The 249484-nt window shown below is 48.0% G+C and overlaps 6 protein-coding genes and 1 pseudogene across 11 annotated transcripts; 3 read left to right on the top strand and 4 right to left on the bottom strand.

Moving 5' to 3' along the window:
• Window positions 1-8134: 8134 nt before the first annotated feature.
• On the bottom strand, window positions 8135-40591 carry RPS14 (ribosomal protein S14). Of its 2 annotated transcripts, none has more exons than XM_080920080.1 (5): window positions 40476-40591; window positions 10716-10866; window positions 10001-10162; window positions 8715-8791; window positions 8135-8252 (listed from the first exon to the last, which is right to left on the bottom strand). In XM_080920080.1, exons 2-5 carry the CDS (start codon window positions 10862-10864, stop codon window positions 8185-8187), a joined length of 456 nt encoding a protein of 151 aa, XP_080776206.1. In that variant the 5' UTR covers window positions 10865-10866; window positions 40476-40591; the 3' UTR covers window positions 8135-8184. The 2 variants fall into 2 exon arrangements, with proteins under 2 accessions (XP_080776206.1, XP_080776205.1); XM_080920079.1 differs by lacking the exon at window positions 40476-40591 and adding an exon at window positions 12511-12631.
• NDST1 (N-deacetylase and N-sulfotransferase 1) lies at window positions 39078-151027 on the top strand. 2 transcript variants are annotated; one of them, XM_080920078.1, is made up of 16 exons: window positions 39078-39212; window positions 70770-71683; window positions 76150-76644; window positions 78890-78977; window positions 80169-80323; window positions 81036-81221; window positions 82793-82921; window positions 83571-83753; window positions 84771-84867; window positions 86292-86415; window positions 88023-88197; window positions 91064-91234; window positions 91677-91786; window positions 92896-92998; window positions 93662-93777; window positions 150952-151027. In XM_080920078.1, exons 2-16 carry the CDS (start codon window positions 71171-71173, stop codon window positions 150953-150955), a joined length of 2649 nt encoding a protein of 882 aa, XP_080776204.1. In that variant the 5' UTR covers window positions 39078-39212; window positions 70770-71170; the 3' UTR covers window positions 150956-151027. The 2 variants fall into 2 exon arrangements, with proteins under 2 accessions (XP_080776204.1, XP_080776203.1); XM_080920077.1 differs by lacking the exons at window positions 39078-39212; window positions 150952-151027 and adding an exon at window positions 39292-39404 and having other exon boundaries at window positions 93662-98471.
• Window positions 151028-151068: 41 nt separating this feature from the next.
• SYNPO (synaptopodin) lies at window positions 151069-184525 on the top strand. Of its 2 annotated transcripts, XM_080920076.1 has the most exons (3): window positions 151069-151593; window positions 175395-177781; window positions 182993-184525. In XM_080920076.1, exons 1-3 carry the CDS (start codon window positions 151212-151214, stop codon window positions 183659-183661), a joined length of 3438 nt encoding a protein of 1145 aa, XP_080776202.1. In that variant the 5' UTR covers window positions 151069-151211; the 3' UTR covers window positions 183662-184525. The 2 variants fall into 2 exon arrangements, 1 of the variants encoding a protein (XP_080776202.1); XR_013975106.1 differs by lacking the exons at window positions 151069-151593; window positions 182993-184525 and adding an exon at window positions 156429-156553 and having other exon boundaries at window positions 175395-175533.
• Window positions 184526-187468: 2943 nt separating this feature from the next.
• MYOZ3 (myozenin 3) lies at window positions 187469-206534 on the top strand. 2 transcript variants are annotated; one of them, XM_080920494.1, is made up of 8 exons: window positions 187470-187624; window positions 188309-188434; window positions 189036-189097; window positions 198581-198735; window positions 199671-199724; window positions 199824-199959; window positions 200198-200360; window positions 203078-206534. In XM_080920494.1, the coding sequence occupies exons 3-8, from the start codon at window positions 189037-189039 to the stop codon at window positions 203244-203246; spliced, it is 738 nt and encodes a 245-aa protein (XP_080776620.1). In that variant the 5' UTR covers window positions 187470-187624; window positions 188309-188434; window position 189036; the 3' UTR covers window positions 203247-206534. The 2 variants fall into 2 exon arrangements, with proteins under 2 accessions (XP_080776619.1, XP_080776620.1); XM_080920493.1 differs by lacking the exon at window positions 188309-188434 and having other exon boundaries at window positions 187469-187624.
• A 1094-nt stretch (window positions 206535-207628) lies between these two features.
• Window positions 207629-219565, bottom strand: RBM22 (RNA binding motif protein 22). Its single transcript, XM_080919818.1, has 12 exons — window positions 219439-219565; window positions 218064-218301; window positions 217640-217693; window positions 215403-215432; window positions 214729-214861; window positions 213490-213590; window positions 212548-212720; window positions 211699-211899; window positions 209931-210095; window positions 208867-208955; window positions 208601-208732; window positions 207629-207908 (listed from the first exon to the last, which is right to left on the bottom strand). The coding sequence occupies exons 2-12, from the start codon at window positions 218115-218117 to the stop codon at window positions 207778-207780; spliced, it is 1263 nt and encodes a 420-aa protein (XP_080775944.1). The 5' UTR covers window positions 218118-218301; window positions 219439-219565; the 3' UTR covers window positions 207629-207777.
• A 3314-nt stretch (window positions 219566-222879) lies between these two features.
• DCTN4 (dynactin subunit 4) lies at window positions 222880-248965 on the bottom strand. Its single transcript, XM_080919832.1, has 13 exons — window positions 248827-248965; window positions 246045-246115; window positions 242871-243049; window positions 239643-239686; window positions 237259-237366; window positions 235616-235689; window positions 235103-235215; window positions 234753-234862; window positions 231489-231562; window positions 229811-229865; window positions 228349-228456; window positions 226341-226438; window positions 222880-225372 (listed from the first exon to the last, which is right to left on the bottom strand). Exons 1-13 carry the CDS (start codon window positions 248959-248961, stop codon window positions 225159-225161), a joined length of 1383 nt encoding a protein of 460 aa, XP_080775958.1. The 5' UTR covers window positions 248962-248965; the 3' UTR covers window positions 222880-225158.
• LOC308423568 (ATP synthase subunit g, mitochondrial-like) lies at window positions 228820-229134 on the bottom strand (annotated as a pseudogene). Its single transcript has one exon. The product of its transcript is annotated as an ATP synthase subunit g, mitochondrial-like (transcript).
• Window positions 248966-249484: the final 519 nt, after the last annotated feature.

Raw genomic sequence — 249484 nt, 5'->3', positions numbered from 1 at the left:
AGGTCAGAGGACAGCTTGCAGGAGTTGGCTCTTTCTTTCTACCATGTGTCCCCAGGGATTGAACTCGTGTTATGGTCATGACAGGGAACACCCTTACCCACTGAGCTTACCCAAGGCCCACATTTAGGCTTTCAAAAGACAGGGTCTGGCCTTGACTGTACTGTGTAGCTGAGACTGGCCTCGACCTGTCCTCCTGCCTCTGCTTACTGAGCTGAGATTACAGGCACACTTTTGCATTTGCATTTTGAGTATTTTTTTAATGTTTTATTTTTATTACACATGTGAAAGTGCACGTGGTCTGAGATGCAGAGGTCAGATGGTGACTTTTTGGGAGTCCCTTTCTTCTGCAGTATGTTCTGGGGATCAAATGCAGGTTGTCAGATGTGAGGCAAGAGCTTCTAGCCACTAAGCCATCTTGCCACCCCTGAGTTATGTTTCTTTTTGTGCTAATTCTGGTGAGTTTCTTCTTTTGGTAAGAAAGAAGAAAACTTTGAATTTCCCTGGCTTCATCAGTTTTTTGTATCTTTTCTCTTCTAAAAAGATGTTTTTAAAGATTCACTTCATTTAATGTGTATGCATGTTTTTCCTGCATGTGTGTCTGTGCACCACATGTGAGCCCGGTGCACTCAGAGGTTAGGAGAAAGAACTGGATCCTGAATGGCTATGGGCTGGGAATCAACCCCAGGTCCTCAGCCATCCCTTCACCAGCCCCCTTTTCAAACTGTTTTGTTTTATATCATGTGTACGAGTGCTTTGATTCTTCTCTGTATGTATGGCAGTCAGAAGAGGACGTTGAATTCCTTTATGTTATAGATAGGTGTAGGTGCTAGGAACAGCAAACACTCTTTAGCTACTGAAGCGTCTCTTCAAACCCCTCTTGCTGCTTTTATAGCTCAACCAAAAGGACTCTTTGGATATTACACAGCACCAGCCTCCTCTCTGAAAGGACGAGAAATTGAGGCCTGGAGAAATGGCTATTGTACCACAGACTCTGCACTGCTGTGCTGAGCAGCGCTGCAGACTGTTTCCTATCAGAACAATGCTGCCACCTGGTGGTTACCTGCAAATAGCAAATGGAGGGCTTCCTTCAGACTTATACCTTCATTTCCTTTACCTGTCAACTACCTCAGATGCTGGGTCACCAAAAACCTTCCTCTTCCATAAATTCCATGGCAGATTTTCTTCACTGAGCTCCAGATTGCTAGAGATGAGCTGGTACAATCCATGACTATGGACATAGAGGTTTGAATTCTTACTCAGCCCATTTCTATTGATATTTTTCTGTTTGTTTGGGGTTTTTGTTTTGTTTTTCAAGACAGGGTTTCTCTGTATAGGTTTTAGCTGTCCTGGAACTTGCTTTGTAGACCAGGCTGGCTTCTGTCTTCTATGGGCTGGGATTAAAGTTCCTTGAAACCCTCCCTTCTCCCCAAATAAAGAAAGGAAGGAAGGAAGGAAGAAAAGAAAGGAAAGCACATCTTCAAGCCTTTCCCCCAGTGTTCTGAAGGCAGAAGCTATGGCTATGGTCCAGGGATCAGGATTGGAGAGATGCTCATGTACAAGAAACCCTGGGCTTAGTGAGAGAGACCCGTGTAGCCCGTGGACTTAAGCACCGTGCACAGGCAAGATTAAATGGCTTAGGAATGATGTCATGGGGAAGGGGTAGTTATGACAGCCTGGTGTGATGGTCAAGGAAATAAATGCCTGCTGAAATGACAAGTTCAGAAGAAATCTGAAAGCAAAATTTGTGTGTGTGGGGGGCCAGACACAAACATTTAGACACACTCTGTCACTCTCTGTAAAATAATATTTATTTAAAGTATGTGAGTGCATTGTAACTGTCTTCAGACACACCAGAAGAAGGCATCAGATATCATTACAGGTGGTTGTGAGCCACCATGTGGTTGCTGGGATTTGAACTCAGGACCTCTGGAAGAGCAGTCAGTGCTCTTCACCACTGAGCCATCTTTCCAGCCCCCACTCTCTGTCTTATTTTCCCAAAACAGGATTTCTCACTGAACCTAGAGCTGGGCTAGTGGTCAGCAAATCCCAGTGATTCTATCTCTGCCCTGCTCAGTGCAGCGATTACAGGTGTCTGTGGCCATGACCAGCTTACGTGAGTGTTGGGGATTTGAACTTAGGTCTTCATGCTTGTGCAATATGCACTTTATCCATCTCCCCAGTCCAACAATGACAATACTGTAATGATGGTGGCATCTCTATCTCATGAAGTGCTCTTCTTCCACGAGCACCCATGTTCAAGTCTATTCCTCTATAAGCTCCTGTCCATAGCAGGCTTCTGCCACTATAGGACCCTGTGCTGCCAGGCTGCTGCATTTCTTCGAGGCTACTTGTTTCTATTCCACATTCACCCTGTGTAGGACAGACAGCTTTGATTTCTCTGGACTACAGGGAACGTTGTGCACCCAGGGAACCAAGGCTGCATGAGAGCCAGGTCCAGCCAGAAAGCCGTGCAGAAATGAAGCCTATTCCGGTTCTCTCGAAGTCTTCTGCTATTTTATCTCCAGTTCAACTAGCTCTCATCTACCATTCAAGTCATCCACTGTGTGTTTAATGTTTTGTATGTGTATATATTTAATTTCTATCATGTATTGTTCTGAGACTTTCCTTTAGTCTTTTTCAAATATATTTCAATGTTTTTTTTCTTTTTTCTTCTTCTCTTCTCTTCCTCTCACCTTCCCCCTTTTCCTCTTTCTCTTTCTCCTCCTTCTCCTATACTTCCTCCTTCTTCTTGAGACAGGGTGTAACTGTGAAGTTCTGGCTGTTCTGGGGGCTCACAGAAATCGATCTGCCTCTGCCTTCCAAGTGCTGAGATTAAAGGCATGCACCAACATGACTGGCTTGGATGTCCTTTTTCTTTGATTTCTTCAAAGTGCTTGAAGGTTTCCTTCCTTTACTTCCCTAGAGTTATGAAATGCACAAGGTTTTTGTTTGTCTGTTTTCTTTCGTTTTACTGGATATCTAGGGAAGTCCTTCAAAGCACTGACTTGGATGAGAACAAAGGTGGGATCCCCTTCCTCTACTTTTCCCATGGCTTATCAATCTCTGTCAAGACCCTGCTTTGTACAGACTAGGCTGGAAGTTGTAGCAGCAAACACAGTACAGGGTCTATAACTATTCCAGAGACAACACAGTAGTGGGGAAATGGGCTGTTACAATAAATGGGTAGCCAGTAGGCTACTCAGAAACAAAAAGGCAGTATGGGAATTCAAGGGAGGAGTAGCCTGAGGAGCCTTTAGACCAGGGGTTCCTAACTTTCCTAAGGCTGTGACCCTTTAATATAGTTACTCATGATGTGGTGACCCCCTCCAACCTTGAAATTATTAGTGTTGCTACTTCATGCCTGTAATTGTCCTATGGCTATGAATTGTAATGTAAATAATCTAATGTGGCAGAATATCTGATATGAGACCCTTATGAGAAGGTCATTCGATCATCAACAGGGTCACAACATGTTGACTGAGTGGTTGAGAACCACTGCTCTGAATGATAGCTCTGTGAGAAAAAATATATTCTAATAGATGAGTAGGAGGTAGTTTAAGCCCAGAGAGCAAGAACTACCTGCTAAATGCAGGAGTGGAAATTTAGAAACTAAAAGGAGCTAGCCTTGGCTTGGGCTGAGGAAAAGAGCACGGGGTTGGGCCATGTAGACCAAAGACTGGGGAGATTTCCTGAAGAGAGAGATTCCCTCCTGGAGAAAAGTCAAAGGGTATGACTAAATGGAACAAAACAGTTTCTTTTGCAGAGCTAAAAGATGAACACTGGACCCTCCACTGAGCGCCCCAGCACCTCAGTTTTGTTTCCACAGGTTACAGGAGCCAGAAGCAGGGCAATGTGGGGCGGTGGCCATCTCCAGAGGGATGATAGGGTTGACAGCTTCAGGCTGAGCTTCTGAAGTTGGGTTCCCATTCTCTGTAGAGGTCAGGCCGCTAACAGATGTGTCTGGTCTCATCTGCCTCAGCAGCCCAGGGACTGCTAGTGTCCAAGCAGACCATAGCTTAGCAGTCCTTGAAAAAACAAAACAAAAAATACCAATCCAAAAGCCAATCAACCCCAAAAGAACACTCAGTGACCCAGCTGACCGCATCCCTGGTTACCAGGGAACAGGACAAGTTGCAATGTTCCATCACAGGAAATAAGGGGAATGCTCCAGGAACCGCCAGCATGTTTCCACCAGGATCCCAGCCAGCTGTCCTTTGTGTGCTTGGGCTTGGCACAAGAACTGAACAGGCTTAAGAATAGCAGCAGCTTGTCTGGTGCTAAACACTTCATTCTGTGATCCCTTCCGAGACACAGCATCCCGGCAGTTTTCACTAAAAGGCTGAGCTGGAATCCCAGCATCTCAGACTGAAGCTGTGGTCATACACCTAGAAACCGGACCGACGGAATGTGACTACATCCCTCAGTCATTTCATTTGGGAGTAAGTTAAAGATAACTTGAGTATTCTCTTATACGACACACTCCTGCCTCTTCCATCTGCCACTGCTGTGATATATTTATCAAAAGAAACGACACCGGTACATGTTCTCAGTCTCAGGTCTTGTCTTTGATGTTCGTCATGAGTATTTCGTAGATCTAACTCAGTTTTCTCTGGTCTAGGCTGAGGCTTTGAGTTCTCTAGATGAATTCTGTGTCGAGGTGCCCTTGTCATGTCAGACCAGAGGACCCACCCGTGCACAATGTGATTTCCCAACTGCTCTGGGCTTCCTCCCTTACTTCTAATTTCCCTCTGCCATATTCTATTCACTGGGAAGTGAGTCACCCAGCACAGCCTACTATTAGAGGGAAGAAGCTCTTTCCAGTGAACTGATCTTAAATTACTTTCAATTCTTTAATTAAGCAAGATTTGTGCCCACCCCAACCCCCACTTTTGTAAACTAAGTTCAGCATGGATTTATGACTGTTTTTAACGTTTATGTGTTTTAATACTTATGTGTGTATGTGCGAGGAGCACATGTTCCACAGTACCCCTCTGGAGGACAGAGGACAATTTGTGGAAGCTGGGCTCTCTTTCCACCAGACAGTCCTAGAGACTGAATTCAAGTCAGCGGGACACCAGTGCCTTTATTCGCTGAGCCATTTGCGAACCCACACCGAATTTAACATTTTAAAAAAAACTATCCATTTACTTTTTAAAGGTTTATTTTTAAAGAATTATTTATGTATATGAGTAGACTGTAGCTGTCTTCAGACACACAAGAGGGCATCAGATCCCATTACAGATGGTTGTGAGCTACCATGTGGTTGCTGGGAACTGAACTCGGTACCTCTGGAAGAGCAGTCAGTGCTCCTAACTGTTGAGCCATCTCTCCAGCCCTATTCACTTATCTTTATTTTCACGAATGTGCCAACGTATACATCCATGTACAACTGTTCAGACGAGAAGAGGATGTCAAGAGTCCTTGACACTGTGAGCTGCCATGTGGATGCTAGGAATTGAACCTGGGTCCTTTGCAAGACCAAGTGTTCTTAACTGCTGAGTCATTTCTTCAGTGCCTGAAACACCTCCCCAATGTTAAAAGAATTTATTTTTTGTGTGCCTGCATGCACATGTATATGAGCAGACTGAGCTGGAGATAAAAGCAGAAGGGTTTCTGAGTCCCCCACACCCTACAAATACTTTTGAGTCTCAGTTCTCCACAGGGACAGCACATTTATTCCATTTATTTTTCTCAGCTTTTATTTTTAAAAAATTTTAATGTGTTTTGCCTGAATTTATGTCTGCACTCCATGTGTTTGCCATTGGAAGCCAGAGAGGCATCAGATGTCTTGAGACTTGAGTTGCAGATAGTTGAGAGCCACCATGGGAGGGCTGGAATTGAACCTGGGTCTTCTGAAAAAGCAGCCAGTGCTCTTAACCACTGAGCCATCTCCCCAGCCTCCATTTTAAGTAAAATGTGTAGTAACTTGTGCATCCAGACAACAAAGGAATGGGGCATGTGCACTTGGCCACAAATATGGATGAATCTTAAAATACTATGTCACCAGGATATGGCAGGACACTCTAGTAATCCCAGCACTGAGGGTCCAAGCAGGAATATACAGACCAGCCTGGGCTACTTGAGGAATCTTGTCCCCCCCAAATCAAAACAAAGTACAACTGAGGAATCACATATTTGGCAATCAGAGAGCTATGAGTTCAGTCCCCAGCACCCAGGTCATGTGGCTCTTACAACCTGCGACTTCAGCTCCTGGATAGCAACCTCCTCCCTCGACACACACTGCCATGCACTTGCACAAACACACACTAAAAGAAAACCAAACACCTTTGCCAATGTACGAGGGGCTTTTATCTGAAACAGAGTTCTGCCTGCCCTAGCTTTCCAGAGTGCTGGGGTTAAAGGCATGCTCCCACTTCTGGCTTTTTAAAGGCAGGTTTCAAACTGTAATCCAAGATAGCCCCAATTGCATGGCAACCTAACTTTACTAGGGTTATAGGTGAACCACCATGAGGAACTCTGCCAAATTACTTTTCATACTGACTTCCTAAGACTGTTCTTTAAGACTAAGTACATGGGAGTGGCAGGGGTTGAAAGATGGCTCAGTGGTTGAGCACTGGCTACTGTTCCAAAGGACCCGAGTTCAATTCCCAGCACTCAACTGTGTCCAATTTCAGTTCCTGGGGATTCAACAACCTCACAGACATGTGGAAGCCAAACACCAATGCACATGAAAAGACTCAGTGAATAGGCATGCATGGTGGCACATGCCTTTAATCCCAGAACTAAGTAGACAGTGAGAGGTGGTTCCATCTATGTTGAGTTCTAGGTTAGCCAGGGATACACAGTAAGACTGTCTCAAATATAAAAGCAAACCCTTCCAGAACACTCAGGTACCATCTGATAACAGTGTCCTTGGAGTTAGATGCAAGCTCTGGAAAGCAAGAACCGTTATCTATTTCATTGCTGATGAAAATAGAACTTGGTATTTGTGGGGTGACTGGTTCTTAGGTACTTTATGTACCGATGTGGAACAACCTCAAAGAACTGCTAAGGAAAGCAACAGAAGTACAGCTACCCATCTTGCACAGCCGGTGTGGGGAAGAAACACCCACACAGGTTTATATATGGCTCAGGTCTGGAAGGCTCCTCTTCAGCTCAGGCTACACTTGGATCAAGTTGCCCTGTCCTGGCCCTTTAAGGAAACAGGAAGCTTGGTCTTAGTATGTGCCTTTAATGTCCATCTATTGGTGGAGGCAGACTTCTGTGGGCCTGACTGATCCACAGTATTCCAGGACAGTCAGAACTACATAGTAAGACTCTGTTTGTAACCCCAACACCATGCTCAAGAGAACTGTTGTGTGAGCCAAGCCTGACCTGCAGAGAAACCAACCAAAAGTGAAATTGGTTCATGTGTAGACAATCCAAACAGCTCCACTCTCACTCCGGCCTAGAGGTCCCTGTGTAGACCATACTGGCTTTCAACTTGTGATCCACTAGGCCTGCTTGCTGGGGTTGGAGACTGGCTAGCAAATGCCAGAGCTGCAGCCTCCCATCTCCTTCTCCGGTGAACCTAAGCTTCCCCTGCTGCGCTCCAACAGTAGTCTTCAAATCCTCTCAAACAATGTACTATTTGCCTTGTTGTGTACCTCAGTGACAAGTACCACAGGACATAGTGGGACATACCTTTAATCTCAGCACTTGGAAGGTAGAGGCAGCTGGGCCTCTTTTAAGACCAGCCTCATTTACATAATGAATTTAAGGACAGCCAGGGCTATGTAGAAACCCTGTCTCAAAAAACAAACACCAGGGGTAGAGAGCACCAAATACTCTTCCAGAGGTCCCTAGTTCACATCCCAGCAACCACATGGTGGCTCACAACCATCTGATGATCAGATGAGATCTGATGCCCTCTTCTGGTGTGTCTGAAGACAGCTACAGTGTACTTATAAATCTGAAAAACAAACAAATAAAAAAACAAAAACAAAAAAAAAAACACCAGGGGCCAAAGAGATGGCTCAGTGGTTAATTAAGAGTACTGGTTACTCTTCCAGAGGTTCAATCCCAACATCAGCAGCTAACTGCTTCTAGCTTAAGTTCCAGGGAATCTGACACCCTCACATAGACATACACAGGTAAAACATCAATGTGCATAAATAAAACATCAGAACCAAAATAGCCTACATAAAGCAATTTATTAACAGAAAATAACTCGAGAAGTCCTGTTCACAGACGGCGACCACGACGACCACCCTTCCTTCGAGTGCTGTCAGAGGGGATAGGGGTGACATCCTCTGTGAGAAGAAAAAAAGAGTCACAGCCTGTAGCCACAAGTCTAACTAGCAGTAGGTTTTATTCTTTCCCAAGTGTATTTTCAATGGTCAGTAATCAAAGGGCTGCCCCACCTGCCAATTCCTCATCCCAACTCCCTTTGAGGACACAGGCCCTGAGAAGGTGCACAATCAGAGGTGGAAGAACACCAAGCTCCCAACTCTACTGACTCTAGTGACCCTACACTGGGCAACTATGGCTGTCTGCCCTTCACACGGGGCATCAGGAGCAACACTGCTATAAAGGGCCAGCAAAGAGATGTGGGGTAATCAACAGTCATCTGGTAAGAGATAGAAGGCTGCTGAAATCAGAGTGAGAAATATTTAAGTTTTCCTAATAGAGATGGGGAAAAACTGACCACTTAGAGATGAACTTCCATGCAATCGGACAAAGCTGACACAGTGTTAACCAGAGGGGGCACTTACCAATCCGCCCAATCTTCATCCCAGAGCGAGCAAGAGCTCTGAGGGCTGACTGGGCTCCAGGTCCAGGGGTCTTAGTCCTAGAAAATGAAACCAGGTAAGCATAATTTTTTCTAACTTTAATTCACTTCTGAACTGGGGAAACCAACAGTTAAATACCTGCATACTGTGAAGGAGCCATACTTTTTGGGCCAACTTCACAACACAAAACCCTTCAAAATTGCTAAAAGAGGCTGGAGAGATGACTCAATAGTACTGTGATTTCAGCACAGTGCCTGGCTCTGTTCCTACTGCCCACATGATGGCTTACAACCATCTGCCACACCAGTTCCAAGATTCACTGTTCCATTCTGACCTCCAGACACCAGGTATGCACACGGCACACATACAGGCACGTATACGCCAGGATTAAAGATGTGCCACAACACCTGTAAATCCTTATAAGAGGTGCACAAGATGCACCTGGTCTGTGGCCAAACCCTTCCCCAGCCCTCTTCACTGCTCCATCTAAGACGCCACTTCTCCATGGGACTACCTTAACAGCTTCCTCAGGTTATCTTTCCACTGAGTAGCCACCTGCTCTATTTTTCATGCCACATCTTTGCTGTCCCATTACGGCTGAAGACTCAGTGAGGCTCTATCCCAGTCTTGGACCACACCGCAAGCCACTTATTCCTCTAATGCTCAACTTCTTTCTCACCTCATCAAGTTTCTCTTGTAGTTGTCTCTACTGGACTATACCCCACCTCATCATGTAAGAATCAGCATTAAGCTCATGTCAGCCTCCTCAAAACCATTGTGCAACCAACCAGACTTGAAACTCTGGATGCCCTCACCTCCATTCCTGGTGTGTACCACCATACCCAGCCTGTGCGGTGCTGGGGAAAGGAGCACTCTACTGTGTATCTCCATCTCAGGCCCTTGTTTAACCCTTACCACCAACTCCATACTTTGCTTCCTAGCATTTACCAAACTGAAGCATACAACCTCCTGAATGTTGATAAAAGCCCAAGTTTCCTGCAAGGTGAGGTGCCACCAAAGGCTATCTCAGTCTTGCTTACTACCTGGTATTCAGTTGTTAATCAATAAACATAAAAGGACAATCGCTCTTTTGAAGAGGAACTGTGTAGACCAAGCTAGCCCCAAACTCTAGCTCTTCCTACATCTGTTCCTGCACGTTGGGATTACAGGCTATTTTTATCAGCTACTATGCCTAAATAGGAACATACACACTTGCCTAATAAAATAGCTTGCTGACAGATCTCAAATCCACCCCTAATCTTCCATACCTGTTTCCTCCTGTAGCCCGGAGTTTGATATGCAGGGCAGTGATGCCCAGCTCCTTGCACCTCTGGGCCACATCCTGGGCAGCCAACATGGCTGCATACGGAGAAGACTCATCTCTGTCAGCCTTTACCTTCATCCCACCAGTCACCCGGCAGATAGTTTCCCTAAGGACAAAGGCAGAACCATGTCATTTCCCACCAAGGATGTATGGAATTCATACTGTGGTTTGTATATGCTTGGCCTAGAGTAGCTCAATCAGAAGGTGTAGCCCTGTTGGAGTAGGTGTAACTTTGGGCATGGGCTATATCTTAGCTGCCTAAAAGTCAGTATTCTGTTGCAGCCTTCAGATGAAGATGTAGAACTCTCAGCTCCTCCTGCACCATGCCTGGCTGGACACTGCCATGTTCCCTCCTTGATGGTAATGAACTGAACCTCTGAACCTATAAGCCAGCCCCAATTAAATATTGCCTTATAAGAGCTTCCTTGGTCATGGTGTCTGTTCGCAGCAGAAGACCCTAACTCAGACAAATACTTATAAACCCTAATGAGCAGAGTCAACAGTATATCTGAGGCTCCGTGAAACAATGTGTTTTCTTATGTTCCATGGGAAGTTATGCAAAACAGTAATTCTTTAGGGCAAATCTCATCTGCAATACCCTTTCTTTCCAGCTCAGTCCCTTTGAGGCTTGTTTTATGACCATGTGCAGAAATACTCACTTGCCAGAAAGATCGGTAACATGGACAAAGGTATCATTGAAGGATGCAAAGATGTGGCAGACACCAAATACATTCTCTCCTTCAGCCACCTGAGGTCCAAGGCTGATGACCTGTTCCTCCTTCTTTTCCTTCCCCTTGCGAGGTGCCATTTCTAGAAAGAACCTCAATGTTAGCAACAGGCAAAAGGTCCCCAAAAGACTTCCCCTTTACTACTAAAGGAAAACCCAAGTTTTGCTTCTAATGTCTTGTCAATACCCTTAGCATTTCTCAAGACATACAATTTCTCAAACTTGCCTTAGGATGAGCCTATGATCCCAGCAATGAACCACATGCACCTTGGCTTTCACAAGCAGCTATGCAAAACAGGCAGCACAGAAGTCAGGTCCCATGCCTGAGTTAATGCTCCAACCCTCTTGTCTTCCCTTATGCCTCCATTTGTTCAGGGTGACCCAGCAGACAGTTGAATAGCAGAGACCACAACCAAGTTAGGGGGTTCTCTGCCCACACACAACATTTAAACCCAAGCTTCCTGAGCCCCGGATACCGCTTACAGTTTAGGCCCAAGGCAGCCTAAAAAGACAAAGAACCTTCAGCTTATCCTTGCCAACACAAGCTCCTCACAGCATCACTGTTTAAAAGTACATCTTTCTACTTTTACTAGTACCACATGTTAGGAATGAAGTGTGGTGCTGTGTTACCTCGACTCCAGCACTGGGAAGTCAGAGGCAGGAGCATCTACATATCAAGTTCTAAGACAGCCAAGGCATGCCTTCCAGGAAGTCTAATGAGAAAGGTCTACAAACCAGTGTTTAGACCACCCAATATAATCCAACATGTGAACTAGGTAAAAAATACAAGGAAGCTTTCTTTTTTTTTTGTCAAAGTCCCAGGCACTCCTTTTACCAACACGAGGCAAAGTAGCAGAACAAATTTTCATTACCATTTTCAGAAGGAATTAGCTATTGAGCAGCACTCAAATTAAATTACGCTATTTCCCTACAGCTAAGAAAACTAAACAGGATAGTCCGTCTAGAATGATGCAGTGCCAAAGCCTGCCTTGTATTCTCTTCCTAGTCCCAAGATGCCCCTTCTCCCTCCAGCCCCAAAACACCACAGGCCTTGGAAGTAGGCTTCTGGCGTCCCCGGGACCTCTCTTGTGCCCTCATACACTACTTGAGGGCCAACTGCCACAAGCACAGGGCAGGTGTAGAAATTAGGCAAACGCACACGACTCGGTAGTCTACAAATCGTCAGGGCATGTCGGCTCCCCGGTGCAGTTTCGCTGTCCTCGGTGGGAACAACCACCCAGAAGAGTATCAACAAATGGCACCCAGTCCTCCTGCACTACGGAGCACGACGGAAGTAGTCCTCGTGGATTCGAAGCGCTCCACACAGGAACAGGTTTTATGTCCTCCCTTTTCATCTTCGAATTACAGAGGGCATCGGTACGAATCCCGCTCGTACTTTTCACGAGAGGAACGAGGCCAGGGGCAGGCCAGCGACTGCGCGGTACAACCTAACAGGGTACAGGCGGCGGCACACCCGCGCCCAGGGGCCGGCTCCCCGAACCCACTCTGTGCGACGGCTGTGGCCAGAGGCCCAGATCAGAGCCCGCACCCATTTCCACTCCTGTTCCTCCATCTCAGGCCGAGGGCCGCCACCGGGACACAGCGGAGCCCTGGGCCCTGATGGACGGGCGGCTACTCGTCTCTACTTCGCACAGACCACGGCCCCAACCCCGCAGAGAACCCTGGCCAAAGGATGCCGCACGATTTTCAAGACACGGGCCTCCTACCTGAACGTCGTCTCCAGACTCCTCCACCGGAAAGAGAGAGACGGAAGGGGCGGGCGGACGGGTCACTTCCGTGTTCCGGAAGTGTACCTCTGAGGTCACGGAGAGAGGCAGGCTCCCGGAAGAAGTCTCTACGACGGAATCTACGGATTCCAACGAGGCTAAAATCACCGGTAAGGGAGATGGCCTATTAAGGAAGCCGGTGCTGCGTGTTGCTGTGACCGGATCTGCCTATGAGAACTCACGGTGCAGACACGCGTGAGAGAAGAGGCGGGCTCTACGTCAGGACTCGGTTGCCGCAGCTAGACGGACTTCCGCCATCAGAACCTCAGGTCAGGCAGCCTGGGAGCCACAGTGCTCCATGTGGTGAGGAGGAGAATAGCAACAACAAATGCCCTCGTAATTCAACTTTACCCCATTTTGCACACCACAGAGCAGCGTAGTAATAAATTATTCAACACTTCCCTGATACCTTGCACTGTGCATCTTCGGTGCTTCAGTTAATTCTCACAACATAAACTAGATTGATTGTGGTTTCTGTTATACAGATAGATTTATGAAATGAGACCATATGTGTGTAGCCGATTTAGGGTTATGACATAAAACCCTCAAATCTAATAGTCATCTCACATAGCCCTCTAATAACAATATTGCAGGACATTGAATAATTGGGAAACTTTGTGGGTGGAAACACAGAGGAAAGCACAGACGTATACCTAATAGAACTTGAAAAGCATGGGTATAATATTCACACACATGGGCATGTATATACATCTCTAGACTCATATTACATATATAATAACATGTATATGTTTCAGAGCATGGCAAACAGTAGAGCTACACACATATACTATATATTGCATATAACTCTGTGTACTGGAATTAATACCGTGCTGGAAGGCTTCAGCTAAATTTAGGGAAATGTTATTCTCTGTCGTTGTTGTTGTTTTAGATACAGGGTTTCACTGGGTAGCCCTGATTGCCCTGGAACTCACTCTGTAGACCAAGCTGGCCTTGCACTTGGAGATCTGCCTGCCTCTCCCTTCTCAGTCTTGGGATGAAAGGCATCATGTACTACCACCTAGCAGCTAAATTTTTATTCTTTTGAGACAGGGCCTCACTGTATCACCATTACTGGCTTGAAACCTGCTATGTAGACCAGGATGGTCTGGAACTCCCAGAGGTCCCACCCACCTCTGCCCCTAGACCACTAGGATCAAAGCCAATTCTTATCATGCTTGAAGGAGACTTTCCTCAAAAAATAAAATAAAAAAGTATTGTTTTCTTTCTGCTTTATAAAAGCAGCTACAGAAAACCTATAAAACAGACACACTGAAGTAAAGGGACAAGAAAAAAAGGAGGCCAGGTGTGATATAATTTCAGCACTTGGGAGGCAGAAGCCGGCAGATCTCTGTGAGTTCAAGGCCAACTGGTCTACACAGTGAGTTCCAGGACAGACAGAAGTACAGAGTCTCCAAAGAAGAAGAAGAGAGGAAGAAGGAGGGAGGAAGAAGAGGGGGAAGGGGGGAGGAGGAGGGGGAAATAGCCTTAGTCACTACTGTTAACTTATATTTTATATTTACCTGTTGTCCTTCCCTGTATCACTTAGGAATAGCCATATGGAGAAGGACTTTGGGGGAGGGAAACAAGGTCTCCTGTATCCCAAGCTAGCCTTGAATTGGCTATGTAGCTGAGGATAACCTTGAACTCCTGATTCTTTTGCCTCTGCCTTCTGAGTGCCTCCAATCATGCATAGCTTTTTTTCTCCTTTCCTTCTTGTTTTTTTCTTTTTTTAAGATTTATTTATTCACCTATTTCATGTACATGAGTGTTCTGTCTTAATGTACACAAGAAGAAGGCATGAGGTCACAGATGTTGTGAGCCTCCATGTGGTTGCTGGGAACTGAACTCAAGACCTCTGGAAGAACAGCCAGTGTTCTTAACTACTGAGCCATCTTTCCAGCCATTTTTGTTTTGTGTTTTGTTTTGAGACAGGATCTCATGCAGTCTAGACTGATATGAAACTTGGTGTGTAGCTCTCAGACTGCCCTTTAATTCCTGATCTTTCTGCTTCTACTTTCAGAATTCTGGCATTACACAGGTTTGTCACCACAGCCAGCAGGGTGGTTTTAAAAAGCCATATTTATTGTAGAGGTTTGTGAATTCAAGATCAGCCTGGTCTACACATCCCTTTAAAGGAGGGCAGGGGGCAGCACTGGAAAGATGGCTCAGTGGTTAAGGGCACTGGCTGCTCTTCCAGAGGACCAAGGTTTGATTCCCAGCACCCACAAGGCAGCTCACAACCATCTGTAACTGTTCCCAGGACCTAACACCTTCTTTACATTTCCATGGCATTGCTTTCACATGGTGCACAGATACACTTGCAGACACCTACCTTACACATAACGTAAAAAGAAAATTTAAAAAAATGAAAATTTACACACACACACACGTGTGTGTGTGTGTGTGTGTGTGTGTGTGAGAGAGAGAGAGAGAGAGAGAGAGAGAGAGAGAGAGAGAGAAGGACTGAATGGTAGAGCACTTGCTTACAGGGTTTAAAGCCTTGGATTTCATCCCTAGTACTTCAAAAATATAAATAGCTAATAAATAAAGTCATCTATCATCCCCCAGTGTCCCTTCTGTAGATGCCACTGTTAGCAGGTCTCACAGTTCATTCTAGAACCTCCCCGTGTTTTTAATTAGGTCATCTAGAGCTTACAGAATTCCATTTTAAACTATTTTTACTCAACATGGACACCTTTTCATAACACTCAAGATCTTTAACATTTTAGATTTCTTTTTTAAAAAGCATAATTAGTGGTGGAACCCACTATGTGGGTTCTGAGACTCAAACTCATGTCCTCAGGCTTACTGGAGAGTGCTTTTCCTACTCGGACATCTCTCTAGCCTATGAATTTTTTATTATTAAAAAAAAAGTTTAGCTGAGCCATGGTGGCACACACCTTTAATAACAGCAGTCGGGAGACAGAGGCAGTTGGATCTCTAGGCTCAAGGCCAGAGAGAGAGACAGAGAGAGAAAAAGACACAGAGAGAGAGAAAGACAGAGAGACAGAGAGAGAGGGAGTGTGAGAGTGTGTTAGTCCAGGATAGCCAGGACTACACAGAGAAACCCTGTCTCAAAAAAAAAAAGTTTAGATTCATTACTTTATCTTACATATATTTCGCCTGCATGTGTGTACACCGCATGTGGGCCTGGTGCCTGTGAGAATCAGAAAGGGTGTCAGACCCCATAGAACTGGAGCTGTGGACGGTTGTGAATCACCATCTGGGTACTGGAGGCCAAACTGAGTTCTTTGCTAGAGCTAGAACAAGAGCAAATGCAGTAAGTGCTCTTAACCACAGAGCAGCTCTCCAGCCTCACAGCCTAAGAATCTTAACATAGATTTAAATGAAGTGAATAGAAAGCAAGGAGTTCAGAAAAGGGACAAAGGACACAGCAAGCATGCGTGTGACTTTTCAGGAATCAGTCATTTGTTTTCTGGCTTGGGTTGTGTTTTGTTTTATTGGGATGTTTGTTTGAGACAACATTTCTTTTTTGTTGTTCTTTGCTTGTTTGCTTGATCTCTGAGTAGCCCTGCCTGCCCTGGAACTTGATCTGTAGACCATGCTGGCCTGGAACTCAGAGATATGCCTGCCTCTGCCTTGAGAGTGCTGGGATAAAAGGTGTGAGCCATCATCGACAAGGCCTGAGTCGCTAAATTCCTCATTTTTCCTCTGGCTCCGGAGTGTTGTGAACGTCCGTGTGTGCCACCTGGTGTGTAGCTGAGCCTGCTCTTTAAAGATTGGTTTGCCTGTTTACATCTTCCCTGAGCTGTTCTTTAAAGATTAGGATTCTTTGTACTTTGATAACGTTTTGTTCTACAGAAGGAGGACGTTAGCAGAGATGAGAGCCTGGGAGTGAGTTCCTGCTTTGAGTCCAAACTGTATGAAAGCATGTTACAAACCTCAGGGATTGAAGGCTTCCTGGAGGGAGCAGGGATGAAGGCAGCCTACAGGGTCACCCAACCTGACCTCCATCTCCTGCTTCTCCCTCCTCAGCTCCCTGAGAGCTGGGATACAGGCGTGAACCCTTATGCTTGGTTCTTAACCTCTTCTTACCTAACTATCCTGCCATCTTGCCCACTGTTTGCCACTTGCTTACATGCTGTCAACACTCACAACCTGTTAGCCTTCCCCAAATCACCATCGTGGGCCCTGGACTCTGATCAAAACCAACAGGCAGTGTGTTGGGATTCTGTACACCCCACCCCTCAGTTACTTGGCAATAGCCAGGTATGCTCCGCCCCAGTGATCTGACACTATAAAAGGGGCTGCTTGCCCCCTCATCTCTCTCTTGCCTCTCACCTCTCTTGTGCTCTTGCATCCTTGCTCTCCCCTCACTTACCTCTCCCCTCCCCTTCCTCTTCCCTTCCCTCCCTCCCTCCACATGCTCATGGCCGGCCTCTTCTCCTCTATTCCTCTCTCTCTCTCTGCCTCTACTTCCCTCTTAACTCTCCCATGACTTGAATAAACTCTGTTCTGTACTATACCATGTATATGAGGGACCATGGCTGGTCCCTCACGGGGAAGAGATTCCCAACATGGGCTCACAGAGACATCTATCTCCCTTGCCCCCAGGCCTCGCTGAACCTCCATGGACCATACCCCCCCCAACACTTTCTTCATCCTTTTCCTAACATTGGTGCCCCGTGACTTTTAACAACACAGTGTGTTGACTTTAAACATCCCACTTAATTCCACTTAAATACGTAATCCTTTCTTCCCACCATCCCCATGGTGTCCCTCATGCCCCTGACATTCCTGCAGCTTCCCAGCATGCTCAGCCACCCTCACCGTTCCTTTCCTTACTTTCACTTTCTGTTCTCCTCTTGAGAAAAACCATAGCCTCCAAAATGTATGCAGCTGAGGAGATATGCAGATCAGAGAGACAGACTGCAGAGAGGGCCCCAGGGACCAGTGGGTAGTTGTGGGGACTGCCCAACCCCCATCACAGTCAGTGATTTGCACTTTCTAACTGAACTTTCCCAATGACCGGTAGAGGCAAGAATGTTTTGATCTTTACATTTTACAGTCTAAGAAACAAATAAAATGCCATGAGGGTGTGGGGGGCACATGTCTGTGGTCCAAGTACTTGGAAGGCAGAGGGAAGAGGATTATGAGTCTAAGGCCAGCCTACAATAAAAACAAAAAACAAGACAAAACAACAACAAAAAAAGCAAAAAACAAAAAAACCCAAGTGTCTACAAACAAAAAAAAGTGTCTTAGCTTCTCTCTGTGATTCTGAATTAAATATCCTGACAGGACAGGTAGTGATAACACACACCTTTACCTTTGTTTTGTTTGTTTAAGATTTACTTTTATTTTACATATGTGAGTACACTATTGCTGTCTTCAGACACACCAGAAGAGGTCTTCGGATCCCATTACAGATGGTTGTGAGCCACCATATGGCTGCTGGGAATTGAACTCAGGGCTTCTGGAAGAGCAGTCAGTGCTCTTAACCACTGAGCCATCTCTTCAGCCCACACCTTTACCTTTAATCCCAACACTCAGGAGACAGAAGCAGATGAATCTCTGAGTTTAAGGCCAGCCTGGTCTATACAGAGAGTTCCAGGACAGCCACCGGTACATAGAGAAACTCTGTCTCAAAAAAAAAAAAAACAAAACCAAAACAAAAAGCAATCTGAGGAGGAAGGGTTTATTTTAGTCCACACAGAGGTGTGAAAGCCACCTGCTTTCCGGAAGCAGAAAGCAGTAAATGCCACCTCCCCTCTGCCCTCTGTTCTTATCCAGCCCAAGGTTCCCAAACCCAGAGAGCAGAGCCACCCACTGAGAAGATCTTCTCAATGAATGGAATTGAGAAATCTCTCACAGCTATGTCTGGTCATGCAGGCCTTTAATTCCAGCACCTGGGAGGCAGAGGGCAGGTAGAGATTTGAGAGTTCAAGGCCAACCTGATCTACATGTGAGTTTCTGGCCAACTGGAACTACATAGTGAGACCCTGTCTTTAAAAAGAAAGAAATCTTTAACAGACACTCTCTGGCCTTTCTCTCAGGTGATACCAGGTGGTATCAAATTAAAATTAACCATCGTAACTCCACTCCTTATCAATCCTGACACACTAATGTATCACTTTAAACTTATAGTCCCTTTGTCCCCATAAGCTCATAGTCACCTTCTAATATAAAATACACCAGGTGAAGTTTTAAAGTTCAGGCATTTAATACCATAATCATTAACAATACTAACACTTTAAAAGTTCAAAGTCTCTTGAGTTTCTATAAAATAAACCACAACTTACATCGTTCCAACATTATAACAGCACAGAGTACACACTCCTGCTCCTCAGTGAAAGAACCAAGATAGAGGAACAGTCACACCACAGCAAAGCCAGAGTCTGTAAGGCAAACACTGAGTTCTGAGGCTCTGTGCCTGGATATGGGCCTTCTAATATAAACATCTGGACTCTAAAAAGGCTTCCATTGCCTGGCACCTCCATCTCCTCTGTCCTTGGCACACACACAGAGTCCCCTTAGTTCGTGCCATCACAGGCAAATCTCCTCAGCACATGAGCCTGGCATCACCAATATTCTGGGGTTGCCAATGTAGCTTTAAGTTTCAACTTTATGGCTTCACACAGAAGCTTCTTAGGGCCTCTTGCCAGAGCCTCCACGGCCCACCCCCAAATCTTGCAGCTTCTATGCCTTCAGAACCAGTAACACTTGGACAACAGATGCAGCCCAGCCCCCTTGGTTCACTACGGAATGGTGACACCCACAATAGATGGGTCTTCCCATATCGATTAGTTTAACTAAGGTATTTCCTCACGGACACTCTCAGAGGTTCTTCTTTTAAGTGATTCTAGATTGTGTCAAGTTGATGATTAAAATTAATCCCATAAAAATGAAGCAAAACAAAATACAAATAACTGTACATTGGGCACCAGGATCAGATCTTTCCTGAAGATGTGAGGCCAAAGACTGGAGGTCTCAAACACGCAGGAGCAGGGCTTCTTGCAGAGCCCTTAGCTGCAGCTCTGAGAGCTGAATCTCAGAGCAGTGACTCTTGTTGCTGTGTCCTGCCTAACACCTAGGACATTATGGGTTCAATCTCTAGCAACAAAACAAACAAAAACCCAAAGGCAGTCAATGGAGCCTGGCATAGCAGGACGTGCTTGTAATCTAAGCACTTGGGGAGTACAGGAGAAGCCAGGGGAATCAGCTCAAGGCCTGTCTAAGATACATAGTGGTCAGCCAAGGCTACATGAGATTCTATTTCAAATAAAACAAAAGATTATCAATGAGTAGGACTGACATGAAGATTATAGACATTGGGGCAGGAAATTCCTGCTCTTACTCAAGCAGCCACTAGATGGCGTATGGCTCCATGATGCTGGCAGTAGGACCCGGTGCTGGTCTTAGCTCTGGAATTTGTTTATCCATCGGGAACGGCGCACATTTCATCCAGTACATCCCACTTAAGACATGTGATGTGACCAGGGCTATTGTGAAGCTGAAGCAGCACCCACCTGCTTCAGAGATGAGCAAGTGGAGGCGTTTTCTGCACCTGCACCTTTGTGCACTCTGTCAAGTCATAGGCTAACTTGCAGAGGAACCGGCCTCCTGTGCTCTCAAAGGAAAGAACCACACCCATTGGGTTGTCTGTACTAGAATATATAGCCTGTACCACGTGTTCAATCCGCACGTTCAGTGAACCCTTGTTATTTGATGAATGACAAAGCAATGGGTAGGGAAGTTGTATGTCTCCCTCCCAGTGGAGAGTGCTAATGTGAGAACTAACAGGATGTATAAGTAGCCTGCCTATAATCATGTCATTACAGACCGTAGGAAGTGCTGGGAAGGAAGATGACCGGACAGTAGTGGGCCACTATTGGAGAAGTGGGCAAGGACTACCAGGGCCAGGAAAACCTTGTACAAGATTTCGAGGAGGAAGAGAGAGTTAGGGGAGGGGGAGATCTGGGAGGGATGGTAGTGAGACCGCTGAGGAGCGAACCCAGGCACTCTGCAAGAGAAACAAGTGCTCTTAACCACTGGGCCATCTCTCCAGCTTCCTAAATGGTGTCCTTATAGATCTGTTCTGGAGGCTGGAGATGGGGTTCAGTTGGTAGGTGAGTGTCTAGAATATATGAAACCTTGGATCAATCTCAAGTGATACCTAATCCAGACATGTTAGGGCAGGGCTGTAATCCCACCACTTGGGGGATGGAGGCAAGAAAGGTCTAAAGTTCATGATCACCCCTAGCTAATGAGTTTAAGAGCAGCATGAGGTACTTGAAACCCTGTTTCAAAAATGTTAGATAGGGGCTGGAGAGATGGCTCAGTGGTTAAGAGCACTGACTGCTCTTCCAAAGGTTTTGAGTTCAATTCCCAGCAACCACATGGTGGCTCACAACCATCTGTAATGGGATCTGATGCCTTCTTCTGGTGTGTCTGAAGACAGCTCAACATAAACTAATAAATAAATTTAAAAAAAAATTTTAAATGATAGATAGATAGATAGATGATAGATAATAGATTGATAGGTGATAAATAGATGATAGATAGATAATAGGTAGATAATACAGTAAACCCTGACTTTCTTTGGAGAATGAGTGTCAGTGGGAGGGGAACAGGAGTGGAGACAAGAAAAGAAGATGAGCTGGAGAGATGGCTCAGTGGTTTAGAGCACTGACTGCTCTTCCAGAGGTCCTGAGTTCAAATCCTACCAACCACATAGTGGCTCCCAACCATCTGTAGTGGGATCTGATGCCCTCTTCTGGTGTGTCTGGAGACAGCTGCAGTGTACTCACATACATAAAATAAATAAATCTTTAAAGAAAAAGAGAAAGAGAAGGAGGAGAAGGGGAATATGAGAAGACGGCTGTGTAAACAGGAGATCATAGTAGTTCATAGTAGTTCAAACCATGACAGCAGCTACAGAGAGAAATAACACAGGTTTTAGGGAGAGGGAGAGGTAGAGGTGACATAGTGCTTCGAGCAAACCTGGAGCCTCAGAGACAAGTGCTCTGTCATGAAGCATGATACTACCCAGGGCAGTATCCATATCTGAGACCAATTTTGGAAGCAGACTTTAACCTTTTAAGATGAGTTGGGCTAATCCAGGGCTGAAAATTATTCAGGCTTGAGGGACAGGTGAAGCTGAGACCTTGTGCCAAGGCAAGGAGACCTGAGTGAGGTGCTCCCTGGGTGAAGTTGTGCATTGAGCTTGGCCCTGCCATGCTTGGCGCATCACTGGGACACCCTAGCAGAAGGACAGTAGCCTAGCATTTGGAGGTTATTGGAAAGACCAGCTAGATTTTACTCCATACCAGGATGTTAGAGGACACCTCTTTAAACACTCTGTAATCTAAGGGGTAGGGAGCAGTGAGTACCATTACTATAAGTAAGTAGGAAGGGCTGACTGATGTTGGTCAAAGCTGCTGGAGAGAGGCTTCTTAGGCAGGAAGTAGAAGGAAGCCACCCAAAGGATGTCAGAAACCCTGCGACTCTTGGGCAATGTGGAGAGGTTGGCCATACTTACTCTCTGTCTGGTTACATCTTCCTTTTGCAGGGGTACCCTTCCCCCATTGCCATATGGCAGGGCCCAGCTGCTCACAGATCTGGGGAGGAATGGAGACAGGCAGCCTCAGAGATGGGGTTGTAATTTCAGCTGGAGACATGGCTCCTACATTTCAGCCTTCTGGTTCATGTTCTTTCCAGCATTTCTCATGTGACTATCTGGGCTCTGAGACTCCCACCCCACCCCACCCCCGCTGCCCCAGAAACTTCTTCACCTCTTTCCAAGGAGGGCCAGGCCTAGGGGGTGCCACCTGCTGTCTCCCACCCTGAAAGGTGGCACAGTATCCCTAGGGACCAGGGGATAATTGGAGGGGGCCTGCCAGGTTTAATTAGTAGTTATAAGGTGTTGAAACCTGCATCTGAAAGTCCCCACACAATGTCTTTCATCTTCAAAACCTCCCCACCAGGCTGGATGAAAGGGCTGAGCAGAGGCCAGGTATTAATAATAATTATTAGTTTCACTAATAAAGTGAAGAAATAGGATTATCGTCAAGCTCCTGACTTCTCATTCCTCCCTGTCGATCCTCCTCCTCTCCCCCTCTTCTTGTTTTTGTCAACACTTCAGTTCGTTCTCTTTCTGTTTCAAGGCTTTTGGTTTCATCAGTATTGGGGTGTGCTAGCACTAGTCTGGGTGGCAGAGAGAAGAGATAGGAAGGGTGCATGCTTTTGAATATCTGTGTCCCCTCAGTCACTCAGGTCCCATTGCAGATGGTTGTGAGCCACCATGTGGTTGGTGGGAATTGAACTCCAGACCTCTGAAAAAGCAGTCAGTGTTCTTAACCACTGAGCTTTATTTACAGGGAATAGAGCTTATATGAGATAGTCCTGCTATGTGGGGCTGTTTCTCACTTTAACTTGCCCAATCCTCTTGCTCTGCCTCCTTAGTGCCGGGGTTAGGTGGGACAGGCTCAGTAACAAAGCCAGTAAAGGAGTAGTATGCCCGGGGACTCAGTCTGAGTAGGACAGACATAGGCTCTGCTGTCACAAGTTAACAGTCTAGTAGGGAAGGGGATGATAAACAGCAACTGGAGGACACAAATGATGTCATGAATCAGGATGCACTCTGTGAAGTGCCAGTTTCTGTGGCATGCTTTGACTTTCGGTGGTTTTCATTTTGGAGATTTTTGTTTTGTTTTGTTTTATTATTATTAGTGTGTGTGTGTGTGTGTGTGTGTGTGTGTGTGTTGGTTTTGGTTGGTTGGTTTGGTTTTTTTGAGAGGTTTCTCTGTGTAGCTCTTACTCTCCTGAAGCTCACTCTGTAGACCAGGATGGCCTTGAACTCCACCTGCCTCTGAGAGGAAGAGGAAGAGAACTGGGAGGAGCAATCCACCTGCCTCTGCCTCCTGAGTGCTGGGATTAAAGGTGTGCCCCACCCTTCCCTGGTTTGATTTTTATTTTCCTGCTCAGAGACTTGAACTCAAGGTCTTAAGTGAATGTTAGGTAAGTGCACTAATACTGAGCCAAACTCCAGGCTCTAAATAGAAATTCTGAGGAGAGCTATGTGGGTGGCTACTTTAAATTAGGGAACCATGTTGGTGACATTCAGACAGTCTTGAATGATAAGAAAGATCAGTTATGGGGGGAGGGGATAATTAGAAAAAGCAGTAGGCAAGCATTCAGCCTGAGGGTGGAAACCAATAGTTCTCAACCTTCCTGATGCTGTGACCCTCTCTCTAATAAAGTTCCTCATGCTATGATGACCCCTCTCAACCACAAAATTATTTTTTGTTGCGACTTCATAACTATAATTTGCTACTGTTATGAATCATAATGCAAATAGTTTTTGGAGATACAGGTTTGCCAAAGGGAGATCAACCCACAGGTTGAGGAGCTTGCTGTGAAAGGAGAGAGCAGAAGAGGTGGCTCAGTGGTTAAGAGCACCAACTGCCCTTCCAGTGGTCCTGAGTTCAAGTCCCAGCAACCACATGGTGGCTCACAACCATCTGTAATGAGATCTGATACCCTCTTCTCGTGTGTCTGAAGACAGCTAAAAGTGCACTTTTATATAATAAATAAATCTTTTTTAAAAATGAAAAAGAAAATAAAAGCAAGCAGCGCTCTTGCAGAGGACCGGAGTTCAGTTCCCAAGAAACCACACTGGACACTTCACCACCACTGAAAACTTTGGCTGCAGGGATGTGATGCTTTCCCCTGGCTCATTAGGTATCTCGAACACATGTTCACACACACAAATAAAAATGAAACAAACACTTTCTTTTTCTGTTTTAAAGATTTTTAAAAGTATGTGTTGCTGGTGGCTATGCACATTGTATCTTACAGCAACTGTAGGTGGTTGAATTCATTCTAAATGTCTTAGTTTTTTGAATAAGAAAAAGGCTTCTTTTTTTTTTTTTTTTCCAGGAGTGATGATTTTGAGTTAGGGTCCAGGTTAGCCTGGAGCTTGAGGTGATTTTCCTGCTTTTTTTTGTGTGTGCTTTGGTTTATATATCTTATTATAGTTTCTGGCTTGAACTGGGCTCCACAAATTACGGAGTTGGCCATAGTAGGAAAAGCTGGCAAAAGAAGTGGGTGTCCATGCATGGAAGTGTGTGGGCCAGTTGGCTGGTGTTTGATGAATGAATGAGTGACTCTGTGGGTGTACACGTCTAGGAGCATACACAGGGAGCTTATCTGGGAGGCTGTCAGAGGACCACATAGACCAGAGAATGAAGCCATGTGGAGACTTTCACTGGTCGACACTGCCCCCTTTCAGTGGTTCCCAAACTCTGCAACACTGTTACATTTTTTTTTCAGGGTCTGCTAAGTGGCTCCCAGGACTATGTGGGCCCTGCCTGAAGCAGTAAGGGGATGACTCGTGGGGGTCAGGTTTGGCCTAATTATTGTCTGAGAAATGTTAGGTTGGCCATCTCTTGGCTAAGAGAGCTGAGGTTTTGAAGCTAAACTCTTCACAACATGAAGAGGATTTACTTCTCTAAGCCTTGGTTTCTCATCTATGAAATGGGAATAGCTACTTATAACCATTGAGAAGATGAAGAGCCTGACTTTTGGTAGTAACAAGCTTCTTTTTTTTTTTTTTTTTTTTTTTTTTAAGATTTATTTATTATGAGTACACTGTAGCTGTCTTTTGACACACCAGAAGAGGGCATGAGATCCCATTACAGATGGTTGTGAGCCACCATGTGGTTGCTGGGATTTGAACTCAGGACCTCTTGCTCTTAACCACTGAGCCGCCTCTCCAGCCTAGTAACAAGATTCTTGCTTGAACAGCAGAGCTGACTGGTGGTGGAGGAGCTGGTGGGAAAGAGCACAGGATGGCTGACCCCACTTGTCTACTGGGAAGTGGGGTCGCTCTGAGATGCTCTTATCCCCCCCACCCCTCACTCCTCACCATCTGTGGCAGTCAGGAGAGCTGACCCCAGGGTCCTAAGAGTGGGTGAACTGGCTGTGTCCCTAGCCATCTGCAGCACTTGGAAGAGTGGCCCTGATGGAGAGGGTGTCGTGAGCCAGCCCTGGCCTGCCACTCCTCTGCCTTGAGGTGGTGTGGGAGCTGGGTTAGATGCCCTCTCCCTTTCCCTGCTTTCTACCTACTGTAATCAAGAGAACTGGCCCCAGATCTGGATCAGGAGAGCTGTCCCTGCCCCCTCGGTGGCTGCAGCAGGTGCTGCACCTTGTCTTGGCAACACAACGGAACTGGCCCTGATGGCAAAGCAACACGTGAGCCCATTCCAAGGGCGTAAGAGCAGGTGAGCTGGCACAGCCCTGGCAAGCTGCAGCACTGGGAAAGTGGGCTGGCGGCCGGCATTGGGTGGCCTAGCCGGAGCAGTGCTAGAGGACTTGTCCCCATTGTTCGGCTAAGAGAGAGCTGACTTGCTGACCAGCTCAGCTACCACACAGGCCCAGATCCAGGACTCTAAGTTGGCCAATGCCAAAATCTACATCATCATCGAACAATAGGAGTCATGAAAGGGCCAGTCCTGATGATCCAAAACTGTAGGGTCTCCATGACACAGGACAACAGCAGGATAGCTGGGAGGTATCCTAGTGAGGCCAATATTGATGGTGTCTCAGAAGCCAGAGATCTTGAAGCAGACCATGAACATTTGCAAGTGACATGTGTGGGCAGAGGGGTACACTGTGGGACACACTGACTGAGGACATACTACAGCTTCCAGGATGAGATGGTGCTTTGTTCTTTGTGCTCTCTCTCCTCCCTCCCTCCCTCTGTGTGTGTATTTTGGGGGGAGGTGGCAAGACTGAAGGGTGGATATGAGGGGACAGGGAGATGAGTGGGACTGGGGTGCATGGTGTGAAACTCACAAAGAATCAATAAAATGTTTTTTTTTTTTTTAAAAAAAAAAGATTCTTGCTAGAATGTGGCTCAGTTGCTAAAGATGATTGCATGAAGCCCTCTGGCTTAGAGGATCCAAAAAACTGATATGTGGCGGCACATGTCCGTAATCCTCAGCACTTGGGAGGAGGAAGCTGGAAATCCAGGATCAAAATAAAGCAACAGGAGCAAAATAAAACCACAAACAAACAAACAAACAAATGCCAGCTACAATTAGCCTCCAGTTTCTGGAGACGGCCCGAACTTCCAGAGTGATTATGAAAAGGTCCTTTGGTCCTCTTGGTCTCCATTCCCTCTTCTGTTACGTCACGGTTATCTCAGTCTAACCCATCTCTACTCTGGCTTATCCACCATCCTCACTATGAAAAGTCCACAAATTGTGAGCATATGTGAGTCTCACATATGCCAACCTTCACCCCTCCCTTTTGGGACAAGCCTTTTCCAGGTCTGCCCACTCAGAAAGTGCCTTGCATCTCCTGTCAGCAACTAGAACTCACTCCCTCCCTCTGAAGACTGTGCCTGGAATGAGCCTCAAGCTCCAAGTCTAGAGTTGGCAAGAAAGAAGAAGGTTCTGCAGTGGGGGAGGGGAAGGACCAAGGAGGGTGGTGGTTAAGGAGCTGAAGCCAAAATCCCCAGTGGCTTTCTTCCTGCCTCTCTTTGGGGCAGGAAGCAGTGGAAAGCTGCAGAGAATTAGTCTGACAAAGGGCCCACTTTGTCTCCCACATCTGCTCCCCAGAGGTGGATTTGCAGCAGCCTCCAAAACTCTTGAGTCCTGAGCAGTACCCACCATGGGCCTTGTTGGTGAGGGCTCACTGGCTCTCAGAGCCAGCCCAGGGTGGGAAACATTAGCTTTGGGGTCAGGGCTGTTTCAAATGTAGGGTAGACTGCCAATAAAACCTCAGGGTTACTCTCTTGTGTCAGTTTTACCATCTGAAGCATGGGGACAACAGTCATGCCTTCTCAACCTCGGCAGTGGTGTCTCACAGCACTCAGGAGGCAGAGGCAGGTGGATCTCTGAGAGCTTGAAGCTATCCTGGTCTACAAGAACATGTACCAGGACAGCCAGGGTTACACAGAGAAACCAGACTGTCGTGCCTTCTCATAGTACTGTGGGAAGGTGACTTAATATGGTGTTCTTGCAAAACTGATGCTGTTCAGCAAGCTGGGAAGGAGTCTGCCATATCTTATGTACTAGGTCAAAGCCCTCCCCCACACCCCCATGCATTTGCTCACTTATTTAACATGCATGTAGGAAGTATATGGTATCATGGTGTGGCAGATGGGCCCTGACAGGTTCCTGGAAGTGCAACAGAAGACAGAAGTCCAGGGTCATTCTTCTCTGCAAAGTGATTTTTAAAAGCCACCAAGGGCTTTATAAGACCTTGTCTCCAAAAAAAAAAAAAAAAAAAAAAAAAAAAAAAAAAAAGAAAAAAGAAAAAAAAAAAAAGAAAGAAAGAAAGAAAAGAAAAAGAAACTATTGTTAGCTTTCAGTTTCTGGAGCCCTGAGCAAACAACAGCTTCTACCTCTAATTGTCATGAACAAGTCACTCACATTTACTAACCATCTGTGGGTCTAGCTCCAAGAACTTAGATTCTTGCTACCCTGGACACAAGCATTGCAGTTAGAGGAGGGAGCTGGGTAACTGAGCACCCCAGGCCACACAGCTCTGCAAGGAAGTTCTGAGTACTTGATGCCACGGCCCTCCTCTTTGCACGGATTTAGATCTCTGCATCTAGATTTAGAGACTGCCTTCCTGCTGGACCCTCCACTCCCACCCCCTCCACTGCCAGCTTTTTTCACCTTTGCTTGATCAGAGCTCCATCCACTAAAGCCCCAGGCTGAGCTGTTTTCTGTCGCCTTCCACAGGATTTTTGTCATTTCCTCCCTGATTCTCCTGACCACAAAGAATCATCCTGGGGTTTTCCTTGCATAGGGAAGCCCAACCTGGAGGCAGCCCATGAAACAAGCAGCTGTGAGCCACTCTGGACATTTGTCTCCTTAGTAACAGAGCACAGGATGTCTGGGAATAAAGTGGTGAACCTCTTGGGATGGGTGTCTAGCCAAGGTACCGAGTCTTCTAGGTGCCTAGACTCAGTCTTTGTCTCTGAGACAAGTCCTTTGCCTCAGGGGCTCAGTTTCCCTGCCTGTCAGAAGAGGGGATGCAATAAAGCTCCAGAGCTGGTCCTGAGGCTAGGTTTTATCTGCAGATGACAAGTTGTCCGGTTTGCTTTTCCTCTTGGGTGTAGATATACACAAAGGGACTGTGGCTAGGAAAGGCCTTGGGCCACAGAGATGGATAAGGGGGCAGATGAAGAAGCTGGTTTCTGCTGCCAGAGCTCCTTCTGTTTAAGCAGTCACCTCTAGCTTCTTGCCTCTTCTAGGATGGTGACCAAGCCCTGTTGAAACAGGGCTCTGGGCTCAACAGGAGCCTAGATTAAGACTTTTTTAAAAAAATGTATTCATTTAATGTGAGTGTATTTGTATGCATGTATGTGTGTGTGGTGTTGGGAATTTAACTAGGGTGGTTAGGCTTGGAGACAAGGGCCTTTATGTGGTAAACTATCACATCTCACCCCACCTCCACACCCCCTTTTTAAAGTTCTAGGGTCTCACATCAATAGATAAGGATTTTCTTCCCTCCTCCTTTTTTTTAATAGTCTCGGGTTGTTAAAAAGCATCCCAGGCTGGCCTTGGTATGTAGTCACACCTTGAACTCATGATTTTTCTGCCAGAGCCAGGTTTACAGGTGTGTGCCACCATACCATGTTGGGAATTGACTCCAGGGTGCCATGCATGGTTGGCTGACACTTTGCCAACCCAGCTACTTACCCAACCATTTATAAACTTTGAGGGACTGGAGAGACAGCCCAGTGGTTAAGAGTACTGGCTACTCTTCCAGAGGACATTAGTTTGATTCCCAGCACCCACATGGCTACTCACTACCATCTATTACTCTAATTCCAGGGACATCTCAAGACCCTCTTCTGGCCTACAAAGTTACCAGGCACACACAAGTCATGTACAGACATACACATAAAACAAAAATTTCCTACACAGGAAAAGTAAAACAATCTTTTTTGTGGGGAGGCATTCAAGAAAGGATTTCTCTGTGTAGCCTTGGCTGTCCTGGAACTCACTCTGTAAACCAGGTTGGCCTGGAACTCTGAGATCCACCTATCTCTGCCTCTGGAGTGCTGGGACTAAAGGCCTCTTGACCTTCTGCTCTTCCTGTGGAACCAGGTGTCAGCAGGACATTATTTCTGGGCCTGATCTGACCATCCTGCTGTGTGACTCCCAAATCCATATGTTGAAATCCATACCCCAAGCTCATGGTATTATGAAGTAGGAGCACCTACTTGTGAGATATGGATAGGTCTTGAAAACTGAGCCCTCACAACTGGAATCAATGCCCTCATGAAACAGGCCCATGGAACTCATTTGTCTTTTCCACCATTTGAGGGCACAGCAGAGAGTCATCTATGAAACAGGAAGTGGCTTGCCTCAGACTCAGAATCTGCCAGAGCCTTGCTCTTAGATATCCCAGCCTCTAAAATTGGGAGACAGATTTCTGTAGTTTACAGGCCCCTCTGTCCATGAGACTTGTTCTAGCAGTCTAGACAAAGAAACATCCCAAAGCCAAGAAGGCACTACCAGACAGCAATGTGTGTGGCCTCCCACAGCATCTTCCACATCCAGCCTTGCCCAGCTTGCTCCTTGTCCTCCCCCACAGGAAAGTGGTGATTAGGATGAGGAGCTTGGGGGCAGAGGAGACTCGTTGCTAAGCAGATGTTCCTTTGGGCACAATGCAACACTCACTTTGTGCCTAACTTAGGAAAGCCCTTCTGTTCTTAGGTCTGTTTCCCCCTCCTCAGAGTGAAAGACACAGATCCTGTGACCCCCAGAGACTTCTGACTCTGCAAGCCCCAAGGTATGGGCCCCTGACTTCTATCCTCCACGGTCCCTAGACTCCAGACTTGAGCAAATGGAAGCCTAGCTCATGATTGGGGAATTCTATCTGAGCTTAACTGACCCCAAATGCTGTCCTGAGTTGGGAGAACCCAAGGGAGAGAGGCAGGGGCATGCCTGTTTCCCGAAGTCTCAGGGCAAGAGTCTCCCTTGCAGATTTATTATGCACATGGATGGAGAAATGAAGAACTCCAGGGATGACAGAGAAACAAGGTCCCCCACGTGGAGAGGCACACCCATCCCCTCTCCCACAGGCTGGGCCAGATGGTTCAGGCAGCTGAGGGGAGGTTCTTTGCTCCCACCTTCCCCCACTGGCTCTGTGGGGAGCTGGATTTATTTCCACACGAGAGACATGTGGAGAAAAGCCTTCTTCACAGGCAATCCTTGGGCTCAGAAAACATTTTTAATCCAGTAGAATCACAGTTGTGGCATTATGGAGCCTTTAGCAGGCTGCCGGATATCAGACTCTCAGAGGCCCAGCATCCTGGAATGGTAGAAAAGTGAGTCACAGGATTTCAGGCTTTGAAATCATGCTTTCCAACACTGTAGCCATAGGCACATGTGGCCTCAGAGTATTTGGAATGTGACTAGCCCATGTGTTCTAAGGGCAGAACACATAGGTTTCTGAAGACTTTATATATAGACTTTAAAACAGCTCACTGATTGTGTGTGTGTGTGTGTGTGTGTGTGTGTGTGTGTGTGTGATTCTCTCTTCCCCACTTTCTCTCTCTCTCCATGATTATCTGTGTGTGTATGTATGTGCCTGTATTTGTGTGTGTGTGTGTGTATGTATTTCCTTTTTTCTTCCCACCTAATGCTTCTCAACTGCAGAATCCAGAAAAGATTTTTGTTCATGATATCTTATCTGGAGTTGTTTTGTTTGTTTGTTTTGATGTGCCTTTTTGAGACAAACCATCTCCCCGGCTCTTTCTTTGTAACATCCCCCACAATGTTTGCCATCCCGGGTCCATGAATCCCTCTGTGAGTGACATGTCTTCCAGATGGTTCCTCTGATCGCCTACCCACCTTCTACTGTAAAATCTCAGGCGGCTCTCCGTGAGCATCAGAGATGGTCAGAACCTGACCTTATCTTTACATCAGACTGAACCTTGGACACTTCATGCCTCCCACTCATAGGCTCAGGCTGCCTCCTTTTCTCCAAGGAGCCACTGGTCTCCATGCTGCAGGACATCCCTCAACACATGTCCCCAATGGTAGGCTTTAGGGAACCCCCACTTGGGCCTTCTGTTCTGATGGACCTCTCTGCTGTTCTTCCCTCAGCAGAACCAGTCCTGGGGTGCCAGGAAGAAGTTGGGGTCCTTCAGGTCTCTTCATTCATCTATAGTCTTTATTTTTTTCTCCCTGGCATCCGGCTGGCCCTTTGGAAAAATCCAGAGCCTGCTGGCTCCAGGAAGGCCTGTGAAGATTCATGAAACTGGATCAAAATAATATTCATGAGGATAGCTATGGCGGACAAGGTGCTAAATGGTTTCCTAATATCTCATTTAATCTCCTCAGCGACACCATGAAGGAAACCATTGTCCTTGTTCTACCAATAAACTGGAAGCAGGGCAAATGCCTGCAGGTGAGGGCTGGCCCTGGATTCCAAAAGAGAACCATCTGGCCTCAGTGCTAAACCCTGGCTGGAGGGCAGTTTGCAGGAAAAGAGTTTAGAGCTGTGGGGAATATGTACCTTGAGTGTGACTGCATCTGCCCTGTGTGCCCTGTGTGGACACTCTTGTCATATCCCTCACTTTCCCCCACTTGGTCTCCAGCTCCTACCCCATCTCACATCAACCCTGACAGGTGGACATGTACAGGGTCTTGAAATGATTAAGAACACCCACATTGAAGTAAGAAGGCTGAAACAAAGGGCTAGGCATACTACTGGTCCCAGGGCCAACTTTCTATCAGCGTCCACACTGCTCCCCTTCCCTTGTGATGTTAGTGGTCAGTGCAGGAGGGCCCAGCTCATGGTGGGTGGTGCCGTCCCCGGGCTGGTGTCCTGGGTTCTATAAGAAAGCAGGCTGAGGAAGCCATGTGAAGCAAGCCAGTAAGCAGTCCCCCCCTTCCCCATGGCCTCTGCATCAGCTCCTGTCTCCAGGTTCTAGTCCTGCTTGAGTGCCTGTCCTGATATTTCCTCCAGTGATAAACTACAGTCTAGAAATGTAAGCCAAGGGCTGGAGAGATGGCTCAGTGGTTAAGAGCACTGACTGCTCTTCCACAGGTCCTGAGTTCAAATCCCAGCAACCACATGGTGGCTCACAACCATCTATAATAAGATCCGATGCCCTCTTCTGGTGTGTCTTAAGATAGCTACAGTGTACTTATATATAATATCTAAATAAATCTTAAAAAAAAAAAAAGAAATGTAAGCCAAATAAACCCTTTCCTCCCCAATTTGCTTTTTGTTTATGGTCTTTCACTGCAGCAATAGAAACCCTAAGACCCCTAGTCTAAGCTCTGCTTTATGCTAAATGGAGCTCTGACAGATTCTTACACTCCCTGAGTCTTAGTCTCTATATTCCTTTTTCTTAAAAAATTGTTTTGTCAGGCAGTGGTAATGCATGCCTTCAGTCACAGCACTCAAGAGGCAGAGGCAGTTGGATTTCTGAATTCTTGGCCAGCCTGGTCTACAGATCGAGTTTTAGGACAGCTGGGGCTACACAGTGAAACCATGTCTCAAAACCCACAAAACCTTCAGCCTAAATTGTGTCCTGTCTAGAAGATGCTCAAGGACAAAGATGGAGTAGAAAGGGAGGGAATGGCCAACCAATGACTGGCCCAAATTGAGACCCATCCCTTGGGCAAGAACCAATCCCTGAGACTATTAATGATACTCTTTTACCCTTGCAGACAGGATCCTAACATAACTGTTCTCTGGGAGGCTCCACCCAGCAGCCAATGGAAAGAGAGGCAGAGACTCAGAGTCAAACATTAGATGGAACTGGGGTAGTCTTGTGGAAGACTTGGGGAAATGACTAAGGAATCTGGAGAGGACAGGAACTCCACAGGAAGACCAGCAGAGTCAACTAACCTTGACCTTTGGGGGCTCCCAGAGACTGAATCACCAACCAAAGAGTGAGCATAGGCTGGACCTAGCCCCCCACCCCTGCACATATGTAGCAAATGTGCAGCTTGGTTTTCATGAAGGTTCCCCAACAACTGGAGTGGGGGCTGTCCCTGAATCTGTTACCTGCCTGTGGATCACATTCTACTAACTAGGCTGCCTTGTCTTGCCTCAGTGGGAGAGGATGTGTCTAGTCCTGCAGTGACTTGATGAGGCAAAGTAGGTTGAGAAGTGGGGGTGGAGAGGGGCTCCCCCTTGTCAGAGAAGGGGAGGGAGGCACCATGGGTGGGGGAGGAACTGTGTGAGTGGCAGACTGAAAAGGGGTGCTGATGTAAAGTGAATTAAAAAAATTAATGAAACAAAACAAGACCAAAAACCAAACCAAGCCAAAAGCCAACAAGTTTATTTTACATTAGGAATGTTTTGCCTCATGTGTCTATGTGGACCATGCCCAGTGCCCATGGCAACCTGAAGAGGGGGGTGGTGCAGGATCCATGGGTACTAGGAACTGAACTCCAGACCTCTCTGCAAGAGCAGCAAGTGCTCTTAACAGCAGAGCTGTCTCTCCAGCTCTCTGGGTTTCTTTAAGGAGAACTGGAGTAGTTCAGAAGTCAGAAACTCAGCCACCAGCAAGCTCAAGGGGAATGACGCAAATAAAAGATACGAGCTGGGGTGGGGGTGTGGCTTAAAGCCTGTTTAGTGTGTGTGAGGCCTGGCATCCCACCATTAGCACCCACCATACAACAAGAAGACAGGCGAGCTAAGGGCTGGAATGGTGACTCAGTTGGTAGGGTGCTTGCCTTGCATGCATAAGGCTGGGGGTTTCAGGGGATTTGATTCCTCATCAAGGCATAAAAAACAGATGTGGTGGCATCACCGCATTACCACTTAAGAGGTAGAGGAAGGAGGACCAAAAGTTCAAAGTTATTCTAGACCACACTGCTGGGCTGAGGCCAGCCTTGACTACATGGAGCCCTGACTTAAAAAAAAAAAAGTCAACCACCCTGGCATCCTGCTCCTGGGTCTAGAGGCTGGGCTCCTTCACCTGGCCCAGTCCTCAGGGAACCTTGAGCCACTTGCTGATAACAGTCACTTAGAAACAGCTGGCCCCTGAGAGTGTTTTTCTTTGTCTTTGTTGGATTGTAATTGGAGCATAACAATAGCAGTGTTAGAGGGGGAATTACAGATTCACAGAGGCTGGCTTTCTTGCTTGATGCCTCTCTTCTTCCCTCCCCTCATCTTCCACCTCAAAACAAACTTTGGTTTCCAAAACATTTCATTTTTATATCCACTCTCCATTGGATTACATTCCCATTTTACAGGACGTTTTCATTTGCTTAGTAGGTATCAAGTTTTTCCAGTCCTTGCTACTGAAGAGCCTCTCTCTCTCTCTCTCTCTCTCTCTCTCTCTCTCTCTCTCTCTCTCTCTCTCTCTCTCTCTCTCTCTCTCTGGGTGGGGGAGGGGAACTGTTGCGCCATGTGCCATGTGGTCAATGCTGTAATTATGGTGACCATGTTTTCCAAACCACGGATCAGGTCACATGGTCTGACACAGGCTATTTTCTGCCTCCACTGCAGTCCAAACATGAAATCATATGTAGTTATACATTCATCAAATCACCTTTAATTTCTTTTTAAAAGGCAAATGACATGACATTTGGATTATCCTTGACAAATCCCACTATCCACAGAAAAGCATTAAAACCGTGATCAGGGTCTGGGCAGGCCTCTGGGAAAAACAAGGTTTCCTGGATGAGGTGCTGTGGATCTTAGAGTTTGGAGGCTGAATAGGTTTGCAAAGGGAGAAAGAAGGTGGCTAGAGTCTATTCTGCACAGGACCTACTCTCCCTGCTTTAGAGAAACCCAGCTTAGGCTCTGGAGAAGTTGACTGAAAAGGCAAGGGTGCTTGATTGTTTCTGTGAGTTTAGTTTGACTTACATGACTCCAAGGACCCTTCCTAGCCCACAGACACTGTATCTTCCTATGTGTTTACGTGCCTGTCTGCAGTAGCTAATACAGTATATTGGTCTATATGAGGCCTTGCCTTTCTTGCTCATCCCTCCTCCCCGCCAGTACTGTGTGAGGAAGACGCCAAAGGATAGACGTCTCTGTGAACGAAGGCGTGGACTGCCATCAGTGAGCATTCTGCAGGTAGACACGGCACTGGCCGTGTGTCTAGTACTATCCAGGGCACTGAGCCTCAGCAGGGATCCAAAGCCAGTCCTACCTCCAGTGACCTTGGACTAGAGAGGAGAGCTGGGTAGCTGGCAGCACCAGGAGGGTATGAGGGAGTGGGAAGTGTACACCAAAAGGCCTGTGCTGTGTCAGGGGGTTAGGAAAAGCCCACAAAAGTTTAACCTGAGGCCTAAAGGATCACCGTTATTCACTTAGCATTTATATAGTGCTTACCATACAACAGATGCCACATGAAAGGCTTCCCATATTTAATTCTCACACAGCTCTCAAAAGCACCGACACTTATTACCCACACTGCAGAGGTGAGAAAACAGTATAGACAGGTTGAGAAGATAACCTTGGCCACATAGTTTAGATGTGTCAGAGCCCTGGAAAGACTGGCCTTGGGACATTCCTTTAACAAAAATCAGCAGCCTGGGGGCTAGGCTTTCAAATGCCTTTGATCCCAGCATCCTGGAGGCATAAACCAGCCTGGGCTATACAGCAAGCACATTCCAGGCCAGCCAGGGTTACACAGTGAGACTGGGTCTCAAAATAAACAATCGGACAGGCAAAGCAAAAGGTCTGACTCTGTTCGCTGAGGACAGTAGGTAAGGAGCAGACACACCCAGGCAAGATACTTATCCTGAGAGGGTGGGAAAGTTTGGTGGTTGTTTGCCATAGGAATCAGGCAGGATGAAGAGGGAAGGGTGGAGCAAGCTAAGGAGGCTCAGCACCAGGTAGAGCTGATGAAGGAGAAAGGGGCTGGGAAAGAAAAAAAAACAGCTTGGAGGCAGGAGGGATGGGAGGGCTCATAGATGAAGAAGGTGGAGTAGAGCCCGAGGGAGTGTTGAGTTCAACCTCTGCCTTGCTAAGATGGAGCAGATGAGAAGCTGGGACAGCAAGGAGGTCTCAGGCCTGCAATGGGGCGGTCCCTGGGCCTGAGGAGTGGTCTTAAGGGTAGAGAGGGGTAGAATCTGGGGCGAGATTAGAATGTAGATCCTGGGGGTGGAGAGATGGATCGGTGGTTAAGAGCACCAGCTGCTCTTCCAGAGGACCTGGGAACACCCACAGGGCAGCTAACCGCTGTCTGTAGTTCCAGCTCCAGATAACGTGACACCTTCACACAGACGCACATACGTGCACAAAGAGGAAGGAAGGAAGGAAGCAGGAAGAATGTAGGTCCTCCACAGGGTTCTGGTGGCGCATGCCTTTAGGCCCAGCACTTAGGATGGAGGCAGAGGTTGATCTCTGAGTTCAAGGCCAGCTCTGTTTACAGAGTTACACAGAAAAACAACAATAATCAGAAACACAGGACATCCAGCAGGCAGGAAGGCTTCTTTACGGCAGGATTACTTTCAGTCCGGGCTCCTGACACCCTTCAGTCTTTTCTGAGTCAGCCTTTCCTTCCTGCTTCCTCTGCTATGGTCCACGCAGCTTTTCCAGAACCACTTCCACATGGTCCAGAATCGTTCCATTAGGAAAGTCCATCTTCCTTCCCCACTCTCTCCCTAGCTGTTGTTCTGATCCAGCTTAAGGGCTCAGTTCCCAGAGGCCCCCTACCCCTTGCTCCTTCAATCCCCCATCCTACCCCCTCAAGGTCTCTATGTAGCCCTAGCTGCCCTGGTACTCACTCCATAAACCAGCAGGCTGGCCTTGAACTCAAGAGATTCATCTGCCTCTGCCTCCTGAGTGAGGGATTAAATAAGCCACCACTGACCAAGATTCCTTTAATCTTGAGAAGCCACAGTCCTTGCCCTTAATGGGGGTGGGGGGTTGCTTAGTCCCACTTAAACCCTTTCAATACCTTGATCCACTGCCTTTACTTCCTGAGTGACGTGGAATTATAGGCGTGCACCATGAATGCAATGCTGAGGACCAAACCCTGGGTATCCTGCCTGCTAGGTAACAACTACCAACCAAGCTAAATCCTCAGACCATAGCTCGAGCATCAGCTTCTGTCCTTTTTCAACCCTGCCCCTCCCACAGTTTCTAGAATAAGGATCATGTTCACAGGGCTGCATGCTGATGGAATGGGACCTTCCCGACTGACCCAAGCCTCAGCCCATTTTCAAGGACTTTACACGGCCTGCTATGGAAACTCAGATTGCCAAGAATTTGCTGGTCTATGCTGTTTTCCCTGGCCAAGCTGGCAGTGGCTGCAGCATGTACTTGGGTCACATCCTGTCCATAGTAGTGCACTGTGTCCCTATCTTCAAATTCAGTGCCATTTGACGACATTCCTTCTAGAGGTGTAACATGAGCACATATAGGAGGCAGAAACCAGGTTGTTTCTTAGCGCCTAGACCAGCATCTCTTTGTGTTTAGGCCTTAGCATCTCCGTCCCCTGGGAGACACAAGTAGACTAACCAAAGAGGACACCTTGTCCCACTGGGGAAATCCAATATAGGTCTGTCCTGACCCCAGTGAGAGCTGCCTTCTCTGAACTCTCTACTCTGCGTCTGATAGCTCTGGTTTGGCTGGTTTTGTTTTCAGTTTTGTTCCTACAGTTAACAGTCCTGAGCCTCTGATGGTGCCGTAGAGTCCAGACTGTTGTTTCCCGTGGCCTCAGTTTGCCTGGTAATCTTCAGGACCTTTAAGGGCTGTTATACCCGCCACCCCTTCTCTCCCCTGCAGTTTACTGGTTGGCTGAGGGATGGCAGACCTCTCTGGGCTGAGAATAAATCTTAGCACCAGCTGTTAAGGGCTCTCTGTTCAGTATAGGAGACTCCGTGTTTTCATCTGCTTAATAGGAGGAACCTTGTCCAACTTGCAGGGTTTTGAGATGGGGATGGATTGAACTGTTGAGGGTGAAGAACAAGCCAGGTGGAAGAAACTTTTGCACAAGGCCATATACCTCTTTGTCTGCCTGCTATATGTCACAGAGGGAACTGATTTAAGCTGGGGACAACTTGTTGACGGAGATGACATTCTAGTAAACAATAAAACCAGAACAGATCCACACAGTAAGGGGAATGCAAAAGTGTTCCAGTCAGGGTAAGGGCGTGTGGGTGTGAAGTCCTTCCCTGGAGGGGGTTACACGGACAGGTACCTGTTGTCAGCTTGCTAGCTGTCTGAGGAAGCCCTGGAGGGTTGTCACAGACCAGCCGGGCAGAACCCGCAGCCCCAAGGCCCAGCCAGAGAGATTCCAGGCCAGTAAGTCGCAGCGAGAGCGAGTCTTTGTCCCCCACCCCCTTCCCTCTGCCGCCTCTCCGACCCCCCAGCGCCGGTCCCTCCCTGACCCCAAATAACTTGTTGGCTTCCCAGGGCTTTGTTTGCTCGGGGTCATCGCCTCCGGGACCCAGGCCGCGGCGCACCGCCTTCGCGGGTCCCGCGCCTGACACCCCTCGGGCCGGGGCCCCCGCCCCCTACCCGCTCCGAGACCGGGGTCAAAGGCAGCCCGCGTCACGTGGTCGCCGAGAAGCACCGAATCGGCCGGGAGAGCCGAGGGAGAATCCGGGTTGGAAGCGAGAGATCCAGCCCGGTTCCCGGCGCCCGGTCCCGCCCCGGCGCCCGCCGGGCCCCCGCAGCGTGCGCGCCCCGCGCCGCCAGATCGAGCCCCGCGCACGGCCACGGCTGGGGAGGTAGGCGCGGGCCGAGGGAGGCGGGCGGCCCGGCAGCCTTGTGCGCGCTCCCCACGGGCGGGGGCGCGGGCGCGGGAGTCAGCGCGGCCAGCAAGGGGTTAAGCCGGCCCGCAGCCCGCCTCGCGCACGCCCGGGACCGGCGGCCGCGCGGCCACCCGCGCCGCTTCCCCCTTGGCGTCCCGGCCGAGGCAGGTAAGAGGCCGGAGGGCCGGGCGGCCGGCGTCTCGGGGCCGAGCGCTCGCAACCCGGGCACGGCGTGCAGGCCGCGCGGGGGCCCGAGTGGGCCCCGGTGCAAGTTTGGTTCGCGCGGGCGCCGGGCGGGTGGTGGGAGGACAAAGGGGTGGGGGCCTCGCGGGGCCGGGCGGGCCGGGGTGCGGGCCGGGCAGCGCGGCAGCTGTAGGTCACGGATAATGTCACCCACGAGGAATGCCCCCTCCCCCTCCCCGGCTCCGGAACAGGGGAAACTTTTGTCTGGCATGGGAGGGGGCTGGAGGCCGGGTCCCAGCTTCGGGAAGCGGGGAAGGCGGCCGGACCGGTTTTCTCCGGGGGACCCTGAGCGGCCTGGTCCCTTACTCCCCTCCTCCCTCAGCTTCTCGGAACCGGGACTCTAGCATTTGACCAGCAGGAGAAGGGGACGCCTGTAGGACGTGTGGGTCTGAGAGCTGCCAAGAAGCTGAGGACTCATCCATCACCTGGCTCTTGCGTGCCAGGATCCCTACAGATCCTACATCCACACTGTTGGTCCTCCGTCCTATCCCTGGAGCAATATTACCCACTGGACTGAGGGTTAGACAGACCTCAGTGTTGGTTGCTACCCAGCTATGTGACCTTGAGCAGGTTCCTTACTTTCCCTAGCCTCTGTTTCCTCACCTGTAAGATGGGTTTATCTGTCAGAATTGGGATGAAGCCAGGGTGTGGGACCTCGGAAAATGTTGGCATGCTTATATTCAACAAGTGTTCGATTGTATGTTGCCATGTGCCAGGCACTGGGCTAGTTCGCTGCTTTACATAGTTTCGTTTACATTACTTTTAGGCACATTTACAAAAGGGGAAACTGAGGCACTGAATGGAAAAGGTCAGGAAGGTAAAAAGATGTGGGAGCTGGGATTTGTCCCCTCTCAGTCTTTTATACCAACTACTGAGCCCTACTAGGGCCTAAGATGTGACTGGGTCTATAGTTTCAGTTTTTGTTGAATCACATGAGCTGCCTCCTTGCCCCAACACCCTTCCCCCAGGTGAGGCACCCTTCTATCTGGCACTTGCCTGGGTGAGGTCTTGTGCCCTTGTTCTTAGGCTGGGCGGTTGGAGGGGAGGTCGGTCGGAGCCTGTGATCTGAGCTTCGAGATGGTCCAAGTTCCGTTGCTGGCTGGGTCGTGGTAGGAAAGGTCTCCCAGTGTGGGTGGCGGTTCAGGGAGGAGTCTGTCTCCCTGGCTCCAACCGGGGACAGCTGGTGGCTTTGTCAACAGACTTTTCCCCAGCACCCAGGAGACCTACAGAGCCTTTTTTATCTCCCTTTAGACTTGTCACTTTCAGATCAACAGGGGGTAAGAGGTTGGGCTCAAGAGTAGAACCCTTGGGTAGATAGAGACCCAAGGTCAAGGATTTATGTCCGAAATGTCTTATCCACAGGGTCCACTGCCAAAGTGAGAGGCAGGCATGGATACCCTAGCCTTAAAGGGCCATGGAGCTAGTATGAAGAATGAACTTTGAACCACCAGCAAGATTGCAGAATCCTCATGGAGATACTAATCTTTGTGTGTCCTGGAGGCCAGCTAGCCCAGTACTGGGCCTCTCAGGAAAGACCCCATTAGTGACTGTGAAGATTGGCTCAGATTCCTACTGGTTTTCCTGTGCTAGGCAGGCCCAATCTTTTGGGGGTCATGGGGGGTAGGGTGGGGAGGGATGATATCATATGATTACCAATCAAGCTGTGATTCAGGATTTTGAGTACTTACTTAGAAGATGGGATACGAGTTGCTAATCAATGACATCTTGAAACCTTGGACCAAGGGCTAGTGTGATGGGTGCGGTGGGTTCTTGGGGGTGGGTGGTTTGTGCGTACAGTTCTAACTGCTCCAAGGCCCTCCAGCCCAGAGAGTGGGATTTACACGACTCACAGGCTTTCCTTAGGCCCCGGGAATAGAGAGCTCTCCCTGGCTGACATCACTGTCAGCTTGTAGGAACAAGAATGGAAATTCCACCACTTAGCTCTGAAAAGCAGGGATTAAGTAGAGGGCTCCAAGGCCTGGAAAGGGTCCCGGGGGCTGGGGCTGGCCCTTGTTATGTGGTCGAACTTACTTGTTTGTCATTGTGATCAGAGCAGAGGCTTCTGGGAGAGTCAACAGGTGAAGAAAGTCAGCTACAGGGAGAGGGAGAGCCTCCTGTCACCGGGGGTGTGCAAGGAAGAGTCTTCAGATCAAGAGGTGTGGTCAGGAAACCAAGAGAGAATGTGAGAGTCTCAGCAGCTCTGAGCTCTCTCTGCCCTGGCCTTGGGGACCTGCTTTGCCTGTTGCTTTGGGCCTGTGTGTCTGAACTTTAGAACCAGAGCCAGACTTAGAAATTTCTAGGGCTTGCTCAAACTTCTACTAGGTTGGAATTTGTTTTGGGTATGGCTTGAAATAACAGGACTGTTTGGAAGACTTGGACATTCTTTACTTGAGATGGGGAATTTGGGTAATATTTGAAATTCGTCTGGAAGATTTCTGTGGCCAGGGTTGACAGGGGACATGGAATAAGGGTGAAGTGCTTACAGGATTTCGACTAGAGAGGGCAGACCTGCATCAGAGCAGGGGTGGCTGTGAAGCAGGGTGTCATAGGGTGACCCGAGTTAGATGATGCCCGCAGGACAGTGGAAGGAAGAGCTTCCTGGTTGCTGATGTCAGCAAGGGTTCCTAGAGGAGGAGGTGTGTGAGGATTCAGGCCCTCAGACAGGACAGTGGGCACCAGACTGGATTGTGGGGGCTTACAGCACCCTGCTCCTGAGTTTGGGTTTTATGCTGTAGCGGAGAAGACAGAAGGTTGTAAGCAGCTTGTTGAGATGGTGCCCGTTACTGTGCTCTGCGTCAGGCATGGTGCCAGGCTCCTTACAGACACCCCATTGACTCCTCACAATACCCTGCAGAGTAGCCGCTGCTGGTTGCCCCACCCTGTCCTATTTGTAGGTGGGGGAAATGGAGGCTCGGAGGGGTAGTCACTTAAGAGTGACAGAATTTGAACCCAAACTTCTCTGGTTTTGTGCCACCGAGTTGCCCTTCTCAGGGTCCTTTGGCTAAAGATGGCGGTGACAGTGACAAGGCAGAGACCAGAAAACTCATGGCTTGTGACCCACAGAGTCAACCCAGTCAGCTCAGACAAGACTCAGGCTGAGGCCGATGGTAGGAGAAGGGCTGCAGGATCTTGTATCTGCCTTGGGGTCGGTTAGCCAAGGTTTGGGGAAGAATCTCAGTTAAATCCCGGCTTTTGAATCTTTGGAAAGCTCCCTAGGGCCAGGTGCCGTAGACTGGATGGTTCTGTAGTTTTTTTTTTTTTTTTTGAGGTCAGAGACAGTAAAAAGGTCAGGGCATCTAACCTGGAAAGGGCCTGCCTGAGGACAAGGGGAAAGCCTCATTGCTAAGTGTCTACAGGAGAGTGAGCCTGTTGAAGTGTGGGAGGATGTACTTACAGGGTCAGGATTGGGTGGCTGCTTTCAGTTCCCTTTTTGCCTGAGAACCTCAGAAGTAGGGTAGTGCTCAGCCCACTTCCAGCCCCACTGTTCCCATAACTCTTGATGTGGTCTCTCTGGTGCAGCTTAGGAAGAAACAATACCCACTGGCCCGCACAGCTCCTCCTAGAGTCCCTGTACTCTGACACCTGGTCTTCTGATAATACCGTTTTTCTTTTCTTTTCTTTCTTCTTCTTTTTTAAAAAATGTTTTCTAACTTGTCTCTGTTTTGTGTGTATGGGTGTTCTGCCTGAATGTATGTCTGTGTACCACATTTGTGTTAGAGTTCTGGGATGGGAGTTACAGAGTTATCTCTGGAACCAACCAGAGCCTGGCCTGTTGAGGGCTTGGTTTCTACTTCCACAATGGGATCAGATTCTCCATCTCTATCTGTGAGCAGGTACTTACTGGATCATGAGTTGGGAAAGGGGTCCCTGGGTCTGTGGGCTTACAGGTGAGGAGTGGGGGTGGGGTCAGGGTGTGTGACAGGGTTTAAAGGAGGGTGTCTCAATCCCCAAGGATTCTAGAGGACACCTTCTACCCTGGGGCCTGTTCTAATGTCTGTTCATCATCCTGGTTCTGGAGTTTAGGAACTCAGTAGAAGAGTGGATGTGCCTTGGACCATGTGGCTTGAGAACAGGAGACAGCATGCTATCAGAACTCTTTCCTCCAGATAGAGGGGAGCATGCAAAGTCGCTTTATGGCCTGTTACTTTAATATGGGTGGGGTTAATCAAGACTGAGAATGTGCATGGTGAATAGCCCTTGATGAGGTAGAGGTGGTTTTGTAACGGCAGTGCCCTGTGTCCCATGCCCCTCAACCGTCAGGCTGAGCCAGTTCTTTTTCCTTTCTCCAGCTGTGCCCTTGTCTCTCTCCTTGCCTCGTGGTGGGGAGGCTGCATCTCAGGTCTTTGTCCTTCCCAACCAACAAACTCTCCCTGGTGAGCAGCTCTGGGTCTCACCTCTCCCGTGTAGACATTCTGACATCTCACTGCTGCTATTGCCTGTGTTTGACACGTTCCTGTTGGCCGGACCCTCCTGGAGGGCACCCTTCTAGCCTTGCTTTGAACTCTAGCTTACAGAAGAGCCTAGTCTTCTACCTCTGTATTCCAGAAGCAGAAGCTTCCCGGGCCCTGATTCCAGAGGGGTGAGCAGTTTTCTGGAGTACAATCCGAAGTTGTGGGTTCAAATCCCAGTTCTTTCACGACTAGATTTAGCAATTACCTATTTCCCAAATCTCAACATTGGTTTCCCCAACTGCAGAACAGTAATCAGGATATTCCTGTTGGGCCTGTGAGATTGCTCAGCTGAATAAAGGCACTTGCCACCATTCTTGATGATACAAGTTCGGTCCCTAGGGTCTCTCTCACATGGTAGGAGAAGACCAACTCTTAAAAGTTGTCACCTGACCTCCACACATGCCACAAACATACACATACTCCCTCACACCTACTCTCATAGATTCTAAATGTCAAACAAAACTAGAAATAAAACCCCAAACTCCTCTTTTTGGAACGATGGTTGATTTACAGCATCCAGCAGGCAGGAGCTGTTCACTGTAGCAGGAGTAGCTTTTTACCGATAGAAGACTGGGAAGTGCAGGTAAGGAAACTGAGTCCAGAGTGCTAGGGTGGTTGCATGTCTGCGGTGTCTGTGGCTGTATTTTAGAAGCTGGACAGGATTTCTCTCTTCCATCCTTTTGTCCCATCTCTTCCCTGGTGACCATACTGAGTGCTGTCTTAAGCTTGTGTCAGGTGAGTTGGGCAGGTAGCCTTAATTATGGTGGCTCTCATGACCAGGAACCCATCTCCTACTGCCTGGACTGTGGGGCTTGGAGCTTCCAGGAGGGAAGGGTGAAGGCATGGTGGCAGGGAGAGATAATGGACAGGGCTGGAGGGACTTAACCTTAAGGCAGTAGTGAGAGTCACACCAAGTCAAGGCTGAATGTAACACTGGATACTAGACAGCCTGTGGCCAGATTCCTGCTGTCACTGCTTACGGAGCCTTGGGCTAGGAGTTCTTCACCTGTACAAAGGGACAGCAGTTGTCCTTTGAAGCATTTTGACTCTGGACAAGTTTTGGTTACATATAGTTATTGAGACTTTTTTTTTTTTTTTTTTTTTTTTAAATACGGTCTCTCTGCAGCTGGCCTATAGCTAATTGTTACTGGCCTGGAACTTTCAGTGATCCTTCTGAGTGCCATACCTGGCCTTGTGTGTGTGTGTGTGTGTGTGTGTGTGTGTGTGTGTGGTGGTAGTGCGAGGCAGGGTTTCATGTAGCCCCCATTTGCCCTCAAACTTGCTATGTAGCTAAGGATGACCTTAAATTTCTGACTGTTCTGCCCTTATGCTCAGATTAGAGGTTTATGCCACCACACCTGACTCATAAGTGCTGGGAACAGAACCCAGGGTTTTGTGTATGCTAGGCAAGCACTTTTCCTTCTCTATTGTATTGCCCCTCCCTGATTCCTGGGGTAGATAGCAGGTCTGATTTAGTCTAGGACGGCTTTGAATTTACTGCGTAGTAGAAGCTGGCTTTGAACTGGTCATCCTGTCTCCACCTCCTAAGTGCTGGCATCCCTAGCACGCATCATCACCATGCTCTGCTCCATGTCTAACTTTGATAGTTGTTTGTCTTCTGTGTTTCCCTCACTGGCCTCTGACTCACGATATAGACCAGTCTGGACTCCAGCTCTGCCTGTGTGCTTGATTAAAGACGTGGACCACCAAGCCTGACTTGATAGTTATTCTTGTCTGATTCCTGACTCAGGGATTGCAGCCAGCGTTTGTTGATTTCTAAAGGGCTCCTCTGGCTACCTCCTTGTCTGTGAAGCATTGATAGGAGCTAATTGCAGAGCTAATATATTAGAGGGGACTGATCTCAACTATGTAATAAGAGAACAACATCACAGCAGGCCAAGATGGCAGTCTTTGTTTCTGGAGGGAGCAGGCACCATATTTCTGGGAGTAGATCTCAGGGCTAGAGAGGTAGTTCAGCAGGTAAGAGCACTGACTGCTCTTCTAGAGGACCCAGGTTCAAACTCCCATCAGCCACATGGTGGTTCACAACTGTAACTCCAGTTCCAAGGGATCTGACACCGTCTTCTTACCTTCACGTGGGCAGTGCGCACAAGTAGCACAGACATACACTCAGGTAAACACTCATGCACATAAAATAAAAATAAGTTAAAAAATAATCCTAGCACGATGTGATTCTGGTTTTTGAAGACCTGAAGTCTAAGCCCATGAGGGAAGGCCTGGATTCTCAGCACCCTCAGGCTGGCCAAGGACTGGCTTGTCTGGACAGGTCTCCAGGTGGTGTAGGGTGGAGTCTTTTTCTGTAGTCTTTGCTCAGTGGCAGACACCTTGGTTTGTGCCCTCTGCTTTGCTTGCACATAGCTACCTGCCCAGGCAGATGCCGGACGAGAAGTGAGTGTTGTCCTGGCAAGCCCTTTACTCAAGCTGTGTCCTGCCTGTATGCTCTTCCTCCTGACGGTTGTGACACCCTGGCTCGTGCTTTTATGGGAATAGAAGCAGTACGTGGCTTCCCTGCTTCTTCAGGTTTAGCCGGAACGTCTCAAAGCTGAGCTGTGGATCTGTATCACCTGGAAACTGGTGGAATGTGCAGACGATGCCTCCCTACCCAGACCTGAGCCAGGTGCTGAGCGGTGGGGCCCAGCAGAGTGTGCGTGCGTGCGTGCAAGTGTGCATGTGAAGTTGCTCTCCAAGTGGTTCTCATATATGAGGACCATGGAATTAGGTCATAAAAAAGTCAGGGCCTCTTCCCTGTTTCCGGTCTACTCAGATTGCCAGCACCAGGAGGAAGCCAGGAAAGCCCAGCTCCTTTCTGTCCTGGGTCATTAAAAAAAAAAAAAAAAAAAAAAAAAAACCTTATTTTTTTCTTTTTCTTTTTTTCTTTTTTTTTAAGATTGATTTATTTATTTTATGTATATGAGTACACCGTAGCTGTCTTCAGACACACCAGAAGAGGGCATCAGATACTGTTACAGATGGTTGTGAACCACCATATGGTTGCTGGGAATTGAACTCAGGACCTCTGGAAGAGCAGTCAGTGCTCTTAACCTCTGAGCCATCTCTCCAGCCTGAAATGCCTCTTTCTTTGTACTTCTGTTTCAGCCTTTTTAGACATGGAACAATTGTGGGGGGCACTCACAGAAAGCCTGGTTTCTTTCCTCCTCTTCTTCTCTCTTCTCTCTTCCTCTTCTTCCTTTCTTCTTTCTTTCTTCTTTCTTCTTCCTTCTTCTTTCTTCTTCTAGCTGTGCTTGTTATGAAGCCCTGACTAGTCTGATACTGTATGGACCAAGGCTGACTTTGAATTTATAGAGATCTACCCCCTTTTTCTCCTGACTACTCTGATTAAAGGCAAATACTACTGTGCCCACTCTCTCTACCCTGTTTTGAAAGAGCTGCCATTTTGAATTAGTGCTCTGTACCCCAAGCACCAATCTTATAATAGCATTGGGGTACTGTCAAACTGTGAGTATAAGAAAGAATATTGAGACAAATTGAAGAAACCAGTAGATATACAGTAGTGGAGGGGGAAGAGTGAGGGAGTGTTTGCGTAGTACAACTTAGAGTGGGTCCCTAGATAGAACTTATTCTATCAAACGAGTAAGTGAAGCCCGATGGGATCCTGTTGGGTGATTGGGGCTCAAGGTCCCAGCATAGGGTGAGGTTAAAGTGGGTTGTTTGTTTGTTTGTTTCTCTTTTGGTTTTGATTGGAGAGGTGGGAGGGTTAAAAATCACTTTACAGGGACTGGAGAGATAACTAGGCCACTAATGAGCACTTAGTGTTTTATTAGAGAACCAGCATCTCAGCACCTCACAAACACTGTAACTTCGGCTCTAAGGGGTGTGAAGTCTGCTCCTGGTCTCAGTGTGAGGGCACACACGCACGCACGCACATAAATAAAGATTATTAAAAGTCTGTCTACCATCTCCTCTGTATTTCCTTGTCTGTGTTCTCAATGCCCTTTCTAGGGGGCCCAGGTTGTCCCCTGGTGGTACAGAAACCTCCATGTCACAGTTGAAGACTCACACGGGAGCAGAGGCTTACCCAGGCTGCGTAGGGTATCAAAGTCACTGTTAGGACCAGAGCTCGGTACTGTCACTGTTCTTCCTAACCAGGGAAAGGTTTTCCCCCTTAAACGGTCCCATTCCTCTAGTGTTTGGCAGACAATGTAGCCATATCCTCAGGGTGGCCCAGGGCAATTCTAGGAAGAGAGATGGGGGTGCCCTGGGAGACAGCTGCCAAGAAGGGGTGGGACAGTTTCCATGAGGAAGATCACCAAGAAGCCCAAACCCCCAGACGGAAACCAAATGTGTTTTCTAGGTCCTGAGAGGATATTGGGAACAATGGTGATAGATGGGGGAGGCTGTGTTGGAAAAGGGTTTATTGACATCCTTAAACAAAGTTGAGTCTGTAGGTTTGACTTTTGTTTCTCTGAAGGATGTTTATGTAATTTCCCGAAGGCAAGCTCCAGAGCTCTGTGAAGTTGTCAGGCCTGTTGTTTATATGTCCAGGACTTTGGAGCTGTGCAAGACTTCCATTAGGGAGCCTCCCCATCTGACTAGGAGACTGAGAGGTGGGATGGGGCTGTCAGAAGTCACTCAGTGGGAGGTAGCAGAGAACTTGGGACAGAATGAGGTCTTCTTGGCTTTGCCACCCTCAGATCTCTGATTTATTGGAGATAACAAGGGGCATGGGTAGGTGAGGGGCTTTGGAAACTCATTGCTACCAGGGTTGAGAAAGGCCAAGTAGGCTGGATGGAGTCCTGGGAGAGAGCACCCTGTCCAGATGCTGGCCTAGCTGTATACCGCCTACCCAGCAGCTAGGAACTATGAGTCACACCTGGTGGGGGCACAGAGTCACAGGCCATTGTGTGTCCTGATTCATCTGTTCTTCCAGTCCTGCAGTGATGACTAGGCTCTGGGCCTGATTGTGTCTGTAATTGTGTGCAAGGAGCTCCATAACTACAAATAGGAGAGACCTAGAGGGCCTGCGAGCATCCTTCCCTCTGTCCCTTGTCTCCTGTCTACAGGGTGCTCTGTGGTCGTGAGCCCTGACATTAGATGTGGTATTTTGAGGGCATTTCTGTATACTGCTCCGCCTCTTTTTTAAAAATTGAAAACATTTAAATTTATTTTATGTGTATTAGTACTTTGCTTGCATGTATGTCTGTGCACCATATGCATGCCTGGTATTTGTGGAATGCAGAAGAGGGTGTCAGATCCACTGGAACGAAACTAGGGATAGTCGGGAGCTACAGTGTGAGTGCCAAGAACTGAATCTGGGCCCTCTACAGGAGCAAATGCTTTTAATCTCTAAGCCACCTCTCTAGGCTTTAATGTCTAAGCTGCCTCTATTGTTTTTTTTTTTTTAAAGGAAAGAAAGATTTATTTATTTTATGTGTTATCTCTATACACATGTATCTGTACACCAGGAAAGGTCATCTGATTTTTTGATAGAGGTATAGATGGTTGTAAGCTACTCTATGGGTACTGGAAGTTGAACTCAGGTCATCTGAAAGAACAGCTAGTGTGCTTCTAGCTGCTGAGCTATGTCTCCGGCCCTCTGTACTGTGTTTAAGAGTCCTGTCAGTTTGTCAGATTGACAGTGATAGGTACTCCTGTGATGAGTAAGGGCCGTACGTACCGTAGGCTGGAGAGAAAGGGCCATGTCACACTGATATTTCAAGTACAGTCACAGAGGCTGCTGTCAGTTTTGAAGCCAGCCCCTCCACCTAGGATTTGTTTGACCTTAGTGACTCTGTGTTTCAGGTTCCTCATGTATAAAATGGCAGTAACAAGGATGTTTATCTGTTCAGTCTGAACATCCGTGTGGGGGACTTCCCCGTTGCTTGGTACAGAACTGTCACATGAGAAGAGTTTGGTACGTGGCTGTCCTTGCTGCTGGTCTATGGTTTGGCCTATGTACCTGCCCCAGGTCTGGGTTTCTGTCCCTAGGCTCACCTGGGCAAGATTGCAGGGTTGTAGTGGGTTGGCAGTGCGGGTAGCCCTCTGCCTTCTGGGACTCTCAGACCAGGCCCTCCCAGGCTTTGTCCTGAGGCAGGCTTATGTAACAGCCTAGTCCGGCCAGGCAGGACAAGATTCTCAATCTCATTTTGTCCCCCCCCCCCATTGTGTCTTCCTCTCCCTGCCCCCACGGAGCTGTTTTTGGCTGGCTTCCTTAAGCTGCAGGTCTGAAATCGGACCCCTGCTGTTCTCCCGCCAATTGATTTAGTCTGCAGGTCTGTGAGGCTGGCGGCCCCTCCCATCACCCAGAGCCTGTGCTTACTTTGGAGACTGGCAGGCACCTTGGATTTTTGAGGAAATGTTGGTTACTAGGCATCATGGGCTTCTGGTGTGACCTGCCAGCCTGTAGGTTCATATTTCCTATGGTCCCACTTTGTATCTATACCTTTTCTAAGTATCCTTCCCCTCCCACTTCACTTCTCAGCCCAACCCCTCCCCCAGGCAGCCTTCCTGGTATAGAGAAGCTGTCTTCCTGACTGGTCTCCACAGTGCCAGTCACACCTCCCGTGCTGAACTCTACAGCGAACTCAACACCGTATTTTCTGTCCTTTTTAAGAGAACAGAGGCTAGAGGCTGCCAGGCCACATCTGCCCTATGGGCAGAATTTGTTTGTTTCATGCCAGATATTGAGCTAGTAGTCAGGAGATTTGCCACTATAAAATACTAAAGACTTTACCCGAAAAATTCAGGACTTCAGGCTGGCCATAGTGGTACATATGTGCTATTAATCCCAGAATTTTGGAGGTAGAGGTAGGATCAGGATTTGAGCCAGCCTTGCTTGGTTCTATGAGATCCTGTCTCACAGCTTGCCTTGATCCCCCTTAGATCAAAAGCCGGCAAGCCTGCATTCTCCAGCGGTTCATGCTGGGGATGAGGCCTGTGCCCTCTACTGACCCCTGCCTGTCATTTCATGTACTTCATAATTTTGTACCCTAGAGGCACTGGAGTTTGCCACCCTGTCCTTAAGGCAGAGGCTGTGTTCTCTCCTGCTTGGTAATGTGCTACCTGCCTGCCTCCCGTGGTTCTTCTCTATCTGTGTCCTGGAAAAGTGCTTAGGCTCAGGACTTTAATTTACTTAGTGCTTAGGCCTTGAATTTACTGAGATCCACTTGCCTCTGCTCCAAAGAACTGGGATGAAGGTGTGTCCATGACAATGAATATGACACCTTTTGGAAGTGGCCTTTATTAATAAATCACAACTATTCTGTGGATATGAAAACCCTGGGAAACTTACAAAAACTGCCTATAGATTTCTGTTCCCTACCTCTGTTCTAGAATATAGTCTTTCCCTCCCCAGAATATCCATCCATGGAGAGCACTTTGAGCTCAGATTACATGTTGAGCATTCACTATGTTGTAGTACGTAGAGCCCAGGGCTGGTAGAGGACCTCAGTAACTTTAACAGAACACCTCCCCTACCCTCACTACTGGCTTCTTTTTCACCCTCTGGGCCAGCATGTAGGGCTCCTCCCTGTCTCTGTGGCTCTTCATGCTTCTTGAACAACTTTTCAAGGATAGTACATTAAGCAGGTTTATGAGGTGGGGTAAGGGCTCAGAGGGTTTCCCAGCTGGCAGCCCAGGAGGCAGGTACACTAAGAGAGATGTGCTTTGTCTGATCCAGAAGGGGTAGAAACTGGCATCTTGGCTCTTAGCAGGTAGGTGCTAGGCCTCTGCTCTCAGGCCTTGTAAGAAATGACTGATCTGCTGAGGTCTTGTGGCATGGGGGAGGGGGGGCTGAGGCATTAAGAACAAACCATTTACAGCTGAGAGAACTGAGGTTGTAAAGGGAGGAGGCTCTCTACCTTAGACTTGAGTCTATGCAAATCAGGGCTGGAACCTCAGGTCCCCTCACTCCAAGCCTGGCTTTGCTTCTGTCTTCATCTCCTTCCGCACAGTTTAGTGGCAGATCACCCAGTGAAGACAATCAGCTGATTGTCTGAGGAGGAGAAGGTTGGGACCTGGAAGACTGAGCAGGACCACAGTATCCTGGAGGCATGAAATAGGCTGTCTGTGTGAGTGACCCGTTAAATACCCTGCATCCTGTTTCTTGGTTTTCCCTTTCACTGTCTCCAATGGGCCAACTGTCTCTGTGCCCACTTCTGCCTGGCGTTGGCTTTGTGCTTTCTTTTGAGAACAAAGATAATTTTTGATAGTTTTTCTGCTGACAGAGGAAGGAGAAGGGCAGACAAGGCCCTGGCTTCCCTCTCTACCTGCTGAGAGCATTTGTGGGCTGTGGGAGACACCAGCAGCAGCCCTGTGAAGACTCTTGGCAGTCCAAGTGTCAGGACCTAGAGCTTCTCCTCAGGGGCCCAAAGGCTGTAGGCAGAGAGAAATGGAACAGAGAATTCAGTGGTCACCACTGGGAACTTGGCCAGAACTGGTCACATGAAAGCTTAGAGCTTTCTCTAAGGCCCAGGTGTGACATCACTCTTCAGGGCTCAGGGACTAGATGTGTCTAAGGGAGGCAACGGTCACATTCAACACATTTTTATAAACATCTGCCTCATTTAGGCCTTTTCTAGGAATTGACACAAATATACAGACTGGACCAAGTCTCTCTTCATGTCACACCACCAGTGGGGCAGCGCCAGCAAATCAGCAAACACGCTGTATGTGCTGAGTGGTGAGAAGTAGAGAAGAGTAAAGCTGGTCTTCTGATAGCAGTCGGGTGTCTCAGGAGGGAGGAGCATGCCAGGCAGAGGGAGTACCGAGGCAGGGGTGGGGCGTGGAGGGTAGGCATGGGCATATTCGAGGAACATCAAGGCATCTAGGTGGATAGAGGGTGGGAGGGTAGGTGGGACGGGCTTCTAGTCTCTCAGGAGGGAGACCTTTGCTGTTTAAGTCTGAGTAAAGGGAGAACTGCTAGAGGGCTTGAGGCGGAGGACTCACCTGCTTAGCTTTTCACGAAGTGGGTAATTATGTGGTTACTTCCTGATGAGGACAGGGGAAGGAGGGGCAATGCAAGATCAACTGCCAGGAGGTGACCATAGACCCCCTCCATGAATGATGCTGGCTCAGTGACTGGGAGGCGGGGCGGGGCACTAGGAGTTGCCTCTGGGTTTATCTTGCCAGATGAGCTGACAGATTTGCTGAGGGATTAGCTGTGGGGGTGAGAGGGGAGTGTGGCTGGCAGCACCGAAGGACATTGTTGATACTGAGAAGACAGGACTCAGAACAAGCAGGCTTGGAGGGACAACTGCGCTTTCTGGTCAGTTTTGTTGGGGTGTGGCACATTCTGTTGGAAAATACCTAAGGACCTTGAGTGCTGTTGGGTCGTAAGGTGTGCCTTGTCCTCCCCAGCTCCAAGAATCTGCTCTGAGACAAGTGGTTTACTTCCCTCAGGTCTATGTTCTCTTGGCAAACCTTATCCTTCCTCCTGGTGGGTGACAGATCCTGGTGGAGGTCTTAAACCTTCTGTCTGGCATGCCTCATAGGAGGGAGCTTTGATTTTGGTGGGCCCAGGGAAGCTTGAAGGGGTGTGGAGGACTCAGGCTCTGGCTCTGCACTGCTCTACCTTCTGCACAGAGGTATTGTCCTGGCCTCTAGTTCCCTGGGCAGTAGGGAATGTTTGAGGAGATACAGCATAGTACAGTGATTAAGAATTTGGGCTTGTCTCAGGCTAATGGATGGTGAATACTTTTTCTACTGCTGGGCTGTGAGACTCAGGGCAAATGAAAGGACCTCTGTGATCCTCTGTTTTCTCATCTGTATAAATGGGCCCATTCTAACACCTGCTTCATAGGGGGTTACTTTGAAAGTTCCTGACAGATGCGTTGAAAACACTTCACAAAGATTTGACACCACACTCTTAGAGAAGCTGTTAGTGCCAATGACTGTGTGGTCCTTCAGGACGAGAGGTTCTGTCCACTAGATTATGGGTGCTGTGGCAGTTTTCCAAACAAGAACACATTTATTTGTGGTTTAATGGGGGCAGGTGTAGGTGTTGAGATCTGGGATAGTGGGGTTTGGGGTATGCCATGGATCCCTTTAGTAGGTAAGTAAATTGAGGAACAGGGAGGCAAGATGCTTAAGCAAAGTCCCAGGAGGCCCCCTTAACCTTGTTGGCTCCTTTTGTTCTTATGGGTCTTGCTCAGAATCTTAGCAAGCTCCTGTTAACTTCTGCCTCAGGGTGAGAACAGGGCTAGCCTTGGCCTAGTCTTTGTGGAGTTGGCCTGGCAGTATAGGTCTCAGGGAGGAGGGTGATAATTTTCCTTTTCCTAGAGACTCTTTGTCCCCGCAGTTAAGTCAGCCTTAGGGAAGTGTGGGCAGGAGGTTTGGAGGGACAGGTGTTGCTGAGGTGACTTAAGGGCACTCTAGACATTGAGTTAGGTGTGGTGGTGCATACCTGTAGTGTTAAGTACTCTAGAGACCGAGGCAGGAGTATCACTTGATCTTAGGAGTCCAAATGGGGTACCACAGCATTTGAGGTCCACATACAATACATAGTAAGACCTTGACTTAAAAAACAAAAACCAAACCAAACAAAAACAGAAAACCTGCTGTGAACAGGGCTGGCTGTGGGGCCAGCTAGAGTGGCATTCCTCAGCACACTTGAATGTGGCTGGCCTTGGCTCCTGCTCTGGGTCCAGGCAGGGTGGGTACCTGCTTCAGTGGAGCCATGAAGAGGTTGACAATGAATGGAATGTGGCCCCCTAAGGACCCACACACACTTCACTGGCCCTGGCATGCCAGTTGAACCCTGTGCTTCTGTAAGCCTTTTCCAGCAGGTAAGCCGTGACAGGACATCCAAGGACATTCCATAGTCCCTGGGGCGACACTGGGCAGTGCCTGTTTTCTCAGAGTCCAGGGGTCTTTAGGTACTTGGCAAAGGGTCTCCAGATACTGACTTTAGTACCTGAATAAGTTAATGTCCAGAGAAAGCAAGACACTTGGCCAAGATCTCACACGGCCTTCCCCTCACGCCTGTCACCTCCTTCTGTCCGTCCCTGTGTCCTTTGCTCAGACTCCTGGCCTACTGCCCAGACAGACGTTTACAGCAGCCTCCCTCTTGTGGCTCCCCACGAGCTTTGTTTGTCCTTCTGTTATCGTAATTTGCCATGCCCTGCCAGGCACTCACACTACTCGATATGTCTGACCTCTTGTCCCCTTCTAGTGTCTGCTAGCTGTGGAGCCTCCTAGACAGTACAGAGGTCTGGGCCTCAGGCTCCGGAGCCACACAGCCTGGGTTTGGTCCTGGGAATTACTACCCACTGATGCCTTGGCATCTCCTCTGCACAGTGAGCTTAGTAGAGGCATGGGCGTGCAGGGCTGTTGGGGGATGGTCTGCTGAGATGACAGGTGCTGTGCTGGCGAGACGCGAGCTCTCACGTGTGCTCACGGCTATCGAAAGCTGGTTGGCTTGTTGGCTTGGCACGTTGAGTGTGTGGTGGACTCAACTCTACACAGGGAGGCAGAGGAGCGAACTTGGAGTTTACCGTTTTCTGTGTGCCTGTAGGGGAAGTTATATGTCTTTGGGAGTCCAACTTCCTCCTTCTGGGGATGGGGGAAGAAATCCCTATTTTTTTTTTTTCTCCAAAGCTGTCATGTGATCTTAAAGCAATGGTGTGAGGAAGTGCCTAGTGTATATGGTTTTAAAATGGCAGGTGGTGGTTTGTGGCAATGAGGACATTAACCATAGTGGTAGACAGGTGGCTGGGTGGCAGACTGACCAATCTGCAGTTCTCAGTACCCACACAGACTCTCCACCTACCTGTTCCCAGCCACCTTGCACTTTAGTTTCACTATTATGTGCTAGGAAACGTGATGTGCAAGGATCATTCCCAGGACATGGTAGGGTTGGGATAACCTGTGGCCCGTGCCACAGTGAGGAATTAAGACCAAGACAGGCATCAGTTTGAATGTCAGCTCAGTCTTTCCTGCACCGGGAGTTTGAATATTACCCTAACCTCTGTGAGCCACAGTCTCCTCACTTGTGAAGTTAGGTCCTAAAGATGCGGAGGCTAAGGTGCTGGCGTAGAGGAAGTGTAGGGCTCTGGGCAGTGGTGAGCTGGCCATTGTGTCTTTGGGGGACCAGGCGTAGGCCAGTTGTGCCTATGCTTGAGTCGCACAGTAGAGGGTCAGGAGGGGTCGTGAGACCATCTAGTATAGTTTCTTTTTACAGATGAAAAGGACGCCCAGAAGGAGGAGGTTATTTTAAAGTTGGGTCTCCAGTGGGGCAGGGATATGCGTGGGCATGGAGGAGCCGTCCTCACCATGGAGCCTGTGCCATGTTTCAACTGTTCCCACAGCTTGCTGCTTCTCTGAGCAGAGTGTGTGGTATAGGAATCAGCTTTAGTTCTCTTGGTCCTTCAGGATACTTGGTGATGCCCAGAGTGCCCTGATCCCTTTCAAATGGATCCCGTCTGAAGTAGGTCAGGTGCACCCTTTGTTCTGGTCTCTGCTCTCTAGAGTGGCCATGTCTTCCTTCACTGCCCCTTCCTATTCTCTCTGCCAGCTGTGCCTCCCAGTGACTGGACTGAGCTCCTCACGCCCCAGGTATATTGGCAGCAGGCTCTTGTCATGGTGACAAGCTCCAGCAAGTCCGAAGGGACAGACTGCTTTCATGTGGGCCTTCAGGAAATGTCCTTTGTCTCAGCAGGCCTGTGTTATGCCCACCAGGCCTTTAGGAGATTAGGGGCTTCTGCCAGAATCATTCTAGCCTCTGGCTTTCCTCTGTACTGGCCTTAGGGCCTGCAGGTTTTTAGTGTCCCCAGGGCTCCGCCATCTTTGGGCTGGCTGGTCTTACGAGTCTGCCTCACTGCTGCCTAGGTGTTTGGTTTTGTTGTTTTTGGTTTTTGTAACCTCTCTGTCATCTTCCCTCAGCCTCCCAAGTGCTGGGGCTGCAGGTGACTTAAGAGGTAGCTAAGGCTGTTCATCCCATGCAGGTTTTTCCAGGGTCATCTCTAATGGCAGGGCCTGTTAGCCCAGGGTGCATCCTGACACTCCCAAGTATGTGCACGCTGTCTATGTGTGCACACGTATGCACATACTATCTTACTGTCTTTCTGTTTCCACTGCTGCTCTTGGGCCTGAGCTTCTGTCATTAGTGAAATGCTGTGAACTTTTTCTTCCTTTTCCTTTAGTATGTGTATGCAAGTGTGTATGTGAGTGTGTGTGTGTGTGTGTGTGTGTGAGTGTGTGTGTATTCGAGTGTGTGTGGGAGAGAGAATGTGTGTGAGAGAGTGTGTATATGTGAGTGAGTGTGTGTGTGTGTATTCGAGTGTGTGTGGGAGAGAGAATGTGTGAGAGAGTGTGTATATGTGTGTGTGTGTGAATGTGTGTGTATTTGAGTGTGTGTGGGAGAGAGAATGTGTGTGAGAGAGTGTGTATATGTGAGTGAGTGTGTGTGTGTGTGTATTCGAGTGTGTGTGGGAGAGAGAATGTGTGTGAGAGAGTGTGCATATGTGAGTGGGTGAGTGTGTGTGTGTGAGAGAGAGAGTGTGTATATGTGTGTGTGTGTATTCGAGTGTGTGTGGGAGAGAGAATGTGTGTGAGAGAGTGTGTATTTGTGAGTGAGTGAGTGTGTGTGTGTGTGTGTCTTTTAGAAAGCAAGTCCAAAGTGTCCCCTTTCTGGTGGACACTTCCGGTTGCCATTAAGCCATCACATCTGGCCTGACCTTTCCCAGCTTACTGTGTAACCAGAGCCAAGTTGCTGCTTCTCTCTGGGCCATGGCTGTGTGAAAGCTTTGCAGCTCTAGTGTGTGTACACACAAAGGGACTCTGACACCTTCCGTACTCCTGCCAGTCACCTTTCTTCCTCTGTGGGGCGGAACAGTGGGAGGGCCTGTCAGCTCAGCTAGGGCGGGGTTAGGAGCCAAAAGCCACCGTCATGGATACTTTGACTTCCAGATGGTACCAAGACGGAATATCAGTCTTTCCTCCTTTTCTCTGGTCAGGTAGGAAAACTGAGGCTGGGTGGGGGGTAACATGGAAAGTCAAGTGCATCAGGAACTTGGTTACACTTGTTGATTGCAAGGTCTCCTCCTGCTCCTCTCTGCCACCTTTCCTGAGAGGGACCAGAGAAGCCAGATGCTCCAAGGGTTAGGACATGCTTTTCCCTTCGTTTGGAGGGTACTTCCAGGTAACTTCTACTTGTTCTGAGGGGTCCCTGTGTTTTGTTTTGGGAGACCCAGGAGGTACAGGAGTCCTGGCTGTCCTGCAAGAGAGGTGAGTGAACCGGAGGCTTCCTGGAACAGTTGTTGGCTCTGGGTGCCCTAGGCCATCTCCTTTCCTCCTTCTTCCCCCCAACCCCCTTTCCAGAAGAGAACTAGGCAGACAGCAGTGCCATTTGTCCTGACTCTCGGATTAGGTACAGCTGTATGAAGTAAGTGTGGAGCCCTTGAGAAATGTAGCTAGATGCAGAGCTTCTGAGAAGCCAGTGCCTGAACACTTGAAGCTCTGGTGGACTCTGCCACTCCCACCCTGGTTCTCCTTCAGTGATGGCCTTCTTGGTCCTCTTAACTATAGTCCTCAGCCCTATCTCTGAATGTGTGTTAGTGTGTGGTGTGTGTGTGTGGTGTGTGTGTGTGTGTGTGTGTGTGTATAGATCCACACAGCTGGGGCCTGTGTACAGCAGGCTCCTGAGCCTAGCTTGGGGTTCTGCCTGTCGATAGTCAAGAGGAGAAACAGGTTCATGAGTGTCCTGGCAATAGGGGCTGCTATAGAGGACGGTGGATTGTTGAGGGGGATGGGAAGGAAGAGATGGCGTCGAGAGATGTGAAGGGTTTTGTTCTATGGCTTCCTGGGATGGCCTCGGGGAGGATGGCCAGCAACACCTGAGGCAGGCAGACTCAGGAACTAAAGGTTTCCTTCAGGGCAGTGGAGACCCTAGAGTGCTGAGTTACAGAGCACACACAAGCTGTTACATGGGTAGCTTCAGCTTCATCAAACCAGGACTGGGTGTCTTAGTCATTGTCCTATTGCTAGGAAGAGACACCATGACCAAGGTAACTCCTTTAAATCCCCCCCCCCCCCCCCCCAGTCAGAGTTTCTCTGTGTAGTCCTGGCTGTCCTGAAACTCTTTCTATAGACCAGGCTGGCCTCAAACTCAGAGATCTGCCTGCCTCTGTCTCCCAAGTGCTGGGATTAAAGGTGTGTGCCACCATCAGCTAATAGCAGCTCTTACAAAGAAACGCTTAGTAGGGGCTTTGCTTACAGTTTCAGAGCTTAGTCCATTATCACTAAGGTGGAAAGCATGGTGACACACCTAGCTCTGGAGAAGCAGGTAAGAGCTTTCTATCCTGATAGCAGGGCGGGGGGGATGGGGGGAGAGCCAGAGTCACAGACAGACAGACAGACAGACAGACATTGGGCCTGGCTTTGGCTTTTGAAACCTCAAAGTCCACCCCCCCAGTGACACACTGCCTCCAATAAGGCCACACCTTTTCAAGCAAGGCCTACTCCCAGTCCTCTCAAACAGTTCCACACCCTAGTAACTAAGCATTCAAATATATTATTAATCTTGAGATTTGTCAGAGAAAAAAACAGTTCCACCATTTTGGGCCAAATTTAAAGCAAGCCTTATTAAATGTTGAGCACTGACCAAGCGGTGGACTTTGGTCAGGACCGTTCCCTAGATTGTTTTCAGCTGAAATGGCCTCAAGACACATTGTGGTTTGAATAGGGATTGTCCCCATAAATTCATGTGTTTTGAATGTTTAGCCATAGGGAGTGGCACTATTAGGCAGTGTGGCCTTGGAGGAAATATGTCACTGTGGATGTGGGTTATGAGGTTTCATATGCTCAAGCTATACTCACTGTGATACAAAGTCTTTCCTGGCTGTCTTTGAATCAAGATATAGAACTCAGCTCAATCTCTAACACCATGTCTGCTTGTATACTGACATGTTTCCCGTCATGATGGTAATGGACTGAATGTCTGAAACTGTAAGCCAGCCCCAATTAAATGTTGTCCTTTGTAAGAGTTGCCTTGGTAATGTTGTCTGTTCACAACAATGAAACCCTAAGACACATGTGCTACAGGAATTTATAGCCAAACCTATAGGCCACCATACTTTCCAATGCTGCTTTCATTATATTCCTAGAACTACAGCTCCCAGAATTCCAGGAAGCTATGTGGACCTCAGGCAGGAAGGGCTTAAAGGTTAACTTTAGACATTACATTATGAACCTCTGGAATACTTATTCAACCCACCACATTGGCATGCCAAAGAGAAGGCCCCTGGATGTTCAAGTTCTTTTTCTTTTTCTTTTTCCTCATTTGATAAAAATGGGTTGAGGAGATTGTAACATCATAGGAGTCTAGTGAAGACTAAATCACAGTATGTGGGAGCAGTAGTGAGCCCTTTAGAAAAGTTAGCTATGACCTAAGAGTTTACATTTTTTAAAAAAATTATTTGTTTGTTTATTTATTTAAGTACACTGTAGCTGTTTTCAGACACACCAGAAGAGGGCATCAGATCCCATTATAGATGGTTGTGAGCCACCATGTGGTTGCTGGGAATTGAACTCAAGATCTCTGGAAGAGCAGTCAGTTCTCTTAACCACAGAGCCATCTCTCCAGCCCTGAGATCCAAGTTTTTAACTTGGCTTTTGGTAGGGACTGGTCAGGGCCACCCAGAATTTGTGGATCTGGGGAGAGTCTGCTAGACACTGTCATATGGTCTCAAAAAAGGTCCTAAACTCCTCCTACTCTGGTGCATACACCATGTCATGGTGTGCAGCTGGGGAAACAGGTTCAGCAGAAGGGATTACCCAGATGTCTTCCTACTTTGCTGTTCTTAGCTGTGACCTTCTGGTTGGTGGAGGGAAGTGTACCCTCTTATCCCCAAGTCTAACACCTGGGGAGGGCTGGGTGCTGATGTGGCTCACACATTGGTGTATATGCTGTTTCTCAAAACCGTAGGGGGAATGCTTGTCAGCCTGGAGTGGAAAAACGGGAGGGGATGGCATTTCCATTAAGGCAGAACAGAGAAGTTGAAGGCATAGATTGATCTCTACTGGGAACACATGACAAGATGTCCTGCTTTGACGTGTCTTCTTTCCCTTTCTGTTCTTTAGCACTCTGACTAGAGAGTGCACGCTTTCCATGTTTCCCAGTAGGGCTCCTGCCGGGTGGGGGAGGACAAGGCTCCTCTGGCTGTGAACCTGGCTGAAGAATGGTATGGAATGCTGAGCCGGGCTCTGAGGAATTTATGACTGGACTCCTTAAGTGGGCTGGAAGGGTCATTCTAGTATCATGACCACCCAGCTGTGTGATCTTTTAAATCAGTCACTTGCCCTCTTTTGAGTTTGCACTTTCTTTCTATAAAGTACACACCAAGCCACCCCACCTTGTGTGGTGGGCACAGCAGGGATACTCACCACAGCTCTGATAAGTTCCCTCTGGGTTAGCAGATGTCAGTGGGGGTGGGGAGTTGAGAAGGTGTTATCCTTGTAAAGAAATGTTCTTTTCCTTTAAGATCAGCTCTTTTCCCGTGAATCAGAACCTAGGGAAAATAATTGGTATGGATTTAATGGTTTTAGGCATACTGGAGTGAGCAGAGAGCCCTTGTTTTTGGGAAAGTGTCTCTAGAGCATAGCTTGTCCTGCCTTGGCTTGTTATCCACAGAGCCCATCCCCCACCTGCTGTTTGTTTGCTTGGTAAACCTTTTTTCATAGCTGGTACAGAGATAAATTTTCAACTCAGGCCCTGCTGGGAGTAAGACATTAGCCACCCACGGTCTTGGGCCTGCCTTTGCCTGCCAGGAGGAGACCCAGAACAAATTCCCAAGCTGAAGAAACAGGGTGAGCAGTGCTGTTTGGTGTGCTTGCTGATGGAGGGTGGGTTTGCGGGGCTCCTTCTAGAGGGGGTCCCAGCCTGTGAAACACGGTGGACAGTGCAGAAGGAGTGGAGATGCATTGTGTAGGGCACTGGGCAAGCAGCGGTTGTCTCTGCTGAAGTAGGCCACACAGGAAGAGCCTGGGCTTGGAGCTGAGAGAGAGCCTCTAGGGCCTCAGTTGCTCGTGTAGACTGTCAGGGGAATAGAGGTCACCCGTGCTGTTGCAGAGTGAGGGTAATCTCACCATGTGGATATCCAGGAAAGGGAAGTGGCTTTACTTGGTGCAGCTGTTTGAGACTCCTGCCTCAGAATGAAGAGGAAAAGGTAAGGATTCTTGCCGTGAGCGTGAGCGTGCTCTCTACCTTGAGAGGCTTGTGGAGGAGTCCTCATCTGTATGCTCCTGAAGCCACAGCAGCCTGTCTGACACCCAGCAGAACCTGGTTTTGTAGGAGGTGGGCAAGGTTTTAATGGATAAGAAAAGGGGTCAGGGTGGGTGGGAAAAGGGCATTCCTGGTTGGTACGGTTGCAAGAGTCCCTTCCTTTTCCTCTTTCAGGTCCTCAGAGCCCTGTGTACTCACTGCAGGGTGGACTATGCCCTTGTGACCCTGAGTCCAAGCTAAACCATGTACAGTCTTTGGCTAATGGTGGCTGTGGTAGTGGTGGGGTGACTGATAGTCATGTCACAGTGTGGTCACAGGTCAGTCAGCACTGCAAGATCGTGGGGGATGGGAGCAACACAAATTCCACCAAAAAGGAATTGCTCCTAGTCTTGGCCTCCTGAGAGAACTTTGAAAGAAACAACTCTCCCACAGCTGGGAAGCAAATGTGGAGGGTGGGGCAGACCAGGATGGTGGCTGTGGGGTGTGGCTCAGCTGTAGGGTGTGTCTGGGTGGTGGGTGGTAGTATGACTGGATTGAAGCGAGTAATGGCTAGGAGGAACTGGGCCAGCTGTGCAGCATGGCTCTGGGTGCTAGTGAGACTCGTATCTGGGCCTACAGATGCCACCAGTCTGTCTTCCCAAGTCCTATCATGAAGATAGGACTCTTTGGGACTGCCTGCCAGGTTCTTTCCCATCTCTCAGTGTCTGTGTCCGTGGATGCCCACAGAGATGCCTTTTAGCATGGCTCTGTGCGAGTGGGCCTGTGCATCCACGGGAACTAGGCTGTGTGCATTGGAAGGTGGCCCAGCATTAGCAGGAATGGCTCGGATTGGAAATATAATATGTGCTGGGTTGTGAGGACCTTCCCCCACTCCAGGTAGCATTATACTGGAGACCTGAGACTCCTGAAGCTCCCAAATATCTTCCTTGAAGCTCTGGGTCACCACTGCCTCATCAGAACTTTGTGTGCCTGGCACCTCATGGTATGTGACAGACAGATTGAGGGAACTGGCAGGTCATCTGCATACTTGCAGCTCCTAGGGTGATGTCACAGCAGTACTGTTCCATAAGCTTCTCTTCCTGCTTTTCCTTTCTGGCTTCATCCTCTTATCTTCTACACTCTAGATCTTGTTTTTCTTTGTTTTGTTATGAGACAGGGTTTTACTCGGTTGCCATGGTTGGCTTGAAAGTTTTTGTAGATCAGTCCGGCCTGGAATTTACATGACAGAGATTCACATGCTTCTGTCTCCTGAGTGCTAAGATTAAAGGTGTATGCCACTGTGTCTGGCTTCATTTAAAAAAAAAAAAAAAACTAATTTGGAGTTACTGTCTTTAATTAGTTTATTTTTTGATGTTTTTATTGTTAATTTTTAAATTTATGTGAATAGTGTTTTCTCTGCACAAATGTCTGTGCCCGGTGTCTGTGGAGCCCAGAAGAAGGGGTCAGAGGCTCTGGAATGAAATTTACAGACAGCTGTAAGCTACCATGTGGGAACCGAACCTGGGTCCTCCTGCAGAGTATCCAGTGCTCTTAGTTGCTAATCTCTCTCTCCAGCCCATAAGATGCTTTTGAAATGTACAGGTTTTATAGGCTAAGATTAAGAACACAGGTAAGATGATCAAAAGAATCCATTACTAAGTTAGAAGGCAGGTTAAGGATTATGTTTTGATGACTGCGAATATGCTTCATAGTCTTACTTGTGAGAGTTGTTTTTCTTGCTCTATATTTTTAAAGTAGGGGCTGGGGCTGGAGAGGTGGTTCACTGGGAGTGGGTAGGAGGGTAAGAGAATGTCAGCACCCATGTCAGAAGTAGGTGTGGCCAATAGCTAAGCGTAGCTGCAAGGGTTGGAGAGCAGGGATAGAAATGGGAAGATCGATGGAGCTTGCTGGGTGGCCTAGCTGAAAAAAATGTCTCAAGGGAGTAAGGTGGAGAGTGTAGAGGATAACCGTGTCTTCCTTAGTTCCTTAGTGTCCCTTCACATCTATCTATATTGTGAGCATTGCCATCTGCACATTCCCATAAACTGCAACACACACACACACACACACACACACACACACACACACACACACACACACACACACCTTTAAAAAAAGGTCTCTCTAAAGCCCAAGCTAGCCTCAACCTGTTAGCAGTTTTCCTGCCTCGGCCTCTTGTGTGCTCAGATTACAGGTATGAAACACTACACCCAGCCATCATATAATAGGAAAGACTAGGGCACAGTTATAGCAGAGGAAGGGAAACTGAGGTTCAGAGAAGTTGAAAGACTTATCTAAAGGCCACAGGCTGGTAAATAAGGAAGCCTAGCCCTGACTGTGGCTAGCAGCCACTTTGTTTCTGATGATGGTGTTGGGAAGATGAGCACAGAGTGCTTTTCAGGACCTGCTGAAAATTTACAGCTCAAATTCACCCTCAAATTTACAGCTCACCCAGTCTGTTCTGGGGGCTCTCAGTCTCAATCCTGGAGGCCCTCATTCTCCTGAGCCAAGTTGCTTGCCCCCTCTCCTGCTGCCATCTTTCTGAACAGCTTGCTTTAAAAGAAGTCTTTAGTTTCCTATAGGTTCCGAGGAGGGTTGTGGAGAAACTTTGAGCTAGGGATGTAGGGTAGAGAGTGACTTTCAACTCCAGAGTGGTGGCCACATTTCCCGAAAGTGCTGGGTTGCCATGGTGTCTCCATGACGACCAGAGCATCTCATTCATTATCTCCAGCACTTTGGCAGGAAAAGCTAAGGCTAGGATTGGGAGAGTGCAGTGGAAGTCTGGCTGAGGGCTGGGGGTCTCTGTGGCTTTGGTCCCCTCAGGCAGCACAGTTTAGGGTCCCTGTGGTCCTGGAGCACTCCTTTTCATGGGGTCTGGGTTCAAATGGCAGCTGTGCAGAGGTCTGGCTATGTGATTTTGGGTAAATGACAGTGTCTAGGTCTCGTTTTTCTTATCTGTAAATGAGAATATCGACCCTTTAGTGTAAGGATTACACGAGAGAAGGCATAAAAGGCGGTAAACACAGTATGATCTCATAGTAACTGCTTTACGTGCGGTGATGGTACCAGTCATGGCAATAACGATTAGAATTGTAACTTGTGATTTTATTAGAGGAATGAATGACTAACTCAAAGTCAGGAAGAATGAATCAAAATTTAGTGGTTTTCCTGGGACTGTAACGAAACCTTGCCTGGAGCTAGTCTTCATATCTAGGCCATATCTGTAGACATGAGGATCTGAGAGAACGTGGGAGCTTCCATGATAACTGGGACCTTGGTCCTCACCTTTGTGTGACATCCAGGGCAGAAGCAAAGTTTATTTTGTAGGACTCTTAGAAGCCAGTCAGGTAGACACAGTCTCAGTGGATGACAGATGTAGGGATGTACACCTAATTGTTACTGGAGCATGCTGTGTGTGTGTGGTGTGGGTATAGATGTGCTGGCACGTGTGTGAGCACACGAATGAGTACACATGTTGGCTGTGGAGGCCAGAGGCTGATGTCAGGTGGTTTTGCTAACTACCGTCTTCTTGCACACTGAAGCAAGGTCTCATTGGAACCCAGAGCTCTCTAGTTTGGCTAGTCAAGCTGGACACCCTGCTGGGGGACTCCTATCTTTGCCTCCTGAACACTGGGATTACAGGGGGTCTGTCACACCCACCTGGCAATTGTGTTGGTGCTAAACTCTATCCCTCACTTTTATGTGACAGTGCTTTACTCACTGTGGCATCTCCCTAGTTATGGATGTGCCTTTTTGAAAGACAACTCAGAAAGGTTCAAACCATTAGGAAAATCTCATAAATGAAAGAAAAATGTTGTGTAAGCCAGAGAACACATTTACTTTCTGGTTCCAGGACTGTATTTCCCATCCTCTAGCAAGGGGTGGGAAGCACTAAGGGTTAGACTTGGGGTGGGGATGGGGTGGTTGGGAATGACTTCAGAGAGGCCATGGAAGCGGGGTGTGAAGGGTGACTGACCATCTCAGGAGGTCGGGGGATGGGAACATCATGAACTGCCTGACTAATATGGTGACTGACTAGGCAGGGCTTTAGTTTACAGGAAAGAGCCCAGCTGGCCTCAGCTGGCCTGAAGCTTTGGTGATTCTGGAGAGAGTAGATGCTCTTTAGTTCTTTGCCCCATGGGCCCTGGTGCTCTGTAATGAAGACAGTAAGAAGGGTTTTCAGTATTGGTGGGTCATGGATAGTCTGTGCAGAGGGCCCCTTACCAGAGAGTTGGGAAGTCTGCCGTGTTTACAGGGGAGTGGGTTATTTTCTCCTCTCTCTGGTCTGGACTTTGTCAAGGCTTTGTCCCTCTTCTGCTGGGGAAAAGCCATAACCTCCAAAGATAGGAATTCTTGGAGGAGGAGGACAAAGAAGAGGAGAAGGAGAAAAAGAAGAGGAGGAGGAGGATGAGAGGAAAATGAAGAGGAAGAAAAGGAGAAGACAGTTGCAAGAACGTATTTGCTAGGCAAGGCCCTCTAGTGTGTGGAACAGGCACCCTGCTTCTGCACTTACTCTCCCTCTGTGAAATCTGGACTTGCCTCGGCTGGATTCCAGGCTGCCAGAGAGATGAACTCTGCAGTGCTGGAAGCTGTTGTCCATGATGTGAGGATCGTTGTGAGCCTGTTAAGGAGGCAATGGCAGCAGTTTTTAAGCCTGAAGAATAGGATGTAACTGCCTTGGCTTATACATAGGAAATTGAGGCATCAGGTACTTAAGTAAATTGTCCAAGATTACACAACTCGTGGGTGATGGGGGCTTGATTTGATCTGAAGCCACCTGGCTACAGATGCATGTGGAACCCGAAGGTTTCTTAATGTAGGACTCTGGGTTTATGCTTAGACTTGGGAGATCTTGTCTGAGTTCTTTGGTATTATTGCATTTACAGTATATGTGCATGTATATACTTTCAAAGTTAAAATTATTTCTGTTTTGTATTTGAGTGTGTGGGAGTGCTAATGGAGTCCAGAAGAGAGTGTTGGATCCCCAGAAGCTGGAGTTACTGGATGTCGTGAGCTTCCTACCATGGGTGGGTGGAGGGAACTGAATTCAGGTCCTCCGGAAGAGCTTTTTTCCTGTTGAACTGTCTCTCCTTTTTCTAAAGAACATCTTTGCTTTCACACTAAAACTGATAGGACAGTAATGTTCTTTGCTGCACACACAGTGTGCACATTATTATCCGTGACCCCCTACTGCAGCAGTGCACACACACCAGTGCACACACAGTGTGCACATTATCAGTGACTCCCACTGCAGCACCATCTCACTGTGGAAGAATCACCTGTGCTCTGCCCAGTCAGCCTTCCAACCCTCTTTCAGCCTCTAGCAACCATGTACAGTTTGAAAATTACACTTTTTTTTATATCTGAAAAATGTTGTCAGATCCCCATCAGGACCCTTGACCCTCAAATGCTCGAGACCCTGTACTGCATTATTAACAAGCAGAAAGGCTGTTAATGGGACAGACAGAGGCCAGTGACACACACTTGAGCTCACTACCTCCTCTTCTGTAGGGCCAGATGGATGGTGTGGACAGGACCATTAGGGTACCCTCCCATGCTCCTGGGTCCCCGCTTTGTGTTCCTGTGTTGACACGATGTGAGGTCAGGCCTGGCCACAGATGTGGCTGTAGATAGCCTTTATCATTGGTAAGTGAGATGCTGGTCACTTTAGCCTTTCTAGTTCTGTCAGGATACCTACCCCTTCCTCCTCTGGTCTCGGGCACTGCAGGGAGTCCTGGAAAGCATCACACAGTTCTCACTTCCAGGTTGCTGCCCATCTGTTCCTTCTTCCATTCTTGGCCACTCCTCCTTCTGACCTGCTCAAGTACCACTGACTCCACGAAGCCTTCCTTTTTCCTTCCATCTCTCTACAGAGGTTGAATGAATGAACTAGACACCACGTTTTTCTCCCACCAGCCACACTTGCTTACTCCCTGGCATCACAGATGTCTGCTTTCTGACAGGCAGCTTCTTTCCCAGAGGCTGTACAAAGTGTAGAACATCAGAGACCGAAGCCTTCTCTAACTGGTACGAAGCTCCGGGAAGGATAGGTGTGTGCTCAGAGTCACAGTGCATCAGAGCACAGGTGGGACCAAAATCCTCTTTGCATGACAAAAAAGGGAACATGAAAATCATCAGAGATGCCAGTGTTAACATGGGTTTCGTGTGACAGTTTCTATCCTGCATGTAACATATTTAACAAAAATAAGGATATTCATACAGATCACTTCAGTAGTTTATGTGGCAAGGGGCTGGGGAGATAGCTCAGTCAGCGAGGTGTACGCCTCGTAAGCAGGATCATCTGAGTTCCCTCCTAAGAATACTTGTGGAAAAAGTAGCGTGTGCTTGTAATCCCAGCACTGGGGAGGTGGAAACAGGCAGATCCTTCTGGTTCGTGGGCCAGGTAGCCTGGACTACTTGGTGAATTTAAGAGACCTTACCTCAGGAAATAGACATTATCTGAAGAATAACATTTGAGGTTTCCTCCATTCTACACGTGTGCACACACACGCACACACCCATTCAGACACCTGCACCCCACCCCCCAAGTCTGTGGCACATGTTTTCGTCCTATGTGCTATGTTTGCCTAGGATCGTCTTGCCTCGTTAGGATTTCCTGTTTGCTTGTTTTTATAATTTGTGGTCTTTGAGACAGGCTTGTCTATGTAACCCTGGTGGGCTTGAACTCATGACATGCAGAAGGTTGGCCTCAATCTTGTACCGGTCATTCCGCCATGTCCTCTCAGGTGCTAAGATTTCATGGGTACCACCATTCCTGGCTTGCATTATGGTTTCGAGAGCCTGACCCCATGTTGGACACTTGTATTATAAGCTGTACTGGGATTTGGATTCTTTTTTTAAGTGTGTATTTTTTATTTAAAAAAAATCATTCTGTGCTTGTATAATGGCGTGTGTGTGATAATGTGTGACTCTAGACCTGTCCGTGCCAAAGCATCCGTGTGGAGGTCAGAGAACAGCTTTTTGCAGTTGGCTCTCACCTGCCGTCTTCTGTTTGCTGTGGAATTGTTCAGGGTCTCTCTGGTTTCTGCTGCTTTGCTGTATCCTCGGGGAGAGCTGGCACAGGAGCTTCCTGGAGCTTCTCCTGCCTCAGCCTCCCACTGTGATGTAGGGGTGCTGAGATTACAGCTCCTACTGCAGCCTTCTTACGTGGGTTGTAGGGATCCAAGTCAGGCATGCATTGAGCCGTCCCCCTGGCCCTTTGATTTTTAAGTTTGTATACAACATGATGGCTTTCTTAATGGTACTATATGTGATTTATTTTAATTTAAAATTTTATGGGTTTTATTGTGGGTATGGGTGTTTTACCTGTATGTATGCCTTTGTACCACATTCATACCTGCTGCCCACAGAAAGGCCAGAAAGGGCATTGGATCCTCAGGAACTGAAGTTACAGACAGTTGTGAGCCGCCATGTGGGTGTTGAAAGTAGATCACTGGGTCCTCTGGTAGAACTATGCTCTTAACTGCTGAGCCATCTTTCCAGCCTTTGTACTTTATTTTTTCATTTGTCTCTCCGTTTCCTTTCCCAGTTCCCTACCCTGTCTTGCTCCTCCCGTGGGGAAATCTTTACATGCTTCTACAGTGACTACAGCCAGGATGAATTCCTAGAAGTGCAGCTCTTGGCTGTCTATCATGTGGGCCCATGCTGGGCCTAGGAGGAGATTAGAGATCTTTATCCATAAGGCCAACCCCCAGAGTCCCAGTTCCCCATTTGGTACCTCGGCCTAGTCTGTCTCACTTCTGTGATTTCTAACTTGGGAGTTTCTGGGTAGCTCTGCAGGGGTGCCCCATGTGAAGTCACTGTGGTTTTCACTCACATACGGCGTAGTGGTGAGGTGGGGGTGGCGGCAGCCAGGGCTGCAGTGGGAACATGGGAATTGGAACCTTTTCACAATGTGTGTGGTCTCTGCTCACTCTTTCCAGACAGAGATGGGTGTTCTGGCTTGGACACCCTGGTGGGGCTTAGGCTGGGGAAAGAGCTAGAACCTAGAGTTCTGGCTGTCTGAGTGGGTAAGGCCTGGTGTAGAGGAGGTCCTTGCCTGTCCCATCAGTCCTTAGGCAGGCTTTGGTGGTCACCTGCTGTCCAAGGTTGCCAAGTATGTATGTGAGGAAGAGACATTTTTTTTTTTTTAAAGATTTTTTTTTTTTTAATTTTAGTTTATTAGTACACTGTAGCTGTCTTCAGATACACCAGAAAAGGTCATTGGATTCCATTACAGATAGTCGTACGCCACCATGTGGTTGCTGGGAATTGAACCCAGGACCTCTGGAAGATCAGTCAGCCATTTCTCCAGCATCCAGGAAGAGAGATTTCATGGTTGCATCTGGGCACACCACCTGTTTCTGAGTGTTCTTGTGTCAGGCCCCTTAGACACATTTGCTCCCTCAATTCTCAGCCACACCCCACATGAAAGGACCCTCACAGGGAGAGTTCACCTTCAGAGGTAGTGACTTCCTGCAGGCTTTTGTACACAGCTCTGGGTTGGATTCCGGCTCTGGCTGCTTCTGTTATTGGAGGGGGTTACTGGACTTATTCAGAGGAAGGGTTGGCAAAGGAAGGAAAAGGAGCAGGCGGTAGTTAGTGGATGGAGGCTGTGCTTCTGACTCTGAAAGCCCCATTTTAACTCTCTGCCTTTGTCCTCAGCTCCCCAGCCTTTACCCTGCGGCCCGAGAAGAGTGGGGGAGGAGAAGAGCGGCATGTGGCGCCCCCTGGCTGGCCTGGTGTCTTTTGACCTGCTGTTGACTGCTCCCAGGAGGCCCTGACACCCTGGGGCACTTTTGCTCTGCACAGGACCACGCTGGGGTTTGCCATGGTGACATAAAGGGGTGTAGAGGAAGGAAGGAGCAAGACCAGCCTGTAGACTGCGCCCCTGGCTGGACAAAAGGGCCAGGGGCCCTGCGCCTTCTCTTTACTGCCCTTTGAACGTCTCACTTCCTAAGTCTCTGCATTTCTCAGTCAGTGGACAACTTTTAGGACTCCTGTGTGAGGACTTCAGGGGACCAGGCCAGGCTGGGCCTCTGCTGGTTGAGATCTTGGGGGCCAGAATGCCTGCCCTGGCGTGCCTCCGGAGGCTGTGTCGGCACCTGTCCCCACAGGCTGTCCTGTTCCTGCTGTTTGTCTTCTGCCTGTTCAGCGTCTTTGTCTCTGCCTACTACCTATATGGTTGGAACCGGGGCCTTGAGCCCTCGGCAGATGCGTCTGAGTCCGACTGTGGGGACCCACCACCTGTCGCCCCTAGCCGTCTCCTGCCGATCAAACCTGTGCAGGCGGTCGCCCCTTCCCGAACAGACCCGCTGGTGCTGGTATTTGTGGAGAGCCTCTATTCACAGCTGGGCCAGGAGGTAGTGGCAATCCTGGAATCCAGTCGCTTCAAGTACCGCACAGAGATTGCACCGGGGAAGGGGGACATGCCCACACTCACTGACAAGGGCCGTGGCCGCTTCGCCCTCATCATCTATGAGAACATCCTCAAGTATGTCAACCTGGATGCCTGGAACCGGGAGCTGCTGGACAAGTACTGTGTGGCTTACGGCGTGGGCATCATTGGTTTCTTCAAGGTATCGAGGGAGCAGGTTCTTGAGCAGTTCCCAGCACTGTTTCCACACTTGCTAGCCAAGCACATATCAGTTTGCACTGTAAAATGGTTGCGGTGGTAGCGCTTAGCTTCCTTGTCATGAAGGCTAAGTGATTGCTTGCCTGCTGCTGCTGAATGCTTACTGAGTATTTGGAGGCCCTGACCACTACATATGGGGCTCAGTGCACAGCAGGCACCAGCCTGAAGGAGTCTTGGGTCTGGGTGCAAGGTAGGAAGTCACACTCTGCTAGGTACCCTGAAGCCTGCCATAGCAGTCTCAGAGGATGGCCAACTGCAGGCCCAAGAGGGTTCTCTACCCATGGTCTTCCTCCTGGAGACAGTGGAGGGTGGAGTGTGTGCAGAATGTGTTCCTAAAACAGAGCACAAAGAGAAAGGAGAAAGAATACCCAGCATGCACTCTTCTGGGCTTGTGGGTTCCCTGAACCACCCTTGAGATTGAGGTCATTGCAGGAAGCTTGTCATGGAGGATCTGCCCGAGGAGGGGCAGGAATAACGGAAATATGGTCATGCACAATGAATGCAGGCACCAGCTAGAGACTTGACTTGGGGCTTTTGGGGGACATTTGTTTACTGGATGCTTCCAGTGTCCTGGGCCCTGTGCTAAGTGCTAGTGTGCAGAGTAATGAACGGCAACAGAGAAGCCACAGCTGAGATTCTGTCACACCTCTGGCCGCACAGAGTCTGCAGAGGTGCGATGAATCTATAACGGAGGGGAGCAGAGAAGGGTAGGTATACAAGAGTGGGTGTGAGGGACAGCGCTGGATTCTGTGGGCAGTCAGGAAAGTTATCTCCCATGAAGTGGCCTGAAGGGCTGGGAAGGGCACAAGCGTACGGGCAGCTATTACATGTTGAGTACAGAGCCGGGAGTGGGATTTAGGCAGAAGGTGCCCATGTCCCAAGCCTCCCTCCACATTGTTCCTTTGTTCAGTGTTAGGAGAGGCTGCTTTAGCCCAGGCTTCCCACAGCATGCTCTTTCATGCACTAATACAGCAGGAGGCTCTGCCGCTGTAAAGAGAGAAGAGAGTGAGTCAAAAAACCAAAGGCCCTTAGAAATCCTGCAGTGGGGCGGCCCAGTGTGATTTGTTTCTCAGCCAGCTTGATCTCTTTCACAGAGCACCCTCTGGGGAACACTGGCCTGGTTTACGGCTTCACAGAAGCAGAAAGTCGGGCTGGCTCCATTGTCTCTGTGCTTTTTTCTTTTCCTCCTGCACTCTGTACCCTTCCCTGCCATGGACTTCATTAAGGTTGCTCAGAGCCCCAGGCCTGAGAATCATCAGAATGGCAGACAGTTATTGAGAGCTCATTCAGTGCCATGTGCTGCCTGTCTGCTTCACACAAATTAACTTACCTCACACTAATGAGCCATTCTCCAAGGCAAGCAGATGATGATTTAAGAAAGGGGTAAACTGAGGCAGAGACCGGTTAAGCTTATAAGCTCACACCCCTACCAAGTATTATCCAGGATTCAGGTCCAAAAAGCCCCAAGCCATGTAGGCCTGGTCTTTCTGAGGTTTGATGAGCACAGGAGCTGAGTTCCCTTCACCCAGTGGAACTGCGCCAGAAGCTCTGTGCTGTGTTCTAGACTCCAGGCCTGGGGCGTGGACATTGATCTTAAAGCAACAGAGCTCGAACTTTATGTAATCCCAACTTCGTGTTTAAGGTGAACATGAAATGAGGCCCATTGAAAAGCAGGGACATGCTCAGAGTCTCACTGGGGGTTCAGTGGCAAATGCAGCTCTCTCTATTCTGTTGCATTATAAGTCAGGACTCCAGGCTTGTGACTGTTCTGTTGGAATGTGCGCCGCCTGGTGGCTGAGGCGCCTTACTGCTCTTTCGGCAGATCTGGCTTCTGTGCTGCTCCTTGGACTTGTCAGACTCAGGTGCCTGTGCCAGGGCTCAAGTTCCAGATTCTCAAGGCAGGGGGAGATCACAAGCTTAAAAGTCCAGACGCTGGGCCAAATCTTTCTGAAACTTAAAAGCAGTGTGACCTTGGCCATTACGTTCAGCTAATGGTACAAGTTACAGTTGCTGCTTCTAGACCTTGATTGAAGAAAGATCAGTGAGGACAGGGGCCAGCACCTGGAGTCACTTGGTCAGCGGCAGCTGGGGTGGTGTGTCTACTCCCTGTGTAGTAAACACAGCGTTGCACGTGACCTGTGCCTCCGAGAAGTTCTTGAGGTAGGGGTTGGGTCCTCATTCCTAGCACTGTTCTGTGTCAGCCTCACGGAGTAGACAGGTGCCCTGTGTCTGGGTGCACACAAGGTTGGTGAAGGTCATGTGACCGTTCAGTGCCTAGCACGTTGCTTTGCTTGCTCTGTCACATAGCGTAGGTACTTTGTTTTCAGATAACATGACAGAAAATTAAGTGGCTTTACCAGAGTGACATAGTTAGTATGCCACCCAGACAAGATTTGACAACTCAGCAGATTGCTTCTAACTGGGTGACCTCAGAGGCTACATAGGAACAAACTGACTAGAGACTCAGAGAAGGGATACTGGGTTTCTCAGGGCAGATTGTGGTAGGCCTCTAGCCCACTCCTCACTCTGGTTTTTCCTTATGTCATAGAGGCCACTTTGGGAGAGTGGCTGTCTCCTGTGACAGCCAGCCTCACTAGTGCCTAAGCCTTCTGTTCCCTCTCTGGCTGGATCCTTTCCTGGTTGTCTGTGGTAGCTGTTGTGGCCTGGCTTCTTCCACAGTGGCTCCATCTTAGACAAGCTATCAGCACCTCTCAAGCTCTAGGCCAGGATGTTGAAATGGGACTCCTGAGCAGTAGTGTGTCTCAGTATCTTCCCAGGGCCTGAGCAGTGGTAGACAGGGCCTGATTTGTCTCAGGCCCCCAGATAGGTCACACTCTGGGCCAGTGCTGACTTAGGGTGGTGAGGATCTGGGAGCTTGGGAAGGTTGTCTCTGTGGATCTCTAAGGTTGTCTCAGTCTCTTGTACCTCATACTGAAGCTGCCTCAGGATGGGTACTTGGCAGGCATTATGTGCATCTGGAGATCCAGTGTGGTTCCTTATTACAGTTTACAAAACCAGGCCCCAGGCTGAGCTCTTGAATCAGGCACAAGACTCAGACTGAAACCTACCATCTACTCTGTTCAGCATTTGCCGAGGCATGGTGCCCACCAGGGCAGCTCCACAGGTGTTCTGTGGGTAGCCCTTCTTCCTTCTCTGGAGGCTGTGAACCTGTGACCTCATTCATAATCCTTGACAGCTCTAGGGACCTGGGTCTACCCCCACAGCTTTCCTGCCTCTTCTCCTTCTTTGAACTCTCTATGGCTCCTTGCTGTTTTTTGATCACTTGTTCTCTCTTCTGCCTCAGGGCCTTTTCTCTTGCTATTCTTAGGCCTTGACCTCTCCCTCTTCCTAGTTGATCACTAGTCCTGTAGCTGTGCTCCAAGGCCCTTTCTTCAGGAGCCTCCGGAGCCAGCTGTCTGCCCAGCATGTGCTGGTCTGCAGCTCTTACCTTTTCCATGTATGCACACTGTTTTATTCTTATTTCGTGGTTTTGATGGTTGTCTCTCCTTCCTGCTTGACTATAAGGGGAGGGCCACATCTGCTTTTCTCAGTTTATACTCTGTTTCCTGTCTGTCTTTTTTCTCACCGTATCTCATTAAATACTTAATGTCTGGTACAGTACGTAGCTGCAGACTGATAAATTAGCCCTGGAACCCACAGCTATCAGGTGTTAGGTATTGGCAGTTGTCTGTTCCTCTTTCATTGTTAAAAATAGTTACTTATCAATTGAATGTGTGTTCCTGTTGGGTGTTGGGGATCCAAAGTAAGGAATACAGCCTTGTTCTCAAGTAACTTCAGGTTGGTAGGAGGGAGGCTCTGAACCCAGTGCAGCAGCTGAAACTTTGCCATGATCGTAGGGAAGCCACTGGAGGAAGCAGGTGTATGTGTTGGTTTTTGAAGGATAAATAGGACTTTACGAGTCTTGGGGGAGATAATTGAACTAGTATCAGAACAGGGCAAATGTACCGTATTTACAGGCAGACGTTGGGGGGGTGAGGGAGAGCATCACAGAGTGGTGAGACCAGGAAGAGGAGATGACCTATGGAGAATGGGGGTAGCAGCAAATCCCAGGAGGACATTGTCTTGTTATCAGTGGCGACTAGTGGGCAAGAGAGCTGCCTTTCTGTGTGGGAGGGTGACCTTTTTGTCAGGTATATGTCTGTGTGTGTACTCGATGCATGCATGTGTGTCTGTCTGTATGTGTCTGTATGTCTGTGTATATCTATGTCTGCCTGTGTATCTGTACATGTGTCTGTGTATCTGTGTCTGTTTGTGCATGTGTATGTGTGTGTCTGTATGTCTCTGTGTGTATGTATTCAGGGATATGGTAGCTCTTGTGAAGTTGTGAATATTGTTGACGTTACTGTTATCAACTGTGTCTGATAGCTGTTCTACCCTACACTGCTGTAGGCCAATGAGAACAGCCTGCTGAGTGCACAGCTCAAGGGCTTCCCTCTCTTCCTGCATTCGAACCTGGGCTTGAAAGACTGCAGCATCAACCCCAAGTCCCCACTGCTCTATGTGACACGGCCCAGTGAGGTAGAGAAAGGCGTGCTGCCCGGAGAGGACTGGACTGTGTTCCAGTCCAACCACTCTACCTATGAACCAGTGCTGCTGGCCAAGACACGTTCCTCGGAGTCTATCCCACACCTGGGTGCAGATGCTGGCCTGCATGCTGCCCTGCATGCTACTGTGGTCCAGGACCTGGGCCTCCACGATGGCATCCAACGTGTGCTGTTTGGCAACAACCTCAACTTTTGGCTGCATAAGCTCGTCTTTGTGGATGCTGTGGCCTTCCTCACAGGGAAGCGCCTCTCACTGCCTTTGGACCGATACATCCTGGTGGATATTGATGACATTTTTGTGGGCAAGGAGGGCACACGCATGAAGGTGGAGGATGTGAAGGTAAGGAGAGACTTGGAGTACATCATGGGGCCACACCCCATCTATACCTCCTGTGCTATTCACAGACTCACTGATCCCTACTTCCGCCAATTGCTCTCTTACTATGGGAAGAAGCAGCTAACATTTTGATGAAGTGTAAAAATCTGGAGGGATTTTGCATATATATTCTGGAGTTCAGGAGGAAGAGACCCAGGCAGAAGCAAAAATGAATCCGGCAAGGGTTGTAATTTACCTTTTAACCCAGATGTGATTTAACTCTGAAAAAAGTGTTTGCCATTGTCAAAGCCCCCACAAGATTTTTCAGAATAAGATCCCAAGTCACATGCACAGTGTGTTTTAACAGCTGTATTCTGATAGTGGGATGTATATGTTAAATTCCGAAACAATTTACCAAATTGTTTGCGGAAGCTCTTTGCAAACACAGGGTTGCACACACACACACACACACACACACACACACACACACACACACACATACACACGTGCACTATCGCCAAGAAAGGAGTCTGCGAGAGGATAGTCTAAGATGCAGTTGTCTCCAGTCATCTGTCTTTCTGGAGACTGCAGAGGCGACAGCGTGCTGGTGTAAGGACATCAGTGGAGGTTGTCACCGCAGAGGGCAAACATAACAATAAAGCAGATGGAGACAAGGCAGGGGATTAAGTCCCCAGAGCTGCTGCCTGCTGACTGGGTGTCCTCTCTCAGGAGATTAACAGGGCTACAGATGTATTAGCACCAGACACAGACCTCTTTGATGCGACAAGAGGTATTAGACAGTGTGGCAGGCACTTTCCCTGAGCAGTGCAGATCAACGCTGTCCTCCTGAACTTGAAACCTCTGGCAGGGCTGGCCCAAGGTCTGGGAAGGAAGGGTCCACTGGGGTTGTGGCCCTGAATTGCTCAGAAGTGAACATGGTGGATGGTCTCAGGGAGTGAAGGCCCAATTTTAGTCAAGGCCCAGTGTAACTCTGACTAGGTGACTTGCAGAACTCCCATCCTGTCACTGGGCCTTAAGTAAGGGGGAGTACCAGAGAGGGGCTCAGGCTGTTCTCTATATTTGGCTTACATAGTGGTGCCTGACTTAGGTGGGGTAGGGGCATGTCCACAAAGTAGGCTCCTCACTCCCCTACTTTCACAGCAGGCTTGGGCAGTGCCGATCTGCTTTTACGGACAGTGGGGCTACTGACTTTTTCTAGTGCTCTCCTGTTGAGGCTTTTAACTTCACTCCAGTTGAGCCTTCCTGCCAACACTGTCATGCAGTGCTCTTACCAACTAGCAGTTGGCCGTGCAGCAGAACTTGCCTTACCAGGGTTTGGTGAGTGCTAGGCTCTGGCTCAGCTGCCTGCCTGGATCACCTCATTGGATCTTCACAGGAGAGGTAGCAGAGGTATGAGCGCCATCTTATGAGGAGGCCACTGTGGCTCCGAGAGATGAAGAGGCTTGCTCAAGGCTGTGTGGCTGGATCATGTGTCTGTCAGGCAGTGATTAACCTTGGTCAGATGCCCGAGGAAACAGTGCTGCCTGAAAGCCAGCTCTTGCAGGTGTCAAAGCCTTGTGAGCAGTACTGTCTTAGCCCAGAGGTCAGCCCTTTCCATGGACTAGCAGGGGTGCTAGGTGAGTTCATACAAGGAACATTGGCACGTGTCCTTGGAAGGGTCGGGATCCTTTGATCTAGTCTTGTGCTCCTCTGAGGAGGAGAAATCCTTCATGTGAAGATATTGCTGCCTGTGGTATCAGTGACTTCACCGTAAGCTCTCCTTTTCATGACTTTGCTACCATAAGTCGGGCAGTGTCACAGGAGGACAGAGATCTTCTGGCACCCTTTTTGATTAAGGCCTAGAGAAGTTCAAGAGCTTCTCAGGCACATGTTGCTGAGCCAGGCTGGAGCTTAGGTCTGTTCAAGCCAGATAAGGGTCTGGTGTAGGAGGTGGCATGGGGCGGGCTTCTTAGGTGTGCAGCCTGTGCTTCTCAAAGCTTATGCAGAGACGATCCCTGTGTGGCCGAGCCCTGCTGGCTTCTGCTTCGTGTTCAAAGCATCAGCTGAACAAGGGCCCAACATTTGCATCTTGGGGCCATGCTGATAATGGATCCCAGGCTCAGGGCAAACGCTACATCACAGAGATATACTGTAGCCCTGTGTTGGGTCCTATGAGTCTTGTCGGTTATAGCATCCTGCTCAGATGCTCACTAGGAGGAGTCTATCTCCTGACCTCCCCTCACTGCTGCCTCTCCTCTGCCTGTCCTAGGCCCTGTTTGATACACAGAATGAACTTCGTACACATATCCCAAACTTCACCTTCAACCTGGGCTACTCAGGGAAATTCTTCCACACAGGTACGTGATGGACTACCCCTATAATCACACAGCCTCTTGGGCTTCTCCCAAACTGCCTCTTCAGATTGTTGTTATGAGAGCACCAGATACACACTAGGTTAGGGGATGGGTGACTCCAGAACCCATGGTACAGAAGAGAGATCCAAGCAGAGGGCATTTGGGGACAATAACAGCAATAAGGTTTGCATATGGCCTGGCAGCCTGTGCAGTGTGTCTTCTTTCTATCTCCTCACCTTTAGTTTTCAAAGTGATTTCACTTATAAAAGACAATAGTTGAATTAAAATTACATTCTTATTTACTGTGTATATACATATGTTTGTGTTCATGTATCACAACATGTATGGAAGTCAAGAGGACAACTTGGGGGTTGTTTTTCTTCTTCCACTGTATGTGTCCTGGGGATTGAACTCAGTTTGTCAGGCTTGGCTACTTGATTGCTGAAGTGGCATTGCTGAGCTTTTTCAGTGGCCAGAAGTGAGCTGAGTTTTAAGAGTGTCATAGAAGTACACAGCATAGACATTTGAAGTACAAATGGCTGTCCCAACCCCCAGCACGGCCACACTTATCTTGTGTTTTGTTTGCAGTAACAGGACCGAGGTTGAGGGTTCTTCCAAGTTCCTTACATGCTAGGCAAATGAAAGGGAACCAGCCCTGTGATGGTCTGCAGAGAACCTATGATCATCATAGGCAGGGCCACCATGATCAGCAATGGGTAGAGGTTGAAAATATACACAAAGGCTCATAGGCACCTAGAGTGCTACTGGAGGTGTCTGCACTTTTGTGTTCTTAGCCATAAGCAGATCAGAGGTGCTTGTAGTTGTACCTCTGAGCCAGAGGTTTAGGCATCCTGTATCCCCTCAGAACTTGTATAGGTTAGTGAATAAGAAGGCATATGGCCCAGTTTGAATGCTTGGAATAGGATGAGAGTAGGCATATGAGAGACAGAAGAAACATTTGACGTTGTTGACTTCAAACACCAAGAGCCCACAGAGGAGATGATGTGGCCAAGCCACTTTCTGAGGGAAGGGCAATATAGACCAGGCTTGTGTTTCCCCTGTGCCAAAGCTTAGTTGACTCTTCCACACAGCTCCTAGGTGGTCCGTGGCTGAATATCCCATCTGCAGTCAGGGGCCAGCTTGGAGGCTGTGTGGCCAGCCAGCCTTGCTGAACACTCTGTGCCACTGTCATAGGTACAGATGCTGAGGATGCTGGGGACGATCTGCTGCTGTCCTATGTGAAAGAGTTCTGGTGGTTCCCCCACATGTGGAGCCATATGCAACCTCACCTCTTCCACAACCAGTCTGTGCTGGCTGAGCAGATGGCCCTGAACAAGAAGTTCGCTGTCGTGAGTAAGATTCCCTATGGGACAGACCTGGAGGGGAGCAGGGGCTGGGCTGGGCTTCATTGGCCTCTCAGTGCTGGTGTGGTTCAGTTTGATAGATCTGTGTCTGTGCCAGGGCCAGGGGTGAGCTGCCTTGATAACCATTATCTCCTAGACGCTGCGTGAGGGCCTGGTGGTACATGCCTAGAATCCCAGCATTTGGGAGGCAGAAGCAGGAGGATCAGTTGTGGTCAGCCTGGTCTACATGAGACCCTGTCTCAAAATAAAACAACAACAAAATCCAAAAATCCAAATAAAAGAAACTGAGGCTCAGGAGGTTGCCTCAGCACTCAACTCAAGCTGAGGCCTATTCATTTCCTGGGCCCAAACTCTCACCTTCAGGCACAGTAGAAGAACCTGTGGGGAACTGGCAGAGGTACTTAAGAGAGTCAGAAGACAAGCTTGGACCACACTAGCCAAGCTGAGGCCGCAGACGGCAGGAATGAGTCCTCTGAGCTAGGTTCCAGCATCTGTACTGAATGAGAGATGGGAGATGCGAGGTCTAGACAGTCACTCTTGAGATTCCAGCCCCTCAGTTTTCCCATCCACACCTATGGGCTTAGACCACATGCCCCATCATTCTAGCCTTTGATTTTTTTCTTATGTTCTAAAAAAGAGAGATAAGATGCAAAGGGAAAGCCTTTCATTCTCATCCTGCCCCGTGATCTCTCTCCAGGAGCACGGCATTCCCACAGATATGGGGTATGCGGTGGCACCCCACCACTCTGGTGTGTACCCTGTGCATGTGCAGCTGTATGAGGCCTGGAAGCAAGTGTGGAACATCCGTGTGACCAGCACAGAGGAGTACCCGCATCTGAAGCCTGCCCGTTACCGTCGAGGCTTCATCCACAATGGCATCATGGCAAGTGGCTGGGAAGGGCACGGTGGGCATTATCATTATGGGGCTCTACACTATGCTAGGAGGCATGGCTGCAGTTGTCTGGCTTAGGGGTTTGGGGCCAGTTTCTGCTGCTGTTCTGCCGCAGAGGCTGCATCATGGGGAGGGCAGATTGCCAGCCCTTAGCTTCTGTGACAGGATTTGGGAAAGCTTGTTTGCTTTTTTAAATTTTATTTTTACTTTGTGTGGGGGTGGGGGGTGTAGGTCAGAGGACAGCTTGTAGGAGTCACTTCTCCCCCTCCACCAGTGGGATTGAACTGAGGTCATCAGACTTGGTGACCAGCATCCTGATCTGCTGAGGCTTCTTGCTGCCTCTACCTCCTTTTAAAATTTTTATTTATTTATTTTTAAATAATTACTTATTTTATGTATATGAGTACACTATCTTCAGACACACCAGAAGAGGGCATCAGATTCCATTACAGATGGTTGTGAGCCACCATGTGGTTGCTGGAATTGAACTCAGGACCTCTGGAAGAGCAGTCAGTGCTCTTAACCGCTGAGTCCTCTCTCTAGCTCCTTTATTTTTCATTTAAAGACAGGGTCTCATAGCCCAGGCTGGTCCGGGGATTCATGTTAACTTTGAGCATGAGGTAGTTATGAGAAATGCTTATTCCCCGTTCTTAGAGCCTGGTTTTCAGAAGGAAGACAGACAGCATACAGTTACATGAGTTCATCACTACTAGCTTGAGTAGCTGAGGCTCTGAGACTACCTGCAGTGCTGTGTTAGAAGGTCAAAGACTCTCATTGCAAATGGTCCAAGTTTCTAGAACTTCTATGTTTTATTTTGTGTAGAGAATAGCAGCAAAGTGTAAAGCAAGGGTGATGGTTCACCTGGGCAGCTTTGCAGGTTGTAGAGCCCTTGGGAAGGAGGACTCCCAGGAATGGGGACTGTGTGGCCTTTTAGGAGAACATCTTCCTGAGGAGGCCCCAGCCCTTCTCCTGAAGAAGCAGTCTTCCTTTCTTTTTTTTAATTATTATTTTATTGTATATTCTCTGTATTTACATTTCAGATGTTAGCCCTTTCCCTCTCCCTCCCCCCACTCACACTACATAAAGGTGCTCCCTCTCCCAATCACCCTTTTCACCTCAGTGCCTTGGCATTCTCCTACACTGGGAAAATGTGCCTTCACTGGACCAAAGGCTTCTTCTTCCACTGATGCCAGACAATGCTATTCTCTGCTGCATATGCAACTGGAGCCACGGGTCTCTCCATGTGTGCTCATTGGTTGGTGTTTTAGTCCATGGGAGCTATGGAGGATTTAGTTGGTTGATAATGTTCTTCCCATGAGGTTGCAGACCCTTTCAGCTCCTTCAGTCCTTTCTCTAGCACCTTCATTGGGGTCCCCATGTTCAGTCTGGTGGTTACCTGCAAGCATTGTCAGCTGTATCTGTTTGACTCTGGCAGAGCCTCTGAGGAGGCATCCATATCTGGCTCCTGTCAGTAAGCACTTCTTGGCATCAGTGATAGTGCACAGTCTTCCTTTCTTGACCATGGCTGGAGATACAATGGCCTCTCTCCCGCTTCCTCTCAGGTCCTCCCTCGGCAGACCTGTGGCCTCTTCACACACACCATCTTCTACAATGAGTACCCTGGAGGCTCCAGTGAGCTGGACAAGATCATCAATGGGGGCGAGCTCTTCCTCACTGTGCTCCTCAATCCTGTGAGTGTTCCACAGCCCAGGCTGGTAGGGAGGAGTACTGACTGTAACCCAGGGGGCTTCCCAGCTAGGGAAGAGTGGACAGGTTGCCATGAGGACCTGGAAAACAGGAGGCCCACTGTCTACTGGTGTCCTCTGCTGTATGACACAGAGAAAAATAAGCATTGCTATTCCTCTTTGGTGACTGAATTCTTATAGAAATGTTAACACTTTTTGCTCATGTTTCCTTTTTATTCTTTATGTGTGTATATACATATACATGCACATCATACACATTTTACTTGAAGCTTTCTGGGTCTCTCTTTTCTGATTTGTAAGGTGGAACCAAGTATTCTTACTCTAACAGTATGAAATAAGCTGTATGTGTATCTTCCAACCACATGAACTGCGTACCTCAGATTCTTGTGTTACACGCCTGTTGTGATTTATAAAACAATACCAATAGCTGCCCCAGGCCAGCTTCCTACCCTAGGCCTGTAATATTAGCAGTCAGTCAGACTGGGTTTTTCTTGGCTGGAAGCAGTCTAAGGTCCCACAGTTTATTGATAGTCTCAGTGTACCTTGCTCTGGGTATCAGTGGCCAGTAACAGGTGGGGGTAAGGGTGGCCTAGAAGCTGACCCCGTCCCCCTCCCCCTCCCTTCCCTGGAACAGATCAGCATCTTCATGACACACTTATCCAACTATGGAAATGACCGCCTGGGACTATACACCTTCAAGCACCTGGTGCGCTTCCTGCACTCTTGGACCAACCTGAGGCTGCAGACACTGCCCCCTGTGCAGCTGGCCCAGAAGTACTTCCAGATCTTTTCTGAGGAAAAGGACCCGCTTTGGCAGGTGGGCAGAGCGGAAAGGTGCCTTGCTACCACAGCATGCCTCCTGAGGCATGTACTCCAGGCATGGGCTCAGGCTCAACCATCACACCTCACACTCCCTCAGGAGTGTGGGCACACATAGGTGCAATGTATGTATACACTGTATATGCCCCCACCCTACCCTTAAACATGTGTGCATGCACACTCATACATAGCCTTAGAAGAGAGCTTTAAAGGACTGGGTGGGGTGAGACTCCAAATGTAGAGAATGTCTGCCCACCACTGTCTTTCTCCTTTCAACTGCAGCAGGCTCTAAGCTCCTGGTAAAGGATCTGAGGAAAAGTTTGGGACAGTCCTTGGGAAAATCTATACCAGGATTACTAAAACCTGGAAGCAGAAGCTAGACTCAGGCCAGGGATCTACACACTCCTGGGCCAAGTCTGGCTTGTGGTCTGTCTTTGTAAAGAAAGTTTTGTTGGCACCCAGTCACACTTCCTATGTGTCTGTCTATGCCATTTTTGTGTTCGTGCAGCAGAAACCAGAAGAGTACTGTAAGCCTATCATGTTTACTAAACACTTCCTAAGAGGTTTGTCCTGCCCCACAGGGCAAGTTTGCTGAACCCTGGGTTCAGGCCTAGCTTACACAGTAAAAGTCAACAAGTCCTTTTGAGTTCCTGTTAGTGATGAGCACATAGCTGGCCATTTGCCAGGCTCACTGGAATGATAACATTAACCAGAATTGGTTCCTATCTGTCACAAAGTGGCGTCTGGAGGTGAGGATGTGGCCAGAGAACAGGGTAGGTAAGAGTCATGTAACTGTGGGGTGTGGTCATTTGATACTAGCGTTGGGGGCAGAGTCAGGTAGATCTTTATGAGTTTGAGTCCAGGCTGGTCTACAGAGTGACTTCTAGGCCAGCCATGTTTGTATGATGAGAACCTGGTTTAAAACAAACAGACAAACAAACAATCCGCTCACATATGGAAGGAGTTCATTCATGGACCTTAGGCCTCCCTCACACTCTTTCCATTGCTGTTTTAGGATCCCTGTGAGGACAAACGCCACAAAGACATCTGGTCTAAGGAGAAGACATGTGACCGCTTCCCAAAGCTTCTCATCATTGGTCCCCAGAAAACAGGCAGGTCTCTTGACCCTGACCTAGCTTCCCCCACTTCCTGTTATCTCAGCCACAGAATTCTGAGAATTGCTGAGGTCTCAATCTTAAATATTCTGTCTCCTCTTATCAGAAATGGGAGCTACGTGGGGATGGATATGAATTGCTTGTCATCGTCGGGGAGGAAAGCAGAGGAGACGTGGCATTTATTTTGAACCATAGCTTCAGGGAACACCCCCTATGTCCTCTTAGGAGTCTCTGAGACAAGCCAGGAAGGATCCCTAGATCACTTACTCTGCAAATTTGATCAGTGCCAGACAAAACTGGGTCAGTACAAAGAGGACTGTGATCAACAAGTCATGTCTGTCAGAAAGAAGCACTGACAGACAGAATACTAAGAATTTGCCATCCACTCAGTTCCATAAGGACAGACAGGTATTTCTTTCTTATAGACAAGAATAGAAGCTCCCAGAAGTTAAGAGACTTGCTGTAACATAGTTGGGAAGTAAGGGTTCCAGCTCTTAAGACCTGACTTCCATGACCCTGAAGCTTATATTGATCATTACCAAACACCAGTCTCTCTCTAGGTGTGCTGGCTGCACAGACACCCAGAGAATGAAGAAAGGACCTCTCAAAGAGGAGGAAGGGACCATGACAGGGAGGCACCAGCAAGAAGGGATAGTGGACCTGGGCTTTCTGGCTTCTGGAGATTTTTATGTTGGACAGGCATGGTGTCACAGGCCTGTAAACCCCAGCGCTCAGAGAGCTGAGGCAGGAGGACCATGAGTTTGAAGTAGCCTGAGTTAAATAACAGGACCCCATCAAAAAGCAAAACCAGTAAACAAAAAAGCAGCAATAAAGTAAAGAGAGCAAGAGCTTCCCATTGTCAGACCTGGAGGGTCAGTGCTCCTCTCCCCTGACTGTTCAAGGTCCATGTGGACAGAGGCCCAGAGCTAGAAAAGACCAGCAGGAAGCACCTAGCTCTGAGACTCTGAGGGGACAACAATGAACTGAGCTGGGCTTAGAGTGTAGTGGCTAGAAAGACTCTGAGGTCAACTTCTAGTTTGGTGATGACTATAATAGATAAATGGTATCTGGAAGGTTATAGGACATGAGTGTGTGTAGACCTACAGCCTGCACTTAGTGCATTCTTTATAGGACATGAGTGTGTGTAGACCTACAGCCTACACTTAGTGCATCCTTTATAGGACATGAGTGTGTGTAGACCTACAGCCTGCACTTAGTGTATCCTTTATAAGACATGAGTGTGTGTAGACCTACATCCTGCACTTAGAGTATCCTTTATTATACTCACAAAGGAACAAAGACTCCAGATGAGAAGGAATTTTCACAGGCTCTCCCAGTGCATATGGAAGACAGGTCCAGAACCTGTTTTGTCTTGTTGCTGGGGGTTGGGCTGAGGTCTCAGCTGTCTTTCCCTCTCATAGGCACCACGGCCCTCTACCTGTTCCTGGGCATGCACCCGGACCTCAGCAGCAACTACCCCAGCTCCGAGACCTTTGAGGAGATCCAGTTTTTTAATGGCCACAACTATCACAAAGGCATCGACTGGTAAGTGGCTTTCTCTCCCTAGTCAGACAGGGACGCCATCATGGAGCCAGCTGGAGTCGCCCAGTGTGTCACAGCAGGAAGCAGCTGGGGCTTGCTCACACTCAGCTGAAATTCCTGTAAACAGGGACAAGGCACAGTGACTCTTGAGTCATGGTGCAACAGTGTTGTGACAAACAGAACACTGGATGAGGAAGCCCTTTGCCCAGGGTCAGAGCTAGCTGCCAGCCCTTCCCTGACTGTCATGGATTCCTCAAGGAGTGAAGGTTGTACCTTTGTGACAAGTCAGCAGGGTGGAAATCCAGGTGTTTTTACTGCCTGTTTCTGTGAGCCTAGCTGCAGAGAGAGGAGTCCTTGTAGGCTTCTAGGATTTGCTGCACAAGAGAATTCCACTTATCATCAGCACTTTCCAAAGAGGGCACTGCACGGGGGGTGGGGGATGTTACTCCCCAGTTTTTCTGTTTGTTTTTTTCATATCCTTGCCTTTATAAGCCCTATGAGCACATGATTTACCATTACACATTAGTAATTCTGGGTGCAGGGATTATGGGCCTGTGTTTGTCTTTAGCTGTTTTTCCCCCCACATTGCTTTCTTTCATTTGTCTTCCATGTTTATCCATCCACAGTCTATATTTTTAACAAGTGTATCCTCTTACCTAAAGCCGTGTGGCCAGATGTATTAGTGCAAGCCAGTGTGTTTAAGATTTTAGAAAGGGGATGTAGATAAACTGTCCTTGTAGCAGTGCACCTCCCTTTGGCCTGGGCTGCAGGGCACCCAGCTGCACACTCCATGTAGGTCGTGGGTAACTGTGAGGATACTTCTGCCAGGAAGGTTCAGGAGTTGGGTATTGTTGCTGCACACTCCAAGTTTAGGAAATGAGTCTTCTGTTTTCTGAGCTTTCTTGGGTCAGGAAGAAAGTCAGTCTAAAATAAGAGAGGCTGACTTCTTGACCCCATTCCCAAGACTTTGGTTTTATAGGTAGGTCTGGGGTGAGGCATTAAGGTCTGATAGGTGCACTGGGTCTGTTTAAAGGTCCTTGGGACCACTGAAGAAATTTGTACTTAAAAAGTACAAAATTAAAAATTGGGGTGTACTTTGTTTCCTTTTTGGTATCCCCAAGACGATCTGTGCTTTGGGCGGGAGGTAGGGTGTTAGGTGGAAAGTTGGGCTCGTCCACAGCAGTCCAGAGTGACAGAAGGTAACTGGGAAACACTGTCATTAAGTCCAGAGTGGCAGAGAACATCCCTCTTCCTGGACATGTCCTTCCCGGATGGGAGTCACTCTGAGACAGAAGTCAGGGCCACAGGTCATCTGTGGAGCTGCAGAGTCCTCTTCCCTACAGCCCACATCACGCTCTTTAGAGTCTCCAGACTTTTGACTCCATGACACCCACTGAAAAGAAGCAAATCTAGAATAGGAGACTACCAAGCAACAGTTCCCCCAGAATCCCCAGCAGAGCCAAGTCCTTGATGACTGGGGCAGTGTAGTGTGCCTTGCTTAATTTTTGAGAAAGTCCACCTACAGTGACTGTCACCCTATCACACTGTATTCCTGGGGCCTCTCTGGCTTCTGAGACTTTGGTCTTGAGCCTTGTCTCGGCTTCCTGCAGGTACATGGAGTTCTTCCCTATTCCCTCCAACACCACCTCTGACTTCTACTTTGAGAAAAGTGCCAACTACTTTGATTCAGAAGTGGCACCACGGCGGGCAGCTTCCCTGTTGCCCAAGGCGAAGATCCTCACCATCCTCATCAACCCAGCTGACCGGGCTTACTCCTGGTACCAGGTGAGTGGGCTGGGGCTGAGTCCCCAGTAGGATGTGGGCTCTGTTTATTTATTCAAGCAACACTGAGTAAGAACCACTATGTTGGGGGTTGAGGAGGCTGGAGAGATGGCTCAATGATTAAGAGTACTCACTGCTCTTCCAGAGGACCTGAGTTCAATTCCCAGCAACCACATGGTGGTTCACAACCATCTGTAATGGGATCTGATGCCCTCTTCTGGTGTTTCTGAAGAGAGCAACAGTATGCTCACATAAAATAAATCTTTAAAAAAACAAAACAAAAGAACCACTATGTTGGGCCCTGAGCACATCACCTGTGAGAATGACCTTGCCTCTGTGGTGCTTCTGGCCTAGTAATGGTGACAGGCAGAATTGGTGTTAAATGTCAGTCACCGTCTATCCACCTGCCCACTCCAGGCATGGGTCCTGCCTTGGACTCTGATAGCCATAAGAGCAGAGGGTGAGTAGGTGTAGAGGCAGTCTAGATTCCGAAAGCCACCATCTGGTTTATGCTTGCTGAGATTTCCTACCCATGATGAACTGGGGGTGTGGACTCAGGGCGGGATGAATCCCTCCTAGGGAAATCTAAGAAGGCAACTCCCACCTGGAACAAAATGAGGTCCAGACAGAGGCCTTCTTGTTACTGTTCCTGGCGTGTATTCCAGGGATTCCTGAGTCTCTGCCGTGTTGACTTCTGCGTGGACTCCACTGGGATCGTGGGAATGCTTCTCCCCTGGCATGGGGCTAGAAGGGAGCCTCCCTCTCCTGTCTTCTTGATCTTTTTGGGGAGTACTGCCCTACTGCCAGGCACTGTGGATGATGGTCTTGGTGCCTGAGGCTGCTTTCCTGGCCATCTGCATCAAGCCATCAGACTGGATCTGACCTTCATGCTGTGGAGCACCCAGGCCTCAGCTGATAGTTACCTGGGAGGGACACCCCGTTCTGGCTGGAGAGGGATTTTCTTCCTAGCCACTTGCAGTAGTTCTGCCGCCTTCTGAACCTTCTCACGTGATGCTGTAATGACTGCTTCCTGGGGCCTTGTGAATCCTGTGTAGTGTACTGGGTTCCTCTCTTTTCTCCTGGTCCCTCAGAACTACCAGTCTTAGCCGTGGTGGTAGGGAGCCCTCTTTTTCTTGTTCTCTAGGATTCTGGTTTATACCTTGTCTTGCCTTTCCTGGTGTCTTTGTCTTTATGGGAAAGCCAGAGGCAGCTTTTTTCCTGTGTGTACACTGCTCCAGCAAAGCAGGCATGGCTAGAGGGCTGCTCGTGTGGAACGTGTAGGGACTGAGGGTGCACTTATGGGTCCAGTCAGTGCTGTCTGGTACCAGTGACAAAGCAGCATTGTTTCCTTCAACTCTGTTGCAGTAAATATTAAAAAAAATTTAAAAATGCTTTTCTCTTTATCGGCCCTGAGGTCTCACTCCTCAGGCCCGACCCTGATACGGAGCCTCGCACACCTGTGGTACCTGGTCCAAGCCACCAGCCCAACTTGTCTGCACAGCTCCCTTCCCTGGAGGGTTTTCTACCGCCTGTTCTCTGCCTCCATCCCTAGGTGTTTCTCTACCCCAAATCCCACATAAATACAACTCTACAGCCCGATAGCTTTTCATACAGGTTTATATATTCAACTCTCAATCCACAAACCCTCTACATAAGATTACATCAAAGAGACAAAGATACAAACTGTCCTTCTATATGAGATACTAGGCCTAAGAAATCCTTAATGTTCATAGCTATTTAACACCAATTAATATCACCTGGGTCTAGCTGGTCCTTGGGAAACTCCATGTTGACATGACCTTCACCCTCTGTCCTCTCCCCTCCTCAGACCTCTCAGTCTTCTCCACCTCTCTCGCCCCGCCCAATCACTGGCTTTCCTTTATTTTACTAATTAAAATGGAAAGGTTCAGTTGGAGTCATATGACTAGGCAGCCCTTCTTGGGGAAGTGAAATTAACGTTAAAATACAAACAGCTTTAGGGCAATCTACACAACTCCACAGCAGTTTTCTAGAAAGCTGACAAGGAAGTGTGTGTGTTTCTGTGTGTGCACATATCTCCTTTATATAAGTTTCATGTGGTGGTGTAGTAGAGTTCTCTAAAGGAACAGAACCTAATAAATGGCTTACAGGATAGAGTCTGGAATCTCCCCTTCTGGAGTTCTGTCAGTTCATCCAATGTATAGCAAGGACTTTCATGTCCTTTCTAAGAGGCAGCACTCTGTTTCAGCAAGAACAGGATTCTTTCAATATGGGGCTTGGGTCAGGTATTTCCATCTGGCTGGCCTTTGGCTGCATTATATTTATTTATCAATAGATGTTTTCTATATATAGCAGCTGACTGTGGTTTTCCATTTTATAGAGGTTTTCTTGTTATTTGGGTTTCAGTAAATTGTTGTAAGAAAGTAAAAATGAGGACTGGGGGTGTGGCTCAGTAGGTAGTTTGCCTAGATGTACAAGGCTCTGGGTTTGATATGGACACTGCACAATACTAGATGTGGTGACACACGCCTATAATCTTAGCATAGAATCGTAAGTTCAAGGTCACTGGGCCATCCTCAAATACATACACAGTGAATTTGAGGCTAGCATGGACTATATGAGACTGTCTTTGGTGGAGGGGAGGAGTCACTATATAGAAACCCACATTGATACTGGTACTTGCTGGTTAGCAGGTTCCTGGAATGGCAGGAGTCTCAGAGACTGTGTCAATGAGGAGTATCCTCCTATCATGCAACGATGGAACATGGGGCTCTGGGGTTGATGACTCCCTGAGGCTAAAGGAATGAGAGGCAGAAGTAGGACATCAGCCTAGGCCACCCACTTGCTTCTGTTCAACCTGTGATGTCCCTATCCTCTTCCCTTGCTGCAGCACCAGCGAGCCCATGATGACCCAGTGGCCCTAAAGTACACCTTCCATGAGGTGATCACAGCTGGCCCGGATGCATCCTCAAAGCTACGTGCCCTCCAGAACCGATGCCTGGTCCCTGGCTGGTATGCCACTCATATTGAGCGCTGGCTCAGCGCCTTTCATGCCAACCAGGTAGTTACCTGCCCTGCCTCTTGGAGAAAGGAGTGGCTTTAATTGAAAAGAACCTGGAAAGCCCTATGGGAGTCTGGGGGGAGGAGGAGCTATGGTGTGGTAGAGGGGAAGTCTGAATGGAGGGTTGGCAGGGTTAGATCACAGGAGGACTTTCAGAGAAACCTTGAAATCTGGAGCAGAACAGCGTGGGCTGCAGGGTTTGCAGGAGGCTTCAGTTGGGGCTTTGCAGGGATGTGGGGAGCAGGGACAGCTTTGCTGACATCTTAGATTCTGGGAGAGAGTAAGATGGGGAGCTGGCAGTGAGCAAGGAGCTGAGCAGGGGTACCCCTGGCAGAGGATGAGGAGGGGTGAGCTCTGGATGCTCAGGGCCCTGTGTTTATGGCCAGCTTTGCCACTGGGATGATGCAAATCCAGAGAGCCCTTTTCCTTTTCTTCTCTCTAGATCCTGGTCTTGGATGGCAAATTGCTGCGAACAGAACCTGCCAAAGTGATGGACACGGTGCAGAAATTCCTTGGGGTGACCAGCACCGTTGACTACCATAAAACTTTGGCGTAAGTGTTGCCTTGGCCTTGGCATGAGGCAGTTTCCCTGGCCCAGACTCTGGGCTTGAATGGCTGGGAGAGACCTAGAGTTGATTCAAAAAACTTATTAAAAACACCATGCAATTCTTCCCTGATGATGACTCTTTAGCAGAAAAGTGAGTGTTAGCATGGCTTAAGTCATATTAGTAAAGCTTGGCTTGAGGAGAGGGGGCAGTGACTCTCCGTTGCTCACCACCTTGGAACAGTCTCCTCAATGCAAGCTGCACCCTTGTCTGAACGAGGTAGCTCCCACAGTAAGTGTCAGCCTCAGCGGCAGGTCCTTGGGTCTGGGGAGGCTGCTTCCTAGTGCTGTGCACATACAGGTAGCATGCCCGTCCCAGGAGGGGTCCCAGAGAAGGTAATACATTTACCCTCATTGGCTGCTTTCTTGGGAGTATCACCTCCTCACAGTCAAGGATATTAGAGTTGGAGCAGAAGGTGGTACTTCTTGTGGAGACAGGAAAGTACAGCACTCGGAGTGGACTGATCTGTTACTGATATTTGGTTAGGACCAAATAGGACCATTTCATTTGGTTTTCTTCACTGCTGAATTCTGTGACTTTTGACAAGGCCTCTGGGTTTTGGAGTCTTCACTTGTCATTCGGGAGGTGGGGATAAGGAGAATGACTCGTGCTGGGCTGAGTGGGAAGGTATGTGTGGTGCTCTGTGCTGTGTGGCTGTGTGGTAGCTCGTAGCACTTGCTCCCTATGTGGCTGCTACCATCTTGGAAACTGGGGGTTAAAGAAATCTTGGGTTCAACACAAAACAAAACAAACAAAAAAACCCTACTCTATATCAAGTTAGGGATTGCTTAGATAATGTCTCTTGGGATTATGTGAGATTGGAAAGAGTCCACAGGGATTATAGGAAGAGCTGGGACCACTCAGCCTGGACCACACTGACTTAGAACATGAAGGTGCCTTTCTGGGAGAAAGGCATGTGCTCAAGCCAACACAAGCTACAGATGACCAGCATATTCACATAGTGTGAGTGGAGGAGATTCCACACACACTAGGACAAGAACGTGGCCTGGAGGAGGGGGAGCAGACCACTCACTTACAGGCTTCCAACCTTTGCAGGTTTGACCCAAAGAAAGGATTTTGGTGCCAACTGCTGGAAGGAGGAAAAACCAAGTGTCTGGGAAAAAGCAAGGGACGGAAATATCCAGAGATGGATTTGGATGTAAGTGGGGTTGGGGGGGGGGTAGAGTCCCAAGCCAGTGGGCTGAGTGGGAGGAGTCCCTCTTTCGGGGGGGGGGGGCTTTTCTCTTTACCCTTGAGTATGGCAGTGGCCTTGGGGCATCTTACACAGCAGTCCTTCTCTAGAGAAGAAAATAGGGGTTGGGCTCTGGGGGTCAGTGCCGCTTCCGTCAAACAAGTGCTCAGTAATTCTAGCAAGGGTGGCACTGTGGGTGCCACGGATAAAGCAGATGTGTGGTCTCCACATACCAGGAAGCAGAGGCTAAGCGGGGTGCCCACACATGCACCGGGCATCCTGAGCACGGGGTGTGGTTGTAGACTAGAGGGGTAGAGTTAAGGGCTATACCCTAGGATTTAAACCCATAGAAGGAAGAGATGGGCCGCCCTTGCAGGGGAGAACCTTGGAATAAAGCATGTTCATGGAGGGTCACAAGGTCACAGATTAATCTTGTTTTCTTTTGCCTTTTTGCCATTGGCTTTGATGAATGGTCTCTTCTTTCCCTTGACCTTGGGTACTATGCTTTGGTGCTCCTTCTATGTGAGCATTTTGTCCTTAGGCCTTTTTAAAGAGAGACAGAGTGTGGTATTATGGAGGGACATACACATTGGCGTATCATCCCTGACCTGAGCTCTTTTCCCATTGCAGTCCCGAGCCTTTCTGAAGGATTACTACCGGGACCACAACATTGAGCTCTCTAAGCTGCTGTATAAGATGGGCCAGACACTGCCCACCTGGCTACGGGAAGACCTCCAGAACACCAGGTAGCCTTGGCCACCATAGCCAGACAGAACGCTTGTGTTTGCAGGGATGTCCTGCCTCACACTGAGCCAGACTGACCTGCCGAGAAGGATGCTGGGCCCAGCCAGCCAAAAGCAACGAGCAATACTCTGCTAAGGCCCATTGGGGCCAGAAGCCCAGGCAGGTCTGCAAGCGCCTCAGAACATCCACTGCTGGATGTGTGGCTTGTGGGACCTCTGTGGTACCGGAGGTTCATTCCGTTCCTTCGCAGCCTCCCTGCCTGGGGCGAGCACTTCCTGTTGGTGTAAGGTCATTTCCTGGTAGGAGGAGTCCTGGAGACTTTCTCCTGTCCCTCACTGTGTTCTACCACTCCTGCCCTGTCCTTTGTCACACCTTCTCCTGCTCCAGCAGGATGTCCCCTCAGTATTAGCTGCCATATTTCTCTGTCCTCCAGACCGTAAGAGAGAACAGCGCACCTGGGCCTTTCACCCAACTAGGGAGAAAGACTGGGCATGTCTCTGAGGGTTTTGAGCCAGGCCCTGCCAGGGGTTAGCTGGGCAGCCAGATGCACTCATTAGATTGAATGTGAGGGTGGCCATCTTGAGAGGACATACACCTCTTTGTTTGGATTATTACTATCACATCTCATCTCCCCTTTGGGGGAAAGACTCTCTGGTCCCTGTTGTATCCACCTAGTGGTGCCCATAGTCTCTTGACGGCCTGGGCCACTGCCATGCCACTGGGCCCAGAGACATGGGCCTTGGCCCTGTCCTGTTCACCTGGATGTGACATGTGGTGTTTCCTGTGGTAAAGGCTGAGGCGAGTCAGCAGTCTGCCAGTGTTCATACTCCCATGTACATAGATTGGTTCCCAGCCACCGCCACGGCCCAGCAGGCATGGCAGAGTCAGCAAGCGGTGCTGTCCACTGCTTTGCCTAGCAACCTGTGGCCGAAGGTCCCCAGAGACCCCCTAACCTCCCAAATACTAAGAAGCTAAAGTATTTTAATATTATGTGTTTTTTTTTTTTTGGTGCCAGAGTTTATACCCTGGGTGCTGGGGTCGCACTGTGTTTTATATATATATATATGTGTGTGTGTGTGTGTGTGTGTGTGTGTATGTGTGTATGTGTGTGTGTGTGTGTATATATATTATATTTTTTTTTGGTTGGGTTTGTTTTTAATTCAGTCATACACAATGGTGGCAAGCCCTAGCCTCAAAGAATGTCATATCCTATGCTAGAGAATGAGGTGGAAGGGAAGGCGAGTGTGTCTATGAGCACCTAGGCCTCAGGGTGATAGATGTCTTGAAGGGTCTCTCTTCCCTCTTCTATGGAGGGAACAGAGATGCTAAAATGGAAAGGAAGACCAACTCTCCCAAAATAGTATGGCTTTACAAAGCCTAGTGGCCGTGGGGTGTTTGGGCCACAGAGAAAGGCTGGCCTGGGGTGGGAGACCTGGGGCCCTGAGCTGGCCTCCCCCTCCCCATCACATGGTGCTAGGTTGGGGTCTGCCTTGGAGTGGGGTGCCCACAGGGACCTACAGAACTGTCTCTAGTCCCTGCAGACACAGGGTCTTTGGCTGTTTTCTGTTTGGATTCTGTTTCTGTTCCCTTTTAACAATGTGAAGTGACTGAGGTTGGGTCCCCTCTTCCTGCTCCCCCAGCCCCACATCCCTTCAACTGCCAGTCCAGTGTCCACCAGCCATCCAGGATATTCTGGCATCCTGGGCATGGAAGGATCCCAAGATGGCCACGAGGTGGGTCCAGGAATGGGAGGTGGCCTTGGTCAATGTCACAGAGCTGTTGGAAGCAGTGCCAAGCACTAAATTCAGGCCCCTGATTCTGAGCCCTGTGCTCTTCCAGTACCATACTGCCTCTGAGCCCACCTTCAGTACCCTACTGTGTTCTAGGTTCCTGTCTGTCCCTCAGTCACATAGCTGTGGTAATTCCAGGACATGGGGACAAACCACTCTTTCCCAGCCAGGTGCCTTTGAGCCTTTCCCTTCTAAGACCTGTACTTTTCCTGCTGTGTTCTCTTGTTTCCAAAGTCCATCCATCCTGGGAGCTGGGGTAGTCTTCATTATAAGCGATTCTCTCCTGGAGTTATCCACTGTTGTGGAGAGTGTGCGGTGCTCAGAGACCTGCATGCATGTTTTTGGTGTGCAGAGAGTCATATCGCATCGTATTTTTCACTGGGATCTTAGAACCTGTGGATCCTGGTCACTACACAGTCCCTATGTGGTATGCTCAAGTGCTCTGCCAGCAAGCTAGAACCAGTTCAGGGTTAGGTCAGAGTGCATGCCTTTAGCCTCACTTCCCACCTGTCAGTGAGGATGGCTCCTATATTCTGAAAGCTACTCTCCATGTGAGACCCTGTGAGAGCTGAGTTAGGATGGTTGGAGTGGTCTTTGTATAGCATGCAGCTCTGTTAGTCTCTGCCTCTGGCCTCTGGTGGAAGCAAGCTGGTGTGAGACCCTGGCAGAGCAGGGGAGATGTTCTCTCTGGTCCTTTTCCTTCCAAGATCCTGGAGGAGACTGCTGCTGGGCCCAGACGCTGCCACAACTTGCAGATCTTGGGTCTTGCTCTCAATTAGAATGTCCACCGATTGACTGGAAACATTTGGGAAAACACAAAAATAAGTTTGAGGGAAATCACTCCCTGTCCCTTCTCCAGTCTCCACCAACAGCCTTTGCCTTATGGGTGTGGCTCCCCTGCAGCTGCCTCATTCATTCCAGGTTCTAGAGCTTTCATGGGGCAGGCACCTCGGAGAGCATAGGGGATGGGGACAAAGCTAAAATGGACCCTTTAAACCCTGATGTATGAGCAGTGGGTGCTTCTGAGTCTGCTCATTTCCAGAGAAGGAAAACTGCTGGCCTGTCCCACCCTAGAGCCCCACAGGTGTGTTAGTGGCAGGAGCAAGCTCAGAACCATCTCACCGTTGTGCTGTGACTGCCAGCGACCTTTCAACTAGACTGAGGGAGGTCAGCATTTGCCGGTTTATTTTCTCTCTCTCTACATGTATGTGTGATTTAGAAGTAAGTTGCAGTATCATGAGACTGTTTATCCCTAGTGTTGCCCTAAGAGGTAGGGCCTTCTACCAGACCAGCCAGTGCCACAGCCAAGACAGTAGTCCTGTCCCATTAATAGCCGCTGTCTAGTCTGTACTTAAAGTTGTCCCCAACCCCCAACCATACCTGGTTTTAGTATTGGATCCAGTCAGGGCAAGAACATTGTATTTTATTAAAAGGTTTCTTTGAAAGCTAAAAAGTTTTCCCTCTGCCCATCTGATAAAAAAAGGGGAGGGGTTGGTTTTTTTTGTTTGTTTGAGACAAGGTCTCATTATATAGCCCTGGCTAGCCTGGAATTTGCTATGTAGACTAGGCTAGCCCTGGAACTCATAGAGATCCACTTGACTCTCAAAAGCTGAGATTAAATGTCTGCACTTACCAGGCCCAGTTCTAAATGGTATTTTGTTTGTGTTTTTGAGACATGGTCTCATCATGTAAATCTGCCTGTCCTGGGAAATGTTATGTGAACCAGGCTGGCTTTGAACTCAGAAATCCACCTGCCTCTGCCTCCCAGGGTCTGGGATTAAATGTGTGTGCCACTTCTCTCATCCCCTATAAATGGTGTTCTTTTTAAGGCCAGAGGGTATGTTGTCATATAGAAGTCCCACATTCCAGATCCAATTGTTTTCTACTTTAGCCCGCAGGCTTTCAAGGGTAATTTTACTTTTTGTGCTGATGTGGCATTTCCTTCATGCCTATAGTGTGCCTCCTTCCATGGCCACCTGAATCGAGGGCCAGACCAGCTTGGAGGAGGGGAAGGGGCTCCCGAACAGGCAGCATCACATTGGGTAGGGGTTGAGGGCTCTGTGCGGTAGGATGGCCTGCTGGACTGACCCTGGGGGGCCAGGCTGGGCACTGGGTTGTCAGAATAAATGGGCACAGCTTAGAGGAGCCAGGCTGCCCCATGCTAAGCCAGCACCCATCTTTCTCCATCTCTTCTTTTCTGTCTTTGTTTTGGTTTCCCTGATTCTGTTCTGTGGTTCTGGGGTCTTCATTCTAGAGATGGTCAGGGTGAACTGGAGCAGAGATAAGACCTCAAGCTATGACAGGGAGGGCCTAGATGGAGGAAAGCCTTCTCTTGGCCAAGGCGTGGGAAGAGCCCTGGGTACAGTGTGGCCACATGACAGTCTTCCTCCACAAACATGAGGAGATGGAGGCTTCAGCAGGGGTTTCCACATCCAGGCAAGCAGCTGTGCTCTGTGCAATCTGAGGCTAGGAGTCTGACCCCACCCCTCCCCCGCAGGCCTTCCATGCAGTACTGGGGTTAGGATTGCCTGGCTGTGGGCTTGCCAGCTTTGAGCAGCCTGCCAGTGACTGAGGGCCACCAGGAAGGCCAGAGGAGAATCCCAACAGTGTTTCACCTAAGAAGCTCCTCCCCTCAACCTCTCTCCCTGGCCTGGAGGAGGATCCCAGAGGAAAGGGTTTTCTATGACTGTGCTAGCTTTTCTTATGGGCAAGAGGGCTCCTTTTGTAATTTGTGCATGAAATTCATGTTATTTCCTGGGGAGAGAAGAGGGCCAACTAAGTGGGTGGGGGGCACGTGTGGGGAGCAGGCAGAGGTTTCCTTCCCTGCAGGGGTGGGGAAGGGCCGCAGAGGGCATGCTACCCAGCTCACCTGAAGAGGGCTCTTGAACCAGCCGTTTTGGGTTGTGTTAAACGTGGGAACTTCCTCCATTAATGTACAATCTTGAACTAACTGCTAATAAAATGGGATTCTGTTTGTACATATGGGTCCTGTTCTTGTGTCTGACCTTTGCCTGCAAGGGAGGGTGGAGATAAGGGGTTTGTGTCATGGAACAAATTGCCCAACTTACATCCTGATTTGGTCAAGACAGACCATTTCCCCTGGGCTCTAAATTGATGTCTTTTCAAATACTACAGAGGCCTGCTCCAGGGCAGCTTCAGGGCTCTCAGGTAACCAGGAGCTTTTGGGCAGAGGGTTCTCAGAGTGGTTGGGTGTGGCCACTGTCCCCAGAGGACCCTCAGAGGCTAGAGGTGTTCTGCCATTCATACCTTTTATGTCTCTCTGGAGACATGCTGCTTTAACTCTGTGGTCAGTAGTTCCATTGTCTTCTAGAATGTGGAATAAATTGGACTTAGTGGCCTCACCTAGAGCATTGCCTGAAATGCAGGTTCCCAGGCCCTGGCTTTAGAGACTGACCTACAGCAGGCATGGACAAGGCACCTTGAACACATCTCCCATACAGAGACACCACTTATAGGGACCCAGGCTCAGGCAGAAGGTTCCATCGGTTCCTCACTACCCTAGAAACTCTTGGGTAAAATTTGTCGAGCCTCCCACCCCTGCCAGCTCACTGAGGACCTGCCTCGAGATAATCCTAGTAAAGACCAGAGGCGTCCCAGCAGAGAGGTTCTGTCCTGGTGTCTGCAGGGCAGGAGGCTAGGCCTAATCCCAGAATCCTCTTGGGAAGTGGTTATTCTGAGTGCCCTGTCCAAACCCATTTGCCCAGAATTTCTGGGAGTGAGATGGAGCAGTGTGTATTCAAGAAACTTACGATGCTCAGAAAGTTTCAGGAACATTGAACCAAGCTCCCAGGTGTATGCCAGAGAACTTCCCACCTTCTCACCTTGAAAAGAGGGGGACAGGTATTCTGGACACACTTGGGAGGAGAAGAGAGCCAAGGTTCCAGGTGGGCATGCCAAGTTCCCCACCTGTAGAAGCCCCCCCTCTGTTTGGCCAGCAGCAAATGTCAGGAGACATCACAGCAGAGCAGCTGGAGCAGACACAGAAGGCTTGGTGCAGGTGGGTGTCGTACCTGTGAAGATACTGAGGAAGCTTCCTGAGTCACGGAAGAGAAACACAGCCAAGGCAGGTGTGCTCTAGTTGGAGTGAGAATGAGCAGCTCAGCTTATTCTCGTCTGTATGTCTATCTGTTCATCCAGCTGGCCATCCACCCATCTATCTATCCACCCATCCTTCTATTCATCCATCCACCCATCTATCCACCCATCTATCCATCCACCCATCCTTCTGTTCATCCATCCATCCATCCATCCGTCCATCCATCCATTCATCCGTCCGTCCATCCATCCATCCATCCATCCATCCATCCATCCATCCATCCATCCATCCACCCATTCATCCATCCATCCACCCATCCTTCCATCCATCCACCCATCCTTCTATCCATCTATCCATCCATCCATCCACCCATCCTTCCATCCATCCATCCACCCACCCATCCATCCATTCATCCATCCGTCCATCCATTTATCCATCCATCCATCCACTCACCCACCCATCCATCCACCCATCCTTCCATTCATCCATCCACCCACCCACCCACCCATCCATCCATCCATCTACCCATTCATCCATCCATCTTATCATCTTTCTGCCTACATATCTGTCCTTGAACCATTCTGGAATTCTAGGATTCCTTGAAATAAAAAAACCTAGCCCAGCTGTTTGCAGCATTCTCAAGAGTTGCACAATGCTAACAGCTCGGTGAACAAAAGTGCCTCTGACCCTCTACATTACACTACATCACACTACACATTAACCAAGTACCCCAAGCCTCTGGAAGACACACAGTCCTGGAAAAGCCTTCGGGTAGTTTTCTAGTGTGGTTTCTTTTGCTTTAATAAGCACCGTGACCAAAAGCAACCTGGAAGGATATGGTTTATGGCAGCGCACACCTTCCAGCCCATCACTGAGGGAAGCAGAGCAGGGACTGGAAGCAGGAAGGAAAGCAGAGATGATGGTAGGGAGGTGCTGCTTCCTAGCTTGCTCAGTGTACTTGTCTGCCCCAGGACCACTGGCCTAGTGGCAGTACCTGTCGCAGGCTATGCCATTTTACATCAAGAGTCAAGGAGAGGTTCCACAGGCTTGCCTCAGGCCAGTCTAATTTGGACAGTTTCTCATTTTAGGTTCCCTTTTCTTGGGGGACCCTGGCTTGTGTCAGGTTGGCAAGAGAATTAACACAGCTGACCTCTTTAGACTGTGACACATAAACACATCACTATTAAACCACAACCTCTTCTTTCTTGTCCCTAAGATGTCATGTTAATATCACAGCATCAAACTTTCTAAAGTCCCAGAGTATTTAAAAGTTCTGTCTCTTTAAAATATCCAAAGACTCAAAAAAGAGGTTCCCTCTCCTTAAATGACTCTAGCTTGTGTCAAATTGACAAAAGAAAAAAAAAAGTACCAGCACAGGTAATGTTTCATAAGAGCAAAGTGCCAGGAACAATCCTTGATAGGGGATCTGTATGACGTGACAATCAAGCACTGGGGCCCGAGTTTAAGCCTCAGAACCCATGATTGATTGATTGATTGATTGATTGATTTAAAATCTGGTCTTGGTGGCATATACTTGCAGTTCCAGTGATGAGGAAGAGACATCTAGGGCTTGCTGATCAGTCATTCTAGCCTGCCTGGCCATCAGACTAGTGAGAGAAGGGTGGCTAACAGTTACAGAACACCCGACAGTGTGTCTGGTCTCCATACACGTGTGCACCTGCGTACACATCTGCACACATGCACACTAATTACGGTAGTCTCCAAGTCTTGGTCTGTTTCTTCGTGACTCAACCCAGTGTGAGTACTTGTTAAAGAGAGTGCTAGAGTATGTTTTCACTGGAAACACAATGTGTCCCCCATCAAACCCACTGCCCTGGCTATGTCTGGAGGAGGGAGAGGGGGGTTAGGAAAGTTTTCTAAGGAAAACTTTAGCCTCTGTTGAGACATCGATTGCAGAATCAAAACTCTTGAAGAAGCAGAAAAGGGGGTTCAAGACAGTTTGACTTGGGATGGCACATGGGGGGGGCAGTGCCGTCCCCACCCAGCCCTCATCCTAGGAAGGGTTCTGAGCAGGTCCAGGAAGCTGGTGGAAGACTTGGTCATTTGTCCTGAACATTTTCGAAGCCTGACTGAGCGCCTGCCTGACTGCAAGTAAACCAGTTCCCCTTGGTGTCGGTCCCTCTCTCACGGGGGTGGGATGGGGTAGGGTGGTGTGTGTGGGGATTAGAGTTGTAATCACCAATATTGGAAAGACCGACATCACGTGGTTCCTAATGAAATGCCCTGAGGACCTAGCTTTCTACCTCTGAAATCATCATCTAAGACATTTTACCAAGTAACTATCGGAAACTCCAACAACAAGGCCAAGTAGTGCTCGGGACTGAAGAACACTGACCAGACATTCAGTTGTCACAGACAACCCCAGAAACAAACCTGGGACATTAAATAATTAGCTGAGAAGGCCAATTTGTGAATCCGGACTGTACCATCTAGGGAATAGTGTTTTCTCAAGAATCACACTGATTTCGGCTATTATCTTGATCTTTAGGAGTTGGTCATTGTTAAGGTTACACACTGAAGCTGGGCCTGGTGACTCATGTCTGTCACACCTACACATGGGAACTTAGGCAGGAGGATTGCCATGAGTTTGAGGCTAGCCTGATTTACATAGTAAGTACACCCTGAAATATTTAGGGGAGAACAGGGAGAAAAGCAAGCTGAGTTTTGGTGTGTATAAGGCACACTCGAGGATGTGCCCACCAGGGGGCACTCCCAGCCCAGTTTCTTGGAATTAGTTGTATGTTCATCAGCATGGCACTAAGGCTGGAGGACATTAAACAGGCAGGTAAAAGGCGCCCCTGCATGTTGGCCAGGCACTCCGTCTGCTCATGGGAGCTGTCCTCTCAGTATTTGTAATTGGGCCCTGAGCTAGACGCTCACACCTCTATTGCAGACCCAAAATCTGAAGTCCAGAGAGCTTAGAGTCCAAAGTCTCCTCGTGGACCTGCCCCTCGGAGCTGATGCTAGGAAACAGCTCCGGCCTTCAGAGAAGAATGCGTAGTGTCCTTGGGGACAGAGCAGGACAACTCCCTGTGCTTGACTGTTCTCCCAGGGCTGTCCAGGCAGCCTGGGATGGGCCACCTTCAGACCTTAGTATATATTTTCAGCTACCCCAAACAGCCAGAGTTCAGCAGGGTGTGCTAATGTTCCTCAAGAGCACTGCTGGCTTTGTAGGTCTTCCCAGAATTGTTTTACGTGTGTGAACAGCCTACATACAGAAGAATGTAGCTTCGTTATGCTTGCCTGGCGTGCACGGAGAGCCGTGTACCGTCATTGCCAAATTCATGTTACTTCTCTCCTCCCAACATTAAACCATTCCTTCCCTTCCCTCTCCCTCCCCCTTCTTTCCTCCCGTTTCTCCCGTTTCTCTCCTGGTGACAGGGTCTGTCCATGTAGTCCAGGTGGACTTTGAACTTGGGATACTGCTGAGCCTCCAGAGAACAGAGTGTACTGCTTTGGCTAGTGCTCTCTGTGTCTGTGGCGGGTGACACCGGAAACTCACGTGAATAGAATTCTGTAGGACACAGCTTTTGTGCCCGGTTTCTTTCACTTGGCTTCTTTTAAAAAACAAAACCAAAACTTACCCCTTTATGTGTGCATGCTGTATGCAAGGGTAGGCACATACCACATACATGCCACATGCCAGGTCCGACCTTGTGAAGTTGGTTCTCTGCTTCCTGAGGTTCTGGGGATCAGTCTCAGGTCATCAGGTTTATGTGGCAGGCACCTTTACCCCATGAGCCATCTTACCAGCCCCCCAGCATGGTGTTCATAACATTTAGTTATTTTGTGGCATCTACCAAAACTTCATTTTAATATAGTTTTTTAAAAGGGGGGGGTGTTGTTGTTCTTTTTAAATTATTTTTTATTTTTGCCAGGCATGGTGGCACACATCTTTAATCCCAGCACTTGTAAGCCAGAGGCAGGGCATCTTTGTGAGTTTGAGGCCAACCTGATCCACACAGAGTTCCCAGCTAGCCAGGGCTATGGAGTAAGACCATATCTTTAAAATTATATATCTTAAATTTTATTTATTTTGATATGTGTGTACATGTCCTCACATGCATAAACATGCATGTCATGGGGATCAGAGGACAACTTTCTCAAGTTGGTTTCTTCCCTTCCATCTGTAGGTTTCAGGGATCAAACACGGGTCACCTGGCTTGTCAGCAAGCACCTTTACCAGCTCAGCCATCTTGCTGGCCCATTTCAATGTTTTTTTGTTTGTTTGTTTGTTTGTTTGTTTTGTTTTACTTTTTATTTTATTTATTTAAAAAAAAACAGTCATGCTGTGTAACTCATGTTGGCTTCAAACTGAACCTTATTGAGTACAGGGATTACAGGCCTGGATTAACATGCCTATCTAAAACTTTATCCAAACATTTGTATTGCATTTATTTGTGTAATGTGTGTGATGGTTTGTATTTGCTTGCCCCAGGGAGTGGCACTGTTAGGAGGTGTGGCCTTATTGGAGTAGGTGTATAACTGTGAGTGTGGGCTTTAAGACCCTATTCCTAGCTGCCTGGAAGTCAGTATTTTGCTAACAGTCTTCAGATGAAGATGTAGAACTCTCAGCATCTCCTGCACCATGCCTGCCTGGATGCTGCCATGTCCCTGCCTTGCTGATAATGGACTGAACCTCTGAACCTGTAAGCCAGCCCCAATGAAATGTCCTTATATGACTTGCCTTGATCACTGTGTCTGTTCACAACAGTAAAACTCTAACTAAGTATGTATGAGTACCACGGAGCATGTGTGGGGATTAGAAGACAATTTGAAGGACTTTATTCTCTCATCCCATCATGTAGGACCTGGGGAGTGAACTCAGATTTTCAGACTTGGCAGCAAGAACCTTTACCAATGGACCCATCTCACCAATCCTGAAACAACACCCCATTGGTTTTGGTGGGTCTCTCTATGTAGCTATGACTGTATAGACCAGGCTGCTCTCCAACTCACAGAGATCCACCTGCTTCTACCTCCCAAGTACTGAGATTGCACCACGATGCTTTAAAACTTCGTTTTTAGTGGCCGAGCGATATAAAGTTCCGAAGCACATTGCCTACCCGCTCACCAGCTGAGGGACATCTGTGGTGTTCTGCTTGCTGGCTACCGTGTACAAAGCTGTGAGGATCCGAGTGCCAGCTTGTGTCTGAAACCCTTTAGGTCGAAGCTTCGGAGGGGATTGCTGGGATAAGATAATTCCAAGTTTACTCTTTGAGGAGCTGCCGCACTCTCTCCACAGCAATTGGCCTCTTATGTCGTGCATCAGCGCAAAGACTCTCAGTTTTCTGCAAACCATCCAAATGATTTTTCTGTTTGTGGGCTAAAGGTGTCCTGACGATGTGAAATGAGTGCTCACTGGGGTTTGCTTTGCATTGCCCCAGTTATTAACGTTCAGACTCTCATTCTTTGCTTTTCAAAACAGGGTCTCTGTGTAGCCCAGGCTGTCCTGGAATTTATTCTGTAGACCAGGCTTGCCTCACACTCAAGAGATCTTTCTGTCTCTGCTTCCCAGAGTGTGGAGATTAAAGGTGCACGCCCCACACTGCCAGCTCAAAAAGTCATTCTTTAAAATGTTTTTAGCTGGGGGCAGTGGTGGCACATGCCTGTAATTCCAGCATTTGGGAGGCAGAAGCAGATGTATCTCTACCCTCAAGGCCAGCCTGGTCTACAGAGTGACTTCTAGGACAGCCAGGGCTACACAGAGAAACCCTGTCTCGAAAAACAAACAAAAAACCCACACGACAACAACAATAATAATAGTTTTACTTATTTATGTGCATGTGTGTGTGTTCATTATTCATGCATTGATGCCACAGCCTATGTGAGGTCAGAAAAAACTCATAGAAGTCCCCAGTCCCCAGTTCTTCCACCATTTGGGCCCCTGGGATTGAGCTCTATTGTTCTGTTTGGCTGTCAAGTGCCCAGCTCTGTGGCTCCAAACTTCTCAGAGAGCATAACAAAGAGCTAGGGGGAAATACCAGCGGCTCAGGTGTGACCTCATCTAAGATCTTCGTGGCCTCATCTAGAAAAGGAGATTTTGATCTTGGACGCAAGATTGGAATGTGCCAATCACTCCTGTCTACACCTGTCCTGTAGGATTCAGAGGGAGGAACTGGGGAGGTCACATGGCTAGACCGAGAGGAGGAGAGATGTCTCCAGGCATGCCAGGAGAGGTTTAGGATGGGCTCTGTGATGTGGGCAGTAGGTAGGGCTCCTGCCAGACACTGGGCCAGAGCATAGCCCAGCTTGTCCTGTTCCCTGAATGAGTCCTTTCTACCCTTCAGGGCACCTTCTCTGGAATGGCTTCTGTGTGGGCTTTTGCTGTTGTTGATGCTATTCGACTTCCTTGCCAAGGCTGGAATGCAGAGCCTCGTGCTTCTGGGTGAATACTGTATCTTTGACTCTGCCTGGATCCCCTAGCTGCCCCTCCTCTGAGAGCCCTTGTATCCATCCGCTCTTGGGCTGAGTGGCTGAGAAGCTTCCAGTCTCCAGCACTGAACTCAGAATGTTGAGATGGGGGGAGGCAGTGTGAGCTCTGTGTGGGTGGGTTGGGGTATCCTGGAACCCTGGCTACCTATGAGCTTCCCAAGGACCCCCAGCTCTGTCAGGCCCCAAACATGGGATGATGTCCGGCTGCATGACAGTGACTGTTTTCTGTGGTCAGATGATGTGACTTGGGCAGGACTCATGGGTAGTCCTCTAATCCACAAGCCATCTACAGGACAGAGGTTCCCAAATGCCTGCCAGGCCAGATGCCTACCATTAGAATTCCTTAGGCAACTGGAACACAGTCAGAAACTCAGGTCCTGCCGGCCTGGATCATATGTTCCTGGTCACATGCAGGGCGGTTAGGTTTTACCTTGATTCCCAGTGATTCCGTTGTGTAGGCAAGATTAGGAGCTCCAGGGCTGGTGGGTCTTGGTCATTTTAGTCCAGACTGCTTGATTAGCCCTCCTCCAAACAGCCCTGGAGCCCTGCAACCCTCAGATCCCATTACCTGCCAGCAGAGATTTTGGAGGCTTCATCTGCCTGTCATTCGTAGACCTTCTATCTCCCTTCCTACAGGATGTCCCCCTGGCTTGTCATTATATGCCCTCCCATCGAAGATACCTAGAGATGCTTCTATCAACACAAAAAGTTATAAGAGCAAGCAGGATGAGATGCTGTGTGTCTGTGATTGAGTACTTGGAAGGCAGAGGAAGGAAGGCCGGGGCTTAGGACCAACCTACATCAGATGCTGTCTCAAAAATGAAAATTAAATAGTTTATTACAGCATGCTTAGGTTACCAAGTTCTTATATATACCTAGTGTAGTATAGACAAATTGTGAGAATTTATGCCTAGGGCATTGACTTATGAATTATTTACAATGTACTAGAGCTCATGGCCAGCTAGTCTGTTACTTCCTCCTCTCCTCATTTTATAGACAGGTAAATTGAGGCCCCAGTACATAGGTGATGCACCTCAAATGGCTGAGAATATTTGGCCTCCATGTTCTTACTCTCTTGAATGTGATTTCACTCTGTTCAGCCCTCCCTGCAAGTCTTTAACTCTGGGTAGTTCATGGTATAAGGAGGAGGCAGAGGGCATGCCTCATGGCCAGCCAGTCCCCTCTGGTCCCAGTATGAATGAGGGCCAGGGCCCATCTGCACAGCTGGAGTCACTTACCCAGATGTTTATGGGCCTCTGCCTGTGGTGTTTATAGTCCTGCCTTTGGATCTGCTTCGAGTCTCCAGTAATTGGAACAGTACCCCAGGAGGTGATGTGGGGTGGTGGGCGCCCACTGGATAGGAACAGTGGATTGGGCCCAAGCCCCGGCTTCTGCCTTGTCTGGTTCCAACACAGACTTCAGATCTTTTATGAAGGACTTGGGAAGGACAGAGAGGTGGTGCAAATTGGAAACATGTGTGGACTAATTCGTGGGGATGGGAGCAGCGGCAAGGAAAAGCCTGACAGTACAGTCTGCTGTAACTGGGTGCTTTTAGCACAGGCAAAACCTTCGAGCCGAATCTTCGAGCCGAATCTTTCCCTTTAAGGACATACATGCCCACACATGTGCATGTTAATTTATAAAATTATATAAAGTTATAAATAGACATTGTGGAAAATGTAGAACATACGGGAGATTAAGCCAGTGCCAGTGTGACGGTTCAGCGCTCCTAAAAAATGACCACGGTTTACCTTTCAGTCTTTGGCAGAGAATTGTTTTTGTAACATATACTATATTTTTAAACTAAAGCTTTAAATTATTTTTAAATTATTATTATTTATTTATCTCTCCGTGCATATGCATACATCTCCGCTGGTGCCCGAGGAGGCCAGAAAAGGGCATTGGACCCCCGCCCCAGCACTGGAGATACAGGGATAGAGTTCAGGTCCGCAGGCACGGCAGCAAGTGCCTCTACCTGCTGAGCCTTCTTGCTGGCCTCTTTACTGTACTTTCCAAGCTTCCTTTGAATCAGAATATTTATCAAAATTTTTACATGATTATTAAATAATTTTCTACTACCTCAAATTATGGTATTCCCATTTCATTGTAATACGAGCTCGTAAAAGATCTACATCAGTTCTCTAAAGCATAAGGGGCAGGAAAGATGTCTCAGTGGTAAAGTGTTTGCTACATCGCAGGAAGGCCTGTTTGGATCCGCAGCACCCGTGGAGAAGTTGGGCGTGGCTCTACGACCTGGAATCTCAGGAGAAACGGAGGGGTTCATGGGGCTTCTGGTCAACCAGCCTCGCTGAACTGGTGATTCCCAGAATCAGTGAGAAGCTGTGTAACACAAACACAAACACGGAAGTGAATGGTGACTGAGGAAGACACCTGTTGTCAACCTTTAGTCTGTGTTCATGCACACACACACACACACACACACACACACACACAGGTTCACATGCAGTCACATACGGGTGCACATTCGTAAATGCACACTTTATACAAGTGATACACACTCATTGCAGATAATTCTAGAAGTCTGAGCCCACAAACAAGGAGATAAAAATAACCCGGTCTGTGGGGTCAAGCACTGCTCACTGTGCTGTGCAAATTGGGTTAGTCTACCTTCCCACGGTGTTCAGTGTGGCTGGTGTACACCAACCAACAGACACCAGCACTCTCCCCGTTTCATGGCCCCCAATTTTTATGTTTGCTGCCATAGTCCCTGCTGTGAGGTGGCAGATCTGCTCGTGACCCCCTCTCATCCCTCTCTTTATCCTCTGTTTCCTTTACAGAGTTGCCTGGAGTCAGCTCTTCCCATGAATTTTATATTCTGCCCCGTCCCTGGTCCCTGGAATACATTTCAACCGTCTCTTGGTGTCATGTGCTCTCCTCTTTGTGGGATTAGGTTTTCTGAAGGCACCAGACTTTAACCATTGACTGTGTGGGTTACTTTGGATTGTTCTGGATTGTAAACAAGAGCATACTGAACGTTCTTGTGGTCAAGCCCTTGAGTGTGTCCACACCAGAGATACTTTTTTTTCCCTGCTGACCAATTGCCTCGAGAGCCAGGCAAGCTGACGGTAACTCTGGGCCCCTGGAGAGCTGTATGTGCCCCATTCTTACAGGAATACCTTGACTAGAGGGATGTCCCAAGCCATGTAGAAGAAAGTGACACATTTTATTAACTGGTTTCTCACTAAGTTTGGAAACCCCTGAGAGCCTAAGAGCCAGCTGGCACTCAAGAGACATGATCCTGTCACCCACAGCTTGGCTGCTGCTGGGTCAGAATAGGTACAGGAGAGGCCAGTCTGTAAAGATGGTGTCTTCTTTCTGCTGGCTAGGACAGTTCCAGAAATGGATTCTGATTTCGGGGTAACTCCCTGGAGCCTTGGGCTCTGCTACCAGAAAGAGAAACCTGTAAGGGCACAGAGGGATCTCGCCCCATCAGATCATCAGGTAGCACATTGCATGGGGTGCCTGGCTGGGTCTGGAAGGACAGTTAGCAGGGATAGAGGAGGAGCTAGTGGGGCCCACAGAGCCAAGCCGGAGGTGTGACCAGGCCTCAGTCAGCCAGCACAGTAGTAACTGTGGGAAGACGGAGGGGGAAGTGAGGAGCTGGGGGCTTCACTGAGCCTATCTGAGGTGATGGAGCCTGTACTTTCTCCCCTAATTCTGGCCCAGTGAGGAGTTGTCAGTGAGATTTGAGCCTTTCAGAGAGCCTTTCCCTCCCATCTCCCCATTCCCGTCCATCTCAAGTGCCCAGGATCCCTTTCTCTAACAGGCTGTGGGGTGCTGGGTGTGGTGGGAAGAAAGGTACACATCCTTGGCCCTTGGCCTTGCCCTGGGAAGTCTTGTGCACAGAAAGGAGGCTGGGCTGGGGTGTCTGGGAGTAAAGCAGCCTGTCATTGGAGGCCCACAGGAAAGGCATCCTCTGCTCTCTGAAGAACTTCCCTGAAATGAGGTGGGGGTCTGGAAGGGGAACTTGATGCTCTTTGGGGTGGTCTACAGCTATCTTCCAGTCAGTGACTGGGTTGCTTGCTTTTACCTGCTTTGTCATATGCAAGAAGGGCCAACAGTGATCAAGAATGTGTAAGATGACCCAAGACACCGGCATAACGTGGGTCTTACTTAGTTCAGCATCTACTGAAGTGACAAAACGGCATGACCAAATCCAACCCCAGGAGGAAACCCCACTTACATGTCCCAGTTCATTCACTTACATATGCCAGGTCACAGCCGTTGAGGGAAGCCAAGGCAGGACCTCGAGATAGGAACCTGGCGGCAGGAACTGAAGCAGAAACTGCATGTGGGACCACAGGAATACTACTCATCGGCTGGATCCCTGGCCCTCCCACATTGGTCATTAATCAGGAAAATGCCCCACAGGTTTGAGAAGCCGTTCTGCTGGAGGCATTTTGTTTTTCTTTCTTTCTTCCTTCCTTCCTTCCTTCCTTCCTTCCTTCCTTCCTTTCTTTCTTTCTTTCTCTCTCTCTCTCTTTCCTTCCTTCCTTCTTTCTTCTTTTCCTCTTTCTTTCTTTTTAAAGATTTATTTATTTATTTATGTGAAGTACACTGTAGCTGTCTTCAGACACACCAGAAGAGGGCATCAGATCTCATTACAGATGGTTGTGAGCCACCATGTGGTTGCTGGGAATTGAACTCAGGACCTCTGGAAGAGCTGTCAGTGCTCTTAACAGTTGAGCCATCTCTCCAGCCTGGAGGCATTTTCTTAAGTGAAGTCCTCCTTCCCAGGTCATTCCAGCTTGTGCCAAGCAGACCAAGGGGAACAGGGACAGTGTGGGTAAAGAGCACCTCACCTAGCAGTGTTCTCAGATGACAGACGACAGTATTTCTGTCATCTAAGTTTGGGCAGTAGCAGAGGAGGGTGGCTGGCCTGTCACAGGCTGAGGTCTCTTCTGACCAGGTTCAAGTCAATTCCTTTGGGATCGAGCAGGGAGCTTCAGGGGAAGGGGCCCAAGACCAGTGGAACCATAGGTGTAACTGGAGCTCCTCTGCTCACAAACCCCACTTCACCTTTCCGAGCTCCAAGCACACTCCGCTTAGTTAATTACATATGTGGGTCCCCTGCCCCTGTCCCCCAACAGGGTGTGCTGAACATGCAAAGTGCTTGCTCTGTGCCAAGTGTCACTTCTCAGAGTCCTCACTGCCCTGGCAGGAGCTCTCTTTGGTCTTCTATACCAGGGTGGGGCAGAGGCTTAGAGGTTTCCTGAGCTGCCTAGACACTGACTGTGGGTGGCAGGGCTGGAGCTTCACCCCTCTGTCTGAACACAGGCCCTGGCTCGTCCCTGTTGTGCTGTACTGTGGCACTGCCCCAATCCCCCTTCCCAGCTGAGGTCTCCTTGCACTCCACCCTCCCTGAGGCTGCCTACCTGGCCTGCCCTACCATGGAGGTGAGCCCTGTGGTGCTCGCACAAGGCACTATTCATTCAGGCAGGCTACTGATTAAAACCATGTGTGGTGTGGCTGGCCCTGCTGGCGGCAGCTCCGGAAACCAGGCCTGGCCTGGGGCCTGTGGCTATAAGGGCTGGGGGAAGGGGTTGGTGACCCACAGGCCTATCAGGCCAAGTGCATTGGAACGGGACTGGAACTCTTATCCCAACTTAACACACACCGAAAGTACCCTGAGCCAGGCTCTTGGGTTCAGGCTGGGTTGTGGGAGACAAAGTTCCTCTCCAGATGAAGGTGGCTTAGAATATCTCAGGACCTCTCGGAGGCCTCCCCAGTGCTGTCTGAAAAAAGCAGACTGTGGGCAGGTTTTGGTTCCCAGGAATGGGTGTGTACGTGTATGCTGAGATCTCCACACAGCACCCCTGGAGCCCTTGACCTCATGCTGCCTTGAGGACTTTAAAGGGTATTTTGGTGCTGTAGTTATTACCATGGGCTCTGGGTGCACAGGGATCTGGCCTTGCTTCTGGTTGGGTTGCTTCCAGGCTGTTTGACGAGAGGCAAGCCACACATCTTCTTAGAGCCCTCTCAGAACTCACCTGCATGACTGGAGTCTGTTAAAGTGGCTGAACAAAGGAGCCACACAGTCTGAGAGGAAGGATGGATGCTTGTGGCTCTGCTATGCTCATGTGCTGACCCTGATTCCCGGACTCAGGACCCCCGCTCCCTGGCCCTGACCTCTGGGTGTGTGTCAGAGAGCTCAGAGGTACTGAGTGTTGTGGCATCTGGGTTGCTGGGGTGGGGGAGCAGAAGATGTACTCTGTGGGGGTAACTGGGGGAGTGGTGTAAGGTGTAGCTGAATTAGCCAAAAACAGAGTGAGACATTGTTCACAGAGCTGCTTCCCCAGGCGCTGAGGCCCCCACCGGAAAGGGTGGGTGGTTACGCCAGACCACAGCCCTCCCTGACTACAGGCCTGGCTGCACTGAGACCCAGTTGAATGCTTCCCCTCAGAAGTTGCTCTGGCTTCCCGGGCATGCAAATCCTACTAAGTGACCTCCAGCCTCTAGCAGCCTGAGGATAGGTCCACAAAGTGATTTTGGATTCTGACCAAGCAGGACCAGCACCTTCCATGGATAGGACTATTCCACAGTAGGAGTACTCTGGAACAAAGGATCCTGCATGCTACATTGTGCTCCCAGAGTCAAATCCAGCAGACGGGTGCCCTTCCTTATACAGGGCAAGGCCGAGGCTGGGAGGAAGGAGTGGTGTGTCATCCAGGGGAAGAGTTTTGTGTGGTGTTTTCCTGTGATGAGCTGCTGAGGAGAGGTGAAGGCAGATGGCTCTGGTGAGACAGGAACAGGCATGAACAGGACTCCTTCTCCCTGCTGAGTAACCTGGGTGGTCACCTACCCTCTACAAGACTCCAGATCCTCCAAAGCCAGCAAGAGCACACCACCACAGAGGGTGGTGCGATTAGAAAATGAGTCAGTGGCCCTGGAGTTGACTTGGATCTTCTAAATAGCTGTGTGATCTTGGACAACTCAGATTCTTCTAGAACAAAGGGCTGAACAAACCTTCCTTGTGGGGTTGTTGGAAAAAACAGATCAGGTGCTATGGGGTTGGCACCATGCTCACACGTGGCGTGTTTCTCGCCCTGGTATTGGGTCGGACACTGATGCAGATGTTGCTGTGATGGTAATTGTGTGGATGCGATTGAAAGCCAGAATGAGTTTGCGTTAGGTAAGAGATGACCCCATGAGATAGGCATGGGCCTGTCTGCATCTCTGTGTAAAGCTGAGGTTTCCCCCGAGAAGCCATTTTGCTTGCGCATGCCAAGCCTCCTGTGCTGTACCTAGCAGTCCTCGTCCGCCCTTCCGGAGGGCCTGTCCCTCTGTGCGTGGTAGGCTTCTCCAGAGACAGAACCAGCAGGCTGTGTGGATGAGCATCTGTGTACACGTGTGTCTGTGTGTGTCTGCATATTTGTATACGTAAGAAAGGATTATATAAACAGTCTTTGTATACTATTCTTTAGTATACGAAGAGCTGGCTCATCTGCTTATGGAGGCTGGCCATTCCTCCAGATCTGCTGAAAACCTGCGACAGACAGTGTTTTGGCTCAGATCTGAAGGTATGAAGACACAGATCACACAGTTCCAAAGCAGCTGGGCAGGAAGCACTCTCTTTTACTCCTGGGATACTTAGTCTTTTTCCTTTTTATATCTGACTGGCTGGATGAACCTCTGCCCACCCCCAGCCTCCCATCCCCGACCCTCGATGGTGAGGCCCTGTGCTTTAGTCATCCCATTGATTCAGATGTAAACTCCATCCAACTACACAGCCTTATGCAAAAGAACAATGTTTAACAAAATATCCAAGCACCCCTTAGCTCAGTCAAGTTGGCCCATCAAATTAACCGCTACACTGGAGGATTTCAGACTTGCTTATCATGATGCTTGTCAACTCATGGTAAACCTAGACCTACTGTGGAACAGGGAATGGTAACTGGGAAAATGATTCCATAACATGGGCCTCAGGTAAACTCACAAGGCGTTTTCTTGATTCATGTTTGATGCGGAAGAGCCTTACCCACTGTGGGCTTGTGTCACCCCTGGGTAGGTGGTCCTGAATGGTGTCAGAAGTAGGCTGAGCAAGCTAGTAAGCAGCATCCCCGCATGACTTCCGGGTTCCCACCCTGACCTTCTTCGATGATGTCCTGAGACGCTTTTGGTCATGGGTCTTCCTTGTAATATAAATAAGAAATCCTTTCTTACGTATACAAATATGCAGACACACACAGACACACATGTGTACACAGATGCTCATCCACACAGCCTGCTGGTTCTGTCTCTGGAGAAGCCTACCACGCACAGAGGGACAGGCCCTCCGGAAGGGCAGACGAGGATTGCTGGGTTCAGAACTGGTGAAAGCTGGCATGCACCAACAAACTGGCTTCTGGGGGAAACCTCAGCTTTACACAGAGATGCAGATAAATCCCATGGGTTTGCATACAGCACACCACTGGGAAACCCAAAGAAACTTGTCTTATAAGGAATGTAAGTCATAGCAAGTTTTCCCGCAGCTCCAAAGGGGTCCAAGCAGCAGCGGAACCCTCTCTGGGATGCTACAGCCAGACTCACGAAAAGCAGGTAGGTTTCTCTCCTGTGCAAAAGAGGAAACACCCACATAGCTCCATTGCATGCGAGCCTTCTACTAAACATTTTACCTAAGAACCAACTTGGTCCTCACAATAGCCCTCTGAGGTTGCTATTGTTTTACCTCACTTCACAGAAGGGCAGAGTTACAGGGAAACTTATAAGCCAGGAAGTGGAGTACTGTAAACTCCACCTGAACCAGGTTGCACAACCGTGGGCCAGCTGCTTGTAGAGTGGAGGAAGGTTTGAGTGCCAATGTGGGTTCTGTCTAGATTTTCCCTCTTTACAAGATGAAGTTTGGGCTGCTGAGGGATATAACTCAGGGGTTGGAGCATTTGATCAGCATGTACAAGGTCTTAGGTTCAATCCCCGGTAGGGGTAATAAAAAAAAATTGAGCGTGGGCTTACCTGAGCTTGGATCTCAGTTTGAATTCCAGCTTTGACATTAAAAAAAACATATTTGGTTTTATTTATTTGTAATTATATGTGTGTATATGAATTCATGTTTGGGAACATGCACTTAGCGCAGGCAGCGAAGCAGGCCAGGGACAACTGAGGTAGAGTCACAGACAGTTGTGAGTTCCCTAATGTGGGTGCTGGGAACTCAGCTGAACTGAACCTCAGTCCTCTGCAAGAACAGCTATGCGCTTCTAACTGCTGAGCCATCTTTTCAGCCCAGTTTTGACTCCTGAATATCTGCGTCATCTGTGTGTTCTGAGTACGTGGGAGTATCTGACAAATATCAACCATCGTGTTTTTCTTTCTAGGTCTCCACTTTCTGTTTTATAAGCATCTTAAAACTAATTTAAAAATAGTTTTTTTAAAAATTACTTGTTTTTATTTGATATGTATGAGTGTAGATTTGTAAGTATGTATAGATAGGCACTGGATGCATGCCTGGTACTCCCAGGGCCTGAAAGGGGCATTTGGAGTTATGGATGATTATGAGCCATCGTGTGGATGCTAGGAACAGAAGCAGATCCTTTCCAGGAGCCCCCAGAACAAGTATCTGAGCAGCAAGCTCTGAGTCTGCCTGTCTCCCATCTTGCCATTGCTGGGGTTACAAGGCAGTACTAGCACAGCTGGTTTTGCCACGGATTCTAGGGAGCTAGGTCTTCATGGTTATAAGGCCAGCACTTCTGGGTGGTGGCGCCTTTCATTCGAACATGGCAGATCTCTGAGTTCGGGGCCAGCCTGGTCTGTGGAGTGAGTTCCAAGACATCCATGGCGACACAGAGAAACCCTGTCTCTAAAAACAAAAACAAAACAAAAGGCCAGCGCTTCACTGACTGGGCCATCTCCCACTTCCTGTTTGTTTTTCTTGTGTTTGCTTGGTTTTTGTTTTTTTTTTTTTTTTTTTAAGCAGGATTTTACATAACGAACCCAGTCCTATCCAAATTACCTCACATCTGCGGGTTTAGTTTTCTTACCTATGGAAATGTGACTGTGTGAAGACACTTTTAATATTTTTTTGTTGCTTGTGTGAGTGTGGGGATAGGAGATACCTGGTCTAAGAATATCAATATGTGATATTTGCTTCTTTTATCATGATGGCCATCTGATTTTTTCAAAGCTATGATTGCTCACATGAGAGACAAGATTAGGAATGGAACTTGTCCCAAAGGAGGGAGCATGAACATCTAACTCAGGGAGACACAGAAGTGTCTCCTGGCTCAACAACTCACCAACACTGGCAACGTATATTGTTGGATTGTTCACTTTTTCAGGCAATAAGATATACACAAACATAAATAATGTTGCAAAGACTAAAATAAGTCATATTCTTGAAGGTAGTATTTGTGTTTCATTGTTTGCTTGTTCTGAGGAAACCTTTTATTATGCAGCCCTGGTTTGGAATTCCCTGTGGAGATCAGCCTGTCTTCAGGCTTGTGTGGATCCTCCTGTCTCTGTCTCCCAAGTGTCTGGATTACAGGCACGCATCATCATTTAATGTCACTTCCTTTCTTTGTCACCGTCTTAGTCAGGGTTTCTATTCCTGCACAAAACATCATGACCAAGAAGCAAGTTGGGGAGGAAAGGGGTTATTCAGCTTACACTTCTACATCACTGTTCATCACCAAAGGAAGTCAGGACTAGAACCCAAGCAGGTCAGGAAGCAGGAGCTGATGCAGAGGCCATGGAGGGATGTCACTTACTGGCTTGCTTCCCCTGGCTTGCTCAGCCTGCTTTCTTATAGAACCCAGGTCTACCAGCTCAGGGATGGCACCACCCACAATAGGCTGGACCCTCCTCCCTTGTTCACTGGTTGAGAAAATGCCTTACAGCTGGAGCTCATGGAGGCATTTTCTCAACTGAGGCTCCTTTCTCTGTGATAACTCCAGCTCGTGTCAAGTTGACACAACACCAGCCAGTACTGTCACCCACTGAGGAAAATGTCCTCCTCTCATCTCCTACCTTTCCCCATCCTGGGTAGGCAGGGTCAGGGAGAAGCATCTTAACTCACAGAAAATGAGCGGAAAGAAGTCAGACAAGAACAAATAGCAGGCTGTCCACGCTTAACCCCCTTTCTCCTCAAGACATTCCAGAGGTTCTGCTAAGTGATAAAGCAGTGAGGAAAAAAAAACATTCAGATCAGAAAGGATCTATCTTTGTACCAAAATTACACGATTAACACTTTTTTGGGAAGTACTGAGGATTGATTGTGTACCCAAGATTGTGTGTGTGCTAAGCAAGTGCTGGACCACTAAGCTACCTCTCTAGGTCTGATATGACCTTGTATCGAGAAAGCCACTGAACAATTAGAATCCTTTAGCTCATCCAGAGTGGCGAGGTGCCTGGCTCTGCTGGTAAGAAGATGTGCCAGGCAAACCGGAGGACCTGAGTTGGATCCCCGGAACCTAGGTTAGAAAGCTGGATACTGAGGCCTGAGTCCATGATCACAGCACTCGCATGGAGGGATAGGAGACAGACAGGGGGGCTGACCAGAAGTGCAGCACCATAATGCAGTGCAGGAAGCAGAAGACCCTACCTCAAACACAAGGTGGTGAGAGGACCAACTCCCCAAAAGGTATCCTCTGATCTCTCTGATCTCTGCACACATACCATGGCATCCATGTACCCCTAGTGTGTATCTGTCTCTGTCTCTGTCTCTCTCCTCTCTGTCAAGTAAACAGATAAATTTTTAAAAGAATAAGTTTACGTTGAGAGGTGGTGGCACACATCTTTAATCCCAGCACTCAGGAGGCAGAGGCAGGTGGATCTCGGAGTTCAAGGCCAGCATGGTCTACGGAGCTAGTTCTAGGATAGCCAGGGCCACATGGAGAAACCTTGTCTAGAAAAACAAACAAACAAAAACAAAACAAAAAATAAAATTTAACAAGTTCCTATGGTACAAGATAAACATGGACAATATGAGTTGCATTTTCTGTATAGTGACAGAGAATCATCCAAGATTAAAAAAATAATTACACTCATCATGGAATTAAAGAAGAACAAAATACATAGACATAATTTAACAGAAGAGGCACAAAACTTACAAAGCTATAAAGCTTTGGAAAGAAATACCTAAATAGGTGGAAAATACCATCTGTTTGTGGGCTGGAAGACACATTACCGCAGTTAAAATGACAGTACTTCCCAAGCCAGTGACAGAGTGTTTCTGAACTGAGTTTCTCATCTTTGAACAAACAGGCAGGGAGAAGATGTTCAGCTCATGAATGTGGACATGCAAGATGCCTATGTGAATTGTTTAAAGGAGCTGGCCCCTGGGGCCGGCCTGGAGTGGGTTAGAGAAGCATAGTCAGGACGTGCAAGTAAACATTAGGGTCCCATGCTCTCCCAGGTCCCCCGGGGGAAGGCAGGCCGGCCCGGTGGAACTTGAGTTTACAGATTGGGTTTGGCAGAGCTCCGTGGGCTGATAATAAATGAACAGGAAAGGAGAGTCCATTACATAGGAATGTCTAAGGAGGGGGTGGGAAGGAGTCAGCTTCCCTTCCAGCACCAGCGGATCTGCAGCCTTGATTGATGTGCCTTACACCACGGCAGCCTCCAGGCCTGGTGGAAGGAAGCCCCTTGCTCACCCCTCCTGGAACAAGGCCAGCAGCCAGATGTTCCCAGCCTTTGGGAGAACTAAGGTGGGGGCAGGGCAAGCCAGCAGCGTGCCAAAGGGCAGCTGCCCAGATGCTGGGATTCTCTATCTTTTCTGCAACTGGGCTCAGGAAGCTTTGGTTCTGTGTCTGTTTTGGGTCAGCTGCTGTGGCATTCTGGGGATGGTAGTCATTACCTTGTCCTGGTCAAGGTATACAGCTGCCCAGGAAAGAGCCCTCAGCCCCAGAGAGGACCATCTGACAGCCCCAAATCACTGAGTTGTTCTGGCCAGAGCCACAGGGCTAAGATAAAGGGCTGACACGGCTGAGGCCTCTGGATTTGTTAGTTGGAGTATGACTCTCCAGGCAGCTTCCAGGATGTTCACAGACGGTTCTACCAGAGGGTACCAAGGGATATCCAGAGTGCATGGTCCCATGAACTTATCTCAAGCATGGTGATCCATCACTGGGCTTTCCTGTGATTTTAGTATTAAACAATTAATAACTGTAAGAAAACACACGTACATGGGAAGGTGGGGGGGGGGACACTAATTGTTGTGATAGAATCACACCAGGCCAATGCAGCTCCATGTGAGAGAGGTTATTGTGGGGAAAGGGGACAAAAGGGAGTGACAGAGGCAAAGGGGAAATAGAGAGAAGGAGGGGGAGGGGCAAAGGTCAGGAAGGGTCTGCCTTTTATTTAGGCTGTGACATAACCACTTGCAGGTAAAGGTGAGAAGTAAACCAAATGGATACTGAGGATGTATGGCAATTGCCATGGCAACAGATGCACGGGTCCCTGTCACCTATGGGTGATGTCATTGCTGGGTTTAGAGGCTATCTCAACCAACTGTAAAGCCTGTCCTAATACCAACACTAAGTATCACCCTGAGTTATCACATACTCCTGAGGATGACGCACAGCAGTAAGACCCTTGTTTAGCAATTTTGAAGCCTCAGTTTCCAGTAAACCCAACTAAAAGGAAATATCAGGGCTGGGGATGTGGCTTAGTAGTTATAGTGATTACCTAGAATTTTCAGTTTCCCAACACCACATAAACCAGATGTAGTGGCTCATATCTGTAACCACAGGGTTTGGGAAACAGGAAAATCAATGTCATCCTTAGCTACCTAGTAAGTTCAAGGTCAAAATGCACTGTGTAAAATAATGTGCTGCAACATGCCAGCACAAATTCTTATATTCAGGTTCATGCGTGTAATATTTAGGTGTGCATTAAAAAAAAACCCAAAAAACAAAACCAGGTTCATGGTTGCTGCTCATCTTTGTGAACTTCCTGTCTACTCCACAGAATGCTCTGAACTTTTGCTGGTGTAAGGAGACGCAAGTCTGTACCTCTCTGTTCAGTGGTTTTCTGTGTGTGCCTTCAGAACCATATAGACAGGCAGCATTGCTTTGGGCATACGTCTTTGAACATACCCGCATTGCTTCATTATGGTAAATTCCACAAAGCAAAACTGTCAAAGCAGATGAGCTTACATGAGCAGCCTTCCAACCTCAATACCCCCACCATGTCCCAGGTCCAGCCCTGGAAGAGTGTGGCTGGTGGCTGAGGTGGAAAACCTACCTCGGGCTGGGTAGTGGCACATGCCTCCCACTGTTCTTCAGGGGCTCACTGGGTGGGGAAGTCCTAAGGACTAAAGACACCAGGAGTCATTTTGGTTTACACCTCCCCTACTGGGACCTGGGCAGCTGACGTCACTGTTCTCTTTAGTTCACTCAGTCTAAATGATGTTGTCGTTGTTTTGGTTTTTTTGTTTGTTTGTTTTTTTTTTTTTTTGTCTTTGACAATCTGGCCTGGCCTGCAGAGACTCTGTAAACATTCAGGACTGTGGTGGGCACAAAGCAAAAATGTTTATACCACAAATACTTGTCGTAGGCCCAGGCTTGTGCAGATTCCTGCCATAGACCCAGGAAGACATGGCCAAGGTGAGACCAACCCAGCTCAACCTAGTAGGTGACTAAGAAAGAACTGGATGCCCCTCTTTGGGGACATGGATGTGTGACAAAGCTGTGCCACTTAGAGGAAGTTAGAGGTAGTATTTGAACGAGGGGATAATGGTTTAAGCCTCCTTGGAGAATCTCAAGAATCTTAAAAACTGTGCAGAACCAGGACCTTCATAATGACATTTGCCCGCACACACTCTCCTTTATTAGCACACAAATCAGCCATTGTCAGAAGCTTCTCTGCCCGAAACACACACACACACACACACACACACACACACACACACACACACGCATGCACTTCCATTGCCTCATTGCACACGTCACTACACTCAGATACACAATGAGAATGACACTTTGAGTAGCAAATTCCGTGATTTATTGTGCATTTGCTAAGTACCCATACCAGACCTTCCTTGGCTTTGTCCACCCCTCCCATTGTTAGCTCCATCACACAAAGGGGTGACCTCACTTGACTAAGGCCACAGAGGTGTGGAACAAGGGGGCCCCACCCTATATACACACTGCCTCTCGTCCACTCAGACACACCCCTCCCCCTCCATCTCTTTACTTGCCTCCTTGCTGTCCAGTCCAGGCTGGAGCGCGTGCCACCCCACCCCTTGAACCCCCCAGCCCCACCCCCAGGCCTCACCTAGCCCTTGGTACACAGCTGAACAGACCTGTCTTGTCCACATCCAGGCAGCTGGAGACACAGTAAATCCAGGCTATAAACCACCTTCTTAGTTTCTTGTGCAGACACAGAGTTTACAGAGGTTTCCCTTGCCCCCCTTTCCCAGTTCTAAACTTAAGTGGAAGGAGGCAGAGGCCACCGCCTCAGGCTACTGGGTTCTTTTTCTTCCTGATTCCCTTTCCCTTGTCCTCTTTTGCCCTCTCAAGCCAACCTCAAGGACCTATCTTCTGTGTGCCTGAAACTAGGCTTGGCACTGGGCTATGGATGGGAACCCAGTCTCCTGACCCCAGGAACCCAGTATCTCACCCAATCATAAGAGACACAGAGGAAGAGGTTTGCTCAAGGTCACACAGGGACTGAATGACACACCCAGACAAAACAGGGAAACCTCCCTCTGCCCAGGTTAGGGCTCTATCTGAGAGCTCAGCCAAAGAACCAGTGACCCAAAGTGCCATATGCTGCCCCCCAGATTCAAGGCTGAACTACTGAAGGCTGAGTTCAAAGCAGCCCTGACTAACCGCAGCTCCAATGCTTCAGACACATTCTATGCATTTTCTTGCTCACCAAACTCAACAAGCTGGTGCCACACAATTATTCTCTTCTGTAGTTATAGGAGGTTCACAGCCAACCACTGAGACGAGTCTGTTCTCCCAGACCCTAACTCTCCATCTGAGCTGGACCACCCTGTTTGAGGAGGGCTTTGGCAAGTAGCTGAGGGTGAGCAGGACTTGATGAGGCTGGAAGGAGTGGGTAACATTCTGGATTGTGGACGTTGTTTGAGCAGATATAAAGACATAGAAAAAAAATGACGGGAATTCTGGTACCGATCAGGACAGGGCAGCCCAGATGAGCTCTTGGCACCCTCAAAAGACATCCCCGCAAGTCAGTCTAGTTCCAATGTCCCCAGGTCTGGACGCTCATTAGACTCTGCCACTGGTGGCCTCAGAAGCTCTGAGCTGGGCAAAGGTCTCTTTGGCATCATAAACCAGCCCACATTGGAAGGAGGAGCATGAGAGCTCCCATAGCTGTGCCAGCCTCAGAGGGGGACGCTACCAGGGATGGGCTAATGTACCAGACTCAAAGTCCTTGACACAGGTCAGCATCAAGGGCTTTGGCACGTGTGATGGTTGCTGGGCAGTGCTCCAGGCCTTCAGAGGTGAGTTTAGGCAAGACTACCCTTGACCTCGGTGGGCTGAGGGGCTTGTGGGCTGGAAAATGAGATGGGAGGAAAGAATTCCCACAGTTACCAGTTGTATTTGTAGGGTGGAGCTTGGGAGTCCAGTACTGTGATGTGCTCACTTAAACCCCCAGAGCACAGAGGCCAATGCCGGGAAGCAGTAACTAATTCAGGCAGAAGCTCCCTGAACTTCTTCCTTGAAGAATCCAATTTATGAGTGCCTGTTCTGGCAAACCTTCTTCCATACCTGTTCTCCTTCCACACCAACATAGGCTACCTCAACATTCCTTTCACTGTTGGGTTTCTTTTTGTTTTGGGTCTTTTGAGACAGGGTTTCTCTGTGTAGTCCTGGCTGTCCTGGAACTCACTCTGTAGACCAGGCTGTCCTTGAACTCGGAGATCTACCTGCCTCTACCTCTTGGGTGTTGGTATTAAAGGTGTACAACATCATCACCTAGCTTCACAGCTGGGCTTCTGATGCCACAATTTCTGACTTTCCCCTGAGCTGTGGTATGCTTAGATTGATTTTGTGTCTCTTGTGGTTCTGAGAAGGCAGATGTGTCTGTTGTGTTCCCTGAGAGTAGCCTCAGGCCTTGAAGTAAAATAAGAACCCAAGAAATACTTGATGAACAAATGGCTGGGTTATATGAACATGGGTGGGTGGATAGATGAGTGGGTGGGTAGATAGGTAGATAGGTGTGGGTGGGTAGATGGGTAGGTGGGTGGATGTGGGTGGGTGGATGTGGGTGGGTGGATGTGGGTGGGTGGATGGGTGGGTGGGTGGGTGGATGGATGTGGGTGGGTGGATGTGGATGGGTGGGTGGATGTGGGTGGGTGAATGTGGATGGGTGGGTGGGTGGATGTGGATGGGTTGGTGGGTGGATGTGGATGGATAGATGTGGATGGGTGGGTGGGTGGGTGGATGTGGGTGGGTGGATAGGTAGATGGATGTGGGTGGGTGGATAGGTGAGTGGGTGGATGTGGGTGGGTAGATAGGTAGGTAGATTGATGTGGGTGGGTGGATGTGGATGGGTGGGTGGGTAGGTGGATGTGGATGGGTGGGTGGGTGGATGTGGATGGGTGGGTGGGTAGGTGGATGTGGGTGGGTGGATAGGTAGATGGATAGGTAGGTGGATGAGTGGGTGGGTGGGTGGATGGATGGATGGGTGAGCAGAAGTTGACTGTGTAGGTGGACGGTGGCTGGTTAGGTAAAAAGATGGACACACAATGGATTCTGAGAAGGCAGGTGGGGAAATGTGAAGGTAACAGAAAGTTATATGAGAGAGACTCAAGGGCATTAGACTAGCAGCCTGCTACTAAGCGTGAAACCCTAAACTGCAAGGGCCAGGTGTTTCTTTATTGTAGTGCTGAAATAAAGCACTGATCAGAAAGGACATTGTATCATTATCAGAAGGGACAGTTCTGGACCTTACTTCCATGTACCCTGAGAAATAAAGTAGATGTGCCCAAGGTCACACAGCAAATTAAGTGACCCCAATGCTTGCCTCTTCACCACCTGCCAAAAGGCCTCCAGGACCAGGATCAAGTGTCTAGTTTCAGCTGGTCTCTTCTGAGCTTCTGGGTGACCTGGGACAAGCTATTGGAATTCTACTTTTCCTTTGAAAGAAAAGGTTGGGACTCTACCAGGGCCAAGAATCTAGCATTTTCTTTGCTTCCTTAACAAGGCCTATCTTGTGGGGTTTGGCAGACTTGTTTCAGTTGCCTTTTCTAACCCCTCTCACAGACACCTGGGAGGCTGACAAGGTGGCTCTAAGCCCTAGTTTGGAGTGAGGTCTAACCTTAGTCTCTCTTGGGAGCCAGCCTGGCCACCTCCCATATGGCCACCTTAGGAGCATCCTACATGCTGTGTTGGGTTTCTGGCTCCACGCAGCACACTGAGAACATGCGCACGGCCCTGGACTCCTGAAGCCTTCTAGCTCTTGGTGCTAGAAGGATGCCCTCCCAGCTAGAGTGGGAGAAGGAATCCCATGTAGGTAAGGATGGGTCTCCACGGTGGCTATAGCAACAAGTAGGTTTTAAAATGTTTATAGCCCCAAACGCAGAAGGCCATGGAGTCTGAATGGAAAGAACAGATTTTTATGCTGACCATGTTGGGGCTGGGGTACCCCACGACAGCTGTGCTAGACTGGAGTGCAGGCAGAGAGAGAAGGAGAGGTAGGGTGGTGCTCACAAGGCTATAAAGCCAGACTGACCTCTGGACTTTATTCTCTATAAAAGAGAGAATGATGTTTCTATAAAAAGCTTTCATGTGCTTCTGACATTAACAAATTCTTGTTGCATAACCACTGTAAGGGAAAGATAAACCTGAACAGCACGAGTGAGTGTATGAAGGTAAATCTAGGGGTGGCATCTGCAGCTCCTCTTAAGAAATAATCGAGACAACACATGCTAAACACAATGGTGTGCATAATATGGGACTGCTTGTAAAATGGCAGGCTGGAGCTCAGTGGTAGGGTGCTTGCCCAGCATAGGCAATGTGCAAGCATACTGATATTATCTCTAGTCTTTCTGCTTCCTTCCACAAATGGTCCTGCAATGGACATCTGCTGGTGAAACCATCTTTGAGCATAAGGGCCAGCACACATGCCAGATAGCTTCTGAGAATGGCTGTGGCAGACTAGGAGGTGCATACATCGTCTTCAGTAGATACCAACAGATTGTCATCTGCACGGTCTAGTTGGTTGCTGCTGATACCTTTGGCAGAGAGCACAAGTTATAAGCCGTTAGAGTCTCAGTTGGTCAAAGGATCTTCTACTGACTTTATTCCAAGTGTCCGTGATCCCTTTCCAAGTCCAGAGCTATGGTGCTGGTGCTGCCTAGGGCAGCCAGAGAGGAGTCCAGTGGATAGAGTTCCTCCGCTGTTTGGAGAAGTCCCCTCCCCTGGGCTATGCAAGGACCCACATCATCCAAGGGGAGAGGACAGACTGCCAGCAGCTGCGAGGGGTTGAGTTCAGCCAAAGCCCACACAGAGGGCTGCCAGAAGTTCCTTCTTTTCATTTTTCCAAGTCTTGCGCTTTGGGCTGGGTCACAGTGTCATCCTCATGTTTCCTATTACTCTTCAAGGCTCCCTTCAAAGCACCAGCCGCACGGGTCCTTTGATGTCTGGGCCGAGCCTGCCTCTGCCTGAGGGAGACACATCTTGCTGAGGATCAAGAGGGGTACGCAGCTAGAGATGGTCCCCAGGCCTTACCCCCGTGTCTTCTCCAGGCTCCCCTCCAGCTGAAGTGATGGGTTCCTGACTAAGCTGAAAGGCCCTCTGATGGATGGAGCCTGGAATGAGAGGCAGGGACGCAGTCAGGGCAAAGGGCTGTGCCAGGTCCCAGTTTGAATGGGAAGAGAACGAAGCTGCCAGTATCGTATGGGCCTGGCAACTCCTGCTACCTTCAGTCTTTCCACTTCCCTGCCTCATTTCCTGGAACTCTGATCGCTGATGCCCTGTGGCTGGGGACAGTGGCTATCTGTGAGTGTCTAAGTCACCCTACCTAGGTCCAAACCCTAAGCTTGTCCCTTGTATCTAGCTAAGTGGTTTTGGGGGGAAAAACTTTAGTAAACTTTTTTTTAAAGGCCACTCCTCACTTTACCACCTAGAATGTTCTGTCACAGTGAAACAGGGGGATGACAGGGCATACTGCATACGTGCCTGGTGTATGAAGAGATGCAGAAAAGACAGCTTGTGACCACTGGTGATGACAAAGGTGTGGTTGAGGGGATTTCTGAGAAAAGATGAGGCTAACTGCTTCCCCACTGGCCAATCGTGGTCTGAAGACTCACTGGGACCTTTGGTGCAAAAGGAGAATTGGCTCCTTCTTTGGCCCTACTCCCAAACTCCTGCCTCTATCCCACAACTCTCTGCTCAGGGCCCCAGGCTTGGAGGGACTCAGGGAGGAGAAAGAGAAGGTGCCAGGCTGGGGTGGGGGGCAGGCTCTGTCTGGGCCGGAAGGGGCCTGGTAGGTGGGGGCAGCATCTGGAAGCTTGCAGCCCTGACTCTTGGAGGCAGCCCGAGGAGAAAGGGGGTGGGGTGGGGTGGTTTCCTGGCAAGGCTGAAAAGGTTTGGATTTGACTTGGAAACACTGTGAGAAGTGCCTGGCGGCTGCCTCCTCCCAGTCTCTGAAGTCAAGCTGGCCAGGGAGGCTGTTTTGTATAAAGGGGCTCCAGGGACCTGGTGATGGACAGTGAGCTGGAACCTCACCCCTGCAATTATAGAGCACAGGCTCTGGTGCTTCCTGCAGGCCTCCCAGACCTATAGGCCGAGTGCTCATTGGAATCAGAGGACCAAGGTCCCTGCTGCCCAAAGGAGAAAAGAGAGAAGCACCTTAACTCAAGCTTAAGCCTGGGACTCTTGGGCTCCAGCATTTGGCTTTGTCTTATCCTTCTTTAGCCTGTGACATTACTTATATAGCATCTTCTTTTAGATTGAGTCATTTAAAACACTTTGAATGCACTTATTTTTTTAATTAATTAATTTATTATACATGAGTACACTGTAGCTGTCTTCAGACACACCAAAAGAGGACACTGGATCCCATTACAGATGGTTGTGAGCCACCATGTGGTTGCTGGGATTTGAACTCAGGACCTCTGGAAGAGCAGTCAATGCTTTTAACCACTGAGCCATCTCTCCAGCCTGAATACACTTATTTCAAAAGAAACCTTATATCACTGCTCTAAATGGAAGACTCCATTACACAGCAAGTCTACAGGTAAAATAGGATAAAGAATGGAACACTGTTCCTAAACGTTACTCAGTGCCTGAGATTGCTCTTCACTCTGATTGAAAACACGGACATCAACGCATGTGAGAGCTGCAGAAAAACCAAGAATCTTCCCCCACTATACCCACCAGGTAAAATGCAAGCTATGCAGTTGAATTTGAATACTAGAACATGATTAATTTTCATTAGGCGTGCCAAGAGAAGCCTCCAGCCATTGCCAGAGACAAGACTCCATCACCAATAAACAGTAACTCGTTTTCACTTGTGGTACTGGAGATCAAGCTCTACCTGGGTCTCCTGTCTTCTAGGCAAGCATTTTTACCACTGATCTATGCTCCAAACTCATCAAGAAATAATTTTGTTGTATAAGTACATCCAAGATAATGCATAATCATACTTACACTTAAAAAAAAAGTTGTCTCCGTTCAGACTTGATAGGGCAGCTGCGTTTTTTTTTTAAATTATTTTTTAGATTTATTGGTTTGATGTGTGTATGTGTGCTCTGCTTGCATGTATGTATGTGTGCCATGTGTGCGCCTGATGCCTTTAGAAGTTCGAAGAGGGTGTTGGATCTCCTGGAACCAAAATTATAGGTGGCTGTGAGCCACCATGTGGGACTCAAACCAGGGTTCTCTGGAAGAGCAAGGAGTGCTTTTAAACCGCTGAGCTATCTCTCCAGACCCAACAATAAAGTTTTTAAAGGAACAACTTTCTTGTGGCTAAGAATTTAGATGTTACATGTGGTGTTTCTATGTCATCAAAAATAATTTTGAGAAGGCCTGTTCTGATTCAAGGTTGCGTTAGACCACTGTGTGCAGCTGTGGGGAACTGAGGAGTTGAAGATGACATTCCAGTCAGCTAGGGGAGTTTCTGAAAGGCATGGGGTGGGGGACAAGGCAATACTGGGGCTGGCCCTGGAGGTCAGTGGAGCTTCAGGGAAGATGGCTTGATCTGGCTTTCAGAGAACAGAGAGGGCTTGTCTCTAAGTGTTACATATTTGTCCTCACACACAGCCTTTCAAGACAGAAAAGACCTTTTGAAGCTATGTCCTTGACCATCTCCACCCGCCCCTGTGCACACGCCCCTTTGGGGTTGGGGTCTTGTCTCCAGTGATGGAGTTCACCATCTCAGAGGCTTCTCTTGGCATGGGCATCTTCACTGTGTGAACGCTGTCTTAGACGGCACAGAGATTCCTGTAGACTGACTGAGCACTGTGCTCACTCTAGCTGAGGACCACTCTTAGTTGCCAGCCTCTGCGCTGGAGGCTTTCTGGGGTCTGGAGGGACTTGGTTCTTTGAGCCATCCTTGGGATGGGGTCTGAGGTGCTACCTGGAACGTTACTGCAGTGTGTGATGAGACAGGCAAGGGAGAGGTGAAAGGGAGGGAGGCACGGATGCTCAGTCTGTGGCAACTGCAGGTAGAGTCATGAAGGCCTGGGTTCAGTGCTTCCTCTGTGTCTGGATTCTCCTTTTTCTGCACCTTACATATTTCCTTAACATTCTTCTGTTTCCTGGCTGGTCTCTCTGTGTGTCGGTTCTGACTGGTTAGAGTAGCTGCTTGGAATTCAGGAGTAGGAAAGTTTCCTAGGCCGTGTGTGAGTTCAGAGAGAAAACAGGCAGGGTGGACAGAGAACTGTGACAGGGGACCAAATAGGTGCCAGGAAGGGAGGGTGAGGGAGGGGAGAGGAGGGGGTGAGGGGAGAGGAGAGGAGGGGGCTTCCAGCTTTGGCAGGATAGGGGAGTTTGTTAGTCAAGTTAGATGTGAGGCAGAAGGCGGCTCTGCTGCTTCTGGCCCTGTGTTCAGCCAGCCTGTAGACCATGCCCATGTGTGCCACTCAGACAGCTGGAAGACAGAGGCACTCTGTGGAGTCCTGTGCACAGGCTGAGACTTGTGGCCTGCAGCAGACGGTTGGCTGGCAGGGCTAGAGGGGTAAGGACAGAAAGGTGCTTATCATGGCTCAGAGCTGGGCCTAGCTGCCGTATAAAGGGGCTTTCTCCTCATCCCTGTGTCGCAGGGCTAGGAGCCTGAGCAAGAGGAACGGAGACTCAGTATCTAAAGAGAGTGAGTGGTATTGAACCTCTAAATAGCATGGAATATCTAAAGGCTAGCCAGCCCCTCCCCCCACCGGTGGATTGGCTTTTGTGACAGATGGCTTCTTACTTTCCAGCTCTCATCCTGACGCTACTTCTGCAGCTGGCCCTCCAGCCTGAGTTTTCCTAACAACATGAAGAAGAATTAGACAGGTGGCCAATAAAGACTCTCCTTGATCTCATATTTACAGACTCCAAGCTCACCCTAAACACTACTGTTGTACCCTCACAATCTCGGGGTACCTTCTTAGTTTTACCTTCTAATCGGCACCGGAATTACATGTATTTATAAGTTAGAGGACAATATTTCAGTGGGTGGATATGATCAGACAGGGTAATTATTAGCTTATCCATGTCGAGAACACTTATTGCCTTGTGTAAGGTGCGTTCACAGCCTCTCTTCCGGCTATGAACTTTGACATTCGTTGCTCTCAGCAATCCTATCCCCTGAGCGTGTCCCTAGAGATTTTTTTTTTCTATTAATGCTCCAGCAACTTGGGGGAGGGGAGCCTGGTAAGCGCATCCTGCAGGTGATGGAGTAAGCACTCAAAGAAAAAGATACCATCCAGTTTGTACCAGACTCATCTCTGTCCCCTGCAGCTGAAGTCTTCAAGGGACATCAGTGCGCATTCCTGGAGGAAAGTTGGGGTGGGGACTAGAAGACAGAATAGAATGGGCACCATGTTTTGATGGCCTCCTCCCTGTGTAGGTTTTGATGGAAGATGTATCTTGAGGAGAAAAAATACTTGCATCTGAAAATGTTGCTGGGCCTTTGCTGCTGCTGGACTTCTCATAGGAGCCCAGAAGACCCCTCTGGTGAGTCATGCCAGCTCAGTGTCCGGTGCCTTCACCCAAGACTAAGCAGCTTCTCGGGTCTCCTGGGAGAGCTAGAGACTTGGATGTCTTCTTAGATGTTTGTAGACATTTTGTTTGTTTGGATGAGGTGGAGGCTGAAAAACTGAAGGAAAAAAAAAAAAAAAACCACCAAAAATGTCAGAATCACAAAGTGTTGATGCTGGAAAGGTCTCTAGACACCATCTGCTTCACCCCCCCCCCCTGACTTTTAATGAAGAAAAACTGAAAGGGGCAAGAATTTGGCCCTGGGGCCATTTAGCATCAAGGACAGTGGCAAAACGAGGTGAGTCTGTGTTTCCATGACAGTTTCTACATAGCCTGCTTGCTAGGGAGGCATGGTGTATGGGGCTGGGATGGGGGTGGAAACCTTGGGACAGACAGAGGTATGTGGGGCCCAGCTGCCTGCTGATAAGAGACCCCCAGTGCCATTCCAAAGGGATGTTTAATCAAGATGTATTTTTCCCTGCTGCAGACACTATTTTCTTTCTAATGTAGACTGTGCCGGCCTTCGAGATAAGGCGCCTAGACATGTTCGCACTAAGGCAGCCAAAACATGAGGCAGGAGGCAAAAAATTCCCTTCTCAATCCCCCCTTACCCACTCCCCCTTGTTTCCTTTCATTCTCTCCAAGTTCTCATGCCCCTCCCCCCCAAGCTGACTGGCCTCTTCCGGCCTTCCAGTAAGTCGGCCCAAAGGAGCCAGGAAGGTATGTGGCCCAGCAAAAGTCAAAGGAGACACGTAGAGAGCCCCCCTGAAGAAAGAGGTCTAGGCCACAGGCTCCCTGTAACTGTAGAAAGCAGGGAATGAAGGGAGGGCATGCCATTTACAACCTCGCCCCCCGGAAGCCTCCTCACTCATTCTGTCCCCTCTATAAACGGAATGCAGAATATTCTCTGGTTTAATCTGGAGGTGATTAGTGATCCCCCCAACCACAGTCTCCACTTCCTGACCCCCACTTCTGCCCTCCTAATCCAAGGCTCCTTGGGGACTTTTTGAGGAGGTTACCGGGCCAGTTCCCATCTAAAGCTTCTCAAACATAAGAGCTCCTGCCAGAGAGAGACATCTGGGGTCCTGACCCAGCCAATCTCCCCATCACCTGGAATCAGTCCCTTGCCTCTTTAGGCTTCGGTTTCTCCTGCCTACCAAGGAGGTTAGACTCAGAGAACCTGGCCTTGAAATCCCTCCTGTGGGCTTTTGTGGAAAACAATGTTCTATCTTGGGTATCCCGGGCACTGGCAAGCTGGCTTCGTGACCCCCACATATCAGTTCACCACCCTGCTCTGTCAGGAAGTCACCCCACCCTCCATACATCTGGATGGAATTTACCCCCGAAGCAACTCCATTGCTGTGATGCGATTGCCGAGACAGCTCATGTGTCAGAGGGGGCCCTGGTGTGGGCTGTTCTGCAGGGGTGAGGACTCCTGGCTCCTCTCACAGCTCTGGGGCTTTCTTGGGGTCTCTGGGGAGATAAGGCCTGGATAGCACAGTCCTATTGAGCAAGGAACAGAGACACAGTAAAGCTCATTACTTTCAAATACCCCATCCTGAAACCAGGTAAGGGTGAAGACGCTGGAGAGAAAGACACTGATGTATGAATGGTGCCCATGAAGCCAGTGTGGATGGGACTTTCCTTGTCCCTATTCACATTCTGAATCCTGCTAGGGGATCATGATGGCTAAACTGGTGTTTGCAGAGGTCCAGCTTGAGTCCTTAGGACTTAAGGACCTTGGGTGATGTCCTAGAAGCCCCTCTTTGGGAAGTCAAGACAATGCCTGCCGTTTTCCTGTGACTTTTGCCAAGTTGTCTAGTGGAGTCTGTGGGCTTTGGAACTTCCTGTAGCTCAGACACTACTCAGGATCCTTGCTCTGAGCCCAAGACTCAGCCTGCCCTTTTTGCTTCTTTCTCTACCTCTGTTAACACACCCAACAGGACCTGAGCTCAAGTGCTCTGGACACGGTGCACCGTGCAAATCAGGTGCCCCATGAAGTCTGACATCACTACCATGACCTCCTAGTGAAGGACCACCAGGTTGCCTAAAGAAAGATGAACCAGCTTAGATAAGGAACAGCAGGCAATGCTTACCCATGCTCGCCAGTAGCAATGTCACGTCTGTGAAGATCACAGTACTCTAGGCATTAGGCCACAGGTGTGAGTCCCTTGGCTGCACTGACAGCACTCTGTTCATTGTCCCTGATGACCTTCCTGAGATCAGTGTAGTTGAGAGCTACTAAGTTCAGAGTAAAGCCCTGTGCTCAGTTCCGCTGCTTTAGAGGAAGAAACATCCACAGCCTCACCTTCCTCCTTGAGGGACTAACAGGTCAGAGGATCCAGAGGCAACTGGCCCTCAAGTCAGCGGATGCAAAGGCTGAAGCTTGTGGCCCTTCCCTGAAAGGGACAAGCTGGGGCTGGTTGGTTCACGGCTTAGTCTCTTCCCAGCGATAAAAAAATTGTCAGGAAAGGGACAGTGCTCACCAAACACTTCCCACAGCACCGGCAGTCGATACTCTTAGCTTGTGGTGGGATTGTTATTATCGTATGAAATGACTATAATCAAGACAATTGCTCCTCACCTGGAAAATGTCCTCATGCAGAACACGGCCCAGAACTCACAAGAAGCCTCTTCTCAAACGTCTCTGAACTCCACCAACAACAGGGTTCTATGCCAGAGCTCATGGAGCCCTCTCACCAGAAAGCTGGCAACAGATGTGGGAGGGGACAGTGAAATGGCTGGCTTCCTGTAGACCAAAGTGGCACCCATCTTGGGGTGAAGGGTCTGAGTGGGGGAGAAAGGAAACTGAGGTGAGATCTTAAATGCACCTCCCCCAGTACAGCCATTCATCCGGGGTGAAGGGAGCTGCTATGTGTGCACTGTTGTGGGGGAAGGGGTTCTTCAGCAGATTGACTCCGAGACAGATGAAGGTTGTATTGAGGACCACCCAAGGGCAAAGAGGCCAGTTAGGGCTTGTTGGAACCCAGGTAGAACTTAATGTCATGATCCCAGGCAGAGCATGAAATTCCAGTGAAGGAAATCACCATGTCCCCTCACATCCTCTGTCATGTGGTCTTTGTCACTCGCAGAGATGTCTCTGTCTACTTTGTTCATGGGGTGGGGGAGACATGTCCTTAGAGGGACTCTTGCAGGTCACTGATGGCAGGATGGAGACTAAAAAGTCAGATCTCCTGCATTCAGGCCAATGTCCTTTATCATAGACATCTTAGGGGTGCTGCCTAGCAACAGGTAGGGTAGGTCCACAGCAGATTTCAGTAAATGAAGAGATGCTTAGTGGTGTGGTCATGGTTCTGCAGTCTCAGGACCAACGTTGAGGATAAGTGAGGTATGAGTGACATTCAAGTCACAGTAGCCAGGTCTGGAGTCAGGAGTCCCTGGGTGGAGGTCTAGCCTTGTACGGACCACGCATGTGATCCAGGGAAGGAGCAGAACCCCTGAGCCCGAGTGACTACCAACAGAGATGAGTGGTACACTCTACCGCAGAGCAGATCTTTGAAAGGTCTCTGAGCAGATGGAGGCTGAGACCTCTGTACCAAGTATGCATGACTTCTACAAAGGTGTAGAAATAGCCAGAGCCCATGGCAGGGATTCAGGCAACCTACCGTAATTATGTGCGTTCATTGTGGACTCTTAGTGGACTCTTAGTTTAATAACTTAAAGGGATGAATAGACGGTTGGCGAAAAGAGACTGGGCTCCAACAGGAACGGAGGTGACTGAGCACTCTGGCACCCCTGTTTGATGCCACACAAGGTTTGCCTGTAGGGAACCGAAGGCCTGTTCAGTCCCACAGGCCCCGCCTGTCCACCACCTTCTCTAAGATCAGGCCCTCCTCTCTGGGCCCATTTCCCTTCCTGGAGGACGGAAAGAAAGCACCTGAGGAGAGGGAACTGAGCTTCCACAGAGGGAAACTTTCTTGCACCTGAAGCCTCCAGGCCTGTTGGGATCTGCCGGCCTGAAGGGGATTTCCTGGGGCGGGCCCTGTTCCTAGCGCTGCTGACGGTGTCCTTGGATAGATGCCCAGAATGGGGGGTGTGCGTGTGCTCAGAGCAATGTTCCAGTGGGAAAAAGAGGCGGGCACACTCCCAGCCCACATGCTGGCCCTGCCTCCTGGTCCTGGGGTCTCCCCACCTTTACCCTTGAGGTGAGGAAATAGGACACCCCGTCTGTTGAAGGAAGCAGAACTGTCCCTTGGCCCAGGATCCTGATGTGTTTTCTGTGTGACCTCAGGCAAGTCCCTGCCTATTTCTGGGCCTTGGCCCCGGTTTGTACAGTGAGGAAGGCAGAGATTTTCAAGTTCTTTTGGGACTCTGATACTTGAGATCTGGCTGGGGGTTGGGGGTCCTGAGAAAGGGGACAGTATGGGACTGGGTTCCAGGGACTCGTCTCCCCCTATGGAGCTGAAGATGTGGAGGCACAAGGGTATGTGGTGCAGGGGGAAAGGAGCCCCAAGGCCTCAGGTGGCTCCAAGAGGGGGCCAGCCAAGCCCAAAGGCTTGGAAACATGTTTATTCTGAAGTGTCTGGTGTCACTGGGGCCATTTCTCTGGGGTTTGAAATGCTCCAGAAGCCAGCAGGCTGCATGTGTGTGTTTGTTGAGTAGAACATGGGCTGTATTTATTCATCCTTTCGCCCGAGCCCTTAAAAATATAGACGGCTAATGTCTTCAGTATGTATGAAATATCCCATATGCTCGGAAACAAAAGGGGCTCTGTTATTAAAGTTTCATTTCCACACGCCCCCTCCCCTCCCTCCCGCCCGCCCCCTGACACCCTGCCCTCCTCCCATCCCGTTCAGCCTGCTAGAGACAGCAGAGAGAGGAGGCAGGCGGGCAGGCGGTGGGCAGGGAGCTGCTGTGGACAGAGGCTGGGCACAGCCGACTTCCTCTCCGGTGTGTGCAGAGTCCAGCTCCAGGTGAGGGGACACCAGGGGGGAAGGACTGCAGAGTTTTCCAGAGGAGAAATGTCCCTGGGGTGTCCAGTGGGGAGTGGGAGCTGAGGTGGCTCTTCGTGTGGACTCCTATAGAGCTGGGGCCCTGGCAGGGTCCCACTGTCTGGGACGGAAATGCCCGCTCTGCTGCTAACTGAAACCACATGTGCCTCCCAGGCAGCGGGACAAGGACTCTGCCTAGCCTGAGGCTTGGGACTGGGGGAGAAAAAGATGTAGATTGGCATGCCGTATGCTCCAGGGCAGGTTAAGGGCTATGCAGGAAGGCTGTGTGTGTGTGTGTGTGTGTGTGTGTGTGTTGAGACTCAGCAGAGTGCAAGATGCCAAGGTTCTCTCTGTCTCTCTCTGTCTGTTCATGCATGCATGAATGGATGTGTGCCCATCTCCAAGTAGAAGTGTGTTGACTCAAGGGCTCACAATCTCCCTGCCCAGTGGTGGTTCTCACTGTCTGAGGCTCCTTTCTGTCCACTGCCCACTTTGTCTCCTGAAGACACATTGGCTCTTCTCTTGCTTGTAGGACTTCTTCCCATTTTCCAGATAAGACAGCAAAGGACAGGGAGGGTAACATCAGCCACCTTTCCCGTCTGCTGTCTGTTCTTCATAGTTGTCCTTCACCTTTAGCCACTTGGCCTTGTCACCACAGCCCTGGAAAGTAAGAAAACCAAGTGTGAGCCTTGATACAGCTTGTTTATGGCCACCGGTAGGGCTGAGGCTGGGCCTGCCAGACCCAGGCAGAGGGCATGGGTTGACTGGGGTGAGGACTTAGGCTTAGGGGAAAGAGAATGCCACCCTGCTCCATTCTTTGGTCAGTGGGATCGTTTCTGAGGGCCAGGTAACCCGAGTCCATTGTCCCTGAAGAATGAGCCTTGTAAGGGAACTAGCTTCCTATTCAGGTGGAGGCCGCGCCAGACCCTCCTGCACAGGGCCCTGCCCAGCACCTGCTCTCAGTCTTCCTGCCTCCAATGTCATGGTTGGACCAGGGCGGTGCTTCCAAAGCCCGGCATACATACCACTGGCAGCTCATGCCGCAGTGCCCTGTGGACTGCCACCTTTCCTCCCAACAAGGAGTGTGTGTTAGTCTTACTGGTGCGCTGGGAGGAAAGTGCACAAATAGCTTCTCAAAGCTGTGAAGAAAGTTACTCTTGTTAAATAAATGAAACTTGGGACTCGGTAGAAACTCTGTTAGGTCCTGTGCTTTTTGGGCAGTGGCTCTTTTTATGCTTCTGGTGTTGAAACTGCTCTCCAGAGTGTTGGTTCTCGGGCGGCGTATGTAGCTCAGTTAGTAGACTGCTTGTCGACATGTATACCCTGGGTTTGGTCCTTATTACTGCTTACACCACGAGTGGTCTGTATGCCTGGAATCCCAGTAGCAGGAGTTGGAGGTCATCCTCTGGTATATTTTATTTGAGGCCAGTCTGGGATACGTGAGACCCTGTCTTACACATTCAGACACTGTGGTTCTAGCTGTTGAGAACCAGATCTAATCTGCTGTGAGACTCTATTGGTCCCACAAACAGCATGGCAATTCGATAAGTTCAGAGCAGAAAGACCAGTTACTATTGTGTGTGTGTGTGTGTGTGTGTGTGTGTGTGTGTGTGCTGTTTGGGAGAGTAAGGGCCAGCAGGGGCAGAAAAGGGAAGACCATCTTGTTCTCAATGTGGGTTGGGTGTTCAAGGTCAAAGGCCTTGGGAAAAAGAATGTCCCCTGGGTGGCATTTCAAGAGCTTCCTCTGGTCTCAGCCTTACTTTGAATAGCTGATAGGGTCGGGTGGAGCTGTCCAAGGCTACCTTGGCTCCCGCCTTTCCTGCCATTCAGCCCTAGCTCCCAGACTCTTGGCTGCAGCTTATATGCTGAGCCAGGACTGACACCAGGTACATAGTGTTGGTGGGGGGTGGAGCGTGCAGGGTTTGTAAGGGGAGCCTTAGCATCATCCTAGTAACATCTCCAGGCTGAGCTGGTCTAAGATGGCATCCTTGCTGACATGCTCACCCTCCATAAGTTCACCATAGATTGGTCATAGCTCACAGGTAGAGTTTCACTGGGCACGTTCCCATCATTAGCTCTTGGGAAAGGCCCTATTCTGCGCTGTTGTAGAACAGCAACTTCTAGGGCCATTCTTTCTTGTCTCATCCCGTACCTAGCAGAGGTTGCTGACCTTTGGCACACAGTGGTGGAGAACATCCTTGGGTAGGGAGGAGTTCATGACCCCGTCTTGAAGAGGCATCAGGTGGAGAAAGAGGCTGAAGGTTGGGTTCATTATAAACTTACCACTGATATGTGTGTGACCTTGAACGAGTCCCTTTCTGTCCTCTGACCCAAGGAATCATTGTCTTTGATTGAACGAAGTAGCCTGCAATGGAGCAGCAACCCACTTGAACATTCTCGCTCCTCGAGGAGTGTGGCTCCCACAAGCACGTACAGAGCTGTGCACATTCTGCAGGCCCAGGTCTCTTTGGGGCTGGTGGTAGCTGTTTCAAACTCCAAGGAAGCATCTGGTCAGGTCCAAGGGCACAGTTCCTGCCTATGGAGCTCAGCACGTCTGACGGGACTTTGGTGGCCCTGTGAGACCTTGCTGACTGGTCAACTCCGTGCTACTTCACTGCCAAGGCCAAATAGACCTGCCCTGAACTGCTCCCGGGAGCCGTGGGGATCAGCCTGACTGAGGCTCTGTTCAGTGGGTAGGACGTGAGCTGTAAGAGCAGCTTTTCCCCTAAGAAATGTCCTCGTTCAGAGAACAGACCTGCTTCTGTTGTGGTGGTCAGTGACAGAGGCATAAGATTAGCGTTCCCGCTGAGTTCCTCCCTGCAGCCATGCCTGGGCTCACTGTCTCCAGAGTAGAAAAGGACAAGGGAGCTAAACTGTAGTGCTGCACCCAAGCTACTTGTGACAATTTCAACTCTAGGAGACAGGAAACTGGGGGCTGCACTAGGTTAGAAAACAAACAAACAAACAAACAAACAAACTGAATAAAGCCAGGCAGCCAGCCTGCAGCACGCAGCCTTGAGATTCTGGGCTCTACTTTCCTGATCTGTGAAATGGGTCAGCAGAAAGGGACACAATAGTCAGGACAGACTGCCATGTACATACCACAGTGAGCACTAAGGACATTATAGTTTCATAACTCTGCTGACCCTGTGACAGAGAAGACAAGACACTAAGTGTTGGGCCCTGAAGTGTCAGATCAGCACCAATTCTTCTCCAGTCCTAGCCTGTGGCTCCGTAACTTCAGACAGGTCGTTAAACTCTGCTGGGTCTCATTTCCTTACATAAAACAAATGTAGAAACAACATCCACCTCGGGGTAGCTCTAAGACTCCATCAGCTCTGTGAGCTCCTGGTACACAAGGAATACACAGATGATGGAGGCCTTGCCCACCAGGTGAATCCTCTCCTGTGGCCCCCTTGTGCTCTGTCAGGTTATAGCCACACAATCAGTTGGCTCGGTGACCAGAAGGTTCAGATATCTTGCCCCAGGATTTGTCTTAGACTTTGCCATGAACCATGCCCAAAATAGCTCTTGGGACAGCTCACTCCAGACTCACAGGATGGGTGTGGCCAGTGTGTGTGTGTGGGGAGGAGAGTGGTGTCACACCTGAAGAATGCTGAGTGGGACACACTTGGGAAACTGAGGCTTTGAGAGGGAAAGGGCTGATGTGGACAGGGATGGAAGAAGCTCAGGAAGGAGGAACCGGGCGAGCCTATTCCAGACTCCACTCTTTGAGCTCCACTAGAGGCAGGAAGGGATTAAAAGAACCAGAAAGCCGAGGAAGACATAGTCGGGAGGAACCCCGGAGCACTAAGCTGGGGTTGTTTGGTCTGGCTGAGCAGCCTCCTGGGCTACTCTCACCACATGCACATGATCGAATGAGCACCCACAGAAACCTGTACATCAGTGATCAGGCACTTCACACATGGATGGAACAAGTACAGCCACTTACCAGCATACAGACACACAGAGGTGTATGGACATGCAAACCAATGTACACATACACAACAACACACACACACACACACACACACACAGAGAGAGAGAGAGAGAGAGAGAGAGAGAGAGAGAGAGAGAGAGTAAGCTAGAGGGAAAGAGAGAGAGCACGCATGCCCAGGGAAGCTCCAAGCTGGAGGGCATGTGTTAGGATCAACCTGCCTCTCCTCTGCCCTCACTGCTGTGTTACTGACTCTTAGGTGTAGGACGGCAGACTCTGTTCTAGACGCTTGTCTTACATTACCTTGTTCGTCCCTCACAGCACCCTGTAGACAGGCTCTGACATTAGCTCTGATTTTCATAGGGAGAAGGCCAGTCTCAGAGAGTAAGAGCTGCCTGCTGAAGGTTGCAGTCCCAGAGCAGACCACCAGGGTGCAGAGCTTTAGCTGTCATCTCTCCAACTTGTCTGAGCTGCTAAGGCCCAGGCATGGGGCTCAGCTCAGCACCTCCACCAAGGCCAGGCTGGTCCGGGTCAGGGGCAGCAGGAGTTGGTTCCTTCTCAGGCCCAGGCAGGGAGGGCCATGCTCATGTCACAGAGCAGAAGAAACAGGCTGGCTCTCTGTGTGTCTAGCTCAGTCGAACAGACGCAGCAACAGGCCAGATTAGAGAGCATCTATCTGGAGCAACCTTCTCACTTGGTGGAGGGTAAACTGAGGCAAACGATAACAGCTTGTTAGAAGTCAAGGTATAGCCCACGACTCTACCACCCTGAATGCACCTCATCTTGTCTGAAATCAGCGGACTCACTGGAGGTGGTAGATCGTAATTCTAGCTCAAACAGGTTTCCATCCCTGGGCTCCTATATGTCCCCAATGTTAGGCCAATGATGGACTAAAAATGTCCCTATTAGAAAAGGCTTCCTGGAGGAGCCTGAATGTTCTTTATCTTCAACACAACTCACAGCACGTCTCGCTTGGAATATGCTCATGTGCACTTAAGCCCTGCAGATGTCCATTACAGCAGGTCAAGAGATTGATTACTGCTATACAAAAGGAGGAAATGACAATCTCCTCCTGCCTGGTCTGCTACCGAGCACTTTCCGCTTTCTGAAGTTACCTAGCGTGTCCCTCCATTTCCTAGCTCACTACCTCTCCCTCTGTCTTCCTAACCTTGTGCCCAAACCCAGGGGAGTCCCTGCTTGACTCTCAGTCCTTATAGAAAGCTTGCTGTATAGTATGTCTGCAGGAGCACTGTGTGTCAGAGCTGGGCATCCAGGGCTACATAGAAAGGTTGTCAAAAGACACACACACACACACACACACACACACACACACAGAGAGAGAGAGAGAGAGAGAGAGAGAGAGAGAGAGAGAGAGAGAGAGAGAGAGAGAGAGAGAACTAGGTGGTGGCTTGTAATCAACACTTAAGAGGCTGGGGTAGTTAGATTGCTGTTAGGCTAGCCTGGGCTACATAGTGATTTGAAGGCTAGCCTTGGCTATGTATTGAACCCTTGTCTCAAAGAAAGAAAACAATAGAACAATTTACCCTTCCCCAACCCAGAGAAACAAATTCCATAGAAAGATCAATAGCAGAAGAGCTGACAGGGCTCCAGTGCAAGGACTAGTGAGCCAGGTCCTGTAGCTGGCATGGTACAGAGTGCTCCTGTGTCACCTCATTTCAACCCCACAACAGTACCCAGGAGGTGCTGTCCTTGGCCCTATTTTACAGGTGGTCAAACTGAGGCGAAGAGGTTCAGCTACACCTCAGATCCCTCAAGTTCAGGGGCTTGGCAGTAGGGGGCATGCCTTCCCAGACTCAGGCTAGGGCTGATCACAGAAGCACACGTGTAATTCTAAAATGTCTGCAGCGACACTGAAAAGCAAGCAAACAAATACCACTGGGTGAAGAAAGACACCAGGGAAATTAACTGTAATATTGTACTTACTTACACACCAGCTGGAGTTCTAAGACAGCCTCTGGTTTTGGTTTTGTTTGTTTGTTTGTTTTGGTATCTTTTTGGGAATGGTATGTATTCTTTGCTTAGAGCATGTGTCTCTCCAATTGCCACATTCCAACTACTCAATAGTGTATGTGGCTAGTAATAGCCGATTTGGTTAGCACAGTCCCCTAGTGTTATCTCTGGGTCCCCGGAAGACTTCAATAATATTAGACTCTAGCATGATCAATTTTTGTCATCAACTGTTATTTGTCCAAGAAGAGGCTGGGGTTAGGCCACAAGCCTATGCCATAAGTTGATGTCTCTATTTCCAATCTTCTGAGCCTGAAGCTTAATGTCTCCCAGTAGGAACAGCTTCTGGGAACCTTTGGCCTTTAGGTTAGGGAGAGGCAGCTTGGAGAGGAGAGGCTTCTGAGCACCCTCCATCTCCTTGACCAGCCAGCTGGGTACCACCCTCCATCTTCCTGACCAGCCAGCTGGGTACCACATGAAGCAAGGCCTCCTGGGGGTTGATAAGCCTGTGGCCCATCTGCTCAGGACATTGTAAGCGGCTGGGCTGCAAAAGAGAAGGCAAAGGAAATTCTACCTCCCAGCTTCCTGTGTGCTTTCAGCTCTGAGGGTTGTAAGCCAACAAATAAAACCCATTATCTTCATTTTTCATGAGACCCCATGAATTATTAAGTGAAACTGGGGTAGGGGTCTGCACCTCTCCCTTTCCACTATTGTCTGGGAACAGCTATCGAATACTTGCAAAGAGCAGGATTCCAGAGCTCTCTCTGCACACAGGCATCCTTAGGAAAGATGAAAGCTTGCAGATGGCCCAGTCCCACTCATGGACACGTATGTCATCTGTCAGGGCTCCGGCCAGGGATTTGGAATACGTCAAGCATTCTCATGTGGTTCTAATGTATGGACAAGCTAGGAAACCAGGTGGCCACCTCTTGGAGGCATGTGCTCAGAGCCTGTGCCCGGGCAGCCCTCACAGTGGTCACGGCACAGGTGTGGTTTCGGGGAAAGCAGAGGCTCACCATAATTGAGGGAACATAGTGTAGTGTAATTTGCTGGCTGTGGCTTTAACCAGTTCTGGGGTGGTCAGTGCTGAACAGTGGGTGCTACAGGGGGAAAGAACTTGGCTTGTAACATCTTCCCATTTCCAACTTGTAACCATGGCTACCACAGTCCCCACCACAGCCTTGCAGGGTGTCGATTATCCTTTGTAAGAGGATAGAGGTTGCACATTTCTGGCTAGAGAGCTGTGTCGGTGGGTAAGGATGCTCGCTGCTTAAGCTGAAGATCTGAGTCTGCATCCCAGCACTCATAGAAAAGGCTGGATGTGGCTGTGCCAGCTAACCTCAGCGCTGTGGGCACAGAGAAAGAAGGATCATGGGAGTTTGTTGGCCATAAGCCAAGTGACAGGTGCAAAGAGAGACCCTGTCTCAAAGGAATAAAAATAGAGAGTACGGACGAGGACACCTGATGTCACTTGATGTTCTTCTCTGGTCTCTACTAGTACACTCACCACACATTTCTCTCTCTCTCTCTCTCTCTCTCTCTCTCTCTCTCTCTCTCTCTCTCTCTCTCTCTCTCTGTCTCTCTCTCTCTCTCTCTCTGTCTCTGTCTCTCTCTCTCTCTCTCTCTCTCTCTCTCACACACACACACACATACAGAGAGAGAGAGACAGACAGACAGACAGAGAGACACACAGAGATACACAGAGAGACAGAGACACAGAGAGAGAACAACAGAAAGGTGTGCACTGGCCGTGAAGATATATGCCTTGATTTCCCCCATGCTGACCAACACTCTGAGTGAAGAGGGGGACTTAGAGTGGGAAGGAGATGGAGAGCGTTCTCTGGCTCTTTGGCTTCCTTTGCTAACTGGAATCACACACTACACTGCTTTTGTTCAGTCTGGACTTGTCTTGTTGAGTCTCCACAGTGACACAAGGATGGCCAGGAAGAACAGTCACATGGCCTTGGGGAAGTGCCTCCCCTTCTTGGTCCCCATCTCCTCTTGTGGCCAGGAGGGGATCTGTGACTTCCTAGGCTGGTTTAATCCGGTCAGCAATAGCCCTGTATTTATAGCCATGACTTCAGTCTCTCCAGTTTCGTCAGAGTTGGTTCCTTGGCCCGGGTACTTGTCAAACTAACATGACAGAAATAGGCGTGACGTGCAGAGGACTTAGCTGATTTGGTGCCTCTTGGATTTGCAAGTCCATTTTGGACAGGCTTGGCACCTAGGGTCCTGAGTGCCAGGTGCTGCAGGCAATCCAGAACTGAAAATGGGCTTTGAGGCTCAAACTTGGGGGTCACCGAGGATCAGAGTGGAGGGCTATAGTTACAGCAGAGTGATGACCCTTTGTGCTGTTTGACACATCCCTCCCCTTTTGGAGACCCCAGAGAAACCTAGTGACTATTTCATGTCCTAGGTACCTGTCAGGTCCCAGCTTGGCTTTTCCTCTGCTCTTGGACCATGGGCAGATGCTCCTCTTTTGCTAGGCCTCTGCTTTCTTCTATTTACTGGGAAGAAAGAGTAGTAAGTGCTGGGAGGAGCAGCGGGTATTGGGAGGAGCAGCAGGTACTGGGAGGAGCAGCAGGTACTGGGAGGAGCAGCAGGTACTGGGAGGAGCAGCAGGTACTGGGAGGAGTAGCAGGTACGGGAGGAGCAGCATTTGGTGGCCTTAAAATGTCAGGTATGGGCAAGATGCATGTGGACACAGTGGTGGGGACAGGCCCTGCACAGAGTCAGTACTCAGCAGATGGCGGCTTTGGTTCTTACTGTACCCCCAGGCATCCATCCTCTCACAAAATAGTAATTACGGTGGCAATAGCTGCACCTTAGCGAGCTCTTTCACAGGTGGCCTTACTTAAGGCCTCTAAGGACTATCCAAAATGGCCACCATTATTCCCAGGCTCATTACAAAGTACCTGTTTTTCCAGGTGGTGGCGGCCTATCAGTTTCATAACCTTGAAACACAGTGTTCTCAACTGAAGTAACACTGGTATGTGAAATCAAAGGTTTAGCTATAGGTTGCAAAAAATATTCTATCCTAAACGGCAGAGGTAGTCATCGGGAGATGAGCAGGTTCTAAAATGGTGAGTAACTGAGTCATGAGAACATTGGCACCAGAACCGTCCCTCCCAGGGCTTCTGCTGCATAACGTTGATTTGTATGCTTTTTAAAATAATGGCATATGAAAATCTAACACCATCATGAACTTGAGATACATATGCCACCCGAAACCCAGAATAGCATCTGTGGAGGTTTCTCTCTGCTTGCTCTCTCTCGACTCTACACAACACTCCCTGGCTCTCCTCTCTGCTGCTTCATTATGTTTCCGTCCCATTTAGCACCATCTGATTCGCTTGCTTATTTATTTATTTATTATGTATCATCTATCCACGTCAACCAGCATGTGAGCTCCACGTGGGCAGGGTTCCTTTCCTTCTTGTTCCCTGTGTGCCACCAGCGCTTAAAATAGCAGGCCTTCGTGGATGCGTGCTGAGTGAAAGAACAGAGAAATGAATGACTGAGCCTCTGCTCTGTCAAGATGGTACTGGGGGGCTCGGAGAGACCATATGACACTCCCAAGATCATATGCAACCTTGAAGTGTGGCTAGCACCCACCTCCCCGAAGACCCTGGCCCCTCACTGCCCCCTCGTGCCGTGGATTCCCTGGACTCTTCTGGCCTCACATTGTGCTCACCCAACCCAGGCTCCTTCTCCCCCAGGGACAGATGGGAATGGAGGGAAGGAAAAGGGAGTCAAGGAAGAGGGTCCGTAGTAAGTTGGGCTTCTTGACACTGCTGATGGGATAGAGATGGGAGAGGCCAGAATCCTTGTCTTTTCTTCAGGGCTTGGGTGAGGGGGGCTGGGAAACGGGTCGTCACATTCCACCCCACAAAGACACTGGGTCAGGGGAAGTTCGTGCAGTATCATGGCCGCTGCTTCTGTTCTACCAACCACACTACCCAAGACCTTCCTCAGATGGAGAAACTGGGGACCACAGAAAGGAAGTGACAATGACAAACACTGCAGCCCTAGTCTAGAGGTGGCAAGAGCATTATGGCAGTCCTGATTTGATGTCCCTGCCTTCGTACCCACCATTGTCCCAGGAGAGAGGCAGACGGAGCATCCTCTCAGCTCAGATGCTAAAGGAGAGCATAGATCTTCAGCTCTGAATAAGTCAGACACTGTCTTTTCCACTGCGAAGCTGAGGAAAAGGCCGGGCAGATTCTGAGTAACCCCTTTCCCCGGGTAACCCCATTTTTACCTTTAGCTATGTGTACAGTTAATCTCTTGGTGACTCTACACTCATGTGCTAAGGGGCTGCAATGTGCCAGGTGATGTAGCAGGCATTGGAGGGAACCGGTCACTCTGTCATCGTCTTTGTTTGTCCATCAGCTTTCATTGCTGAGAGAGTGCAGCCTTGTGGATGAGCTGTGATGTCTAGACTTTAGAGAGTTTGGGGGACGGGAACCTAACTTAGTCACTTGCTGGCTGTGTGAACTTGGTGGGTCACAGAAGCTCGACTTCCTTATCTATGGAATGAGGTTAATAATAGCACCCCCATCTCCTGAGGAGTAGGATGTTTGGCTCCTGAGGAGGGTAAGATGAGGTCAAATAGCACCTGACATAGACACTACCCAGCCATCGTCTCTTGAAGCCCATCCTGTTTTTATGTGCCTGGCACCATGCCATGAGCAGAGGAAACTGCTCCAAATTATTCTTGTTCCAGGGAACCCTGAATGCCAGCCTTGGTCCAGCCTCTGACCTTTTGCTCCAGCCCCACTGCTCTAAGCCTGTTCCGTACAACTGTCCCAGTGCTATGTGTCAATGGGTCTCCAGATCTATCCCCAGCGGTTCTGCTTTCTTGCTTTCATGGATCCTTGATGGGTTGTCTCCCTTAGGAAGCCAAGAACCAGGAAACAAGCCTAATACAGTATAAAGACAGAAATAGATTGTCGGTGGAGGAGAGGTTCAGGTAAGAAGAAGGGCCTTTGAAGAAAGAAGGTTTTATCTTCCTGGGTTACTAATTCCCTCTCATTCTACTTTGGTCTTCTGCCTATAGAACCAGACCCTGTGATCCAGTCATACCTATAATCTCAGCACTTGGGGTAGGAGGTGGGGAGAGGTAAGAGGGTGTGAGTTGGAGGTTAACTAGGGCTACATAGTGAGAATTTGCCCAAAAGAAAACAGACTGGGGTGGCTCTGGAGGGATGGCTCAGTGTATAAGAGCACTTGCTGCTTTTGCTGAGGACCCGGGTTCAGTTCTCGGCACCCACATGGTGGGTGCCAACCATCCATAACTCCAGTTATAAGGGATCTAGTACCTACTTCTGGCTTCAGTGGGCACCAGGCATGTGTGTGGTACATATGCACACATGCAAGTAAAAACACTTGTACCAATAAAATAAAATGTTTTCAAGACAGGGTTTCTCCGTGTATCCTTGGCCTCTGCCTCCTGAGTATCAGGATTTAAAAAAATCATGTATCACCACCACTCAGCAGAAGTAAAAATGTTATAAATATTTCTTTTCTTTCTTTCTTTCTTTCTTTCTTTCTTTCTTTCTTTCTTTCTTTCTTTCTTTCTTTCTTTCTTTTTTTAAGGAGGACCAAAGATGTGGCTCAACTGGTAGGGCGAGTGCCTACACTGTACAAGGTCTTTGATGGAACTCATAGCACCATAGAAACTGGATGTGGTGTGACACCATGTAGGAGGAGGTAGACACAGGAGAATCAAGGTCATCCTTGGCTACTTGACCAGCTTGAGGCCTCTGTGATCTAGAGATGTCAGAGAAGGAGACGGAAGAGAAGTGGGGGGCTTACAAACAGGAGAAAGACTAAAAGGAGAAGCTCAGATCCTGTGATGAGTGTAGGTGAGCGACAAGGACTCTGTTGTGTGCCTTGGATGTGCTCTGTTGGGTACCTCTGGCAGCCCTTGCTTCTTCACTTCCTTGATAACAACACAGTGTGTAAATGGCTGTCACTGACCCCGAATGTCTGGCTTGTAAGAATCTACAGAGCCTGGAAAGGAACACTCTGTCTACCACCACGGGAAGCTCAGGACAGGCAGCTCAGCTGCAACAGCATTGGTGTGTGTGTGTGTGTGTGTGTGTGTGTGAGAGAGAGAGAGAGAGAGAGAGAGAGAGAGAGAGAGAGAGAGAGAGAGAGAGAGATGTGCGTGTGTGTGTGTATCTTTGTGTATGTCTGTGTGTTAGAGATGGGAAGGGGGAGTGGGGATCAGAGAGAATTTGAACCAGGATCTGATTCAAAGCCAGCATCCTTCCTCTACTATGCAGAGAGCAGCAGAAAGGACACCAGGGGCTCCAGGCCACAGATTCTGGACTATATTTTCAGAAACTGGCAGTGGAAAAAACCAGGGACATCTGGGCAGGTGCTGGGACTGCAGGGCATCTCATTCCCGACTGGGCTTTGAGGCTGAAGCATTCAGGTGCCTGGGTTCCGTTAGGGCCTCCTATCTAATCTGAACTCTAAGCTCCCTCTGGGGAAAAATGTGGTCTGTGAGCCTTAGTAGCTTTGGCTACCAGAGCTCAGAGCTTGTAGCCATGAGAATGGATTTCAAGCTTGAGAGGACCCTTTCCATCACTGCCGAGAAGTACTGGCCTTTTCCTGCCCACACAGATGGGCTCAGCATCTCCAGGGGCTGTGAAGTCCTCAGAGCCTTACCAGTTTGTAGCTGGTAAGAATGGTGGTAGCTAAGAGCACTGGCCCCAACAGCCTTTGTTCCTACCCTGGTATCCTTCTTGCCCCAAACCCTAGACATGGCATCAAGCTTCCTTGTCTTCTACCCTAGACTGCACTCCCCTGTCACCCTCTTAGAGAAGTAGAGGTAAGGGGGTCAGACCAATACCTACGACTAGACACTTAGGTGACAGTGCCCGTTATTGTGACTATGGGTCCCTGTGGCTCTGGGGTACCCAAAGGTATTGCAGAGCCATAGGCCTGCTGGGACCCCCTGTTCTGTCCCTGCCTTGGTTGGAAACCCTCCCTCCCTCCTTGGGAGAGAGCTTTGAATTGGAGGGTTTCTGCCAACCCCTCCCTCCCAGCTTGGCAGCCTGAAGACAAAGCTAGCCAAAAATATTTGTGTGGGTGGCGGAAAGTTAACTTTTCCGCCTCTCTCTTCTTTCCTGGAAACCGTGGCCACTGTCAAATACAGCAAAACAGAAGCAGAGATGGAGCGGGCGAGGCCCCCACAGGGAGTCAGAGAGCTCTGCCCCCGCCCTTCACCCACTCCTGCTGCCTCCTGCCATCTGGTTCTGTGACAGGGTAGGGGTGGGTGGCTCTGAGTACTGAAAATCACGGCTCTGTGATGCCAGAGTCCTATGGTCCTGCTAGCACTGGCTGCCTGAGTTGCATTCTGACTTTGGAGAAAACTCACTCCAGAAGGTGGGAGAACCCTGGCTAGGCTCACGCAGAAGCTACTAGCCCCTTTAGGAGAGTCCAAAGCCTTTGAGATTCCAGTGTCAGGAATCTGGCAGCTGCTGGTAAGCAAGCAAGGTCCTGGGGAGGAGACCTGAAGCCATGGTTATCAGGCTTGAGGTCCAGCTCCCTGATGAATGTGTCAGAACTAGGTACGATTCCCAACTAGGACATTTTACTTAGTGGAGTCTCATTTTCCTTCCCTCTGGGATGATTTATGGAAGCATCTGTCTGGTACTTGTGTTTGCCGAAGTGAACACCAAGGATGGGGTGGGTACCCATTCCTGGGAGCTCTCTTCTTCCTGGACCCTGCTGCAAGGACTAATAGGAGCTTGGTTCTTCCTCTGATTAGGGTGCGTGCTTGCCTTTCCCCTGCTTGGCTCTGATCTGCCAGAGGTCTTGGTAATGTGCTTATCCCCCAGTCTGCCTACCAGTCTCTCCTGGCACGGCCCCAGTAGAGGCCAGCACCTCTCCTCAGACGACTACAGTTGGAATATCTGATTCCTGCCTGGGATAGAGGCCTGAGGGCCACGGGTTTTCAGGCCTGACCAGTAGGCTTCAGTAAAGTCTCACCAGCCTGGGGCAGTCAGTACATGAGTATGTGCACGTGTGAGCCCTCTCTCTGTCCCCCAATAAAGAGTTTACACGGTTAAGCAGTGGTAGAATGAAGTCTTTCAACAAATCTGTCCTCTCCTAGGGTGCCTCCAAGCATAACTGGCAGAGTTCCCTGCCTTAAGGGCCACCTGCTCAACCGAAAAGGTCCTGTACATGTCATGCTCTGCACCTCATCAAATGATTTCCAAACTTTCGACCCCAGTATGGGACTCTTCTGTATACCCCTCTCCCCAAAATCTAAAGATCAGACACTCCCTGTTTCCCTAAACACCTGCACCTTCCTGTTTGTTCCCAACCTCCACGCACACAGTCATGTCCTCAAAGCCAGGAACCTGCGTGGCACCCTGTCATCCTGCCCCTTTTCCCCACCCACTCTCCATCTGCCAAGTCCAGCAGCTCTTCTGCCTGAGTACCCTCCATTCATGCCCCTTCTCCCCAGCCCTTGGAGGAAACTCCCATCCTCCTCTGGTTACCAACCCTTGTAGCATTTGCAAATAATTACACTATCCTTACAATGTTCCTGCTCACCATTCACCATTCACAGTTCTCTCTAACACAGCAGTTCCCACCCCGTTAAATGACCCTTCCACAGGGGTCCTAAGGCCATCAGAAAACACATTACGACTCATGGCAATAGCAAAATTACAGTTATAAAGCAGCAACAGAATGATTTGATGGTTGGAGGGAGGGTCACCACCACATGAGGACCTGTGTTAAAGGGTCGCAGTATTAGGAAGGCTTCGAGCCACTGCCCTAACAGATATCAGAACTTCATAAGCTAGAGCATCAGACCTTCATCTACTCTATCTGTCCCAGAGTATTTCCGGTGTCTGAAATAGAACAGGGGCCTGACACATTTTTGTGGGATATGAGAGTAGCCCATCTGGAATAAGTGATGGCTCAGAGAACGTGCATTTTCTCATAGAACCCTTGACACAATTACACTGGAGTTGATTCTTCATTTGAAGTGCCTGGGACCAGAAGGCTTTCAGATTTTAGACTTTTTAAGATTTTTTTTTAGTGGGGAATTTGCATGTGCATAACAAGATAGCTTTGTGGATAAGAAGAGGAGTCTAAAATTAAATTTAATTTCTGTTTCATACATCTCTTATACCTAGCCTGAAGGCCATTTTACATATTTTTTTTTAAACTGTGATTTCATGTTTCACTGTTGTCCCCAGGTCCAGGGATGGGATTTGGTCTGGTGACAACAGGGTGCTGCTCAGAAAGTTTTAGGTTTGGGGGTTTTCCGATCTGGGTTGTTCAGGCTAGCTTACAAGGTGCATCTTACAAATGGGGGAGGGGAGACTCAGAGACCGACACACGTGCTGCAGGATTCTGGCTCAAAGTCCAGTGACGTGCAAACAGACCATTGTGTTGATTTTTATGACCAGCTGTGCACCCTAGTCCTGTACCCACCAATCCCGCTGCCCCTGTGATTCCTGTAGTGTGTGTACCTTTGGTGGGACGTCAAAAAATTCTTTTTAGGTGGTGCACAGACGAGTGTTCTAAAATAACTAGATATTTATTTAATGTGTGCAAAGAAGGGGATAACTTGGCACCGTATGCTTGTGGTTTTCCTGCAATTATTGCTCAAGATCAGTCTAAAGTAACAGAAGTTCTGTTATTCAAAGTGGATTGAAGGGAAACATTAAGTGAGTGTCGGGTAGCCTAAGGATAGGGTATGAATAGCATCCTACAAGCCTGAACCTCCGGAAACACTTCCCTGTGGAGGAATGGGAACTGTACCCTGAAGCCTGGCCAGTTTTCGAGGCTGGCTACTCAAGGGTGAGCAGGTCTCAGTGACTCCATCCAGAACACTCAGTGAGTTCTCTGTCTATTGTATCTTTTATTCCTCAACAGATAACCCGCTCTGAAGGGGCCATCATAGCAGAATTCAGGAGGGTAAGAAAACGGTATTGAACTGCGTCACTACCCAGCCCAGAAAGGACTTGCCTTACCCTTCAGCTGGACTTCACTCCAGCCCTGTGCTTCAGCAGAAGAAGGTGAATCTAAGGAAGAACCTAAGGAACCTTGAGAGGACCCAGGAGCAATAGTCACACAGGTCACTCATCCTGAGCCAGGAGGCTGCTGCTTTGTACTGCCCGAGAGAGAGGGCCATAATGCTGGGCACTCACTTCCCACCCTCGTCCCTCGGACCCACTGAGGGAAGGGCTGCCCCTTGCACCTTCCAGATCCCTGATGGGAGCTACCGGTGCCTGGCTCTGGAAGCTGAGGAGAGCAGTAGTGAAGATGGCTTGCAGGGAGAGGTGAGGCTGGTGGATCTGGCAGAAGAGGGGACCAGCAAAAGTGGAGCCAACCATGGGACACCACCGCTATCCAGAGCCCCAGCCATAAGCCAGCCAGCCAGCTGTTGCAGGGAGGCACGAGGTGGTTTCCAGCACAGTGACAGGCCAATTCATGAGTGGGATGTGGTACAGGCCCGGAAAGTGATGACATCCAGTGCCAGCAGCAGCCCTGTGCCCAAGGTGGCCCAGAAACCAGGTAAGCGTATAGGTCATAGAAAACCCCACTGGTTCTTAATCAGGGACTGTTGGAGCATATTTTTCCTAGGATGTCCAACAATTATCACAAGTCGCCCATAATGTCCAGATCTCTAATTGTGGGAGAGATGGGAAGCTGGGCTGTATGTGTAGTTCTAGATGTTTGTCAAAGAGAAGGCAACAGAAGAAAACCCGTATCTCACTTGGTTGACAAAAACTCCACTCCTCCCCACCCCTAAACTGCCCTTTGACCATAACTGGTAACAATTTGGCTGTGAAGTCCCAAGCATCTGATGGGGCAGGCCCCTCTCATTAAACCTACAGAACTCAGCAGTAGCCCAAGACAGACACCCTGACAGAGAGGTCATTGCTTCCCAGTTGTTGACAGGGCAGACACTAAAGCCTTTCATGTAAGCTGACCTCAATGGGGAAACTGAGACTCAAGCGTATGCGTGTGCTCTGGTCTCTTAGCATACTGATGGCTGAGCTAGGCTCAGGGTCCTCCCTCCTTCAGGCCTTGGATGGATGACAAAGGAGCCAGCCATGTCACCTGGATTGCAGCAGGATCCAGTGACAGCTTGTGGAGGGAGGAGGCCTAGGGCCCATGAGTGCTGGAGTCTGGCAAGCAGGCAGGAGGAGACAAGGGAATCCACGCTGAATCGCCTCCACCATTAGCCAGTGGCAATGGAAATGCTGCAGTGGGTTAGCACTGAGGGGGTGGTGGACATGAGCTGAGCCACGCTCTACACAGGCAGGAGAGCTGCTGCCAGCAGGTCCCCAGGGTGCAGTGGGGGGGGGGGACAGCCCCGGGAGGGCTTGTGCGTCAAGAGGCTGGAGGAATACTTCATTTCTCTGCAGGCGTTGCTGACGCCAGAGCTGGCATCTCGCCAACCTTCTCACCCACTCTGCTTTCTGCAATAATTCTCTTCAGGCTCTGATCATCCTCTTTGGACATAGCCCCCGCCCGGACATGGGTTATGCAGAGAGAAAACGCTGGGCAGGAGCAGTGAGGAGCTCTCAGGGACTCTAAACAGAGAGGAGGATTCCAGAGGAAGCCTGAATATGGGGCCTCAAGAAACCGAGTCCCATTGTGACTTGCTCCCTTCCCCTGGTACAATCTGTGCAAATAGAATAAAAACAGGAGCTGTCGAGAGGATGCCACAATCTTCTTAGCCATGGCTGTTTTGGAAAATTTACAGTGCTCTAGGTAGCTGTGTAAATGAAAGAGGAACAATTATTATTAAGGGAACAATCGCTGTTGGTTGAGCTGTGTGCAGAGTATGCAGTGCTAACAGCATCAGCGTGTGTCTTTGCAGTCTCACAAAAGAGCCCATTACACAGATCAGCGATGTACATGACTTGTCCACGTCGTGACTAGCATGTTCAGCCATGGTTGTTTGACTATGGGGCTTGTGCTACACGTCACGATCCTATTCTGAAAGCGTGCTTTCAAAATACCCTGGATAGTGACTGTGGGTTGGCACCTCACATCCAATGGGTCATTTGATGTGACCTCACTCTCTGTCTTATGGTGCGACCACTGAGACTCAGAGACTCAAGTCACCTGTCCAAGGTACACAGTCATTGTCAGCCCCGAGACTCAGTGTGTCCTTTACATAAAATGCCCAATTCATCTATCTCTTTACTGTCCATCCAGTTGGTCTGAACGTTCTAGAGACAGAGGAACAGGAGGGGGCATAGGAGAAGGGGCAGGTAGGACACTTCTCAAAGGAAGCAGACTTTGCTGAGAAGGTGGTCTTGGATCTAAGTCTGATGGCCTTTCTGCTCCCTGGGGACGGGGAGTGGCAGGTCCTTTGCCTCTGCCTGGAGAGTGGGAGGGAATGAAGCCTGGGGAGCTGCCAGGTGATTAGCAGCTTAGGGTTTCCTCTCCAAGCTTCCTCTCATTAAAGAGAGGATCATAAGCATCTTCAGACAATCACACCCATCCTTCCGCTATTAAACCTGGCTTTCTGGAGTGCTGCCTGGCAAACTTACACCCAAGCCATTCATCTTCTCTGCCTTGGGCACCATGCAGACCTTTATTTGGAGGCTGGTACCAGCTGAGATGGGCAGAGTAGGGTCTTTATGGGGCAAGAAGGGGGTGCAGCCTCATGTTCAGGGTCGACACGGCCGGTAGCCGAGAGAAGCCTGCTATAGAAACACGATCAGGCCTCTGGCAAACACTAGATCATCCACAGTTCTCCATGACAGAGCTCTTCACTATAGCCCGCTTCTCCACAGAGTCTCACTGTACCTGGCAGACTGCTGAGTTCGCTGTGCCAATGGAGACAGAAGCAGAGAAACGATGTGTGCAAAGTCACACAGTACCAGGGTTTCTGCTTCTCTCTTCAGCTGCTAGGCTCCGTGTTGAATGTTTTGTGCAGATTACTTCATTGTATCCTCAGAATATAAAGTTCAGACACAACACTGCATCCTCCTCTTCCTCCTCCTCTCCTCCTCCTTCTCTTCCTCCTCATCTCCCTCTTTTTTATTTTCTCATTTTGAGACAGTCTTGCTATGTAGCTTTCCACACTTGCTTTCTCATCTCCGTTTTCCAGATGAGGAAACTAGGCATCCAGAATTTAAGGAGAATTGTGACTTTAAGTCTCCCAGCCTGTAGATGGGAGAACTGAGGTTTGAACCCTGAGAGGTCTTGGGCCTGTGCTTTTAAATAACTTTTTGCTGTTTCATCTCCATGGAAACAAGGAAGCAGGCTGTGATCGTCCACCCACCTGGGGCTGGAAAATGGTTGTTCAGCCTCTAAGAGTAAGTGGTGGGAGGGAGCCAGCCAGGCCACATTCCTCGTCATCATAGCGGGGGGAGACCTGTGACCCACTGCTGACCCAGCTTCTCCTTTATCAGTGGCCATTTGATGGTGAGGAGTGTCTAGAGGATTTAAGGGCCTTTGCCACTCTCGCAGACACGGCTTTGAGCCTCGGATGGGCACGAGGCTTGGAGTGTGAGCATGGATTGTAAGTCTGGCTGCCTCCATCTTCATTAGCAGAGGAAACTGAACCATATTCATTTTATTAAGCAAAGGACAGACTCTGGTCAAGGTCAAGGAGGCGAGGCCGAGGCACCTGCCCCTTAGGCTTCTAGGAAAGGGCAGATGACACAGGAAACTACGGGAGCCCCACACCCTGGTGACTTTAACAAGAAGATGATAGTGAAGAGTATGACTCACAGGTTCACATATATTTTCCTGCACTGCTCAGTCAAACATACATACCACATACATCCATGAACACGTGTACATGTCAACATGCCACGTTCTCAGACAAATGTTACACATGCACCTTTAAGTTTATACACATATGGATGCCCTCAAATCCTGGCATATATATGTGCAATGGGCATACACTGGCATACGCCTTCACAAACAACCCTTCATCCATCACACCATAGTACACGTGGACAAGTAACTTGGGTTCATGTGTATAGCTCCCATCCCACACAGGTTCTCTCCTGCAGACACGGGTTAAGCCACGCCCCTTTCTCCCTTTCCTTTGCTAAACACTCCTGGTCTCTCCTCCAGGCATAGCCACTGTCACACCCCCACCCCCACATGCCGACTAAACCACTCTCCCCCCTCCCCTTTTTCTCATCTCTCTCTCTCTTTTACAGCACCCACGCAGTAATCCTAGCTGCTCTCTCTCTTCCTCTCACCCACACACTCTGTTTCCTGGATTTCCACAGGCTGGGCTGCAGCCACCTCCCCAGTGCATGCATTGGGAGAAAGCAATCTCTTGCCTGGGGCCATCTCCGAGATAGCTTCTTGTCCCTCACCCAGCACAACAGGAGAGTGACCACAGGTCAGGGGAATGCCCTAATGCCCACGAAGCCAGCAGAGGGCTGGAAGAGACCAGAGAGGATTTGTTTCCTCAGTCAGCTGACTGCTTGCACTCCGAGCCCGGGGCAGTCTTAAACAGGAACATCTTTGGGTCTGTGCTTTAGAGAGCTGGTACATTTCTAAGTCCCTTTATCGGAAACCTAAACATAGTTCTTGAGGACAGGTGACACTGGACTACCCTATCTTGAAGGAGCGATCAACGAGTGTGGTCTTCCTTCAGACTTGCTGGGGATACGGAGGTGCCTGTTAACCAGTCTTGTTTCCAAGGCCACCAACCACTCCCCACAGGATCTGCACTGGAATGTGCGAATAGAGACTTTTAACAGCAGTGCGTGTGGTGTTCCCACTGAAGCACTGTGACAATTGCCATGGCCTCTGCTGAGCTCGGCCTGATTGGTGTTTTGCAAAAGTTAGGGAAATCAAAGCCACATACAGACCACACAGCACCTCTGCCCTGGTTGCTGATAGCTCATTAAGTTAAGGGGAAGACAACAGGCTGGCGACAGCCCTCCTCAGCCTCTTTGCTTAAGCCCTACGACCAAAGAAGACTCTAGTTACTGGGCTGAGACAAGTGGAGTGGGGTGTCACGGTTATCACTTGAGGGGACAGATTTTAAAGGGGTGAGGGAAAGAGAAAGGGCCAAAGAGATGGGGAGGCATGGGAAAAACTAAGAATTTAAGGGCAGAACTACAGACCTAGTAGAGATACACAGGAAGATGAGGAAATGAGGAATAGGGGCAGCCAAAAGTGGGGTGCGTGGGGAGGACCTGAAGAGAGAGCAGGAATCCGTTCGTAGGTAGGGCCTCGGCCACGAAAGGGGAGGGGGTCAGGGAAAAGGGGGTTCGTACCCCGGGGGCTGGGCGGGGCTCTGGAGGGGCGGCGCTAGGGCCCGGGGGAGCGCTCGGCAGGAGAGCGGTGCCCGCCCAGCGCCCGCGGCTCCCGCTTGGGTCCCCTTCGGCCTCTAGCGGCTAGGACCTTGCTTAGAGCGCTGAGTGGGCGCCGCCGCTGGGCGGGGTGCAGGGATCTCGGGGCGGGGCTCACGCTTGGACGTAGCCAGGTGAGCCAAGGCGGCGGCGCCCGGGAGCTCGGGGACCGCGCACGGCTGCTGGAGGTGAGTGGGGGGGCTCGGGGCTGGCGGGGCGCCCAGTGAGCCTCGCCCTTGCCACCTGCGCAGCTGCTCGCACCGCCCCAGAGGAGGTGGCGCATCTGGGCTCCAGTCCCTGTATTCAGGGTGACCTTTGCCAAAGTTGCTTCTGCACGGAGCCTCAGTTTCCCCATCTGTACAGTACAGGCTGGGGAGATCTCAGGGCTCTCCAGCAGCTTGGAAACGGGAAGACGCCCTGTTCCGGGGTGCTACCTTCCCGGGCTGTGTGGGTACCAGATGTCGTCGTGTCTTTCTCCGCAAGCCTGTGGTTGTTGGGGGTGATGCAGCGCCCAGGCTCAGTCAGGGCCACCAGCCCTAGCTCTAAGCCCCCCGCCCGCTCCGGGAAATCTGACTGCAAGACCCAGGAGCCTGAGAGTGAACCAACGTGGGCGCCTGTGGAGGTAGCAGAACCGACTGTGCCGGCCAGAACCTCAGTTTCCCGCGGGCGCTGCGGCCGGGCAGAGGGAGCTGTAGTGCTGGTGCGCAGGTTAGCCACACTGCCACACAGCTGAGCCCTCCAGGGGCCCGATCCCATCTGAGGAAATCAAGACCTTTATAAAGTCCCCCAAGGGACTCTTGAGTTTTCCTCGCCTGATTCTCACAGCACTGGTAATCTATTCCCCCTTGCGTTTAACTCTCCGAAAGGGCCGGTTCCTTTCTGACACCACACCGCGGAATGAAGGGAGGGGGAAGGTACTGCCTAGGGCCTTGGAAAGACCTCTGAGGAATCTAGGGAAAAGGTCTCCCCGTCCTCACTCAACCCAAGTTCTGGGTTTAATTCTGGATGGAGATGGGGACTCCTGTGCCCCACATCTGAGTTTTCTAGACGTTGGATAACAGCTAAGTGAGAAGCCGCAGGTGGCCCTAGAGCAAGTAGGGTCCTAGCGTGCCCCTCCCTTCTCCAGATCCCAGAGAAGTAGGTAGGTGGCCCCGAGGGGGCAGCTGCACTACAGAACTAAGAACCACGGTGGTGGTCCGAGGGACAGTCAAGATGTTCCACCCTTGTTGCTTTGGAAAGTGGGAGATGAAATTCGATGCTTGTCATGAGGGAGGGTACAGTGAGCTGTCTTGCCTGCAGCCAGCCTGCCCTGTCAGTGACCTAGACCTGGCCCCTATCCATGTTGGGGGTTTGAGGCATAAACTGAAGCTGATGATTCTCTCCCAGCGGGAGGCCCAAATCCCTGTCAGGAGCTGACCTGCCCTTGGCTAGTTCGAGCATCTTTCAAGTTTGGTGCTGGAAGAACTCTCAGCAAATATTTGCTGCTGGGCCACCAAGAATTTCAGGGCCCAAGTTTTAGCCTTCCTTCACTTCGCACAAGCCACACCCCACCTCCTGTACCCCTTTAAATTAAGTTAGGACCCAGTTTTGCACAACAAAAATAAAGGCTTTAACTTTTTCACTCCCTAGCCAGCCCTTGTCCTTCTATACTCTCTGGAAGGTAAGGTAGACACCCCCCTCCCCAAATTACTTTTTGGTTGTGCCTAATTTCTGGCTAGCCAGCTTTGCCCTGCCTCATCACAGTGAAACAGCTTGAATGCTCTTTTTCACAGGCAGCTTAGCTCACCTCTGTCTTCTGAGTTGGGTAGACTGAGGCCAGGCAGGAAGAGTTTGCCAGAGCACTTCTGCAGGCAGAAGGCAGCAGGCCTCCCCAGGGGGGTGTTATTTTAATGAAGGTGAGAGTCACAGCACCCTAGAGCAGGAAGACACACAGTGTGGCCTTTTCTCTGTCCTTTAAGTCTTTAGGGTTGATTTCCCCCCCCCCCCCCAGGCCTTGCTAGGTGGGAAGTTCACACATCACAGGCCCCCTACCATGACTGCCTTCCCACAAGGCTGAATACACCTCCAGCCCAGGGGCCTGGCCTGGGAGCCACCTTTTCCTTTAGGGCAGCTCCTAGGCTTCCAGACATGAGCTCATCGGAGCAGTTGATGCCAGGAAGGGAGGGGCTGAGGGGAAGCAGTCAGGGCTGCCTAGATCGGGATACCATGGTCTCTGAGAAGTGGAGTGGGCACTGTTGTCAGACTTGCAGGCTCTGCCCCATTGGGATGAGGAAAATGATCAAAACAGGCCAGCTGGGAGAGGATGGAGCCAGGCTGAATGCCCCAGCTCTGTAGTGCCAGGCTGGTCTCTGGTACCTGCTGATTTGTCAAGTGACCTTGGGTAAATCCCTTGCCTGCAGGGACCTCAGTAGCCCTGGCTAGCAGTGAAGGGGGAAGGATACATAGGAACTAACTATGTTATAGTAGAAAACAGGGCAGACAGATTCTTCCCATAGGAGCTTGCTGTAATTTGTATATGCGTATATACGTCTGTACAGTGTACATACATGTACACACATATATAGGGTTGGGCTTCTCTTTTGAGATACGGTCTTACTGTGTAGCTCATGCTGGTCTGACACTTGCTGTGACACCCAGCCTGGCACTGAGCTTGTGATCCCTCTGTTTCAGCCTGCTGAGTGCTGAGATTACAAATAGATGTGTACTGCCTTACCTGGCTAGAAGCTAGCTGCTTTGTCTACATTTTAAAATTACATCCATTTACGTGTGCGTGTGTGGCACATCACGTTTGTGCGTGACACATACATGCACATAGCATGTGTATGAAGGTCAGTAGTGGTTGCTTCTCTCCTCTGTGGGCCCTCAGCTCATCCCCTTTATCTGAGGTACCATCTCACCATCAAAGCTTTCATTCTTATTGAAAGAATAAGGCAACTGAAGAGGGATGAGTAAATCAATAAGATAATTTCAGAGGGGTGTCGCAGGGAAAGAAGCCCTGATGTTGGGATGGAGAGCAGATGGGGATCAGGGAGGGGTGGCTCCTTTGTGGCCAGAGAGTGCTTAGCAAGGTCCACTGGAGCATGGAAATCTGGATTTGAGGGGTGGTCAGGGCTTCTTGGAGGAGGCTTTGAGGCCACTGGGCTGAGTGTGGGAGGATGCTGTGGGGGATAGCGAGTGACACACACTCAGAGCTGGGTGTGGGTGGTGTGTGTTGGTTGTGGGTTGTTACCTACCTGTCCGCCCCACTCCAGGCTTTAAAATGCAGGCCACGGGAGTTGAGCCTGAGATCTGGCCAGAGAGATGGCCGATCTGCCTCTGGAGAGGCTCTGTGAGTTAGGACAGTGTGTATATAGGGCCCTTTGTGAACTGTTCCTGGACACTAAACACTGGGGCTCAGTTGCTACTCAGTGTGACTGTGGGAGGAGTGTACATGGCAGCAGCCCCCAGGCCCTGCAATTTCAGAGGCTTACCCCAAAGCCCTTTCTCTGGAATGAAAGCCCTTCCCCAACTGGCTGCTGCTGACATTCCGTCACCCTGGTCCATCGTTTCCATTCAGTAAGGGAGCCCAGTGTAGGTCTGTGCTGACCCTGCCCTGCCCTGCCCTGCCCTGCCCTGTCCACCTCCCTGGATGCCACAGTTTATCTGTGTGTCACCTGCTTCCCCGCATGGCTGGCACATGAATGCTGCGGTCAAACTTTGGGGTTTCGTTCCTGGCTGCCTGAGAATTCATAAGCACATTATGTAACCCCTCCGGACTCTAGTTTCCTCATCTGTAAAACAGAGACAATGCTAGGCCTTGTACTGTTAGGAAAATGGAGTGAGTTCATGATGAATGCCTAAAAAATGAGCTACTACTTATTAATAGTACTCCTGTGTTTTGATCTCCGCTAAAATAGCAAGCCCTTGAGCAGATGACCTCTTGCCTAAGGCTCCTCATATCTCCGAGTACATTTCTTCTTCGTGTTTGGCCAGGGTGTTTTGGAGATGATGTGATGAGTCAGCACAGTGGGTGGGACCTGGACTAAGCGTTAGGGGTAGTTCGTAGGCAAGTGTTCAGGAACAGTTAGATGAGACCATGGTTAGAACAGTGGGTTGGTTTTGTTGTTGTTGTTGTTGTTACTGTGTTCCAAGAGTCCTGTGAAACCAGCCTCACAGTTTTATGAATGGGAAACTGAGGCACAGAGTGGCTAGTTCAGTGAGCTCCAATATCATGTAGCTACAAACCCAGCCAGTCTGACCTCCCACAGACCTCAAGTTTTACTACTGTATAACATAGTCCAGAGAGGCCAAGATATTTTCTCCAGATCACATAGTGGAGTTGGGGGATGGGGAGGCACCGATTTAAAAAAAAATAGAGTGTCATACACACGATGGCCAGACATTCAACCACCCAGCCTCTGACTATTGGCTTCCAGTGACCCAGATGCCAGGCTCCTCTCAGGCCTCCTGCTGAGAGCCCTATCGGCCTCCCCTGCTCTGGACCAGAAGCCCCATGTGCTGCCTTCTCTCCCCCCTGCACTTCTCCCAGCGTCCAGGCAGATGCTGCTCTCCTTGAGCGTGGGTGGGCCTGACGCTCAGCTGTTGACTTCTAGCTGTGCCAAGTCTGGCGTCACCCGTGCACTGGTTGTGTGGCCTTGGGTAAGAACCTGTCCCTCGCTGGGCTTTGGGAGAGGAGGGGGATTCATGGAAACTCTTTCCTTGAAGCTTTATAAATTTTACTAAGCTCTCTGATCCCACAAAAAAAAAAAAAATTAGCACAACAGTGCTGGGGGCCCCACACCAAGAGGTGGTGTGGCCTGCAACAGCCACCAAGCCTCAGAGAGCAGCAGAGATCCAGGCCCAATCACCTTGAAAGTACTGTTCTTTAACGGCTTCACTGGTTGAGTGAGATTACGTGGTGCCAGGGAGGCGAAAGCTCTGTGGTGAGGGTTCAAACAGTTCAGTTCTCTGTTGTTTTCTCCCAGTCAAAGAAACGATCAACTCCAACCATAGAGTAGGCACGGGAGGTCATCGCCAGTGTCTCTGCCCTGTTAGGGCGGAGCAGAAAGATATTAAAACAAACAGCGATGGAATCTGATGAGTTTGGAGGATATCTTGAGGATGCTATGGTGAGAATGTCACTCCCAGGGGGTAGGGAAGCTTTGCCACCTTCAAGCACCCCAAGTGTGGTCGGAAAGGTACATCTGATGGGACAAAGGCAGAAAGGGCTTAAGGCAGGGAGAGCAGGGGACGAAGGCCCTGAGGTGAGAAAAGGTACGACAGCTCCAATGAGCCTTTAAAGGAAGGCCAGTGAGGCTGGGGTGTTAGGAGGATGAGGTATCCCAAGAGGAAGTGCATCATGGGAGCAGTGGAGATAGTCATCTGGGGTCTGGAGCTCCAAGAGGAGTTGAGAGGGATGCTGGTCTCTCTGATGCTGTGCCAAAGGCTGCCTGCATCTTTTCTAGGATGGGTGCTATCAGTTGTCCTCATGCCCAGCTACTTAATGGATGGTTGCTCACAGAGCATCTAGAGCCATCTCTCTCTGCCTGGACCACTGAGCTTGTATCTGAATGTACTGGAGCAGGGTATGGTGGTCCAGTAGTCACCTCCTTGGCCAGGCAGTCCAGAGTCCCCTGAAGCCAAAACCCTGGAATGTTGGTTCAGATGCTTGAGCTCTGAGCCAAGCTCTGCTGGAATCTTTGGACTGTTTCCCAACCTGCACCCTAGAGAATAAGTTTTCTGCTCTCAAAGTGGGACATGTGGATGCCACAGCAGTGTCACCTGGAAGCTTGTTGGAAATGCAGGTTCAAGTGCCCTGTGTTCCAGAGGGAAAATCTGTTCTGAGCAAGCCATTTCTAAACTTGGAAAGAGTTCACGTCTACAGAAGCTTCCTCCCTCTCCGAGGTTTTACATATAATCTTTCCAGGACTCTCTTTTACTCCTTGAGAACTTGGTCACTGGCCTCGAAGAACCCTTAATTCTGTGGGGCTCCCTTTCTTGAGAGTGTGGAAATGTGGGCTAGCTGGGAGGGCAGTTGGCAGGCCACAGCCCTGTGACATTGTTCCTGCTTGTTCCCATTTGGTGTCCTGCCCTCTTCCCTTTGGGATGCCTGAAAGGGTAGCTGGTACTATTCTTAGCAGGTCAGGATGGGGAGGAGAGAACATACTGGTACATTATTTATGTCTCTTTGTCAACAGGATTACATTCAGGGCTTCCAGGACATGGCCCTTCCAGCGTGGCCTTCATCACTGTTGTGACAAGCACATCTATTATGTATCCCTGAGGTGAGAAAGTGCTTGGCACCAGGTAGGAAGGAAAGTAGTTTCCTAGGACCTCAAATCTGGCAGATGTGTTGGGGAGCCCACACTCAGAAGCAACATGATCTGCAAAGGCCCTGAGCCCAAAGAAGCAGCTAAGCAGAGCCCTGACCATGACCATCTTGAAAATCTCATTCCCAAAGAATTACTCTAGTTGAGTGAGATTGCATGGTGCTACAGAGGGGGAGGTTTTGCCATTGGGCCTTTCACTTCCATTACTGCTGCACGAGTCAGAGGCCTGGTGACGGGTTTAGTGATTGTTTGTGATGAACCCTTACAACCACCCAACAGGGTAGGAATTTGGAGACTGTTACAGAGGCTCAGCAGATTCAAGGCTTGCTGAAGGATTTCATAGCTCATGATCAGGTTGGTTAGGGAAAAAAATGATTATTTTTGATCAAAGGCTAGCAAATAGTGCCAGGGCTTTGGGGACCCTGTCCATGGCCCAGTGAGAGAGATTCTACTTACTGTGCTGGAAGATTAACTGATTGAGGTCGTCCTGTTGCTAGGGAACCTTGAGTCGTTGAAGAAATCACATGTGTCAAGAGTTTTCATGAACTTGAAATAAAGGCTAAAGTCAAATGATAAGGGATGAGTAGTTCAGGCCAGAGGTGGCATAGCTGGGGTGGGGGTGGGGGACTCTGCAGAGGCTCTGGCTGAAAGCCAAAGGTCTCATGTTGTGAAATTCTGTGAAGAGAAATGGCTTCTCTGTGCCCCCTTCTTGCTTATTTTATTTTATTTTATTTTGTTTAACGTTGTCTTATTTTGGGGTCTTGCTATGTATCCCTGGCTGACTTCAAACTTATGGCAACCCTCCTACCTACCTCTGCGTTCTAAATGCTGTGGGTACAAGCATGCTCCACCACACCCGGCCCCTGCCCCGGTTTTCTAGTCTGTAGAATGACAGAACAGTCCCTGCTCTGCCTGTATCTCTGATGAATGAAAAGTGCTAAGGAGGGCTAGAGAGAGCTCAGCGGCGAAGAGCACTGCCTGCTCTTCCAGAGGTCCTGAGTTCAAATCCCAGCAACCACATGGTGGCTCGAAACCATCTGTGATGAGATCTGATGTCTTCTTCTGGTGGGTCTGAAGACAGTTACAGTGTACTTATATATAATATAATAAATAAATCTTTTAAAATAAGTACAAAGAAGACTGAGTGTCGCAAGTACTAAATGATGGTCTGTGATCGCTTTATATCATAGTATGTATCTAGATCCTTTTTTACTAAGTTTTCTACTTTGCATACAAAATAGTTAGGCTTCATTATACTAAATAGCTAGGCTTCATTATAGCATTATTAAGCACAAGTACAGCACATGTCACAGGTACATGTCAGTGAACATTGCTCATACCCATCCCACATGATAACCTTTTCACATAGCACATGCAATTGATTTGCTTAATATGAAGGAGTCATGCTATATGCCAGACCACAGTCTAGGCATTTGTCCCTGGGTTTGCTAGCTATAAACCTAAATGATGGGTGGGTGGGCTCCAAAGCCCGTTGAGTCTTTAACCTGGCTGTGCGCTAGTGTCTCTCAGGTGGACCCATGGGTCTAGACTGGAGCCCAGGAATTGGTATGTGGGCCATCTGCAAGTTCTGATCTGGGCAGGATAAAGAAAGGAACTTGCTGAGGCCTTACGTGGCCTTGGGTGCCAGGTGGGGCTGCTCTTTTTCTCCTTCTCCTTCGCTGCCCTGACCCCTGCCCAGGAAAGAAGCTAGGGCAACTGTGGCATCCGGAGACGCCGATGGTGGCTGCTGACCCCTTCGGTGCTGGGCAGGTACTTCACGGGACTTAGCTGTTGTAGAGGTGGAGAAGGGGACATTCTCTGGACAGTGTCATCTCCTGGGACACCCGGGGCAGGTGGTAGGTGTCGATGCATCCCTGAAGAGAGAGGTGCTGACTGACAGTGGAGAGCCATGGATTTCAAAGCGACACTGGTCATTCTCCAGGGGTGAGCGCCCTCCATGCAAGAACTGCTTGGTAACTCTGTTACTTAGAGAGTGGGTGGGCTGGAGGGACACATGTCCTCCCACAAGGTATGTACTTATTTCAGATGTGCCCATGCTAGCCTGCTTCCACGGATATGCCTGCAGGCGCTCACATGTTTGTCCTGCCCACTCTATTTCCTGTGTGCACGACTGGGTAGGTTCTGTTTCGTGCCATGCAGTTTTGAAGCAGGCAGAGCCTCTGCTAAGGGGGAGGGCATCCTGTGTGCAAGGGAGGATGTGCTTGCCTGCCCAGCCCCCCTACTCCCGCCAGTATGGCCAGCGTTAAGGAAAAGATCCCAGAGACAAAAAGTTAGAAGACTGGTAAGAAAGGCAATTTTCTTGTTTGTGTATGATGTAGCCTGCCTCAGGACCTTGGCACGAGCTGTCCCTTGGCCAAGCCACACTCCCCACCCCAGATGCCCATCTTCCCCTGCCCCCTTTCTTCTGGCCTCACTCAGCAGTGCTTTCTCTATGGAGATGACATTGATTGTCAAGGCTACCTTTGCAAGTCACTCTCCACAGGCTCAGGATTACTTTTGTATTTATTATTCACTGTCCTGCCCCGTTATTATTCACTGTGATACTAAAATTCACACATCTTTATGCTACTTTTCTTTACAGCTGTGGACAGTGCCCAACCCTTATAATTTGTGCAACAGATATTGGCTGGATTCGGGGGCCTCTACTATGTATGCTTAGTTCCTCTAAAGTGTCTGATTGTCCTCTCCCTAAGACTTGACGCACCTGAGGCCAGAGGCTCAGCACATGTTTTCTGGAGCACATTCGAAACTTACGTAGCTATGGAGATGTTCAGAATCACGGTCCCACCCAGAACACTTGGCATCCACTAGAGGTGGAAGGCACAGTTCTCTGGCAAGCACTGGTCCCTGTGTGATCCCCAGTGTGAAGAGCTGGGTAAACTAGGTACAAATGGTTTAGGTATTAGCTCAAGGCCACCCAAATGCAACAGGACAGACACCGGAATCAGCATCCTGTGTTCTTTTGTAGTTGAGGAAATGAGAAGGGAAGACTAGCTGATTTGGCACCTCTGGTAGGATTCCTGTTAGGTCCCAGGGTGCAGTTAGGCCGGGAAATTTATAAGTGGCATTGACATGTGTGTGGTTAGGCCAACATCTTCTAGATCCCTGGAGTCCTGATGCCTCCTTGGATGCATATCCAGCCAGAACCTATGTAGGCTGCCTCTTCGCCATTAGGATTTTGGACCTGGGGTGTGTCATTGGTGAGTCTGGCAGATAAACTGATCTTCCCTGCTATAACACTTTAACTAGAGGTTGCTTCTGGGGTCCCCTGGGCAGTGGAAATGGGGTAAGACTACACTTGGTTATAGACCGAGCAGAGGCTGGCTGGGGAAGAGAGGCAGAGGTGGTGAGGAACCAAGAGCCCCATCCCTGGAAGACTCTAGATCTGGCAAAGGCTGGAGGTAACTGCGGGAGTGATCAGTAGTATAAACCTTAGAGTTTCCTCTTCCTCTGCACCTCAGCTGCTGAGTAGTGGCTATGAAGCAGATGGTTGGTCTTTCTCTCTCTCTCTCTCTCTCTCTCTCTCTGTGTGTGTTTGTGTGTGTGTGTGTGTGTGTGTGTGTATGTGTGTGTGTGTGTGTGTGTGTAGGCCCGTTTGCCACCACTCTCAGCTGCTTAGCCTTGTTTTATTAAGGAGGAAGTTCAGACTCATGCAGTTACTCAGAGACCCAATGATATACTAATGGTGAACGATTGCTAATCTGTTGCACAGCACAGTAGGTGGAAGGGTGGACTTCCTGGAGGAGGCGCCAGCTGACCGGATGGGAGTGTGAAGGCAGGTGCTGGAGATCTACAGCTGGCTCTCTAGCCTAATGCGGTAGGGAATCCTCCAACCCTTCAGAGCCTCAGTTTCTCTGTACAATGAGGATAAGAATGCTTGCAGCTCAAGAGGATAAAAGTACAATATTGGAAGAACAGTTATGCACAAAGGAGGAAGACCTGGTATATGGATGTGGTCGGCTGTAGTGACTGACTACTGTGCTATAAACCTTAGGGCTATCTCTGCATCTCAGTCGCTGAGTGGTGGCTTTGAAGCAGATGGTCTACTCTTGTGTGTGTGTGTGTGTGTGTGTGTGCGAGCTCGAGCGCGCGCGCTCACGCGCATGCATCCCTGTCTGTCTGTCTGCCATACCATAGGTTCACCCCACACCTGTGTCACCTGTGAGCAAGCCAGAGCCCCCGCTTGGTCTTCTAACCTCTGTGAGAGGCAGCTTCAGGCCCCATCCCAGGAAAGGCACTGGGTAGAGCTGAGTTCCCATGCTGTTTACCCCAGCGAGCAGCCGGGAGTGCCAGCACGCTTGTGCCGCCCTTATCATTCCTCCTGTGTTTTCGCTCCCCGGTTATTTATTTTTCTGAGAGGAAGGAATGTGGAGAATTTACCACAGGGCTGGCTCCCCCCCCCCCCCGGCTGCACAGCAGCAAAGCAGCAGACACAGATGGCACAGTGGAGGAGGCAGAGGGTCCTGGCTGACTGTGGGACTAAGAGGTGCGGGTTATATAACCACCCAGAGGCCCAAGGCAGATCCCACAGTGCATGTAGCCCAGGCCAGAGCCTGGAAGCTCCCGGGTTCCTGTAAAATGCTACCCAGCCCACTGCATGCAAACTGGACTCCAGGCAAGCCTGCTGTCATTTTTCTTCATCAACGATTTCTTCTCTCCTTCTTGCTTTGGGCCATGGGGGTAGGTTAGGGCCAGACTACCTTTGAGTCTTCTAGTCTCTGAAAACTGTCCCTGGTGCTTTGAACATCCCTCGTCTCCATGTACGGAAACCTAAGGCAAATGCTGTCCTCTGCAGGAAAGGAAGCCTTTGGACTGCTTTATCCTGATCTCTCTCCCTCGGGGCTCCGTGCTCTCTTGGTGTCTTGTGGAAAATTCTTCTCAGGTTTGACAAGGCAACTTGAGGTTTCATCTCCTGTTCCACCCACGAGTTTGCTGCTCTTTCCTTAGTGTCTCTTCTCCCCCTGGGAACCACTCTCCAGTCTAGAAGAATCCAGAAGAATGTGGAATGTGGCTCTAGGGCTGAGTGAGGGAACAAATGAGAAGGTTTGGATGTGGGGGTGCTAGCCCTTCGGGCCACACTCACTGAGCCCTACTACTCATCTCTGTCTGGGGTTAGGGCACTTAACGAAGCTATAGGCAGGTCTTGGCACAGCGCTCAGGAGAAAGGCCACCCCTTTGTGTGGGGCCCAGAGTGTGGCAGGCCTGGGATATGAGCACAGATGAGGGAAAGTTCTCTTTCCTATCCTGGCTTGCCAGCTTTATGTCTCTGGGGTTATGTGTATGGTCTGTCTTGTGCTCCTTAGAGTCTACAGGCCAGCCTTACCTCTCTTACAGGATTTTGTCTTTCTAGGATGAACTTACCTGTCACCACTCTGGCCTGGAACTGTACATAGACCAGGCTGCTCTGGAACTCATAGGGATCACCCTTGCCCTGCCTCCATAGGGGTAGGATTAAGAGTGTGTGCCACCTTGCCTGCCCTGTTTTGTTTGGGTTTTTAATTTTATTTATTTTTATTTTATATGAATAGGTGTTTTGCCTGCATGTATGTTTGTGCCCCACGTGTGTACAGTGCCCGTGAAAGCCAGAAGAGTGTGTTGGGTCTTCAGGAGTTGGAGTTACAAGTGGTTGTTGGCCACCACATAGGTGCTGGGAACCAAGTCCGGGTCTTCTGGGAGAGCAGCAGGTCCTGTAAACCTCTGAGACACTTTTCTAGCCGGTTCTTTTTCTTAATAATTGATCAACTTTTTGATACCAGCTGATACCAGATCTCCGTCTGCAGCCTTGGCTGGCCTGAAGCTTATAGAGACCCTCCAGACTCTACCTCTGCCTCCTGAGTGCTGAAATTAAGGGTCTGCACCGCTATGCTGGGTGTTTTTTTGTTGTTGTTGTTTTGTTCTAGAAAGAGTTTCCTGTAGGCCAGCAGGCCTCAAACCTGCTGGACAGCCAGTCAAACATGACCATGGACTTTTCCCTCCTGCCTCCACCTCTCTAATGCTGAGATTACAGGCATGTGCCACCATGCCCTGTGTCAAGGGCTTTGTGTGGGCCAGACAAGTGCTCCACATGGGTCTGTATCCCCAGCCCTCTGGCTACCATTTCTAAAATTCTGAAATCTACCCATCATTCATTAGTGATCTAGCCAATAGAACAGGCAAGAGGGACACTGAGATAGCCAGGACCTCCCAGGATGCTGTGGCAAGGCCTTGGTTAGCAGACATCTGCAGGGTGCTTTAACCTGCAGAGACAGCTGCCGGCTGAGCCAGGGGTCAGTCTTCCCTCTCCTGTCTGCACCTGGCTCTTTTGACAGGACTAGGGAACCAGGAGTTCTAGCACAGCTAGGGTTCTCTTCCTGCTGTGAGGCCTCAGGGCCTGACTGAGCAGAAAATGCTACTGACCCTGGGCTGGTTGAGTGGGGCTAGCTGGATTTAGAGGTGTGCTTGAATATTCTCTGCAGGTGGAGTTCCACAGAGGGGAGCATCCCAGGCTCAGGGATCAGCCTCACTGCTCCGCATATACTCTGTTCTCTTGGCAACTGTGAGAGCCGGGATGTGCGAGCTAGTCTTCAGTGCTTTTCTTCTCCGTTCTGAGCTGCCCGTCAGAAGTGATCCTTTGTAAATTGCTGTGGGCACTGGAGGAGAAAGCCTTGAGCCTTTGTTTTCAGCATCTGGAACTCAGCAGACTGTGGCGGCTGTCATTGTCACTGAGGGTGTGGGCAGAGAGGAGTGCAGGAGGGAAGCATGTGTGGCCCTGTCCTCAGGCCAGGCTATGTGTTGGGGGGGGACTGAAGACCCCAGATATCATGAAACAAACATCGGGTGGGTTGCCCTGAGCGCGATCCTCAGCTCCATTTCCAACTGGCCATGTGACTTTTCCAAGACACAGCACCTCTGCAAGATAGTCAAAGGTAGAGGTGAGGTCACTGGAAGCCTCAGGGCTGCTCTGAGAGTGAAGTACTGTCCTGTCAGAGTCCCTAGCAGACAGCAGACCCTCCCTGAAGTGCAACTGCTTTACAAGTAAGAATGCCCTGAGCACTGCAGTTCAGACACAGACAGGCAGGGACGTCTTTGAGGAGGGGCTGGTCACATTCTGATTGGGCAAGAAGCTGGGGGCATGGGACACAGACAGGATGGGAAGGAGAAGGTTCCAAGTGTATAGGTTTCTGTATCCCTGTTTCCAGACAGGAGCTTACTCACAGGCAGCAGTGGGAACCCAGAGCTGCTGTTCTCAGCCATTGCTAAGGACACAGAGAGAAGGCAAGCACTGCTCAGGGAAGCTTAGCTGTCAGGACCCTTGAATGCCTAGATGAGTGAGGAAGGAGGGCCCTTCTGGCTCTCCCATGGTTTGGGGTTCTGAGCAGGAGAAAAGCCTAGGGCTGGGAGGGAGGACTGGTGAATCTGGTGAATCTGGCTGCGTGGGGTGGGTTGATTGGCGGGGGAGAGACTGGGGGTGGAGAGGCCATTTAAAAGGCAGAACCGTTTTCCTGATAAAGAGCTGGGCTGAGTCATCCGTGGAGGAGAGAAGTCATATCTAGCTCCTCCGGGTACTGTCAGGGTGGGATTTTCCTCTCTTCTTCGGCCAGGAGCTTAGCTGCCTGTCCCGGAGGCTTTGAGAACACAGGCCAGCGGCAGAGCATCCTGGGGAAGCTGAGCTGCAGGGAGGACCCAGTCAGAGTGAGTAAGCTGAGCACTCAGGGGGGCCTTTGGGGCTTGGGGTGTGACTCAGGGCATGTGGCATCCCCTGTCTGGCCTATTTTCTCTCCCAGCACTAGGAAAGAGGCAAATGGGGACTTCTGCTAGCCTGTAAGCAAGGCTAGAACTGACTGGCTCTAGGGACCCCCTGCTCCTATCCCTACATGCCCCTTCCTATCCAACTGTGGCTCACTCTACAGAGTGATGTGTTGGTCATTGTCCACATGCTTCTGGCATGGATGCACCTCCTCAGGGTCTGTGTCACTTCCCCCTCTGCAGGGAGGATATGAAGCAGGACTGGCAAAGTGGCTGGGTTATTACTCAGACCTCCTCATCTTCCTGCCCCGGTCAAACCAGAGGTTGTGTAGTGGCTGGGACATTGGGTCCTTCCTGACCCCACTGGGGAGCCAGTTGACCCAGCCTGTTTACCCAGCCTGTTGCCAAGGCTCCCAGGCGGCTACAATGGGCTGCTTCCCGTCAACCTCTGTTCCCACCTCTGGCTCCCGTCCTACCCACTAGCTTTGCCTGGACGCTCCCATTGACTGCTATAGTGTGGAGTAGCAGTTCCTTGAATTCTCACTGTCCTGACCTCTCTGGCCTCTCCTCCCTTGCCTCAGATCCCCTCCCTTACTTCAGACAGGCCTAGTGATGGGCAGAATGGGGGGGGGGGCTGCCTACAGAAAGCAATAAGGACTGGAACTTGAAGAGAGGCTCATTCCTGGCTCCGTAGGACCTGGAATTCACTGATTCTAGCCTTATGATCTTCCTGTGCCACCAGCATTCCATTTCTGTCTTAATGAGAGTAAGGTCATCACCTCTCCCCCTGAAAGCAAGAAGTGATGGAAAGCGACCAAGGGGTGTTGATGGGACGAGGAGATAGGGCTCTACCTTCTAGGAACCTCTGATCTTCCTTAGTGCCCCTCCCGCTGAAGTGCCAAGCTACAAAGCCCTGTGGTTAAGACCTCTCACTTCCCAGTCGGACTTTCTGAGTCTGGAATCCCAGCTCTGTCACTGTTGTTTGGCACTGGATGGACAACTCTGAGCCTGGCTGTTAACTACAAAATGGGAAGAGCAACAAAAGTATTATCATTTGTGATCGCCTAGTGGATGGAAAAAAAAAAAAAAAAAACAAAAAAACAAAAAACAAAATCCCAAAACTGAAGAGCATGCAGTGCTGTGCCTGGGCCACGTGAGGCCTGTACACCACCACCCTGAGACAGTGCTCTGTGTTTGAGCCTCTCCTCCACTCCGGATCTGTCCTGTCTTGTCTTACCTGACCCCAGGTAGCTCTTCTCTTTGTCTACCCTCCAACCTTCTTCAAAGGCCTGTATTCGGGGCTGCTGCCTAAAGCTCTACATAGGCCTTCAGTGATCTAGGCTAGGAAAAAGGGCATCATGACCCGTTCCACAGCCAGGCAGTGAGGACTGCTGGTCCCGGTGGCCCTGGCTCACCTCTGCTCTGTCTAAAATCAAGAAGCACAATCTTAGACAAGTTTGCTATTGGCAGGGGTGACATTTCCCTAGGAGACTTCAGTTGGCATGTCCCCTGTTTGCCTGTGACAGTGGACTCTGGTGTACTTTTGGTTGGCCAAGTTCTGCACTACCTCCATGTTTGTGTGAGGTGACAAAAAGTTTGCCATACTAGTTGTCCGGGTTGGCTCCAAATGTCCCATTGAATCTTTTATGTGCACTGCAGCTGGCCTGGGGTGCAGGACTCCCCTAGAAGGGAGGCTCACTCCCCTCTGGCCCTTTCTGCCATTCCTCTTGGAACTTAGGGACAGCTCTGAGCTCATCTAGAGCAAATCAGAATATAACTAGCCGGGCTGGAGGTCAGCAATCTGGGTCCCTGGCCACCTCCTCTTTGTGACCCTTTGTTTTCCTGAGCCTTCCAAGCTGGCTTCTCCCCAAGGGCCTTTCACACCTGCCTTGGAAGCCAGGGGTTTGGGGGTTAGTGTGTGTATGTGAGGCATGGGAGTCAGGGCACACAGGACTGGTCCTGAAGCAGGAAAGTAAGGAGGAAGCCACAGTGTGCAGGGACATGGAGTGGCATGGATGTTCAAGCACCAGATCACTTTCTATCTGCCTTACTCTGTGGGATCCTGGCTCTCGGCAATGCTGTTGGATAGCTCAGCTTCCGGTTCCTGCTTTTGGTTTTTCTCATGTACTTAATGAATGCTAGCTGCAACTGCTACAAGTGTGTCAGAAGGAACATTGGTCATGGTGGGCTCTGTATCCCGGGGCACACAGGATGAATTTGCCCCTGTGATTCTCTGCAGGACTGTCAGGGTGCAAAGGGAAAGCTGTTTGCTGGTGTGGCTGGGGATGGGGTAGGGCAGAAGCACACCAAGTCAGCAGCCCATGCCAGCTGGGCGTGTAAATAAGTTTTGCACATGTAGGGGTGTGGCTTTAGGGATGCAAGAATTGTTCAGAGACTTGTACCATGACAGCCACCTCCAAGCTGCTGAGACTCTGTGGTGCTTCTCCAGAGTCCCCTGATGTGTACCTTTCAGGATCCTGATCTAGGCTATGCGGGAAATGAGTTTTGCAGGATAAAGACTGGGTAATGTCTGCCCCCATGAGCAGGGTTGGTCCTCAGTAGCCTGCTGTTCCTGGGGGTAGCATGAGCCTTCTTTGCCCTTTTCCCTGATGGTGACAGACACCTTGTACTTAGGAGCTCACAGCAGCTCCCAAACCTTTCTCAGCTAAGGAGCCCGTGACTCTGGTAGAGGATAAGAGCTTGCCAAGATCATAGGGATGGCCCAGCCGGAGAACTTGGCTTTGGGCCAGGAGACCTGTTTCGAACAGAGGGAGACTGGGCATGAGCCAAACATTTCCTAAAGGCTTTCCTGCGTGTCTGGAAACCTCATCTTCAGCTGTCCCAGGGCAGTGGTCTGGCTAAAGCCTTCATGTTTTATAGAGGGGGACAGGTGGGGTAGACTATGCGCTGTCATTGTGGCATGAGGGGGAAGCTACCACCCCTGTAGTAGATGGGAGGGTGGAGCCAGAGAGCCACAACACAAAGACCGGCCCTCCATGGACCTCTCTGCCAACTCCTGCCTAGGGGCCAGTCGACTTTGCCCCGAGATACTCTCTGGATCTCAGTTTCCCTATCTATAAAATGGGGTCATGGCGGACTACCAATCTCCTGTATCAAGGCAGTTTCATCTCTCAGAGTCCACGAACTCTGAGCCAGGCTGGCAAGATGCCTAGAAAGAGTGTCCCTGGAGACCCATCAGCCTGTCAGGGCCAGGGCTAATTAGGGTGAGTTAGGAGGGAGGGCAGGGTCAGATTCCTCAAGAGCTAATTAGCTTCCCACTGTGGGGGAGGGGTTTTCTCAGCCACTGGGTAAGCTGTGACCCTGGTCATAGGCTGATCCCTCCAGCTCCCTGTGACTCATCTGTTCAGGCATCTGTTTGTTTATTCATTCATTGTTCAGCGGCATTGAGCACCAAGTGCGTGCCAGCCGGGCACTGCGGACAGAATGATTACCTCACTTAGTAGGAGGCTGACCAGTGACCTCTGTCCTTGCCATGTCCCATCGAATCTTTTCTCCAGAAAGACCTTCAGCACAGTTGTGGAGTGACTCCACCTTTGCCACCCAGAGCTGTATGGCCTTGGGTCTGTCAGGAATCTCTGAACGTCTTCACCCAGCTTTTCTCTTCTGCACCCCAGACCAATGGCTGCCTCTCAGGGCATTTGGGAGAACAAGATGAATGAACACAGGGAGCATTGACGTTAGTCAAGGGTGTCTGCCACTTGGCTTATGTTAGCATGTACAAAGTTGTAAATAGTTATCTTAATAAAAAGGAGAGAAAAAAATTGGGGAAGGATGTAGAAACCAGCAGTGTGGTCTTTTGATTTGATGTGTCATAGTCAGGGGCAGGGACATGGTTACTTTCTCGTGTTTTTATTTTTAGAAATAAGGTGTATTAACCTTTTTATTTTTATTTATTTATTTTTTGAGACTGGGTCTCTCTATTGTAGTCCTGATTGTCCTGGGGCTTGCTATGGAGACCCGGCTGGCCTAGAACTTACAAAGATCCTCCTATTTCTGCTTTCCCAAGTGCTGGGATTAAAGGCGCATACCACCATGCCCTGCATATTAACATGTTTTCAGAAAAAGAAGTCTTAGTGGCAGATGAGACGGCTCAACAGGTAAAGGCACTTGCTGTGCAAACCTGGTGGCTGAGTTTGATCCCCAGAACCCGAGTGAAGGTAGAATGAGCCCTGACAAAATAGTCCTCTGACCTCCCTGTGTGTAACATGGTACACACTTCCCCACACCAATAATGATAAATTTGAAATGCCTTAAAGCTTAGTAGCACCTTTCTATAAAATACCAAGCAAATGGCCAAACTCTCAGCTTGAAAGTATAAAGGGCCCTCAGAAATACATACATAAGGTGTCCTGGACTTTGCACATTTAGGAATCTTTAGGTCGAGCACTATTCTCGGGATTGGGGTCAGAAAGGTAAACATGTCAAGCGATGCCTTTGAAACTGTGCTGGGTGAGGAGACAGATGATCAATCAGCAAACACATTGATTTTGGACAGTGGTGAATGTTGTGCAGGAAAAGCAGAGATACATAGGAGACAGGAAGGTCTGTCTCTCCGGGGAAGGCGTGCTGTCAGGGAAAAGGATATTCCCAGCATATATGGGGCCTTACTTGGTCTTGCCTTCCTTTCTCTTCCCCTCCTTTAGTGCAGAAGAAAGACAGAGTTGATGTGAATCACTCTCGGGGGTGGGGGTGGGGTGAGAGTGGCCAGTGGCCAGAGGGATCATGGGAAATGTAGTTAGAGCTATGGCTCATTTGGAGAAGTACTGTATTAGCAACCTTCCAGGGTAGTCCAAAGAGATGGACAGGCTATCCTGGACAGCCAATCAGCCTCACCCTTGAATCCTCATGACCTCTGATTCTAGGAAACTGAGTAAAGATCAGATTTCAAAGAGATGTAAGAGGGCGTAATGACTGTCTGTATGATTTTGCTAACCAGGCTGTATCCTCTCTGCAGCATTCAGCCGAAGCACGAGCTTCACTGAAAAGGATCTGAAGGAGGCCAAGGCGAGGAGCCAGCAGATTGCAGCCCAGCTGACCACCCCTCCCAGCTCCAACTCCCGAGGGGTCCAGCTCTTCAACAAGCGCAGGCAGAGGGTGAATGAGTTTACCTTGGAGAGCCGAGGCCAGAGGTCATCAAAGCTCAGCCAAGAGGCCCTCCAAACAGGGCATCCTTCAAGCCCCACAGGCCATGCCCCAGGGCTTAGTGTGAATCCTACATCTCCATCAAAGCCCGGCTCTCCAAAGCACCCCAGCCCCCAAAGCCCCAGCCGAGGGGTCCCTGGCCACATCATGGAGGGGTACTCAGAGGAAGCCAGTCTGCTGCGGCACCTGGAGAAGGTTGCCAGTGAGGAGGAAGAAGTACCATTGGTAGTTTATTTAAAGGAGAACGCAGCCCTGCTGACAGCTAACGGGCTACACCTGTCCCAGAGCCGAGAGACCCAGCAGTCCTCACCAAACCCTCCCGAAACTGAAGTACCCAGTCCAACTGCAGATGTCAACCAGAACCCCTCCCCACCCAATGCCACACTCACCACACCAGCCTCTAACAGTCACCACAACCAGCCCACTGCTGATGTCAATCAGAACCCCCCAGCAACCATCACCCCTGTCCAACAGAATTCATCGGAGGCACAGTGTCCCACGAACGGCACACTTGATTCCAAACCCAGCACTCCGTGTGCCGATGATGGGCAGCCCGCGGTGCCAGCAGAGGAGGTGAGGTCTAGCATTCACTTGATTGACAAGGTGTCAGCTCCTTCATCTGCCACCAGCACCTTCTCTAGAGAAGCCACTCCCCTCTCCAGCTCTGGGCCACCAGCAGCCGACCTTATGTCCAGCTCCCTGCTCATTGACATGCATCCTAGCACCCTAGTGGCATCAGCAGAACAAGAGGAGCCTGGACGTGCAGCTGTCACCACGCCCACTAAGGCGTATAGTGAAGTTCATCTCACACTAGCCAAGCCTGCATCCGTGGTCAACAGGACCGCCAGGCCATTTGGGATCCAGTCACCAGGGACTACTACCAGTCATATCGAGCAAAGCCCCATGATGGGGAGACGACATTTTGGAGAGAAGACCTGGGCTCCCCCGGCTAGCAGTATGGCGGATAGGAGTCCCCAGCCACAGAGACACATAATGTCCCGCAGTCCTATGGTAGAAAGGAGGCTGGTTGGGCAGCGAAGCCCAGTTGTAGAGAGACGGCCCTTAGGAAACTTCACCCCACCCCCCACCTATGCGGAGACTCTGTCAACAGCCCCTGTGGCTTCTCGGGTTAGGTCTCCCCCCTCTTACTCTACTCTGTATCCCAGCTCTGACCCCAAGCCTCCCCATTTGAAAGGTCAGGTAGCCCCTGCCAACAAGACAGGAATTTTGGAAGAATCTATGGCACGCCGAGGCAGCCGGAAATCAATGTTCACTTTCGTAGAGAAGCCCAAGGTGACCCCGAATCCAGACTTGCTGGACCTAGTGCAGACAGCTGATGAGAAGCGGAGGCAGAGAGACCACGGGGAGGTGGGCTTGGAAGAAGAGCCCTTTGCCCTGGGAGCTGAGGCCTCCAACTTCCAGCAGGAGCCAATAGCTCGGGACAGGACCAGCCCTGCGGCATCTGAGGAGACTGTCCCGGAGTGGGCCTCCTGCCTCAAGTCACCCCGTATCCAAGCCAAGCCGAAGCCCAAACCCAACCAGAACCTCTCAGAGGCCTCAGGGAAGGGGGCTGAGCTCTATGCCCGCCGCCAGTCACGGATGGAGAAATACGTCATAGAATCTTCTTCAGGCCATGCTGAATTGGCCCGCTGCCCTTCACCTACTATGTCTCTGCCTTCATCCTGGAAGTACACCACTAATGCCCCTGGGGGCTTCCGAGTGGCATCCTTAAGCCCAGCGCGGACTCCGCCTGCCTCTCTCTACCACGGCTATCTGCCAGAGAATGGAGTCCTGCGCCCTGAGCCTACCAAGCAGCAGCCATACCAGATGAGGCCTTCACTCTATGCTCTGTCGCCGGTCAAGGAACCTGCCAAGGCCTCGTCACGTGCCACCTCATCACGCACTCCGTCACGCACTGTCTCACCTCGTGCTGCCTCTCCAGCCAAGCCTAGCTCCCTGGACCTGGTGCCCAACCTGCCCAGAGCAGGCTTCCCATCATCTCCTGCTCTGCCTCGGCCTTCCCGCTCCTCCCCAGGCTTCTACACTGCCCCAGTCCATGACAGCCTTCAGCCCACTGCCGTGAGCCCCACCTACAGCAGTGATATCTCCCCCGTGTCTCCCTCCAGGGCGTGGTCTCCTCGAGCCAAGCAGGCCCCCAGGCCTTCCTTCTCCACCAGGAATGCTGGGATCGAGGCGCAGGTGTGGAAGCCTTCCTTCTGCTTCAAGTAACACATCCCAGTGCCTGTCTTGTCTCCTTCTCGGAGGGCCAGGGAGAAGACTGGGCAGGATATAGCTCAGGGCTTAGTGAGGAAGATGGACATCCATGGTTCAAGGTCTGGTGTTAACACCAGATGTGTGACTGTAGGTGGACCATCTCCCCTCTCTGAGCTGTAGACAAAGGGGCTTAGATGCCATGTCAGGGTGATGAGGGGATCATGGAGAAAGAAGACCCTCAGAGGGTCCCAATGAGCAGAGAGTCTTTCTCTGACCTTGCAAGCTTCAGGGACGAGACTCTGATGGCAGTGTCTTGCTTGGAGAAAGCCCAGAGGTGTCCTCATGGGGACTTCTAGAACAGACAGCCTTCCGACACCTATGAATCTGCAAGCTCTGGGTGTGCCTTACTCATAGGGCTCAGGCTCCTGGCCTCTGGCTTCCCGCTTCTGGATTCTCGCCTTCACAGGGTGTTTCTTCCCCCCTCTGCCTTCTGGACATTTCCTCTCTCCTGCCTCAGAGAGCTTTGCCTGGCTCCACCTCCTCTCCCAAGTCCTCTGCTGCCTGTGGACTTAGCACACCACTCCTTTCTGATGCTTGTCCTCCTTCTCTCTGAGACTCTGCTGCCTCCGTGCCCTCTCCAGGACGTGGCTCTCCACAGGGATTGAGACTCCTGGGCCCAGACCTCAGTCCTGCTTCCAACTGCCTTGCCTTCACTGTTCTGGGGCGAGGGACATCCCCGGGGAACCCTGAGAAGAGTGTCTTTTAGAAAGCTATGCAGATATGGATGTTGTTAGGCAAGTGACCCTTTGGTGACATGCTGACCTCAGGCAAGATCTCTCTGACTAAGAGAGGCCACCTGGATGCAAAGGTTCAAGGTCCAGGGCGAGGCAACGGAGGGGTGTCCTAGACTCACCCACATGTCCCATTTGCTGGGGAGCTTTGGCCAATTCACTTCTCTTTTCTAGGCCTTAGTTTTCCCGTGCACACAGGGTCTTCTAGTGGTGATAATCACTGGAGCTTGAGAGCACAGGCTGACACCATGGGATAAGCCTCAGAAGCAAGCACACTGTCATATAGGAAGAAAGTGGATGGGCTGCTGCTGAGGGACAGGAAGTTAGCGTTTCGTGAGAATGGCCTGATAAGGTAGGGCCGCACGGAGCTGCTGCAGTGGGCTACAGTCAGAGAAGCCTGGGCTGGGCCACCTTAAGCTTGGGATCAGATGGTAACAGTGAGAACATGGCACAGTAGCTCAGAAGAGGCTCAGAAAAGCCTTGGACTTAGTTCTGGATTCTAACTGAATGTGCATCTCAGGTCTCAGTTTCTCCATTTATACAGAGAGTGTGGAGTCAGGTAGCCTAAGATCTCCCACTCCCTGCCTCCCTTTGATGTGGTACACACACACACACACATACACACACACACGCACACGCCCCCAGAAGTAGCCTCTTTTTTGGGGGAGGGTGAGAATACAGATACAAGAAGACAGACACACTTAGATGGAATCCTCCCAAGACTTGAGGCTAGGACCACCCACTTCCTCTTTCCCAGCCCTATTTCTGGGATCCCAGAGGGGCAGGGGTGGTGGAGGCGGTGCCCGTACTTGGCTGAGTGCGCAGTTTGAGCTTTAGGCTTGTCTCCATGGGAACAGGGGTGCCTTGTCAGTGAGCTCTTCCACACAGAAGAGGGGGATGCGTGGGGAAACTGAGTGAGCTTGATTCCTTCAGGCCAGGTCCTCCCAGTACAGAGTCAGCCTCTAGGAGACCCTGCTCCTTTGCACCTAGGGCGGGAGGGTTGGCAGTGGAGGAGCCCACTTCCATCCTGTAGCTCCTGCCGAGGGCTGAACTCTTTGGTCCTGCCTCCTGTTCTCAATACACTCTGTCTCAAATCTGCCTTGCTTCTTTCTTCTGCGCTGTTGCTGCCGCAAGGTGGGACTCCCCCTCTCTTCCCTGATTCAGGCCTGGAAGCAAAGTGGGATGGCTCAGCTGCTGTGTGTGGATGGAGTGAGGTTGTGTCCATGTGTGCTACTGTGCCTGCTGTGTGTCTGAACCTGCTAGGTGTCAGCCATGTGCTGCTTAGGAGAAGAGGGCACTTCCTTCCCCTTCTTTCCTGCATCTGAGTCGCCCAGATCACGTTGAGGATAGAGAAAAAAAACACTGCCCTATGGCCCAAATTGGTTTGGGGTTCCATCCATCTGTTTGTCTGTCTGTCTGTCTTGACTATTTATTTATTTATTTATTTATTTATTTATTTATTTATTTGATAGGGTTTGTAGCTGAGTTTGGCCTTGAACTCATGATGATCCTCCTGCCTCAGCCATCTGAATGCTAGGACTATAATCATGAGCTTCCCTGCCTAGTTCTATGGTTTGCTTTTTGGTTTATTTGTTTTTATTTCTCTATTTTTTTTATTTTTTGAGACAAGAGCTGGCTGACCCAGAACTTGCTAGGTAGACTGGGCTAGCCTTGAACTCACAGAGATCCACCAGCCTCTATTTCCCAAGAACTGGTATGGAAGATGTCCATCAATATGCCTGGCTCTGGTTTGCCTACCCCTCCTTCCTTCCTCCTCCCTCTTTTAATAAGTGGGATTGAAATGTCATCCACCAGAACACTCACTCTCCAGTTCCCTCTAGTCCCCTCCCCCTCCCCATTTTATCTAAACTGACTGTGTGCCACATTCATCACTAACCCTGACTGGCTCCCTTGGTAGAGAAGGCTGGTTCCTTGACTTTGCAAGGCCTCTGACGGTCTCTGGCCCCGTTTCCCCCTTCTGTTCAGTTGCAGGAGGTGCCCTGGGAGTTCCGAGGCCTCTGACACTGCCATATGGTCCGCTCAGCTTTTATCTCCACCCCATGGTGCATAGACCCTACTTTGGACCTAGGGTGACCGGCTGCTACTTTCTCAATTTCACACATTGCATTTTCAAGGAGTTTGAAAATAAGTGCACTAAGCTCTTCTGCAGGAAGTGGAAAGTTCTGCTTTCTTCTTCCTTTCTGTATTATGCATCCTCTGCCCGCCTCCCCTCACCCTTCCACCTCCCCCCTCCACCTCCCCCCCTCCCTCACCCCCACAGTCCATCCTGAAACACGGCACTTAGCATGAAGTCAGGCCTGGCTCACCTCCACATTTCAGCCCATGTCTGAGCCATGAACACTTACGTCACAGTCCTGAGTCTGATCACTCCTTCCACTTGGATCTAGCAGTCCCCGGTGACCATGAAAGACAGAAACAGGTTTTTTTAAAAGAGATTTTTAAACAGTTCTCATAGCTCCTCCAGCCTCATTAACTAGGGCCAGGCATGGTGGCCCATGCCTTTGAGCTCAGCAGAGGCAGGCAGATCTCTGTGAGCCTGGTCTACATAGCAAGCTCTAGGACAGCCAGGGCTATATAGAGAGGCCGTGTCTAAGACAACAACAAAATGTGTGTTGACTGGCTTGGACCATGAGCTCAAGGTGGCATTCATTATGTAATGGGACATACCTGGGCCCTTGCAATTGGCTTTTGGATCTGAGACTCTGGTCTCAGCCTCTGGTCCTTTCTGTCTACCCTGGGGTAGAGGCCTTCCTTGAAGCTCTTCCCCATAAGCTTCAGGTGACCTGGCTGCATGCTGGGATGTGTCACACACACAGAACAGCTCCCTGGGACTCTGGCTGGAATTAACACATACGGCCTTGACCCTGGGAATAAAGTTGGGCTGAGGCCTTGTGCTGACTCTTAACTTGTTTCCCCATAAGCTTGGATATCCTTGAAAAGGTCCCTACAGCATCACATGCCACCAGGAATGTCCTGACTGTCCCCAGTGGTCCTTTTTAGAGAGGACACTGAGGCTGGACTCATCTTGTGATTGGAGAATATATACCTTCTGTCTCTGTTGTTTCTTTTGCTTGGGAGGGACAAAGTTCTCCGCTGGGTGGAAGGATAACTGGTAGGTGAGTGTCTGGGTCAAAGAATGTGTCTTCTGGGTGACTATAGACTTTGACTGTGGTGAAGTCACCCACTGGACCCTATAGCTTAGGACTGAGGTGGATGGATGATTGCTAGTGAACATGGACTCAACTAAGAGAGCAAGTGACTATATCTGGAATATGGGTGAATAGCTGGACAGTTTAAGGTGGAATATGGGTGAACAGCTGGACAGTTTAAGGTGGAATATGGGTGAACAGCTGGATAGTTTAAGGTGGAATATGGGTAAACAGCTGGACAGTTTAAGTAAGGTGTGTGTGTATTCCTAAGCCCTCCACTTTTGAAACACACACACACACACACACACCACAGACACTGGTGGGTGGGGAAGAATACACTGGACTGCTAATTACACCCCTTGTTCTCTTGTTTTTGTTTGTTTGTTTTTGACAGGGTTTCTTGGGGTTGGAGAGATGGCTCAGTGGCTAAGAGAACTGGCTGCTCTTCAAAGGTCCAGAGTTAAATTCCCAGCGACCATATGGTGGCTCACAAATGTCTATAGTGGGATCTGATGCCCTTTTTTTGCATGCAGGTGTACATGCAGAAAGAGCATTCATACATAAAATAAATCTTGGGAGGGGTGGAAGAGAGACAGGGTTTCTCTGTAGCCGTGGCTGCTCTAGAGCTCACTCTATAGACCAGGCTGGCTTCGAACTCACTGAGAATCTCCTGCCTCTGCTTCCAAGTACCCCGGCATGAAATCCTTTCTCAAAAAAAAAAAAAAAAAAAAAAAAAAAAAATGCTTTTATATATGAAAATAATATAAACATCAAGGTAGATATTTACATTTTAAACTAGTTAATGCAACTGTATGGTTTAAAATTCTGAACAGATATAGGAAGTAGTAACTTAAAAAGACTTGTTCCCACGTCCCTATGGCTGTGTGCGTTGTGCCTGCCAGCCCCGTTCCTTAACATTTTTCTGTATCTTTCCCATCTCTCCTTATGGTATTTTGTTTAGCAGTTCCCTCCAAGAAACGTATTAATGCACGCTATGTTCCTTCACGTGAGTTTTTGTCTCCAAAGCAGCAGGGGCTGGCCCCAGATAGCAAAGGCTTTAAAAGCTTCCGCATTGAGTTGAACCACCTGCCTTGTTTTACTTTAAGCACTACCTAACTTTGTTGGGTTCCTTTCCTCTCTCCTAATGATGGACAACCATACTCATCCTTTCCAAAACCCTGGCTCTGGAGGACCTGACACTAAACCCTTCCCCATCCTCTCTGCTCTCTCCCCAGGACCGCCCGGAGAGCCTGCCCACGTCCCCGCCCTGGACGCCGGGCGCTTCCCGGCCCCCTAGCAGCCTGGATGGCTGGGTGAGTCCGGGGCCGTGGGAGCCGGGCCGCGGGAGCAGCATGAGCAGCCCTCCGCCGCTGCCGCCGCCTCCACCAATGTCCCCCTCGTGGAGCGAGCGCTCCGTTTCCCCGCTGCGACCGGAGACCGAGGCGCGGCCCCCGAGCCGCCAGCTGCAGGCGCTTCTAGCGCGCAACATCATCAACGCGGCCCGGCGCAAGAGCGCCTCCCCGCGGCCGGCTCCCGCCGAGACCTTGCGGCCCTTTTCCCCGCCGCAGGGGCCGCCGCCGCCGCCGCCGCCCGCGCGCATGCGCTCTCCGCAGCCAGCCCGCCCAGCCGGCAGCTTCCGCGGAGCCGCTTTCGCCCCCATCCCGCGGAGCCCGTTGCCCGGCGGGCCTTCGTCCTGCGCTAGTCCCCGGAGTCCTCAAGCCGCGCCGGTCAGGCCTTTTCCATACCGCCGCTCACCCACAGACTCCGACGTGTCTCTCGATTCTGAGGACTCTGGGCTTAAGTCGCCCGGCATCCTCGGCTACAACATCTGTCCTCGGGGCTGGAATGGCAGCCTGAGGCTCAAGCGTGGTAGTCTCCCCACCGAGGCCTCCTGCACCACCTAAAAAGTTCCATCCCCGCCCCGGGAGGGTCGAGCCGGAAGAGGCACTAAGCTTGGGGGAACCCCAGCACCGAGATCCGAAGGGTCTGATCCCATTGAACAGCTCTAGAGAAAAAAAAAAGGTCAGGGAAGGAGAGCTCTGAGCTTGGGGGGCTTGTCAGTCAAACTTGGGTTGTAGCCCTTGGCTTTGTCATTTATTTGTATGGCTCTGAGGAAGAGCCTCTTGTCTTTGCCCCTTAGCTTTGGCCAATGCAGTCTCCCAACATCTTTCCTTTCCTTCCATACACGCGTTCCTTGGGGGAGGCTTCCATGCTCTGTCCTCCAACGCTCTTCTCCGCAGCCTGGCAACCGAAGCGTGTGTTGAAAAGAACCTAGACCATGACCCATGCCCGGGCCCTGGCTTGACCATCGGTTCCTGGCACCGAGTCCCAGGCAGGAGCAGCTGTTTTCCATCTCTCCTCAGGCTAGCTCTATTTTTATCTGGTGACCTTTAAAGAGATCTCTCAGACGAGCTCAAGGTGCCCTGCCGGGACCCTCTGGGGAGAAGGGGCTGGAAGATTCTCCCTAGGCTCGGGGTGTCTAGAATATCTCTATGGCCAGGGCAGAGCAGAGTGTAAAGTTCCCTGGAGCCATGGGTCTCCGGAGTCCCAGACCCCTGCTTTTTCTGGGCTCATTGATGGCTAGTTTTACATTTTTTCAAAACCCAGGAGAGATGAGATGGCAGTCTAACATGGCTACCCTAGTTTAGGGTGTATTAACTATTTGGGAAGGGGTCCTGTTGCAGTCTATGCAAGCCATGGCCAAGATGCATAGAGAAGATTCTGGTATTGGGTGGAGCTGACTCCTGACCTCTGAGGATTCCTGAAATTCACTCCATAGTATTAGAAAGTGAGGGGGGTGGGTGAAGGGGGGTTCACAGGGCTTGAATTCCGATACAAATAAACCTAGGTGGGAAGTCAAGGGGCTATGCCAATATGGTGTCTGTACTATGCCTGGAAAAATGGGCATTGTTAAATTCATTTTCTTCGCATCTCTGGCCTGGCTCATGCCTGTACCCGGTGACCTTGAGGTGTCTGTTCCCTAAACTTAAGTGACTCTGAATTCAGTTCCCAAGAGTGACTCGGGGAATAGCTGAGTTTTGTGGTTTTTCCTTAAGGTTCAGAACATCAGCTTCAGAATTCAGAGCCTAGGGAAGGGGTGCTGGAGTTAGATGAGGTGCAAATATATATAGGTGGGAAAAAAAAACACCCAGGATGTTGTTAAAGGTAAGGGATGATGCGATCTGGGGGTAATCAGCAGATTTACCCACATATCGGGATGATCTAGAAACCCCGAGTAAGGCTAGGGGAAGCTAGGGTCAGGATGGGATAGAGTCAAGGTTGGAATGGAGTGCATTTAAATAGATGGGTGACCTTAGTAGGTCCCTAGGCCCTGGGAAAGAGAGTACTCAGCTCATCTCTTGTAACTAAGGAATCCCAGGCTAGGGATGCCTCCCAGATAAGAGGTCCTGTTAGATGCCTAGCTGATGCTGTGGCAAACATAGATCCGCTTCTATTGCATTTCCTCAGAGAACCAGCAGGAGGCAGCCTTGAGAAACTACAGTTCTGTTTCTGCAGTTGTCATAGTGACTGCCTTCTCATTTAAATGGTCTTCTCTAAAACCCATGACAGCTTGCCTGTATCCTGTCTCATGCCTCTTGTAGAATTCAGAGCAATAAATGCATTCTGCATCCTTCTGCCTCCTGTTCGTCTTTGCCTTTTAGGAAGCCCTTTTTCTTCTTCGCATCAGTCCACAGAATATCTGAGACACATGGTCTTGGAGCTTGGAAATAGTCATAAGGACAGATGGAAAAACTTGGGATCATAGAAGACCTTGGACTGAAGCTCAGGTTCTGTCATTGATTAGGTGGGTCTGAGTAAGCCATTCCTTCCCCATGTCTCAGCATCTCCATCTGAGTGATGGGAGGGCTGGTCTAAGTAGTGTCTAGGAGTAGGGTGCTGCTTCTGGAGCAGGCTGGGCCAAGCTGAGTCAGAGTCCAGTGTCCTGGTATGACTTACTCACTGAAGTCTGGATTTGAGGATGGGAGGAAGAGTCTTCAGCAGATGTTCCACGTGACTTCAGACAGTTAGAGTGAGACCAGCATCATCAGGGTTCTATTCTCTTCATGGGCCAGCCTTGGCCGTTCTCAACCCGTGGGTCTCAGCCCCTTTGGGGGTTGATTGACCATTTCACAGGGGTCACCCAAGACAATCAGAAAACATTTACATTACAATTCATAACAATAGCAAAATTAACAGTTATGGAGTAGAAACAAATTATTTTATGGGGTCTCCACAACTCGAGGAACTGTTTTAAAGGGTTGCAGCATTAGGAAGATTGAGAACCACCGCTCTAGATTCCAGCCCAGCAGAGACTGGCCTGAGCAACCCAAGGTGCAGAAAGCTGAAGCAGAGCCCAGGATGCTGTCTCAAATGGTGTCAGAAAGGCCGACTGGGACCATCTGAACTGATGGAGTCAGGTGGTCGCCAGGCTACCCTGGATCCTGGGAGCTCTTCCTGTGCCCACCCTTCCCTGGGACTGACTGTGTTCCTCTAATAAATCATAACTTCTATTGGAACCTGTCCTCAGTACAGTCAGTATTTGACAGCCTGCTGGTGGCTTTATTCCCTCACCTCTTACCCAATCACCTCAAACTCATTCATCAGTGATGGAGTGAGCTTACCATCTGGCCCCTTAGCTTCCATTTCCAGACCCTCTGCAAGATGTGGGCATTATCCAAGTGCCCTTCAATATCCTCTGCTCTGTCTCTGCCCTCAGCCAGCCACCCCATCTCACTCTTGGCTACCACACAGTCTCTCAGCCTCTAGTTTGGCCCCCTTCAATCATAGTGTCTCTGGAAAATGTAAATCTGATTGCCACAGTCCACCAGCTTAACCTCTTCATCCACCCTTTATAACACAATTTCCTTTTGGAAAACTGGCCCCTGCCCACCTCTCTCAGCTCCCAGCACCACCCTCAGTCCCAAGTGTTAGCCTTACTTGTCAACCCACAACGGTCTTTGCAAGAGAACCATCCTCCACCTGTTGGGTCCCTGGCCCCTCCACCAGGTGAGCTCCCATGAATCCTGCATTCTTCCAAGATCCAGCGCCAGTGTGGCCGCCTCCTCTGGGAAGCCTCTCCAGGCTCTAGGCTGAGCTGGCACTATGTTCCCAGCTCCTTGAGTTCTCTCAGAGCAATGCTCAAGACATATCTCAAAGACTGTTTTACTTATTGGAGTCTGAGCTAGCTGAGCTCCTCGAAGATAGAGTCTTGGCATATTTGGTTTTAGTCCCTGGATAGAGGCTCAGAGAATATGAGAAGATAGCAGAGAGGGAGAGAAGAAGAAGAAAAGGAGGTAAGGAAGGCAGGAGGGAAGAAAGGAAACAGGGGGAAAAGGGATGGAAGGAGGAAGGGAGGAAAAAGATCAAGAAAAGATATCGGGGAATAGTTTATTCATTTATGTCTCTGTCCACCCATACTTCATGCAGCCAGCAAACATCTGCTGAATTTCTATTAAACATTATGCTTGGACACCGGGGATAGAACAGTTACCATGCTTCAGCAAATGCAGCCAATTCCCGGCATTCCCAGGTGACTGAAGAGTTCCAGTGTGGATGTGCGTAGCCAGGGGGTGCAAGCCCTTCTGTTTGCAAGGGCCTGCTGCCGGGGCACCTGTCTTCCCCAGAGCCCAGCGCTTTAAGCATCTGGCCCCGGCTCCTGTTGCAGCCCGAAATAAGGCTGTGACCCGTGGACAAGATAAGAATGATTCTTGTCAGCTGAAACCAGCACTGGCTGGAGGGTACACCCTGCTCGCTGACCGCTGACCTGGGAGACTGCAATAGACACAGGCCATAGAACTCCAGCTCCCTGACTGAAGTGTTAATCTTGAGGGTCAGACATTTCTTCCCACCTACTGTGACCCCATCAGGTACAGGGGTCATTGCCCTCCCATCTTTGGGAGCTCTTGGGACATAGCGGGAGTGGGTAGAGTGATTTTCAGGGCCTTGCAAGGGATCTGGGGAGTCTGGGCCTTATAGAGGTCTAGGGACTGTATGGGAGAAAGGCAGTTATAAGTCCCAGGGTCCTGGACATCAGATGGGACAGTTGGGGTTAAAGGTAAGGGAGAGGTAGGCAATGTCTCTTCTCAGCCTGCAGAGAAACTACTCCCTAAACGTTAGAGACCTTTTTCAGATCCTGTGAATGTTTATTTGGGGACAGATCTGACTATGGTATTCTAACCCAGATAAGTCTTAGTTGGTTCTTGTCAATTACCTTGTGACCCTAACCCTCAGCTGTGTGCAGACATGCTCAGATTTGCATTCAGCTTTAGAGGTCCACTGATGCCCTGAAGCCCATTCCTACAGTTTAGTCCAGCCAATGCTGTTAAATAACAAAGGGGAAACTGAGGCACAGAGCTGGCAAATTACTTATCCATTCCTGTAGAGAAAGTCAATGGAGCCTATTGGACTCAGCTCAGTGTTCATAAGTCCTATTGGTTATGGGGACATAGGTGGAGGAATGAAAGACCCGAAAGCCATGGAGAGGGAGGCTGAGGGGGTGCAGGCAGGGATGAGGGACTAAAGTTGGTGTTCCCTTTCCTGACCCACATTAGGGAAACTGGGTTGGGGACTCACACATGTTCTCTGGGGATTGCATTTGTCAATCTGCTTCAAGATTCCTGGAAAGCATCAAGAAATGAAAGAAAGGGATGGAGGAAGGCTAAGAGAAGAGATGGCAGGTAGGGACAGCCAAGGGCTGCAGGCTTGTGGTGGTGCTGGGAACTGAGGTAAGGCAGGTGGGCAGAAGCCAGACTTCCAAAAGGAGAAAGTTGCAAAGGGTACTGCAGAGCCGGGGCTGGTGAGTCAGTGGTTTTACTGGCATTTACCTGCAATAGCTCTGCTGCCATGGAAACAAATTAAAGGTGGAGAGATGGGGGGGGCAGAATGTGATGGCTTTGCCCATCTTATTGGACTAGCCTCAGGGCCAAGTACTTAGGGCAACCCTGGCCTGACTCATGATCCCCAACCTTTACCAGCCTCCAATTAGAGTCCTTAGGTGAGCAGGTAACAGTTGTGCCCAAGGTTCCAGCTACCCCACCCTGAAGCCCCAGGCATGGGGACAGACCCTAGGAAGAAATGTGTAAAGAGAGTGACTTCCCAGTAGACTGGCTTCTGATTTGTGTGGTCTCCTTGGCCCACAGTCCCCTCCTTCACATAGAGACCTTAGATGCCCTTCAACTCCAGCCTTTGCTTGTGACTGTGGTCAGCTCAGAACTGGGGCTGGGTTCTTGGGAGAAGAAGAGGTTTCCTGAGCAATTTGTGGGAGTTTCTCCTCCACAGGATGATTCCCAAGGAGCAGAAGGGGCCAGTGATGGCTGTCCCGGGGGACCTTGCTGATCCAGGTAAGGTGGACCCAGTCCTCTGCCTTCCCCAAACTCTTCTCAGTCTCAGATTATAGCCATTCAGGCCTGCCCTGCTGGCCCCAGGGCTGGCAAGCAAGTGTGGGTTTCACAGAAGCCCCTAGACATGTCTGTGGAGTATGTCGCTGGTCACACTCCTGATACTTTCTGAGGCTTTGTGGGAACTTACCCTATCTTCAGTGCAGCTGAGCATCCCCGACTGGACCTTGGTTCCAAGACCACATTGTACCCAGCTCTCTCTACGGCCAAACTGAGCTCCAAAGATTGGTCCCAGATTCAGCTTAACTGTCTGTCACACTTAGGCCTCAGGACAGGACAGGTAGCCCCGCCCAATTTCCGAAAGGAATAGGATTGTGTGGTGTGTGTGTGTGTGTGTGTGTGTGTGTGAGAGAGAGAGAAAGAGAGAGAGAGAGAGAGAGAGAGAGAGAGAGAGAGTGTGTGTGTGGAGGGACTGAAGGGAAGGTGGCTCAGCTGGACTCAAACCATTTTACTAAAATGTGTCTTAATTTTATATATTAAAAAAAAAAAAAACCACCTAAAATTCATGCTCAGCAGCCTTACCAGGTACCTTCGAGAACTCCCATTATAATCATGGAGTTTATTAGAGCACTTCAAATATTCCAAAAATTAATCAAACTAAGGTGCAAGTAAGTTTTTATGGGGCCTTGGTGGTTCTGTGGGGCTGGTAAAAATGCAGATCGATAGCATTAGCTCCTGGGACTATGGTTTGGTATAGTTGTTGGGGTGGAGCCCACACCTTTTGGATAAGTGCCCAGGTGACTGGTCCAGATGGCAACAGAGACACTCTGATAAATGTTTGCTCCAGAGTTCTTTTGCTCTCCATTAGGGTTAGAGACGGAAGGATTCAACAATTTTACTGTATGGCTTCAAATTTATTTTAGGAAATTATTATGTTTTTGAGACAGGGTCATACATATCTCAGGTTGACCTCCAACTTGCTATAGGGCTGACAATGGCCTTAGAGAGCACAATATGTTGGGGAGTGAGGGGGCAGAAGCAGGTGGATGAGTGGGTATGTGAGTGTGGGTGTGCACAGAATCCACGGGGAGGACATTGGGTTTCCTGTTTTATCATTTTTAGCTTATTCCTTTGACACAGGGTGTCTTAGTTAGTGTTTTACTGCTGTGAACAGACACCATGACCAAGGCAACTCTTAGAAAGGACAACATTTAACCTGGGCTGGCTTACAGGTTCGAAGGTTCAGTCCATTATCATCAAAGCAGAAAGCATGGCCGAATCCAGGCAGGCACGGCACGGGGGGGTGGGGGGGCTGAGAGTTTTGCATCTTGTTTCAAAGGCAAAACGGAGAAGACTGACTCTTACATGGTTAGGAGGTAGGTCTCAAAGCCTACCCCAACAGTGACACAATTCCTCTAACAAGGCCATACCTCCTAATAGTACCACTGCCTAGGCCGAGCATATTGAAACCCCTACACCACCAACTAACTAATGCCATTTTAAAATTAAAGGTAGCCATTGAAAAGCAATAACAATCGCTAGGCAATGGTGGCATACCCTTTAATCCCAGGACACAGGAGACAGAGGCAGACAGATCTCTTAGTGTGAGGATACTTTGATCTACAGAATGAGTTCCAGGATAGCAGGACAACACAGAGAAACCCTTTCTTGAAAAAAACCAAAACAAAATCAAAATCAACCTCCCCCCCCATAAAAAAAAGGCAGTAACAATCAAAGCACTTACCATTATTGCTGGGCTCTGTGGGTTAGCCACTCTGCTGGAAACCTGTATGCATTAAGCCAGCTGAGCCACAACAGCTCTGAATTACATATTATCATCCTGGTTCTGCAAACCAGCAAGAGGGCTCAGAGGAGCCAGGTGGTCACGATGGGTATGTAGCACAGCTGGGATTTGACTGTTGGTCTCCCTGTCTCTAGATCTGCTGCTTCTGTTGTGGTTTTGTAGATAATTTATCCAGTCCCCATATTCAGACAAGTGCCCAGAGAGATGGCTCAATGGTTAAGAGCGATGACTGCTCTTCCAGACAACTTAGGATTCAGTTCCCAGAATCCACATGGGGGCTCACAACTGTTTGTAACTTCACTTCTAGGGGATCTGGCACTTTCTTCTGGGTTCTGTGGGTTTTGTATGCATGTGGTGCATGGACATACATTCAGAGAAAGAATCCATACCCAAAATAATTGTTTTTGAAAAATTCAAAGAAAATACAGGTGAATGGCTTTGAAAGCTCTTCCTAAGGAGACAATTTGCATATGTTAAGCACTGTCAGCATACTGGTGTAAAACTTTCTCCTCTACATTTTTTATATGAATGCAGGTACATGGACCATGTTTTCCTGACCAAGCCAGATCAGTCAGCCATCAGGGTCTCGAGGAGAGAGTGAGGATTGAAAGAAAAAGACAATTAGACAACATTATAACCCCAGCCAGTTCTGAAGCTGAAGTGGGTCTATTTTTTTTTTTTCCCAGTCTGCTTTTATATCATTCTAGTTACAGGCAGAGAGTATGGTCAGTCCTAAGGCATAAACAAAGTAGTCAAGGAACAAACAAGGCATATGCAGAGTAGATAAGGAACAACAACAAGAACAAAAAAGCATAAACAAAGGTCCCATGACTACTGTATTAAAGGCCTTAACAAGACCCATCTAGTAAGAACACATTTTTTGGCTATATTCATCTTGAGACTACTTCCTACTCCTAGCCCAAAGTCAAATTCTTGCCAATATTCTAGAAGGCAGCAACAAGTGCTGTCCACATTCTCCTATTGGCTTTCCTTTTCACTCAGCAGCCTATCGCTGGCTTCTTTACATCCCACCTGCCTGCTTCCTTAGCACACCCTTGTTTGGGACATGCCATATTTACACAACCAATTAATGCAAGATGGTTGTCCCAAAGGTTGCCTTAGACGGGGACCCTTGAGAGGAGAGTCTGAGTGTGCAAAGGACTGACTGAAGCTTAGCTGTAGTTCAAATTTAGTCTGACTCCTTCCTTGTTGACCCTAACAATAGGGGCAGGAAAGATGATTCAGGTCACATGTAAAAACCATTGAGCATGGCTATAGATGCCCGTAACTTCTGCATTGGGAGGCAGAGACAGGAGGGTCCACAGGCTTCCTGGACAGCCAGCCTAGCCTAAGCAGCGAGCCTCCAGGGCAGTGAAAGAATCTATCTCAAGATGACAGAGGTAAATACTGGCTTTTTCACTCACACACTCACATGAATGTACCACACATACATACAGACACCACACATGCACCACACAAGTAAATCAACTTTTCTAAAAGTTTTCTAAAGAGAAAAATGACAATGAATACCTTTAATGGTTTCTACCCCCACAAAGTCTTCAATTCATGCCCAAGCCTAGCTGCACTTTTAGTATGTAAATGGAATGTTAGGAGACACCCTCTTCTGAAAGCTGAACTCATTCATCTTTTAACCTAGACTAGATTCCTTTGTGTTCCTAGCACGTAGAAAGTGTTTCTGAGATATCTGGAACTTTGGTCGGTGCTGAGGCTCCTGTGAATTCTGGTTCGTGTTCTTGTGTCTTCAAGGTTGCCTGTAGCCCAGGCTGTCCTTGAACTTGCTATGTAGCCAAGGATAACTTTAACTCCTATCCTAAAGTGCTGGAACTACAGGTGTGTGCCGCATACTCCTTGTTTTCACATATTTGTTGATAGGACAAATTCCTCTTCCGTTCTTAGTGTCTGCTAGGAATTCCATTGAACGGAGGGGCCTGTGTCCTATACCTCCAGTGGGTGCACCCACCTGTCTCTGCAGTCTGTATACGCCACTATGCTGTGAGCTTGCCGACCCCTTCCCCCAACCCCTCGAAAGTTCCTACTGACCACCTCCCACAGCCTTCCTTGTTGTCACAAGGAGCAAGGCGGAATGGCTAACACATAACACCTGGGAGGCAGTGGGCACACCTGTGGGAGCCAATTCTGCACCTGGGCCGAGGACACCTGCTCTTCATCATCACAGGCTCAGGAACACTCCATCATCTTTCCTTCCTCTCTAGCATTGCCAGCTATTTATCCGTGCCTTCATGAAAGGCCCCTCCTTCCTGATTCCATAACTGTCCCTCAGAGCAGCTGGACATACTTTGCTAACAATTTTACTTTCCAAATTTTCAAACTCAAATACAAGTAGGATGTAAGCGCCACAGCCCTCCTTTGTTATTGGTTCCAGAATTAATGCAGGAGAGTGTGATACTTTCCCTGAAGAGCATGTCACCACCCCCTCCCCAGATTCTACAATCAGAGGAACAAAAATAACAGACCCTGTTGGTCACAAAAATATTAGCACATTGAACAGTAGCAACCGTAATAATTTAGTGGCATCTAAGAACTAGTCGATATTCAGATTTAATTTAATAATTTAATTTTATAACTACATTTAGTAGTTTGTAAAGTTTTTAAGCTGGCCAATGGTGGCACACACATACCTTTAATCCCAGCACTTTGGAGGCAGATCTGAGTTTGAGACAGCCTGGTCTACAAAGCCAATTCCAAGACACCCAAGGCTACCCAGAGAAACCCTGTGCTGTCTCAAAAAAAAAAAAAAAAAAAAAAAAAAAAAAAAAAAAAGCACAATTTAAAAAAGACTTATTTGTATTTTGTGTGTATGTGGGGGGGAGGGTGTTTTTACGTACCACATTTATGCAATTCTGGCAGTGGCCAGAAGAGGGTATTGAGCGCACACCAAACCCCACCCTGGAACTAAAATTTCAGACAGGCAGAAGCTGCCTTAATGATTTGAGGAATTGAATCTGAGTTCTCAGCAGGGGCAGCCAGTGTTCTTAAATGCTGGGCCATCTCTCCACCCCCAGCTGTAGTTTTAATCAGGACCCATGTGAGGTTAATGTTACTTAATCGGAAACAATCCCTCTCTTTTCCTTCCTTTCCTTTTTCTTTCTTTTTTCTCCTCTTGTTTGAAGAAACTAGACAGCTGCACAGCTGCGCTCACAGATTTCTGCATCCTATTTCTGGCTCATCACCCCTTCATACCACTGTCGATTTTCTCCTGAGCCCTCTCTCCAGCCATACTTTCTCATCCAAATGCTCTATGGTTTACATATCAGCAGAATTTGATTTCTTGGGCTGGTTCTTGTCTCTGAAGTATTTTATGTACCCCTTCTTTCTATTTCTGCATTGCTGGCTCCCCCTGAAGGATTTTTCTCCTCTACGTTAACTGAGCTGAATTGTTGGTTCTCTGTATCTGTTTGCTTCCTCCCTGACTGAATCCAGCCTACTAGCCTAAAATGGCATTTATTCACCTGTTGACACAGGAGGTTTTGTGTCTGATTACATATATATTATATGTATTAATAAACACACACAGAGAGAGAAGAGATTGGCCTTAGAGTCTTTCACTTGCTGGGGAAGTGCTGTACCGCTGAGCAACACCTCCACCCCATATCAGATGTTGAAGACTGGTAATGTCAAGCTAAGATGCCCACGTAGAACCCTCTCCCACCACCATCCTTGGCCTGCCATCACTTTGTCTTTCAGGGGACTTCCTTTGTTGTTTAAATGTATACTTATGACTTTTGCTCTTAGGGAATCACAGGCAAAGGGGATGAGACCCAAATAATCAAGGACAGTCAATAACCCCGAAAATCCTCTAAGTGGGCATAATGACTGATTCTAACCATGGAGAAGAGAAGTAAACATAATGTTCTTCATTGAAAAGCAACACAAAGGCTGGAGAGATGGCTCAGTGGTTAAGAGCAGCGACTGCTCTTTCAGAGACCCTGAGTTCAAATCCCAGCAACCACATGGTGGCTCACAACCATCTGTGTAATGGGATCTGATCCCCTCTTCTGGCGTGTCTGGGGACAGCTGCAGTGTACTTACATAAAATCAATTAATTGGCCTTAAAAAATGAAAAGCAACATGAGACAGACATGAGGATGCATACTTGTTCATGGTAACCCTCAGCTATGTGGCAAGTTTGGGGACAGCCTGGGGCCACATGAGACTGTCTCAAAAACACAATGGGTAAGAACATTTGGCTGCCAAATCTGACAACTTGGGACCCAGAGGATGGAGTAAGAGGGCTGACTCCTGCAGGTTTTCTCTGACTGCCACATATACTGTGGCATGTGCCACCTCCTAGAACTTACTAAATAAATGGGTGAATATAATAACAAAAATGAGGGGAAAGGGAGAAAAAATGAAAATAAAATATTGTTTGCAAGCTCATGATGCAGTACATTTTGATCTTTATATTTTGTTCCTTTGAACATTAGTCTTATACTTTCAAGTTCCTCCTTGGCATTTCCATCTGAATATTTGTAAGACTTCAGACTGGAAAGGTGCCTTTGTGTTATGTTGTTGGTTTGGTTTCTGGTTTTGTTTTTCGTGTGTGTGTGTGTGTGTATGTGTGTGTGTGTAACATGTTTTTTTCTGTGTAGTCCTGACTGTCCTGGAACTCTGTAGATCAGCCTGCCTCTGCCTCTTGAGTGCTGAGATTAAAGGCCTGGACTAGAACAGCCCCAGAAATGTTGTTGTCTCTGTTGTTTGTTTTTACAGAATTACAGTGTAGCCCAGCCTGTCCTTGGACATAGTCACTTTTCAGTCCTTTCTCACAGTCCTCCCAAAAGCAGTCTTAAGTTTTCAGATAATTGGGAGAGTTTGAATAAAACCAGTTAACTGTACTGGCTGGTTTTGTGTGTCATACAAGTTAGAGTAATCAGAGAGGAGGGAGCCTCTGATGAGAAAAAAGGCTTCCATGAGATCCAGCTGTAAGGCATTTTCTTAATTAGTGATCAATTGGGGAGGGCCCAGCCCATGGTGGGTGGTTCCATCCCTGGGCTGGTGTCCTGGGTTCTATAAGAAAGCAGGCTAAGGAAGCCATTGGAAGCAAGCCAATAAGCAGTGCCCTCCATGGCCTCTGCATCAGCTCCTGCCTCCAGGTTGCAGCCTTGAGCTCCAGTCCTGACTTCCTCCAATGATGGACAATGATCTGAAAGCGTAAGCCAAACCTTTTCCTCTCCAACGTGCTTTTGCTCATGGTGTTTTGTCACAGCAATAGAAATTCTAAGACAAGCTGGTTCCAGTGTAGTGGAGTATTGCTGTGACAGACCTGAGGATGTTTGGGAAGAACTGTGGAAGGACTTTGGAATTTTAGGTTAAAAAAACCTAGTGGTTTGAGACCCTAGTGGGATGTTCTGTCAAAGCTCGGCAGATAAGAATGTTAAGAACAGTGCAGAAGATGGAGGCCTGGCATGTGACATTTCAGAGGGAAGATTAAAAACTATCAGGGCCATTGCGATTTTAAGATTCTGTGGTTCTGGTTGCTGGGGCTGAAGAATCGGTTGTGATTTGACAAGAGGCAAGAACTACTAGAAAGACACCTTTGCACTGTTGGGACACCTGATGCTGGTCGGCTGGAGCTAAGAAATCAGCAGTGATTAAGAAGAGACTAGCATCACTGAGATGAAGTCTTCTGAGAAGTGCTTCCTGAGAGCACAGAGAAGCTGTGTTCCAGAGGCGGCCACGGTTGTGCCTCTCCACCACTGCTGCTGTTCTTGAAGGACATCTCACGCCCACCACTGCTGCTGTTCTTGATGGACATCTCATGGTACTGGCCTCTCCAAAAAGCTGGGCTCTTCTGCTGCAACTGGACTGGACTTTCACCAATAGCCTGTCACAGGCTCTCTTCCTCATGCCAAGCCTCAACTTCTTTGCATGGCCTCTTCAGTCCTGGCCCCTTTGACTGCCACTGAGGCTGCACCTTTGCCTTTTCTGACTTCTCACTGTGCCAAGAGTCAGCTGCTCTTCATGACCCCTCATGCCTTCAAAACCAGAACCACCTGGTGATCTTACACATTACCAAGTCTAGCTGCCAAATATCTTGTGTGGATCCCAGACACTGCACCTTGACTTATTGATACTGTTAAGAGTTTAGTTTTGCCTGGTTCAGATTGTGACTGTGCCCTGGTTCTTCCCTCTTGAAGTGTTTAAATTTTGATTTTTACAAGCTGCACAGCTGAAAGATCTTGAATTTTTTTTAAAGTTTTTTTTTTTTGTTTTTGTTTTGTTGCTTTTAGAGAGATTGGATATTATAGAGTGAAATTTTAGTGTGTTTGAATTTGTTAAACTGAGACTTCTAAAGTTTTTAACTTGAGATCTTGGAAATAAGAAAGGAAGAATTTATAGCTTTAATGGTGATAAGTTTGTGTGTCAAGGTGACAAGGGGTCAGTTGTACTGGCTGGTTTTGTGTGTCAACTTGATACAAGTTAATCAGAGGAGGGAGCCTCAGCTGAGAAAAAAGGCTTCCATGATATCCAGCTGTAAGGAATTTTCTCAATTAGTGATCAATGGGGGAGGGCCCAGCCCATGGTGGGTGGTTCCATCCCTGGGCTGGTGTCCTGGGTTCTATAAGAAAGCAGGCTGAGGAAGCCATTGGAAGCAAGCTAATAAGCAATACCCTCCATGGCCTCTGCATCAGCTCCTGCCTCAGGTTGCTGCCATGAGCTCCTGCCCTGACTTCCTCCAATGATGAATTAGGAACTGGAAGTATAAAACCCTTTCCTCCCCAACTTGCTTCTTGGTTATGGCGTTTTGTTGAGACAATAAAACCCTAAGACAGTAAGTAACTTAGATAAAGGAAACACTTAGTTTCCTTTCTAATGCTGTAATATAAAGACACCCTGACCAAAAGTAACTTGGGGAAGAAAGATTTGTTTGGCTTATATGTTTCTGTCACTGGCTATCCTGGAGGGAAATCTGGGCAGGAACATAGAGGCAGGAACTGAAGTAGAGACTCATGGAGGGCTACTGCTTACTGGCTTGCTTTCAACAGCTTGCTCAGACTGTTTCCTTAAATGCCTAGGACCATCTGCCCAGGGTTTGGATCACTCGCAGTGTGGCCCTCCCACAGTTTGGAGCTTTAGAGTCACGCTAGCAGAGAAGTCAGTCTGGAGCAAGATTGAGGTCTGGGAGTGTCCACACCCTGAAAATCTTATCCAGGGCCTGCATGTCTTGGAGCATGTAGCCTTATAGCCCCACCTCTGCCTACCTTGAGGTAGTCAAGTAGCCTGAGAGTTACTTGTTAACAGGTTAGACTTCCTCTCTTCTGAGTCATACCCAGCAAGCACCTGGAGCTCCTCTTCATGTAAACAAAGCATTCCCAGCACCTTAGCCCCCGCCCCACTCTCCAATGGCTTAAGTAGCCCTTGCTTCCCCCCCCCCCAATTAAACGAGCTGTTCAATGAAGCCTGCCTCCTGAGAAGTGTGTTTCTCGCCAAGCTCACCAGTCACCTGAGGTCTCTGTTCCCACCCCACCAATGGGGGGGGGGGAGGGGAGTAGGAACAGTAACACACCAGCCAAGAAACCATCCCACAGACTTGCTTACAGGCTAATCTGATGTAGAAATTTTCTCAATTGAGGCTGCCACGAAGTAGTGGTGGGGCTTCCTTGAGGTGAGATAGTACGAGCCCTCTCTGAACTCTCTCACAGTTCCTTCACTGGACCTGGGGAAGAAGCTGAGTGTGCCTCAGGACCTAATGATAGAGGAGCTGTCTCTACGAAACAACCGTGGATCCCTCCTCTTTCAGAAGAGGCAGCGCCGGGTGCAGAAGTTTACCTTTGAGCTATCAGAAAGTTTGCAGGGTGTGAGTAAGCCATTGTGTGTTATGGGAGCCAAGAGGGAGCCAGAGAGGACCTCTGTGGATGGGGTGGCGGGTGGTGGGGTGGGGTGTCCCTTTTGTGCACCAACAACTGGGCTGTTGTGTTAGATGCAGTTCAGATTTCAGCTTGGTCTTAGGAAATATAGAAGGCCATAGACCAATGGTTCTCAACCTTCCTAAAACCATAACCATTTAATATAGCTCCTCATGTTGTGGTGGCTCCCAACTATAACATTACTATTGGTGCCGCTTCATAACTGGGATTTTGCTATTGTTAAGAATCATAATGTAAATACTTCGAGACAGGTTTGCAAAGGGGGCCTGATCCTTGGGTTGGAATTGCTGCCATGGAAGCATTCGCCAGTAGACAGAATAGGGGGATAGTGCAATTCAATGGGTTGAGTGCTTGCTTAGCATGCAAGCAACCTGGGTTCTATCCTTAGCCATCCACAAAACCAGCGCGGCACTACACACTTGTAACCTTAGTGTCTGGGAGGTAGAACTATGGGGATCAGCACAAGTTCAAAGCCAGCCTGGGTTACATAAGTAATCCTGCCTCAAAGTACAAAATTCAACAAAATGTGCCAGAGACCATGCTTCCTAAGGGTCCCACATGTATGAGGTGGGATGTATAATAATTATCATACATGCGGACATCCTACCATGGAACCCCCATCCACACCCCCAGAAGGGAACTGAGACTCAAGTGTCTTATTCTGAATATAGTTTTCGGTAGCAATGAATGCTATTGTCATTTCTCCATCCGAGGCACTGGCTCATCGCAGTAAACAATCGACGTATTCTTCCTACATCCCCAAGCTCCCTGCTCCTTCATTCCCCTCCCCATCCGTTAGGTAGTGACGATTAAATCCTGGCCTCTGGCACTACTGAGCATCCCTACCGGTTTATTTCTCCCACAGATCTTGTCGGGTAGTGTCCAAGGGAAGGTGGCTGGCAGAGCATCGCTGGCAACGGTGAGCAGGAGTGCCCCCCCCCAGGACAGCAATGGAAAGGGACATGGCTGCTAGGGAGCAGCTGGCCATTGCCCTCTGAGAGCCTGTTCGTGTGCTCAGGTTCCCAATGGCTTGGAGGAGCAGAACCACCACTCCAAGACGCACGTGTTCCAGGGGTCACCTGGGGACTCCGGGATCACCCATCTGGGAGCAGCTGGTACTGGGTCGGTCCGTAGTCCAAGCGCCCTGGCACCAGGTGAGCGTCTGCCCTGCATCCTGGGGCACCTATGGCAACAAGCAACACAGCTTGGTTACACAGCGCAGGCTGGATTCCTACTGCTGGAGATCTAAGTCCTGGGATCCGGAGGCTGTCCTCTCCTCGTGCACCCCAACCCCATCTCTGCTCTCATGATTCCTTTCCCAGCCCTCGCAGGAGTGATGGTAGGGAGACAGAGCCCAGGCCTCACCTGTCACCAATGCCATTTCACCCCCAGGCTATGCGGAGCCGCTGAAGGGTGTCCCACCAGAGAAGTTCAACCACACTGCCATCCCCAAAGGCTACCGTTGCCCTTGGCAGGAGTTCGTCAGCTACCGAGACTACCCGAGTGGCAGCAGAAGTCACACCCCCATCCTCCGTGACTATCGAAACTTCAACAAGTAAAGCAAGGCTGAGTACTTTCTGCTTGCTAGCTCTAGCCCCAGAACTTTGTAGATATTTACTGAGATCTTGCTAGAACAGTGCCTCACATCTGTTAGGTGTTCAGTAAGTATGTGCCCGTGCACTCATGCGTTCTTACGTGTGTGTGTGCGTGCATGTGTGTGCGTGTGTGTGTGTGTATGTGTATAAAAGATGAATATGCCACACTTTCATCACGTTACTGTGTGGACTAGATTCACATCATTTTACAAAGGTAGAAACCTCGCTCAGGGACATAAACACTCTGCTGAGTCACAGAACCCAGAGGAAGGGGCATCATGGGGCTTCAAATCCCGGAAGTCTGGATGCTCTCCATCCAGCTCTGGGATAAAAACATTCTTCTCTGAGTTCACCTCCACATATCACCAATTCTAGGCTCACTCTCCCTTGATCTTTTGCCAGTAGTATGGAAAAGAGCCGGAAGGTGGCTTTGTGGCTGTGAAGAGCAGGAAAAAGAGCAGAATTGAGGTCTGTAGAAGAAGTGTGGTCTATACTGGCTTAACATATGGCTATAAGGCAGGCTTAAATGAAGATGCCAGACCTAGCTACAGGGGTCTTGGACTAGCAACTTAACCTCTGTTGTTCCACCTGTGAAAGGAAGCAATCCCACACGAACAAGGCTGTTATGGATGGTGTGAGAGGTCCTAGGTCAAGTTTCTGTCAAAAAATAAATTACTGAGGACAGCTACTGAGATTGTTGTTTAGAAATGTTGGAGAAAGCAGATGGGTCAGTTGGGAGGAAATATGGGGAATAGAAGCCCGAAAGCAGAGCAGGAGTCACAGACAGACGAAGGTGGATTTGGAGAGGGTTACCAGCAGAGGGGTTTCAGCTGCAGTTGGCTTCTTTGTCCTCAGGGCTGTTTCTGAACATGTTCCTCTGGTTTGGGCTGCAGTGAGTTGAGAACAAGAAGGGTCCAGTGAGAAAGGCGCTGGCCAGTTTTCTTAGCACTTGCTGAGACCACACATGAAGACTGTGAGGCAGACGCTTCCATCCTAAGAATGGGGTCCTTGAGAATATACAGCTAGAGAGGGACTTGACTCTCTTTCACAGCTGACTGGGCAAGGGGCATTGCCAGGGAGGACTGGGCAGAAGAGTGACTGTGAGAGCCTTAAGTTTTCCACCATGCCCAATCGCTGGCCCTCCTAGGTCCTCACCCACTGCCTGGTCATTCGTTCAGCTCCACAGCAGGCTCAGTCCTGGCAGCTGGCTTTCTACTTGGCCGACTTGCAGGTATTTTCCGCTCGTTTGTCTCAGAATGGCAGCTGAGGTGCACTCCTAGCAGCAGGAGGGCGCTAAGGAGGCCTCTTCTGAGGCAGAAGGAGCCCCTGAGCTAGCAGAGAAGAAATAGCATTCTGGTGGACAAGCAGGACCCAGCCAAGACGCTGGACTCCCAGTTATGGCTGTGAGGCCTACTGGGCTCAAACACTGGCTAGCCTGTTCCTGCAAGGTTTAGCTGGGGTAGCCCTCGAAGTAGTACTTGCCTGGCAGGACCCCAGGTCCTGGTTAAGGTTTGCAGCTCCACCCTTTCCCACCCGTCCCCCTGCAGGGGAGCTGCAAGAATACTGCTTTCAGTATTTCTTAGAAGGGATCCAGCTCATGTTCAATACCCAGCCCTGCTCTGTCCTAGCAAAAGACTTAAAAATCACATACACTATTAGCCAGCTACAAATGAGAAAAATAAATAAATAAAAAGTAAAGGTAAAAAAGGAGCATGGCTGTCCCTAGGTATGGTGGCGGAGATCTTGGAGATATGTCGCCAGAGGCAGGGACATCAGGGGGTCCAAAGTGTACATGACCCTGAAGTAAAACAGGTTCTGCTTGTGGGGCACTCTCCAATTCCTGTTTGCTTTGTATTGGTTAATAAGATTGTCAGGATTTCCTCATCTCACAAAGTTTGTTCTGGCAGCTGCTTACAAGAGTGTGAGATGTTGTGTGTACAAATACTTTGTTTCATTTTGTAGCCTCTTCACACTCAGCTTTGTGCTTTTGAAACCCACCACACTCACACATAGATTATTTCCCTTGAGTCATGGTAAGGCTTGTCCACCCCTGCGTCAAAGGGCGAGGGCTGTTTCCCGGCTTGTTAAGAGCCTGTTCTCTGCTTCCTCACAGGAGTGCAGGAGCCTCCTCCAGCCATATGCTTAGAGACAGAGTTGCTGGGTGACAGTTTACACGGTTTCAGGTTAAAAAAAGATTCTGCTAATCTGTCCTCTGAGAGAAAAGCACCAATATACCCACGATGAGTGGGACCTCATCCCTGCCACCTCATCAACTTTGGCATCCTTCCCTTTGGAGGTCTGGGGGCTGGTCGGGGGGGAGTCTTGGGGGCTGGTGGTGGGTGTTGTTCTGGACTCTGCTTGTCACCTGCACTTTGACGAGTCCTCTAGGTTGTAGGTATTTTGGGGAGAGAGATAAGGAGAGAAATCAGTCTCCAGTGTTCTCTTCTAGCACTGGCTGTAGGGGAGCCTGCACTTTGCCTACGGCACTTCTAACGAGAAATCTCCCATCTACTTCAATAAGGAACAGATTTGGACAAGGCAGAACCAAGGGCACCAGTTGATGATAGCATAGAACTTTGCTACCTAAAAGGAGAAACTGAGACCTCAAGAGACCACACATATGCACGTGTCTCTTAACCCTCCTTTATACAACTCTCCTTTCTTGTTTCTCTTTCAGGACCCCAGTGCCATTTGGAGGACCCCATGCAGGGGAGGTCATTTTCCACACAGGCACCCCCTTTGTCCCGGAGCCCTTCAGTGGCTTGGAACTTCTCCGCCTTAGACCCAATTTCAACAGGGTTGCTCAGGGCTGGGTCCGGAAACTCCCAGAGTCTGAGGAGCTGTAGCCTCAGCCTGAAGCTACAATTTCCCTGGGCTCGAGGCTCAAGAAACATCATGCTTGTCTTGGCTTTGCTTGCTTGCTTGCTCTTCTTTCTTTTTTCCTATACCCACCTCACCCCCAAGTATTTCTTTCCTCCCTTTGCTGAGACAGGGTCTCACTCTGTAGCCTAGATTGGCCTGGAAATTGTAACCCTGGCTGGCCTGGCTTCAGCATCCCAAGTGCTAGGATTACAAAGTGAGGACGACTTCGGCTCATGAAGAGCTTTCACACACTGAACATTATTAGATATAATTATTAGATACAGTTCAAAGGTCAATGAGTTCATTAATCCTCAAATGAGATGTGCATCAAATATTGGATCTACTGTGGATTTGGAACCTGCCCCAGACTCACTCTCTGATTGGCCTGTGCCAGGAGCTAGTAATAAGTACTCCCGGTGATCCGTGTAACCTGCCTGTGATGTGTGTCTGCAGGAAGGTACAGCCATGCCTGCCTCTGCCTGGCTCCCGCAGCTGTTACCTGATGACAGAATGTTCAGTAGTAGTCCATCTTCATACAGACTGTTCTGATTATTAGGAAGGAGTAACTTGGGAATGCAGTTGTTTGTAGAATGCTTGCCTAACATGCTAGCATACACAAAGCCTTGAACTTGATCCTTAGCATCACATTAACCAGACATAGTGGGGTATGCCTAAAATCCCAGCACTTGGGAGATACAGGCAAGAGGATTGGAAGTTCGAGGTCATCCTTGACTAGACAGTGAGTGAATTTAAGGCCAGCCTGGGCTACAGAAGATTATCTTTAAAAAGTTAACTCAGGCTGGCCATGATCTGTAGCAGAGGATAACCTTGAACTGAGACTTCTTCCCTCTCCCAACTGCTGATTGACAGATGTGCACCCATGACTTCCCACTTACTAAGACCCAGTTAGATTTCATCTGCACATAATCTCAGCGTTTCTGAAACATGTTCCATGCTAGATAGTGCCAGGCCCAGGTCTCAAGGACAGGATAGAAAAGTGATTTGTAAGGCAGTTGAGAGCTAAGTAACGTGGTAGGGAAGAACCCCGAGTGAGCTGGGGGATTTCAGAAACTCCCCAGAAGACTTGAACCAGACCATAGTAAACGTGGAACGAGAGCCCACCAAGAAAATAGAGTGTGATAGAAGGTCACTTTTGGTATGTGTTGAGCTGGGAATTGAAGAGCAGTGTTTTGGAGAGAGAAGCGAGGCTGTAGTAGAGGCAGAGGCTCTACTGGGTAAAGGGCCAAGGAGTTAGTAATGGCCTCACTGGTTACTGTGTGGCGCCCAGGAGTGATGCTAGACATCAGGAAGTCCACAAGGGGCAAGGTGTGGAACAGAGGTGGATAAAAAAAAGGGGTGGAGAGTGTCAGCCTGTGATGTCCTTAATAGGACAGCTACAAAGTGGAACCCATAATGAGACCATCCCATCCTCCATTTTAGCCAGGTGATGGGGTGGTGACTGCTAATTGTGAAGTGTGACAGTGTCTTGGTGGCTCTCTCCATACTTTGCTCCATAGATGTGGCTATCCAATCTCTAGAACGAAAGGAGCAGAACTGAAGAAACAGAGTCCGTCACGGACTCCCGTCGAAAACAGAAGCATGGCTCTGGCTGAGCCGAGGCTCACTCAAGAATTGTGGAACAGTGTCATGTTTTGTGATTTAGGATTTAATAGTGGGGAGGCTTGGGAATCCCACTAGCTGGGATTTGGCTTATCCGAGTGGTGTGAACTTGGAAAAGTCAATTCACACTGAGCTTCTGTTTTCCACCTGTGAGACAAGGGCAAGTACAGGTCTGCAGGGCTTGAGAGTGCAGTATGGGACAGTCACAGGCTCCATGCTAGGTTTCTTGCCCTACCCATTCTGTTGGGATAGATCTGCAGTGGATGCCATTTATAAAGCAGGCTGAGAGACTGCAGGATTCAGGTCAGTGTGAGGCTGATGGAAGGTTCCTTTTGACAGTTTGGATGCGCAGTGGATGCAGTTTTCTTTTGCTCTGTGAAGTTTTACTGCCTTTCCTGGTTCTGGGGAACCAGTAGCCTGAATATTAAGATTCCTTGAATTTGGTGTTTTCTCTTGGATTTGGGGCTGTCAAAGCCAAGTTTCCATAATCTAAAGACCAACACCATCTGGGTAGTAGGAGGGCTTGGATGGTTTATGCAGCTCTCTGGAAGGAAATGTACCTGACAAGAATAGGAAAGATTCTGGGGGTCCTGCACCCTAAAGAATGCCCTTCATTCTGACATGATTTTTGCTACTTAATACTGACCAGTATCTGTCTGGCACACCTTCCCCTCTGTATTCTCCGTTCCTGCAGACTGCAGGCAAACCACTGGTATTTAATGGAAACACCCCACATGTGCTGTTATTCAACAAGGAAAATTTGGATCCTGAAAAAGCAAATAAACATTTCAAGTATTCTGGGGACCTAACAGGTCTTTCATCAAACCTAATTTTATATCCTTTTCTTTATATAAAGATCAAGACTAGCCAACAAAACACTGAGAAGCCTGGTATTCTAGCAGGCAGTGACTAGTCCCATGGAACCATAAGGGTACGTCTCAGAAGCGCAGTGGTAAACAAGGCAAGTCAAACAATTACCTGTATGGAGACAAAACAGTGGTGACTCCGGAGGAAAGGGTTTGGGACATGAATGACTGGAACACGAACGTCTCTGGGTTGACTGAAGTTCTCTATTTCCAGACCTAGGTGACTGCTAGACAGATGTCTACTTTAAAATAGTTTGTTGTATATCTGTGTTTTATGTGCTTTTCTGCATACATTCTATGAAAACGATCCCTTCTCCTTTAAATAAGTTAACTTTCAGCCCCTAGAACCACCAATACTTTTTAAAAAGCCAACAGGCAAATTCATTACACTACACATGAAGAACCAATAAACCTCAAGTTCCCACAGCGTATCCAGTGGTGAAAAGGACAGAAAGCACGAGAGCTCACAAGAACAGCTCAAAGCTGTCACTTTCACATTTGAGCAGCAATGGCAGACGAGGCTGTGCTGGCTCATCTGAGCCAGCTTGGCTGCAGGACGGAAGTTCACAAAGCCAGGGCGAACACTTGTGGGTGTGCCTTTGAGGGCTTTTCAGAGAAGCTTGGGATGGAGGTCAGTGCACTAACTGAAAGCTTGTCTGTAATGTAGGTAACACGGTTATACTGGCTGGGGACTTGGCTGACTGAAAGAGGCAACTGTTAATGTTTTTCAAGTTACACATGTGAGCTCTGAAGTACAGACTTTAGATAAAAATGGCATCAAACCCACTTTAGATTTCGCTGTTTCATTTACAGTGGTTTGTGGAAGAAGTGACAAAGTTACCCTCTAACCAAAGTCACAGACGAGGCTCTATAAATGCTGTTTCTTTTCTTTTTCTTCTTTTTTTAAAGATAGGGTCTCTCTATGTAGCTCTGGTTGGCTTCAAACTCAGAGATCCACCTGCCTCTGTCTCACAAGTGCTGGGGCTAAAGGTGTCACTACGGTCAGCTTCCTGTCAATTCTTATTTCAACCATACTACCAACTTCTTAGTACCGAAAAGGATGGGTACTTTTACCATCACAGAATGCCAGTATTTAAGGGCTATAAAAGACTAACCTGAGCTAATATATAGATTTTATCTCTGCATAACCACCCCCAGCCACCAAAAAATCCAGTCTTAAAAAAATTGAAAGAAAAATCTCATTGATATGACATGCTTATGCTTATTTCACATTTAATACCAAAGGGTAAAAAGAATCAAATCCAGGAACATTTGGAAAATTGACCCGTTTTAATTAAAAACAAAAAATACAATACAACATCAAATTTCCCTTACCACCTACAATTCAGTTAAATGCAAACACTGGAGACTGAATAGTCTCCTGCACAGAGGCAGCGTGTGAGCCGCTGAAGACAAGGTAAGTGCGGACAATTCAGTTCCAGCTGCAGGCAGTCTTCCAGTCACATGGACTCTAAGGCTCTTCCTCTCAGTTTGTCAGTGTTTCACAGGAAGTTCCTTAAAACCATTGCATCTCAGGTACCCTCTCTGAGGGCGTGACTTCCAATTGGTTAAATCACTCTTATGCCACTACAATGATTAGTACTAAAATTTTTTAGATGATATAAAAGAAAATACCAAATAGACATAAAAATGGTCGAAATATTTTTTTAAACCTCAGGTCAATTTTTGCCTCCCGCCCAAAAAGATACAAAATGAACACACTGGGATGGTGACTCCATTGGTTACTCCAGTTCACCCATGTGCATGTCCCCCACAGGGTGGGAAGGGAACAGACATAAGGCTCTTAGCACTGCTATCGTGGTAAGCAGCTATGTTCATGACAGCTTGTTTTAGGCCTGCCGATCCTCTGAATACATGTGGGGAAGCATAGCTGTGTTCTCTGCCCACATCTGAACACATTCAGCTACCATGGAAACTACAAAGCAAGGGAAATTATACTTATCCCAGGACTCATTTGCTGGGATTTTAGAGCGCCCTTTCTTCCTCAGAGCCCCTGAGTGGTGATGTGCTAGGGGCTGCTGTGCTTTCCAGCATGAGCTCCCATTCTCTGAGGGTCCTGAGAAGGGTAGTGGATTGGTCCTGGAGCTCTCATGAAAGGAGGGGGCGGTCCCATTGGGTGGAACAAGTGTGGTCCAAAACCTGGTGTGGGAAGAGAACAAATTAGACTTACACTCCCTTGACAACCTTCCAAATCTTCCTAAGATCACAGCCACCCACACAGAAATCGAGACTTATACAGTGTTAAGTAAATGCCTGTGTACAAGACCTGCTGAGGACCATATGCCTTCAATTCTTGTTTTTTCCCCTCAGTCCAAAACCTCCACAGTCATGCACCTGGTAGTATGTCACCTGACTATCTGCTACTTATCAAACATGGCACATCCTACCAGACAGAAATCAGGATGGGGCAGACTAGAAAGAAACCAGGCTGATGTGAAGACTCTTTGTCTGTGCCTGACTGCAGAATGGAAAAACTTTCTTCAAAGCTCACTCTCAAGGGACACTAGCCACCCACTATCTCCTACACTGTTCACATGTCATGGACATTCGCACAGGGTGCTACTGCTTCAACTGTTTACTGGTGGCCACTGACATGATAAAGTGTATAAGCCAGGGAGTAATTCAAGTCCATAACCAACTCCATGTCATTCATGTGATAGTCTCTTTGTAGGAAGGTTTTCTAATAAAAGTAGTGGTTTACTGACTCCCATCCTTGCTGTGGACAGGCTAACAGCCCATCAGTTAGAATGAACTGACAGAGCAGACTGGTGGCCTGAGGTGCAGGACTTTCACAAAGGCTTCTCAGGGCCAGGAAGGAAGAAGGCAGTTACCTGGGGGTGGGGGTGGGGCGATCCCAGGGGGTGGGGGCAGAGCAATGTTCACCACTGCTGGAGGACCACTGGGGGGCAGGTTGAAGTAGTTGGCAGATGCTTCCTCTTCTGCTGCAGGAGGTGGAGGCAGAGCTGGAGAGGAAGGGAAGACAATCAGGACCATGTGTCTACCACAAACATCTTGGGTTTGCCAGACAAACTACAGAGTCAAGCCTGGTATCTTAACAGAGAAACCCCAGCTGAATGAGTTTCTGACATCATCTGACCTCCAGGTAGTCCTGGTACAGGTTCAAGCTTGATCCCAGAGTCTGTGGTTCCATCCTTCTCCTTTTCTTTTCCTCTGGCTGCTTGGGATCTGGAGACACATAGACACAGGAGTATCAGCACTGTGGCCACTCCCCAGTAAAATGGAGTTCTATCCCTTTTTAGCAAATGTTCTTTTCCCACAATGTAAAAGTATAAAGTAGCAAGGAGAAAAGATTTTTGGAGGTGGAAGTTGGCTGGACTTGGCTCTGCATGTCTTTAATCCCAGCACCCAGGAGGCAGAGGCAGGCAGATCTCTGTGAGTTCCAGGACAACACAGAAAGACCTGATCTCAAAACAAAACCAAAAAGAAAACAACCCAAACCGATACCACTGTCACTGCCGAAGAACACAACACTCATGTGCAGCAAGTACTCAGCACACAGAAAGCCCCTCAGGAAGGGAGGTGGTGGTGCAAGCCTTTAATCCCAGTACTCAGAAGGTGAGACAGGGGGATCTCTGTGAGTTCCAGACCAGGCTGATCTACAGAGTGAGTTGCAGGGCTACATAGAGAAACTCTTGTCTCCAAAACAAGACAGAACAATATAAACAAAGCAAAACATCTCCCCCTTGAAAAAAACAAAACAAAATGTATGGCACTTTCTCTCTTAGGCAGACAATTTCAAACTTACAACAGGTATTCTTCTGCTTTACTCGTCTTTCCCCTGCTCCCCAGTACTCAAGTCTCTGAGGTGAGCCTTTAGGTCTAATTCAACTGTAAACCCCCAGTATCTCAGAGGTTATGAGCACCAGGTGCCCTTTCAGAGGACATTGGTCCAATTCCCAGCACTCATGTGGTGGCTCGTAACCATCTGTAATTCCCGTCCCAGGAGATCCAACACCCTTTTCTGGCATCAGGCACACAAATAGTGCACAGACACACATGTAGGCAAAACTCCCATACACATAAATAAAGTCATTTAAAAATACTGGAGAAGAACCTAAAGATTTGTAAAGGCCCCATTAAACCTATGTAGACAAAGCTTAGTCCCCAGATGAAAATAATTCAGAAGAATCTTGTTCATACCTTCCCCATTTGACATTGAGTCTTCGGCCATTCACGATCAGCTTGTTAAAGGACTTCTCAGCAGCTACCTCAGCAGCCTGCCTGGTGGCAAACTGGATGAAGGCACACTGCTGCCTCTGCACAACAGTGATTGTGCGGATCTCTCCGAACTGGTAGAAATGATTTCTGAAGAAACACAGGCCAAGGAAAACAGGTTAGTAACCCAGATGCTGCTTAGAAAACGGAAATGGGCTATGAAATAGTTGAGTCGCTAGTAGACAGGTGAGCCCCACGGATCCACATGTGCTCTAAGTTTTCTCCACACCTGCCCTACTGTGCTACGTGTTGGAGATAAGAAAAATAATTAGTCAAGAGTTCTCAGGTATCCTGAGATTTTTTTCTTGGGGAGGAGGGAAGGATCTTTAATTGGTTATTTTAGAGCCATAATTTCTTTCCCCTAGAATAAGGCGTTGGCAAATTACAGCTGTTATGGTCCAAGAGCCAAAACTATTTTCATCTGAGATTAAGCCTTGCTATGTTGTACAGGTTAGTTTGGAATTCATGGGCTCAAGTGATCTTGCCTTATCTGAGGCTGCAAGCGAATACTATCACGCCCACCCAAGGACACGTCAAAAAATGTTCAAGGGTTGAAACTGAGTAGCTCAATGGCCTGAGAGCACATTGACATAATGTGTGTCCTGGGTTCAAATCCTAGCACTAGAAAAATAAATACAAAAAAATTAAGTGAAATTTAAAAAGCTTGAAACTGAAAGAAGAAAATGGAAGACCAGGAGAAAGCCAGGTGTGGCAGCCCATGCACAGATTGTAGTACCAGAGAGGGGGGATGATTTTGAGCTTCAGGACAGTCTACGTGATTAAGAACTTGTCTCAAAATAACCAAAAGTAATACATCAAAACCAAACAAACAAATCAGACCAGGTGGCTCATGCCTATAATTCTAGTACCAGGAGGTAGGGCAGGAGATGTAGGAGTTTCGTGATCCTTGGAGTTCCCCATGAAGCCTGAGCTCCAGGAAGCAACATGTCACAGAACAAAGCAAAAACAAACTGGGAGTGATGTCTCAGAGATCACATTTGCTCAACTAGGCCCAAGTATCTTCTCAAGCCTTTTTACAAAAGCTATGGCCCCTGGAGATTGCTACCAAGAGAAAGGTTACCAAGGCAAGAGTTACTTCACCTCCCTGGAAGAGATCTCTAGTCAAGCACAGTGTAAGCAAGAAATACAAATTAAATCAGAATTTCTGCTAAAAAGCAACAATTTAAACCAAAGAGGTTTAGAATCACAGGGCTCCCTGCCCTCCATAATAATCAGGTGTGTACATATGTCATCTTTTGCTTGGCAGTGATGGCATAACACCCTTATTTCTAGCACCTGGCAGACAGAAGCAGGAGAATCTCTGCGAGTTTGAGACCAGCCTGGGGTAACAGAATGAATTCCAGAACAGCTCAGCTATGGCAACAGAGAGAAACCCTGTCTAGAACCACCTCCCACCCCTCCCCACAATAAAGAGAATTGGCTCAGAGGTTAAGAGCACATGCTGCTCTTACAAGGGATCCATGTCGAGTGGTTCACAACCACTTGCACAAGCCTATACATAGATCACACACATAAACAGTAAGTTAAAAACAATTTTATAAAACTGAATCAGCATTCATATCAATGACAGACTGGACAAAGAAACACAAATACCATGCTTGGTGATTTTCTGCAAACCATTTATTCAAAGGCAGTTAAAAGCAAAAAGAGTTCTGAAATGATGCCCACAAACCTGAGATCTGTTTCAGTGATGGTGTCTCCCAGACCACCCACGTACAGCGTGGTGATCGTCTTATCCTCTGGAGGGTCAAGGCGAGGCATGGTCGAAGCCCGCTTCAGAAGCTTATCAGCCACCGGGTCATTAATTCCATAGTACCGGTCTTTTATATTTTGATCAGCAAGCGGGTCATCTGGATCAGTAGGCTTCTCATGTCTAAGGTTCACAAGTGGAAAATGCACCAAGGTGAAACAAAGGGAAAAATACCCACTTTATTGTAGCTACATGGTAAGAATCCCTCAAATGCCTTTCACATTAGAAAACTGCCTATACAAAAATACTGTTATTAAATAAGAACAAATACCAATGGAGTACTATACCACATAAAACCTTCCTGATGTTCCAAGTAATCCACTTAAACTGCTGTAATAGAATCTGACTAAAGCTATGGACTTCACTTCAGAAAAAGGCCTATATTTAGGGGGTGGTGTTACAGTTAAGAAGTCATTAGCTAAACCCCTAACTCTGATGCTTGGCAGTCTTGGTTGAAACAGAAGTAGACTTCAGGCAACTGGTCTTGTTTTGACTTCAGCTATATTTTGCTATTCACACCATTTAAATGGATACCAAATTACCATAGAAACTTAGAGAAACAGTCAGCATGTATATCATATGACACAGCAATTAAGTAACCCAAGGCTTAGCTGTAAGTCAAACTTGTAAGTATACTTTAGCCAGGCTCTTATACTACAAGTTTTATGACAGGAGATACTCTACATGCAAACAGACCATAAGAACTTCAGCGTTAAAGCCCAAGTTTAAGCAAGAGTCTCCCACTACTCTGAAGTGAGGCTCAGCTCCTACCTGTACGGACACTCCTCTCCTCTCTTACACTCTCCTTTCACCCAGAAGGAACAAATGTGGGGCCGATTCCTTTTGTAGTATGGTGTGGTCCGGGCCAATTTGAGTAGCATGTCACTGGTGGATGTAGCTTTTCCCAGCATCCCAACTGGTCGTGTTCCATCAGAGTTAGAAATCTGCACAAAGAAGACAACTTTATAGGCTGTCAATTCATTATGATTTTTATCAAATACAAAACTATATCACAAGGAGTCAATTTCCGGCAGCATGTATACACAATCCATTCCCCCAGATAACCAATGGCATCAAGACAGTAGCTAGAGGAGCAGGAAGTCTGCTGTGAGACTGTTTCATAGAAATTACATGGAGGGGCTGGAGAGATGGCTCAGCTGTTAAGAGCACTGAATGCTTTCCCAGAGCTCCTGGGTTCAATTCCCAGCAACCACATGGTGCCTCACAACCATCTGAAATGGGATCTGATGCCCTCTTCTGGTGTGTCTAAAGATGGTGACAGTGTACATTAAATAAACCAATCAATCAATTTAAAAAAAATGACATGGAAGCTACACCTATGGTATCTCAACATCACTGTGGAAACAAAGACGAACAATAAATACAGTAAAGCAAAAAGGGGAAATCTCATAGGAGACAAAGTACAAGCAACTGAAAACTGTTAAGAATTAGTCTCTCCTGGAGATGAGTCCCCTAATTGGCTATCCAGTAGAAAATGGTGAGCTTTGAAATTATATACAGACAAGCCACATTAAATGAACCCAGCAGGTAGTAAGCAAATTTGTATGTGCATGTGCACACACACAGCACACTAATAATCAAAGAAAGAGGCCATCTTTTGGGAGGGTGTGAGAGGGGCTGAAGGGAGAAGACAGGAGAGGAGCTGGAGAGAAGTGATATAATTAGATTTTAATGAAAATAAAACAAACATACTTCTCTTTCCATATTTTGGGTATAATATTCTTTATTGACATCTGATTTAGGCATGTCATCTTTAAATGACAATCCTGCATCACGAACTTGGATGGGTAGGCCTGGTACAAAGAAATTAAAGAATTAAAAACCCTTAGATTTGATAACATATTCATATCCAATATAAACATAAACTACAGCATCATTCTTCTCTTCCTGGTCTTAGTGGTGGGGCTTTTAGAGATGCCCCAGTGATTAAGAGCCCATGCGTCTCTGCAGAGGACCCGAGAGCAGTTCCCTACAGCCATGCAGGGTGCTCACTGTAACTCCAGCTCCAGAGGAGCCAACATTCTTTCTAGACTCTGCCCTATACTCACATGTGTTCCCCACCCCAACATATACACATAATGAAAGACAAATAAATCTTTAAAATTAGATAACCAACCTACTTGGTGCCAGTTTACAATGTTTTAAATTAGACTGTTCAGAACCATTGTGCTAACAGCTGCTATTGAGAATGCCTAAGAAACTGCCAAATTCCTGTGCTGACATGGAATTTGGTGAAGTGACTGTTTTAGAAAATTGTTTCAAAGAATATACTTTAGGGCCAAATTAAGTTAATAGAGTATCCAGCCTTAACACAATATACTTAAAATACATAGAACACAATGGTTTATTGTTAGATTGGTCTTGAAGTTCCTATGGATGACCAGTTATGCTTAGTAACACTGTATTTCAGGCCTGAATGCTCCTGACAATCATTTGAATAATATAAAACATGCAGCCACAACATGTTTTCTGTCTCTCCCACCTATTTCCCCCTTGACAGGAAGTAACTTTTTCTGATAGGAAAACCTCATTTACAGAAAAAATAAAAACAGAAGCAAGAGTTTTGAAATAGAAGCAATACCTGGTCCTAACAGTTCACAGCATAGTTAGCCCGCTGTGGGAAGTTCTAGATCAAAAGGATCCAGACAAAACAAACAAACAAACAAACACTATGATAGGAGCAATGCCTTTTATTCCAACTTGCACAGAGAGGAGTGTAGGCCAGTTCTGATTTCTGCCTAGTTGCTCCTGAAGTTCCTACTATTGCTCAGGTGGTCTCTAGAACAGCCTAGTTATGGTATTTTTCCCCCTGGGAAAAGCAGACCACAGTAGGGATTCTAGTGTGTGATCAAAACCAGAGAAGTGGGAGTCAACGGGCTGGCCTGTTGGGCACCTGTACACTCTCAGATCTCGTGAATGTGGCAAACATACCATATTCTAGGTCTAACAGGCAGGTCTGACAAACATTCTTCAATTTACTGCAGGTTTGGCACACTTCAGTCTTCTTGAAGCGCATGCGGACCCCAGGGCACCATCGAAACACTGTGAATGGCCTGGCACAGATCTGAGCACACATCAAGAGACAGATTCTTAATTGTTCTGACCTGGACTCAATTCAGACGGAGTAAGTATGGAGAGTTGGCCTCAGCATCTATTCACACGCCAGCCGACCCAATCCCATTTACTTTTTTTCCCAGAAGTTAAAAAGCTACAACAGTATAGAATTAAGCATTCAGAAAGTCAAAGCCTTCCCACCTAGAGGTAAACATTAAAAATCTGACTTGTCTTTTTGGTGGGGAACAAGCAAAGCGAAGCAGGAAATATCTCTTTCAGTATACTACGGCAGCCACAATCCTCCTCCTCAGCTAAAACTGTTGCACAAACTTGTGGTGTGTGGTGCATATTCAGACACCTGTTTATGAATTTACATTACAAAGGTCATTTCTATCCATGCTGGCTGTCAGCGACTGACTATATCAACAGTCTGACAGCCACGAGCACGGACTTGGAATGGAGGACCTGAAAACTTAGTAAGCACACAGCCAGTTGGCAGAATAAAGGGAAGAAAAGGTATAAAGAAAAGGAAAGGTAATAGTCATACTTACTTTGCATTCTTTCCCATATTTTTCTTTGGTCTGAAATAGAAAAGATTCGCAATTATGGCAGAGAAGGCAAGCACACAGACAGACAGACAAATGAAACCAACCCAGGTATTTGTTTCTCCCCACCTCCAAGTACAAAACATGGCATGTGTCTGGAGATCCCTGAATTTATAAACAATGAAACCAAACCTAATTCATCTTTTTGTTAGGGCTACAGTAAGGGATGGTGTGAAGGTCAGATCAATTGTCAACTTGACGTAACCTAGAATCACCTGGGAAGAGTCTCCATGATGGACTGCCTAAACCACATCAGCCTGTGTACATGTTAGCTGACGTGGGAAGAGCCAGCCTGATCATGGGCCGCACCATCCCCAGAGTTTGGACCCTGGACCCTGTAAGTGAAGAAGGGGCTCAGCACTAGCAAGCACACATGCATTCCTTCTCTGCTCTTGACTTGGATGTGATGTAACCAGCTACTTCAAGTTCTGTTGTCCTGACTGCCCACAATGATGGCCTGTATCCGTGGACTGTACTCGAAGTGAAACCCCATTCTAAGTTGTTTTTGTCAGGGTATTTCACTACAGCAAGAGAAATAAAATTAACAGAGATATTCAAACAAAGCCATATTTTCTTTAGAGTAGATGGATCTAATACCAGGTGTCTTCCCAGAGCTATAACTCTTAGATCTACTTCTGACTTTCAAGAACTAAAATTCCTAATGGAAATCCTTATATCTTTTATGTTGAACCTAGATTTCAAATTGTGCTTGTGTATGTGTGCAGATCATGAACTAAGAAAAGGGTCCCCGAGTGGGAAGAGTTTGTATGTAGGGATAATAAACAAGTGTTGTTAGAAAGAAGGGTAAACTGGGGGAACTAAGAAAACGAGGCAGAAAGGAGCAGGGAAAAGGGGAAGGGTAGTGGAAGAAGAAAGAATGGAAAACAAAGTACATACATACAAAAAAATGCCAAGATGAAATCCATCACTTTGTATGCTAGCCTAAAAAAAAAATTAGTAAGAATGGAAAAAATCTGTTCTGGAAGGTGGCTATTTCAAGGGCTACTTTATTTTCTAGGTGAAACCTTTCACAATTTCCAGCATGTTTCCTGTTGAATAATCTTTGAGGAAACTGTTTAAACATCAATCCATTCACCTGGCTGGTTAGCTCTGTGTTTGGTGGGGGCTGGCCACCACGCTGATGATTGGTATTGAAAATCCAAGACTGGAGATGGCAGCACCTGAAGCTGGAATGGCTTTTAAAAGCATCTACTCTTGAAATGTGGTCGGCCAGTTCTCTAGGTCGCTGGTTTGGAGGAGGTAGACGGTGGGGAGGAATGGTATTTATGTGCTTTAAAAAACGACAAGGTCTCACTACATAACCCTGGCTGGCTTAGAACTTGATAAGCAGACCAGAATGGCCTCGAACTCACAGAGATCCACTTGCCTACAGGCTGGGGTTAAAGGCAGCCGTCACCACTCATGGCTGGCTTAGGAATATTTGTTTTTACACCCAATGATGTGTATAAATAAAAAGAAAAATAGCGTCACTATAAGAACTATGATTTTTACATTAGGATGTGGACATGCCACCTACTCTTTCATAACATACGTGTTAACTAATGGGATGATTTTAAAAATTCTTTTGCTGTGAAAACCGAAATTTCTAAGGTCTCCCAGCCACCAAATCAAGTAGGATGATAACTATGGCCAAATCTTTCTATAGTTTGTGCAAAAGGTAACTGCTCTGGGCTCTCCTGTGCTGATGCACAGTATGTATCCAACATTCCGTTCCCATAAACTATAAAGTCAGCATCTCTGAGGCTGATCACAACAGACAACCCTATAATCATTGTTGCCTATCCCCATCTTACCCTTTTTGGAGAGGAGACAGAGTGTACCTTAAACTAGAGAGACCACCACAAGGTGCAGTGCTGAGAGACACGTGACTAGTAGCTCGGATATATTGTACATAAAGATATCCTCTCCTGTCAACAGACCTACTTTTCCGGTTAGGTGCTCAACAAGTATTAGCTGTTATGTTACAGCTCCGACCTTACTGGATTACTGCTCAGTGTCTAGGAGAGGAATCAGGTAGGGCAGTACTTTGCAAGGTGTCCTGCGCTTTGCGTTAGAAAAGAGCATTAGTTCTTCTAACAGCTAAGAGAAAACTCTTTACAGTCACCTTGCAAGGACCACAATATGAAGAACAGTTAACTTCCGCTGCACAGGAAAGCACTCACCATTCGTATATAAGGGTTTTCTCCAAGACACGTCTGACACAGTATGGGGAAGTCCTGGAGAAAATGGAAAATCTGGTTGAAGATCAACTCCCCAAGACCCTGTTCCCTCACTCTCCTGGGGCGGGAAGGATGCAAGGCTGGCAGGAGTCCCAGGTCCCTCCCGCACTGGCCGCGGATCGGGAAGGGGCGCTGTCTGCACTTCCGGCAGGAGGAAAAAGGAAGGCATCTGGGAACTGTGGAGTCGCCGGCTGGACACCACTGGTCCCGGGACCCTGATCCGCCGCACGAGGGCTCGCTCTCCTCTGGCTGCCCCACCGAGCTAGGCCGCAGCTCGGCTCTGGCCAAACCCACCGCACCCTAGGACAAGGCTTCCCCATCCCTCCCGGTCTCTCCGTTCCCGCGTCCTCCTCCGGCGCGCACTCACCGCGTCCTCCCAGTTCTGTCTGTTGTAGGTGTTGGAACCCAGAGAAGTCGCCATAGCGGGAGTCCCGGGGCAGCTCCAGCTTCCGACTCGAGAGACCGACCGCCACGATCCCGGCAGGCACAGGGGTAGCGCCGGGCTACGTATAATCTGCGCGCCTAGGGCGGCGCGGGGCGTGGCTCCGCGTCGGGGCGTGGCCTCGCGTCTGAGCCGGCGGTTCAAGGCGCTTCTGTCCTTGCTTCTAAAGAATAAGAACCAGTGGGATCGCAACGCGGTTAGTCGGGACTAGGCGCAGATGTCTGCATTTCTAATACTCTGTGCTAGAAGAGGATTCATTATCAGGAAATCACATTTACCTAGACATCCTTTATCTTCTGTTTCCACCTTACCATTATGGTAAGGATGTTGGTTACATTTTTATAGAAAACGAAAAAAAATTTTTTTTGAAACAGGATTTTTTTTTTCTGTGCAGCCTGGCTGTCGTATAACTTTTAAAATCAGGCTGACCCCGAACTCCCGAGGGCTGAGATTAAATGTGTTCACCGCCACCATTTGGTTTTTATGTTTTCTTCAAAGATTTATTTAAAAAAATTTAAATTCTGTTGTCTCTGTGTGGATATATGTACATGAGTGTAGGTGCCCACAGAGGCCAGAGGCATTAGATCCCTCTGTATCCAGGTAGTTGTGAGCAATGCAATGTGGGTTCTGGAAGTCTTAGGTCTTTCACAGCAACAGCAGTAAACGTTAACTGCGGAGCAATTTCTCTAGACCCTCCACTGTTTTGAGTAGGGGTGACAATCCACACATACCTACAAATCATTAGGCAGAAGCTTCTGCAGTTAAATTGTTTTAAAATTAAGAGAAACGTTTAACTTCAACAAACGAGGGAATTAGTATCAAATGCTTATATATGGCCTTAAAAACAAGTCTAGGCCAGTTGTGGTGTATGTTTTAGTATCCCTTCAATAGCATGAGGCGTGGTGATTGTCAGACTTTGGCCCAATGACAGTTTGTCAGCACCCTTAACCAGGAGGGCCAGCCTCTGGCAACTGGGTTTAATTTCATTGACAGGGAGGCCACTGGTTGGGGCTAAGGCTCAAGAGTCTGAGTCAATACCCATTTCGGTATACCAGATCCACAAAATGATGGAAGGGCTTAGTCGCATCTTGCAACCCCAAAGCTGGTGCACAAATGAGGGCTTTCTTTAAGGCATCAAAGGCTTTCTCATGTCCCTCCATCCAGACAAAGCTCTCAGAGACTCATTCCGTGGCCTCATATAGTACCTTAGCTGTTTCTACAAAGTCTGGTGTATTAATCAGAGTTCCCTATAGACTCAGAACTTACGGCTATAGTAAGGGAATTTGTTATGATGACTTACTAGTGTGTCGTCCAAGTCCCCAACAATGGTCAGCTGTGACCTCTGTGGCAGCAGCCTGGGCTACATGAAGCCCTTTCAGGAGGAGGAATAGAAGGAGTGACAGAGCAAATATTCTGTTCAGCCTTCTAAAACAACAACAACAACAAAAACAAAACAAACAAAGAAAAGGTTTTCTACTCTTATCTGTTTCTGATCTACAAAAGAAAAAAAAAACTCTTTATAGCCTTGGGACCCAAAGAGTGACTGGTACACTACAGGGCCTTATTATGGTTGCTTTGATGTCAACTTGCCACAAGTTAGAGTCGCCTGAGTGGGGAGTCTCACTGAAGAGCTGTCCTGATTGCCTTGACTGGCATGAGAATGTCTGCCCTGACAGTGGGGTCACCTTCTAGTAGAAGTCCAGAGAAAAAGGGTTCAGAAGGACATTCGCTCTGCCTTTTGAAGTTTGGTCACTCTCTTGGTGCAGAGTTGATGTACTCTAGTTGCCTTCCCAGTGAGAAGGGATGACTGAAGTACGAAGCCTCAGGGAGTACCTGACTCTCAGTGTACTTAGGTGTGATTTGGTTGCTGTTACTATTTCAAAGCTCAATAGTAAGATCTGAAGTGTGTGTGTGCATGTCTGTGTGTTCATCCCGCTGATTGTTTCTCTAGGGAGCCCTGACTAAATCAAAGCTCCAAATACATGTGACTGTCACATGCCAAGACCCTGGTTTATGTGACTCCCGCATGCCAGGACCCTGGTTTGCAGCTTTGTGCTCACCTCTTGCGCTTGAAAGGAAGTTTCCATTTCTGTTCATCTTTGAAAGAGGTCAATCTCTGCTCCGTAGGAGCTTGGATCATCTTAAGAGAGGCAGGAGAAAATGCTTATCTTATGTGTCAGATGGCAGATTTTGTAAAAATTTTCCTCATGTCTCTCTTCCTGCAAAGCCTTCCACTACTCCGTTGTTGGCCTGGAATTTAACCCCCTCCTCCAAATAAGAGCCTGGTTAATTGAGCAGAATTGTCTGTTGTCCTTCAGACTGAATGCTTAGGACTCCATTCTCCCCCACCTTAAGCAATTAATCCAAGCATTTGCACACCTACCCCGGTTTCTTGGAAGGAGAGTGGAGTTCTGGTTGGTTTTTTGTTTTGTTATTTGTTTTGCTTTGTTACTGACTTGATGAAATCTAGTTATCCAGCAAGAACCTCAGTAGAGAAAAAATGCCTCCATCAGATTGGCCTGTAGGGTGTTTTTTTTTTGATTAGCGATTGATGTGGAGGACTGAGCCTACTATAGGTAGTATCACTTATAGGCAGGAGTGATGTTCGGATATGCTTGGCCCAGGAGTGGCACTATTAGGTGTGGCCTCGTTGGAGTAGTTGTGACCTTGTTGGAGATGTGTCACTGTGGGCATGGGCTTTAAGACCCTTGTTCTAACTGCCTGGGAGCCAGTCTTCTAGCAGCTTTCAGATGCAGATGTAGATGCAGGCCCCTCCTGCACTACCCTGCCATGCTCCCACCTTCAGGATAATGAACTGAAACTCTGAACCTGTAAGCTCCAATTAAATGTGGTTCCTTTAAGAAGTGCCTGTCTGTTCACAGCAGTAAAATCCTAACAGAAGTTGGTACTAGGAGTGGGGTATTGTTGTGATAGGCCTGGCCATGTTTTCATTTGAAATAATGTGGATTTTGGGACATTATTTTGGAAAATTTGAAAGCAGTGAAATCCTTTAAGTGGGGCTTAATGGGCTATCCTAGTAAGAATATGGGCAACTTTTATTAAGAGTGATGTTATACTGTGCAGACCTGGCCCAAGAGGATTCCATGGAGAAGAATTTTTTTTTGTTTTTTTTTTTGGTGAAGAATGTGGCTGCTTTTTGCCATTGTCTGAAGAGTCTGCCTGAGACTAAGGTGAAGAGATTTAGATTGCTTTGAAAAAGTCTCAAAACACTGTAGTATAAATTCTGTTGTGTGGTTAATAAAGTTCACTCTTATGAAGAATGTTTTAATGAAAAGGAGCATGGAACCAGAACAGGAGAAAGAAGTTTGTTGTAGTCAACAAAGATGAAAAAGGAGTTGAAGATCTGAAGAGCACTTTGACATCAGACATGGAGATATAGAATTTGGACTTTGTCTAGCTGGTTTTCTGTCTTGCTTTGGGGATTACAGTTAAGTGATTATAATGAATCTCAGAAGAGACCTTGAACTTTGGACTTTTAACATTGTTGAGACTGCTAAACACTGTGGGGACTTTGGAAGCTGGACTAAATGTATTTTGCATTATGGCATGTTTAGTTATGGCCCCCATAGACTCATGTGCTGTTTGAACAAGCCTACTGGGGCCAGGGAGTGGCACTATTAGGAAGTGTGGCCTTGTTGGAGTATGTGTGTCACTGTGGATGTGGGCTTAAGACTCTCACCCTAGCTGCCTGGAAGTGTGTATTCTGCGAGCAGCCTTCAAAGGAAGATGTAAAACTCTCAGCTTCCCCTGTACCATGACTGCTTGGATGACACCATGTTCCCACCTTGATGATAATGGACTGAATCTGTAAGCCAGCCCCAGTGAAATGTTGAACTTAAAAGAGTTGCCTCGGTCATGTGTCTGTTCATAGCAGTAAACCCTATCTAAAACAGGAGTGTGGGGAGGGAAGGATGAAGGGAGAGAGAAACACTTCATGGCACCTTTAATTCCAGCATGCTGAAAAGGCAGATGAGACTGATTTGAGTTTGAGGACAGCCAGGCTATAAAGTGTGAAGATCTCAAAAGAGCAAAACCAAACAATTATGGTTAGTTTTATGTCAACTTGATATAAGCTAGTTATCAGAGAGGAAAAAGTCTTGAGAAAATGCCTCCATAACATTGGGCTATAGGCAAGCCTGTAGGGAATTTTCTTAGTGTCTGATGTAGGAGGGCCCAGCCCATTGTGGATAGAACACTGCTTGACTGGTGGTCCTACATCCTAGAGTTAAAAGCTGGTACACATCTAACATAATGCATCTTAAAAATGTATGTAAGCTTAAGCAGTATCTCCATGTTCCAGTGAATTACACTTTTCTTGAAGATAGGATCCCTCTACAGAATACTAGAACTCACAAAAATTCACCTGCCTCTGCCTCCCTAGTGATGGCATTAAAGGTGTGCACCACCACGAAGAACAGCTTGGTGAATCACTCTTACCAAGTTAACTTATTTGAAGAAATAAAGAGAGGAGCAGGAGACACAGCTCAGTAGCTGAGGGCATTTGCAGGGGACAGTTCAGTTCTCAGTGGGTGTCTCAGAACCAGCTACAACTCTAGCTCCAGAGGATCTGCTATCCTCCTCTGGCCTCTTCCCCCACATAAAAGTAAGAAAGGAGAGATGGAAGGGCATATATATCACGGACTCTCACCCAACATCCGACCCTTAGACCCCGAGCTCTGTAGCTCTAACCAGTATTTGTGAAATCAAACAGAAGACACACTTGGGCTTTGTCTGCTTTATTTCACTACATTAAGCAATAAGGCAAAACAGTAACCTGTTACGTAAGTCAAGGAGTGCCTCACCCACCAAAGGGACAGAGAAGGATGCTCATTACAAAGATGCAAGGTTATTTAGTGCAGTATGCTTACAATATGTATTTGGAACAAAAGACAATTTGTTTGGGTGTGAATCAACTCACAAACCCAAAGTAACTTAGCTGTAAGCGTCCAAAATTATAGTTTCAAGTGCTAAGGGACGCCTGACTCTTGTGTCTTGGTGCACACTGACTAGTAATAAAACCCCTGCATCTGATCTAATACGAAAGGGTGACAGTCACAATTCCTAATTCACCACCTGTAGGTGTTTTGAACCTTTTCTATGAACACAAACAAGACCAGCCTGCACTAAACTTACCTTGAAACAGCCAAGAGCTGATATCTATAAGTTAGCTTAACTTCTTGAAAACAAAAACAAAACCCAAAACAAACCCGCAAGTGTTTTTGTGTTTATCCCTCAGGAGAGAAGAGCCCCAATACTTCAATGTTTTCCTAAGGAATAAGTATCCGTGTCACTGCATAAAGGCACACAGACAACTGTGCCAGTCTCCATGTTCTGTGAACAGTTGAGGTTATCTGCATAGTGGTTTCATTAGGCTTTGTGGAGTTGCAGAGTAAAACCACTCTTTCTTTAGTTTGAAACTGTTAATTACCCCACTTTGAGCTCCAGCTTGTAAAAGGCAAACATTATTGTCTCACAGTATTAGGGATCAGTATTTTCTTCTTATACTCCAGTACACAAATTACTCTGTGAGAATATTGTTCCATAAAATTGTCTTGATCTTAAGATCTTTAAAGAACAAAGTATCTTTCAATAGCTTTCTAAGTGGTTTCTCTTAAGTGGAACCAACAAAGACTATTTTCTATCTGTAGTCCAGTCGATACATTCCTTAATACAAAGCAAAACCCCAGACTTAAAATGAAAAACAAAGCAGGGTTTGTAAACAGGAACTTTTTCCCCAAGGTCTGTTGGCCACGTACTACTTTAAGGAAAAGTGCAGTTGGCCTACTCTGTCAACTCTGATTTTAGAAAACATCACAGAAATTAAGGTTATCTGAGAAAAACAGCAAGTCTAGGGTTAGGCTGGCATCCTGGCTACTCGCTTAACTTCTATGGCTTATAATCAAAATGGTTTCACTTTATACAGCACAAGAAGTCTTATATTCATGAAGGGAAAGGTTCATCTTCTTTGTGTCCAGTTTTGAATTTAAGGGATTGACAGTTAATTTGTCCTTCAACTCAGCAGAAATAACATTAGTTTGGAGCATGCTAAAAGTCTAGTTTCAAATGTTTGCTGCACCCCAGAAGTGACGCAGCAAAGTGTCCAAACTGTCCCTGTTCTTAAAAGCCCCAACGCTGGAGCAATTTTAGGGCAGTGAGCTGGACTTGGTGGCAAGTATCTTTAATCCTAGCAGGTTGATTTCTAGGCCAGTGAGAGTTACACAGAGTGAGCCTATCAAAGAACAAAAGAAAACAGAATAGAGAAGGGCAAATAGTGAGATACATAAAGGTTGTCTCCCTGTGGCAGCGCCAGCCCCTGGGTATTGTGGTAGTATTAAAACAAACGGAATTTCATGACATGTAATTGCTTGCCACTCAAATTCTTAAAAGTCCCATATACTAGTGAGGAAAATGACAAGCAAGTGACAGGTATACTGTGTTCCTTTGGAAGAGACAGACAGTGCCTTAGGCAAGTGACAGGTTGCTCTGTCATCACAAAGTTAAAGACACACTGACAGTCCTACTGCTCTGGCAGATGGAAATCAGTGGCAAAGTGAGAGCCAAGACTGAGGCCAGTGAAGGGCTATGATTACAGGTTGTCCTTATGGGGTACAGAAAGCCGTTGGAACGCTGAGACCTGTGCTGCAGCATAAAGACAAGGTCTGCTCCGGATTACCATCCTAAAGTTTTCTGTCAAACTATGACAGCTACACAGCATGTTTCTTAGGGAGTCAAATATAATACCCCTCCGAGAAACAGCTACTCCTTTACCGGGATGGAGTTATGCTGTTACTCAACGTGCAGGGCTCAGAGAAATACAGGCTTGCTGGTGTCAACAGCAGTTACCCTGTGCTCCCAACCCTGTCCTGTCCTGTACTCCACAGGATTCAGTAGCGATGGGTACATCTTTATAAACATGTCTGATGAAGCAGCAGCTTCCACACTGTTAAGAGTTGTAGTGAAACAGCTGTGGGTGGGATCTGGCCACCACGTAGCTTTGTTTTAAGGAAGAAGAGGGCCAAAGCTCAGTTCCACATGCTGAGTGAGCCAGATGACCTCTGTGCCCTGGTCACTTTCTTCCATAGAGCGGATAGGGGCAGCCAGGTTTTTAAAATCATGTTTCATTTTGAAGCACACGGTCACTTCCCCTTCCTCACGCTGTGGGGTGACTTTGATGAAGATGCCAACTTTGTTGGCTTTTCTGAAAGCTACAATGCTATGGAAAGAGAAGCACAGTATTAGGCAGGCAAGAAGTCAGTGGAATTGACAGTCTCCCAGTCATTTCAGGGCACAATGGGAACCTCTGCTGGGACCGCCATCCTGTTGACTAGCAGGAAGGAGCTTCCTCAGGAAAGGCTGAGCTAGCGACACTTGCTGTTCTGTTCTTTTTTCCTTTTTTTCTTCTTCCTTCCTTCCTGAGACACGGTTTCTCTGTGAAACAGCCCTGATTGTCCTGAAATTTGCTGTATAGACCAGGCTGGCCTCAAACTCAAACAGATCCACCTGCGGTTTTTTTATTTAGAAAAAATTATTTATTTAATGTGTATGGGTGTTTTGCCTGCATGTAAGTCTGTTTATCACCACGCCCAGTGTTTACAGAGACCAGAATAGGGCATTCAATTCCCTGGAACTGGAGTTGTTGGCTGTATCTGGGTGCTGACAATTGAACCTGGGTCCTCAGGAAGAGCAGAGGAAATTAACTGTTGAGGTAACACCTCAGCCATTTATAGTTAATGATTTCATAAATAGAAGGGGAAGAAAGTTTTCTTAAAAACTCATGCAAGAGCATTTTTAAGGTCTGACTGACATCTCACACAAACCATGTCTTTATTGTTCAGTTCTGAGCATGGGGTGCTATTCTGAAGGCCATGGAGCTGGTAGGCAATGGGGCCTAGCTGGGGGAGGCAGTCCACATAAAGGCACACTCTTAGGGTTACCTGCCCATTTCTAGTCTAGCTGTTTGCAGCTTTCTCTGTACCATGTGATGCTTGCAGCTTCATGCACTCACTGTCAAAGACACAGGCGAAGCCTCTCCTACCTTGATACCTCACTTGCCACAATCAACAAAACTCCCTCTGAAATTGGAGTTAAATAACATGTCCTTCCTTAGCTGTTCCTGTCAGATATCTGGTCAGGCCCCTGGATCAGCTGACTGTGGTCTGAGGACACAGAGAGATCACTTACTCCGGGTCATCCTGGAAGTCCTGGGGCTCTGCCAGCTCATCATACTCTGCTGCTGCATCCTTGCCGGCTAAGAGGAGCTCTTTGGGAGGCACCACCACCTAAGGCAGAAGAGAGGCCTGCTCAGCACCATCTAGACATGTCTGTACGTCTTACAGGGTCTTAAAGCACTGTGAGGAGCTTGGGCATGTGGGCAGAGAGGACATGACAGGTCAGTGAGGGTGCCCTTCCCAGGGGCGTATAGACACTACTGAAGTGATACTGTAGACTGACTGAGGGAACTGTGGTGGCACTATCCTAAGGACAGAGGTTCTGGTCTGGGTAAAAAAGGACAAAGTAAGCTGAGCACCATCATTCATCTATCTGTTGTAAGACTCGAAGATAAACTGTGTCCAACTGACTGGAGCCTTGCATCATGAATTCCCTGCAGTGGTGGACTGTACCATCCGAACACCAGGAAAAATAAGCTTTAGGTTGTCTTGTTAGGTCTTTGTTGTTGCCAGCTATGGGTTATTTTTCTGCAGCACTAAGTAACTAGAAGAGCTTACTGAAGGGAATTCAGTCAGGTCACGGGCACAGGGCTGTGACGTGTTTTTTTCCTTTTTAATACGTTACTTTTGAACATATGTCCTTTGCTTCATTATTTTAAAAATAACTCCTGGTATATTTGAAACTATTTATTCCTTTCTCCTCTCTGTAGACACAAGGCCTTTCTGACATTGAACACTGGGTGTATTTCTATTTATGTTCATGGAGAACAGTTTAATTCCTTATGTAGCAACTGTTCCATACCAACAGAGACCTTATTCCTAAGAATAGCTGCAATGCAGCAGTGGTACAAGGGGCGGCGTTTGTGTGTGTCACACACAGGGCAGGACAGCAGCACATTTAAGGCCCTGATCAAGGCTGCTTCCAGATCTTTATGTTTTTAGCCTAACTATGCCTACCTATTAAAGTTATTTAAAAAAAAAAAAAAAAAAGTAAGGACATGTGTTACCATTTTCTGGAGATGATGCTAGTGAGTGAAATTAAAAGGCAGAAGAAAAAAGGTGGCTCCACTAGGAAATCCTCTAGTGCTGTTCTTTGAATAATGGCGGGAGTTGCAAGCATTCCTTGTAAAGGTGCTTGCTACGACTACCGCGCTGAGTTACTCATCGATGCTACATACAGTCAGTTCTCTTAAGATTTCCATCAACTTGACCAGTGAACAGCTCAATGGACCAAAGTGCTTGCCATCAAACCAACAATCTGAGTTAGTTCCTCTAGGCCTGTATGGAAGATAAATGACTCTGACCTCCATGAGCACACTGTGTGCACATATACAAATAAACACATACATGAAAAATTAAAAATTACATCAAACTCTAAGTGGCAAAATATAAACAAAGCTACATTTCATTCATGAATTCATCCAAAATCGTCTAAATACTTAGCCACTGCTGTTTATACTATGTGTAGGGAATATGGAGGAGACATCTGCTCCTAACCAAAAGATGACATTCCTGAGTTGTCAGGAATGAGTGAAACTGAGTGGAAAGGGGGTGTACATTAGGGATATGGGGCAGGAAGGGATGCTCAGATAAAAACAAGCACCACACCCACTGGTACAGCCATCACTATGGCAGCATCTGCAAAGTGCTAAATGTGAGGACCTGGAGGCAGGTCACACTGCAGAACAGAAAGCGGTTGTCAAGGACTTCATCCTGAAGTCAGAGAGTTGCGCATGATCGACAGGCCGACAACTAATGGAAGAATGGCCTGGTGGCTACACACGGGACAGGTGACGTGTACTAAAGAGAGGAAGGTCAGACAAGTCTCTGTCTAAGACCCAGTGAGAACAATGAGGTTTGACAGCCAGTGGCTGGGTGTTTGAGGACAAGATAAAATTAGGATGTAGAATCAAGACGTTGTGGATCACACATAGAAATGAGAGACATCGTGGATTCTTTCAGGCCGTGTCCAGTGAAGCCACTGCAGGTGATGTCAGGGCCTGTGAGAGAGCTGCCCTTACCTTAGCAGTGCTGTTGATATTATCAGGGTCCCCCTCTTCACACTCCAACAGCGTCACATGAGTGAGGTTCTCCACTGGATTTGTAAGAGTCAAGAGGACCTGGCTCTCCTGGAGAACAAGAAGAGCATCTTTCAGGTGTCATACTCTACTAGGAATGCTTTCTTAGGTGGACCTTAATGTTTCACAAAACACATAAAACATTTCACAAAAAACACCCCGTTTTTTTCAGAGAAACAGCACTTCTTGCTCTTCAACATCAGGCTACCCTAAGAGTGTTGCTGATCTTTCAGTTTGTCAGTAATGTACCCTCTGAGGTGGCTATCTCATTAAAGAACCTGGGCAGATTCTAGTTACTAGACCTGGACACTGTGTGAAAGCCCCCCCCCCCCCCCCCCAGCTAGGACTTTATTCAGATTGCAGTCTCATTACACATGGTCCAAGAACATTCAATCGTAAGCTAAAGATTGGTCTTCAAACATCATAACCAACAATGCCAAGCTTGCCTATGATCTCTCCAATATAAAACCACATCCACACCTCAGTGGCCACAAAACCATTCAGCACAGCTTCCTTAACTGTAAGGTGTCTGAAGCTAACAGTTTTAGCACTCTGAATTTTTTTCACACCCTGAATAGCTGTAGAAAACCCATTTTTCACCAGGGATTGAGAGAAACCAGCCCAACCTTGGCGTAGTGCCAAAATGTGGCCAATCAAGGTTTTGTAAGTCACAGCAGCGGCTACCATTGACGTTGCCTTCTCAGCAAAGTTACGGATGAAGTTGGCCATGGTCTAAGGTGGAAGGTATGTCTCCCCAAACCACCGGCTGAATGTCATGAAAGGTTTATTGTCTAAATGATTGTTTTAAAGTTTGCAGTTCCTATCCCATTCTGAATGCTGCTTAGGGAATGAAGAAAACAAAAGACAAGTCCTGAAATAAAACATCATAGCCATACTAGTCAGGTAAGTTACTAAGGGCAGAGGAAAATGACACATTTTAAGAATTTTGAAATAGGATAATATGGCCCATTTTCTACTCTGGAAATGGGTAAAATAAAGGGATACTAAAATCTCTTCATGAGCAGCATGAAGGCAGAGCCAGAGAGGCTGCTGCAGAATTATTCATTGGTGCACAGAAGAGGACCCCATGGGAAAAGGGCTACGGTACAGAAGAACTTAACAGATTCCTGGTACTGATGCGTACATATCTGAATCAAAAGAAAAGCTCCCATTGGCAACAAGAGAAGGCTGCCTATCATCATTTTTCTTTTTCCCAGTTTTCTAACTTTACAGAATGTGCAACCTGCTTCTTACACACCCAACATGCTGTTGGCATGTCTCAACTTCTTGATCTTTTCAAACTGCCCTTGCTCTGCACCTTCTTACAGTATCCCATTCCACACACACAGCCACCCCCCTACAAGCATGCACAGGCATCGACTCTGGGTGTAAGGATGGTACTAACCTTCATGTAGCGAAGGTTGGGGATTGACATGATTCTCACTTCTGGAATATAATTGCTACAGATAAATACAAACATGTATTACTGTTCACAGGAGTATCTTAGAATGATTATTCACCTTAAAAAAAAAACCCCAACATACATAAACTAATGCTACAAAAAATATTAACTAGATCAAGAGAAAAATGAATGACTATCACCTCAGTAAGAGCAGATTCATGAAACCAAACTAACAATTAGTTCTGTCTAAATGTTTGAGTCCAGCCGGTGTGTATAGAGCTGGGTCAGGGCTTATAGTTTTAATTCACTTAACAAGGTGGCTGGTTACAGGATCCCGGCTCAATAGCTAGCATTCTACATGGTTGTAAACAAAACCATTCCTACCATGCACACAGTGCTTCTCGTGTGCCAGGCAATATTCTAAGTACTGTACAAGTGTTCACCATAGCATTTACTTGAACTATGAGACAGGCTTGACTATCATTACAAAAAAGGAGATGCTGGGTATGGGCAGGTGTAGTGTTGAGGTCCAAATTCAGGTATTTTACAGTATTCTTACTTTTGATTTCAAAATCACAGGCTGCTTGAATGTTTGTCTAGATTCACAACTGCCCAGGCTCAACCTGCTCAGTATTTATAGAACATGATTCTGCTTTGTAAAAATGGTGGTTTGAATGAGAATGCCCCCTATAGGCTCATATATTTGAATGCTTGGCCTGAAGTTGGTGGAATTGTTTGGGAAGGTTTAGGAGGAATGGCTTTGTTGAAGGTGTGTCACTGGAGGCAGGAGTTAAGGTTTGAAAAACTCGACTGCTCCCCGCCTTTGTTTCAGGTATGTATTATTGTATCTGTTTTTAAATAAATATAATGGTTTTTCAGACAGGATTTCACCATATAACTCTGGCTAGCCTGACACTTGTATGTAGATCAGGTGACCTCAATCTCAGTGATCCACACACCTCTGCTGTGATCCACATACCTCTCCTTCCTGTGTGCTGAGATTAATGGCATGCCTCACTATGCCCATCCTCACTAAACAAACAAAAAACTAAAACCACTATTATTATGTGTATTTGTGTGTGCATGCGTAGAGATCAGAGAATAACTGAGGGAGTAGGTTCTCTTTCCAACTTTATATCCGTTCCAGGGACTAAACTCAGGTTGTAAGGTTGTTTCAGAAGTGCTTTACCCACTGAGCCATCCAGTGGGGTGGCTCTCAATGTGCCTCCTTAATAGTCTTCTTTAGTGCACAGCCATTGACAATCCCCAGTGAGTTAATACTAGTTTAATCACCTTTATTCCATTCAGGGAGATGTTATCAGAACCAAGATCCAAAATAAATAGTTTTGGAGTACGCTTAAATTTGCTATGCTTTAAACTTAATTTAAAAAAAAATGTCTTAAGGTATTTTAAATTTGTAATAATGACTGGTCACTTTCCATATTGCCAGAGAACATATCACAACACTGTCACTGATATAACACATCCCTGCTTCTGTCTTCTCAGAATTTCAGGCCACACAGCCTTGATTCTACACTTACAGATATACTCGAGACTTCAGAATAGAAATAGAAAGACTATCTCTACATGATTTTTCTTTTCCTCTTTAAATTATTTTTTAATAGATAATCCCCATTGAAAAACACCCATAAAACCTCAATCAACGTCCTAAACTACTTACACAGCAACCAACTGGATTTTGAATTTGATAGATGTTGGATTAAATTCTGGCTTGCTCAAGTTGTGTTCACATTTCTAAAAAGAAAAGTACATGTCAAGAGGGAAACAAGAAAACACCTGAAGAGCCACAGAACATTACAAGTAGGCAGAAGGTAGTGACTAGAACGTTATGTTCTATCCTGTCCAAAGTCTACACATTTTAGAAGAGAATTTATGCTACTGATAACCAAAAATTATAGAACACATCTGAACCATGGCTAACAACATCACAGCATGCAGTGCTTAGAAACCATGAACAATGTACACACCAACTTAGACAAGCACACACTGGCTTCATTATATCCCCATTCACCACTGTTAATGTTCTCACTTAATAGATGCTTAAAAAGGGATCCAAGGACAAGTAACCGATATAACTTTGGAGATGTGTATGAATGGAAGCAGGGATTTGAATCTAATGACTTACATAACCTCGTTAAAACTATTTTAACTATTTCAAAGTAGTGTCTAGTAGAGAGAGTACATTACAGTATCTGTTTCTCTCTGCAGGGCTAATCTAGGCAGACATATCTTACAGTCTGTTTTCACAGTACAAAGGGGAAATCTATACATTCTCTTGCTCTTGTTATTCAATTCCAGGACACACAACAACTTCATCTTTAGAGTTTCACTGTAATGATTTCTGTAACTTTAACCAGTCAATTGAGACCTTCAGAGTATTTCCAGAGCAATGAGTACTGGATGTGAGTCACTTTCCAATGTAGGAAGGTCATTTACTACCCTGACAGACACTCCCAAACTACTTACCTCTGGACTTATCTGAGGACTAGGAAATGGCATCCTGAAGCAGTTCTTTATACAGTTTTGTGATCCCCGTGGAAGTTCAAGATCTCTCATGCTTACTGACTACAGAATTTTCCATGCCACCTTCCCTGGTTACTGATATATTGGGTTACCTCGTGTTTGTTAGGTTTTGGACAGAGTGGTGGAATTGTAGGCATGTGCCCTGCTTTCCATTGTACCTTTCCTTGCTGAGCTCCTCTGCTAACCATACACCTTATGACAATTCTTACACTACTGCCCTTTTTATTTGCTTACACATATTCTGTGGGATGGGAGCAGATGTTTTACTATTGACTGTGGTGAAAGACCTAATGCTATTTTTGTTTGTTTGCCTTGTTTGTGAGATAATCCCTTACTCAAAAATCATATATGAATAATTCTAAGTTTTCCCCTTCCATTTTCCTTTTAAGTTTTCAATTGTCCCATAAAATTTCCTTAGCTAAAAGTTGTTATTGAGCTAATGTCTCCTGTAACTGAGCTGACCTTAATCTGCTATGTAGCTGAGGATGGCCCTGAACTGCTTCCTGAGTACTAGAATTACAGACCTGTAGTCCACACCCAATTTTATGGGGTACTGAGGATTGAACTCATATTAGATTGAATGCATATTAGAAAGTGCAGCACCATCTGAGCCACACCCCAACTGTCCTAGCAAATTTTAAGTCTATTCTTTCCCCAATGTTCTATAATGCCATAATTAGCAAACATCAATATTTTTAATTTAATTTGTTTGTTTGGGACACAATTTCTCAGTATAGCTCTGTAGACCAAGCTGGCCTAGATGCAGAAATCTGCATGCCTCAGCCTCCTGAGACCTGAGATTAAAGGCACATGTCACCACAGGTGACACCCTGTCTTGAAAAACAAGCAAGTAAACAAGCAAATAAATACTGTCTGTTCAATCTCTTCCTCTTTCCTGCTGAGAACTGGACCCAGGACCTTGTGTATGCTATGTAAGCACTCTAACACTGAGCTCTATCCCCAACTCTTTGCATTTTGAGACAGGGCACTGCTCTATAGCTCAAGCTAGCCTTGATGTGAACATCCTCCTGCCTCAGATTCTCAAGGGCTGCGATTACAGGCATGTACTATCATGTCCAGCTCTAACAGCACTTTTACTCTCTCTGAATTCTTGTATTTGTGTTATTTCTAAGTGAGTTGTAGCATTTGTTCATTTCATTAGACAATGTATGTCTTTTACTTGTGTAATTAATTAATCGGTGTGAATGTGGGCACTTTTCTCCTTCTACCATGTGAGTTCCCGGGATCAATGCACCATCACGCTTGAAAGCATGTGCCTTCACAACCTGAATGACATCTTAGCCTAATAAGAAGCTTCAGCCAGGGCCGGCAATAATTTAAGAGCACTGGATGTTCTTCTAGAGGACCACAGTACAATTCCCAGCACCCACATGGCAGCTCACAAATGTCTGCAACCCGGCTCCAAGTAAGTTGACAACCTCACACAGACATATGCAGACAGAACACTAATGCACACAGAACAAAAATAAATAAAAATCATCAAGATAAAAAATAAAAACAATTAAGATAAAAATAGCATCTGCTATATGGTCAGTCTACATTCTTGGTTATTTTGTGATAAATATTGGACATTGTGCCATTCATCCATATGTTTTAGCATTCGCCTCCAAAAACATGAAAATAATATTATCCCTAAAAACAGACTAATCCTTCGATAACATAAAAAACCTGCTAATTTAAACCTCTCAGACTGTACACAGTTTTCTTCGTTTCCCTTCTCTCCTCTCCCCTTTAGGCCATGTTCTGTCTGGATGAGGATGTGCATAAAGCACACATGCTGTGATGGGAGGTGTGCGTCTAAATCTCTTCAATCCAGAAATGTGTCACCTGGTGACATTAGACACTAGTCACATGTGGTTATTTAAATGAATTATGAGTCAGCATCTCAGCTAACTTCACATTTCAAGAACTTGGCAGTTGTGTGCGACCAGCGAGTAGCAGGCAAGGCAGTGTGCATCACCACAGGATGTCCAGAGCACCACAGGATGGGATCCAAAAGACCTTTCCTCCTTCCATTGTTTGACTTTACAATTTACTCACAAAGTTCTACTGTTGGTTCTGTAAATTCCTAGAGATTAAATTGTGAATTCCCTTTTTTATTGCTTTTTCTTAAATCGTTTATTAGTGTTCTGTTTGGATTAGCCTAAAATACCTTACATTCTTTTGTGGGTTTACATTTTGAGGGTGCACTTCACCTTCAGATACCCTAGTCTCCATATCGGTAAAGAAGAAACAATGGCCTCCAGAGTCATCAGAATTAAAACCTTATGTCTATCCTATCTGCGGTGTTCCTGAGCTTTCTGTATTTACTGCAATGGGCAGGTATAATCGAGTCTATCTGCTTCTCTCCTGCATGCAGGCAACTCTGCAGAGTATTTACCCGACAGCGCAGGGATCGTTTGATCAGAAGGTGCTTGTGTCGAGGATAAAGCTGGGAAGCAGAGACGGGCTGCAGGTCAGGCTGTAGCAGGCGCTGCTGAAGGGTGGTCACTAACAAGAAAGCAGAGACCAGGCTTAGTTTACAGTCATTTTCAAAATCACACTGGTATGTGGGCAAAGAAGAATGCTCCTGAAGCAATATGCCAATAAGATAAAGTTTTTAAAATGAGTCCACGTGTTTATTTTCAACAGGTTTCATTTTACTATTAAGAATCCCAAGTCCTGAGGCACGAAGGGACCCACAGCACAAGCAGATGGAGAACAGAGCAGGAACAGGACATATCAAATTACCCTCTGTTAAGTTCACTGGCCGTGTGTAATAATCTTCAGGCAGAGGCTCCACTTCAGCTACAGCCTGAGCTGGCTCAATCTTTACCTCCTTCTGGTCTTCTCCTTCTCTAAGGCTAAAAAATGAGAGGCAGTAACTTCCCAAGAGTCCAATGGATTATTCCCAAAGTCCTTATCAATACTTATTAGGTATTCCTCTAAAGTAGAGTATTCTTTTTTTTTTTTTTTTTTTTTTTGAGACAGAATTTTATGTGTAGCCTTGGCTGTTCTGGAACTCACTCTTGTAGACCAGGCTGGCCTCGAACTCAAGAGATCTGCCTGCCTCTGCCCCCTTAGTGCTGGGGTTAAAGGTGAGTGCCACCACTGCTCAGCATATAAAATATCTTAATGTTTCGGTCTTTCCAAGTCTAAGAATCTCTTTCCATTTGGTAGCTTAAACAAACAAACAAACAACATATTCTTTTAAACATTCCTTTTGCTATCTGCTGTTCTCAGTTGTTAAATGTCCACACTTACGAAAGTCCAGCAAGTGTGCTAATGGATGCACCAGCTCGTGGTCGCTGAAGCCTGGTCCCAAGACTGTACTTGTCCTAAACAAAGTTCAGAAACTCCCATTAGGAGGGTCAGTTTACACATCCTGCTATTGGAAGCAAGAACTAGGCAAGCATAGCATGAGAAGCTTGAGGGAAAAAGCAACAACTAAAACAAAAGCAAAATAAAACTAAAAAGCTATTCAAATTCTACTTTTTATAACCCATATTTATTTTTCTATTTCTAGAATAAGCAACACAGAGACTAAAACTACAGTAAAACAGTCAAGGTGAACCACAACTGAACTTTTAACACAGCCTAAGTACATCCAAGCTGTGGTTCAGGCAAGAACTACATGAAGTGTCTAAGACATCGAATGACCATCTGCTAACTTCTTCAGGGTTAGCCAGAGTCATAAAGGAGAACTTACCACTACATGAATAGTGTGTTGCTGTAGACCCCCAAATAGCAGCAGGATGCAACAGAGATAAAAAAAATGAAGCATAAGATAAAGGCAAATGCATATAGCCAGCAGGTACATGGGAAGGCTGGAAAGAGCGAGCATTTAGCTCTAAGTCCTGTCCTAATATGTAGGCCTGGGGACGCTGGTCAGGCCACTGCACTATTTAGGAACATTCACTTCCTTCTTTTGTAAGTGTAGGTGCTTTGCAAATATTCACGTTCAATTAAACTCAAATCTATGTATTTCATATTATGGCTTTAGTGGCTTAACTAATTGTCTAATAGATGCAGTATGGCAAGTTACTTCACCTTTCCAGACTGCATTTCAAGTGTACAATGGGTGAATACTATCAGCCTCACAGGACTGTTGTGATTAAATAAGATGGTATATATTATGTATTTAGCACAGTGCTTAACATGTCATTGACATTCAATACATGTTACTCATTCAATGTCAACATGTAGGGTTTAAGCAAGCACAAAGAAAACAAACTGTTCTGTGAGAATAAATGAGACTTAGAGAACAAGAAAACCTCCAAATCCCAACTGCTGCTTCTGTCTAGTAGTTATAAACTAGCAGAAAAAGACATCCATAAATAATTTCTACCAACAATTCCACGTGTGCATAGCACTGCTTATTAACCACACAAACACACTGCAGGGCCTGGGGTACAGCCCGTGAAAGAGTGCTTTCCCCAGCAGTGCCAGCGCCACCACAGCAAACAGCACGCATGTGTCAGTGCTTTCCATCTCGGAAAAGGGAAGGTGTCAAATAAACAAAAGACTAGACCTGGGAAACCTCAGTGCCAACAGTGATTACGAGGGAAGGCAAAATAAAACCAGCTGCTCAACCACTTTCTTTACAATCTTTCTGAATAAGCAAAAGCAGTAAACAGTGTGCATAGCCTAAAAACTTAAGCACTAAATTTTGGGAGGAATAAAATGAAATGGAGCAATGGAGGAAGATAGATGCTCTTATGAAAACAAGGAATTTAAATAGAATTAACAATACACAAAAGCACAGCTGTGGGCTTACACGTCTGTATTGGAGGAATAGTTTTTGGTACCAAGTACTTCTGTCTAGGGACACAGGCCATTTTCTAAAATGGTCACTGTTATGATGCCTTTAGGCCTTACTAAAATTCCTTTCTGTGCCAAATTCTCACCGAAAATGCCAAAGGCATATAATTTCTTCGCCGTGCCAGTTTCTTGCGATCTCGTTCAACTTTTTCCTTCTGAGCAAGCTGCTGGTAATATTCAATCAACTTGTTCATCTACAAGAAACCAGAGACCGTATTTGTTTCTCAGAAAGACTAACAAGTCAACCAAGTGCACTGACTAGAGATAAGATGAATAAAGAAACAGGAAAACCTATTAAGTGGGCAAGTTTGTTCCTTTTCTGTAGAGAATTTGTTCTTATTAGTGCTTTCAGAACTGAAGTGAACTCTTCATGTCCAGTCACAAGATGCCCATGCTAAGGAGTAGGGATGCTGTCAGGACGCTGTGCTTCACACCCCACTACTTCTCTCCAGGATGTGACATTCAGCCCTACCTCTATCATTTTCCAGACAGTGTCTCACCATGCAGCCCTGAGTGACCCAAAAGCAGAGGTCCACCTGCCTCTGTCACTTTTTGATTAATTTTCTTCATCACAGAGCAGTGCTAACTATAATTATTCAAACATACAACATAAAGAATAAGGTGTAATTCTGCCGCATCCTTTGTGCTGAACATAGGCTTTCCTTTCATTAGGTACTGGCTATTACCAGTTATGTCCTGACATGCTTCAGGAACACAGTGTCTACTCTTTAAAACACCTGTGTAGATACTTCTCATTCCAAGTATAATGAACTTTCTATACATCATCGGGTCTATCCACTATTAACACATCTATGTGTTCTTTTCAAAGGCTGGGCCTCATTGCATAGAACAAATGCCCTAAAAGGTACTTAATCACTTCTTACAACAGGATGTAAGTTGTTTTCAAATCAGCATCTTTTTTTTCTTTTTTTAAACAAAGTGACTTATTTTAGGTATATGGGTGTTTTGACTACATGTCTGTGTACCACATATGTGTAGTGTCTGTGGTAGCCAGAAGAGGGTGGTGGATCCTGTACCTCCTGGTTTGCTAGAGCTATCCTGGAAGATAAAAGTCAACTGAGGAATTATCTCCATCAGACTGACTGTAGGCAACACTGTAGGACATTTTCTTGACTAATAATTGATGTGGGAAGGCCTAGCCAACTGTGGGTAGTGCCACCCCTGAGCAGGTGGTCCTTGGGTATATTAGAAAGCAAAGTGAGCAAGCCATAGAACAAGCCATGGTCTGCTTTAGTTCCTGCCTTGACTTCCCTCAGTGATAGAGTGTGACCAGAGTTTTAAGATAAAATAAACCCTTTCTCCCTCAAGTTGCTTTTGATTATGGCCTTTATCACAACAAGAGACACTGAACTAAGACACCCTGGAACTGAAGCTGCTATGTAGGTGTAGGTCCTGGGACTTGGACCCAGGTTCTTTGGAAGAGCAGCCAGTGCTCTCAACCAGAGCCATTTCCCCAGTCCATATAGTTGTTTAAGACACACTGTGTGATCCTGTCATCTTCTTGCTTCTAAGCATTTAAAGGTTTCTCAAACATCTTGGCCTACAAGGTCAACCCTTCAATGCCCTTCTACATTTGCTGACACTACACTCTATGTCAGACACTATCTACCTTCACTTCCCTCCACCTACAGGCTATTCCTGCTGCGTTCTTTCCCGTCTGTGTCTCATCTCCAGACATCAGCACCGTTCTCATACGTTGACTTCAATAGTTGAAATTCCCGAGAAGTGTTGACAAGGCACAATTTCTCCCTCACATTACATGCAGTAGGCACTTTTCTACTTTACCTGACGATTGCTCGATTCCTCTCTCCCTCTCCTTTTCTCTCACACACACATACACACATGTATATGTACAAGTACTTGTTCACACATGTATGCTTTGAGCATCTAGGGAGTACACACAGCAAAGAATTTAAGGAACCTTTTTCAACCTCTACTACCCATAATACACGTGAGAAAACCATTTCTCTGCCCTCTCACCCTGGATACTCTCAGTATTTGTTTAGTTTTCAGTTTGACAGTGCAGTGTGCATGTTGATAACAGCTCATCAGTTTTTTCACTGTTCTAAGGCAGAGGCTCTAAAAGGTCAAGTGTAAGCACAGAAATGTTCCACCCTGCTTTTACAGACAGCCATACCAGTCTAGGGTACCTTCAAAATTAGCAGTGTCTTTAGGGCTGAAAGGTCTAATGCTCATATTTCCAGAATATTTAATAACAAAACTTTTAGTCATTGTCAGAAGCCACTTCATTCTTTTTTTGAAATATAACTGAAACACAGAACCAAAACTACAAGTGTTTTCCATGAATTTATGTCAGAGAACAATTGTCACTGACTTAGTGCCTCTCTGTGAGTAACTGACCCTCGGCACAAATAAGGTAGTTTGACACGTGGGCCATACCCATTGCTTTTCCTGTTTCATCCTCTAAGCCATATGTTTATGTACTTACCCGTTGTGTGTGAGGATTTTCTGGTTCTTGCCAACCACCACTAGCTAGAAAATAAACATTAAACAAGAATTTTACCTTTTTATTTTTATAAAATATTGCCATAAAGTAAAAACATAAAAGCACAGAATTTCCAAAAAGATCACCAGAAATCTTATGGGACTGGGAGCTAAGAAGAGCTCCCCCCAAGCCCCTTTATTTCCAGTACTAGGAACCGAACCTAGGGCTTTGTCCACCACTGAGCAAGCCCTTTAAACAACACAGGCAGTCAAGTGTATGGAGCGAGAGCTTTGATCCACTGAGCCATCCTACCAATCTTTTTTCTAAATGGTTAAGACACAATCCTGTTAAGGTGCCAGAGCTGGCCCTGCTCTGTGTCCTAGGCAAGCATAGATTTAGTAATCCTCCTGCCTCAGATTCCTAAGTAGCTAGGATTATAGGCCTAAGCCACAAGCCCAGCATAAACTTATTTTTTAAATATGGGGAGAATCACCACCAGCAACAGATGCTCCAGGCACCTGAAACACAGCACACTTTTTCTGTTCTCATAAAACATTCTGAGGTAGAGTACTCTAACTGCTTCCATTTTATAGAGGAGAAATCCAAAGCTCAGACCTGCTTACAGGTCTAAAGTTACATGGATAGTAAGAGGCAGAGCCAGGAATCCAACTCAGGAAGCAGGCGGAATCTAGAAATCCCACTCTTATCTGTAGAATGATGCAAACCAATGATGGTACTGTACCAATGGGATCTGCACATACAGGACAAAATCACCCAAACTCAAAACCTACACAAACCTCTAAAGCCTTGAGCATTAAAAAATGTACAGAGGGCTGGAGAGAGGGCTCAGGACCTCTGGAAAAGCAGGCCGTGCTCTTAACTGCTGAACCATGTCTCCAGCCCCCTCACCATTTCTTTAAGACCAGTTTGGTACAGACTGAAACTATCACAAAAACAAAACAAAATAGAAACTAAAAGAGCAATAGCTCAATAGCTGAGAACATTGTTGCTATTGCAGAGAAGCTTAGCTTAATTCCCAGCACCCATGTAGAGGCTTAAACTGTCTATAACTCCAGATCCAGAACAGCCTTTTGACCTCCATGAGAACTGCATCTGTGACACATGTAGGCCAACTACCCATATGGATAACATATAAACAACAACAATAACAACAATAAAAAATAGCTGGAGCTAGAGAGATGGCCCAGCAGTTAAGAGCACTGGCTATTCTTTAGAGCACCAGGATTGAATTCGAGCACCAATTCCAACTCAGAAGATATAAAACCTCTTCAGACAGAGTGAGACCTGGCTCAAAAGTAAATAAATAAGGTTGGCAAGAGGGCTCTGCAATTAAAAACATGTGCTGCTAAACCTAAAGACCTGAGTAAAGAGTCCCAGAACTCACAAAGTGAGCAGCACCAACTTTTGAGAGTTGTCCTTTGGCCTCCAGTCATGCACACACAAATAAACAAACAAAAAGTAAAAAGAAATTAATTTATTAGGGAGATGGTAATATATGAGAATTAACCTGTCTGGCTAACATGATAGAAATCAGATTTAAAAAATATTTGTGGGGTTGGAGAGGTGGCTCAATGGTTAGAGCACTGACTGCTCTTCCAGAGGTCCTTGAGTTCAATTCCCAGCAAACACATGGTGGCTCATGACCATCTGTAATGAGATCCAATGCCTTCTGGTGTGTCTGAGGACAGCTACAGTGTACTCACATATATAAAATAAATAAATCTTTAAAAAAAATTTGTAGAATAAATAAAGCTTTCACTTGCATTTTCATAATCTGTAGTTAAGATGAACACATTGTTGTTTTTTCCCCCATTGATTTATTTATTCATTCACTTTACATCTTGATCCCAGTCCCCCCTCCTTCCAGCACTCCCTTCATTTAGCCCTTCCCCCACCCACTCTCCCCTTCTTCTCTGATAAAGGGGAGTCCCCAAGAGGAACACATTTTAAGATGATCATTCTTATGTTCAGTTATGAGATCCACTGTTTAGCTCCTTTGCTGTGTTCCTTCTGATTCTCTTGAAAATTGATAAAGGTTCTTTAGTTTTGATCAGTCATTTTTAGTCTATTATTTCTGAGTCCTGGTTTTCTAAGTTTATCATTTTTAATTCTGTCCATGATGCTTAAATTTCAGATTTAAAAGAAAGACTTTTTTGAGGCAGAGTTTCACATAACCCAGGATGGTTTTGAGTTTCAGGCAGGCAAGAATGGCCCTGAATTTTTGTTACCCCTCCCTGTACCTTTGAAGTTCTGGGATTATCGGTGTGAGCTACTACACCTGGGTCATGCAGTGCTGGGAAGTGAGCCCAGGGCTTCAGAAATGCTAGACAAGCGTTCTGTCAACTGAGCTACACTTCTAGTCCAAGAAATATTTTTTAAAATTATTTTTAAAAAATATTAAAAAAAAATAAATGTAGAGAATATCATCCTGAGTGAGATAACCCAGTCACAAAAGAACAGACATAATATGCAGTCACTGATAATGGGATACTAACCCCAGAAAGCTCTGAATACCCCAGAAACAACTCACAGACTGTGTGAAGCTCAAAAAAAAAAAAAAAAAAAAAAAAAAAAAAGAATATATTTTAATTAAAATAGAACTGTATCACATCCCCCTTTCCTCCCTATAGCCCTTCCTAGTCTCTCTCCTATCCCCTCAAATTAATAGCCTCTTTTCCTATATTATTGTTACATATATATGTGTATGTATATGTACCCAAAAAAATACTTAATTGCAACCTTAAAAAATGCATCTGAAATAAAAAAAAAAATGGTATTAAGTTTGATTCTAGAAAAGTAGTAGATTCATAAAAGCTACTTTACTAGTTCTGAGAAAATTAAATAGCATTACTCTATCTGAGATGTAAAACTATAATGTGGGGCTGGAGAGACGGCTCAGCAGTAAGAGCACTGGTCACTCTTCCAGGGGACCCAGGTTCAATCCTAGCACCCACACGGCAGCTCAGTTATAACTCCAAAGGATCCAACACCATCACACAGACAAACATGTAGGCAAACATCAATTCACATGAAATAAAAACAAATCACTAAAACAAACAGAAGAACCAAACCACACAGCAGCAGCAGCAAAGCAAAGCACACTTTGAAACATAAATGTGAGCACACAGATTGAACTTAGTTCTACAGCCCGACAGATTACAGAGCTGCATTACTGATAGTAGTGCAAAGTCTCATGCACACCTCACTCACCTACAGATTTGTCTGCCATGCCCACATCTCTAGATGTCCATCGACAAAATCCACAGGCCAAGTAATAGGCTTTCTTCATGGTGGTTTTGGCTGGGTCATCTGGAAGCTGTGTGGAGATGCTTGTTGCTCGGGTGGAAAGAGTGTGCATGCATCCAGGACAGTCAAAGCAGTTGGCACATCTGTGACATGACAAATGCAACCATTCATTCAACCAGTACTTATCAAGCACCTACTATGTGCTAGACAGGAGTTTATTTCAGGATCTCTTAAACTTTTGTCTACTTTTGAGCACTTTCACTGGAGAAATTTTACATAGCCTCTAGTATATATTATTGTAAACAAGTATATAAATAAAGCATTTACTGCTAATAGATCAAGAAAACTTTAAAAACAATTTATTGCTTATACAAATAATTTTATCATTTATTAAATGTAGAGAGCTTTTGGGGCCTGTCTTCTAGGAATTTGGCACTAATCTGACATTAGGCCAAGACACGGAAGTAACACAGGAGTAACAAGGAAGTAGGCTCAAGATCTTGATCATCTTGATAAATCCCCGAATATCACTGGACTTTGTTTATTGCCTTATTTACTCCTTGACCTAGAACTGACTTTATTCTTTATCTGTACTTAAAATGGTATAAATGCAGACTGGAGAGAAATAAACCAGTCTCAGCCTCAAACTGGCTAGAGTCGTGTTATAGTGTTGTCTAATTGTCTTTTTGTTTTCAGTTCTCACTCCCCGACTGGCTCGGTCAACCAAAGAAAAAAGAAAATTTGTATACTAATGAGTGTGCTTGTTTATTTTTGCACAATGAATTCAACAAAATTTTTGCTAAATAGTTGATAATGCAGGATTGAGAATCTTCAATACTTTTCAAAGTTAGTATTTTTTTTGGTGTATATATTAAGTTTTCAACTTTAGCCTGCAAAGTAGCAGGTTTACTTATACTTGGTTTTGTTTACTCTTCCCCAATCCTATTTAATAATTAAAATAGTAATAATGCTTAAATCAGTAACTCAAGTTAGCCTATAAAAATCAACCATTCTTATCAATACATGTGAAAAAAAAACCATAATTTGATACATGCTGAGGACTGGTGTCTTTGCAATGATCAAGCTGATATGCTTGTATTCTAGCAAAGAACTCTGTATATGCTGAAACAACTGTGCTGTAAGCTACACTTGTCTACTGTAATGAGTCAGGGAGCACTCAGTGCAGCACCAGGAATGCCAAGGCCACAGGCTGTGCTCAGAGCCAAGGCCATAGAGGCATTGCAGTGCAATCTGTGAACACCCCACCACAAAGACCTTGTTCATCACATGTCTGACTCTGCATTAGATTCTGTTTCAGAGACCTTTCACCACTGTTAACTTCTAGAGGTCCCCACATCTAGTCACACGAACCTCCACATGGTCACAATTCACAGGTTAGGAGACTGTGGTCCAGATGTTAAGAATTCAGACTCTTAAGGAAAAAACAATTCTTTTTCTGGGTACTCTTACCAAGCTTAACATTTCAGAAGTACTATATATTCACTGAAGAACAAAACAATTACCACCAAACCTTGTGGCAAATTAGAACCCAACTCCATCTCCTCTATAGAGAAAAATCAGTTTCTAGGTGAAGTTTATTCCAGTTTCTTTTTATGCCTACAGAAATTACAGAGATTTTAAAGAAAAAAGACAAACTTCACAGTTTATGCTGCTAAAGGATAAAGCACTGTATGATAGAAAACGGAGTCAACAACATAAGCAACTGTGAAACTGGATTTGGAAAATTACTATTTGGTTGCTGTGCCAGAGAGCTGAAACAGACACGGCCATGATAGGGCGTGGTTTAAAGTGGTGCTCCTGCAGGCTTTCTGCCTTCTTCTGAGAGGCACTCAGATAACATTTCCCTTAGGAGCCCTGGATCCCGATGCTTTCTGCTGTAGTTTGAAATAAAGTCTATATAGTTAAGACTGCTCTTGAACTCAAGATCCTTCTGCCACTGGCTCTAAGTGACAGGATTACAGCTTTGAGCAACCACACCAGATTTGCCCCGGTGCTTTTGAGACTCCCTCAACCCGAGAGTATTGAGATTTCCTCTGCAGTCTTATACAATGTCTATTATCTGTTACAGTATTATCTGTCTATTATCTTCAAATAAAGGAAGTAATACATCTACCTTACAGAGTCACATGAAAATTAAGTGATAAATTAATGTATAAAAGCATACAATGCAGTGCCTAATTCTCAGGAGTGACATCTTAGAACGGGAAAGGCAAACAATAGTGGCTCATCTTCACAGAAGGACAGGAATATATGGCTGGCAAAAAAACCAGACCAAACCAGGCACTAGCAATAGCAGGGAACACATCTAGTAGCCAGGTCATGGTTCTCAATGTCCTCCACTGAAAAGAACCACCTTTCTTTGAGAAATGCTCAAATTCATAGAACAAGGCAACACGCTCTTTCCCAGCGATAGAGGCAAGGTGAGAGGGGTTCAAGAGAAAAGTATAAGAGTTCCTGGTGGCTCTGGGACAGAACACTCAAGGGAGAAACCCAACAAAATAAAGCACCATCACCCCTAAATATAAATATTCATGAGTAATGACTAAACAGAGAAAAGGGGCAGAGTGTGGAGGAAAGTCCTCAACAATGCAGACAAACCTTGAGAAAGGTGTCTGAGTCCCTACTCTCACCTACTCTCCTGTCTACTTATAAAAACATCACACAAATACTGAAAGGCATTCTGTGAATACTGTTCCAGGATCCCTCAGGACTTTCAAAGTCATCAAGACTAAAGAAAGTCTAAGGACCAGGTCCAATCACAGGGAACCTATGGCGACATGACTGGTAGAATACTGTTTCTTAACAGAAGGGGAGAGGACTGCACTGATTTCAAAATGATTCTTAATCTAGAAGTCTTCTAACATAGACATTATACTAAAAAATAAGATCAAAGTTATCTTAGGCAATGATGATGCTCAAACACACACAAAAGAATTGTTTAATTCTGTGTGTTTTCTTACCCAATTTTAAAAACAACTATGGTGTAACCCCAGCACTTAGGCTGTGGAAAATCAAAATTTGAGGTCAGTCTGGTCCATGAAATAAGACCCGGTTTCAGCTCCAATATCCTCAAAACCAACAAGAAATGGAAAATATAAAAATTTGTCCAGTTCTTACCTATTCTTTTTTAATTTGGCTTCAGCTGATGGCATGTTTTCTAAGCAGCTGGGACAATAATGTGAGTCCACCTATGAGGAAATAAGAAATGAATGACGTTATTAAAATATGCTATACCTCACCAAAAGGTAAGAAGTCACTGATCTGGGAGGCGGGACACTTGTAGTATTTACAGTTAAGCAATTACCTGTCTGCTTTTTGTTTTCCTTTTAATCCTTTTTTTTCCCTTTCTAGTATTTTCTGTTCCCTGTCATCAAGGTTTATGTGTCAGCTGTGTCAAGACTTGTCTATATGATACTTCAAGCTTCCAAATAAATTGATTAAAATTGCAAACGCAAAGCTGTGATTGACAGTCTCCCATCTAGTTTGGCTTAAACTGTTTATGGAAAGATGGTTTGTGATTGAGGGCACTTGCTGCTCTTGAAGAGGACTGGGGTTAGATTCTCAGCACACACATGGTAGCTCATTGTGTGCCCTTTTCTGACCTCCATCCACACGGGGTACAGATATATATACAGGCAAAATATTCCTACGCTACATCTTAAAAAAAGACAGCCCTTAAAGACATTATCTTTCCTCATTAATAATGTAATATATTTACTAAGAATTATTTAAATTTCCATAGAAATTGGATGGCTATATCTATATTTGTGTATGTGTGGCATGCATGCACAAACACATGTGGGACAGTCAGAGGAAAATCTCCGGTGCTGTAATCACAAGCACCTCACCCTGACCCTCCTTTTGGAAGACAGGTCTCTCACTGGCCTTGAACTTACCAAGCAGATTACATTGGATGGCCTGCAATAGGGTTACAGACCACTGTGCCTAGCTTATAAGTGTGTGTGTTCTAGGATCCTGGGGACTGAAGTCATATCTTCGTATCTGTAAGCATTTTACCAATTGTGCCATCACCTCAACCCCCAAAGAAGAGATTTTCATTTGCTTATTTTACATTTATTTTGTGCATATATGATGGGGGAGGTGGCCTGCTGGTGCCACAGCTCATGTGTGTATGCTGAGGATAGCTCACAGGACTTGGTTCTCTGTTCCCACCACTGGGGTCCTTGGACCCAACTCAGACTGGCAGGCTTGGCAGCAAGAACCTGTACCTGCTGAGCCAGCTCTTCAAATTAGATTTAAAAAACAAAACAAAACAAAACAAATTGAAGAACACAAGTATCTTATTTACTGTATTTAACTCAAAACACAGTTTTACATATTAGATTCACTCTTAAAATTACTTTATAAGAAATAAAATTACAAGAAATTGTAATTACAGAATTCTAGCTATCACACAAACAACTAATGCAAAAATTCAAGAAAAAATATACGATACAACTATGTAAGTATGTATAAATAGGACTAGATTTTTTTATTCTTTTGTTTAACCAGTCTTAATGTTTTGGAAAATATCCCCAAGAAAATCAGTATCGCGTAAAATGGTTTTAACACTACAGGACATGTTTTCAAACGCATTTTCCCCCAAACCCCAGGGATCTTAATTCTCTGATTCTGGTCTTCCTTCCCATCTCTAAATGACTCTGTAATCCACAACAAACATTCTGTATTTGCTTCCTAACCTGTACTTTTGGGGGTGGGGCATGAACCCAGAGAGTCAAGAGGGCATATTTCACTGCCTAGACAGTCCTATAAATTACTATGCAGTTCATGCTCGCCTTGAACTTAAAATATTTCTTTGCCTTAGCCTCCCGAATGTTAGGATTATAGGCCCGAGTCACCACAATACAGTTTTTCCCCCCTTCTTGCAACAACATGAACCTTCAATGTGGTAATGTACATTTCTAATGGGAGGGGAAGGCAAGAGAATCAGGAGTTAAAGGCCAGCATTGAGAATACAGTAAGCTTAAGGCGAGCCCGAGCAACACGAGACCTAGCCTCAACAACCCCCACCCGATCGAAAACCTTCACCAAGCCCCCCAAATTCAAACCTCCATCTTCATTAGCTGGAAAAATTATGTAAAGCCCCTGTCACACTGTTGAATACATGACAAACACAGCTATTACTAGTATGAGCTCTCAACAGACTGAGATTCCCAACAGTAGGGTTTATGCTTTACTCATTTTTTAAAATCCCAGCACAGTAAATAGACAACTTCCATCAAAAGCTGCAGAAGGTTTGGGACTTTATTGGTGCCCTTTTTTGAATCTTTAAGCTAAACAATTCTATTCCAACGTCCATCTGGGTCTGTGACTACAACTCTGAGCTTCTTTTACCACAGACTACTCTATGCATTTGCCACTCAAGTCAACCTATTACAGTCTTCTTGCTTCAGTCCTTGGGCTGGCTCAGGAAGCTGGGCAAGCTGTTTGGACAGGGTCCCGGTTCTGGTAAAAGGAGGGTCAGAACTTCCCAAAAGGGAGGGCCACGGCCATGAGGCTGCCCGCTCCTTCCGCTAATGGTAAGCAGACAGTGTCTTCTGCCTTTAAGTGACTTGAGCTAGGCATTTTTGACCTATCTCTCGGCCCTCCATTTGCAAGTCCCACAGGAGGCCGCAGGGGTCCAGGGCAAATCATCCAGCGACAGGCAGCACTAGAACAAGAGGATCTGCTCAGCCCCACCCGGGTCCGCCCCCTTTTCCAAGTGACTATTCACAAGCAAATGAAATCGCAGACCCAGCTGAATGATGGGGCACTTGACCAGTCAGCAAGCCAGACACACGACCTCCCCGCCTCTCCCGGCGGAACTTCCCGCCAGCCGCAGTGACTGGGATGAGCACCCCCGCTCCGGCGCGCAGTCCCCGCGAGACCGCCCATTTACCTCGTGTGACACACATTCCAGCGATCGAAGCTCACTGCAGTAGCGGCAGAAGTAGAGCTGTGAGAGCGGGGCCCGAACCTTCTTTTCTCCTTGGACGAGATAGAGAACCCGCTCCGACTGCAGCAGGGACGCCATCTTGGTGAGGGAGGAGCCAACGCCTGGCGCACCCGTCACGTGACATGGCCCGGCGGTTCCCTCCCAGCGTCCCTTACGTCTTTTACGTAACGTTTACGTAAGCTAAGCCGACCCAGCCGGATTTTGCGATCTAAGTGCGCGTGCGCTCCTCAGGTTTGGGTCCCACCCTCCTGGTTTCCGGGAGCTTTGGCTGTGATGGCCCTCGTGGGATGCTCTGTTCCAGGCCAAGTTCAGACAAGCTCAATGCTCTTCTTTGTATCAGAAAGTAAGGCTGCTATTTGTTGTTTTCTACAACGGCCTCTTCCTACCCCAGTCTTCTAGGCCAATATTCCATCCTAACTGGAAAGCCAAGTTACAGCAACACAGCAACACATTCTTCTGATGACCTTGCCACAGACCCCTTAAAACATGCGTTCTCTCTTTTGAAATAAAAGTAAGCTCTAGCATTGGAGGTACATTTCTAAGTATGAAGAGTTAGCGATAAATTTTGTTATCAATGGTGGAAGGAGTACACAGGAGGAGG

Source organism: Micromys minutus (genome assembly GCF_963924665.1).
Source record: "Micromys minutus genome assembly, chromosome: 8".
NCBI lineage: Eukaryota > Metazoa > Chordata > Mammalia > Rodentia > Muridae > Micromys > Micromys minutus.
This window is presented reverse-complemented; position numbering and strand designations above follow the sequence as displayed.

Excerpts from the sequence above, each read along its gene's own strand:
- RPS14 (XM_080920080.1), bottom strand. The coding sequence starts at position 10,864 with ATGGCACCTCGCAAGGGGAAGGAAAAGAAGGAGGAACAGGTCATCAGC. Across the intron at positions 8,792-10,000 it reads CGGGCTACAGGAGGAAACAG|GACTAAGACCCCTGGACCTG; the intron begins GTATGGAAGATT and ends TTCATTTTCTAG. Across the intron at positions 8,253-8,714 it reads GATGAAGATTGGGCGGATTG|AGGATGTCACCCCTATCCCC; the intron begins GTAAGTGCCCCC and ends TTCTTCTCACAG.
- SYNPO (XM_080920076.1), top strand. The coding sequence starts at position 151,212 with ATGCTGGGCACTCACTTCCCACCCTCGTCCCTCGGACCCACTGAGGGA. Across the intron at positions 151,594-175,394 it reads CAAGGTGGCCCAGAAACCAG|CATTCAGCCGAAGCACGAGC; the intron begins GTAAGCGTATAG and ends TCCTCTCTGCAG. Across the intron at positions 177,782-182,992 it reads ATGCTGGGATCGAGGCGCAG|GACCGCCCGGAGAGCCTGCC; the intron begins GTGTGGAAGCCT and ends CTCTCTCCCCAG.
- RBM22 (XM_080919818.1), bottom strand. The coding sequence starts at position 218,117 with ATGGCGACTTCTCTGGGTTCCAACACCTACAACAGACAGAACTGGGAG. Across the intron at positions 214,862-215,402 it reads AATATGGGAAAGAATGCAAA|ATCTGTGCCAGGCCATTCAC; the intron begins GTAAGTATGACT and ends ATGTGTGCTCAG. Across the intron at positions 212,721-213,489 it reads CCCAAAATATGGAAAGAGAA|ATTTCTAACTCTGATGGAAC; the intron begins GTATGTTTGTTT and ends TTCTTTGTGCAG.
- DCTN4 (XM_080919832.1), bottom strand. The coding sequence starts at position 248,961 with ATGGCGTCCCTGCTGCAGTCGGAGCGGGTTCTCTATCTCGTCCAAGGA. Across the intron at positions 237,367-239,642 it reads AAAATCCTCACACACAACGG|ATGAACAAGTTGATTGAATA; the intron begins GTAAGTACATAA and ends GGTTTCTTGTAG. Across the intron at positions 228,457-229,810 it reads CCAACCTTCGCTACATGAAG|GAGAGCCAGGTCCTCTTGAC; the intron begins GTTAGTACCATC and ends CTTGTTCTCCAG.
- NDST1 (XM_080920078.1), top strand. The coding sequence starts at position 71,171 with ATGCCTGCCCTGGCGTGCCTCCGGAGGCTGTGTCGGCACCTGTCCCCA. Across the intron at positions 76,645-78,889 it reads TGAAGGTGGAGGATGTGAAG|GCCCTGTTTGATACACAGAA; the intron begins GTAAGGAGAGAC and ends TGCCTGTCCTAG. Across the intron at positions 83,754-84,770 it reads AAAAGGACCCGCTTTGGCAG|GATCCCTGTGAGGACAAACG; the intron begins GTGGGCAGAGCG and ends TTGCTGTTTTAG.
- MYOZ3 (XM_080920493.1), top strand. The coding sequence starts at position 189,037 with ATGATTCCCAAGGAGCAGAAGGGGCCAGTGATGGCTGTCCCGGGGGAC. Across the intron at positions 198,736-199,670 it reads TATCAGAAAGTTTGCAGGGT|ATCTTGTCGGGTAGTGTCCA; the intron begins GTGAGTAAGCCA and ends TTTCTCCCACAG. Across the intron at positions 199,725-199,823 it reads GCAGAGCATCGCTGGCAACG|GTTCCCAATGGCTTGGAGGA; the intron begins GTGAGCAGGAGT and ends TCGTGTGCTCAG.